This window comes from Coregonus lavaretus, assembly GCF_964263955.1.
Source record: "Coregonus lavaretus genome assembly, chromosome: 5".
Taxonomy (NCBI): Eukaryota; Metazoa; Chordata; class Actinopteri; order Salmoniformes; family Salmonidae; genus Coregonus; species Coregonus lavaretus.
Window position 1 is genome coordinate 11,828,563 of NC_139992.1, and position 288,358 is coordinate 12,116,920.

At 45.4% G+C, this 288,358-nt stretch overlaps 2 protein-coding genes and 1 long non-coding RNA gene across 5 annotated transcripts; 2 read left to right on the plus strand and 1 right to left on the minus strand.

Moving 5' to 3' along the window:
• Nucleotides 1–48,362: 48,362 nt before the first annotated feature.
• LOC311129626 (diacylglycerol kinase beta-like) lies at nucleotides 48,363–230,711 on the plus strand (the record flags this gene model as incomplete). Its single annotated transcript, XM_084161974.1, has 26 exons — nucleotides 48,363–48,438; nucleotides 56,072–56,148; nucleotides 88,327–88,347; nucleotides 89,512–89,662; nucleotides 92,837–92,899; nucleotides 94,975–95,238; nucleotides 96,672–96,797; nucleotides 97,445–97,494; nucleotides 109,782–109,856; nucleotides 110,032–110,151; nucleotides 122,176–122,293; nucleotides 126,897–126,985; nucleotides 128,007–128,123; nucleotides 128,761–128,859; nucleotides 129,113–129,220; nucleotides 129,367–129,440; nucleotides 140,375–140,449; nucleotides 145,896–145,981; nucleotides 146,185–146,274; nucleotides 152,504–152,664; nucleotides 176,270–176,334; nucleotides 202,037–202,127; nucleotides 205,251–205,452; nucleotides 228,161–228,281; nucleotides 229,650–229,710; nucleotides 230,061–230,711. 26 exons carry the CDS (start codon nucleotides 48,363–48,365, stop codon nucleotides 230,157–230,159), a joined length of 2,679 nt encoding a protein of 892 aa, XP_084018100.1. The 3' UTR covers nucleotides 230,160–230,711.
• On the minus strand, nucleotides 136,069–136,475 carry LOC311129627. Its single transcript, XR_014613296.1, has 2 exons — nucleotides 136,377–136,475; nucleotides 136,069–136,292 (listed from the first exon to the last, which is right to left on the minus strand). It is a non-coding gene; the product is annotated as an uncharacterized lncRNA (long non-coding RNA).
• A 26,866-nt stretch (nucleotides 230,712–257,577) lies between the features above and the next one.
• LOC311129825 (ETS translocation variant 5-like) lies at nucleotides 257,578–278,598 on the plus strand. Of its 3 annotated transcripts, none has more exons than XM_084162280.1 (13): nucleotides 257,578–257,682; nucleotides 260,363–260,496; nucleotides 260,890–260,980; nucleotides 261,160–261,219; nucleotides 261,730–261,780; nucleotides 263,636–263,759; nucleotides 270,878–271,186; nucleotides 272,371–272,675; nucleotides 274,125–274,187; nucleotides 274,658–274,726; nucleotides 275,666–275,835; nucleotides 276,052–276,153; nucleotides 276,349–278,598. In XM_084162280.1, exons 2-13 carry the CDS (start codon nucleotides 260,449–260,451, stop codon nucleotides 276,571–276,573), a joined length of 1,617 nt encoding a protein of 538 aa, XP_084018406.1. In that variant the 5' UTR covers nucleotides 257,578–257,682; nucleotides 260,363–260,448; the 3' UTR covers nucleotides 276,574–278,598. The 3 variants fall into 3 exon arrangements, with proteins under 3 accessions (XP_084018406.1, XP_084018407.1, XP_084018408.1); XM_084162281.1 differs by having other exon boundaries at nucleotides 261,160–261,207; XM_084162282.1 differs by lacking the exon at nucleotides 270,878–271,186.
• Nucleotides 278,599–288,358: the final 9,760 nt, after the last annotated feature.

The window sequence follows — 288,358 nt, forward strand, 5'->3', positions numbered from 1 at the left end:
AAAATAATGAGGTACTGTTATGCTCTTCATTCAGTTCTGAGAGTCGGCTAGCCAGCCCCCAAAAATATTAATATCTTATTTTCCACCTTCTTAAATGGACAATCCGTCATAGTTCCAACCAATAACAATATAACAAACCCACAGGCCATTTAAAGGACAGGGAGGGTATCAGTTCTAATGCACTGTGGTGAAACCACGGGCTAATGTCAGCTGTCTGGAGATTAATGCACTAATATATTCTGTTGCATTTTTCCATGCCAGCCATGGGTAGGTGGCACAAATGGAGCATTTTAATAAAAAACTGCTGAGACACAGTGATCCAGGAGGGAGACTGGCTGGCAGAGCAGTGCCAAAGTTTCCCACACATAGCCTAGCCTACACAGTACACACCACATCTGTCAGTCGCCTCGCCGTGATTCATTTAAGGAAAATTAGTGGAGGAATTCTCTAGGCTAAACTTTTTTTTATGTTTCTTTCATTCTGGTCACTTGTATTTTAGCATGATTGTCACTGCTGAGTAATGGTTCTAGTAGGTGTTTGGTTCAAATTCCAAGTAGAGTGAGTTTTGCCTTTTAGTTTTTTATATAGCTGTAAAATAATGTTGGCATGAAATCAACATTTTACATTCATATACTGCTAGCATGAAATGGTGTACTTTACTCCACTGCTGGGATTATCAATGGTTTCATAAATTAATGATTAGAATCTAAATGGATTATTTAAATAAAACAGCCATTGATCACTTATCTCCCCTTCCTCTGGAAGTGACTACCCAAATGCCATCATGTTTACAGTATTTGATGTTGATTGGCTGGCAAGGCAGGCCGATCATGGTGCAAGGGTGTTTATGCAATTTGGTAAACTGCTTGATGGGGTTTTTAATGACTGCTGTTTACCAGACTGGCCAGATGGCTCATAAAAAGACAGATAAATTAAATTAGACCTTAGCTTGAGTGCATGTGTCTCTTCTGTCACACAGTGTGTGTTTTAAAGACCGTCTGCAGCCATGTTGCCTTTTAGGGGAGATTAAGCATGTGACCCACCCTCAAATATTATGAAGTATAATTTTTTTATCATGAAAGTGTTATTCCTTTATAAACCTGTCCTATGCCACGAAGCTTTTATTTATGTGTATATTGTGGTTATGGCAATATGTTGTGTACATAGCAGCTGTATAATGTTAATATGTCCATCCATGAATCTACATTTACATTTACATTTACGTCATTTAGCAGACGCTCTTATCCAGGTGCATTCACCTTATAGCCAGTGGGATAACCACTTTACAATGTTTTTTAATTTTAATTTTTTAATTTTTTGGGGGTGGGGTGGGTTGGGGTAAGGGGGGGGTAGAAGGATTACTTTATCCTATCCCAGGTATTCCTTAAAGAGGTGGAGTTTCAAATGTCTCCGGAAGGTGGTGAGTGACTCCGCTGTCCTGGCGTCGTGAGGGAGCTTGTTCCACCATTGGGGTGCCAGAGCAGCGAACAGTTTTGACTGGGCTGAGCGGGAACTATGCTTCCGCAGAGGTAGGGGAGCCAGCAGGCCAGAGGTGGATGAACGCAATGCCCTCGTTTGGGTGTAGGGACTGATCAGAGCCTGAAGGTATGGAGATGCCGTTCCCCTCACAGCTCCGTAGGCAAGCACCATGGTCTTGTAGCAGATGCGAGCTTCAACTGGAAGCCAGTGGAGTGTGCGGAGGAGCGGGGTGACGTGAGAGAACTTGGGAAGGTTGAACACCAGATGGGCTGCAGCATTCTGGATGAGTTGTAGGGGTTTAATGGCACAGGCAGGGAGCCCAGCCAACAGCGAGTTGCAGTAATCCAGACGGGAGATGACAAGTGCCTGGATTAGGACCTGTGCCGCTTCCTGTGTAAGGCAGGGTCGTACTCTCCGAATGTTGTAGAGCATGAACCTACAGGATCGGGTCACCGCCTTGATGTTAGCGGAGAACGACAGGGTGTTGTCCAGGGTCACGCCAAGGCTCTTCACACTCTGGGAGGAGGACACAACGGAGTTGTCAACCGTGATGGCGAGATCATGGAACAGGCAGTCCTTCCCCGGGAGGAAGAGCAGCTCCGTCTTGCCAAGGTTCAGCTTGAGGTGGTGCTCCGTCATCCATACTGATATGTCTGCCAGACATGCAGAGATGCGATTCGCCACCTGGTTATCAGAAGGGGGAAAGGAGAAGATTAGTTGTGTGTCATCTGCGTAGCAATGATAGGAGAGGCCATGTGAGGATATGACAGAGCCAAGTGACTTGGTGTATAGCGAGAATAGGAGAGGGCCTAGAACTGAGCCCTGGGGGACACCAGTGGTGAGAGCACGTGGTGCGGAGACAGCTTCTCGCCACGCCACTTGGTAGGAGCGACCGGTCAGGTAGGACGCAATCCAAGAGTGAGCCGCGCCGGAGATGCCCAGCTCGGAGAGGGTGGAGAGGAGGATCTGATGGTTCACAGTATCAAAGGCAGCAGACAGGTCTAGAAGGACAAGAGCAGAGGAGAGAGAGTTAGCTTTAGCAGTGCGGAGAGCCTCCGTGACACAGAGAAGAGCAGTCTCAGTTGAATGACCAGTCTTGAAACCTGACTGGTTTGGATCAAGAAGGTCATTCTGAGAGAGATAGCAAGAGAGTTGGCTAAAGACGGCACGCTCAATAGTTTTGGAGAGAAAAGAAAGAAGGGATACTGGTCTGTAGTTGTTGACATCAGAGGGGTCGAGTGTTGGTTTTTTGAGAAGGGGTGCAACTCTCGCTCTCTTGAAGACGGAAGGGACATAGCCAGCGGTCAAGGATGAGTTGATCAGCGAGGTGAGGTAAGGGAGAAGGTCACAGGAGATGGTCTGGAGAAGAGAGGAGGGGATAGGGTCAAGCGGGCAGGTTGTTGGGCGGCCTGCCGTCACAAGTCGCAAGATTTTATCTAGAGAGAGAGGGGAGAAAGAAGTCAAAGCATAGGGTAGGGCAGTGTGAGCAGGACCAGCAGTGTCATTTGACTTAACAAACGAGGATCAGATGTCGTCAACCTTCTTTTCAAAATGGTTGACGAAGTCATCCACAGAGAGGGAGGAGGGAGGGGGGGGGGGGGGATTCAGCAGGGAGGAGAAGGTGGCAAAGAGCTTCCTAGGGTTAGAGGCATATGCTTGGAATTTAGAGTGGTAGAAAGTGGCCTTAGCAGCAGAAACAGATGAAGAAAATGTAGAGAGGAGGGAGTGAAAAGATGCCAGGTCCGCAGGGAGTCTAGTTTTCTTCCATTTCCGCTCAGCTGCCCGGAGCTCTGTTCTGTGAGCTCGCAATGAGTCATCAAGCCACGGAGCTGGAGGGGAGGACCGAGCCGGCCGGGAGGATAGGGGACATAGAGAGTCAAAGGATGCAGAAAGGGAGGAGAGGAGGGTTGAGGAGGCAGAATCAGGAGATTGGAGGGAGAAGGATTGAGCAGAGGGAAGAGATGATAGGATGGAAGAGGAGAGAGTAGCGGGAGAGAGAGAGCGAAGGTTGCGACGGCGCATTACCATCTGTGTAGGGGCAGAGTGAGTAGTGTTGGAGGAGAGCGAGAGAGAAAAGGATACAAAGTAGTGGTCGGAGACATGGAGGGGAGTTGCAGTGAGATTAGTAGAACAACAGCATCTAGTAAAGATGAGGTCAAGCGTATTGCCTGCCTTGTGAGTAGGGGGGGACGGTGAGAGGGTGAGGTCAAAAGAGGAGAGGAGTGGAAAGAAGGAGGCAGAGAGAAATGAGTCAAATGTAGACGTAGGGAGGTTGAAATCCCCCAGAACTGTGAGGGGTGAGCCATCCTCAGGAAAGGAACTTATCAAGGCGTCAAGCTCATTGATGAACTCTCCAAGGGAACCTGGAGGGCGATAGGATGACAAGGATATTAAGCTTAAATGGGCTAGTGACTGTGACAGCATGGAATTCAAATGAGGAGATAGACAGATGGGTCAGGGGAAAAATTGAGAATGTCCACTTGGGAGAGATGAGGATTCCTGTGCCACCACCCCGCTGACCAGATGCTCTCGGGGTATGCGAGAACACAAGGTCAGACGAGGAGAGAGCAGTAGGAGTAGCAATGTTTTCAGTGGTAATCCATGTTTCCGTCAGCGCCAAGAAGTCGAGGGACTGGAGGGTAGCATAGGCTGAGATTAACTCTGCCTTGTTGGCAGCAGAACGGCAGTTCCAGAGGCTGCCTGAGACCTGGAACTCCACATGGGTGGTGCGTGCAGGGACCACCAGGTTAGAGAGGCAGCAGCCACGCGGTGTGAGGCGTTTGTATAGCCTGTGCGGAGAGGAGAGAACAGGGATAGGCAGAGGCATAGTTGACAGGCTGCAGCAAATGGCTACAATAATGCAGAGGAGATCGGAATGAAATGAACTAAACATCTGGGAAAGGAGAGAGCGGGGCCTCCCTCACCACAACTCCCAAATATAACTCTCCCAACTTCCACCTCAGAAACTATAATTGTTGTAAACTACTGCTGTTTGATTAGGGTTCATCATGGTTTTCCATATTCTCCTGGTTTTATAGCCGTGCAACACATCGCATCGTTATGCAAGTGTCAGTCCATTGAGATGTTTGCCAGCATGTTGGCCTCCTCCATCGCTGCTCCGCCAAATCCGGCGAGATTACTGTTGTTATGGTTATGGAAGATTGCTGATGTCATCCAGCCAGGTCGTCTGGTTGGACAAAGGTGGGCAGTGTGCCTCCCCCTCTCTCTCCTTTCCCTCCTCCCCCTCTGTTTCCTCTCCCCCCTGCCCCTCCGTTTCCTCTCCCTCCTCCCCCTCTCTCTCCAATGAGGAAACAAGGAAACCAAAACATCACCAATGGGTTGGCTACCACGTCATTGATAAATAGTGATTAAAATGAGATTCAGATTTGGTTGTCTTCCTCTTCATCTCTACACATTACTAATATTATAATATTATAAGTCATGCCAATATGAAGATTTGGAAAAACAAAACAAGTGGGTTATTTGGGGTGAATTTCTGTCTTATTTTTCCACCTCCCTTCCAATTGGTAATCAAGTGGCCTCCATAACGAGCATTGGAAGCATGGTAATCACATTATGGCCATATTTACTGTCATGGGAGGGCTGGACAGACAGGGTGCATATTTACTAGAGGGCAGCTGGAACACATCAATAATCGTGAGCGGAAATGCAAGGACATTTTCCTAGGATGCCTTTCTAACCACGTGTGTCAAGCTTATTTGGTTACCATTAATTTGGACATTAAACCAGGCAGCCAATCATCCATTACGGTTCACTGTATTTTTTTCCTACAACGTGAGTCCTGGTGTATGATTGATTGATTTTAATTATTTTATTATTAAAGTGTCATGCATCTTCAGGATGCCCAGCCCACATGGCCTTATAATACACTGTAGTTGCTGTAGCGAAATAAAATAATAATGTCTATACACTGAGTGTACAAAACATTAAGAACACCTGCTCTTTCCATGACATAGACTGACCAGGTGAATCCAGGTGAAAGCTATGATCCCTTATTGATGTCACTTGTTAAATCCACTTCAATCAGTGTAGATGAAGGGGAGGAGACAGGTTAAAGAAGGGTTTTTCAAGCTCAACAGTTTCCGGTGTGCATCAAGAATGGTCCACCACCCAAAGAACATCCAGCTAACTTGACACAACTGTGGGAAGCAAATGAGTCAACATGGGCCAGCATCCCTGTGGAACGCTTTTTAGTCCATGCCCAGACAAATTGAGGCTGTTCTGATGGGAAAAGGCGTGCAACTCAATGAGGGATGCAACTCAATAAAAGGAAGGTATTCCTAATGTGTGGCATACTCAGTGTATATACATACATATACAGTTGAAGTCGGAAGTTTACATACACCTTAGCCAAATACATTTAAACTCAGTTTTTCACAATTCCTGACATTTAATCCTAGTAAAGATTTCCTGTCTTAGGTCAGTTAAGATCACCACTTTATTTTTAGAATGTGAAATGTCAATAATAGTAGAGAGAATTATTTATTTCAGCTTTTATTTCTTTCATCACATTCCCAGTGGGTCAGAAGTTTACATACACTCAATTAGTATTTGGTAGCATTGCCTTTAAATTGTTTAACTTGGGTCAAACGTTTCGGGTAGCCTTCCACAAGCTTCCCACAATATGTTGGGTGAATTTTGGCCCATTCCTCTTGAAAGAGCTGGTGTAACTGAGTCAGGTTTGTAGGCCTCCTTGCTTGCACATGCTTTTTCAGTTCTGCCCACATATTTTCGATAGGATTGAGGTCAGGGCTTTGTGATGGCCACTCCAATACCTTGACTTTGTTGTCCTTAAGCCATTTTGCCACAACTTTGGAAGTATGCTTGGGGTCATTGTCCATTTGGAAGACCCATTTGCAACCAAGCTTTAACTTCCTGACTGATGTCTTGAGATGTTGCTTCAATATATCCGCATTATTTTCCTTCCTCATGATGCCATCTATTTTGTGAAGTGCACCAGTCCCTCCTGCAGCAAAGCACCCCCACAGCATGATGCTGCCACCCCTGTGCTTCACGGTTGGGATGGTGTTCTTCGGTTTGCAAGCAACCACATTTTTCCTCCAAACATAACAATGGTCATAATGGCCAAACATTTCTATTTTTGTTTCATCAGACCAGAGGACATTTCTCCAAAAAGTACGATCTTTGTCCCCATGTTCAGTTGCAAACCGTAGTCTGGCTTTTTATGGCAGTTTTGGAGCAGTGGCTTCTTCCTTGCTGAGCTGCCTTTCAGGTTATGTTGATATAGGACTCGTTTTACTGTGGATATAGATACTTTTGTACCTGTTTCCTCCAGCATCTTCACAAGGTCCTTTGCTGTTGTTCTAGGATTGATTTGCAAATTTTTCGCACCAAAGTACGTTCATCTCTAGGAGACAGAACGCGTCTCCTTCCTGAGCGGTATGACGGCTGCGTAGTCCCATGGTGTTTATACTTGCGTTCTATTGCTTGTACAGATGAACGTGGTACCTTCAGGCGTTTGGAAATTGCTCCCAACGATAAACCAGACTTGTGGAGGTCTACAAATTTTTTCTGAGGTCTTGGCTGATTTCTTTTGATTTTCCCATGATGTCAAGCAAAGAGGCACTGAGTTTGAAGGTAGGCCTTGAAATACATCCACAGGTACACCTCCAATTGACTCAAATAATGTCAATTAGCCTATCAGAAGCTTCTAAAGCCATGACATCATTTTCTGGACATTTCCAAGCTGTTTAAAGGCACATTCAACTTAGTGTATGTAAACTTCTGACCCCCTGGAATTGTGATACAGTGAATTATAAGTGAAATAATCTGTCTGTAAACAAATGTTGGAAAAATGACTTGTGTCATGCAAAAAGTAGATGTCCTAACTGACTTTCCAAAACTATAGTTTATTAATTTGTGGAGTGGTTGAAAAAACGAGTTTTAATGATTCCAACCTAAGTGTATGTAAACTTCCGACTTCAACTGTATATATAAAAATATATAAGGTAGTGAAACACTATTGCAAAAACAAAACAAAAATATTTCAAGTATACAATTTATCTTGTCGCATCTTCCAAGCTTTGGAGATAAAATGTGCAACCAGGAACAATTATTTCCTAAATAGCCATTCAAGTTTTTCTTAATCTCTAATCCAGAATAGGTACTGATTTCTTTTCAACATTTTATCAACCAGTATAGCTCTCAATTCATCATATTAATTACAGTAAAATAAAAAATGCAGTTTATTCTTAACCTCCCCTAAATCACAGACAGTACATAATCACTCTTCTTCGTCTATAGTCCCCTGTAGCTCAGTTGGTAGAGCATGGTGCTTGAAACGCCAGGGTTGTGGGTTCGATTCCCACGTGGGGCCAGTATGAAAATGTATGCCCTCACTAACTGTAAGTTGCTCTGGATAAGAGTGTCTGCTAAATGACAAAAAATATATATATATATAATAATCTATGGCATTGAGCCTACCTACCAGAGGCAGTATCCTGGTTCTCAACTGGGCAAACAAGGACCTTTGGTTTCTGGTTAGGTGAGAGGTTACGTAAGGTTCTGGATTGTAGCTGTTTTTGATCTGGTTGTAAATTCTGAGTTTTGCTTTTAGCCATTTGTCAGTTGGCTAAATTATGGCACTGCTGGAAAGCCATTGACAGGGCATAGGCTACACGCTGTATTAAGACAGAGGGAGGCGGCAGACTGAAATATGAGTCACCGTGACTGGTTCACTAGGTACAGACCACACCTTCAACTTAATGCATTTGAGATAGTTTAATGCAGGAAAGGTAACAAGATATGAATGCAGAATGACGTTATTCAGAATGAGTTTGAGCTTGGAATGAGGTTGGATGATTGTTAGGGGGTTGCAGAATGGAAGAGTCTTGATAGGTGTCGTCAGATGTGGTGTTACAGGATGGAGAGGAAGACTCTGGATGATTGAAGAAGCATGACGTTCGGGATGGTTAAGGCAGCGTGATGGTTCGGGATGGTTGAGGCAGCGTGATGGTTCAGGATGGTTGAGGCAGCGTGAGGGTTCGGGAAGGTTGAGGCAGCGCGAAGGTTCGGGATGGTTGAGGCAGCGTGATGATTCGGGATGGTTGAGGCAGCGTGATGGTTCGGGATGGTTGAGGCAGCGTGATGGTTGAGGATGGTTGAGGCAGCTTGATGGTTCAGGATGGTTGAGGGAGTGTGATGGTTCAGGATGGTTGGTGGAGCTTGATGGTTTGGGTGGATGGTTTCTTGGTCGTCGCAGGATCGGGAAGGGGAGATGAAGACTGAGTGTTGGGGTGGGAGTCCTGGTGTTTTCTGCTTCTTGGCACAGAGTTAATCCCCCTTATGGATCCTGGAAAAACAGGGAGAAGGGCAGAGGAGCAGGGAGGAGACAGGGGTGGTGGGGGGATGTGAAATGCAACAACAGATTACGATAACAGGAACTGGATAGGGTGAGTAGGCTATATATCCAGCCATTGATTGTTGAAACGGGAGGAGTTGTAAATTGTTTCAGTTGTGGTCTTTCCTCCGTTAGCTAAATTACACTAATACCACGTAGGCCCCACATTAGTCATTACAGAGTAAACTCAATGGACCAAGTAATCTCTCTCACCTCTCTCCTATCTCCCCCCCCCCCCCCCCTCTCTCTCTCTCGCTCCCTCACCCCTCTATCTAAGCATTGTTTGTGCATGTTAAGGTTGTCCTGAGGAACAGGTGTGTTTTGAATTGTGTGCATGTAAAATGAAAATGAATTGGGCTGATTTGAGGAAGTACCCATTGTCATTACATTTTGAATGTCAATCCCATTTCAATTCAGTAAATTCAGGAGGTAGTCTGGTTGAATATTTCCCTATTCTTATCTGCCTGGCTTTGGTTGTGTTGCAGAACTGCCCTGTTCAGTTCTGTTCTTGATTAGCCGGATGCAGCTTAACTCAATAATTCACCAGGCAGACTACTTTGAATGGCCTTAAAAGTGTGTTTCAGGAGCAGATAAAAAAAAAAATCTAAAAGACTACATAAAGACTGCATGATACAATGGGGGTGAAATTAGACAAAAACAACATGCTGTGTAGTACAAGTGTTGCAGAAGAGTAGCAGCACATGTTAGAGGTATTGGGGTTGTGTGGGGTCTGTGTTCCTCTACGGTATGCTTTTAGACTAGTTCCATCACTGAAACTCTTCACTTGTGAGGTGAGGTAGCAGCCTTCTTAGAACTGTCCCCTCCCCTCTCTCCCTCTGTTCTCCCCCCTCCCCTCCCCTCCCCTCCCCTCCCCTCCCCTCCCTTCCCCTCCCCTCCCCTCCCCTCCCCTCCCTTCCCTTCCCTTCCCTTCCCCTCCCTTCCCCTCCCTACCCCTCCCCCCTACACTCAAACACTGTTCATCTTTCCACCGCCACCACACCAGCCTCTCAATAAACAGAAGCATCTTCAGTTCAGTCGCTCCATGCAAATATACACAACCCACAAACCCCCAACAGAGATGATTAGAAGAGGAGCAAACTCACTGGATGGTCTGGAATGACTCTCAGCTGCTGTTGCAGCCAATGTGTTAGTAAAAACAATACGAGCAACCGTGGAAAAAGCGGTTTTCTGTCAGAGGTGTAGTTGTGTCCCTATTGATGTAAAGAGATTTAGCACTACTACAGACTACTATAACTAATCATGGCCTAATCATGGCCTAACACCATGTTTTATTACATTACCAGCTAAACAATGGTTATCTATGGAACGGTAGATGGAAGTCCCTCATTGGGTTATTTTTCCGTTGGACTACTCACACAAACAGTGATAAAATCTTCAGCAGAATGGGGGATCTCACCAAACTGATAGGAAGTACCATGTGCAAATGTGGGTGTTACTTGACTGTTTGTTACATGTGATGTTTTTGTTATGCAATTTATAAAGTAGTGAACCAAGTGTCAGCAACACCAGTTCAACCAACGATAAAGCTTTACAGTTGCCCCTCCAGACGCTTCATCTTGAGTCTTGACAACCTCTGCAATATCGAACCAATTGCATTTTTTTAAATTAAAGATTTAATAATCAAAACTTGGATGTTTAATTATTAAGAGGTATTCAGGGAGGTTGGCAGGATAGGGCTATTGATCTGTAATATAGACACAGAGTTATTAGATGAATATATTTTGAATAGGAGTTATTCAGAGGCACTACCCTATATATGGAAGGTAGGAGGAAGGAGATAAGGCTTGGCTAAGTAGGCCTGTTCTTCCTGGAGAGTCCTGCCTGACACTTATACTTGGAAAAGTGCTATGTCTTCTCATTAGTGTAGGCCGTGTGTGTGTGTGTGTGTTGTTGTGTGTGTTGTTGTGTGTGACGTTGTTTCTGTGTGTGTCCATCCTCCCCAGGGACACAGGATTCTCTACAGCCTCTAGAATTAGTGTCACTGATGTCAGCTAGAGCCACTCACACGCACGCACACGCACACACACGCCCGCGCGCGCGCACGCACGGACACACACACAGACACACACACGCACTCACGCACACACATGCACACACGCACACACGCACTCATGCACACACGCACACACACACATTCATAAAACCATTCATAAATATGCTTCCTTGGCTTTATTGATCACCTGGGTGCAGCATATATTTAGATGTATAGATGGGTTTTCTGTCAGAGTTGTAGTTGTGTCCCTATTGATGTAAAGAGATTTAGCACTACCATTTATGGCTAGTTTTATAGGTTTGAATACATGATTAATAGTGTACATTAGAATACAGTGTTTCTTGTTTCTAATTTCTCCAAGCAGGTTTGTTGGAAGCGATGGTATGTTAAACTAAAACACAAAGTCAATGTTTGATGCACTAAAGCATAAGGGTAAAAGTTGTCTTTCTATGTTTTTCCATTGTGAGCAGAAACGTTGATTACTTTTCTCAAAGCAATCACAATGTACATATTTAGCTAAAAGGTAACCCTTCAATAATTAAGTAGGCTATTTTACTTTGTTTTGGCTGGCTGGGAGGAAGTGAATTTGATTGATTAATTTATCCTATTTCTATTTTCATTGAGCAACGTGCAATGCATATCCACTCAGTCTAGCCAAATAAATACATTTAATTTAGCTTCCAGGTGATGCAGTAGTAGCCTGTCTTTGCATATTAGCTGAACTATTGTCAGGTTCCAGGAACAGTGGGTGGTAATCAATAGATCAATCAATCCACCCAGATTTAAAGATGTAGGATCTTAATTTGATCACCCTGTTGCAGGATAACTTTTGTGCAATGCAGGAAATGTTTAACTTGTAGTGTATTCAAGGTTTAAAAAGGCTTCTGAAGTTTGTAATTTCCACCTTGAAATGTCAGACTTGGTTTACCCTTATGAGAAATCTATCAACCCCTACAAAAATGTCCATTTAATTATAATCTACATAATAATTCACATTTCCTGTTGCTGAATGATTATTTTCCTGCTGTAGCAAACTGGCTCAAATTAAGATCCAACATCTGTACTTTCCCTGCTAGATGATCACACAGGATGGATGGGAGTCCAGAGAGGCTCAGGGTGTCTCTAGTCTCTAGCCGGAGACAGCAGGTCAGGTCTACTGGAGTCTCCACACTGCATTGGAGGACATTGCTCTCAGTTTTTAATTAATGTTACAGGGAAAGATTTTGAGCCATTGATTCAGACTGTCTCTGGGTTTTGACTTTTGAATGCGAACTGCTCTTTGGTATTTATCTGATTTCAATGCACGCACGCACACACACACACAGAAACACACACACATGTACTAACAGTTTTATGACCCCCTAGCGTAGCTTCCTGTCTTTCTAACTGTCCTGTTCCTATGGGGCGTCCCGGACCCCTGGCTGCTCGATATGCCGGATATTGATCTCATTATTGGCTGCAGTGTAATGTATCTGCATGTCTGGGCCCAGACTGGCTTGTCATTCGGCTGGGAGACTCATGCATTATCACAGGCAGAGGCATGGGCCTACTCTGGTGGGGGATACGCATATTGACGTGCGCATAGACGGGTTGGCTGACAAAGTCACGAAAATTATGCGCACGCATCGATAAGGCAGAAAGCCGTGTGATGTTATGATTCTGAACGGTCAGATCCCACTGGGCACACACTGTGTGAATCAACGTTGTTTCCATGTAATTGCAATGATATTATGCTGAACCAACGTGGAATAGATGTTGAATTGACATCTGTGCCTAGTGAGATAGATAGCAACAATGACAAGAAGCTGCCATGTGGGGAATCCTAAGTGACTCGTTTCAGCTAGTTTTATCATGTTCTTGATACCATGTCTTGTTTTGAGGTGTTTCATGTGTCACGACTTCCGCCGAGGCTGCCTCCCCTCCTTGTTCGGGCAGGCTTCGGCGTTCGTCGTCAACGGCCTACTAGCCACTGCCGCTCCATATATCATCATTCCATTTGTCTTGTCTTGTCAATTACACACACCTGGTTCTTATCCCCTCATTAGTCCGTGTATAAGTGTTACCTCTGCCCCCCTTGTCCTTGTGGATGATTGTTTATTGTGAGAGTAGTGTAACTCGGTGGAGCTACTCGCACTTTGTATTGCCAGGGTAGATATTTCCCCTATGCCTGTATATTGTTGGAGTATCCCGTACCGTGTATTGCCAGGGTAGATAGTTTCCCCTGTGCCTGTTTTCGTGTGTCGCTATCCAGCGCAATTGTGTACGACGGAATAAACTCTGTATTCAGTGATTTACCCTCCTGCGCCTGACTCCTTCTATCTCACTCACCACATCATGTCTATGCTAATATGGCAAAACATTTGCTAACTATCTAACAAACATTATTTGAGAGACAACAAGTGCTCATTGTGCAAATGTATATGTTTTCAATAAACATTTGGAGACGGAATATATTTTACATGTTGTCAACAATCTAAGCCAACCCTGTCTGTTTTGCCCAATAATTGCGCACACTTCAGTTTTGTTGTTAAACAACCAACCGTCTATAGACTCCCAAATACCATCTGGACATGCCCCCTCTCCTTTCAATTCACAGCACCAGAACTTACTCTGCTAATCACAATTTCTCTCCCATTCCTCTGGTATATAACAAAGCAGCTTGTTTTACCTCAGTGTTTGTGGTGGCATGGGGCGGCACAATTCCTTTACCTTTTGTTGTGCGTGACCTGACTAAATTAACTACCCTGTATTGTGTAATTGTAATATATAAACTGTGTACATTTATGTTTGCCAGCTCATAGTTTGACCTAATGTCTGCATTCGCCTAGTACATTTCCTGCAGTGCAGCATATAATATCCTATGTTTATCCTAGCTTATGTATTGCTTCAAACCTCCTAACGAGCTTCAATGCCATACAACACTCCTTCCGTAGCCTCCAATTGCTCTTAAACGCTAGTAAAACTAAATGCATGCTCTTCAATCGAACGCTGCTTGCACCTGCCCGCCCGACTAGAGTCACTACTCTCGGCGGGTCTGACTTAGAATATGTGGACAACTACAAATACCTAGGTGTCTGTGGTCCTCTGTAGTGGTCCTCTGTAGCTCAGCTGGTAGAGCACGGCGCTTGTAACGTCAGGGTAGTGGGTTCGATCCCCGGGACCACCCATACACAAAAATGTATGCACGCATGACTGTAAGTTGCTTTGGATAAAAGCGTCTGCTAAATGACATATTATTATTATTAGACCGTAAACGCTCCTTCCAGATTCACATTAAGCATCTCCAATCCAAAGTTAAATCTAGAAGCGGCTTCTTATTTCGCAACAAAGTGTCACGCCCTGGTTCTGGGACTCTGTTATGTTGAGCCAGGGTGTGTAGTTTCTATGTATTTTGTGTTCTAGGTTCTTTATCTAGCTCATGTGTTTCTGTGTTGGCCGGGGTGGTTCTCAATCAGAGGCAACGAGTGTCAGCTGTTGCTTGTTGTCTCTGATTGGGTCCCATACTTAGGCAGCCTGTTTTCCACAGTGTTTTGTGGGATCTTGTTCCGTGTATGGTTTGTGTCTGTTACCTAGGACTTCACGTATCGTTTTGTTTCGTGTGGTGAATCAAATTAAAAGTATGTTCACTCATCACGCTGCGCATTGGTCCACTTCCTCCAACGATCGTGACAGAAGATCCCACCAAAACTGGACCAAGCAGCGTGTCCAGGAGCCAACGCCAGAGGTAACTCTAGCGGATATCCACCTCGACTGGGTCAAGCAGCGTGTCCAGGAGCCAATGCCAGAGGTAACTCTAGCGGATATCCACCTCGACTGGGTCAAGCAGCGTGAGGAGGAGAGAGGTTGGACCTGGGAGCAGAGGATGGAGAGTCTGGCGAGAGCCATGGAGGCCATATCAACGGGGGAGAGACAAGCCCAATACATTTTTAGGGGGGGGCTCACACCGTGGACGATGGGGCTGCTGGAGGCAGATAAGGGGTGAGTTAGTGGACGAGGAGAGAAGGCCACCGGGTTACGGGAGCCATTGGCGAGTAGAGGGAAGGAAAATGTAGAGGCACGGCGAGAGGTACTGAGGTGTGCGTCGCCAGCCCGGCCTCAGCCTGTTCCTGCTCCCCGCACCAAGCCAATGGTGCGCGTCGCCAGCCCGGCCCGGCCTGTTCCTGCTCCCCGCACCAAGCCAATGGTGCGCGTCGCCAGCCCGGCCGGCCTGTTCCTGCTCCCCGCACCAAGCCAATGGTGTGCGTCGCCAGCCCGGCCTGGCCTGTTCCTGCTCCCTGCACCAAGCCTGTGGTGCGCATCGTCAGCCCGGTCCGGCCCGTTCCTGCTCCCCGCACCAAGCCAGGGGTGCGCGTCGTCAGCCTGGTCCGGCCCGTTCCTGCTCCCCGCACCAAGCCTGTGGTGCGCTTCGTCAGCCCGGTTCGGCCCGTCCCTGTTCCCCGCACCAAGCCTGTGGTGCGCGTCGTCAGCCCGGTCCGGCTCGTTCCTGCTCCCCGCACCAAGCCTGTGGTGCACGTCGTCAGTCCGGCACAGCCCGTGCCTGGGTCACCGGTGCCTGGTCAGGTACCGGTCAGCTGCTCCACATCGGAGCCTAAGCAACCCGCTTCACCGATGTCCAGTCCAGCTCCAGCCAGCGGGCCCAGACCGGACCAGGGGCGCTACGGGGGTATTGTTGGAGGGTGGTGGTCAAGCCCGGAGCCGGAACCGCCTCCGAGGAGGAATGCCCACCCGGCCCTCCCCTGTTCGGTTTATGTTTGGCGCGGTCGCAGTCCGCGCCTTTGGGGGGTGGGGGGGTACTGTCACGCCCTGGCTCTGGGACTCTGTTATGTTGAGCCAGGGTGTGTAGTTTCTATGTATTTTGTGTTCTAGGTTCTTTATCTAGCTCATGTGTTTCTGTGTTGGCCGGGGTGGTTCTCAATCAGAGGCAACGAGTGTCAGCTGTTGCTTGTTGTCTCTGATTGGGACCCATACTTAGGCAGCCTGTTTTCCACAGTGTTTTGTGGGATCTTGTTCCGTGTATGGTTTGTGTCTGTTACCTAGGACTTCACGTATCGTTTAGTTGTTTTGTTTCATGTGGTGAATCAAATTAAAAGTATGTTCACTCATCACGCTGCGCATTGGTCCACTTCCTCCAACGATCGAGACACAAAGCCTCCTTCACTCATGCTGCCAAACATGCCCTCGTAAAACTGACTATCCTACCGATCCTTGACTTTGGCGATGTCATTTACAAAATAGCCTCCAACACTCTACTCAGCCAATTGGATGTAGTCTATCACAGTGCCATCCGTTTTGTCACCAAAGCCCCATATACTACCCACCATTGTGACCTGTACGCTCTCGTTGGCTGGCCCTCACTACATATTCGTCGCCAAACCCGCTGGCTCCAGGTCATCTATAAATCACTGCTAGGCAAATCCCTGCCTTATCTTAGCTCATTGGTCACCATAGCAACACCCACCCGTAGTATGCGCTCCAGCAGGTATATCTCACTGGTCATCCCCAAAGCCAACACCTCCTTTGGCCGCCATTCCTTCCAGTTCTCTGCTGCCAATGACTGGAACGAACTGCAAAAATCTCTGAAGCTGGAGACTCTTACCTCCCTCACTAACTTTAAGCATCAGTTGTCAGAGCAGCTTACTGATCACTGCACCTGTACACAGCCCATCTGTAATTAGCCCACCCAACTACCTCATCCCCATTTTGTTATTTATTTTGCTCATTTGCACCCCAGTATCTCTATTTGCACATCATCTCTTGCACATCTATCACTCCAGTGTTAATACTAAATTGTAATTATTTTGCACTATGGCCTATTTATTGCCTTACCTCCATAACTTACTACATTTGCACACACTGTATATATATTTTCTATTTTTCTATTGTGTTATTGACTGTACGTTTTTGTTTATCCCATATATAACTCTGTGTTGTTGTTTTTATCGCACTGCTTTGCTTTATCTTGGCCAGGTCGCAGTTGTAAATGAGAACTTGTTCTCAACTGGCCTACCTGGTGAAATAAAAAATAAAAAAATATATGATGTTGCCATAGAGATTAAATTAGTATTCTAATCCCTGTGTGTGAAGCCTACTTTATATAATCCTGTTATTAGTTTTGGCACAGTCAGTCATGTATGCTAATATGTTATGTCTGTCCTTTGCATACTCCAGAACCACATCATAACCTTACTCACCAGCCATACAAGCCATTTAATATCTGATCCTGTTTCCTTGTGCTGTGCCGTTTTTAGTTAGTTAATAAATACCCTGAACCGGAAACCTTGTCTTCAAACAGCATTCCTGCCTTATTACATATGCACCCTATTGGCAATATCACTCCTCAACCTAGCCTAACATACAGTCCACTGTAGTCCTTTTCTTTAAATGCATTGTTTTTCAGTTTTTACTAGATTTCACAGTGTAGAACTAAGCAATAATACGGTATGAATGCATTGTCAATTACAAACACACAACTACTGTACAAACAAAAGCATCCCATTTCTCCCTGTACACCCTAAATGTATCAATTCTATTGTGGCCTCTTTTCACCAAATGGTGCATTCTCACATCTACCCGCCCATGGGAGTTTTAGGCCAGGGTTTCTCAAACACTGTTTTTGTCTCAGCACTACACAGCTGATTCAAATAATCAAACCTTGATGATCAGTTGGTTATTTGAATCAGCTGTTTAGTGCTAGGGCAACAACCAAAACGTGCACCCAGGGGGAGCCCCAGGACAGAGTTTGGAAAACCCTGATTTAGATTACCTACACTTGACCGTCTGATTGAACCCTCCTCCTCCAGGTCTGCTCTCTCTGTGGTCCAGTCTGAGCTGTCAGGGAACAACGCTGCTCTACCGTGTGTCACTGGGATTACTAGAGGTCTCTGTCACAGTCAAACCCCCCTGAACTGCACGGACACACGCATACAAATGTGCAATGCATGCATACAGTGAGGGAAAAAAGTATTTGATCCCCCGCTGATTTTGTACATTTGCCCACTGACAAAGGTAGGTTTGTTAATGGTAGGTTTATTTGAACAGTGAGAGACAGAATAACAACAACAAAATCCAGAAAAACGCATGTCAAAAATGTTATAAATTGATTTGCATTTTAAATGAGGGAAATAAGTATTTGACCCCCTCTCAATCAGAAAGATTTCTGGTACCCAGGTGTCTTTTATACGGGTACGAGCTGAGATTAGGAGCACACTCTTAAAGGGAGTGCTCCTAATCTCAGTTTGTTACCTGTATAAAAGACAGCTGTCCACAGAAGCAATCAATCAATCAGATTCCAAACTCTCCACCATGGCCAAGACCAAAGAGCTCTCCAAGGATGTCAGGGACAAGATTGTAGACCTACACAAGGCTGGAATGGGCTACAAGACCATCGCCAAGCAGCTTGGTGAGAAGGTGACAACAGTTGGTGCGATTATTCACAAATGGAAGAAACACAAAAGACCTGTCAATCTCCCTCGGCCTGGGGCTCCATGCAAGATCTCACCTCGTGGAGTTGCAAGGATCATGAGAATGGTGAGGAATCAGCCCAGAACTACACGGGAGGATCTTGTCAATGATCTCAAGGCAGCTGGGACCATAGTCACCAAGAAAACAATTGGTAACACACTACGCCGTGAAGGACTGAAATCCTGCAGCGCCCGCAAGGTCCCCCTGCTCAAGAAAGCACATGTACAGGCCCGTCTGATGTTTGCCAATGAACATTTAAATGATTCAGAGGAGAACTGGGTGAAAGTGTTGTGGTCAGATGAGACCAAAATCGAGCTCTTTTGCATCAACTCAACTCGCCGTGTTTGGAGGAGGAGGAATGCTGCCTATGACCCCAAGAACACCATCCCCACGTCAAACATGGAGGTGGAAACATTATGCTTTGGGGGTGTTTTTCTGCTAAGGGGACAGGACAACTTCACCGCATCAAAGGGACGATGGACGGGGCCATGTACCGTCAAATCTTGGGTGAGAACCTCCTTCCCTCAGCCAGGGCATTGAAAATTGGTCGTGGATGGGTATTCCAGCATGACAATGACCCAAAACACACGGCCAAGGCAACAAAGGAGTGGCTCAAGAAGAAGCACATTAAGGTCCTGGAGTGGCCTAGCCAGTCTCCAGACCTTAATCCCATAGAAAATCTGTGGAGGGAGCTGAAGGTTCGAGTTGCCAAACGTCAGGCTCGAAGCCTTAATGACTTGGAGAAGATCTGCAAAGAGGAGTGGGACAAAATCCCTCCTGAGATGTGTGCAAACCTGTTGGCCAGCTACAAGAAACGTCTGACCTCTGTGATTGCCAACAAGGGTTTTGCCACCAAGTACAAAGTCATGTTTTGCAGAGGGGTCAAATACTTATTTCCCTCATTAAAATGCAAATCAATGTATAACATTTTTGACATGCGTTTTTCTGGATTTTGTTGTTGTTATTCTGTCTCTCACTGTTCAAATAAACCTACCATTAAAATTATAGACTGATCATGTCTTTGTCAGTGGGCAAAAATACAAAATCAGCAGGGGATCAAATACTTTTTTCCCTCACTGTATACTGTATGTACGCTCATACTTTACATATGCACGCACATAGGATACAACATGCAAACCCACACACAAGATATGACAGTCACTGTGCAGGAAGAAGTACAAGGCCGTAGATCAACAGGATGTGTAGGGATGTAGGTTTTCAGGCCAAACCTAATCTAGCGCACCTGATTCTAATAATTAGCTGGTTGATAAACTGAATAAGGTTAGTTACAACTGGGGTTGGAAGGAAAACCTACAGGAGGGTAGCTCTCCAGGTTCAGGGTTGGAGAGCCCTAGTGTAGGGCCACACAAGCCCTTTTACAACAGCAGCAGGTTCCTCTCCCAACTACTGAGCCTTTACCATTATCATACCACACTGACTGGACAATGAATCAGACTGGTCATAACCACTAGTCTTCTACTCCGCAGCATGCACTTTGTTGTCAAGTTGTAGTATTGTGTGTGTGTGTGTGTGTGTGTGTGTGTGTGTGTGTGTGTGTGTGTGTGTGTGTGTGTGTGTGTGTGTGTGTGTGTGTGTTTGTGTGTGTGTGTGTGTGTGCGTGTTCATGTGACTTAGAAAACAGAAACAATATTCATTGTTAAATGAAACTGTGTGGTTTCTGGTTTGTGATGTTGTCGGCATCACACACTGGAAATAAAGAAGAGAGACTTGAGAATAGGAACCCAGCAGGAAGTGAAACAGCATGTTACAGAGAAGCCCTACAGAGCCCTGTCTCAACTACGTCAAACAGCCACTATTATGGACAGCATCCACATGGAACACACACACACACACACAAATATATCCCAATACATATATCCATTGTCACATATGTCTCCATACGTGTTTTACAGCTGTATATTTATTTTCTATTTTCTATCTGTTTATCCGGTTCTTGTTCTAGACCCCAATCCTCACAGTAGTTGGTTTTGGCACCCTATTCCCTATATAGTGCTTTAGTGCAGAATATGGTGCCATTTGGGACACAGCCCATGTGAGCTCCCCAGAGCAGCTGTGTATTGTGCTGTATAGTTGGTGTTGCGGGGGAGGCAGGTGGTCTCTGCTTAGTGCGGTGACAGATCTGTAGCATTCTGAGAAAAAGCATGCCTCCCATTCTGAGAAAAAGCCACGCCTCCCAAAGGACAACTTCCCAAGACGGTTAGCCGGTTAAAGGTCGTCAACCACCGACCCTACAAACACACACACACACCCTCGTTAGGCTGAGGGAGATTAGGGCGCAAGTGGATCGTGAGAGAGTCTTGAACAGCACAGCAGTGAATCAGAATGGATTAATTTGAATTTATAAGATCATAAAAGTAGCAGACCACTCCAACCGGAGACAGCATTAGATATACAAAATGGTCGAAGATGCAAAGACTGGAGGTACATTTCCATTGTCCTCTTTGGCAGCAAGATGGCAGGTGGCCAAGACTAACACTTTACACTCGATTCAGTGAAAAACAACAGGGAGCACCAATCACAAAAATGAACCATTTACAACAGTCTTTTACCAGAACTAATGTGTTATATTCTCGGTTGAAACAGTTTCAACCACACAGGGGGGCCTGTTTAACCTCTTAAGGATCGGACCCTTTTTTTCAATTTTTGCCTAAAATGACTTACCCAAATCTAACTGCCTCTAGCTCAGGACCTGAAGTAAGGATATGCATATTCTTGATACCATTTGAAAGGAAACCCTTTGAAGTTTGTGGACATGTGAAATTAATGAGGAGAATATAACACATTAGTTCTGGTAAAAGATAATACAAACAAAAAAAACATGCGTTTTCTACTTTTTTGTTTTGTTTCATCATCTTTGAAATGCAAGAGAAAGGCCACAATATAATATCGCAGTTTAGGCGCAATTTAGATATTGGCCACTAGATGGCAGCAGTGTGTGCGCAAAGTTTCAGATTGATCCATTGAAGCATTGCAATACTGGACTATTTTGTATCAAGTCTGCCCAAATGTGCCGAATTTGTCAATTGATACATTGTCAAGTACATAACTATAGAGAACATACAAAAATGATATGGTAATACAGAATTTAAGTTTACACACTCCCAGGAATGTCATACATGATGGACCATTAGCTTATACATTAACTTTCACACATCTAGATGGCTACATTTTATCTCTGGGACCCTAAGAATGACATATCGAGTCTCCCGAGGGGCGCAGTGGTGTAAGGCACTGCATCACAGTGCTAGCTGTGCCAGTAGAGAGCCTGGTTCAAATCCAGAATCTGTCATAGCCGGCTGCGCCCGGGAGACCCATGGGGCGGCGCACAATTAGCCAGGGTAGGGTAGGGGAGGGATTGGCCAGCAGGGATGTAGCTCAGTTGGTAGAGCATTGCGTTTGCAACGCCAGGGTTGTGGGTTTGATTCCCACGGGGGGCCAGTATGAAAATGTATGCATTCACTTAACTGTAAGTCGCTCTGGATAAGAGCGTCTGCTAAATGACAAAAAATGTAAATATCAGAGCAAGATTACTGAATGTAAGTACATTATTTACCTTCAGAGGTGAATGTATCAAACCAGTTGCCGTGCTAAATTTTTTTGTTGTGCACTCTCCTCAAGCAATAGCATGGTATTTTTTCACTGTAATAGCTACTGTAAATTGGATACTGCAGTTAAATTAACAATAATTTAAGCTTTCTGCCCATATAAGACATAAGTTTGCTGTTACTTACAACATATTAGCGCACGTTAGCTCAACGGTCCCGTATATGGGACACCGATCCTGTAGAGGTTAAGAGTCACCTCGTGAAAGAATACCCTTAGGTTTAAATGACTAAATTATCTGAACAGGGAAAAAAAATAAACCACATTAACTGGGAATTCATTACATAGGATGAAAAAACAATACTCCGAGCCGCAGCTGCATACTAATCAGACACAGAGAACTGATACTAAACTCAGCAAAAAAAGAAACGTCCCTTTTTCAGGACCCTGTCTTTCAAAGATAATTCGTAAAAATCCAAATAACTTCACAGATCTTCATTGTAAAGGGTTTAAACACTGTTTCCCATGCTTGTTTAATGAACCATGAACAATTAATGAACATGCACCTGTGGAACGGTCGTTAAGACACTAACAGCTTACAGACGGTAGGCAATTAAGGTCACAGTTATGAAAACTTAGGACACTAAAGAGGCCTTTCTACTGACTCTGACAAACACCAAAAGAAAGATGCCCAGGGTCCCTGCTCATCTGCGTGAACTTGCCTTAGGCATGCTGCAAGGAGGCATGAGGACTGCAGATGTGGCCAGGGCAATAAATTGCAATGTCCATACAGTGAGACGCCTAAGACAGCACTACAGGTAGACAGGACGGACAGCTGATCGTCCTCGCAGTGGCAGACCACGTGTAACAACACCTGCACAGGATCGGTACATCCGAACATCACACCTGCGGGACAGGTACAGGATGGCTACAACAACTGCCCGAGTTACACCAGGTTCGCACAATCCCTCCATCAGTGCTCAGACTGTCCGCAATAGGCTGAGAGAGGCTGGACTGAGGGCTAGTAGGCCTGTTGTAAGGCAGGTCCTCACCAGACATCACCGGCAACAACGTCGCCTATGGGCACAAACCCACCGTCACTGGACCAGACAGGACTGGCAAAAAGTGCTCTTCACTGACCAGTCACGGTTTTGTCTCACATGAGGTGATGGTCAGATTCGCGTTTATCGTCGAAGGAATTAGTGTTACACCGAGGCCTGTACTCTGGAGCGGGATCGATTTGGAGGTGGAGGGTCCGTCATGGTCTGGGGCGGTGTGTCACAGCATCATCGGACTGAGCTTGTTGTCATTGCAGGCAATCTCAATGCTGTGCGTTACAGGGAAGACATCCTCCTCCCTCATGTAGTACCCTTCCTGCAGGCTCATCCTGACATGACCCTCCAGCATGACAATGCCCCAAGCCATACTGCTCGTTCTGTGCATGATTTCCTGCAAGACAGGAATGTCAGTTTTCTGCCATGGCCAGCGAAGAGCCCGGATCTCAATCCCATTGAGCATGTCTGAGACCTGTTGGATCGGAGGGCTAGGGCCATTCCCCCCAGAAATGCCCGGGAACTTGCAGGAGCCTTGGTGGAAGAGAGGGGTAACATCTCACAGCAATAACTGGCAAATCTGGTGCAGTCCATGAGGAGGAGATGCACTGCAGTCCTTAATGCAGCTGGTGGCCACACCAGATACTGACTGTTACTTTTCATTTTGACCCCCCCTTTGTTCAGGGACACATTATTCCATTTCTGTTAGTCACATGTCTGTGGAACTTGTTCAGTTTATGTCTCAGTTGTTGAATCTTGTTATGTTCATACAAATATTTACACATGTTAAGTTTGCTGAAAATAAACACAGTTGACAGTGAGAGGACATTTCTTTTTTTGCTGAGTTTATATATTCGTTGTCGGGGTGGGATTGGGGTGGCTTTTGAGCATTTCTTTAGATTCCTCATGTCTAACTCATTGTTAGAAAAAAGTTTGGTCCAAATCGGATGTTAGGTATTATATTTATTAAATATTATATGAATCCTATAAATTACAATGGCCAATTTGGATGCAATCAATTCGCTTAAATTCTCAAAGATCAAATTATATTTCAACAAAATAATGTTGCAGGAATGCTAATCTTATCTGTTTCTGACAACAGAAAGGATTTCAGAACAATCTGCGATGGTGGGTGTTGAAATCCTCTTTCTTGTGCATTTTGAGGTGGAACGACCCAGAGGACCACTGTATTGTAATTGCAGTTTTGCCAAAAAAAAGACAGAAAGAAAGTACAAGCCAGACGAAAACGGTCTGCTTTTGATCAGGCAGGAGGGGCGGAGCACTCTGGAGCTATTTTTATCCATTTGTCTGCCTCTCAAATTAAGCAATGGACCGTTGGTGTTATTAAAGCCCCGTACATCAAGCTGCCTAACGCTACAGAAACAGGAGATAGGCTCCTGCCCATTCTGGTTGGGACAAGGCCTTACTTAGGGCATTGTGTATGTCCTTCTACAGAGCACCAATGGCATAGGGCTGCTCACTCTGCCTGCTACTGCTCTGCTACTTCTCTGCCTGGTGCTTGGCATTATTCCCCCCTGCCAGCCCATGGATACTTTCAGACCAATGTATCACTTTAGTTCTTGTTTTGTTTGGATTACAAAGGTATTGAGTTTATTTAATGAAGCTGAACAAAGGTTCAATTTAAGATTAATTGGCAAAAAAGCAAAGTGATGAGGTAGTAAAAAGTGATGGCTGTATAGAAAAGAGATGGCTGTATAGAAACAAGATGGCTGTATAGAAAAGTGATGGCTGTATAGATAAGTGATGGCTGTATAAAAAAGAGGAGGCACTGTCACAAAGCAGTGTTGATGAGAGAGAGATAAAGAGAGAGAATGAGGGAAGGAGAGAGGGTGATAGAGAGATTGGGAGAGTGAACAGCTCAATGTAAACAGGCTGTCAGAAAAGAAAGTGCAGGGACATTTTCACCCTGCAGAGGCTGGGAAAAGAATCACTCACCAGGGCAGAGAGCGGGAGAGAAGAGAGGGAGAAGACAATGACCAGGGAGAGTCCACGACAGTGAGAGAGAGGGAGAGAGGGAGAGAGAGAGAGAGAGAGAGAGAGAGAGAGAGAGAGAGAGAGAGAGAGAGAGAGAGAGAGAGAGAGAGAAAAAACGAGAGAGAGAGAGAGAGAGAGAGAGAGAGAGAGAGAAAACGAGAGAGAGAGAGAGAGAGAGAGAGAAAACAAGAGAGAGAGAGAGAGAGAAAACGAGAGAGAGAGAGAGAGAGAGAGAGAGAGAGAAAAACAAGAGAGAGAGAGAGAGAGAGAGAGAGAGAGAGAGAGAGAGAGAGAGAGAGAGAGAGAGAGAGAGAGAGAGAGAGAGAGAGAGAGAGAGAGAGAGAGAGAGAGAGAGAGAGAAAAGGCTTAATTAATTCAGGCTGGATGGGAGGGAGGGATGTTGCTGCCTCTACTGTGGCTCCAGTGCCTCTGCTATGCCTCTCTGTGTAGCTGGAGCTGTGCTGTGTTGCTGTAGCTGCCTGTTTGTGTTGTGAGGGGCTGCTCACTGCTCTGCCCACGAGGAAAGAGAGACCAACCCATGCCCCGGCAGGCTTGGAAAGGACTGCCTATCAACCCATACTGAAGAAAGGATCACACACAGGGATGGGCAGAGGTAGGGGACAAGCTATGTTTCTCTCTCTGTCTCTGTCTCTGATTCTGTCGCTGTGTTCTTCTCTGTTTCTCTGGTTTATCTTTCCTGGTTTCTCTCTCTCTCTCTGTTTCTCTCTCTCTCTGTTTCTCTCTCTCTCTGTTTCTCGTCATGTTTCTCTCTCTCTCTCTTTGCGGAATATCGTTCTCCATTGATCATTGCTTTCTGACCAGGCTCTGACCAGTACCTGTGTCACTGGAATTTGTGTGTGTGTTTATTTGTCCTTCCATCCTGCCAAGTCCTTTCACTTTCACTCTTTCTGTTTTATCCTGTAGCAGCATGTTGATAATCTGGTTGTTGTGGTCAGTTTCTTAGTGACAATGACTCTAAAAGTTGTTTTGGTCTAATGGTTGCCAGTTTGTGTGCTTGTGCTGATTGTGGATGTGATGGCTGTATGGGGGAGATAAACAAACACTGTTACTCAGTCATTCCACTGAACTCACCCTACTGTCCTTTGTCTCAGACACATTGAGCCGGATTAGGGTTGACTATTTATTTCTTATGCTTGCTGATGTGTGAGACACATAGTCAAGTTTTTGGACATATTTCTAGACTGTCTATATATACACACACGAAGGTGAATCAACGGTGCAGCGTTTTTGTCATAGTTTATTTCCCACAAGAGCTTGATTTGTCTGAATAGTTGCCTTCTCATAAACAGATTAGACTCTAGCACATTTTCGCACATGCAAACACATGCAGCACATTCTTGAGAGAGTTGATTGATAGCTGTCATAGATTGTCACTCCTCTCCTCCGTGTGTCAAGGCTGCTGCCAACGTTTACCTTGAGTTGTGCTCTCTCTTTCTCTCTATCTCCCTCTTTCTCGCTTTCTCTTTTAAAAAAATTCTCTCTCTCTTTCTCTCTCTCTCTCTCTCTCTCTCTCTCTCTCTCTCTCTCTCTCTCTCTCTCTCTCTCTCTCTCTCTCTCTCTCTCTCTCTCTCTCTCTCTCTCTCTCTCTCTCTCTCTCTCTCTCTCTCTCTCTCTCTCTCTCTCTCTCGTGTGATTTAGGCACCAGACTTCGATTAATCTCCAATCGGCACTCTTAATTACGCCTCATCATCCGATTACCGAAAGCAATGGTTATTCAGGCCCAGACAGTATGTCTGATTCACAGGCTGACTAATAAACAATGAAGGATGTTCTAGCACGATGCGCTCTGAGTGAAGACCTGCCTGAATGAGAGGCTCATTCACCACTAGCCAATTGACTATGCTGCTCACCTTCTCAGAGCTCAGAGAGAGAGAGACTGCTGGGAAATTGGAGGGTGCGCGTGCCTGTGAGTGAGGTAACTGAGTGAGTGAGTGAGTGCTTGTGTACATGCGTTTGTTATGTGTGCGCGTATACTGTAGGAGTGTCCGTGGTGCCACTTAGATTCATGTTTCCATTCACCATGAAGGTGTTAGGTTTGTAATAGCAGGTAGTGGTTGAGGAAGTGAAACGATGTGGGATGATGACTGACATCCCTCTGTAGCCATGGTGGCCGCTCCTGCTTCATGACATGGAGTGAGAAAGGATCAATAGATTAATAATAATCTGCTTCCAGTGGTTCCATGGGATTAACATGACCATGAGATGCCTCCAGGTGATTGAATACTAACAGAAATCTGCATCTCAAATGGCACCCTAGTCCTATACGTAGTGTACTATATTTGATTTGTAGTGCTGAGCGCTTAGTGCTTTTTGAGGTCCGTTCGGTTTTTCTATTTCAGTTTAGATTATTGATTTTTACATTAAATGCACTATGCATTATGTGGATTAAATGCTGTAATAACACAGAATAAAACAATTAACACAAATTCCATGATGGTAGTGACTGCCCATTACTGCTTATCAACCAAAGACATCTATTAAGCCCAGCTATCAGAAAAGATGCTCAGCTGTAACCATTGAATTAGAATGAAGTTCTATGTCCATTACATTATTTTTAATTATATGGTTATAGCCAGTCATCCTTGCCTTTGAATGGGGAATGCTGTTCTACTCATTCTAATTCTATCGCTCTAACTAATCTTGGTTAACATGTTGTTGCTTTCTCTCTTGGGGAGTTTATCAACGGTCCTAGGTCAAGGGGCTGTCACATTAAGTTAGTATGGTAGATAATAGTAGTAAGTTAAGGGTAATTGGACAAAATTATAAATTGGAGCTGGCCAGAAGGGATAAGGAATGACCCGAGACTAGGGATGTGAACAGGCCTGGACTTGCTTGCTTGCCCATGCATGGCCTTTAGTATCTAGTACAGTACACTGTAGCTTGGCTTCACCATCACCGCCACGACACGCACGGCTCCACCATTTAAAACCAATCCCCCTCTGTTGCCATAACACCCAGCTGCCCCTCCATAAATACTGGTGGTATTTCTGAGCCTTCCTCCGTCCCCAGGAGCATAGAGAGCCCTAACAGCCTTCTGGCTGCGGAGCTCTGCTGCTTGCTCAGCTGAGGAGGTGCACAGGGGTGAGAAAGCGGAATAAAAACATTCAGGCTAAATGTTGTGTGATGAGGAGTTGGGGAAGACACTAAATACAAGATCCTATTTAGAAAGATGACAGCGTTGAGTTGTGATTACAGTGGCTTGCGAAAGTATTCACCCCCCTTGGCATTTTTCCTATTTTGTTGCCTTACAACCTGGAATTAAAATGGATTTTTTTGGGGTTTGTATCATTTGATTTACACAACATGCCTACCACTTTGAAGATGCACAATATTTTTTATTGTGAAACAAACAAGAAATAAGACAAAAAAACAGAAGAATTGAGCGTGCATAATTTTTCACCCCCCCCCCCAAAGTCAATACTTTGTAGAGCCATCTTTTGCAGCAATTACAGCTACAAGTCTCTTGGGGTATGTCTTTATAAGCTTGGCACATCTAGCCATTGGGATCTCTGCCCATTCTTCAAGGCAAAACTGCTCCAGCCCCTTCAAGTTGGATGGGTTCCGCTGGTGTACAGCAATCTTTAAGTCATACCACAGATTCTCAATTGGATAGAGGTCTGGGCTTTGAATAGGCCATTCCAAGACATTTAAATGTTTCCCCTTAAACCACTCGAGTGTTGCTTTAGCAGTATGCTTAGGGTCATTGTCCTGCTGGAAGGTGAACCTCCGTCCCAGTCTCAAATCTCTGGAAGACTGAAACAGGTTTCCTTCAAGAATTTCCCTGTATTTAACGCCATCCATCATTCCTTCAATTCTGACCAGTTTCCCAGTCCCTGCCGATGAAAAACATCCCCACAGCATGATGCTGCCACCACCATGCTTCACTGTGGGGATGGTGTTCTCGGGGTGATGAGAGGTGTTGGGTTTGCGCCAGATATTGCGTTTTCCTTGATGGCCAAAAAGCTCAATTTTAGTCTCATCTGACCAGAGTACTTTCTTCCATATGTTTGGGGAGTCTCCCACATGCCTTTTGGCGAACACCAAACATGTTTGCTTATTTTTTTCTTTAAGCAATGGCTTTTTTCTGGCCACTCTTCCATAACGCCCAGCTCTGTGGAGTGTACGGCTTAAATTGGTTGCACCAGATCTTATTTAGGGGCTTCATAGCAAAGGGGGTGAATACATATGCACGCACCACTTTGCCGTTATATATTTTATCATTCTCTAGTACCTGGGTGTATCACTTCATCTTTTTCCACAGAAAGACCATCCTAATCCATGTCAAACATGACTGGCCTTTAGTGAGAATTGAAGCTTCCTCTCAGGAGCTTTTCACTACCAGCCAGTGTCAGTGGCCTTTTCTCATTTGGGAAAAAGTCAGTCCTCCGCCCTCTCTCCTCCGTTCTCTCTCCTCTGTGACCCGGAAACCTACCGAGTGGTCGAGGAGAGTGTCAATTAGTCAGTAGACGGTCCTCCCCTCCTTGATAACCTCCTTTTGGCAAGGAAGTGTATCCTACCTGAGTCCTTCGTGGAATAGTTTAGAAATCTGCCCCACCCCATTTGAATCAGCTATTGTGTTCTCGAAGGAGAAAGCATGCAAACATTTAAACATGATATGCTACTTATCCTTTTATCTATAAAATGTCTTGCACCAGTAGCTAAATGTATTTTTAATCACTTTATACATTTATTTTGGGATTCGACCCTGTACACGTAATTTGCCTGATGACGCGCGATTGGAGAAGGAGAGTGTCATTTCATACAAGCACATTTTCCTCCACTTTCCCTCTCCTCGATTACCTTTGACCTTTTCCAAAAGGAGGCCAGAGAAGACGGAGGAGAGAGGACACAGGAGGTTGTGCAAATCCAATTGGGAAAAGGCAAACGTGTCCAAACCTCCAATCCATGGTTTGCCTCCGGTAATGAGCCTGGCTGAATGGTTAAAGCAGGAAGCACCCTTAATGAGCAGGGCTCAAGTGGTTAAATCCCTATTAGACGGACCTGTGTACTCTACTACACCTCAACGATTGGGCTTGATGCTCTTTCCTCAGTGTTTCAGTCCGGGTGTGTGTGTCATTCAAATTGACTATTAGTCCCGCTCTCTTATGGCAAGGCTGTGATATTAAGTAGAGCTGAGCACAGACTCATAGAACTGATCCTAGATTGATGAGAACAATACAGTTGTCATGACGATTATCAGGTTACACTCATGCACCACAAAAAGACAATGGGTGTGTAGAGTGACTGTGAATGTCTGAGAATACAAGCTAAGATGTGGCATACTTTAAGGTGTTGCCTATGTGGTTTTCACAAAGTATGTTAGAGAGCTATGATAGGCAGATAGGCCTGACACACATATACACAAAAATACATAAAAAACAGGTGACACCCAAATGAGCAGTAGGGGATTGCGGATGTGCGCAGATCAGAGGCCATTACCTACGTCCCTATGGATGTTCAGGCCCAGAGTGACCTCATAGGTTCAGGGCATATGAGATAGAATTGCGTGTTAGTGTTCTTTAGCCATGATTACCTGAAAATGTATTTTGTAGGCTGAGAAAGAATCCCTGACTGTAAATTGTAGGAAACATTTTCTTCAGAGCAATTCTTTTTTGGATATTGTTTTGTTTGAGGCTCAGCATTTTTTTGCCTTGTAGACCGTAAGCAAAGTGCAGTAGAAAATATATAATCAAAACAAATACATTTGTTTACTCATAGAAAGGTTTATCTCTGTTCCTTCTTTGCCTTAAACACTTAGTGGTCTACAAAATGCCTTGCTTTAGTGGTCTACAAAATGCCTTGCTTTAGTGGTCTACAAAATGCCTTGCTTTAGTGGTCTACAAAATGCCTTGCTTTAGTGGTCTACAAAATGCCTTGCTTTAGTGGTCTACAAAATGCCTTGCTTTAGTGGTCTACAAAATGCCTTGCTTTAGTGGTCTACAAAATGCCTTGCTTTAGTGGTCTACAAAATGCCTTGCTTTAGTGGTCTACAAAATTACAGTTGTTTGGCGTTTGGGCTGTGATTCTGCCACATGCAGACCAGGCAGAGACACAGGGCTGTTGTGTTGTGTGGTAGAGCAAGCTGAATAATTCTTTATTAAGAATCTCTGGCTCAGAAAGTCATCTGGACCTCCAGTTTGGCTGTAAACAGAGGCTGTCTTAAAGCTTAGGTGCAGCTTCCATGACAGCTTCCAGTCAAAAATTCCCTCCTCAACCAACTGTCATCCTCTCTCCTCACTTGACCTCTCACACACTGAGGCCATTAGGGTTATGGAAAGGCTTAAGGTCAAGTCCCTTTCAATTCAGTCAAGTCAGGAAGTAGACTGAAATTCAAATTGAATTGACTGAATTTAAATAAAATTGACCCCTACCCTGGTTGTGGTCAGAAGCCTTTGACACAGTGACACTTCGATTTAGCACTAGCTTGTCCTCTTTCCTGAGTACCCCACTGTTTCCATGGTTCCCTTTGGTCACCCAGCTGTAGAGCGGCCCAGCTCCTGAAGTGACTCTTTACACCGCATGCAAGTATTTCCTTTGTGTTGTCTTAGGAACAAATCAAATCAAATTTTATTGGTCACATACACATATTTAGCAGATGTTATTGCGGGTGTCTAACAATTCACAACAATACACACAAATCTAAAAGTAAAAGAATGGAATTAAGAAATATATAAATATTAGGATGAGCAATGTCAGAGTGGCATTGACTAAAATACAGTAGAATACAGTATATACATATGAAATGAGTAAAGCAGTATGTAAACATTATTAAAGTGACTAGTGTTCCATTATTAAAGTCACCAGTGATTCCATGTCAATGTACATTGGGCAGCAGCCTCTAAGGTGCAGGGTTGAGCAACTGGGTGGTAGCCGGCTAGTGATGGCTATTTAACAGTCTGATGGCCTTGAGATAGAAGCTGTTTTTCAGTCTCTCGGTCCCAGCTTTGATGCACCTGTACTGACCTCGCCTTCTGGATGATAGTGGGGTGAACAGGTCGTGGCTCGGGTGGTTGATGTCCTTGATGATCTTTTTGGCCTTCCTGTGACATCGGGTGCTGTACGTGTCCTGGAGGGCAGGCAGTATGCCTCCGGTGATGCGTTGGGCAGACCGCACCACCCTCTAGAGAGCCCTGCGGTTGCGGGCTGTGCAGTTGCCGTACCAGGAGGTGATACAGCCCGAAAGGATACTTTCAATTGTGCATCTGTAAAAGTTTGTGAGGGTTTTAGGGGCCAAGCCGAATTTCTTCAGCCTCCTGAGGTTGAAGAGGCGCTGTTACACCTTCTTCACCACACTGTCTGTGAGGGGGGACCCTTTCAGATTGTCAGTGATGTGTACTCCAAGGAACTTTAAGCTTTTCATCTTCTCCACTGCGGTCCCGTCGATGTGGATAGGGGCGTGCTCCCTCTGCTGTCTCCTGAAGTCCATGATCAGCTCCTTTGTTTTGTTGACGTGGAGGGAGAGGTTATTTTCCTGGCACCACTCCGCTAGGGCCCTCACCTCCTCCCTGTAGTCTGTGTCGTCATTGTTGGTAATCAGGCCTACTACTGTTGTGTCGTCTGCAAACTTGATGATTGAGTTGGAGGCATGCGTGGCCACTTCAGTCATGGGTGAACAGGGAGAACAGGAGGGGGCTGAGCACGCACCTTTGTGGGGCCCCTGTGTGTAGGATCAGCGTAGTGGAGGTGTTGTTGCCTACCTTCACCACTTGGGTCAGCTCGTCAGGAAGTCCAGGACCCAGTTGAACCGGGCGGGGTTCAGACCCAGTGCCCGAGTTTAGTGATGAGCTTGGTGGGCACTGTGGTATTGAAGACTGAGCTGTAATCGATGAACAGCATTCTTATATAGGTATTCCTCTCTTGTCCAGATGGGATAGGGCAGTGTGTAGAAGAACTTCATGATGACAGAAGTTAGTGCTACGGGGCGATAGTCATTTAGTTCAGTTACCTTTGCTTCTTGGGTACAGGAACAATGGTGGACATCTTGAAGCAAGTGGGGACATCAGACTGGGATAGGGAGAGATTAAATATGTCTGTAAACACTCCAGCTAGCTGGTCTGCGCATGTTCTGAGGATGCGGCTAGGGATGCGTCTGGGCCGGCAGCCTTGCGAGGGTTAACACTCTTAAATGTCTTACTCACGTCGGCCATGGAGAACGAGAGCCCACAGTCCTCTTCAAAGCGGGTGAAGAAGGTGTTTAGCTTGTCATGTCTGAGCCGTTGAATTGCGACTCCACTTTGTCTCTGTACTGACGTTTTGCCTGTTTGATTGACTTACGGAGGGAATAACTACACTGTTTGTATTCAACCATATTCCCAGTCACCTTGCCGTGGTTATTTGCGGTGGTTCGCTCTTTCAGTTTTGCGCGAATACTGCCATCTATCCACGGTTTTTGGTTTGGGTAGGTTTTAAATAATTTTACTAGCTAGCTATGTAACATAATTGACGAGGGTTGACATTGGTTATGATTATGACAGTGGATGCATTTTAATCTCACAAAATGATAGTCATGATGAAAGATTGGATTCCAAACAGATGTAAATATCAATTATTGGCTATGCAGCAAGCTAGCTAGCTAAGTTTACTAGCTAACAGTGAGGAGAAACAATAATACAACAATTTACTGTTGTAACACTCTAAAACTGATAAGCTGGTTTTACTAGAATAATATTTGCCTAAGCATGCCTGATAGACATGGCTGTAGCGAGACACAGTCTGCCTACCTACCTAGGTACATTTATACGGTCTGATCAGTATGCAAAAGTTGAGGGTTAGGCCATATTTATTTATATTAGGCTAGATATTGTTCTAAATGTAATCTCTGTGCCTGTGCACATGTATGCGTGTTCAATTAGCCTACCCTAATGTTGATGTTATGCTGGCACAGTTCAACTGTAGTTCAAACTGTACAATATTGTATTGTGGAGAGAAACAGAATTCCTTTGCCTGTGTGTGTCATTGGAGCAGAACTGTTTCCCGTGAACTGTTTCCCTCTTGATGGATTGGACATTATGCTGGATTTCAAGCAGTAGATTGCTAGAGTGCTAAATGGCAGTTTGATTATGACAACACAACCATGCACAACCAAAACCCCCTTCCTCATCTCAAAGACCTGTCTGTAAACCTCCCCCGGCCAATTTACTTTGACAGATCATTCTTGTCAATAGGAGCCCTTGGCAGGAGATTTCTGTAGGCATGTCTTTGTATTGTGTTTTGAGAATCTGCAGAGAGGAGAATGAGGTGGTTGTGTCATTACTGTTGTAGTCGTGATTGTATACCTTTCAGTGTCAAATTGATTTTTTTATTTTTTATTTCACCTTTATTTAACCAGGTAAGCCAGTTGAGAACAGGTTCTCATTTACAACTGCGACCTGGCCAAGATAAAGCAAAGTAGTGCAATAAAAACAACACAGAGTTACATATGGGGTAAAAAACATAAAGTCAGAAATACAACAGAAAATATATATACAGTGTGTGCAAATGTAGCAAGTTATGGAGGTAAGGCAATAAATAGGCTATAGTGCAGAATAATTACAATAGTATTAACACTGGAATGCTAGATGTGCAAGAGATTATGTGCAAATAGAGATACTGGGGTGCAAAAGAGCAAAATAAATAACAATATAGGGATGAGGTAGTTGGGTGGGCTAATTTCAGATGGGCTGTGTACAGGTGCAGTGATCGGTAAGGTGCTCTGACAACTGATGCCTAAAGTTACTGAGGGAGATAAGAGTCTCCAGCTTCAGAGATTTTTGCAATTCGTTCCAGTCATTGGCAGCAGAGAACTGGAAGGAATGGCGGCCAAAGGAGGTGTTGGCTCTGGGAATGACCAGTGAGATATACCTGCTGGAGCGCAGACTACGGGTGGGTGCTGCTATGGTGACCAATGAGCTAAGATAAGGCAGGGATTTGCCTAGCAGTGATTTATAGATGGCCTGGAGCCAGTGGGTTTGACGACGAACATGTAGTGAGGACCAGCCAACAAGAGCGTACAGGTCACAGTGGTGGGTAGTGTATGGGGCTTTGGAGACAAAACGGATGGCACTGTGATAGACTACATCCAATTTGCTGAGTAGAGTGTTGGAGGCTATTTTGTAAATGACATCGCCGAAGTCAAGGATCGGTAGGATAGTCAGTTTTACGAGGGCATGTTTGGCAGCATGAGTGAAGGAGGCTTTGTTGCGAAATAGGAAGCCGATTCTAGATTTAACTTTGGATTGGAGATTCTTTATGTGAGTCTGGAAGTTGAGTTTACAGTCTAACCAGACACCTAGGTATTTGTAGTTGTCCACATACTCTAGGTCAGACCCGTCGAGAGTGGTGATTCTAGTCGGGTGGGCGGGTGCCAGCAGCGTTCGATTGAAAAGCATGCATTTAGTTTTACTAGTGTTTAAGAGCAGTTGGAGGCTACTGAAGGATTGTTGTATGGCATTGAAGCTCGTTTGGAGGTTTGTTAACACAGTGTCCAATGAAGGGCCAGATGTATACAAAATGGTGTCGTCTGCGTAGAGGTGGATCTGAGAGTCACCAGCAGCAAGAGCAACATCATTGATATACACGGAGAAAAGTGTCGGCCCAAGAATTGAACCCTGTGGCACCCCCATAGAGACTGCCATAGGTCCAGACAACAGGCCCTCCGATTTGACACACTGAACTCTATCTGAGAAGTAGTTGGTGAACCAGGCGAGGCAGTCATTTGAGAAACCAAGGCTATTTAGTCTGCCAATAAGAATGCGGTGGTTGACAGAGTCGAAAGCCTTGGCCAGGTCGATGAAGACGGCTGCACAGTACTGTCTATTATCAATCGCGGTTATAATATCGTTTAGGACCTTGAGCGTGGCTGAAGTGCACCCGTGACCAGCTCGGAAACCGGATTGCATAGCGGAGAAGGTACGGTGGTATTCGAAATGGTCGATGATCTGTTTGTTAACTTGGCTTTCGAATACTTTCGAAAGGCAGGGCAGGATGGATATAGGTCTGTAGCAGTTTGGATCTAGAGTGTCACCCCCTTTGAAGAGGGGGATGACCGCGGCAGCTTTCCAATCTCTGGGGATCTCAGACGTTATGAAAGAGAGGTTGAACAGACTAGTAATAGGGGTTGCGACAATTTCGGCGGCTAGTTTTAGAAAGAAAGGGTCCAGATTGTCTAGCCCAGCTGATTTGTAGGGGTCCAGATTTTGCAGCGCTTTCAAAACATCAGCTGTCTGAATTTGTGTGAAGGAGAAGCGGGGGGGGCATGGGCAAGTTGCAGCAGAGGGTGCAGAGTTGGTGGCCGGGTTAGTGGTAGCCAGATGGAAAGCATGGCCAGCTGTAGCAAAATGCTTGTTGAAATTCTCGATTATTGTAGATTTATTGGTGGTGATAGTGTTTCCTAGCCTCAGTGCAGTGGGCAGCTGGGAGGAAGTGCTCTTATTCTCCATGGACTTTACAGTGTCCCAAAACTTTTTGACCGTGTGTATCCAAAAGATAGCTAGCTATATGATTTAGCTGATGGCTATTAGAGTTCAATACAGGACTGTAACGTTAGCTAGCCTGCTAGCTAACTTACCTAGTCCAGCTAGGCTAGCGAGCTAGCTAACGTTAAGTTACCTTTAATCGAGAATCCTCTGTTTTGTTGTGAAGGAAAAAATTCCCCATCAATTCATCCTGAAAATCTCTCTGATAATCTTTGTTCACCGCATCATTATTGATAGCCGCAAGCCATTGGCAGCATCGTGGTAAATCTTTGGTAGGTAGAATGGTGAAAGATGACTCCTTTTCACGCTTGTTTGTAATTAGCACAGCCAGGCACAGAACAACACGGGCATGATGACAAACGTTAGTGAAAACAAACGTTGAAAAAAATTATCTTGCCTAGAGAAGTTCTGAGATTGCTGTGTGTTGTTTGTTTGAAGTAAACAATGCCACCATCCAAATTTGTGGGCACGCCACATCTGCATTCGTTATGAATGCCGGACTTTGTGGTTCACTATGAGCAGACGAATACACAGGAAGTTGAAACTTACCGATTCTACCAGTGAAATGAAAATGCGCTCGTTATAGCTTGTGGTTTGGATTATTTTTATTTCTATGACAAAAACGTAATGTTGTTGTAGTAACTTGACAAGGAATGCCCACATGCATTTCAATATTACTTTCCTTTACTTTCAACCTAAGAAATAAAAGGTGTACAGCCAGGTACAAACGGTATAAATACAGCAAAACGATACAGCCCACTCAACATGTGGTAGAGTCGCCTTGTACAGATCCGACTTTGGATGATGACATCATCAAAGGGGAAAGGTCACGGTCCATGCCAATCCCAATAATAACCATGCACACATGAATAGTAATCATACTATACTGCAGGTAAGTACAATACAATGTAATTATTTATATAGTGTCCACACTATAACAGTTGGTAATATAGTAATGATTATATGCCGTGGCAGAGCCCGGGTGTAATTTCAATTTAACTCAACATTAATGCAATTGGTCAACAACTCAGATTTTTTTATCGAATCAACTCAGATGCTTATAAAATGGTCTTAGATTAATTGTTATAGTCTCTTCTTTATCCCTGACCTGCTGTGGTGAGACACACTCTCTCTCTTTCTCTCTTCACCCCATGGACTCTTAGGGCATGGCCTTTCAGGCTATGACTTCTCGCTCTCTCTCTCTCTCTCTAATCATGTCTAGAGTATTGCCTTTTAATGCTTGTTAATGCTTTATAACTTAAGCTTGTATGTGATTTAATTCATTTTACAGTTACAGTGGGGGAAAAAAGTATTTAGTCAGCCACCAATTGTGCAAGTTCTCCCACTTAAAAAGATGAGAGAGGCCTGTAATTTTCATCATAGGTACACGTCAACTATGACAGACAAATTGAGAAAAACATTTCCAGAAAATCAGTGGAAAATAGTGGTCCTCTGTAGCTCAATTGGTAGAGCATGGCGCTTGTAACGCCAGGGTAGTGGGTTCGATCCCCGGGACCACCCATATGTAAAAATGTATGCACACATGACTGTAAGTCGCTTTGGATAAAAGCGTCTGCTAAATGGCATATTATTATTATTATAAAATCACATTGTAGGATTTTTAATGAATTTATTTGCAAATTATGATGGAACATAAGTATTTGGTCACCTACAAACAAGCAAGATTTCTGGCTCTCACAGACCTGTAACTTCTTCTTTAAGAGGCTCCTGTAGTAATGGCACCTGTTTGAACTTGTTATCAGTATAAAAGATACCTGTCCACAACCTCAAACAGTCACACTCCAAACTCCACTATGGCCAAGACCAAAGAGCTGTCAAAGGACACCAGAAACAAAATTGTAGACCTGCACCAGGCTGGGAAGACTGAATCTGCAATAGGTAAGCAGCTTGGTTTGAAGAAATCAACTGTGGGAGCAATTATTAGGAAATGGAAGACATACAAGACCACTGATAATCTCCCTCGATCTGGGGCTCCACGCAAGATCTCACCCCGTGGGGTCAAAATGATCACAAGAACGGTGAGCAAAAATCCCAGAACCACACGGGGGGAACTAGTGAATGACCTGCAGAGAGCTGGGACCAAAGTAACAAAGCCTACCATCAGTAACACACTACGCCGCCAGGGACTCAAATCCTGCAGTGCCAGATGTGTCCCCCTGCTTAAGCCAGTACATGTCCAGGCCCGTCTGAACTTTGCTAGAGTGCATTTGGATGATCCAGAAGATGATTGGGAGAATGTCATATGGTCAGATGAAACCAAAATATAACTTTTTTTGTAAAAACTCAACTCGTCGTGTTTGGAGTACAAAGAATGCTGAGTTGCATCCAAAGAACACCATACCTACTGTGAAGCATGGGGGTGGAAACATCATGCTTTGGGGCTTTTCTGCAAAGGGACCAGGACGACTGATCCATGTAAAGGAAAGAATGAATGGGGCCATGTATCGTGAGATTTTGAGTGAAAACCTCCTTCGATCAGCAAGGGCATTGAAGATGAAACGTGGCTGGGTCTTTCAGCATGACAATGATCCCAAACACACCGCCCGGGCAACGAAGGAGTGGCTTCGTAAGAAGCATTTCAAGGTCCTGGAGTGGCCTAGCCAGTCTCCAGATCTCAACCCCATAGAAAATCTTTGGAGGGAGTTGAAAGTTGGTGTTGCCCAGCGACAGCCCCAAAACATCACTGCTCTAGAGGAGATCTGTATGGAGGAATGGGCCAAAATACCAGCAACAGTGTGTGAAAACCTTGTGAAGACTTACAGAAAACGTTTGAGCTGTGTCATTGCAAACAAGGGGTATATAACAAAGTATTGAGAAACTTTTGTTATTGACCAAATACTTATTTTCCACCATATTTTGTCTGTCATAGTTGACGTGTACCTATGATGAAAATTACAGGCCTCTCTCATCTTTTTAAGTGGGAGAACTTGCACAATTGGTGGCTGACTAAATAGTTTTTTCCCCCACTGTATATTAAATATCTTCCTTTTGATTTTGACAATTCCTATTCCTATCTTGATAGCAAACTCCTATAACTCAACTATATAGGAGAATGGGGAATCCCAGTCAGTTGCAGTCAACCCAAATGTGTGTTCCGCATTTAACCCAACCCCTCTGAATCAGAGAGGTGTGGAGGACTGCCTTAATCCACATCCATGTCATCGGCACCCGGGGAGCAGTTGTTGTTGGGGGTTAACTGCCTTGCTCAAGGGCAGAACGGCACATTTTCCACCTTGCCGTCTCATACGCAAACGCACCTACACACGCATTTGCACACACACACACACACACACACACACACACACACACACACACACACACACACACACACACACACACACACACACACACACACACACACACACACACACACACACACACACACACACACACACACACACACACACATAGTTATCCTTGTGGAGACCAAATAATTGATTCCCATCTAAATTCCTGTTTTCCCTAACCCCTAACCCTTAACCTAACCATAACCCTAACCTTAACCTGAAACCTAACCTTGACTCCAAACCCCTAACCCTAACCCTAAAACTATACCTACTGTAACACTAACTCCTAACCCTTACCCTAACCCTCAACCTAACTGTAACCCCTAACCCTAACCTTGATTCTATCCCTAACCATAATTGTAACCCTAAACCTAAACCTAAACCTAACCCCTTAGCCTAAAATAGCATTTTTCCTCATGGGGCCCGGCAAAATGTCCCCAATTTTCCTTCTTTTACTATCCTTGTGAGGACTTCTGGCACCACAAGGAGAGTTAAACAAAAACACACACACACACACACACAGAGGTGCACACACAGAAGCGCACACACACACAGAGGCACACGCACACACACACACACACGTCACTCCAAGCTGACAGCAGATAGAGGGTCATGTCGGGGCCTATACTGACTGACAGGGAGACGTTTATGATGCTTTTATCATGACTACCACACAGTCACTTCCTGAAGAGGGGATCCTGCATCCCATCATTCTAGGATCAGGTCCTTCCATGTTTATTTAATCTTATTCACTATGGTCTAAAAGGCTAAATTGATCCTAGATCAGCACTGAGACGCTTCGTGTATATGTGCCCTGGCTGTGCTGGTCTGGCATTGGCTGTCTTCTCATTACCTTTGACTGATTATGCTCTTTCAAACTACCCCTCCATACATTCTCATCCCTCTTTCTCCCTCTCTCGCCCTCACTCTCGCTCTCACTCCTCCCTCCCTCCCTCCCGTCCTCCATCTCTCTCTAGAGAAGGTGATGTCACTGCCCCTGCAGGACTTCTCTCTACCTCCTCTCCATCCCCTTTTATCGTCGTGGTGATCAGTGTCCTAATTTGGCAGTGATGTCTCTCTAATATGCTCCAGCCATTCAGGCGAGATAAATGTCTCACTCCAGTGCACATGTTGTGTATTTATCACTGCACGTTTCAGTAGGTACTGGTGAGGGAGAGTACACTTTGTGTGCTTCATTCCCTCACTCCCTAGTCCTACCTTGATTTTTCTTTAGATGCTTTGCATGGCTGTTTTCTGAAAGTCCTGATTATTTTCAGTAAAACTTGATTTGATACCCCTTATAGCCCAACACCTTAAAATAGAATGTGACAGTTGGAATAAAGTAGTAATAATAATAATAATTCATTTAATTTCTAAAATAGAGACAAATCTGCAGGTTGCTAGTTGACCGTTGACTTTCTGATCCAGTCACTCTGTGTAACTTCAGTATGGCTTGAGAGGCTTATAAAAATAATATGTAATCACTTACAGAGATCCGTAAATTCTGTATTAACACTCAGTGGTGTGACGTGTGATGACTACGTGACTATTAAGATTTAAGACCTGATGGGCGATGAAGACATAGTGTTCTGTGCTAGGTGTTTCTTTCATAGTAACCATGACCTAATCACTCTGTCCCTGTTGAAAACAGTGTCCTGTTGATTAGTTTTAGCACTTTATTGCATTTGAACTAGTTATAGGGAGTTGGCATAATTAGCAACACAAAGGTCATGGGTTCAATTCCCGCGGGAATCATATACACATACTGTACTACACGCATAATCACATGCACATACTAAACACTAAATTGCATATTTTATTAGTAATATCAGGGGGCCTTGCTTGACTCGACTTCCATATAGAGATATTGGCTAGCATGGGAGAGAAAAGGTAAACATTTGCCGTGGTCATAATAGAACTATGGAGTGACGGTAAAGTTTGTTTCCCGTGGCAGTGTAAAGGTAGACTGGTCCCAGATCTGTTTGTGCTGTCTTGCCCCTGAATACTGGCAAGACAGCACAAACAGACCTGGGACCAGGCTACTCTTGGAGGGGAATAACAGTCCGGTGCAGATCAGTGGGTGGCTGATTGTGCCCTTAGAATGTGGACACATGCATCCAGGTGGAAGAGGAATGATGGAGTGTGAGTGGCTCAAAGACAGAGGTGTATGATGAAGCGCTCCGGGCCTGCCTGTCTGACTGTTGTTTCTCCCTCCCTGGCTGGGCCATCAACGCCACTCCTTAAGCTACTCCTTTATTGAACTGCATCATAATCTCGCTGTGGAAGACCATCTCCCAGCAACTGCCAGCTTCCTGAATTCGTTTTTGTTTGTTTTTTAAAGCATCTTTGAGATCCTTTATGAAAAGCGCTATATAAAATACATCTAGTATTATTACTTTGATTGTTGTGCTCAAAAGAAAGACTAGGTAAATGTGTATAAGGAAGGTGTGTGTGTAAGAGAGGTGTGTGTGTGTGTGTGTGTGTGTGTGTGTGTGTGTGTGAGAGAGAGAGAGAGAGAGAGAGAGAGAGAGAGAGAGAGAGAGAGAGAGAGAGAGAGAGAGAGAGAGGGATGTGTGTGTAAGAGAGGTGTGTGTGTGTGTGTGGGTGTGTGTGTGTGTGTGTGAGAGAGAGAGAGAGAGAGAGAGAGAGAGAGAGAGGTGTGTGTGTAAGAGTGGTGTGTGTGTGTAATGGAGAGTGGGATACTTATATAATTTCATTTTAAAATCACATCAACACGCTATAAAAAACCTCTCAGCCAAATGAAATATTAAAGCTTCCAGTAGAGTGAGGAAGAAACAGTAGTACCTGGTGTGTACTGTCTGACAACACTGCACATGGCTTGAGTTGTAAGGACACAGAACACATCTGAGCCACCATTGTCTCCACAGTACCAGACAGACATATAGGGCATACAGTGTAGAACACTGTGTGGTAGTGGCAGTGCTCTGCAGAGCTGGGAGACTACAGAGACGAGAGGCTGAGTATGAACACAGAGTTGTTAATATCCACTCATTGAGAGCCTGAATGGCTGAATGAGTCACCACAGACCATTAGAACACTGAGCAGAGAAGGAGTTCTGTCAAAAGCACAGTTTGATTGACTCTCTGTCTGTGTGGGCTTTTTCTCAGTGAGTATTGACAAGTTAAAAGCTAGATTCTGATTCAGAAATAAGAAGGGGTGTATGATTGCACATTGTTCCTTCCATCATGATTCATCAAGGAGGACTACTAGACCTGACTCTCTTCTTCCTCCTTCCTGTCTTCTTCCTTCTTCCTGTCTTCTTCCTTCTTCCTGTGTTCTTCCTTCTTCCTGTATTCTTACTCATCCTGTGCAACGACTTAAAAACATACCACTCATAGGTCTTGTTTTGTAATGCAGACTGAGAAATTAGAGTGCAGAGGTGTATAATTTGCTTATACAGTATGCTCTGTCTTCCTATATGGTGCGATGACTTGCGGTGAAGGCATCATGTTTTGCGTTTCACTTCTACAAATGCATCATATTCATTCTATGACTTTTCGGGGAACTCCAAGTAACAAGATCTCCCTTTCCTGTGAAATGACTTTGAAATAAAAGCCTTACTCACAAAACTTGTAGACCTTGTTTTGCCAGGAAGGAGATTAGGATGCAGGTGTGTATCAACAGTATGCTCTGTCCTCCCACACAGTGTGTTGACGTCATAGGTTGATGTGCACTGAATCCATAATGTTTTGTACGCAGCACGTGCCCATGCACACATACTCTACACTAACACAGGAAGTGATCCATAAGGTGTCACTCTGCTGCTGAACCTCCCCCTACCTCCCCCATCTCCTTTCTTGCTGTGTGCACACTTACTGTATGACGTCATAGTTGCTAGGCAACCCTGTGAGCAAACAGAATCCCTCTCTGCACTGAGGGGAGGCCCCACACCGTTGATCAGTAAGTGCCTTTGTCTCCTCCTACCCTCACCTCCCCTACCCTCTCTCCTTTCCCGGATGTGCGCGTGCACACACACACACACACACACACACACACACACACACACACACACACACACACACACACACACACACACACACACACACACACACATACACACACACACACAGAACCACAGACACACACAAACCCCCTGACAACCAGCTCCACTCCTGTCTCTGTCGTCCACTTCCACTGTACGTCTCCCATCTCCAAGCATGCATGAACTAGCTAGCTCTACCAGCCCTGCTGGCTGCTGCTGTCCTATTATCACATGCCTCCCTGGCTCTCTCACTTTGTTTGGAGAGGAGGAAGGTTATCAGGTACGACAGGACTCACATTTTGGAACAATACATTTCTCTCCCTGTCTGCCTGTTCCTGGCTGTGATTATGCTACAGATGAAGAATGGCTCATCTGTTGTTTGGTCTAACCCATAGCGCTCTGTTATTTAGCCTCTGGCGGACAGCAACAAACCCATAGCGCTCTGTTATTTAGCCTCTGGCAGATAGCAACAAACCCATAGCACTCTGTTATTTAGCCTCTGGCGGACAGCAACAAACCCATAGCACTCTGTTATTTAGCTTCTGGCAGACAGCAACACACCCATAGCACTCTGTTTCAACTCATCAGTTTACAGAAACACTACAACCGTGTCTGGGCAAATGCCAAGAAATGTCACTGTCTGAATGTGACCCTGTGGTCCTTCACAGTCATTTGGTTTTTTACATTCATCCACCCTTGAGATACACACACTCAAATATCCATCAGTCAACGTGGATTCAATTCATATTTATTTAGCCAAGATAGTCCACTCAGCAGTATTTTAAGTAATGGCATCACCAGGTGTTGACCTGACTGATCCAAGACAATCATCTAAAACACTATGAAGTCACACTTGAGAAAAGGTTGAATATTGATTGATTCATCGAGTGATTGACCGATTTATAAGTGGAATCTGATATAATGCACACATTATATAATGAAAACTGAGAGGCCTCCGTCACTCTAACTATGAAGAATTCCATATATTTCACTAGATTGGTACTCTCAAAGGAATATGGTAACATTATATTCTCTGCACACAGTTAAAAATGAAGTAAACTGTTCCTAAGGGGGAACATATAAAAATGTCTTGCTGTTATGGGAGAGTAACAGAAATAACATCAGTCATGATTAATGGACAAATGGAAAAACAATGTAATAAAACTCTGTACCGCACTAATGATCCAAAAGATCAGGAAAGGAGCTATAATATTGTACTCGGGTTTGAAAAAGCTGTTCCAGCCTCTCAGATGTAATCTGGCCCAATGCTGGTACAGTCCTGCCCAAATCAGACACCCATTGGGCACTTTGATTACATCGGGACACTAACATACCCCTGGCTCCCAGCTAAGGGGTATGTTACACACACACACTTGGCCAATTCTCTGTTCTCTCAAATAACTTTCCAGGAACTGGAAGATTTCATTGGAACACAGACAAACACTGGCCATACGGGTAGAGCTCAGAACATCTGCGTTTGATTATGGGGACTGGTACTGAGAATAGATACTGGAAATAGATGCTCCCTCTGTGTCCAGACAAAGTGCTCTGTGTGTGTTCTAATGCCATAACAGTAGAGGCTCCTCCATGTTGTCTGACCACCTCTTCAGACCAACGTTTACGTAGTCTCTCTAGCCAGACTCATGGCACTCCATCCATAGTCCATAGTGGCTGTGGAGAGGCTATGTTAACATGGGCCATGTTTTACCCCACCATCAAAGAGATTTAGAGACACACTGTCTGTATTTTCTCTCATTTGTCTCTCTGGCTGTTGTATTTTTGTAATTTTTCCCCCTCTCTCTCCATCCATTTTCACATTGTAGCTATTTAGCTATTTAGCAGACGCTCTTATACAGAACGACTTACAATTAGTGCATTCATCTTAATTAGTGCATTCATCCTCTCTCAGCCCATGGAATCATCCCATGTCAAGGCTTCCCACTGGGCACAGACGGCAATTCTCAACGTCTATTCCACGTTGGTTGTGGAATCAACGTTGATTAAACCAGTGTGTGCCCAGTGGTTTACAATACCTAGAAATCATTTAATCTTTACAATTGTGATTCTTTCTAATTTGTCTTTGTCTCTGTCTACACTAGAACTTGTCATTTTGCTCTTTCTCCTTCAATCCTCCTCTTTCTATCCATCATATTATCCCAAATCAAATCAAATCAAATTGTATTTGTCACATACACGTGTTTAGCAGATGTTATAGCGGGTGTAGCGAAATGCTTGTGCTTCTAGCTCCGACAGTGCAGTAATATCTAACAAGTAATATCTAACAATTACACAACATTTACCTAATACACACAAAACTAGAAAGGAATGGAATTTAAGAAAATATACATATATGGACAAGCAATGACAGAGCGGCATGGACTAAGATACAGTAGAATATTATAGAATAGAATGGAGTATATACATATGACATGAGTAGTGCAAGATATGTAAACATTATTAAAGTGACTGTAAACATTATTAAAGTGACTAGTGTTCCATTTCTTAAAGTGGCCAGTGATTTCAATAGGCAGCAGCAGCTTCTAATGTGCTAGTGATGGCTATTTAACAGTCTGATGGCCTTGATATAGAAGCTGTTTTTCATTCTCTCTGTCCCAGCTTTGATGCACCTGTACTGACCTCGCCTTCTGGATGATAGCGGGGTAAACAGGCAGTGGCTCGGGTGGTTGATGTCCTTGATTATCTTTTTGGCCTTCCTGTGACATCGGGTGCTGTATGTGTCTTGGAGGGCGGGTAGTTTGCCCCCGAAAATGCGTTCGGCAGACCGCACCACCCTCTGGAGAGCCCTGCGGTTGCAGGCGGTGCAGTTGCAGTACCAGGTGGTGATACAGCCCGACAGGATGCTCTCAATTGTGCATCTGTAAAAGGTTTGTGAGTGTTTTAGGTGTCAAGAAGAATTTCTTCAGCCTCCTGAGGTTGAAGAGGCTCTGTTGTGCCTTCTTCACCACACTGTCTGCGTGGGTGGACCATTTCAGTTTGTCGGTGATGTGTACGATACTGTGGTACATATTATCCTATGCACGGTACTGTGGTACATATTATCCTGTGCACGGTACTGTGGTACATTTTATCCTGTGCACGGTGCTGTGGTACATATTATCCTGTGCACGGTACTGTGGTACATTTTATCCTGTGCACGGTACTGTGGTACATTTTATCCTGTGCATGGTACTATGGTACATTGTGGTTTTACTTAGAAGTCATTTCATCTTTACAATGAACTTCTAGGGTTAAAGTAGATCAGGAAAACCTCTCATAGAATTGGATCAGTTGCAAATCACAGTGTGTCTATTCAGTATTAATGCACGAGCGTGTGTGTGTGCGGGTGTGTGTGTGTGTGTGTGTGTGAGAGAGAGAGCGGTAGTGTATGTGTGCGTGTGTGTGGGTGATAATTAGACTCTGACGAGATTAAACTATGATCTCATCTCTCCACACCAACCCCAGGAGTCCAATCTGCACATCTGTAATGAGCCCCCATGGCTAACTCCATCACTCTACTGTCACTGAGGGCAGCTATCATCAGACAGCCTGCCTTAGTTGTGGCTCCTCTCACCACTCCAGACTGATTCTGGCCTTGTTCTTCCTCGCTCTGTTGCTCATCCATAGAGATGTTTTGATGCTTTCTACCTCACCCCTGTCCTCCTGCCCATGAACTGGCAAACTGCTGTGTGTGTTTGTGTGTGTGTGTCTCAGTCTGCTTGCGTGATTCTGTGTCATCTGTGTGTATTTGGGTGTGTGTGTGTGTGTATCAATCAGTTTTTTTGATTCTGTGTCGAGTATGTGTGTGTCTGTGTGTCCATGAACTGGTTAACTGCTGTGTATTTACCACCTGGCTGCCTCCTCCCTGTGAAGCCATCCACCCAGAGAGATGTATGGATTTCTCCTCCACAGAGCAGAGCTGCCTCTTTTGACCACTAAGCACACGTACATGCTTACATTTAGGAGCCCACTATTTCACTCTATCACAGGAGGTTGGTGGACCTTAATTGGGGAGGACGGGCTTGTGGTAATGGCTGGAGCCGAATGAGTGAAATGGTATCAAATACATCAAACATGGTTTCCATGTGTTTGATGCCATTCCATTCACTCCGTTCCAGCCATTATTATGAGCCGTCCTCCCCTCACCAGCCTCCACTGCACTCTATGTACAGTATGTGTGTGGTTTATGTCCTGTGGCAGGACGGGACAAACAACAGGAAGTAATGACTTTGACTGTGTTGGGGGTCTGTGTGTCTGTATTCTGGGTTCCTCAATGGCGGAAGATGGTTTGATAGAATCTAATCTCTCTCTCTCTCCCTCTTTCTCTCCCCCTCTCCCTCTCTCTCTCACTCTCTCTCTCCCTCTCTCAGCTTGTGTCTTTGACATCAGAGAGAGAGAGGCCAAGAGACCTGCCTCTTGCTGGACCGCCATATCACATACTGATCATTCCCCCACCATATCTGGTGTCTGTTTCTGACACCACCTCCACTCACTGGGAAGGATCTGGGATGACGCCATGACAGATGTAAACCTCCTCAGTTCCACCCAGGGATAACCACACTAGAACCTCACTTCCCCTTGGAGGCACATCCACACCCACCACCATCCTCCCTCACCTCCCCCCAGCTGGCACCATGATGGGAGACGGAGTCGGGAGCTGGGAGTGTCTGAGTCCATCTGAGTTCGGTCAGCTGCAGCAGTATAGCGAGTGTGAGTACTAGCAATACCTGTTATACCCATAGGTAAACTGAGTCAAATTTATCCTGACATACCACTATTAGCAATACCTGTGTCAGGCCTTGGGTCAAATATATTAAACTACTTGAGCTGAGCTTGATTTAGTTTTCTCTACACAATGGGATCAATGGAATAGTCCCAAAAGTGCTAACTAAATCAAGCATTTGACCCAGGTCTGATAGCTGCGATACCCTGAGGTTACATTTTAGTAGTCATTTAGCAGACGCTCTTATCCAGAGCGACTTACAGGAGCAATTAGGGTTAAGTGCCTTGCTCAAGGACACATCGATAGATTTTTCACCTAGTTGGCTCTGGGATTAGAACCAGCGACCTTTCAGTTACTAGCACAACGCTCTTAACCACTAAGCTACCTGCCGCCCCAGACCAGGTCTGCTACCAGTGATACCCTGAGGTCACCAGACCAGGTCTGATACCTGGGATACCCTGAGGTAACCAGACTGAGACTCAAATGCCAGGTTGTGTACAGAAAGGGCGGTACTAAAGCAATGCACCTCCCCCTTCCAAGCCTCACTTCCTACCTATCATTTGCCTAAGTGGTCTGACATAGCCAATTGTTTTTCTTTGTGCTTGAAGTTAAATGATTCATGCAAATAGTATTTTCCCCCCCTCCCCATTGATTATTTCTAGCACTACATTATATTGCTTGTTTTTTTCATTTACATGACATTTTAGTCATTTAGCAGACACTCTTATCCAGATCGACTTACAGTTAGTGCCTTCATCTTAAGTAGGGGAGCAAAGGGAGGGTCTATTACTGGTAACTATCAAAGTTTACCAGTAAACTACCAAAATTGTGGTAACTTTCAAGGATTCTATGGAATTTATCACATTAAATCTAGTGGGTCTATTTTCTCTCTCTATGCTGAGGTGACTCATCCATAGCAGCAGCCTTCCCACCCCAGACATTTGTAAGCCAAAGGAGAATCCATCACTAGTCTATCTTTCCCTGTAAAGGATGAGCCTTAATTTTCACTCCCTTACAATCTATTGAGCTGATACACATCCACACAAAAACTGAATAGATTGTGTTGTCTGAGATAAACTTTTTTTTTTTTTCATATCTGAGAATTATTCTATTCATAGACCTACATAAGAACACAAAGTTCACATTCCCTAGACATATTCATCTGTTGTCTAGGGATATACTCAATTGTTGAGCGAGCATGTAATTGAAACATAAATTGATTAAACACAAAGCCAAACACATACAGTTGAAGTCGGAAGTTTACATACACCTTTGCCAAATACATTTAAACTCAGTTTTTCACAATTCCTGACATTTAATCCTAGTAAAAATTCCCTGTCTTAGGTCAGTTAGGATCACCACTAAATTTTAAGAATGTGAAATGTCAGAATAATAGTAGAGAGAATTATTTCTTTCAGCTTTTATTTCTTTCATCACATTCCCAGTGGGTCAGAAGTTTACATACACTCAATTAGTATTTGGTAGCATTGCCTTTAAATTGTTTAACTTGGGTCAAACGTTTTGGGTAGCCTGTAGTTCAGTTGGTAGAGCATGGCGCTTGCAACGCCAGGTTTGTGGGTTTGTTTCCCACGGGGGGCCAGTATGAAAAATGTATGCACTAACTGTAAGTCGCTCTGGATAAGAACGTCTGCTAAATGGTAAAAATGTAGCCTTCCACAAGCTTCCCACAATAAGTTGGGTGAATTTCGGCCCATTCCTCCTGACAGAGCTGGTGTAACTGAGTCAGGTTTGTAGGCCTCCTTGCTCGCACACGCTTTTTCAGTTCTGCCCACACATTTTCTATAGGATTGAGGTCAGGGCTTTGTGATGGCCACTCCAATACCTTGACTTTGTTGTCCTTAAGCCCTTTTGCCACAACTTTGGAAGTATGCTTGGGGTCATTGTCCATTTGGAAGACCCATTTGCGACCAAGCTTTAACTTCCTAACTGATGTCTTGAGATGTTGCTTCAATATATCCACATAATTTTCCTTCCTCATGATGCCAGCTATTTAGTGAAGTGCACCAGTCCCTCCTGCAGCAAAGCACCCCCACAGCATGATGCTGCCACCCCCATGCTTCACGGTTGAGATGGTGTTCTTCGGCTTGCAAGCAACCACCTTTTTCCACCAAACATAACGATGGTCATTATGGCCAATCAGTTCTATTTTTGTATCATCAGACCAGAGGACATTTTTCCACAAAGTACGATCTTTGTCCCCATGTGCAGTTGGAAACCGTAGTCTGGCTTTTTTATGGTGGTTTTGGAGCAGTGGCTTCTTCCTTGCTGAGCGGCCTTTCAGGTTATGTCGACATAGGACTCGTTTTACTGTGGATATAGATCATTTTGTACCTGTTTCCTCCAGCATCTTCACAATGCTGTTGTTCTGGGATTGATTTGCACTTTTCGCACCAAAGTACGTTCATCTCTAGGAGACAGAACGCGTCTCCTTCCTGAGCAGTATGACGGCTGCGTGGTCCCATGGTGTTTATACTTGCGTACTATTGTTTGTACAGATGAACGTGGTACCTTCAGGCATTTGGAAATAGTTCCCAAGGATGAACCAGACTTGTGGAGGTCTATACATTTTTTTCTGAGGTCTTGGCTGATTTCTTTTGATTTTCCCATGATGTCAAGCAAAGAGGCAGAGAGTTTGAAGGTAGGCCTTGAAATACATCCACAGGTACACCTCCAATTGACTCAAATGATATCAATTAGCCTATCAGAAGCTTCTAAAGCCATGACATCATTTTCTGGAATTTTCCAAGCTGTTTAAAGGCACAGTCAACTTAGTGTATGTAAACTTCTGACCACTGGAATTGTGATGCAGTGAATTATAAGTGAAATAATCTGTCTGTAAACAATTGTTGGAAAAATGACTTGTGTCATGCACAAAGTAGACTTGCCAAAATGATAGTTTGTTAACAAGAAATTTGTGGAGTGGTTGAAAAATGAGTTTTAATGACTCCAACCTAGGTGTATGAAAATTTCCGGCTTCAGCTGTATATATATATATATATATATATATATATTTGCTGGAAAAAAACATTTGGGGGTTGGAAGTGATGCAGACAATAACATTGATGAAAGTTACAATCTTATCTGCAATATTATTAAAGCTGATCGAACCCGCCAAAAAAAGAGTGCTGCATCAGATGACCTGGCCTCCACAATCCCCCGACCCCAACCAAATTCAGATGGTTTGGGATTAGTCGGACCGCAGAGTGAAGGAAAAGCAGCCAAAAAGTGCAGGTAACATAGTGGTTAAGAGCGTTGTGGCAGTAACCGACAGGTCGCTGGTTCTAATCTCCGAGCCGACTAGGTGAAAAATCTGTCGATGTGCCCTTGAGCAAGGCACTTAACCCTAATTGCTCTGGAAAAGAGCGTCTGCTAAATGATTAAAATGTATAGTTTGTTAACAAGAAATGTGTGGAATGGTTGAAAAATGAGTTTTAATGACTCCAACCTAAGTGTATGTAAACTTCTGACTTCAACTGTAAACGGTTATGTGTTAGATTACATCACCTCTGTTAATGACAAATTGTTACGGCCGATGTATTGAATCAGAGAAATTAAGATGGTAGGCCAGAGACATGGGCTGTGTGCCAAATGGCACCCTATTTCCTATACTGTATAGTGCACTACTTTTCACCAGCGCCCTGTGGGGGCCTTGGTCAAAAGTAGTGCACTACATGAGGAATAGGGTGCATTTGGGACGCCGACATGATTTCATTATGCTGCTGAGGAAGGAACGGCAGCTGCTTTTGATTTACCAAGACTTAACCCCTCTTTTCCTCAGATCTCTCCTTCCCTCGTTCATCTGTGTCATTTATTGACGGCCAAGGCTAAAAATACTCCCCCTGGCTCTCTCTTTCTCCTTCTCTCTATCCAGACAGTTTTATTTGGGCAGCTGCTTTGAGTTTCTTCTTTTGTTTCTTTTCTTTTCTGTGATTTGGCTCCATAACATAGGCCTATACATTATGGTGGCTCCATAACATAGTCCCATACATTATGGTGGCTCCATAACTTAGGCCCATACAGTATGGTGGCTCCATAACTTAGGCCCATACATTATGGTGGCTCCATAACATAGGCCTATACAGTATGGTGGCTCCATAACATAGTCCCATACATTATAGTGGCTCCATAACATAGGCCTATACATTATGGCGGTCCAGTTGAGCTGCAGAGATCATTTAAGTAATCTGCTCCATATGTGATTTAGTCAAAGGGGTGTCAGTCTTTGCCCGTGGTGAACAGTCAGTCAAAGGGGTGTCAGTCTTTGCCCATGGTGAACAGTCAGTCAAAGGGATGTCAGTCTTTGCCCGTGGTGAACAGTCAGTCAAAGGGGTGTCAGTCTTTGCCCATGGTGAACAGTCAGTCAAAGGGGTGTCAGTCTTTGCCCATGGTGAACAGTCAGTCAAAGGGGTGTCAGTCTTTGCCCATGGTGAACAGTCAGTCAAAGGGGTGTCAGTCTTTGCCCATGGTGAACAGTCAGTCAAAGGGGTGTCAGTCTTTGCCCATGGTGAACAGTCAGTCAAAGGGGTGTCAGTCTTTGCCCATGGTGAACAGTCAGTCAAAGGGGTGTCAGTCTTTGCCCATGGTGAACAGTCAGTCAAAGGGGTGTCAGTCTTTGCCCGTTGTGAACAGTCAGTCAAAGGGGTGTCAGTCTTTGCCCATGGTGAACAGTCAGTCAAAGGGGTGTCAGTCTTTGCCCATGGTGAACAGTCAGTCAAAGGGGTGTCAGTCTTTGCCCATGGTGAACAGTCAGTCAAAGGGGTGTCAGTCTTTGCCCATGGTGAACAGTCAGTCAAAGGGGTGTCAGTCTTTGCCCGTTGTGAACAGTCAGTCAAAGGGGTGTCAGTCTTTGCCCATGGTGAACAGTCAGTCAAAGGGATGTCAGTCTTTGCCCGTGGTGAACAGTCAGTCAAAGGGGTGTCAGTCTTTGCCCATGGTGAACAGTCAGTCAAAGGGGTGTCAGTCTTTGCCCATGGTGAACAGTCAGTCAAAGGGATGTCAGTCTTTGCCCATGGTGAACAGTCAGTCAAAGGGGTGTCAGTCTTTGCCCGTGGTGAACAGTCAGTCAAAGGGGTGTCAGTCTTTGCCCGTGGTGAACAGTCAGTCAAAGGGATGTCAGTCTTTGCCCGTGGTGAATAGTCAGTCTCAGCAACAGTCAACTGTACCACCTTAGTGGTAGTGTACGTTCCGACATTAAAACAGGTGAATTCGGCACAAAACATTAATTATCTTGCTTCCATGCTTCCGTTCACAAAGACCAGGATATAATATTTATCTTGATTTCCCTTTCTTATGAGGCAGAAAGATCCCTGCTCAGGTCTGTTTTCTGCACCTGATAGAGGAAGCCAGTGTGAATAGCAGAAGTGAGATAGCAATTGCTGCTGTATTGTTCATTGTAATCGGGGTGTTTTGTCTCTTTCCTCTGTGTGAACCGGTGTGTGAGAGATGAACATCCGCTCTTCACAGAGCAGAGTGCTAAAGGGCTTGTTGATTTTGACACTGCTGTGCTAATGATGAGAGGAGGATATCTGTCATCTATTTATGCTGGGTTGCGAATGGGCCCTCCGTCACATGTTCTTTAGCACCCAGACCTCTGGTGATGGAGACCTGCTGTCAGGGACCACAATGCTGCTGCTGGTGGTGGATGGGTATGTGTGTGTGTGTGTGTGTGTGTGTGTGTGTGTGTGTGTGTGTGTGTGTGTGTGTGTGTGTGTGTGTGTGTGGCAGTGTCTGTTTTTGTGCTACTATACAGCAGACCTGAGTTCAAAAAGTATTTGTTTTCTTTCAAAATACTTGGAGCGTTTGATTGAGCCTGCCTTGAGTGACCAGGTAGGCGGGGATTATTCCACTGGTTCCATTCCGACAGACAAACTCAATCAAGCGCATATGAAGTTCAAAATACAAATACTGTTTCAACCCAGGTCTGCTGTGTTGGATGGACGTCTGTGTCTGTGTTCGTGTTACTCTAATGGTGTGGGTGATTGTGTGTCTGGTGTGTCTGTTTCCAATAGGGGTTAATAAAGGAGAGTTATAATGGGAGGGGTGAAAGGTTATTGTCAGCTACAGGGAGACTGTTCTTGTTTTTGTGCTGGTTGTAGGGACAACTATCTACAGTCTAGTTAGCTGAATAATCTCCTTAATCAATGCTGTTATGGTAAATGGAGTGGATTTACTGTAGCCTATGTTGTCTCAGGCCATTACCTATTGTAAGTTGATTCAGCGAGCGAATATGATTGCTCAGATCAGAGATTTGCCTGGGGAGGGGGGGCTGCTTTGCATACATGCATACATGCGAAATGCACACCTGCATACATGTGTGTGAGTGTGTGCATGCGAGCATAGATGTGATGGAGCATTTTCAGTGAATGAGAATGTCTTCTCAGTAAGTCAACTCACCTGGTTAGATAAGGGTTAACTATCTATGGTCCCTGCCTCACTACCATGCCTCAGTATGCCAGGCTAACAGATGACTGGCATTGGGAGGAGGAGGGGGAAGCCTCCCGCTGCCCTCTCAGCCCAGGGAGATATTAGCATGACTGGGTGTAAAACACACCATGTTCCCCCTGGCCTGGAGGAACACACCCAACCTACGCTGTTCCCTGTGACTCACACCCTGCCTGCTCAGTCAGTCTTCTCAGATCACCTAACACCGAACTGGCCTTTGTTTTAGACAGAGGAGAGAGCTGGATGTCCAGTCTCACTCCACAGAGATGATTAATTTAGATAATGTATGCTATATTTTTCCTGAATCTAAACTACTCAGCACACCTAACACAAACTGGACTGCTGTGTATTAGAGAGAGGAGAAAGTGTGGGGCGTCCAATCCATAGAGATATAATCTAACTCTAAATTCAACTCCAGAGATGATTCAGTATGCTATAAGGGTTTTTGTACCAAAGAGAGAAGAGAGAGGGGGGGAGATTATCCAACCTATTAAGACATAATGTATCTAATTACATTTCTATGGTCTAACCCAACTCTGAGTCTGAGATAATTCTATATGCTGTAAGATTTTTTTGTATTAAAGAGAGAAAAGAGAGTAGGCATCCAGCCAAACTCCACAGAGATGATTCAGATATTATTTGCTCTGAGGGTTTTTTGCATTCCAAACAACTTTCCTGGCTTAATTTGTATATTTGTTTAATTAATTAGCTAAACTCATTTTCACCTCTGTTAAATTTGCGCCTCATGATCTACCCTGATGATCCTCTCAGATACAGCTAGGGCCCAAAAGACAATCAGCATATCCAGCAGCATTTTCCCCCTAATGATACGCCTGGTGCCAAAATGACTAAATTATTGGGTTTAATTGGCCAATTACAATGCCAGATTGTATATGCTCCTTGATAAATAGTTTTCTACCCTCAGAGTCTCAGACAGTAGCTAGAGTCATTCTGGGAAATCAGACTTCCTAAATTTACATTGGCCATCGGCCGGCAAATATAGGTTTAGGTGTCTGAGAGTCTTCTACCCTATAGTATGTATTGCAATCTTATTAAGTGTTGCACATGTAATGTAGTCTTAAATGATTACACAGTATGACGTGCATATCTTTGTCACGTACTGTATGAACTCTCCCCATCACTCTCTCTCTTTCTCAGATTCCACCAAGAAGCTGAAGGATGTTCTGGAGGAGTTTCACGGTGAAGGAGTCCTCTCTAAGTACAATCCTGAGCAGGTACAGTACGTCTCTGCCTCACCCCTTTCCTCCCTTACACCTCTCCTCCCCCTCCTCCCTGTCCTTCCTCTCCTCTCCTCTCCTCTCCTCTCCTCTCCTCTCCTCTCCTCTCCTCTCCTCTCCTCTCCTCTCCTCTCCTCTCCTCTCCTCTCCTCTCCTCTCCTCTCCTCTCCTCTCACCCCTCTTCTCCTCTCCTCTCCCCCCTCCTCTCCTCTCCTCTCCTCTCCTCTCCTCTCCTCTCCTCTCCTCTCCTCTCCTCTCCTCTCCTCTCCTCTCCTCTCCTCTCCTCTCCTCTCCTCTCCTCTCCCTCCCTCTCCTCTCCTCTCCTCTCCTCTCCTCTCCTCTCCTCTCCTCTCCTCTCCTCTCCTCTCCTCTCCTCTCCTCTCCTATCCCCCTCTCTTTTCCTACCTTACCCTCTCCTCTCCTCTCCTCTCCTCTCCTCTCCTCTCCTCTCCTCTCCTCTCCTCTCCTCTCCTCTCCTCTCCTCTCCTCTCCTCTCCCCCCTCCTCTCTTTCCTCCTCTACCCTTCCTGAGCAAGATCAATAGATTAGTTATGTTATTAAAACCCTGCCAATCCCATGACTCAGTCCCTAGCTCCATCACTGAAACGCTTAGTCATCCCCTCCATTTAGAGGGTAGTGAGGTGAGCAACACTTCCTGCCTCCCTTGCCCTCACCATCAACGTACCTCTGACGCCCTTTAGCCTCCGCGGTGATGACAGAGGGGAAACACGTTACGTCACCATGGTGACGAGGACAGCTGGCGCTGTCATTCTATTATGGTCTGTCTGGATGGGTCACCACTCCACTTCCCTGTCCCCAACCCTACTAATTTCTAATCTCCTGCCCCCCTTCCTTCTTATAACTCCAGCATCGTGACATGAGTAACAGCCTCACAGCGGCTAGTTGGCGCCATCAGAGCCCCAGTTGTACTCAGACATCATGTGGCCTGTGGTGTGATCACCAGACCCAGCAAGGGCAGTGAAGGGCTGGTGGTATTCTCTGCATTGTGTGGCAAGGAGCGAGGTAACTCTTGTGCTCGTGTAATCCATTAGTCGTGCTCTTGGTGACTCATCAATCCTTGCCTGTTCTGGAAGCTGCCCTAAACGCTGGTGACAAACCATCAGTGGCGTTGCCTCCAATCGCCTCCGACTGTATTTCTTTGTGACAGATGAGCGATAAGGCGGACAGGGGGCTGTAAATTAAAGGGTGGAGGTGTTTCCCACACACACATACACACACTTTACACAGGAGGCGCTGACGGAGGGAACATCAATCAGATGGTCTAATTATGACTGGGTCATTCTGTTGAGCTCATCTGGCTGTGAGACTGTCGTCCCTGAGTATGTATGTCACTTTAGTGACCGAGGACCCCAGGAGTGACAAGAACAAAAGTTCCTTTTATATATTGACAGGCAGGGTTGGGAGCCAGGGTTTAATATGTATTCAGAACACAGGCAGGGTTGGAGCCAGGATTTAATATGTATTCAGAACAGGCAGGGTTGGGAGCCAGGATTTAATATGTATTCAGAACAGGCAGGGTTGGGAGCCAGGATTTAATATGTATTCAGAACAGGCAGGGTTGGGAGCCAGGATTTAATATGTATTCAGAACAGGCAGGGTTGGGAGCCAGGATTTAATATGTATTCAGAACAGGCAGGGTTGGGAGCCAGGATTTAATATGTATTCAGAAGAGGCAGGGTTGGGAGCCAGGATTTAATATGTATTCAGAACAGGCAGGATTGGGAGCCAGGATTTAATATATATTCAGAACAGGCAGGGTTGGGAGCCAGGATTTAATATGTATTCAGAACAGGCAGGGTTGGGAGCCAAGATTTAATATGTATTCAGAACAGGCAGGGTTGGGAGCCAGGATTTAATATGTATTCAGAACAGGCAGGGTTGGGAGCCAGGATGTAATATGTATTCAGAACACAAGCAGGGTTGGGAGCCAGGGTTTAATATGTATTCAGAACACAGGCAGGGTTGGGAGCCAGGGTTTGCTGTGTTGTCGTGGTGTAGTGTGGTGGTTTGCCTTGTGCTCCGGTGAGAGGTCTTCTGTACTAGATAAAGTGGAGTTTTTTATGCAACATTCTGCCGTTTCTTTTATATTTCTCATGGCTTTCTTGGCTCAGATAGTAAGGCCTGACCAGATAGTAAAACCTGACCTTTTACCACCATCATAACCTTTACCCTCATCCTGACCTTTTACCCCCATCATAACCTCTCTCTGTCATGACTGCATGTGCCCTCTTGTTGTGTTGGCATGGGTCTTACAATGGTTTTTATTGATTTCTCAAGGCCATCAATGCTAACAGGGAGATGGAGACAGCGTGATGGAGACATTCCAGAAATGCCTATCAAATCCTTGTGGATGCTCTTATTGCAGACGAGCATGTCATTCTCAAAATATGACCTTATGACTCCATCTTATTTGTTTTTTGGGATTCGTTTTTGGAATGTGTGCATTTTTCTCTAAATCTGCTGTAAAGTAAATTAAGGGAATCTTGTGGTAGCTTCACCAAATAAGGAGAAGAGAGGAAGAGTAAAATGAATGATGGTTCCGCAGGTCTGGCCTGCCAGCCCACTGTGCTCTCTCCTCTCTCTCTCTCTCTCTCTCTCTCTCTCTCTCTCTCTCTCTCTCTCTCTCTCTCTCTCTCTCTCTCAATTCAATTCAATTCAATTTAAGGGCTTTATTGGCATGGGAAACGTATGTTAACATTGCCAAAGCAAGTGAAGTAGATAGTAAACAAAAGTGAAATAAATATTGACAGTAAACATTACACTCAGAAGTTCCAAAAGAATAAAGACATTTCAAATGTCATATTATGTATATATACAGTGTTGTATATATACTCTCTCTCTATCTCTCTCTCTCTCTCTCTCTCTCTCTCTCTCTCTCTCTCTCTCTCTCTCTCTCTCTCTCTCTCTCTCTCTCTCTCTCTCTCTCTCTCTCTCTCTCTCTCTCTCTCTCTCTCTCTCTCTCTCTCTCACTCTCTTTCTCAGGGTTAGATCCACAGCACAGAGCCAAGGGAGGATCAGTATGACACTGTACTGCTATGAGGTCCAGCAATCATACAATACAGAGTTGCTATTAAGATGGGTAGTGCATTGATAGAAAGGGTTGCTAGGTAACCTGAATAGATGCATTATGTTCAAAAACTTGCCAAAGGCACAGCATAGAATGTTTGACGTTTGCGTCTTGAATGATTAATGCATAGCACATGCAAGTTAATTAGTTTCATACATTTTTGGTGTGAACTGTGGCAGATATTGTTAGTAAAAAGTTCTGAGATTGTATGTTTGCGTGCATGTGTGTGTGTTGAGGGAATGAGGACTACCTTTCAAAAGAGCCTCGGGCAGTAAGAATGGTGTGGCATCCCCTTTTATTAACCCTAACCGCTGCCATACCCCTTACTACAGCTGCTAACCCCATGTCTCCTTCTTACCCCCCCACTATGATATAACCCCATGTCTCCTTCTTACCCCCCCACTATGATGTAACCCCATGTCTCCTTCTTACCCCCCCCCCCCCCCCACTATGATATAACACCATGTCTCCTTCTTACCCCCCCCACTATGATATAACCCCTTGTCTCCTTCTTACCCCCCCCCCCCCCACTATGATATAACACCATGTCTCCTTCTTACCCCCCCCACTATGATGTAACCCCATGTCTCCTTCTTACCCCCCCCCCCCCCCCACTATGATATAACCCCATGTCTCCTTCTTACCCCCCCCCCCCACTATGATGTAACCCCATGTCTCCTTCTTACCCCCCCCCACACTATGATATAACCCCATGTCTCCTTCTTACCCCCCCACTATGATGTAGCCCCATGTCTCCTTCTTACCCCCCACTATGATGTAACCCATTGTCTCCTTCTTACCCCCCCACTATGATGTAACCCATTGTCTCCTTCTTACCCCCCCACTATGATATAACCCCATGTCTCCTTCTTAACCCACACTATGATATAACCCCTTGTCTCCTTCTTACCCCCCCACTATGATATAACCCCATGTCTCCTTCTTACCCCCCCACTATGATATAACCCCATGTCTCCTTCTTACCCCCCCCCACTATGATATAACCCCATGTCTCCTTCTTACCCCCCCCCCCCACTATGATATAACCCCATGTCTCCTTCTTACCCCCCCCCCCCACTATGATATAACCCCATGTCTCCTTCTTACCCCCCCCCCCACTATGATATAACCCATGTCTCCTTCTTAACCCCCACTGTGATATAACCCCTTGTCTCCTTCTTACCCCCCCACTATGATATAACCCCATGTCTCCTTCTTACCCCCCCACTATGATATAACCCCATGTCTCCTTCTTACCCCCCCCCCCCACTATGATATAACCCCATGTCTCCTTCTTACCCCCCCCCCACTATGATGTAACCCCATGTCTCCTTCTTACACCCTCCCCACTATGATATAACCCCATGTCTCCTTCTTACCCCCCCACTATGATATAACCCCATGTCTTCTTCTTACCCCCCCAATATGATATAAACCCATGTCTCCTTCTTACCCCCCCGCTATGATGTAACCCCATGTCTCCTTCTTACCCCCCCCACTATGATGTAACCCCATGTCTCCTTCTTACCCCCCCACTATGATGTAACCCCATGTCTCCTTCTTACCCCCCCCCACTATGATGTAACCCCATGTCTCCTTCTTACCCCCCCCACTATGATGTAACCCCATGTCTCCTTCTTACCCCCCCCCCACTATGATGTAACCCCATGTCTCCTTCTTACCCCCCCACTATGATGTAACACCATGTCTCCTTCTTACCCCCCCACTATGATATAACCCCATGTCTCCTTCTTACCCCCCCACTATGATGTAACCCCATGTCTCCTTCTTACCCCCCCCCCCCCACTATGATATAACACCATGTCTCCTTCTTACCCCCCCCACTATGATATAACCCCTTGTCTCCTTCTTACCCCCCCCCCCCACTATGATATAACACCATGTCTCCTTCTTACCCCCCCCACTATGATGTAGCCCCATGTCTCCTTCTTACCCCCCCCCCCCCCCCACTATGATATAACCCCATGTCTCCTTCTTACCCCCCCCCCCCCCCCACTATGATGTAACCCCATGTCTCCTTCTTACCCCCCCCCACACTATGATATAACCCCATGTCTCCTTCTTACCCCCCCACTATGATGTAGCCCCATGTCTCCTTCTTACCCCCCACTATGATGTAACCCATTGTCTCCTTCTTACCCCCCCACTATGATGTAACCCATTGTCTCCTTCTTACCCCCCCACTATGATATAACCCCATGTCTCCTTCTTAACCCCCACTATGATATAACCCCTTGTCTCCTTCTTACCCCCCCCACTATGATATAACCCCATGTCTCCTTCTTACCCCCCCACTATGATATAACCCCATGTCTCCTTCTTACCCCCCCCCACTATGATATAACCCCATGTCTCCTTCTTACCCCCCCCCCCCACTATGATATAACCCCATGTCTCCTTCTTACCCCCCCCCCACTATGATATAACCCCATGTCTCCTTCTTACCCCCCCCCCCACTATGATATAACCCATGTCTCCTTCTTAACCCCCACTGTGATATAACCCCTTGTCTCCTTCTTACCCCCCCACTATGATATAACCCCATGTCTCCTTCTTACCCCCCCACTATGATATAACCCCATGTCTCCTTCTTACCCCCCCCCCCCACTATGATATAACCCCATGTCTCCTTCTTACCCCCCCCCCACTATGATGTAACCCCATGTCTCCTTCTTACACCCTCCCCACTATGATATAACCCCATGTCTCCTTCTTACCCCCCCACTATGATATAACCCCATGTCTTCTTCTTACCCCCCCACTATGATATAACCCCATGTCTCCTTCTTACCCCCCCGCTATGATGTAACCCCATGTCTCCTTCTTACCCCCCCCACTATGATGTAACTCATGTCTCCTTCTTACCCCCCCACTATGATGTAACCCCATGTCTCCTTCTTACCCCCCCCCACTATGATGTAGCCCCATGTCTCCTTCTTACCCCCCACTATGATGTAACCCATTGTCTCCTTCTTACCCCCCCACTATGATGTAACCCATTGTCTCCTTCTTACCCCCCCACTATGATATAACCCCATGTCTCCTTCTTAACCCCCACTATGATATAACCCCTTGTCTCCTTCTTACCCCCCCCACTATGATATAACCCCATGTCTCCTTCTTACCCCCCCACTATGATATAACCCCATGTCTCCTTCTTACCCCCCCCCACTATGATATAACCCCATGTCTCCTTCTTACCCCCCCCCCCCCCCCACTATGATATAACCCCATGTCTCCTTCTTACCCCCCCCCCCACTATGATATAACCCCATGTCTCCTTCTTACCCCCCCCCCCACTATGATATAACCCATGTCTCCTTCTTAACCCCCACTGTGATATAACCCCTTGTCTCCTTCTTACCCCCCCACTATGATATAACCCCATGTCTCCTTCTTACCCCCCCACTATGATATAACCCCATGTCTCCTTCTTACCCCCCCCCCCACTATGATATAACCCCATGTCTCCTTCTTACCCCCCCCCCACTATGATGTAACCCCATGTCTCCTTCTTACACCCTCCCCACTATGATATAACCCCATGTCTCCTTCTTACCCCCCCACTATGATATAACCCCATGTCTTCTTCTTACCCCCCCACTATGATATAACCCCATGTCTCCTTCTTACCCCCCCGCTATGATGTAACCCCATGTCTCCTTCTTACCCCCCCCCACTATGATGTAACCCCATGTCTCCTTCTTACCCCCCCACTATGATGTAACCCCATGTCTCCTTCTTACCCCCCCCACTATGATGTAACCCCATGTCTCCTTCTTACCCCCCCCACTATGATGTAACCCCATGTCTCCTTCTTACCCCCCCCCCACTATGATGTAACCCCATGTCTCCTTCTTACCCCCCCACTATGATGTAACACCATGTCTCCTTCTTACCCCCCCACTATGATATAACCCCATGTCTCCTTCTTACCCCCCCCACTATGATATAACCCCATGTCTCCTTCTTAACCCCCACTATGATATAACCCCATGTCTCCTTCTTACCCCCCCCCCCACTATGATATAACCCCATGTCTCCTTCTTAACCCCCACTATGATATAACCCCTTGTCTCCTTCTTACCCCCTCCCCACTATGATGTAACCCCATGTCTCCTTCTTACCCCCCACTATGATGTAACCCCATGTCTCCTTCTTACCCCCCCCCCCCCCCACTATGATATAACACCATGTCTCCTTCTTACCCCCCCCACTATGATATAACCCCTTGTCTCCTTCTTACCCCCCCCCCCACTATGATATAACACCATGTCTCCTTCTTACCCCCCCCACTATGATGTAGCCCCATGTCTCCTTCTTACCCCCCCCCCCCCCCACTATGATATAACCCCATGTCTCCTTCTTACCCCCCCCCCCCCCCACTATGATGTAACCCCATGTCTCCTTCTTACCCCCCCCCACACTATGATATAACCCCATGTCTCCTTCTTACCCCCCCACTATGATGTAGCCCCATGTCTCCTTCTTACCCCCCACTATGATGTAACCCATTGTCTCCTTCTTACCCCCCCACTATGATGTAACCCATTGTCTCCTTCTTACCCCCCCACTATGATATAACCCCATGTCTCCTTCTTAACCCCCACTATGATATAACCCCTTGTCTCCTTCTTACCCCCCCCACTATGATATAACCCCATGTCTCCTTCTTACCCCCCCACTATGATATAACCCCATGTCTCCTTCTTACCCCCCCCCACTATGATATAACCCCATGTCTCCTTCTTACCCCCCCCCCCCACTATGATATAACCCCATGTCTCCTTCTTACCCCCCCCCCACTATGATATAACCCCATGTCTCCTTCTTACCCCCCCCCCCACTATGATATAACCCATGTCTCCTTCTTAACCCCCACTGTGATATAACCCCTTGTCTCCTTCTTACCCCCCCACTATGATATAACCCCATGTCTCCTTCTTACCCCCCCACTATGATATAACCCCATGTCTCCTTCTTACCCCCCCCCCCCACTATGATATAACCCCATGTCTCCTTCTTACCCCCCCCCCACTATGATGTAACCCCATGTCTCCTTCTTACACCCTCCCCACTATGATATAACCCCATGTCTCCTTCTTACCCCCCCACTATGATATAACCCCATGTCTTCTTCTTACCCCCCCACTATGATATAACCCCATGTCTCCTTCTTACCCCCCCGCTATGATGTAACCCCATGTCTCCTTCTTACCCCCCCCACTATGATGTAACTCATGTCTCCTTCTTACCCCCCCACTATGATGTAACCCCATGTCTCCTTCTTACCCCCCCCCACTATGATGTAGCCCCATGTCTCCTTCTTACCCCCCACTATGATGTAACCCATTGTCTCCTTCTTACCCCCCCACTATGATGTAACCCATTGTCTCCTTCTTACCCCCCCACTATGATATAACCCCATGTCTCCTTCTTAACCCCCACTATGATATAACCCCTTGTCTCCTTCTTACCCCCCCCACTATGATATAACCCCATGTCTCCTTCTTACCCCCCCACTATGATATAACCCCATGTCTCCTTCTTACCCCCCCCCACTATGATATAACCCCATGTCTCCTTCTTACCCCCCCCCCCCCCCACTATGATATAACCCCATGTCTCCTTCTTACCCCCCCCCCACTATGATATAACCCCATGTCTCCTTCTTACCCCCCCCCCCACTATGATATAACCCATGTCTCCTTCTTAACCCCCACTGTGATATAACCCCTTGTCTCCTTCTTACCCCCCCACTATGATATAACCCCATGTCTCCTTCTTACCCCCCCACTATGATATAACCCCATGTCTCCTTCTTACCCCCCCCCCCACTATGATATAACCCCATGTCTCCTTCTTACCCCCCCCCCACTATGATGTAACCCCATGTCTCCTTCTTACACCCTCCCCACTATGATATAACCCCATGTCTCCTTCTTACCCCCCCACTATGATATAACCCCATGTCTTCTTCTTACCCCCCCACTATGATATAACCCCATGTCTCCTTCTTACCCCCCCGCTATGATGTAACCCCATGTCTCCTTCTTACCCCCCCCCACTATGATGTAACCCCATGTCTCCTTCTTACCCCCCCACTATGATGTAACCCCATGTCTCCTTCTTACCCCCCCCACTATGATGTAACCCCATGTCTCCTTCTTACCCCCCCCACTATGATGTAACCCCATGTCTCCTTCTTACCCCCCCCCCACTATGATGTAACCCCATGTCTCCTTCTTACCCCCCCACTATGATGTAACACCATGTCTCCTTCTTACCCCCCCACTATGATATAACCCCATGTCTCCTTCTTACCCCCCCCACTATGATATAACCCCATGTCTCCTTCTTAACCCCCACTATGATATAACCCCATGTCTCCTTCTTACCCCCCCCCCCACTATGATATAACCCCATGTCTCCTTCTTAACCCCCACTATGATATAACCCCTTGTCTCCTTCTTACCCCCTCCCCACTATGATGTAACCCCATGTCTCCTTCTTACCCCCCACTATGATGTAACCCCATGTCTCCTTCTTACCCCCCCCCCCCCCACTATGATATAACCCCATGTCTCCTTCTTACCCCCCCACTATGATATAACCCCATGTCTCCTTCTTACCCCCCCACTATGATATAACCCCATGTCTCCTTCTTACCCCCTCCCCACTATGATATAACCCCATGTCTCCTTCGTACCCCCCCCCACTATGATGTAACCCCATGTCTCCTTCTTACCCCCCCACTATGATATAACCCCATGTCTCCTTCTTACCCCCCCCCCCACTATGATATAACCCCGTGTCTCCTTCTTAACCCCCACTATGATGTAGCCCCATGTCTCCTTCTTACCCCCCCCAATATGATGTAGCCCCATGTCTCCTTCTTACCCCCCCACTATGATGTAACCCCATGCCTCCTTCTAACCCCCCCACTATGATATCACCCCATGTCTCCTTCTTACCCCCCCGACTATGATGTAACCCCATGTCTCCTTCTTCCCCCCCCCCACTATGATATAACCCCATGTCTCCTTCTTACCCCCCCCACTATGAAATAACACCATGTCTCCTTCTTACCCCCCCACTATGATGTAACCCCATGCCTCCTTCTTACCCCCCCACTATGATGTAACCCCTTGTCTCCTTCTTACCCCCCACTATGATGTAACCCCATGCCTCCTTCTTACCCCCCCACACTATGATATAACCCCATGTCTCCTTCTTACCCCCCCACTATGATATAACCCCATGTCTCCTTCTTACCCCCCCACTATGAAATAACCCCATGTCTCCTTCTTACCCCCCCACTATGATGTAACCCCATGTCTCCTTCTTACCCCCCCACTATGATGTAACCCCATGTCTCCTTCTTACCCCCCCACTATGATGTAACCCCATGCCTCCTTCTTACCCCCCCACTATGATATAACCCCATGTCTCCTTCTTACCCCCCACTATGATGTAACCCCATGCCTCCTTCTTACCCCCCCCACTATGATATAACCCCATGTCTCCATCTTACCCCCCCACTATGATGTAACCCCATTTCTCCTTCTTACCCCCCCACTATGATATAACCCCATGTCTCCTTCTTACCCCACCACTATGATATAACCCCATGTCTCCTTCTTACCCCCCCACTATGATATAACCCCATGTCTCCCTCATACCCCCCACTATGATATAACCCCATGTCTCCTTCTTACCCCCCCCACTATGATATAACCCCATGTCTCCTTCTTACCCCCCCACTATGATGTAACCCCATGTCTCCTTCTTACCCCCCCACTATGATATAACCCCATGTCTCCTTCTTACCCCCCCACTATGATGTAACCCCATGTCTCCTTCTTACCCCCCCACTATGATATAACACCATGTCTCCTTCTTACCCCCCCCCCCCACTATGATGTAACCCCATGTCTCCTTCTTACCCCCCCCCCCCACTATGATATAACACCATGTCTCCTTCTTACCCCCCCCCCACTATGATGTAGCCCCATGTATCCTTCTTACCCCCCCCACTATGATATAACCCCTTGTCTCCTTCTTACCCCCCCCACTATGATGTAACCCCATGTCTCCTTTTTACCCCCCCACTATGATATAACCCCATGTCTCCTTCTTACCCCCCACTATGATGTAACCCATTGTCTCCTTCTTACCCCCCCACTATGATGTAACCCCATGTCTCCTTCTTACCCCCCCCCCCCCCCCCACTATGATATAACCCCATGTCTCCTTCTTACCCCCCCGCTATGATGTAACCCCATGTCTCCTTCTTACCCCCCCCCACTATGATGTAACCCCATGTCTCCTTCTTACCCCCCCGCTATGATGTAACCCCATGTCTCCTTCTTACCCCCCCACTATGATGTAACCCCATGTCTCCTTCTTACCCCCCCACTATGATATAACCCCATGTCTCCTTCTTACCCCCCCACTATGATATAACCCCATGTCTCCTTCTTACCCCCCACTATGATATAACCCCATGTCTCCTTCTTACCCCCCCCCCACTATGATATAACCCCATGTCTCCTTCTTACCCCCCCACTATGATGTAACCCCATGTCTCCTTCTTACCCCCCACTATGATGTAACCCCATGTCTCCTTCTTACCCCACCCCCCACTATGATATAACCCCATGTCTCCTTCTTACCCCCCCACTATGATATAACCCCATTACTCCTTCTTACCCCCCACTATGATGTAACCCCATGTCTCCTTCTTACCCCCCCACTATGATATAACCCCATTACTCCTTCTTACCCCCCACTATGATGTAACCCCATTCCTCCTTCTTACCCCCCCCCACTATGATGTAACCCCATGTCTCCTTCTTACCCGCCCCACTATGATATAACCCCATGTCTCCTTCTTACCCCCCCACTATGATATAACCCCATGTCTCCTTCTTACCCCCCACTATGATGTAACCCCATGTCTCCTTCTTACCCCCCCCCACTATGATATAACCCCATGTCTCCTTCTTACCCCCCCACTATGATGTAACCCCATGTCTCCTTCTTACCCCACCCCCCACTATGATATAACCCCATGTCTCCTTCTTACCCCCCACTATGATGTAACCCCATGTCTCCTTCTTACCCCCCCCCCCACTATGATATAAACCCATGTCTCCTTCTTACCCCCCCACTATGATATAACACCATGTCTCCTTCTTACCCCCCCACTATGATGTAACCCCATGCCTCCTTCTTACCCCCCCACTATGATGTAACCCCATGCCTCCTTCTTACCCCCCCCACTATGATGTAACCCCATGTCTCCTTCTTACCCCCCAATGTGAAATAAATCCATGTCTCCTTCTTACCCCCCCACTATGATGTAGCCCCATGTCTCCTTCTTACCCCCCCACTATGATGTAACCCCATGTCTCCTTCTTACCCCCCCACTATGATGTAACCCCATGCCTCCTTCTTACCCCCCCACTATGATGTAACCCCATGTCTCCTTCTTACCCCCCCACTATGATATAACCCCATGTCTCCTTCTTACCCCCCCCCCACTATGATATAACCCCATGTCTCCTTCTTACCCCCCCACTATGATATAACCCCATGTCTCCTTCTTACCCCCCACTATGATGTAACCCCATGCCTCCTTCTTACCCCCCCACTATGATGTAACCCCATGTCTCCTTCTTACCCCCCCACTATGATATAACCCCATGTCTCCTTCTTACCCCCCCCCCACTATGATATAACCCCATGTCTCCTTCTTACCCCCCCACTATGATATAACCCCATGTCTCCTTCTTACCCCCCACTATGATGTAACCCCATGCCTCCTTCTTACCCCCCCACTATGATATAACCCCATGTCTCCTTCTTACCCCCCCACTATGATATAACCCCATGTCTCCTTCTTACCCCCCACTATGATATAACCCCATGTCTCCTTCTTACCCCCCCACTATGATATAACCCCATGTCTCCTTCTTACCCCCCCCCCCACTATGATATAACCCCATGGCTCCTTCTTACCCCCCCCCACTATGATGTAACCACATGTCTCCTTCTTACCCCCCCACAATGATGTAACCCCATGCTTCCTTCTTACCCCCCCACTATGATGCAACCCCATGTCTCCTTCTTACCCCCCCACTATGATGTAACCCCATGTCTCCTTCTTACCCCCCACTATGATGTAACCCATTGTCTCCTTCTTACCCCCCCACTATGATGTAACCCCATGTCTCCTTCTTACCCCCCCCCCCCCCCCACTATGATATAACCCCATGTCTCCTTCTTACCCCCCCGCTATGATGTAACCCCATGTCTCCTTCTTACCCCCCCCACTATGATGTAACCCCATGTCTCCTTCTTACCCCCCCGCTATGATGTAACCCCATGTCTCCTTCTTACCCCCCCACTATGATGTAACCCCATGTCTCCTTCTTACCCCCCCACTATGATATAACCCCATGTCTCCTTCTTACCCCCCCACTATGATATAACCCCATGTCTCCTTCTTACCCCCCACTATGATATAACCCCATGTCTCCTTCTTACCCCCCCCCCCACTATGATATAACCCCATGTCTCCTTCTTACCCCCCCACTATGATGTAACCCCATGTCTCCTTCTTACCCCCCACTATGATGTAACCCCATGTCTCCTTCTTACCCCACCCCCCACTATGATATAACCCCATGTCTCCTTCTTACCCCCCCACTATGATATAACCCCATTACTCCTTCTTACCCCCCACTATGATGTAACCCCATGTCTCCTTCTTACCCCCCCACTATGATATAACCCCATTACTCCTTCTTACCCCCCACTATGATGTAACCCCATTCCTCCTTCTTACCCCCCCCACTATGATGTAACCCCATGTCTCCTTCTTACCCCCCCCACTATGATATAACCCCATGTCTCCTTCTTACCCCCCCACTATGATATAACCCCATGTCTCCTTCTTACCCCCCACTATGATGTAACCCCATGTCTCCTTCTTACCCCCCCCCCACTATGATATAACCCCATGTCTCCTTCTTACCCCCCCACTATGATGTAACCCCATGTCTCCTTCTTACCCCACCCCCCACTATGATATAACCCCATGTCTCCTTCTTACCCCCCACTATGATGTAACCCCATGTCTCCTTCTTACCCCCCCCCCCACTATGATATAAACCCATGTCTCCTTCTTACCCCCCCACTATGATATAACACCATGTCTCCTTCTTACCCCCCCACTATGATGTAACCCCATGCCTCCTTCTTACCCCCCCACTATGATGTAACCCCATGCCTCCTTCTTACCCCCCCACTATGATGTAACCCCATGTCTCCTTCTTACCCCCCAATGTGAAATAAATCCATGTCTCCTTCTTACCCCCCCACTATGATGTAGCCCCATGTCTCCTTCTTACCCCCCCACTATGATGTAACCCCATGTCTCCTTCTTACCCCCCCACTATGATGTAACCCCATGCCTCCTTCTTACCCCCCCACTATGATGTAACCCCATGTCTCCTTCTTACCCCCCCACTATGATATAACCCCATGTCTCCTTCTTACCCCCCCCCCACTATGATATAACCCCATGTCTCCTTCTTACCCCCCCACTATGATATAACCCCATGTCTCCTTCTTACCCCCCACTATGATGTAACCACATGTCTCCTTCTTACCCCCCCACTATGATGTAACCCCATGCTTCCTTCTTACCCCCCCACTATGATGTAACCCCATGTCTCCTTCTTACCCCCCACTATGATGTAGCCCCATGTCTCCTTCTTACCCCCCCACTATGATATAACCCCATGTCTCCTTCTTACCCCCCACTATGATGTAACCCCATGCCTCCTTCTTACCCCCCCACTATGATATAACCCCATGTCTCCTTCTTACCCCCCCACTATGATATAACCCCATGTCTCCTTCTTACCCCCCACTATGATATAACCCCATGTCTCCTTCTTACCCCCCCACTATGATATAACCCCATGTCTCCTTCTTACCCCCCCCCCACTATGATATAACCCCATGTCTCCTTCTTACCCCCCCCACTATGATGTAACCACATGTCTCCTTCTTACCCCCCCACAATGATGTAACCCCATGCTTCCTTCTTACCCCCCCACTATGATGCAACCCCATGTCTCCTTCTTACCCCCCCACTATGATGTAACCCCATGCCTCCTTCTTACCCCCCCCACTATGATATAACCCCATGTCTCCTTCTTACCCCCCCACTATGATGTAACCCCATGTCTCCTTCTTACCCCCCACTATGTTATAACCCCATGTCTCCTTCTTACCCCCCACTATGATGTAACCCCATGCCTCCTTCTTACCCCCCCACTATGATATAACCCCATGTCTCCTTCTTACCCCCCACTATGATGTAACCCCATGCCTCCTTCTTACCCCCCCACTATGATATAACCCCATGTCTCCTTCTTACCCCCCAATGTGAAATAAATCCATGTCTCCTTCTTACCCCCCACTATGATATAACCCCATGTCTCCTTCTTACCCCCCCACTATGATGTAACCCCATGCCTCCTTCTTACCCCCCCCACTATGATATAACCCCATGTCTCCTTCTTACCCCCCCACTATGATATAACCCCATGTCTCCTTCTTACCCCCCAATGTGAAATAAATCCATGTCTCCTTCTTACCCCCCACTATGATATAACCCCATGTCTCCTTCTTACCCCCCCACTATGATGTAACCCCATGTCTCCTTCTTACCCCCCCACTATGATATAACCCCATGTCTCCTTCTTACCCCCCACTATGATGTAACCCCATGCCTCCTTCTTACCCCCCCACTATGATATAACCCCATGTCTCCTTCTTACCCCCCACTATGATGTTTCCCCATGTCTCCTTCTTACCCCCCCAATGTGAAATAAATCCAAGTCTCCTTCTTACCCCCCCACTATGATATAACCCCATGTCTCCTTCTTACCCCCCCACTATGATGTAACCCCATGTCTCCTTCTTACCCCACCAATATGAAATAAATCCATGTCTCCTTCTTACCCCCCCACTATGATGTAACCCCATGTCTCCTTCTTACCCCCCCCCACTATGATATAACCCCTTGTCTCCATCTTACCCCCCCACTATGATATAACCCCATGTCTCCTTCTTACCCCCCCACTATGATATAACCCCTTGTCTCCATCTTACCCCCCCACTATGATGTAACCCATTGTCTCCTTCTTACCTCCCCACTATGATATAACCCCATGTCTCCTTCTTACCCCCCCACTATGATATAACCCCATGTCTCCTTCTTACCCCCCCACTATGATGTAGCCCCATGTCTCCTTCTTACCCCCCCACTATGATGTAACCCCATGTCTCCTTCTTAACCCCCACTATGATGTAACCCCCTGTCTCCATCTTACCCCCCCACTATGATGTAACCCCTTGTCTCCTTCTTACCCCCCCCACTATGATGTAACCCCATGGCTCCTTCTTACCCCCCCCCCCCCCCCCCCCCACTATGATGTAACCCCATGTCTCCTTCTTAACCCCCACTATGATGTAACCCCATGTCTCCTTCTTACCCCCCCACTATGATGTAACCCCATGTCTCCTTCTTAACTTCCACTATGATGTAACCCCATGTCTCCATCTTACCCCCCCACTATGATGTAACCCCTTGTCTCCTTTTTACCCCCCCACTATGATGTAGCCCCATGTCTCCTTCTTACCCCCCCACTATGATGTAACCCCATGTCTCCTTCTTACCCCCCCACTACGATATAACCCCATGTCTCCTTCTTACCCCCCCCCCACTATGATGTAACCCCTTGTCTCCTTCTTACCCCCCCACTATGATGTAGCCCCATGTCTCCTTCTTACCCCCCCCCCCCACTATGATGTAACCCCATGTCTCCTTCTTACCCCCCCCCCCCACTATGATGTAACCCCTTGTCTCCTTCTTACCCCCCCACTATGATGTAGCCCCATGTCTCCTTCTTACCCCCCCCCCCCCCACTATGATATAACCCCATGTCTCCTTCTAACCCCCCCACTATGATGTAACCCCATGTCTCCTTCTTACCCCCCCCCACTATGATGTAACCCCATGTCTCCTTCTAGCCCCCCCACTATGATGTAACCCCTTGTCTCCTTCTAACCCCCCCACTATGATGTAGCCCCATGTCTCCTTCTTACCCCCTCCCCACTATGATGTAACCCCATGTCTCCTTCTTACCCCCCCACTATGATATAACCCCATGTCTCCTTCTTACCCCCCACCCCACTATGATATAACCCCATGTCTCCTTCTTACCCCCCCCCACTATGATATAACCCCATGTCTCCTTCTTACCCCCCCACTATGATATAACCCCATGTCTCCTTCTTACCCCCCACTATGATATAACCCCATGTCTCCTTCTTACCCCCCCACTATGATATAACCCCATGTCTCCTTCTTACCCCCCCACTATGATGTAACCCCATGTCTCCTTCTTACCTCCCACTATGATAAAACCCCATGTCTCCTTTTTTACCCCCCCACTATGATATAACCCCATGTCTCCTTCTTACCCCCCCACTATGATGAAACCCCATGTCTCCTTCTTTCCCCCCCACTATGATATAACCCCATGTCTCCTTCTTACCCCCCCCTATGATGAAACCCCATGTCTCCTTCTTTCCCCCCCACTATGATATAACCCCATGTCTCCTTCTTACCCCCCCCCCCCACTATGATATAACCCCATGTCTCCTTCTTACCCCCCACTATGATGTAACCCCATGTCTCCTTCTTACCCCCTCCCCACTATGATATCACCCCATCTCCTTCTTACCCCCCCACTATGATATAACCCCATGTCTCCTTCTTACCCCCTCCCCACTATGATGTAACCCCATGTCTCCTTCTTACCCCCCCCCCCCCCACTATGATATAACCCCATGCCTCCTTCTTACCCCCCACTATGATATAACCCCATGTCTCCTACTTCCCCCCCCCCCCCACTATGATATAACCCCATGCCTCCTTCTTACCCCCCACTATGATATAACCCCATGTCTCCTTCTTACCCCCCCCCCACTATGATGTAACCCAATGTCTCCTTCTTACCCCCCCAATATGATATAAATCTATGTCTCCTTCTTACCCCCCCACTATGATGTAACCCCATGTATCCTTCTTACCCCCCCACTATGATGTAACACCATGTCTCCTTCTTAACCCCCCACTATGATATAACCCCATGTCTCCATCTTACCCCCCCACTATGATGTAACCCCATGTCTCCTACTTCCCCCCCCCCACTATGATATAACCCCATGCCTCCTTCTTACCCCCCACTATGATATAACCCATGTCTCCTTCTTACCCCCCCCCAACTATGATGTAACCCAATGTCTCCTTCTTACCCCCCCCACTATGATATAAATCTATGTCTCCTTCTTACCCCCCCCACTATGATGTGACCCCATGTATCCTTCTTACCCCCCACTATGATATAACCCCATGTCTCCTTCTTACCCCCCCACTTTGATGCAACCCCATGTCTCCTTCTTACCACCCCCACTATGATGTAACCCCATGTCTCCATCTTACCCCCCCAATATGATATAAATCTATGTCTCCTTCTTACCCCACCCCCCACTATGATGTAACCCCATGTATCCTTCTTACCCCCCCACTATGATGTAACACCATGTCTCCTTCTTAACCCCCCACTATGAAATAACCCCATGTCTCCTTCTTACCCCCCCCACTTTGATGTAACCCAATGTCTCCTTCTTACCCCCCCACTATGATGTAACACCATGTCTCCTTCTTACCCCCCCCCACTATGATGTAACCCCATGGCTCCTTCTTACCCCCCCCCCCCACTATGATGTAACCCCTTGTCTCCTTCTTACCCCCCACTATGATGTAACCCCATGTCTCCTTCTTACCCCCCACTATGATATAACCCCATGTCTCCTTCTTACCCCCCCCCCACTATGATATAACCCCATGTCTCCTTCTTACCCCCCCCCCCACTTTGATGTAACCCCATGTCTCCTTCTTACCCCCCCCCCCCACTATGATATGACCCCATGTCTCCTTCTTACCCCCCCCACTATGATGTAGCCCCATGTCTTCTTCTTACCCCCCCCCCACTATGATATAACCCCATGTCTCCTTCTTACCCCCCCCACTATGATGTAACCCCATGTCTCCTTCTTATCCCCCCCCTCCCCACTATGATATAACCCCATGTCTCCTTCTTACCCCCCCCTCCACTATGATATGACCCCATGTCTCCTTCTTACCCCCCCCCCACTATGATATGACCCCATGTCTCCTTCTAACCCCCCCACTATGATGTAGCCCCATGTCTCCTTCTAACCCCCCCACTATGATGTAACCCCATGTCTCCTTCTCACCCCCTCCACAATGATATAACCCCATGTCTCCTTCTTACCCCCCCACTATGATGTAGCCCCATGTCTCCTTCTTACCCCCCCACTATGATGTAACCCCATGTCTCCTTCTTACCCCCCCACTACGATATAACCCCATGTCTCCTTCTTACCCCCCCCCCCACTATGATGTAACCCCTTGTCTCCTTCTTACCCCCCCACTATGATGTAGCCCCATGTCTCCTTCTTACCCCCCCCCCCCCCCCACTATGATGTAACCCCATGTCTCCTTCTTACCCCCCCCCCCCACTATGATGTAACCCCTTGTCTCCTTCTTACCCCCCCACTATGATGTAGCCCCATGTCTCCTTCTTACCCCCCCCCCCCCACTATGATATAACCCCATGTCTCCTTCTAACCCCCCCACTATGATGTAACCCCATGTCTCCTTCTTACCCCCCCCCCACTATGATGTAACCCCATGTCTCCTTCTAGCCCCCCCACTATGATGTAACCCCTTGTCTCCTTCTAACCCCCCCACTATGATGTAGCCCCATGTCTCCTTCTTACCCCCCCACTATGATATAAACCCATGTCTCCTTCTTACCCCCCCACTATGATATAACCCCATGTCTCCTTCTTACCCCCTCCCCACTATGATGTAACCCCATGTCTCCTTCTTACCCCCCCACTATGATATAACCCCATGTCTCCTTCTTACCCCCCACCCCACTATGATATAACCCCATGTCTCCTTCTTACCCCCCCCCACTATGATATAACCCCATGTCTCCTTCTTACCCCCCCACTATGATATAACCCCATGTCTCCTTCTTACCCCCCACTATGATATAACCCCATGTCTCCTTCTTACCCCCCCACTATGATATAACCCCATGTCTCCTTCTTACCCCCCCACTATGATGTAACCCCATGTCTCCTTCTTACCTCCCACTATGATAAAACCCCATGTCTCCTTTTTTACCCCCCCACTATGATATAACCCCATGTCTCCTTCTTACCCCCCCACTATGATGAAACCCCATGTCTCCTTCTTTCCCCCCCACTATGATATAACCCCATGTCTCCTTCTTACCCCCCCCTATGATGAAACCCCATGTCTCCTTCTTTCCCCCCCACTATGATATAACCCCATGTCTCCTTCTTACCCCCCCCCCCCCACTATGATATAACCCCATGTCTCCTTCTTACCCCCCACTATGATGTAACCCCATGTCTCCTTCTTACCCCCTCCCCACTATGATATCACCCCATCTCCTTCTTACCCCCCCACTATGATATAACCCCATGTCTCCTTCTTACCCCCTCCCCACTATGATGTAACCCCATGTCTCCTTCTTACCCCCCCCCCCCCCACTATGATATAACCCCATGCCTCCTTCTTACCCCCCACTATGATATAACCCCATGTCTCCTACTTCCCCCCCCCCCCCACTATGATATAACCCCATGCCTCCTTCTTACCCCCCACTATGATATAACCCCATGTCTCCTTCTTACCCCCCCCCCACTATGATGTAACCCAATGTCTCCTTCTTACCCCCCCAATATGATATAAATCTATGTCTCCTTCTTACCCCCCCACTATGATGTAACCCCATGTATCCTTCTTACCCCCCCACTATGATGTAACACCATGTCTCCTTCTTAACCCCCCACTATGATATAACCCCATGTCTCCATCTTACCCCCCCACTATGATGTAACCCCATGTCTCCTACTTCCCCCCCCCCACTATGATATAACCCCATGCCTCATTCTTACCCCCCACTATGATATAACCCCATGTCTCCTTCTTACCCCCCCCCCCACTATGATGTAACCCAATGTCTCCTTCTTACCCCCCCACTATGATATAAATCTATGTCTCCTTCTTACCCCCCCACTATGATGTGACCCCATGTATCCTTCTTACCCCCCACTATGATATAACCCCATGTCTCCTTCTTACCCCCCCACTTTGATGCAACCCCATGTCTCCTTCTTACCACCCCCACTATGATGTAACCCCATGTCTCCATCTTACCCCCCCAATATGATATAAATCTATGTCTCCTTCTTACCCCACCCCCCCACTATGATGTAACCCCATGTATCCTTCTTACCCCCCCACTATGATGTAACACCATGTCTCCTTCTTAACCCCCCACTATGAAATAACCCCATGTCTCCTTCTTACCCCCCCCACTTTGATGTAACCCAATGTCTCCTTCTTACCCCCCCACTATGATGTAACACCATGTCTCCTTCTTACCCCCCCCCACTATGATGTAACCCCATGGCTCCTTCTTACCCCCCCCCCCCCCACTATGATGTAACCCCTTGTCTCCTTCTTACCCCCCACTATGATGTAACCCCATGTCTCCTTCTTACCCCCCACTATGATATAACCCCATGTCTCCTTCTTACCCCCCCCCCCACTATGATATAACCCCATGTCTCCTTCTTACCCCCCCCCCACTTTGATGTAACCCCATGTCTCCTTCTTACCCCCCCCCCCCACTATGATATGACCCCATGTCTCCTTCTTACCCCCCCCACTATGATGTAGCCCCATGTCTTCTTCTTACCCCCCCCCCACTATGATATAACCCCATGTCTCCTTCTTACCCCCCCCACTATGATGTAACCCCATGTCTCCTTCTTATCCCCCCCCTCCCCACTATGATATAACCCCATGTCTCCTTCTTACCCCCCCCTCCACTATGATATGACCCCATGTCTCCTTCTTACCCCCCCCCCACTATGATATGACCCCATGTCTCCTTCTAACCCCCCCACTATGATGTAGCCCCATGTCTCCTTCTAACCCCCCCACTATGATGTAACCCCATGTCTCCTTCTCACCCCCTCCACAATGATATAACCCCATGTCTCCTTCTTACCCCCCCACTATGATGTAGCCCCATGTCTCCTTCTTACCCCCCCACTATGATGTAACCCCATGTCTCCTTCTTACCCCCCCACTATGATGTAACCCCATGCCTCCTTCTTACCCCCCCACTATGATATAACCCCATGTCTCCTTCTTACCCCCCCCCCCCACTATGATATAACCCCATGTCTCCTTCTTACCCCCCCACTATGATATAACCCCATGTCTCCTTGTTACCCCCCCCACTATGATATCACCCCATGTCTCCTTCTTTCCCCCCCACTATGATGTAACCCCTTGTCTCCTTCTTACCCCCCCACTATGATGTAACCCCATGTCTCCTTCTTACCCCCCCACTATGATGTAACCCCATGTCTCCTTCTTACCCCCCCACTATGATGTAACACCATGTCTCCTTCTTACACCCTCCCCACTATGATATCACCCCATGTCTCCTTCTTACCCCCCCACTATGATGTAACCCCATGTCTCCTTCTTACCCCCCCCACTATGATATAACCCCATGCCTCCTTCTTACCCCCCACTATGATATTACCCCATGTCTCCTTCTTACCCCCCCCACTATGATGTAACCCCATGTCTCCATCTTACCCCCCCACTATGATGTAACCCCATGTCTCCTTCTTACCCCCCCACTATGATGTAACCCCATGTATCCTTCTTACCCCCCCACTATGATGTAACACCATGTCTCCTTCTTAACCCCCCACTATGATATAACCCCATGTCTCCATCTTACCCCCCCACTATGATGTAACCCCATGTCTCCTACTCCCCCCCCCCACTATGATATAACCCCATGCCTCCTTCTTACCCCCCACTATGATATAACCCCATGTCTCCTTCTTACCCCCCCCACTATGATGTAACCCCATGTCTCCATCTTACCCCCCCCAATATGATATAAATCTATGTCTCCTTCTTACCCCCCCCCACTATGATGTAACCCCATGTCTCCTTCTTACCCCCCCACTATGATATAAATATATGTCTCCTTCTTACCCCCCCACTAAGATGTAACCCCATGTATCCTTCTTACCCCCCCACTATGATATAACCCCATGTCTCCTTCTTACCCCCCCACTTTGATGTAACCCCATGTCTCCTTTTTACCACCCCCACTATGATGTAACCCCATGTCTCCATCTTACCCCCCCAATATGATATAAATATATGTCTCCTTCTTACCCCCCCACTATGATGTAACACCATGTCTCCTTCTTAACCCCCCACTATGATATAACCCCATGTCTCCATCTTACCCCCCCACTATGATGTAACCCCATGTCTCCTTCTTACCCCCCCACTATGATGTAACCCCATGTATCCTTCTTACCCCCCCACTATGATGTAACACCATGTCTCCTTCTTAACCCCCCACTATGATATAACCCCATGTCTCCATCTTACCCCCCCACTATGATGTAACCCCATGTCTCCTTCTTACCCCCCCACTATGATGTAACCCCATGTATACTTCTTACCCCCCCACTATGATGTAACAACATGTCTCCTTCTTAACCCCCCACTATGATATAACCCCATGTCTCCTTCTTACCCCCCCCACTTTGATGTAACCCCATGTCTCCTTCTTACCCCCCCACTATGATGAAACACCATGTCTCCTTCTTACCCCCCCCACTATGATGTAACCCCATGGCTCCTTCTTACCCCCCCCCCCCCCCCCCCACTATGATGTAACCCCATGTCTCCTTCTTACCCCCCACTATGATATAACCCCATGTCTCCTTCTTGACCCCCCCCACTTTGATGTAACCCCATGTCTCCATCTTACCCCCCCACTATGATGTAGCCCCATGTCTTCTTCTTACCCCCCCCCCCCACTATGATGTAACCCCATGTCTCCTTCTTACCCCCCCCCCACTATGATATAACCCCATGTCTCCTTCTTACCCCCCCCACTTTGATGTAACCCCATGTCTCCTTCTTACCCCCCCCCCCCACTATGATACAACTCCATGTCTCCTTCTTACCCCCCCCCCCCCCACTATGATGTAGCCCCATGTCTCCTTCTTACCCCCCCACTATGATATAGCCCCATGTCTCCTTCTTACCCCCACCACTATGATGTAACCCCTTGTCTCCTTCTTACCCCCCCACTATGATATAACCCCATGTCTCCTTCTTACCTCCACTATGATGTAACCCCTTGTCTCCTTCTTACCCCCCCACTATGATGTAACCCCATGTCTCCTTCTAACCCCCCCACTATGATGTAACCCCATGTCTCCTTCTCACCCCCCCCCACTATGATGTAACCCCATGTCTCCTTCTTACCCCCCCCCCACTATGATGTAACCCCTTGTCTCCTTCTTACCCCCCCACTATGATGTAACCCCTTGTCTCCTTCTTACCCCCCCACTATGATATAACCCCATGTCTCCTTCTTACCCCCCCACTATGATGTAACCCCATGTCTCCTTGTTACCCCCCCACTATGATGTAACCCCATGTCTCCTTCTTACCCCCCCTCCATACTATGATATAACCCCATGTCTCCTTCTTACCCCCCCCCACTATGATGTAACCCCATGTCTCCTTCTTACCCCCCCCACTATGATATAACCCCATGTCTCCTTCTTACCCCCCCACTATGATATAACCCCATGTCTCCTTCTTACCCCCCCAATATGATATAACCCCATGTCTCCTTCTTACCCCCCACTATGATATAACCCCATGTCTCCTTCTTACCCCCCCACTATGATATAACCCCATGTCTCCTTCTTACCCCCCCCACTATGATGTAACCACATGTCTCCTTCTTACCCCCCCACTATGATGTAACCCCATGTCTCCTTCTTACCTCCCACTATGATATAACCCCATGTCTCCTTTTAACCCCCCCACTATGATATAATCCCTTGCCTCCTTCTTACACCCCCCCCACTATGATGTAACCCCATGTCTCCTTCTTACCCCCCCACTATGATGTAACCCCATGTCTCCTTCTTACCCCCCCACTATGATATAACCCCATGTCTCCTTCTTACCCCCCCACTATGATGAAACCCCATGTCTCCTTCTTACCCCCCCACTATGATATAACCCCATGTCTCCTTCTTACCCCCCACTATGATATAACCCCATGTCTCCTTCTTACCCCCTCCCCACTATGATATCACCCCATGTCTCCTTCTTACCCCCCCACTTTGATATAACCCCATGTCTCCTTCTTACCCCCCCACTATGATGTAACCCCATGTATCCTTCTTACCCCCTCCCCACTATGATGTAACCCCATGTCTCCTTCTTAACCCCCACTATGATATCACCCCATGTCTCCTTCTTACCCCCCCACTATGATATAACCCCATGTCTCCTTCTTACCCCCCCACTATGATGTAACCCCTTGTCTCCTTCTTACCCCCCCACTATGATGTAACCCCATGTCTCCTTCTTACCCCCCCACTATGATGTAACCCCATGTCTCCTTCTTACCCCCCCACTATGATGTAACCCCATGTCTCCTTCTTACCCCCCACTATGATATAACCCCATGTCTCCTTCTTACCCCCTCCCCACTATGATATAACCCCATGTCTCCTTCTTACCCCCTCCCCACTATGATATCACCCCATGTCTCCTTCTTACCCCCCCCCACTATGATGTAACCCCATGTCTCCATCTTACCCCCCCCGCTATGATGTAACCCCATGTATCCTTCTTACCCCCCCACTATGATGTAACACCATGTCTCCTTCTTACCCCCCCACTATGATGTAACCCCATGTCTCCTTCTTACCCCCCCACTATGATATAACCCCATGCCTCCTTCTTACCCCCCCACTATGATATAACCCCATGTCTCCTTCTTACCCCCCCCACTATGATATAACCCCATGTCTCCATCTTACCCCCCCAATATGATATAAATCTATGTCTCCTTCTTACCCCCCCACTATGATGTAACCCCATGTATCCTTCTTACCCCCCCACTATGATGTAACCCCATGTCTCCTTCTTACACCCTCCCCACTATGATATCACCCCATGTCTCCATCTTACCCCCCCACTATGATGTAACCCCATGTCTCCTTCTTACCCCCCCACTATGATATAACCCCTTGTCTCCTTCTTACCCCCCACTATGATGTAACCCCATGTATCCTTCTAACCCCCCCACTATGATATAACCCCATGTCTCCTTCTTACCCCCCCACTTTGATGTAACCCCATGTCTCCTTCTTACCCCCCCAATATGATATAAATCTATGTCTCTTTCTTACCCCCCCCCACTATGATATAACCCCATGTCTCCTTCTTACCCCCCCACTATGATGTAACCCCATGTCTCCATCTTACCCCCCCAATATGATATAAATCTATGTCTCTTTCTTACCCCCCCCCCCCACTATGATGTAACCCCATGTATCCTTCTTACCCCCCCACTATGATGTAACCCCATGTCTCCTTCTTAACCCCCCACTATGATATAACCCCATGTCTCCTTCTTACCCCCCACTATGATGTAACCCCATGTCTCCTTCTTACCCCCCCACTATGATGTAACCCCATGTCTCCTTCTTACCCCCCCCACTTTGATGTAGCCCCATGTCTCATTCTTACCCCCCACTATGATATAACCCCATGTCTCCTTCTTACCCCCCCCCCCCACTTTGATGTAACCCCATGTCTCCATCTTACCCCCCCACTATGATGTAGCCCCATGTCTCCTTCTTACCCCCCCCCCACTATGATATAACCCCATGTCTCCTTCTTACCCCCCCCACTATGATGTAACCCCATGTCTCCTTCTTACCTCCTACTATGATATAACCCCATGCCTCCTTCTTACCCCCCCCCACTATGATATAACCCCATGTCTCCTTCTTACCCCCCCCCCCCCACTATGATGTAACCCCATGTCTCCTTCTTACCCCCCCCCCACTATGATATAACCCCTTGTCTCCTTCTTACCCCCCCCCACTATGATATGTCCCCATGTCTCCTTCTTACCCCCCCCCACTATGATGTAACCCCTTGTCTCCTTCTTACCCCCCCCACTATGATGTAACCCCATGTCTCCTTCTTACCTCCTACTATGATATAACCCCATGTCTCCTTCTTACCCCCCCCCCCACTATGATATAACCCCTTGTCTCCTTCTTACCCCCCCACTATGATATAATCCCATGTCTCCTTCTTACCCCCCCACTATGATATAACCCCATGTCTCCTTCTTACCCCCCCCCCCCCCCCACTATGATATAACCCCATGTCTCCTTCTTACCTCCACTATGATATAACCCCATGTCTCCTTCTTACCCCCCCACTATGACGTAACCCCATGTCTCCTTCTTACCCCCCCACTATGATGTAACCCCATGTCTCCTTCTTACCCCCCCCCCACTATGATATAACCTCATGTCTCCTTCTTACCCCCCCACTATGATAAAACCCCATGTCTCCTTCTTACCCCCCCCAACTATGATATAACCCCATGTATCCTTCTTACCCCCCCACTATGATATAACCCCATGTCTCCTTCTTACCTCCACTATGATATAACCCCATGTCTCCTTCTTACCCCCCCACTATGATGTAACCCCATGTCTCCTTCTTACCCCCCCCCACTATGATGTAACCCCATGTCTCCTTCTTACCCCCCCACTATGATGTAACCCCATGTCTCCTTCTTACCCCCCCCCACTATGATATAACCTCATGTCTCCTTCTTACCCCCCACTATGATAAAACCCCATGCCTCCTTCTTACCCCCCCAACTATGATATAACCCCATGTATCCTTCTTACCCCCCCACTATGATGTAACCCCATGTATCCTTCTTAACCCCCCACTATGATATAACCCCATGTCTCCTTCTTACCCCCCACTATGATGTAACCCCATGTCTCCTTCTTACCCCCCCACTATGATGTAACCCCATGTCTCCTTCTTACCCCCCCCCCACTTTGATGTAGCCCCATGTCTCATTCTTACCCCCCACTATGATATAACCCCATGTCTCCTTCTTACCCCCCCCCCCCCACTTTGATGTAACCCCATGTCTCCATCTTACCCCCCCACTATGATGTAGCCCCATGTCTCCTTCTTACCCCCCCCCACTATGATATAACCCCATGTCTCCTTCTTACCCCCCCACTATGATGTAACCCCATGTCTCCTTCTTACCTCCTACTATGATATAACCCCATGCCTCCTTCTTACCCCCCCCCACTATGATATAACCCCATGTCTCCTTCTTACCCCCCCCCCCCCACTATGATGTAACCCCATGTCTCCTTCTTACCCCCCCCCCACTATGATATAACCCCTTGTCTCCTTCTTACCCCCCCCCCACTATGATATAGCCCCATGTCTCCTTCTTACCCCCCCCCACTATGATGTAACCCCTTGTCTCCTTCTTACCCCCCCCCACTATGATGTAACCCCATGTCTCCTTCTTACCTCCTACTATGATATAACCCCATGTCTCCTTCTTACCCCCCCCCCCCACTATGATATAACCCCTTGTCTCCTTCTTACCCCCCCACTATGATATAACCCCATGTCTCCTTCTTACCCCCCCACTATGATATAACCCCATGTCTCCTTCTTACCCCCCCCCCCCCCCCACTATGATATAACCCCATGTCTCCTTCTTACCTCCACTATGATATAACCCCATGTCTCCTTCTTACCCCCCCACTATGACGTAACCCCATGTCTCCTTCTTACCCCCCCACTATGATGTAACCCCATGTCTCCTTCTTACCCCCCCCCCACTATGATATAACCTCATGTCTCCTTCTTACCCCCCCACTATGATAAAACCCCATGTCTCCTTCTTACCCCCCCCAACTATGATATAACCCCATGTATCCTTCTTACCCCCCCACTATGATATAACCCCATGTCTCCTTCTTACCTCCACTATGATATAACCCCATGTCTCCTTCTTACCCCCCCACTATGATGTAACCCCATGTCTCCTTCTTACCCCCCCCCCACTATGATGTAACCCCATGTCTCCTTCTTACCCCCCCACTATGATGTAACCCCATGTCTCCTTCTTACCCCCCCCCACTATGATATAACCTCATGTCTCCTTCTTACCCCCCACTATGATAAAACCCCATGCCTCCTTCTTACCCCCCCAACTATGATATAACCCCATGTATCCTTCTTACCCCCCCACTATGATGTAACCCCATGTATCCTTCTTACCCCCCCACTATGATAGAACCCCATGTCTCCTTCTTACCCCCCCATGTCACGATCGTCAGGGAGAGACCAATGCGCAGCGTGTTGAACAAACATACTTTAATTAGTTAAAGTTAAACAAGATACAAAACAAGAAACGACTCGTGAAGTCCACGGTGACAATGACCGAACACGGAACAAAAACCCACAAACACCAAGTGAAAAACAGACAGTTTAAATATGGCTCCCAATCAGAGACAACCAGCCAACAGCTGACACTCGTTGCCTCTGATTGGGAGTCACTCAGGCAAACATAGAAAACAACAAACTAGAACCCCCAACATAGAAATAACCACATAGAATGAACACACACTGGCTCAACAAATAGAGTCCCAGAGCCAGGGTGTGACAGTACCCCCCCCTAAAGGCGCGGACTGCGACCGCGCCTCAATACGAGCAAAACAGGGGAGGGCTGGGTGGGCATTCCTCCTCGGCGGCGGTTCTGGCTCCGGGCTTGCCCACCACCCCCCAATAAACCCCCCATAGCGCCCTTGGTCCGGTCTGGCCCCGCTGGCTGGAGCTGACCTGGACGTAGCAGGAGCGGCTAGCTTCAGCTCCGTTGGGGAGCAATAAAGCGGTACCTGATTTGGCACCGATGACCAAGGCACGGGTTGTGCCGGACTGACGACGCGCACCCCAGGCTTGGTGCGTGAGGCAGGAAAGGACCGGACCTGGCTGTCGATGCGCACCCCTGGCTTGGTGCGTGGAGCAGCAACGGGCCGGACCGGGCTGACGATACGCACCCCTGGCTTGGTGCGTGGAGCCGGAACGGGCCTCACCGGACTGATGACTCGCATCCCTGGCTTGGTGCGTGGAGCAGCAACGGGCCAGACCGGGCTGACGATGCGCACCCCTGACTTGGTGCGTGGAGCAGCAACGGGCCGGACCGGGCTGACGATGCGCACCCCTGGCTTGGTGCGTGGAGCAGCAACGGGCCGGACCGGGCAGACGATACGCACCCCTGGCTTGGTGCGTGGAGCCGGAACGGGCCTCACCGGACTGACGACTCGCACCCCTGGCTTGGTGCGTGGAGCAGCAACGGGCCGGACCGGGCTGACGATGCGCACCCCTGGCTTGGTGCGTGGAGCCGGAACGGGCCTCACCGGACTGACGACTCGCACCCCTGGCTTGGTGCGTGGAGCAGCAACGGGCCGGACCGGGCTGACGATGCGCACCCCTGGCTTGGTGCGTGGAGCCGGAACGGGCCGGGCCGGGCTGGCGACGCACACCGTAGGCTTGGTGCGAGGGGCAGGAACAGGCCGGGCCGGGCTGGCGACGCACACCGTAGGCTTGGTGCGAGGGGCAGGAACAGGCCGGGCCGGGCTGGCGACGCACACCGTAGGCTTGGTGCGAGGGGCAGGAACAGGCCGGGCTGGGCTGGCGACATGCACCGTACACTTAGTGCGGGAAGCAGGAACGGGCCGGACCGGACTGGTGACGCACACCACTTGCTTGGTGTGAGGAGCGGGACTGGGTTTCATCATAACCCTCCGCTCCCTCAGCTGCCTACCGAGTTCCTCTCGCCGTGCCTCATTTCTCACCCTTTCCCTAATCGCCTCCAATAGCTCCATCCTCTGCAACACTAACTCCTGCTCCCTCTGCGCCAGTAGCCCCCTTAACCTGGTGGCCTCCTCACCTAATCGCCCTGTGGCAGCCTCCTGCTGCCCAGTCGCCCCTGCCGTGTGCCCCCCCCTAAAAAATTTTTGGGGTTGCCTCTCGACCGTCCGACGCTGCTCCCACGTCCAGGCTGCCTGTTCCTGGACACGCTGCTTGGTCCTGGTATGGTGGGTTTTTCTGTCACGATCATCAGGGAGAGACCAATGCGCAGCGTGTTGAACAAACATACTTTAATTAGTTAAAGTTAAACAAGATACAAAACAAGAAACGACTCGTGAAGTCCACGGTGACAATGACCGAACACGGAACAAAAACCCACAAACACCAAGTGAAAAACAGACAGTTTAAATATGGCTCCCAATCAGAGACAACCAGCCAACAGCTGACACTCGTTGCCTCTGATTGGGAGTCACTCAGGCAAACATAGAAAACAACAAACTAGAACCCCCAACATAGAAATAACCACATAGAATGAACACACCCTGGCTCAACAAATAGAGTCCCAGAGCCAGGGTGTGACACCCCACTATAATGTAACCCCATGTCTCCTTCTTACCCCCCCCCCCACTATGATATAACCTATGTCTCCTTCTTACCCCCCCCCCCCACTATGATATAACCCCATGTCTCCTTCTTACCCCCCCACTATGATGTAGCCCCATGTCTCCTTCTTACCCCCCCACTATGATGTAACCCCATGTCTCCTTCTTACCCCCCCTCTATGATATAACCCCATGTCTCCTTCTTACCCCCCCCACTATGATATAACCCCATGTCTCCTTCTTACCCCCCCTCTATGATATAACCCCATGTCTCCTTCTTACCCCCCCTCTATGATATAACCCCATGTCTCCTTCTTACCCCCCCCCACTATGATGTAACCCCATGTCTCCTTCTCTCCATCCCTCCCCACTGTCAAACAGAAGCAAGATGTTCTCAACCAAGTAAGCCACAGCCCCTAGTGGGGGTCTGCATGATCTTTTGTTTCTGTATCTAACACTACAGACTGCATGTAACATACTTAACCCTGTATCATCAGAGACACCAACCCAACCTGCTGACACCACCAGTCAGAGGGCACGGGTCAAAGATTAGGGGTCAGGGGTCAGTTCCAGTTGTACTACGGTACCAATAATGCTCTATCACCCAGTCCGAGGTCAAAGGTCAGGGGTCAGGTCCAGTGCTTCTGTATGTCTGCTATGTTTCTTTGTGATGCTCAACTTACCAACATGTAACAACAGTGTGTCCATAACACAGGAATGTTGTGTCTAGGTTTTTTTTTCTACGGCAAGGCTAATGGCACCGATCACTGTGTGAATGCCAGTTCAGACAACCTCATGCTGTTTCTGTAAAGGTATCTTCCCTGAGGAATCTCTGTGAGGCATTTTACTATGTCTGCCTGCTGATGAAGTGACTCAGGATTGTTTCTGTGTACTGTCTGTATGCCTTTTACGTTTGAACGTTTCATTCACATTAACATTTTAAAGGTTGGCTAAAATGTCAGCCTACCATCCAACTGATTTATGTTTTCTCCAAATGGGTGATTTCCTGACTCTTCTCAGCCGTATGGTTTTATTCAGAGTCCCAAAAGCGATAAGTGTTATCATCATGCGCTGTGCTGTAGAGAGGTGACATACTCATCTAAAATGCAATACTGCAGATCATCAATAAAACTCTCAGCATTACAATACAGGAAAACTACTTTTCTAAAGGTTTCATTCCTCTTATATACTGAAACTGAGTTTCAGCATTATGCTTCCCACTGGGCACACACTGGTTGAAACAACATTGTTTCCAGGTCATTTCAATGAAATTACGTTGAACCAATATGGAATAGACGTTGAATTGACATCTGTGCCCAGTAGGCTCTTTTATTTCTACTAAAGAAGTATGTGGTTCACAACACTTCGCACAGGTATTGCCGTCCCACATAAATCCAGTGAACAAATTAGTAATGTGATAGTATCTTTTATCCCATGGTGGTGTCCCTTCTTTCTGCTCGCCAGACCCTCTCTTGTTTACTCTATTAACACAAAAGGTACCTGACTTCTCTTGTCTTTCTCTCTCTCTCTATCTCTCCATCCCTCCATCCATCCGTGTGTCTGCAGCCCATAGATTACGAGGGTTTCCAGCTCTTCATGGCCACCTACCTGGAGAACGACATCCCTGAGGAGCTGTGTCAGCACCTGTTCACCTCCTTCAAGAGCAAGACAGGGGGCTGCTCTCCTGAGGTGCCCCGAGCAGGAGTAGGACTGCTGGGTAAGTAGTGTCCTACCTCACCCTGGTGGTCACTCATTCCGGCTAGGACTGTTTTAAAATGTTTCTCAATGTTTTCTCCCTACTGAACATGACCAGGGTAGATATCAACATAGTCTTTCCTGGCTCTCAGAAGTAGTTGCATTTGAACTGGGGTTGATTGAGTATCTGGTTCTTGTTGAATTAATGGATGGAGTTAGGCTAAATTGTTGGTACAGATGTGGCACCTTAATTTGATCACTCTTTTGTTGCTGAGAATTTTCCTGCACTACAGGAAATGCAGATGAGCTTCGTGATTTACATAAATTCATTGAAAATCCACACTAACTAACACACAGTTGGAGGATTTGCTGTGACAATATAGGTCAAATTAACATCCAACATTTGTAAAATACTGTATGTATTGGCCAAATTAGATTCCCTCTCAGGTTAACCCTGGTCTCAGAGAGCGTTTCCTTCTGCTACAGATTTGCCACTGAACAAAAAATCTCAAACACTTTCCAAACACACAATGCAAACACTGCCCGATGGTGCTGGAGTTGTCACAGACACGGACATCTTTAGGGTGGTTTACTTCCACTGTTCCTCACTACTGAGCAGCTGAACACTGGTGGACAGATTAGAGGATTCTAACCCCTCTCCAAATGGAGGGATGGGATGGAGAGATTTGCGTCCAAGCCCACCCAACCATCTGAAAGGGAGGGAGAGAGGGAGAGCGGGAGAGAGGGAGGGATTGGCGTGTTATTCCTCCTGTGGCTCCTCCATTGGGATCAGATGTGGAGAAGAAGAAGAAAAAGCAATGCAGCCTACACTGCCATCTGGTGGTTCTCGACTAACCTCTTTGAGGATGTCCTCTCTCTCTCTCTCTCTCGTCACATCATGGTTTTATTGTTCAGGACAAGAGAGGCTTGTGCTGCCTTGCCTGAATCAATCTCCTAGTCCCCAACCAAAAGAGACAGTTTTGTTGTGTGTTGGACAGGCAGGGGCCACAGTCTAGATTGGTGTTCTGCTTCCAAACAGACTGTCCACTTCTCTTTCATGAATTCCTATCCTGCTCATTGGCCTACAGCACCAGTAGAGAATGTTACTCTATGGCCAAAAGGAATCTGCTTCTTTGATGATCCTCATTACCATATCAATGCATTGGTTTGAAGAATGTTACTTTTTAGTCACTCCTATTTTCTAAGGTAGCGTAATTTGTCTCTAGTCATTGAAACACTAGCCTGCTCCTTTAGACTCCCTCTTTGCTATCTTATATTGCTTTATAAAATCTCTTCTCTTTAAAATGTCACCAGATTCATTGTGTTTTTACAGACAGGCATATAAGCTAACTAGATTTTTACGACATTTTATTATAGAGTTTCATTGAATTGGAAATGTACTGAATTTTGCCTTGGCTATGAATAGAATCCACCCTCACATTGCCAGACAATTCTAAATATACAGTGGGGAGAACAGGTATTTGATACACTGCCGATTTTGCAGGTTTTCCTACTTACAAAGCATGTAGAGGTCTGTAATTTTTATCATAGGTACACTTCAACTGTGAGAGATGGAATCTAAAAAAAATCCAGAAAATCACATTGTATGATTTTTAAGTAATTAATTTGCATTTTATTGCATGACATAAGTATTTGATACATCAGAAAAGCAGAACTTAATATTTGGTACAGAAACCTTTGTTTGCAATTATAGAGATCATGCGTTTCCTGTAGGTCTTGACGAGGTCTGCACACACTGCAGCAGGGATTTTGGCCCACTCCTCCATACAGACCTTCTCCAGATCCTTCAGGTTTCGGAGCTGTCGCTGGGCAATACGGACTTTCAGCTCCCTCCAAAGATTTTCTATTGGGTTCAGGTCTGGAGACTGGCTAGGCCACTCCAGGACCTTGAGATACTTCTTACGGAGCCACTCCTTAGTTGCCCTAGCTGTGTGTTTCGTGTCGTTGTCATGCTGGAAGACCCAGCCACGACCCATCTTCAATGCTCTTACTGAGGGAAGGAGGTTGTTGGCCAAGATCTCGCAATACATGGCCCCATCCATCCTCCCCTCAATACGGTGCAGTCGTCCTGTCCCCTTTGCAGAAAAGCATCCCTAAAGAAAAATGTTTCCACCTCCATGCTTCACGGTTGGGATGGTGTTCTTGCGGTTGTACTCATCCTTCTTCTTCCTCCAAACACGACGAGTGGAGTTTAGACCAAAAAGCTATATTTTTGTCTCATCAGACCACATGACCTTCTCCCATTCCTCCTCTGGATCATCCAGATGGTCATTGGGAAACTTCAGACGGGCCTGGACATGCGCTGGCTTGAGCAGGGGGACCTTGCGTGCGCTGCAGGATTTTAATCCATGACGGCGTAATGTGTTACTAATGGTTTTCTTTGAGACTGTGGTCCCAGCTCTCTTCAGGTCATTGACCAGGTCCTGCCGTGTAGTTCTGGGCTGATCCCTCACCTTCCTCATGATCATTGATGCCCCACGAGGTGAGATCTTGCATGGAGCCCTAGACCGAGGGTGATTGACCGTCATCTTGAACTTCTTCCATTTTCTAATAATTGCGCAAACAGTTGTTTCCTTCTCACCAAGCTGCTTGCCTATTGTCCTGTAGCCCATTCCAGCCTTGTGCAGGTCTACAATTTTATCTCTGATGTCCTTACACAGCTCTCTGATCTTGGCCATTGTGGAGAGGTTGGAGTCTGTTTGATTGAGTGTGTGGACAGGTGTCTTTTATACAGGTAACGAGTTCAAACAGGTGCAGTTAATACAGGTAATGAGTGGAGAACAGGAGGGCTTCTTAAAGAAAAACGAACAGGTCTGTGAGAGCCGGAATTCTTACTGGTTGGTAGGTGATCACATACTTATGTCATGCAATAAAATGCAAATTAATTACTTAAAAATCATACAATGTGATTTTCTGGATTTTTGTTTTAGATTCCGTCTCTCACAGTTGAAGTGTACCTATGATAAAAAATTACAGACCTCTACATGCTTTGTAAGAGGAAAACCTGCAAAAAATCGGCAGTGTATCAAATACTTGTTCTCCCCACTGTATCTCCTTCTCCTTCCCCTTTAACACAGTCTATATCACACTCCTTCTAGTGCAATTCTCTCACCTCCTCTCTTTCACATGCTCTCACTTTCTCTGTCTTGCTTTTCTTTCTCTGCTGTGTCTGCAGAGCCGCGATCCATTGATGCAGGTATCTCTATACAGACTGAAGTGGCCTGTGCCCCCATAACAGGTACCACTACCACTGCAGGACAACAGGACAATGTTTAGATATCCCTACTAAGACTCACGGGCCAGCTACTGTAACCATCTCCCTCACCAGTGTTTGGTTGTGACTTGTGATCAGTGTTTTGGCGCAGGTGACATGTGGTAGTAGTACTGTGTACCGTGGCTCTGTGGAATTGCGTTTATTGTAAACTGTTGTTTTGTATGTGGAATATACAGTGCATTCAGAAAGTATTCAGACCCCTTGACTTTTTCCACATTGTCTTACGTTACAGCGTTATTCTAAAAATGATTACATTAATTTTTTTCCTCATCAATCTACACACAACACCCCATAATGACAAATGTATTTTAAATAAAAAACAGAAATACTTTAGTTACATAAATATTCAGACCCTTTGCTGTGAGACTCGTAATTGAGCTCAGGTGCATCCTGTTTCCATTGATCATTCTTTCTACAACTTAATTGGAGTCCACCTGTGGTAAATTAAATTGATTGGACATTATTTGGAAAGGCACACACCTGTCTATATAAGGTCCCACAGTTGACAGTGCAGTCAGAGCAAAAACCAAGCCATGAGGTCAAAGGAATTGTCTGTAGAGCTCAGAGACAGGATTGTGTCGAGGCACAGATCTGGGGAAGGGTACCAAAACATTTCTGCAGCATTGAAGGTCCCCAAGAACACAGTGGCCTCCATCATACTTAAATGGAAGAAGTTTGGAACCACCAAGACTCTTCCTAGAGCTGGCCACCCGGCCAAACTGAGCAATCGGGGGAGAAGGGCCTTGGTCAGAGAGGTGACCAAGAAACCGATGGTCACTCTGACAGAGCTCCAGAGTTCCTCTGTGGAGATCGGACAACCTTCCAGAAGGACAACCATCTCTGCAGCACTCCACCAATCAGGCCTTTATGGTAGAGTGGCCAGATGGTAGCCACTCCTCAGTAAAAGGCACATGACAGCCCACTTGGAGTTTTCCAAAAGGCACCTTAAGGACTCTCAGACCATGAGAAACAAGATTATCTGGTCTGATGAAACCAAGATTGAACTCTTTGGCCTGAATGCCAAGCGTCACGTCTGAAGGAAACCTGGTCCCATCCCTACGGTGAAGCATGGTGGTGGCAGCATCATGCTGTGGGGATATTATTCAGTGGCAGGGACTGGGAGACTAGTCAGGCTTGAGGGAAAGATGAACGGAGCAAAGTACAGAGAGACCCTTGATGAAAACCTGCTCCACAGTGCTCAGGACCTCAGACTGAGGTGAAGGTTCACCTTCCAACAGGACAACGACCCTAAGCACACAGCCAAGACAACGCAAGAGTTGCTTCGGGACAAGTCTCTGAATGTCCTTGAGTGGCCCAGCCAGAGCCCGGACTTGAACCCGATCAAACATCTCTGGAGAGGACTGAAAATGGCTGTGCAGCAACACTCCCCATCCAACCTGACAGAGCTTGAGAGGATCTGCAGAGAAGAATGGTAGAAACTCCCCAAATACAGGTGTGCCAAGCTTGTAGCGTCATACCCAAGAAGACTTGAGGCTGTAATCGCTGCCAATGGTGCTTCAACAAAGTACAGAGTAAAGGGTCTGAATACTTACGTAAAAATAATATGTCCACATTTTATTTTTTATACATTTGCAGAAATTTTATAAAAACCTGTTTTTACTTTGTCATAAAAACCTGTTTTTGCTTTGTCATGATGGGGTGTTGTGTGTAGATTGATGAGAAAAAAATTATATTTAATCCATTTTAGAATAAGGCTGTAACGTAACAATGTGGAAAAAGTCAAGGGATCTAAATACTTTCCGAATGCACTGTATCTCACTTGTTTTGTCTATTATTGTTGTGAAAAAGAGAAAGACAATTCAGTTGTTGGTTTTTGTGAAATACTGAGTTTTCTCTTTGTCAGTTTGATTCTCTGTTCATGGCCCTTGATTGGAAAGTGAGTCAGCTTTATTTTCTGTTCATCCTCAATGCTGAATGTCTGCTTTCATAAACACAACTGTTTGGAAAGTAACCATTTCACTGCCTACCTATTCTGTCTTTCCTGAAATCCTATTTTCTCCCTCCTCTCTGTCTTCTAGGAATGAATGGGAAGAGCATCCTGACAGCCATGGGTCGACCCATGCCGGAGCCTTCCACTGTGATGGCCTCATGTTCAGGTGTCGTATCCACCTCTCCCTGCTCCTCTCGTTCCTCCTCAAAGCGCTCTGGGACATGGGCCAATACGCCCGGGGTGCCCTACCGCACACCTGCCTGCACCCAGGCCAAACCCTCCACAGGCAGCAGTAGTAACGCCCTGACCCCCACCCCAGCCAAGTCCCCAGCCTCCCCTCGCCTCTCCCCAGGTAAACACCTTGTTCAGGTGCTGTAGCAAATTATGCTGTTTTACTGGAAAAGTTGTAACGCATGCTGTATTAGGCTGCCGTATTAGACTGCCGTATTAGACTGCCGTATTAGGCTGCCTTATTAGACTGCCGTATTAGACTGCCGTATTAGACTGCCGTATTAGGCTGCCGTATTAGACTGCCGTATTAGACTGCCTTATTAGACTGCCGTATTAGGCTGCCAGATTAGACTGCCGTATTAGGCTGCCAGATTAGACTGCCTTATTAGACTGCCGTATTAGGCTGCTGTATTAGACTGCCGTATTAGACTGCTGTATTAGGCTGCCATGTTAGACTGTTGTATTAGACTGCCGTATTAGACTGCCGTATTAGACTGCCGTATTAGGCTGCCTGATTAGACTGCCTTATTAGACTGCCTTATTAGGCTGCCGTATTAGGCTGCCGTATTAGACTGCCGTATTAGACTGCCGTATTAGACTACCGTATTAGACTGCCGTATTAGACTGCCATATTAGACTGCTGTATTACTGTTGTATTAGACTGCCGTATTAGACTGCCGTATTAGACTGCCGTATTAGACTGCTGTATTACTGTTGTATTAGACTGCCATATTAGACTGCCGTATTAGACTGTTGTATTAGACTGCCGTATTAGACTGCTGCATTAGACTGCCGTATTAGACTGCCGTATTAGACTGCTGTATTAGACTGCCGTATTAGACTGCTGCATTAGACTGCCGTATTAGACTGCCGTATTAGACTGCCGTATTAGACTGCCATATTAGACTGCCGTATTAGACTGCCGTATTAGACTGCTGTATTAGACTGCCGTATTAGACTGCTGTATTAGACTGCCGTATTAGACTGCTGTATTAGACTATGAATTCCAGTGATATCAATGTTACTGCACTGTCATGCCTGGGACATTACTAATGCCACAACAAATAACTCCCTCTACAAATTCTACTGATTTTCACTCATAGCAAGGCATTTTAGCAGTTTGATAAAGTGTGGCTATAATGCCTGAGCTGTGGCCATTGGTGTCTGTTAGTTCAATACTTTGTAAAGAAGGCGAATGTAGGGCATGTGTACTGATAGCTACCTCAGCTATACCAACTTTACACAGGGATGAGATTAATTAGATTTGTTTTACATGTGGCTATCACATCATATCACCATATCAATATCACCATATCAATATCACCTTCTCAATATCACCATATGAATATCACCATATCAATATCACCATATCAATATCACCATATTAGTATAACATATTAATATCAACATATCAATATCACCATATCAATATCACCATATCACCATATCCATATCACATCACAATTTGCCATGTTGCTTAGTAATGCTTGTGGTCATTACTGTATGACATCACCATCTCTCATGGATACCCCTTGTTCCATTCCTCTCCCACAGAGAGAATCATAGTGGAGAAGAGGTGGAGCCCGTCCCCCTTACCTTCCCCCCAGGTGGTGTTTCTGAAGGACATCGTGTGTTACCTGTCCCTACTGGAGAGGGGCACACCAGAGGACAAGCTGGAGTGTGAGTTACAGCGTCTAATTACTAGTGTGTAAACAACCAAGGTATTTGAGAGAGGTCGGTCATGTAGAGGAGTCCAAAGGTGTCACCTAAACTTCTCAGAAAGATCCTCCCACAATCTGAGTGGATAAGTCAATTCATTCATTCAGGTAGGAAGTAATTTTTCCAGCTCTATTTCAGACACCAAATACATGCGGGCTGTCACACATACACACACACACACACACCTGCCAGTAGTAGCCTCAGCACTCAGCAGTACAGTGTGTGTGAGAGAGTGAGAAACAGGTTGTCAGCAGTGAGTCAGGAGTCAGGCTCCCCTTGGGATTAGCTCAGCCTCAGCACCTGTCCGCGTTAGCCCATGGACATCCTAAGCCCTGGTGTGTCCAATAGACTTCTTTAGCGTTGGGAGATATATCCGCACACTCTGACACAGCTAATCACTGCTAACTGCTTCCAACATCCCAACAACACAGGAGTACGTGTCACGCTCTATTACATCCCCTGCTCCAACACAGGAGTGGTGTTGTGTCACACTCTAATACTTCCCCTGCTTTCCAGAGTGAGGATCTGACTAGGAATGCAAGTGGTGCTGACAGACAGGGGTTCATTACAGCTGAATCATGGGGTCCCTTTTCTCTTGTTCCCTCCAGTCATGTTCCGGCTGTACGACACAGATGGCAACGGAGTACTGGACAGCTCGGTGAGTGGCCCTCTCTTCTCTTCTCTTCTCTTCTCTTCTCTTCTCTTCTCTTCTCTTCTCTTCTCTTCTCTTCTCTTCTCTTCTCTTCTCTTCTCTTCTCTTCTCTTCTCTTCTCTTCTCTTCTCTTCTCTTCTCTTCTCTTCTCTTCTCTTCTCTCCTTTCTTCTGTTCTGGTCTATCCTTTCCTCATCTCCTCTCCTCCCCTCTCCTCTCCTGTCCTGCCCTCGCAGCTCCTCTCCTCTCCTCTCTTCTTATGCAGTGCTAAGTTCAGTGCAATTAGAACAACCCTGTTACAGTACTTATTTCCTCTGAACTCCAGTTGCTTCATTCTTAGATCCATGCAACAGTATACAGAGTCGATGTGCAGAGGTATGAGGTAATTGAAGTCGATATGTACATATAACTAGGAATAAAGTGACAGATAGTAAACAGTAGCAGCAAGCGTATGTGAATCCAGGTGAAAGCTATGATCCCTTACTGATGTCACTTGTTAAATCCACTTCAGTCAGTGTAGATGAAGAGGAGGAGACAGGTTAAAGAAGGATTTTTAAGCCTTGAGACAATTGAGACGGATTGTGTATGTGTACCATTCAGAGGGTGAATGGGCAAGACAAAATATTTCAGTGCCTTTGAACAGGGTATGGTAGTAGGTGCCAGGTGCACCGGTTTGTGTCAAGAACTGCAATGCTGCTGGGTTTTTCACATTCAACAGTTTCCCGTGTGTATCAAGAATTGTCCACCACCCAAAGGACATCTAGCCAACTTGACACTACTGTGGGACACTTTCGGCTCCTTGTAGAGTCCATGCCCCGATGAATTGAGGCTGTTTTGAGGGCAAAAGGAGGTGCAACTCAATATTAGCAAGGTGTTCCTAATGTTTTGTACACTCAGTGTATTTAGTCAACGAGGGCAGGGTAGTTAATCATTCTGGTCTACGCTGAGCTGAACTGCCTCCTGGTGTCCAGGAATAGAAATCATGAATCAACAGTCAGAGGATACTGTCATCATAGGATGATGTGAATGTGGATGATATCAGAGGATACTGTCATCATAGGATGATGTGAATGTGGATGATATCAGAGGATACTGTTATCATAGGATGATGTGGATGATATCAGAGGATACTGTCATCATAGGATGATGTGGATGTGGATGATATCAGAGGATACTGTTATCATAGGATGATGTGGATGATATCAGAGGATACTGTCATCATAGGATGATGTGGATGTGGATGATATCAGAGGAAACTGTGTCGTAGAAATATTTGACTAATAGATAATCAACTTAAAAATATCTCTCAAGACACCGGAGCTTGTGAATTCAAGAATTAGACTTTATTGCATAACAAAGCCGAGCTAGCCCCATGGAACAACTGTCTCTCTCTGGCTTAGAGATCTCTTATATACATACACACAAATGAAAAAACATGCGTACATTCCTAACTTTTTTCAGTTCTGCACCACCCTTCTTTTTCAATGTCCAGCTGTCACACAATGTCCACTCCAAAATGTCATGAATGCTTTTTTTCTATATGAAGCCTCTCATTCTATCATTCTATTGGCTGCGTGGCTTAGGCCCCTTCTTAAAAAAAGAACTAATGTAATGCATACCATGTGTCTATAACAAACCCATGGGCCACAGTTTGAGAGCCCCTGTGAAAGAACACATGCATTCATTTAAAACACAGCATATACTCCATATCTATATTCCTTATTTAAGCATGTATCTGGATTATAAAATATCAAACATGTTCATTCTGTTTCACCATTATCATTTCATAACACATTATAAAACATATCCATTAATACTTAAACATGATTTAAACATGTCATCCATAACCCATTCTCAACCACATACATTTAAACATTTATCATTCATCATCCTCCTCGGCCCCTGAGATTATGTGCATGTGGCCATGTGTCAGGTCATAAGGTCATAAGCACAAAAAATGATAACACTAGTTCCATTGTTACTCCAATCTCCACACACGTCATTGACATACCCAGCCCAGCTGCAGGGAGTTTATGAAAAACACATAAATGTCTCTGCTCTGTATTAACCCTTCAACTGGTTCTCAATCCATAAACATTTTAAGGCATATAGGTTTTTAATTCTACAACATATGTACTTGAAAATCATATATATATTTCCCCCCTCTGGGACTTTTAAGTCCCAACCAATAAAACAAAAGATAACATAAAATGAGTGTAAGCATGTGCATATACTTATTCTTAGCCTTGCCATCTGTGGTTACATTTTATAAGAATATATATTCAGACCAATGTATCTTCCTCATTGTCTGACCCATCCTGATGAGGACCCATAGCCCAGTCAGGTATTGATTACAAGTCTAGAAGGTTTTCCTCTAAATTAACCTCCACATTTTCCTGTCGGGCTTCGTAACCATGGCAGGCCCATCCACCCCCAGGAACAACTCCATACAAACATTCAGGATTCCCAAATTCCCAAAATGTCCCATATTTATTTACCTACTGTCATGGCGCTCCCTGAACTGGGTGTATCTCTTTATAAACAATGCTCCCCACTTTTGTTTGGTTATAGCCCTTCCCATATATGTGTTAGTATCCTATCACATCAACACATGCAACTTTGTCTTAACAATAATATCTAGGACATGTTTAAGAATGGTGTCAATATCTTTAGCTTACATAACCTTTTTCACCCATATCACAAGTATTATAACAATCAAAATAATCAATATCCATATCTAATCAAGTAATTGCCATGTCAACATCACTAAGCATTAATATTAATAAGTTATTCAGATCAGTCAGTCCACTTATAATTTATAATCATAATCAAATTAATTACCCAAAACATTAATTAGTCACCTTTGTTCCATCATTCAAAGTTAAAACTCTCACCTTGGCACATATTAACACTGGCCGAATGTATATTTATATTATAATAATTCTAGCATTAACTTCCTCATAACGAGAATTACAACAGATCAGTACCCTAATGCATTGTCCAAATTACTATAAATTTAGTAGTGTATAATACCTCCTTAATCAACATACTACCTCAACTAACACTCCCTTCCTCTACCGGCACTCAATCTTCTGGCGTCTTCATTATGTTCTTCAGATAGCTTCATAGTTCATCTTGGATTACCCATAGCAATGTCCCAATTCCAATGTCACACCTGAACCGCCACACCTCCACCATCATCCTGTTTTGTCCATGTGCAAACCAGTATACCCAAACTAGGAAGAACGTTGTATTTGCATAGACCTCTTTCCTCACATTCTAGAAAGAAAAGGCACAAAAGAGAAGGCAATTGATTGCTTTGATTTGATGCTGGATTCAGGTCTCCTGGCAGAAGTAGTCAGACAGGAACGTCTTCAACGCCTTTGTTGTTCCTCTTCAGCCGAGTAGAGGATTTTTGGTTTTTATTGAGGTTTACACCGTTCTGGGCCAAATGATCTCTGCAATGCATTACGACACCATCCGTAGCAACCTCAGGAAAGGACAGATCATAACAGTTCAGTTGAGTTAATTTCCAATCCAAAACATCCCTATTAACATTGTCTACATGACAAATCATTATGTTTCACATTCTCCCTTGAATTCTCCCAAATTATATAACCCAATTGTTTTATTGTAACATTCCTACATTTTTGCTCATACTCTATTTGACCTTACTCTGGTGTTTCCCTTTCCTTGTTCCTATTCTAACAATTGCTTACACTTCTCTCCTCATCCTGGTTGATCATAAAATTGTTTATATTTAGGATTTCCTAAATATTACAAACATTCTGCTGGCCAATATGGTCTTTCCGAGTTCCTTATATGACAAAAGTTGTAGTTGAATCATAACACAGTCCTAGTAACTGTGAAGATTTTGAACTACTGTTAATTCTTTAAACGGAGATGTGGTGCATATTAGACTATTTTCTTTATTCAATTGTAATATAATATATTGTACTCATCTATATCAATCATTGTTTAACGGCTCCTTCAATTCCCTTTCTTCTGTATTTGGTATAGCTCTAACATATACAGGGTTTAATGCACTTTCCCAAGGAATAACTACTCCAATAACACTTCCCCCTGGAAATCTAACACCAAATACTACATCAAATTGTTTATCTAAGTCTTGGACTGTTCTCCTTATGTCTATGATTCACCTGTCTCTTTCTTTCATTATCTTAAGGTCACACTACCCCATGTGACTTCCCCATACTCTTTGTGCTGGTTTCTCACACACCAATAATATTTTAACCCTTGTATTTTAATAGTGATCCCTTCCTGTATTTTTAGTTATGGTTCCTGCCTGTGCAAGAATATACATTCTAATCCTGTCTATCTCCCTTCTATGTCTTGTTCTTCTGCTCTTTATTATTATCAGTACTCCATTCCCCTTATTCTCAGGTAACTAGTCAAGTGTAGAGAAATCAATGATAAGGATATCTGGTGCGTCTTGGAGGTCTGGAATCTCTCGGTGGTCTGGAATCTCTCGGTGGTCTGGAAGGTCCTTAAAGTCTCTTAATCATCAGTTCCCTCACTCTGGTACAATGGTTAAGATGATACCCGATACTCCCCTCTATCCGTACCATCGTTGGTATAACCTGGACAACGATGTGTATGGTCACTTCAGTTGTTAACCTTCCCCCGTCACTAGGGTCTCCGGATTAGCCAGAGTCCCTCTCAATCTATCGACATCGGTCTGTGAAAAGTGTCCTTCAATCAGCCTACCCATAGGGAAGCTCAGAGTTACTGCTGCAAAGACACAAGCACAGACACACACAAAAAACAACAATGCTACCCAATGGCTGAGGTTGGAACACTCCTATAGTGGGAAACATGAATCTAAGTATCTGTCTCCACCACTTTTACCATCATTAAGGTAGCCAACAACACCTGGTACAGGCCCCTCCACATAGGGTCTTTCCAGCTCTTTCTTCTGTAGTCTTTTGCCATCACATAGTCTCCAGGGCACAGAAAATACTCAGATTATCCTACTCAGTTGGGCATAGTTATCTTCACCCATGAAAAGAAAATCTTAAGAACATTGTTAGGTTAGGTGAGACACAGTATGCTACTCATGTCCTCTCATCCGTCAAGAGAAGCCTTGAGATTATGAAGCACACCTGCTTCCAGCTTGTTCTAGTTCACTTATCTCATAGACAGACCACCTCTACACCATGCCTCCTATCACAAAAACAAAAATGATTTAACCTAACCCATAACACATTATTACTACTGCTCATATCCTTAATACACCTTGCATATTTCCCCACAAAACCATAATAAAACATTAAAACCTCTGTAATCCCAACTTCCCCCCTTGGACACATGCATCACATCGTGATTCATGTGTACAAAAAACAAAACAAAACAATATTGCCTATCAAACCTAAAATAATAACTAACCTTAAAATGACACCCCTTGAGCATATCTTTACTTAACTGTATTCCATAACACTATTCAAGGAATACCTCTCCTTCAGGGCTAACCCTCTCACTTCATCCTTGTCCTGTTTCGACTAATTTATATATAGGATTTTTTCCAAATTATAAACTTCTTCACAATTATCCTTATTTTATCTAACTCCCTAATTCAGCATGCCTCTAGAATTCATAGTGCGGGTGATCAGGTCGCACTATAAAGCCAGGACAGATTTCAGAGGTCATTGAAATCATTCAATGAATTGTTTCATCCAATAGTATACTACTCCTAACAACCATCAAGACCTTTCATAAATGTTGTAATTCCTTAGGACAGCTCTTTTCAAAATAAATCACACATATTTACTTATCCCTCAGTAAATAAAACCCAAATTACATGTGTATGCCCCTTTAAGATATTTCACTTCCATCCCATCAAAAAAAAAAAAATAGAAATAAAAATCCTATACAACTAACATTTCATACTAAGTAGTTTGTTTGTGGTTATTTGAACACCATATAGTAAAACAATAAACAAACAAAAATGGCCAGGCCTTATTTATTTTGGTAGCTCCATATGACAACCTAAAAATAAAACTACTTAATTTTACTAACTAGTTCCACCCTAGCCTACAGACTTTTTAAACCTCCCAATAAAGAAATCCCCATGTTCCTGGAAGAGAAAGTATACATGTCGTTAACATATAATCAACAATCCAAAGATAGTAATTACACACAAAACATCATACATATATCCCCAGTCCTATCTCATCAACAATCATTAACCCCAGCATCAATTAAAAATAGTTTGATACGTCTTGTCCTACCTTACCCCTAACATAATATTATAGGAGACTCCCATCAACCCTTAAAAGAAACTCCCACTTAGAAGACACTAGATAATAACACATTTTATTAAGTTAACTACACCTTCCACTATAAACCTATAACCCCATTTTAGTAATTTAACGTCGCAAACTGTTGCATTGATGTTCTCTTTTTTTTTTCTTAAATATAAACTTATTGTTTCATAATCCAAAACCCATAAAAAGATGTCTACTTAATCCATCAAGCCAACAGCAACAACTACCTCCCATCGTTCAACGTACTATAAACAAATGATCGTTATCTGAAGTAATAAAACATCATCATAACTCACTGCTGTTTAAACAAACTATATAATGTCATAATAAAATGATCAATTATCAAATATCGTTCCTTATTCAACTATCGAGACATGTTCTTCATTAGTTAATCGTCTCCACAAAGCAATACTACCTAATAACATATTCTCATTCTCCTAAGTAGAAATAATGACTCCTATTAAACAATCCCATTCAACATCAAGTCAACCTGTCTCATCACCCAATTAACTTATTTTTTAAACCCTCTACAATATCTATCATACTCTACCGCTAATTTTCCTCATAATGGTACCTTAACAGATGACAAATTATTTTATATTTATAGTAAAAACCAATAAAACATCCAATTCACCAATATGCAATTTCAATTACTATGTTATCCTATCCGACATGGATTGGTAGGACAACATCTTTCCTATAATGTTATCAATGAAACCAGTAATTCACATCAATAACATCAATGTAAAAGATTTGCTTTCTGTCCCCTACTGGATTCGAACCAGGGACCCTCTGCACACATTGACAACATTCACCACCGAAGCACCGTTACCCGTCGCTCCACCAATGCCACACAAAGCATCTACTTCCAGTTCATAGAGCACGTGACGTCACCCAACGAAAACCACACTAGCTCTCACCGCTAACTAGCTAGCAATTTCCTGCCGATAATAATAATAATAATAATAATAATAATATGCCATTTAGCAGACGCTTTTATCCAAAGCGACTTACAGTCATACAAAATACGCGATCCTTGTACACCTAACTTAACCCATAATGTCCCTTATAGCATTCTCACGTTTCAGCAAGCCCCAATGTTCAACACCCACAGACAAAAATGGAAATTCTTCCATTTTTCCTAGCAGACCCAATAGAACACACTTTCAAACAGCGTTCTGCATTTACCTCTATCATAGGGTTTAAAAACGAACTTAACAACATTAATCATCCTAAATTGCCATAGTAACATCATGTTTGGTTCAGTTGATCTATTACCATATAAGACATTCACTTCTCCATGCGTCGTAAACTATATCCTATTTCTCTTGTAACCAACTAAAATCATAGCCACGCAATTAAACCATCACCCCGCCATTACAGAATGAATGAGATCTATTAATCTATCCTTTCTAAGTAAGCTACAAGTAACACCAAACACTTGCTGTAGTTTACCATCATATATTGAAATCATCCATTTAGCACAATCCAATTTATTTATAGACATATTCCACCATTGTCACTCCTTTAATCTAGCAAAACCTTATTCAATGACTAAAAATTACTACCACGTACTCTCCTCTCCGTTAACATTTTAGTCATTTAGCAGATGCTCTTATTCCAAGCGACGCACAATTAGTGGGCTCATACATTATTATACTTATACTAGCCCCCCTTGGGAATCGAACACCCAACCCTGGCGTTGCATGCACCGTGCTCTACCAACTGAGCTACAGAGGACCACAGATGAGCGTATAGTGCCTTTTTCTGATAATGTTATAATTGTAGCCTATTGCATTACTTTAGTTTAAAATATAAGTTTGTTTATTCAACAAATCTAGAACCCACTATAAATTGATGCTATTCACTCAGCTTATAATAGCCAAAGCTCCTTGCATCCCCTAGTTCACGCAACGAAAATACATTATCATTCTACAATTCACCAACTATTCGCATACATTACTGGTGTCACGCGAACCATAGAATAAAGTGATAACAATTAGAATTTTGTCAAATAAATGTTTTCCATCCAGCTATTCAAACTTGCTTTAAATAACTCTTTCAGCTCGATACAGTCAAGCAAGTATGACTCTCTTTTAACCGGAAACTAGTTCATGGCATTAGTAAAGTCTATTCACATCCCAACAATAACTAATAATATATGTATATTCATAATATTAAAATACCTTACTTTCATTCCAGTCTACCTAAACAATTCAAATTATGGCCAAATCTCTTATCCAAATTGCCAGTCCGCTATTCAAATGTAACTGTCCTTTCTGATTTAGACTATAGACACTCCTCCTTTCTCGTTGAATAAGTGAGTCCTTCAGTCTGAAAAGACGCAGGCTACTAGATCGTCCAATCTTATCCTGACTGTTCCTTCAATCTAAACAACCCACAACTATAGCTAAACTATACTTAGAAAACCTAGACTCTGTTCAGCGATGCAGAATCTATGCTTTATTGAAATGACAAGTTAATCCTCCTTTATTCCAATGATAATGGTCAGTAGTTTTAGTATCTGGCACATACCACACTTTATCAGAAAATAGCTTTGAAGGACACAGATCTCACACGCTCAACGTAATCAATTTAGCAGTCAACAAGTCAAACCTCACATTCATTGATTTGGAAACAGATCTAACGACCTAACCAAATGAATTATATATCTGCTTCTGAAATAATAAATAGTTTATTATAATGTTTAATTCTACCACATGTCCTATGTACTCTCTCCCATTTCCACGTACGTCTACGTGTTTGGGCAAGTCAACACCTATAATTTTATCCAATCCCTCGTATTAAATCACACTCACAGAAAATTCATTCTATTCCAATATATTCATATCTACCAAACCATTCATGTTTCTAATTATTCTTTATTGCCACAAATCAGTTAATCACCATCTAGTCTCAGCGGAACAAACAACAAATTACCCAAATCATTTCCCTCAGTCATAGAATCCTCCTAGAATCATATATGCTGGTCACTATTCCCTGATCTTACAAAATTCTATGACAGGCATTGTTGTACGAAACTCCAAGATATAATTTACAAGAAAAGCTTATTATTCCAACGTATATATAATTATCAAACACACCTATATATCTCATCATTCAAACTTCAGAGTGCGACTAATTTACATCATTATACCACTCTTATTCCATATTTATACAATGTTGTCCTCAAACGCCCTTAATTACTATTTGTATAACCTACAGGAATATCTTATTCTATCAAAGGGCCCAAATTTGGAATGTTAACCCTATCCTAGTTATTATTTTACTGTAGTCAATTTATCATAATACTGCATCACCTCTAAAGTTTCTAAATATAATGTCAGAAACATACCCTAACAGATTTATCAAAATACAATGCATAGACGTCATATGACCACACCGGTACACGTGACCTGTTCCTCCAACAGGATTTATTCTACTCCTCCTGGTAACGTGAATTTTCTACACTCAGTTGGTCAATGAATATCCACGCACCATTTATTCTTCTCTTTCCTAATGTGAGATTGGGCACACCCTTTCTCCATCAGACAGAAGCTTCAAACAACCTCAAATATATTTCCTTTCCTTACAGAAAGGCTATTTACTTGCAGGATTTCTTATTATTCTCACTCACACAGATGAGCAGCCACTTGTGCCCAAATGAATCAGACAGTTTAATGACTCACAGCCACCCAAGCAACCCATTCCCCATATGAGATGAGCAGACCTACTCTATATAACACTTTATCAAAATGTTGACGCCCTTGTAGCTATTTAACCCGTTCACCTACTCAGGATGACCGGTGTTACTCCAATTTATGGTGTCACCTACGCCGGATGACCTAACTTTTTTACCTGATCGACCCTACCTAATTTTGGCATCACCACAACACAGGATGATGCCCTACCTGCCCGTTCAGACCTCTGGAGTGCTAATTTTAGCTCTCCATAGCGCTATCCACAGGATTGATATTTATTTAGCCCAGGTGTTATACTTCCTCTACACACCTGGACTTCTACTACGCTTTCCTAAGCGACCTGTAAATTATGCCCTATTTTTTCTGTTACACTTCCTCAACACAGAAAAAGGAGCGGTATTACACAGGATTTCTGCCTACCTAAGCAGTCCTCAAGACGATTCACTTCCACGACACGTCTAAAGCGGTATCTGTAGGACTTAACATGTTATTGTCTGATCGCTCAACCAGCGGGACAACCACCCGTGCCGAAATGACTCAGACAAAGCGATCAGCAAGATGAATCTAATGAATCAAATGAATCAAATGAATCAAATGAATCAAATCAATCAAATCAATCAAATCAATTGAACAGACGGTTCAGACAAACAACAGCGACATGTATTCTTAAATTCAAAAGCTCCTAGTGTCTAATTTTCTGGTTCTTAAATTTGGAGAGACCTACTTGGTATTTCTTTAGATGTTGCCGAGCCCCGGATCGGACCACACAAACGTTATACTATATAAGTAAGAACTTGGCTTACCTTTTAAAAGCGGCCGCTTTTGTTTGCATGGTCCGTCCAAGCCGTTTCACAACTGCAGATGTATACCGTCTCTGATCCCTATTTTTCAACTCCTGGACAAGCTCGCCAATATGTCGTAGAAATATTTGACTAATAGATAATCAACTCAAAAATATCTCTCAAGACACCGGAGCTTGTGAATTCAAGAATTATACTTTATTGCATAACAAAGCCGAGCTAGCCCCATGGAACAACTGTCTCGCTCTGGCTTAGAGATCTCTTATATATATACACACAAATGAAAAAACATGCGTACATTCCTAACTTTTTTCAGTTCTGCACCACCCTTCTTTTTCAACGTCCAGCTGTCACACAATGTCCACTCCAAAATGTCATGAATGATTTTTTTCTATATGAAGCCTCTCATTCTATCATTCTATTGGCTGCGTGGCTTAGGCCCCTTCTTAAAAAAAGAACTAATGTAATGCATACCATGTGTCTATAACAAACCCATGGGCCACAGTTTGAGAGCCCCTGTGAAAGAACACATGCATTCATTTAAAACACAGCATATACTCCATGTCTATATTCCTTATTTAAGCATGTATCTGGATTATAAAATATCAAACATGTTCATTCTGTTTCACCATTATCATTTCATAACACATTATAAAACATATCCATTAATACTTAAATATGATTTAAACATGTCATCCATAACCCATTCTCAACCACATACATTTAAACATTTATCATTCATCATCCTCCCCGGCCCCTGAGATTATGTGCATGTGGCCATGTGTCAGGTCATAAGGTCATAAGCACAAAAAATGATAACACTAGTTCCATTGTTACTCCAATCTCCACACAAGTCATTGACATACCCAGCCCAGCTGCAGGGAGTTTATGAAAAACACATAAATGTCTCTGCTCTGTATTAACCCTTCAACTGGTTCTCAATCCATAAACATTTTAAGGCATATAGGTTTTTAATTCTACAACATATGTACTTGAAAATCATCTATAACTGTCATCATAGGATGATGTGGATGTGGATGATATCCGAGGATACTGTCATCATAGGATGATGTAGATGTGGATGATATCAGAGGATACTGTCATCATAGGATGATGTGGATGTGGATGATATTAGAGGATACTGTTATCATAGGATGATGTGGATGTGGATGATATCAGAGGATACTGTCATCATAGGATGATGTGGATGTGGATGATATCAGAGGATACTGTCATCATAGGATGATGTGGATGATATCAGAGGATACTGTTGTCTGGGTGACTTCATTTGTTTTCAAGGACAATCTTCCTGGGCATGCCACAATGTGGAGGATTTTTTTGTTTTCTAAAAGGAGAACATATGTGATTGTCTCTGTCAGTCTCTTGGTAGTAATGTTGTGCCCCATCTCTGTCTGTGGATGTGTGGATGAGTTCATTTGTTATCAAGAAGACGGCCACAGTGTTGTTGTTGTTGTGGTCTAATGTTTAGCTCTCTTCCTTTGTGTGTAGGAACTGGACCGCATCATCAATCAGATGGTCCACGTGGCAGAGTACCTGGAATGGGACTCTGCAGAGCTGCGACCGGTAAGGATGCACACAGCCTTGTGTGTCTTGTTTCCCCTGTTACCAAAGTTTTGTGGTGACCTGAAAAGGCTAGCTTAACTACAGTGATGAGGACATGTTGGATCATTAGAGTATTATAATTTGACAAGACTTTACTGGACTCATCCGCCGTCCTCCCCGTCTCCCTGTGTTCTAGATCCTGAAAGAGATGATGGAAGAGATAGACTATGACAGGGACGGAACAGTCACTCTGGAGGAGTGGATCAGAGGAGGCCTCACCACCATCCCTCTGCTGGTCCTGCTGGGCATGGAGACGGTGAGGGAGGGTGTGTGTGTGTGATATCATTTGATAATGGATGCCATACAGAGTGGCTTGCGAAAGTATTCACCCCCCTTGGCATTTTTCCTATTTTGTTGCCTTACAACCTGGAATTAAAATTGATTTGGGGGGGATTTGTATCATTTGATTTACACAACATGCCTACCACTTTGAAGATGCAAAATATTTTTTCTTGTTAAACAATCAAGAAATAAGACAAAAAAACAGAAAACTTGAGCGTGCATAACTATTCACCCCCCCAAAATCAATACTTAGTAGAGCCACCTTTTGCAACAATTACAGCTGCAAGTGTGGTGAGTGATTTTGAAGGAGTCAGGCGCAGGAGGGTAAATCACACAATAAAATATTTATTCTGAAAACACAGCGGTACGCAGCAATGCGTCAAACACTCCAGTGCGGAAATCAGGCGCACTGGAAACAACAAGGCACACGGATGAAATATCCAGGCGATACAAAATACAAAGAGCTCCACCAAGCTAATCTAACCTCCACAATAAACAATCACACACAAATACAAGGGGGCAGAGGGAACACTTATACAGGTACTGATGAGGGGATGTGTGTAATAAACAAGACAAAACAAATGGAAAAGAAGGCCGGTGACGACCCGAACAAGGAGAGGAGGCAGCTTCGGGGGAAGTCGTGACAGTACCCCCACCCCCCCCCCCAGGAGGACATGGAGCAGGGCGAGCCGGATGGCGACGGTGGAAATCCCGCAACAGGGAGGGATCGAGGATATCCCTCACCGGGACCCAACACCGCTCCTCCGGACCGTGACCCTCCCACTCCACGAGGTACTGAAGGCCCCCAACCCGACGCCTTGAATAAAGGATGGAACGGACGGAGTACGCCGGGGCGCCCTCGATGTCAAGAGAGGGCGGAGGGACCTCCCGCACCTCAGACTCCTGGAGCGGACCAGCCACCACTGACCTGAGGAGAGACACATGAAACTAGGGGTTAATACGGTAATCTGGAGGGAGTAGTAACCTATAGGTAACCTCGTTTATTTTCCTCAGGACTTTGAACGGCCCCACAAACCGCGGGCTCAGCTTCCAGCAGGGCAGGCCGAGAGCCAGACCCGATCACCCGGTACAAAGACCGGGCCCTCACTGCGGTGGCGGTGAGCGTTGGCCTTCTGGCGACACACGGCGCGCTGGAGGTGGACGTGAGCAGCGTTCCACGTCTCCTCTGCATGCCGAAACCAGTCATCCACCGCAGGAGCTTCGATCTGGCTCTGATGCCACGGTACCAGAACCGGCTGATAACCTAAAACACATTGAAATGGCGATAGGTTAGTGGAGGAGTGGCGGAGAGAGTTCTGTGCATATTCGGCCCATGGCAAGAACACCAACCATTCCACTGGCCGGTCCTGGCAATAGGACCGCAGGAACCTACCCACATCCTGATTCACCCGTTCCACCTGCCCATTAGACTCGGGGTGAAACCCAGAGGTCAGGCTGACCGAGACCCCAGACGTTCCATGAATGCCTTCCAGACCCTGGATGTAAACTGGGGACTCCGGTCAGACACTATGTCCAATTGCACCCCATAGTGCCGTAAGACGTGCGTAAACAGGGCCTCCGCAGTCTGCAGGGCCGTGGGGAGACCGGGCAGAGGAAGGAGGCGGCAGGCTTTTGAAAAGCGGTCCACAACGACCAGGATGGTGGTGTTACCCTGAGAGAGGGGGAGATCGGTGAGAAAATCAATACACAAGTGGGACCATGGCCATTGTGGAACTGGTAAGGGATGTAACTTACCCGCTGGGCGGTGCCTAGGTGTTTTACTCTGGGCGCACACCGAGCAGGAGGAGACATATACCCTCACGTCATCAGCCAAGGTAGGCCACCAGTACTTTCCGGTCAGGCAGCGCACTGTACGGCCGATACCTTGGTGACCAGAGGAGGGGGATGTGTGTGCCCAATAGATCAGACAGTCATGGACAAGAGACGGCACGTACCGCAGCCCAGCTGGGCACTGAGGTGGAGATGGCTCTGTGCGTAACGCTGGCTCTATGTCCGCGTCCACCACCCATACTACCGGCGCCACAATGCAGGAGGCCGGTAGTATGGGGGTGTTGTCTATGGGCCTCTCCTCTGTGTCGTACAGCCGTGACAGTGCGTCTGCCTTCACGTTCTTTGTACCCGGTATGTAGGACAGTATAAAATCAAACCGGGTGAAGAACAGGGCCAACCTGGCCTGGCGAGGGTTCAGCCTCCTCGCTGCCCAGATGTACTCCAGGTTACGGTGGTCAGTCCAGACAAGTAAAGGGTGTTTCGCCCCCTCGAGTCAGTGCCTCCAAACGGTCAGGGCTCTGACAACAGCTAACAGCTCCCGATCACCAATGTCGTAGTTCTGCCTTGCAGGGCTGAGCTTCTTGGAGAAGAAGGCACAGGGGCGGAGCTTGGGTGGCGTGCCCGAGCGTTGAGATAGGACAGCGCCTATCCCTACCTCGGACGCATCCACCTCCACTACAAACGGTAATGATGGATCGGGATGGACCAGTACCGGGGCTGAGGTGAACAGAGCCCTCAGATTACTGAAAGCCCTGTCAGCCACAGCACACCAGCGGAGCCGGACGGCCAACCCTTCAACAGAGAAGTGATGAGAGCTGCGACCTTGTCAAAGCCCCGGATAAACCTCCGATAGTAGTTGGCAAAGCCAATAAAGCGCTGCACCTCGTTTACCGTGGTTGTAGTCGGCCAATTACACACGGCTGAAATGCGATCTCCCTCCATCTCCACACCTGAGATGGTGATGAAGTATCCGAGGAAGGAGACGGACTGTTGGAAAAACAGACACTGTTCTGCCTTGGCATAAAGGTCATGTTCCAACAGTTGGCCCAGCACTTTGCGAACCAGGGACACATAATAATAATAATAATAATAATAATAATAATAATATAATAATATGCCATTTAGCAGACGCTTTTATCCAAAGCGACTTACAGTCATGTGTGAATACATTTTTACGTATGGGTGGTCACGGGGATCGAACCCACTACCCTGGCGTTACAAGTGCCATGCTCTACCAATGCTCAGCGCATGCTCGGCGCGCGTAGTGGAATACACCAGAATGTCATCGATGTAGACCACTACACCGCGACCAAGCATGTCCCGAAACACTTCGTTCACCAAGGACTTGAAGACTGATGGAGCATTCATCAAGCCGTACGGCATCACCAGGTATTCGTAATGCCCTGTGGTTGTGCTGAATGCTGTCTTCCACTCGTCCCCCTCTCGGACACGCACCAGGTTGTACGCACTCCGGAGATCTAATTTTGTGAAGAATCGCGCCCCATGCATTGACTCGATTACAGATGGAATGAGGGGTAGAGGATAACTATAACGAATTGTCCCCTTGTTCAGTGCTCGGTAAACAATGCAAGTGCGCAGCCCTCCGTCTTTCTTCTTCACAAAAAATTAACTTGAGGAGTTGAAGTGGAGGGACGTATGAACCCCTGGCGCAGGGACTCGGAGACGTATGTCTCCATCGCCTCCGTTTCAGCCTGCGACAGGGGATATACATGACTCCTGAGAGGCACAGCGTCTACCCAGAGGTTTATCGCACAATCCCCCGCCCAATGAAGTGGTAATTTGGTCGCCTGCGTTTTGGAAAACGCGTGCGCCAAATCGAGGTATTCGGGGGGAATGCACACGGTGGAGGTAGTGTCTGGACTTTCCACCATGGTTGCACCAACGGAAACAGCTAGACATCTACCCTGACACTCTCGCGACCATCTCTTGAGAACCCTCTGCGGCCATGAAAAGATGGGGTTGTGATGTGTTAACCAGGGAAGACCCAACACAACAGGGAAATCAGGAGACTCAATAATAAAAAAGGTGACTTGCTCTCTATGGGTCTCCTGCGTAACCATTGTGACTGGTGCTGTAACTTCCCTAATGAACCCTGACCCTAATGGTCAACTGTCCAGTGCTTTGATGGGCAGTTGAATGGATAGGGGAACCAATGGAATACCTAGGCTATGAGCTAACGACCTGTCCATAAAGTTCCCAGCTGCGCCTGAATTGACCAGCGCCTTACACTGGGACACTACTGTATGGTGCGGTGCGCAGCAGAGGGCTCTGAACGAGTGTTGGTTTGCGCTACCTGGAGTGACGCGAGAGTGCCCTGCCTGCCGCCTCCAGACCCGGAAGAACCCTGACGACAGCGTGCAGTGGAATGTCCTCTCCTGCCACAAGCGTGAAACTGGAGCTGTCGTCTTCCGTTCTCCCGGATCGCTGCACCACCCAGCTCCATCGGAACTGAATTCGGGTTGAAGGGGGGTGAAAAGGGCAGGCCACTTCCAGAACGTCCTCTTGCAGCCAACAGGTTGTCCAACCAGATGGCCATGTCCACCAGCTGGTCGAAAGTCAACATGGCATCCCGGCAGGCTAGCTCCCTTCAGACGTCCTCTCGCAGGCTGCACCGGAATCTGTCGATGAGGGCCCTCTCGTTCCACCCAGACCCAGCCACTAGAGTACGAAACTCCAGGGCATAGTCCTGCGTGGTCCTCGTCCCCTGCCTCAGTTGGACCAGTCGCTCGCCCATCTCTCTTCCTTCGGGCGGGTGGTCGAAGACTGCCCGGAAGAGGCGAGCGAACTCCCCGTAGTTGTCCAACGCAGCTCCTCCTTCACTCCAGACAGCGTTGGCCCACTCCAGGGCTTTTCCTGAGAGTTAGGAGACGCGCGGACACCTTCTCCTGCTCCGATGGAGCCGGGCTGATGGTTAAGAAGTAGATGTCCAGCTGCAGGAGGAATCCTTAGCAGCGGGCAGCTGTTGTTATGGCTATGGTTCAACCCAGCACTCAGAGAAACCAACACGACAAAGGGAGTGGAAGAAACAAAAATGTTTTAATAAAAGTTCAAATTGTCTTAGTCCAAAAACAACTGGAGTAAAGGAACAGAGTGGGCTAGTCGGCTCCGGAGGAAGGAGAGGCTGAGGCAGGCAGGCAGGCAGGCAGGCAGGCAGGCAGGCAGACCGACAGGCAGGAAGGCAGGCAGGTTGGGAGGTATGGCTGAACGCTCTGGTAAGAACAACGATCTGGCGCCGGTGGAGAGCCATGCCCAGGAATAAGTAGTGCAGGTTGATGAGAGAATAGGATGCAGCTGCGTAGGCAGGAATCACTGGAAACAACCCGCAGCTGCACAGGAGAGGCAGATCCTGAGCACGCCCCCTGCTCCACTCCAGACACACCCACATAAAGGGGACAAACACACATACAACAGAAAAAGAGGGGACAAAACAAGGAGGAAGGGAAACAGAAAAGGGAGAGACAAGCTGCCCACATAACAGTACCCCCCCCTCAATGGTCGCCACCTGGCGACCCACCAGGCCTGTCAGGGTTGTCGTGATGGAAGTCCGTGATCAGCTGAGGATCCAACACAAAACGCTTAGGGACCCAAGACCTCTCCTCTGGTCCATAACCTTCCCAATCGACTAGGTATTGGAGACCCCTACCCCGCCTCCGAGAGTCCAGGAGCCTACTGACGGTGTAGGCCGGATGGTCGTCAATGAGGCGAACAGGTGGAGGTGGATCAGCCGGCGGACACAAAAGGCTGGAGGACACAGGTTTCAGTTGGGAGACGTGGAAGGTAGGGTGTATCTTCATGGCTGAAGGCAACTTCAAACGAACCGCAGCGGGGTTAATGATGGACTCCACCACAAACGGACCCAGGTACCGAGGAGACAGCTTGCGTGATTTGGTACGAAGAGGTACGTTCTTAGATGACAGCCAAACCTCTTGACCAGGATGAAACACAGGTGCGGGAGTCCTGCTCCTATCCGCTGTTGTCTTGTTCCTGTCGGTGGTCCGAAGCAATGCTTCCCGAGCGTCGCTCCACACTCTCTGGCAGCGGCGGAGGTTCTCCTGAACCGAAGGAACAGCCAATTCCTTCTCCTGAGCAGGAAACAGAGGGGGTTGATAACCCATGGTAACCTCGAAGGGTGAAAGACCGGTGGCAGAGGCGGTGAGGGAGTTGTGGGCGTACTCTATCCAGGGCAGATGTTTAGCCCAGGATGATGGATGTTGAGCAGCCACACAACGAAGGGTTGCTTCGAGGTTTTGATTGGCTCTTTCTGTTTGACCGTTGGTCTGGGGATGAAACCCTGAGGACAGACTAACGGAAGCACCCAAAGCAGAACAGAAACCCTTCCAAACACGGGAAGTAAACTGTGGGCCTCTATCAGATACGATGTCCACAGGTATTCCATGGGGACGGAATACATGTTGGACTAGGAGGTCCGCTGTCTCACTGGCAGACGGTAATTTTGGTAATGCTATATAGTGGACAGATTTAGAGAATCTGTCCACAATGGTAAGTATAGTATCATTACCTTCAGACTTGGGTAGGCCGGTGACAAAATCCATGGCAATGTGGGACCAGGGACGGCTGGGAACTGGGAGGGGTAGCAGCAGCCCCGAAGGGGACTGATGGGAGGCTTTGCCCCGAGCACAGGTTGAACAGGCTGCCACAAAAGCCCGAACGTCAGTTTCCATTGAAGGCCACCAAAAATGTCTCCTAAGCAGCGTCAACGTGCGTCTCATCCCAGGGTGACCAGCAAAACGGGAGGTGTGAATCCACTGCAACACCTGAGACCGGACCGTCTCGGGAACAAAGAGTAGGTTGGGAGGTCCATCACCCGGTCCCGGGTCCGTGGCAAGTGCAGTCTTCACAAGAGACTCGATCTCCCACTGAACAGCCGCCACGACGCATGAGGAAGGCAGGACTGCCTCAGGCTCGCTGGTCTCCGAAGGGTCAGCAAACTGGCGGGACAAAGCATCTGGTTTAACATTTCTTGACCCCGGTCTGTATGTAAGAATAAAGTTAAACCTACTAAAAAACAGGGCCCATCTGGCTTGGCGTGAGTTGAGTCTCTTAGTGGCTTGGATGTAAGCCAAGTTTTTGTGGTCAGTCCAGACCACAAACGGCAATTCAGCTCCATCCAGCCAGTGCCGCCATTCTTCCAGTGCAAGCTTGACCGCCAGCAGTTCCCGGTTTCCAACGTCGTAATTCCGTTCTGTGGGTGACAATTTCTTGGAGAAAAAAGCACAGGGGTGAAGCCTTTGGTCAGTGGGGGAGCGCTGGGAGAGGACAGCTCCCACACCTGAGTCCGACGCGTCCACCTCCACAACAAACTGCAGAGAGGTATTGGGGTGTATCAACACGGGGGAGGCGGAAAACAGTTCCTTCAAAACCCCTACCGCCTGCTCCGCCTCAGGGGACCACCGAAAAGGGACTTTAGGAGATGTGAGTCTTGTAAGGGGTGCCACCACTCTACTAAAACCCTTAATGAATCTACGGTAGAAGTTAGCAAAGCCCAAAAATCGTTGAAGTTGCTTACGGGTGGTGGGTGTGGGCCATTCCGTCACTGCCCGGATCTTCTCGGGGTCCGCCTTCACCTGCCCGCTCTCAATTATGAATCCAAGGAACGATGTAGACTGTTTGTGGAACTCACACTTCTCTGCTTTGACGTACAGCTTGTTCTCCAAGAGCCGTTGAAGGACTTGACGGACGTGTGACTCATGCTCCTCGGGTGACTTGGAAAAAACAAGAATATCATCCAGGTATACAAAGACAAAACGGTTCAAAAAATCCCTAAGAACATCGTTCACCATGGCTTGGAAAACCGCAGGGGCATTTGAAAGCCCAAAGGGCATGACCAAATACTCAAAATGTCCCAGTGGAGTGTTGAAAGCGGTTTTCCACTCATCTCCCTTTCGGATTCGGACAAGGTGATAAGCATTCCTGAGGTCGAGCTTGGAAAACACTGTGGCGCCATGCAGAGGTTCAAAAGCTGAGTTGATGAGTGGAAGGGGATACTTGTTTTTAACAGTTATGTTGTTTAAACCCCTGAAATCGATACAGGGGCGTAACGACTTGTCCTTCTTTTCCACGAAAAAGAAACCTGCACCCAAAGGAGACGACGAGGGACGGATTATGCCCGAGACCAGAGAATCACCAATGTACTGCTCCATTGCCTCTCTTTCCGGTCGGGACAGATTGTATAACCGACTAGAGGGCAAGGGAGCACCAGGAAGCAGTTCAATAGGGCAATCATAAGGCCTATGTGGTGGTAGAGACAGAGCCTTGTCCTTACTGAAAACCTCCGCTAAGTCATGGTATTCTTTGGGGACAGATGACAGATCAAGAGGAGCTGAGGGAGGAGTTGGGTTACACTTAGTGGGGGGAACCGCTGACCTCAGGCACTCGGAATGGCAGTTAGTGCTCCAACTGAGAATGGTGTGACGTGTCCAATCAATTTGTGGGTTGTGAAGAGCCAACCAGGGGAAGCCAAGGATTAGGGAGGTAGCTGAGCCAGACATAACTCTTAGCTGAATGCTTTCACAATGATTGCCAGAAATCACTAGGGAAACGGGGGTGGTTTGATGAGTTATCTCCGCGAGGAGGCGCCCATCAAGGGCTGTGACCCGGATGGGGGTAGGTAGTGGCTCCATGGGGATACGAGCTTGTGTAACGAACTGGTGGCTAATAAAGTTATCTTCTGCACCTGAGTCTATGAGAGCTGAGAGTGGCAGGGAATGACTCTGGAAACGTAAGGTTACAGGTACTTGTAATCGGGGAATGATGGGTTCAGGATCTAACTCTGGGCTCGCAAGTAGACCCACCGTTACGAGCGAGCCTTGTCTTTTGGCCGCTTAGGGCATGTAGCCAGAATGTGTGTGGCGTCTCCACAGTACAGGCACTCACCCGCCTGGAGGCGCCGTTGCCGCTCAGCTGGAGGAAGTCGAGCTCGACCCACTTGCATAGGTTCCTCCTCTGTGCTCGGGATGGAATCAGGAACAAGAAGCTGCCGACTCCGGAGAGGCGAGACTCAAGTGGTTGAAGGCTGGGGAACTCGTCCTCCTAGATGTGGCCGATCGCCTCTCTCCCGACGCCTCTCCCGCAACCGATTGTCTAGCTTGATGGACAGGGAAACGAGAGAATGTAAATCATGTGGCTCATCACGAGCAGCCAGTTCATCCTTAATGGCTTCATTCAAACCGTTTAGAAATGCTCCTTGAAGTGCCACATTGTTCCACTTGGAGTCCGCTGCCAACGTCCAGAACTCAATAGAGTACTCTGCCACACTGTTAGAACCCTGCCTCAAATTAAAAAGTATCTTGGAGGAATTACCCACATGGTCAGGATGGTCAAAAACAGTCTTCAATTTAGCAGAGAAATCAGCAAAAGTCAATCCAGTCAAAGTTTGATCTGAGCACACAGCCTCAGCCCAAACCAGAGCTTTCCCCCTTAACAGCCCCAGAACATAATGTACCTTAGATGAATCAGTAGAAAACGACAGTGGTCTCTGCCGAAAAATCAAGTCACACTGAAGCAAAAATCCCCGGCACTTGTCCAATTCTCCATTGAACGGTTCAGGCGACGTGACAGGGGGTTCCCGACGGAACGAAGCCTGCCTAGTGTCCGAGGAAACAACTTGGGGTGCATCAAACTGGGGGTCAGAGAGAGATGGAGAACTGATAACAGACAATTTAGAGACGTGTGTAGTTAACTGAGTCACCTGGTTCAGCAGTTGATGATTATCTTCCACAAGAGTCCGAATCAACTGGTCATGCTGTCCTAGCAACGTTCCTTGAGCCTGGATAGCTTGTTGGAAGCTGTCTTTGTTTGCCCCGTGCTGTTTCTCTGTTGGGTCCATGGCCAGATCGTTCTGTTATGGCTATGGTTCAACCCAGCACTCAGAGAAACCAACACGACAAAGGGAGTGGAAGAAACAAAAATGTTTTAATAAAAGTTCAAATTGTCTTAGTCCAAAAACAACTGGAGTAAAGGAACAGAGTGGGCTAGTCGGCTCCGGAGGAAGGAGAGGCTGAGGCAGGCAGGCAGGCAGGCAGGCAGGCAGGCAGGCAGGCAGACCGACAGGCAGGAAGGCAGGCAGGTTGGGAGGTATGGCTGAACGCTCTGGTAAGAACAACGATCTGGCGCCGGTGGAGAGCCATGCCCAGGAATAAGTAGTGCAGGTTGATGAGAGAATAGGATGCAGCTGCGTAGGCAGGAATCACTGGAAACAACCCGCAGCTGCACAGGAGAGGCAGATCCTGAGCACGCCCCCTGCTCCACTCCAGACACACCCACATAAAGGGGACAAACACACATACAACAGAAAAAGAGGGGACAAAACAAGGAGGAAGGGAAACAGAAAAGGGAGAGACAAGCTGCCCACATAACAGCTGTCCCGTCAAAATCCCTTGGTCGGGATAGATGAATCCCTCTGGGTGCTAGGGTGTGGGTGGCTGGATCCGGTCGCTCAGCTGGTCCCGAACGGTCGGGTCCTCTCCTCTCCAGGCGGAATGATGAGATGAGGAGCGGCAGTGGCTAGAAGGCCGGTGACGACGAATGCCGAAGCCTGCCCGAACAAGGAGAGGAGGCAGCTTCGGAGGAAGTCGTGACAGCAAGTCTCTTGGGGTATGTCTCTATAAGCTTGGCACATCTAGCCACTGGGATTTTTGCCCATTCTTCAAGGCAAAACTGCTCCAGCTCCTTCAAGTTGGATGGGTTCCGCTGATGTACAGCAATCTTTAAGTCATACCACAGATTCTCAATTGGATTGAGGTCTGGGCTTTGACTAGGCCATTCCAAGACATTTAAATGTTTCCGCTTAAACCACTCAAGTGTTGCTTTAGCAGTATGTTTAGCGTCATTGTCCTGCTGGATGGTGAACCTCTGTCTCAGTCTCAAATCTCTGGAAGACTGAAACAGGTTTCCTTCAAGAATTTCCCTGTATTTAGCGCAATCCACCATTCCTTCAATTCTGACCAGTTTCCCTGCAAATGAAGAACATCCCCATAGCATGATGCTGCCACCACCATGCTTCACTGTGGGGATGGTGTTCTCGGGGTGATGAGAAGTGTTGGGTTTGCGCCAGACATTTTCCTTGATGGCCAAAAAGCTCAATTGTAGTATCATCTGACCAGAGTACCTTCTTCCATATGTTTGGGGAGTCTCCCACATGCCTTTTGGTGACCACCAAATGTGTTTGCTTATTTTTTTCTTTAAGCAATGGCTTTTTTCTGGCCACTCTTCTGTAAAGCCCAGCTCTGTGGAGTGTATGGCTTAAAGTGGTCCTATGGACAGATACTTCAATCTCCACTGTGGAGCTTTGCAGCTCCTTCAGGGTTATCTTTGGTCTCTTTGTTGCCTCTCTGATTAATGCCGTCCCTGCCTGGTCCGTGAGTTTTGGTGGGCGGCCCTCTCTTGGCAGGTTTGTTGTGGTGCCATATTCTTTCAATTTTTTTATAATGGATTTAATGGTGCTCCGTGGGATGTTCAAAGTTTCTGATATTTTTTTTGTAACCCAACCCTGATCTGTACTTCTCCACAACTTTGTCCCTGACCCTTGCTTAGTGGTGTTGCAGACTCTGGGGTCTTTCAGAACAGGTGTATATATACTGGGATCATGTGACAGATCATTTGACACTTAGATTGCACACAGGTGGACTTTATTTAACTAATTATGTGACTTCTGAAGGTAATTGGTTGCACCAGATCGTATTTAGGGGCTTCATAGCAAAGGGGGTGAATACATACGCACGCACCACTTTGCCGTTATTTATTTATTTAAATTTTTAGAAATTTATTTCATTCCGCTTCACCAATTTGGACTATTTTGTAGGAAAAACGCCAAGGGGGATGAGTACTTTTGCAAGGCACTGTAGCACACGCTTTTATCCAAAGTGCATACATCTACATGAGTGCATACATTTTAGTAAGTGTATATGATCCCTGCGAGAAGAGAGATAAAGTGTGTGTCTGCGTGCGTTTGGAGTTTGGCAGTTCCACTAAATCAATTCAGAAAGATCTTTCTCTCTCTTTCTCTCTCTTTCTCTCCATTTCTCTCTCTCTCTCTCTCTCTCTCTCTCTCTCTCTCTCTCTCTCTCTCTCTCTCTCTCTCTCTCTCTCTCTCTCTCTCTCTCTCTCTCTCTCTCTCTCTCTCTCTCTCTCTCTCTCTCTTTCTCTATCTTTCTTTATTTCTCTGTAGAATGTTCAGGAAGATGGTCAGCATGTGTGGAAACTGAAGCACTTCAACAAGCCAGCCTACTGTAACTACTGCCACACCATGCTGCTGGGAGTCCGCAAGCAGGGCCTCTGCTGCTCCAGTGAGTGTGTGTGTGCGTATGTGCGTGTGTACGTGTGTGTGTGTGGCCCTCTGTCTCCTTAAAGAGATACTTCGAGATTTTGGCAGAGTCAGATGAACTCGTGGGTACCATTTTTTTTTAAATAATGTGTGATCAAAATTGTTGTTTTATCTTTATTGCCCGTGAATTCAAATGTGCAGCTAGATTCTCTCTCTGTGCTTTGGCTCCAACAATAAGTACCTCGGTCTTGTCTTGATTTAGCTGGAGGAAGTTGTGAGCCAAGTATTTAAATCACTAATACATAGGGCTGTGGCGGTCACGAAATTTCATCAGCCAGTGATTGTCAAGCAAATAACTGCAGGTCTCACGGTAATTGACCGTTAATTAACATAAACACATTTAGCATCTCCTGGCTTCCACACATAGCCTACAAGCCACTGATGCAGGCCTTTGGAACATCTACATTTAAAAAAGTCTAATAAATCCATGTAATATAGCCTACACCTTCACAATAAATCCATTATATATTTTAGACAGGTCTAAAGAAACATGATATGAAGAAAAAGTAGTCTATTTCAGAAGAACAGAATAGCATACTCTGAGTTGTCTGTATGTTAGGTCCTGATCTGGATATGCCATATGGCTGTGGGCTACACTAGTTCATTTAGCAGACAAGATTAGCTTAGAATTCTGTGGCATTATTTTATAGTATGAAGAATACAATTGAACAAAGCTGAATAAAATAGAAAGGATATTTTCTCCAAACAATTTGAGGGATTGCGCACATGCGGCTATTCTGTGTTGAGCGGTTAACAAAGAAATAGGTACTCCTATATGCTTAATTTAGAGTTATTAATGTAACTTTAGTTGTTCTACAAATGTTGGGCTATATGTTTTGATTTTAACACATTCTAAGGCTGCATGATGCGACTCTAATGATGATGTGAAAAAAGTTGCATGAAATGCATGAGCTCTGCTTAGTTTTTTAGCGCAGGCTGTCCACACTTCATCAGTCTCTCATTCACAGTTTGACAAGCACTTGATAATGCCTCGAATATCCAGGCAGCATCCCCTTTGTGTGGCCTTAATGCTCCCTAAAATAATTCATGCCTTTTGCGCCCAGTGGCCGTTGTGCCCTTGGGCTAAATATAATAATTATAATTCCCTTCTCCCTGAGTGCTGCGTGCTCCGAAGCACCTCTCACTCACATGGCTCCCCATCACGTGATCGGGTCTTTCTCACAGGCTACAAGTAAAGACAGACACACCGGGGACGCAAATGCGCGCATCCTTATCCAATTCTGAGGTGCATATTGAAGATTTTGGAAGAACTGTCCACATTTACTTTTCGTCAGCCAACAAGATGACGAACAGCAAAAGCACTAGCCTATGTCAATCTACTATCCCCCATAGTACCAAAGTTGACCTATTAAATTCTGTGTGAGAAAGAAATATTCCAAACATAGTCTGGGACAGTTGTGGGATGCGATAGAGCCAAAATTAATACAACCACTACATCAAAAAACCTTTAGCTTAAAATGTTGATAAACTATTAGGCTATTTCTTCACATTATAAGCGCAGCAATGCGAACACAGCAGTAGGCTAATGTTCCATTAATGGGAAAACACCATTCTCAAAAGTGACCGCAAATGCGATTATTTTATGGTGAAAATGGTCTTCCCCAAACTTGAAATTCACCCGCTGCTTATGTATGCCAGTTAGGCTCTACACCCCTTGTAAAGCGGATTAATGTGCTTAATTTTAAGGAGTTATTTGGCCACTTTAGTTGTGATTCAAACCTTATCAAAACATATAGGCCTATGGGCTAGGCTACATGAGGTGTGCGACAATGAAAAAGTAGCCAAAAAAGGCTTTGTTTCTTGCCTTACGCTGTGCAACATTCACAAGTGATAATATATAATTCACAAGTGATAGGCTAATATTGTCACCCATCAGACTATTCTTGATTTAGTCTTGTCTTTACATATACTAAATAATATATGTGTGAAATCTGTTTTGATTTAGAATAGACCATTATCATGCACCTGTCTCGAAACAGGGGCAGGGGAAAAAATACATGTCAACTATGAACTTAAATAGCAAATGGAGGACGCGTTTTCCGTGGTTCAATTTCATGCCAGCCAGGTAGGCTATACTCCTGTTGTAAAGAGAAGCAATGTGCTTAATATTAGGAAAGTTGAGAAATAAATATAGTAAGCCTATAGAAAGCTGATGGGATCCTCCTCTTTTTAACAGAGGCCATCACTCTGTTTTCTCGCGCAATTGCATAGCCTATAGAAATGTTGCGCAACATGAGCTCATGGGCTCTCATGAAGTGTTTAATTAGATTTTCGAAACATTTGCATTGATGTCAGAGTGATTAGAGGGACAATAGAGTGCTGAGTACCAGGCAGTTAGCAAGTTTGGTAGGCTACTAATGACCATCAGCAGCATCAGAGCTTGGAGAAGCCTAATTACCGTGACTAAACAGTCACGTGGAATTTGACTGCCTTCATGAATCGTGACTGCCTGTGTGGCAGTAATCAGGTCACCGTAACAGCCCTACTAATACAGTCTAATTATTTATCTGTGGAGATAAAATCCTCTGGTGACACAGAAATGTAAAGTAGCAGTGAAAATCAATGCTTTGCTTTCTGATAATGCTGCCAATGGGTAACATATATAAACTGAACAGTACCGGACCCAAAATCGAACCTTGTGGAATGCCACGTGATATGTATTTTCTCTGAGTTATGTTCACCAAGGGCGACAAAAATCTCTTGACCGGTTAAATAGGTCCTAAACCAATTTAGAACTGGACCGGAGAGGCCAACCCACCTGTCCAGAAGGACATTACATTTACATTTACATTTACGTCATTTAGCAGACGCTCTTATCCAGAGCGACTTACAAATAGGTGCATTCACCTTATAGCCAGTGGGATAACCACTTTACAATGTTTTTTATTTTGGGGGGGGGGGGGGGGGGGGGGGTTGGAGTAAAGGGGGGGGGGGGGGGGGGGGGGGGTAGAAGGATTACTTTATCCATATGTTGACATCATGGTCAACAGTGTCGAATGCCACACTTAAATCTAAGAGTACAAGGACAGAGAGCTGTTTGGCATCTGTGTTGGCTCTAAGATAATTTGCCACTTTAAGTAAGGCTTTTTCTGTGCTGTGGTGGGCACAAAAACCAGATTGGAATTTTTCAAAAATACAGCTGGCACTTAAAAAATAATTTAGCTGTTTGAAAACCAATTTCTCCAGAATTTTGCTTAACAGTGGAAGGTTGGAGATTATCGGAAAGTTGTTAAAAACGGAATAATCTAGATTACTTTTCTTCAGAAGGGGTTTTACCATAGCAGTTTTTAGTGCAGTGGAGAAAATGCCTGTGAACAGGGAGTGGTTAACAATAGCTTACATTTCTTTAGATATGCAATTAAAAACTGTTTTGAAGAAGGTGGTGGGGATAGGATTGAGAAGGCAGTTAGAAGGCTTAAGATGTTATATCCCTTTCCTGAGCATGTCTGTGTCAACCAAGGAAATTAAATCCATAGTGCCTTTGCATGGTAGGCTAGGGCACATATCATATAACTTCTCATCAGGTCTTGCTTGACTGATACCCAGCCAAATGTTGGTTATCTTATCTCTGAAATATGCCGCAAACACATCACATTTAGATGTGGAGCACTCTCAAATTATTCTGATTAATAGTGATCAAGTTAGAAATTGTAGCCTAGTCTAGTAAATTGACCGTATGTGTTAGGGTGACCATTCAGTTTGTCCAGGGACAGTTTCAGACCCATTTCAGGTGTCCCGACTTATTGGATATAAAAAAGGTATATTTGTCAGCAAGACACGTCAATTAATGTAGGCCTAATCAATGGCAATTGCCGATTGTCATTAGGCACAGTTTTGTAAACAGATGTCCATTCATCATACTGCTCAAGTGCACATCCATTGCACAATTCTGATTATTTAGGAGTCGATGAACATGCACAGGTAGCTTACTTTTTGTAGTGATTGGTTTGTTTCATGCCACATTAAATGGTAATTCATTTTTACCGTTAAATTACATATTTATTATTAGGCTCATAAAATGTTTTCCAATAGAGACCCCACCGAATGTCACGTGTAATTGGCACTCTGGCAGATACCATAGACTTCCAGTCATTGCTCTAACGCTAGTTAGTAATTGCGCTAGGGCTAGTTAGTAACTTCCTTCAAACTGCACTGAGAGACATAAAAATGGTATCCATGAGTTCATCTGACTCTGGGGAAGTAGATAAAGGGCCTCATTGCCAAAATACCGAAGTATCCCTTTAAGTTCCTCTTTCTGTCCCTGGTTGGCCTTCACTCCTTCACTTTGTTATCTCTCTACCTGCCTTTCAGTTCCTCTCTCTGTCTTGCAACCAGATGTTTATATAATATTTATATTTCTGTCTGACTGACTGTTATTCAATCCTCCATTCTGTGAATAATAAACATGATTGCATTACTAATTAATGATCTATTATCAGGATAGTGTTATCGCCTGGTCATTTTATTACATGATTCAATGAAAGGGCTGGTCTTACTGCTCAGTGTTCATCCACTGGTTAACTGTCTCTACCTCTGTGTTTCAGTATGCAAGTACACAGTCCATGAACGCTGTGTGTCCAAAGACATAGCTGCCTGCATCAGCACCTATGCCAAGTCCCGCAGACACACCAATGTGAGTACTATACACACAACTACACACACACACACACACACACACACACACACACACACACACACACACACACACACACACACACACACACACACACACACACACACACACACACACACACACACATTTGTTTTACTATCCTTGTGGGGACCAGACAATTGAGTCCCATTCAGAATCCTATTTTCACTAAACCCTAAACCTAACCCTTACCCTAACCTTATCCTTAACCCTAAACTCCTAACCCTAATTGTAACCCTAACCTTAAACCTAACCCCTAACCCCTAAACCTAAAATAGACTGTTTCCTTGTGGGGACCGGCGAAATGTCCCCACTTTTTTCCCAGTTGTTTTACAACCCTTGTGAGGACCTCTAGTGTCTCAGCAACATCTGACCAACGTCACTGAGCAACCTGTTTTTGTCAGGAGCAGAAGGGTCATGGGAGCAAGGACTCTCTCTCACACACACACACCCCTACGCATGGGATCATGGGAGCAAGGAGATCATGCAGCGCTACTAATGTTGTTAACCGCGTTTCTATATTTAACCCCTAATTTAATTAGACACCTACTGGAATGATCTCACAGACTTGGAGTTGTCCCTCTAAGACCCTCTCTTTCTCTCCAGATGGAGTTCTACTCTGTTTCAGATCCACTTCATTTTTTTCAAGTTTGGTTCAATAGCAGAAGACACCTTTCAGATGGTCTCTTATTTTTGTAGCTATCGGGCACAAAATATAGCACGTTTAGCACTGGAGTAATCTTGTAACTTCCTTTTAATTATGATTGTTGTCTCCCTCTCTCTCTCTCTCCCACTCTCTCTCTCTCCCTCTCCCCGTCTCCCTCTCTCTCCCCTCTCTCCATTCCTCCCTCTCTCCCTTCCTCCCTCCCTCTCTCCCTCTCTCCCTCTCTCCCTCTCCCCCTCTCCCTTTCTCTCCCTCTCTCTCCCCTCTCTCCCTTCCTCCCTCTCTCCCTCTCCCCCTCTCTCTCTCCCCCTCTCCCCCTCTCTCTCTCCCTCTCTCCAGGCTATGCAGCATGTGTGGATGGAGGGAAACTCTCCCACTAAGTGTGACCGCTGTCACAGAAGTATCAAGTGCTACCAGGGCTTAACGGGCCTACACTGTGTGTGGTGTCAGATCACAGTGAGTAGTACACACCTCCCTGTACTGGAGAACTCCTGGTATAGTTACAATGTTTTGGTTCATAGTGCCTTATGTCAAGTGCCTTGCCTAGTATCAAGTGCTTCAGCAGTCTTCTGTTAATAAAAATGGTCCTGAAGAAATTCACAGCAATAGTTTGTAATCTACCTAATTTCTCATTTTTACATTACCTAAGATGTCCACTAGATGTCAACATTTACCTTTACATTTTAAATAATTTAGAATGAACACAAACTGTGATTCATCAAATCACCAGTAAGTGGAGTTCGAAGAGCTTTTTAGGATTGTCAATTTAGCTTAGTTATGTTCTCATCTCTTTTGCATCACTGCAGGCATTCATCCTCAGTCTTGGAAGCAGCTACTGTGCTCTTTACATGAATCAGACTTTGGCATGAACCAGGGGTTCAGTTTATATTCTGTTATTATTAGCTTCAAGCATTTATGGGGCTTTTGAGTGAAGTGTTTTGCATAACATCTAGCACTGTTATGCAATATCTGGCACTGTTTCAAATGACTTGTGTGAATATATATTTTTGTTTTCCTTTTCCACTCTCCTCATCCTCTTCGCCTCCTCTGCTTCTTTCCTCCCTCCATTCTCCTCCTCCTCCTTCCCGTTCAGCTCCACAATAAGTGTGCGTCCAACATCAAGCCGGAGTGTGATGGAGGAGCTCTTAGAGACCACACTCTACTCCCCTCCTACATCTGCCCTGTCGTCCTGGTGAGATCACATGACCTCAATCACACTCTGAATCTCCTTTTTATTTATCTCCAATACTTTCAATACTGAAAAACACTGAGATATATAAATATAGGTCCATAAAGGTATACACTTTTGTCCCATTTCTCTGTAACAATTCATAAATTCATAAACACATTTATCTTTGTCTGTTTATGTGTCTCTATGTCTGTCCGTCTGTCCATCTGTCGGTCCGTCTGTCCGTCTGTCCGTCTGCCTATCTATCTATCTGTAGGACCGTCATTCTGTTGTGAAGCGGGGTGAAGGGGACTCCCCGCCCAGCAGCAGCCCTGACAACACGAATCAGAGCTTCAAATTCACAGGAGACGGACAAGCACTGCAGGTGAGCAAATCAAGCCCAGAGCATCTTCAGTGGTTAGCGCCTTGGAGTCTGTTGTGTTTCCTGATGGCAGGTTAAAGTGTGTGTTGTGTTTGCATGGGTTTACACTATACAGTATCTCATTAGCCTGTCTCTGCTATCCTGTCCAGATCACTCCTCTCCCAGGTACACATCCCCTCCTGGTCCTGGTCAACCCAAAGAGTGGAGGGAGACAGGGGGAGCGGTAAGTCACATACACTACCGGTCAAAAGTTTTAGAACATCTACTCATTCAAGGGTTTTTCTTTATTTGTACTTTCTACATTGTAGAATAATAGTGAAAACATCAAAACTATGAAATAACTAATATGGAATCATGTAGTAACCAAAAAAGTGTTAAACAAATCAAAATATATTTTATATTTGAGATTCTTCAAATAGCCACCCTTTGCCTTGATGACAACTTTGCATACGCTTGGCATTCTCTCAACTAGCTTCACCTTGGATGCTTTTCCAATAGTCTTGAAGGAGTGCCACATATGCTGAGCACTTGTTGGCTGCTTTTCCTTCACTCTGCGGTCCGACTTATCCCAAACCATCTCAATTTGGTTGAGGTCGGGGGATTGTGGAGGCCAGGTCATCTGATGCAGCACTATTTTTTTTTTTTTTTGCGGGTTCGATCGGCTTTAATAATATTGCAGATAACATTGTAACTTTCATCAATGTTATTGTCTGCATCATTTCCAATCCCCCATTTGTTTTTTTTCAGCAAATATATATATATATATATATATATATATATATATATATATATATATATATATACACACAGTTGAAGTCGGAAGTTTGCATACACTTAGGTTGGAGTCATTAATACTCATTTTTCAACCACTCGACAAATTTCTTGTTAACAAACTATCATTTTGGCAAGTCGGTTAGGACATCTACTTCGTGCATGACACAAGTAATTTTTCCAACAATTGTTTACAGACAGATTTCACTTATAATTCACTGTATCACAATTCCAGTGGGTCAGAATTTTACATACACAAAGCTGACTGTGCCTTTAAACAGCTTGAAAATTCCAGAAAATTATGTCATGACTTTAGAAGCTTCTGATAGGCATATTGACATCATTTGAGTCAATTGGAGGTGTACCTGTGGATGTATTTCAAGGCCTACCTTCAAACTCAGTGTCTCTTTGCTTGACATCATGGGAAAACCAAAAAAGATAGTACGCAAGTATAAACACCATGGGACTATCCAGCCGTCATACCGCTCAGGAAGGACACGCGTTCTGTCTCCTAGAGATGAACGTACTTTGGGGCGAAAAGTGCAAATCAATCCCAGAACAACAGAAAAGGACCTTGTGAAGATGCTGGAGGAAACAGGTACAAAAGTATCTATATCCACAGTAAAACAAGTCCTATATCGACATAACCTGAAAGGCCGCTCAGCAAGGAAGAAGCCACTGCTCCAAAACCGCCATAAAAAAGCCAGACTACGGTTTGCAACTGCACATGGAGTCAAAGATCGTACTTTTTGGAGAAATGTCCTCTGGTCTGATGAAACAAAAATAGAACTGTTTGGCCATAATGACCATCGTTATGTTTGGAGGAAAAAGGGGAACGCTTGCAAGCCAAAGAACACCATCCCAACCGTGAAGCACGGGGGTGGCAGCATCATGATGTGGGGGTGCTTTGCTGCAGGAGGGACTGGTGCACTTCACAAAATAGATGGCATCATGAGGAAGGAAAATTATATGGATATATTGAAGCAACATCTCAAGACATCAGTCAGGAAGTTAAAGCTTGGTCGCAAATGGGTCTTCCAAATGGACAATGACCCCAAGCAGACTTCCAAAGTTGTGGCAAAATGGCTTAAGGACAACAAAGTCAAGGTATTGGAGTGGCCATCACAAAGCCCTGACCTCAATTCTATAGACCATTTGTGGGCAGAACTGAAAAAGCGTGTGCGAGTAAGGAGGCCTACAAACCTGACTCAGTTCACCCAACTTATTGTGGGAAGCTTGTGGAAGGCTACCCAAAATGTTTGACCCAAGTTAAACAATTTAAAGGCAATGCTACCAAATACTAATTGAGAGTATGTAAACTTCTGTCCCACTGGGAATGTGATGAAAGAAACAAAAGCTAAAATAAATCATTCTCTCTACTATTATTCTGACATTTCACATTCTTAAAATACAGTGGTGATCCTAACTGACCTAAAGCAGGGAATTTTTACTAGGATTAAATGTCAGGAATTGTGAAAAACTAAGTTTAAATGTATTTGGCTAAGGTGTATGTAAACTTCCGACTCCAACTGTAAATATATATATACAGTGCCTTGCAAAAGTATTCATCCACCTTGGCGTTTTTCCTATTTTGTTGCATTACAACCTGTAATTTAAATTGATTTTTATTTGGATTTCATGTAATGGACATACACAAAATAATCCAAATTGGTGAATTGAAATGAAAAAAATTACTTGTTTCAAAAAATTCTGGCGCAACCAATTACTTTCAGAAGTCACATAATTTGTTAAATAAAATCCACCTGTGTACAATCTAAGTGTCACATGATCTGTCACATGATCTCAGTATACAGTGGGGAGAACAAGTATTTGAGACACTGCCGATTTTGCAGGTTTTCCTACTTACAAAGCATGTAGAGGTCTGTAATTTTTATCATTGGTACACTTCAACTGTGAGAGACGGAATCTAAAACAAAAATCCAGAAAATCACATTGTATGATTTTTAAGTAATTAATTTGCATTTTATTGCATGACATAAGTATTAAATACATCAGAAAAGCAGAACTTAACATTTGGTACAGAAACCTTTGTTTGCAATTACAGAGATCATACGTTTCCTGCAGGTCTTGACCAGGTTTGCACACACTGCAGCAGGGATTTTGGCCCACTCCTCCATACAGACCTTCTCCAGATCCTTCAGGTTTCGGGGCTGTCGCTGGGTAATACAGACTTTCAGCTCCCTCCAAAGATGTTCTATTGGGTTCAGGTCTGGAGACTGGCTAGGCCACTCCAGGACCTTGAGATGCTTCTTACGGAGCCACTCCTTAGTTGCCCTGGCTGTGTGTTTTGGGTCATTGTCATGCTGGAAGACCCAGCCACGACCCATCTTCAATGCTCTTACTGAGGGAAGGAGGTTGTTGGCCAAGATCTCGCAATACATGGCCCCATCCATCCTCCCCTCAATACGGTGCAGTCGTCCTGTCCCCTTTGCAGAAAAGCATCCCCAAAGAATGATGTTTCCACCTCCATGCTTCACGGTTGGGATGGTGTTCTTGGGGTTGTACTCATCCTTCTTCTTCCTCCAAACACTGCGAGTGGAGTTTAGACCAAAAAGCTATATTTTTGTCTCATCAGACCACATGACCTTCTCCCATTCCTCCTCTGGATCATCCAGATGGTCATTGGCAAACTTCAGATGGGCCTGGACATGCGCTGGCTTGAGCAGGGGGACCTTGCGTGCACTGCAAGATGTTAATCCATGACGGCGTAGTGTGTTACTAATGGTTTTCTTTGAGACTGTGGTCCCAGCTCTCTTCAGGTCATTGACCAGGTCCTGCCGTGTAGTTCTGGGCTGATCCCTTACCTTCCTCATGATCATTGATGCCCCACGAGGTGAGATCTTGCATGGAGCCCCAGACCGAGGGTGATTGACCGTCATCTTGAACTTCTTCCATTTTCTAATAATTGTGCCAACAGTTGTTGCCTTCTCACCAAGCTGCTTGCCTATTGTCTTGTAGCCCATCCCAGCCTTGTGCAGGCCTACAATTTTATCCCTGATGTCCTTACACAGCTCTCTGGTCTTGGCCATTGTGGAGAGGTGGGAGTCTGTTTGATTGAGTGTGTGGACATGTGTCTTTTATACAGGTAACGAGTTCAAACAGGTGCAGTTAATACAGGTAATGAGTGGAGAACAGGAGGGCTTCTTAAAGAAAAACTAACAGGTCTGTGAGAGCCGGAATTCTTACTGGTTGGTAGGTGATCAAATACTTATGTCATGCAATAAAATGCAAATTAATTACTTAAAAATCATACAATGTGATTTTCTGGATTTTTGTTTTAGATTCCGTCTCTCACAGTTGAAGTGTACCTATGATAAAAATTACAGACCTCTACATGCTTTGTAAGTGGGAAAACCTGCAAAATCGGCAGTGTATCAAATACTTGTTCTCCCCACTGTATATACACCTGTTCTGAAAGGCCCCAGAGTCTGCCACATCACTAGGAAAGGGGCACCACCAAGAAAGCGGCGCCATGAATTCCAAGGAGCTCTCCAAACAGGTCTGGGACAAAGTTGTGGAGAAGTTCAGATCAGGGTTGGGTTATAAAAAAAGATCAGAAACTTTGAACATCCTACGGAGCACCATTAAATCCATTATAAAAAAATTGAAAGAATATGGCACCACAACAAACCTGCCAAGAGAGGGCCGCCCACCAAAACTCATGGACCAGGCAAGGAGGGCATTAATCAGAGAGGCAACAAAGAGACCAAAGATAACCCTGAAGGAGCTGCAAAGCTCCACAGTGGAGATTGGAGTATCTGTTCATAGGACCACTTTAAGCCGTACACTCCACAGAGCTGGGCTTTACGGAAGAGTGGCAAGAAAAAAGCCATTGCTTAAAGAAAAAAATAAGCAAACACGTTTGGTGTTCACCAAAAGGCATTGGGAGACTCCCCAAACCTATGGAAGAACGTACTCTGGTCAGATGAGACTAAAATTTAGCTTTTTGGCAATCAAGGAAAACACTTTGTCTGGCGCAAACCCAACACCTCTCATCACCCCGAGAACACCATCCCCACAGTGAAGCATGGTGGTGTTAGCATCATGCTGTGGGGATGTTTTTCATCGGCAGGGACTGGGAAACTGGTCAGAATTGAAGGAATGATAGATGGCGCTATATACAGGGATATTCAAGAGGGAAACCTGTTTCAGTCTTCCAGAGATTTGAGACTGGGACGGAGGTTCACCTTCCAGCAGGACAATGACCCTAAGCATACTGCTAAAGCAACACTTGAGTGGTTAAGGGGAAACACTTAAATGTCTTGGAAGGGCCTAGTCAAAGCCCAGACCTCAATCCAATTGAGAATCTGTGATATGACTTAAAGATTGCTGTACACCAGCGGAACCCATCCAACTTGAAGGAGCTGGAGCAGTTTTGCCTTGAAGAATGGGTAAAGATCCCAGTGGCTAGATGTGCCAAGCTTATAGAGACATACCCCAAGAGACTTGCAGCTGTAATTGCTGCGTGAATAGTTATGCACGCTCAAGTTTTATATTTTTGTGTCTTATTTCTTGTTTGTTTCACAATAAAAAATATTGTGCATCTTCAAAGTGGTAGGCATGTTGTGTAAAATGTTGTTTAATTCCAGGTTGTAAGGCAACAAAATAGGAAAAATGGGGGGTGAATACTTTCGCAAGCCACTGTATATATAAATACATACACATACATCCCGGAGGGGATGGCTGCAGTTTTATGGACTCTTAACCAACCGTGCTATTTTGTGTGTCTTTTCGCATTGTTTGTAACTTATTTCGTACATAATGTTGCTGCTACCATCTCTTATGATCGAAAAGATCTTCTGGACATCAGAACAGCAATTACTCACCTTGAGCTGGACGAATAATTGTTCTTTAATGATTCTGACGAGAGGGATTTGCCCCAGACACCCGACAGGGCCCTCATCGCTGTCATTCTCAGTAGAAAGAAAAGGAGATATCGCAGAAGGAGATAGGGGTGCCTGGTATGGAGCCGACAAGTGGCTAATCTGCCTTTGCCATCGATACTATTGGCCAATTTACAATCGCTTGATAATAAAGTGGACGAACTACAAGCACGTATATCCTACCAACGGGACATTAAAAACTGTAATATCTTATGTTTCACCGAGTCGGCGGCGGGTTATACACTGTATCGGTAGGATAGAACAGCAGCCTCTGGTAAGACAAGGGGTGGCGGTCTATGTATATTTGTAAACAACAGCTGGTGCATGATATCTAAGGAAGACTCAAGGTTTTGCTACCCTGAGGTAGAGTATCGCATGATAAGCTGTAGACCACACTATCTACCAAGAGAGTTTATCTATATTCTTCGTAGCTGTCTATTTACCATCACAAACCGATGCTGGCACTAAGACCGCACTCAATGAGGCGGCGCTCCTAGTGGCCGGGGGCTTTGATGCAGGGAAACTTAAATACATTTTCTCATTTCTACCAGCATGTTAAATGTGCAACCAGAGGGGAAAAAATACCACCTTTACTCCACACACAGAGATGCGTACAAAGCTCTCCCTCACCCTCCATTTGGCAAATCTGATCATAATTCTATCCTCCTGAACACAACTGATTGGCTCAAACGCATTAAGAAGGAAAGAAATTCCACAAATGAACTTTTAAGAAGGCACACCTGTTAATTGAAATGCATTCCAGGTGACTACCTCATGAAGCTGGTTGAGAGAATGCCAAGAGTGTGCAAATCTGTCATCAAGGCAAAGGGTGGCTATTTGAAGAATCAAATATAAAATGTGTTTGGATTTGTTTAACACTTTTTTGGTTACTACATCATTACATACAGTTGAAGTCGGAAGTTTACATACACTTAGGTTGGTGTCAATCATTTTTCAACCACTCCACAAATTTCTTGTTAACAAACTATAGTTTTGGCAAGTCAGTTAGGACACCTACTTTGTGCATGACACAAGTAATTTTTCCAACAATTCTTTACAGACAGATTATTTCACTTATAATTCACTGTATCACAATTCCAGTGGGTGACAAGTTTACATACTGTCACGATTTAACTAGATATGAACCCAAATGCAGACAACTACACCGAGCCAGAGAAGGTTTAACAGGTTTATTTACAAAAGTTCAATTTGTCCAGGTTTCCAATAATAGGGGAAGAGCAAGTCCAGGTTAACAGGGAGGGTAACAGATCCAGGTTCAGAGCAGGAGTGGTACCGTAACGTCCTAGTGTCCGTGGTGAGTCCAAAAGGAAGGTCCGGTAGTGGTAAGCAGGATGGTGGTGGCAGGAGTGAAGCGGAGGCAGGAGTCAGGTTCCAATAATCTGTGGCACAGGAGAAAAGTAACTAGAACAGGCCAAAAACACAAAGGGCAAAAACAAGCAGGTTGAGTCAACAGCGAAACTAACATGGTAGTCTTGACTATGATCTGACGATGAGTGGCAAGTTTGACCGGGTCTTAAAGGCTGAGGTGATTATGGTGAATGAGCTGCAGCTGGAACCCTGACTCCCGCACACCAGACTTCACTCCTGCAATCAAGGACAGACAGAGGGGAGGGAGAGAGCAGAGAGAGAGCTACCTAGCAGCAGTAGGCCTAACACATACACTAAGTTGACTGTGCATTTAAACAGCTTGGAAAATTCCAGAAAATGATGTCATGGCTTTAGAAGCTTCTGATAGGCTAATTGACATCATTTAAGTCAATTGGATGTGTACCTGTGGATGTATTTCAAGGCCTACCTTCAAACTCAGTGCCTCTTTGTTTGACATCATAGGAAAATCAAAAGAAATCAGCCAGGACCTCAGAAAAAAAATTGTAGACCTCCGCAAGTCTGGTTCATCCTTGGGAGCAATTTCCAAACGCCTAAAGGTACCACGTTCATCTGTACAAACAATAGTACGCAAGTATAAACACCTTGGGACCACGTAGCCGTCATACCGCTCAGTAAGGAGACGCGTTCTGTCTCCTAGAGATGAACGTACTTTGGTGCGAAAAGTGCAAATCAATCCCAGAACAACAGCAAAGGACCTTGTGAAGATGCTGGAGGAAATAGGTATAAAAGTATCTATATCCACAGTAAAACGTGTCCTATATCGACATAACCTGAAAGGCCGCTCAGCAAGGAAGAAGCCACTGCTCCAAAACCGCCATAAAAAAGCCAGACTACAGTTTGCAACTGCACATAGGGGCAAAGATCGTACTTTTTGGAGAAATGTCCTCTGGTCTGATGAAACAAAAATAGAACTGTTTGGCCATAATAACCATCGTTATGTTTGGAGGAAAAAGGTGGTTGCTTGCAAGCCGAAGAACACCATCCCAACCGTGAAGCACGGGGGTGGCAGCATCATGCTTTGGGGGTACTTTGCTGCATGAGGGACTGGTGCACTTCACAAAATAGATGGCATCGTGAGGAAGGAAAATTATGTGGATATATTGAAGCAACATCTCAAGACATCAGTCAGGAAGTTAAAGCTTGGTCGCAAATGGATCTTCCAAATGGACAATGACCCCAAGCAGACTTCCAAAGTTGTAGAAAATGGCTTAAGGACAACAAAGTCAAGGTATTGGAGTGGCCATCACAAAGCCCTGACCTCAATCCTATAGAAAATGTGTGGGCAGAACTGAAAAAGCGTGTGAGAGCAAGGAGGCCTACAAACCTGACTCAGTTACACCAGCTCTGTCAGGAGGAATGGGCCAAAATTCACCCAACTTATTGTGGGAAGCTTGTGGAAGGCTACCCAAAACGTTTGACCCAGTTTAAACAATTTAAAGGCAATGCTACCAAATACTAATTGTGTGTACGTAAACTTCTGACCCACAGGGAATGTGATGAAATAAATAAAAGCTCAAATAAATAATTCTCTCTATTATTATTCTGACATTTCACATTCTTAAAATAAAGTGGTGATCCTAACTGACCTATGACAGGGAATATTTACTAGGATTAAATGTCAGGAATTGTGAAAAACTAAGTTTAAATGTATTTGGCTAAGGTGTATGTAAACTTCCGACTTCAACTGTATGTGTTGTTTCATAGTTTTGATGTCTTCCCTATTATTCTACAATGTACAAATAAAGAAAAACCCTTGAATGAGTAGGTGTTCTAAAACTTTTGACCGTTAGTGTAGTGTCTCACATTATTAACTGATTGAAACACTCCTTTAATATACACTACAAAAGTAAGTGGATACCTGCTTCCATTCAGCCACAAGAGCATTAGTGAGGTCGAGCGCTGATGTTGGGGGCGATTAGGCCTGGCTCGCAGTCGGTGTTCCAATTCATCCCAAAGGTGTTTGATGGGGTTCAGGTCAGGGCTCTATGCAGGCCAGTCAAGTTCTTCCACTCCGATCTCGACAAACCATTTCTGTATGGACCTCGCTTTGTGTACAGCGGCATGTATAATGCTGAAACAGGAAAAGGCCTTCCCCAAACTGTTGCCACAAAGTTGGAAGCACAGAATCATCTAGAATGTCATTGTATGCTGTAGCGTTAAGATGTCTCTTCACTGGAACTAAGGGGCCTAGCCCGAACCATGAAAAACAGCCCCAGACCATTAATCCTCCTCCACCAAACTTTACAGTTGGCACTATGCATTGGGGCAGGTAGCATTCTCCTGGCGTCCGCCAAACCCAGATTTTTCCGTTGGACTGCCAGATGGTGAAGCGTGATTCATCACTCCAGAGAACGCGTTTCCACTGCTCCAGAGTCCAATGGCGGCGAGCTTTACACCACTCCAGACAACGCTTGGCATTGCGCATGGTGATCTTAGGCTTGTGTGCGGCTGCTCGGCCATGGAAACCCATTTCATGAAGCTCCCGACTAACAGTTATTGTGGTGACGTAGCTTCCAGAGGCAGTTTGGAACTCGGTAGTGAGTGTTGCTACCGAGGACAGACAATTTTTACCTGCTATTGCCTTCAGCACTCTGCGGTTCCGTTCTGTGACCTTGTGTGGACTACCACTTCTCAGCTGAGCCGTTGTTGCTCCTAGACGTTTCCACTTCACAATAACAGCACTTACGGTTGACCGGGGCAGGGCAGAAATTTGACGAACTGACTTGTTGGAAAGGTGGCAACCTGTGACACTTAGCTCGTCGGTAGAGGCCATTCTACTGCTAATGTTTGTCTATGGAGATTGCATGGCTGTGTGCTCGATTTTACACACCTGCGGCTGAAATGGCCAAATCCACTAATTTGAAGGGGTGTCCACATACTTTTGGCCATGTACTGTATGTTTCATACATTCCTGTAATGCTACTGCCAAAATATTTTGCCTGACTCTTCATCATAGAATCAAAGTAATGTGAAGCTAGCATAGCTAAAGCTAACAGCAATAACTGCCTGGTCTTTGGAGATTAAATTCTAGAATTTTTAGGCTATGTAATTACAGAGGATTTTGGAAATAATTATGGTCTATTGGCTGTTCTGACACAGTGTCCTAAAAGCAGTTGTTAATGAAAATGAATGTGTTCACTGTTTCAGCATTCTCTCCTCTCTCCTCCCACCATGCATTTCACAGCAACAGGAGACCCGCTTTTTTGGCTTCAGAAACTCCATCACCATAGCAACAGTCTTAAATACCACTTAAAGGGAAAATTATTCTCTATTATTAGACATGTTCTTGTACAAAAATATGCATTTAATCTCTGAGTACAAAAACAAAGCCTATTTCTGATCCCTTTGATGTCAATAAGGAAATGAAAGGGTTGGTGTTGAGTCACTGGTTGGTTTTGTTTTTGTGAATGAGGCTTTCAGGCAGTTTAAGTACTGTTTCACAGCATTTTAAATGTCACACAGTCCTCTTATATTAATTAATTTCTCCTTCTGAATGAACTTGGGAAAACTTCAATTTAAGTTTTCTTTATGACACGTTCATAACAGTATCATAACAAACTGTATCTGACACACTATATAGAATGAGTTGCACTCTAAGCCAAATGGTTTGTTCGTCGTGATGCATTCTAACCTAGCGGTCGGCTTTCTGTTGTCTCATGCCACTGCTTTTCACATTCTGACCAAAGTGCAGTGTGGGTATCGTAAGCTAACGACGCAATTACCAGTGCAAGGGCAATGTGGAGGCTTCAATAGAATAGATCTCTGATGCAGCTCCTGCTTGTCAAGGTTACAGGAAACTTCTGTGTCAATGGGAACAGTACGCTGTACAGATAATGACAATTTTAGAGCAAAATAACATTGACTCCATGTTATCTGTGCTTTTTAAGTAACACCTGTAATTAAATGGTGCTACTTCACATTCTATGTCTGTCTTTTTATGCATGAAGTATTACCTCTCTCTCTTTCTCTCTTTCCCTCGCTCTCTGGCTCCATTGTTGCACATACAGTTTGAGTTTGTCAGGTTGTGTGTATGTGCAGTAACTCTAACACAGCTGTGAAATGTATTCTACAGGGTATTGAGAAAGTTCCAGTACCTGCTGAACCCCAGGCAGGTGTACAGTCTGGACCGAGGGGGACCCATGGTGGGGTAAGACCAATTCATCACTATAGACCCATGGTGGGGTAAGACCAATTAATCACTATAGACCCATGGTGGGGTAAGACTAATTCATCACTATAGACCCATGGTGGGGTAAGACTAATTCATCACTATAGACCCATGGTGGGGTAAGACTAATTCATCACTATAGACCAATGGTGGGGTAAGACTAATTCAATACTATAGACCCATGGTGGGGTAAGGCTAATTCATCACTATAGACCCATGGTGGGGTAAGACTAATGAATCACTATAGACCCATGGTGGGGTACGGCTAATGAATCACTATATACCCATGGTGGGGTACGGCTAATGAATCACTATATACCCATGGTGTGGTCACACTATAGATACAGCCCTTGTTCTGAGATTTGATCTATACAGAAAATAGTTAAAAATTATATGTGTAGAACAAGGTTCCCCAACTGTCCCGTGGGTGGTCTCATTTGGCCCGCAAGTTTTTTGAAAAAAAAAGAAAAAAGAAAATGTCAATATTTGTATTTTAATTTTTCATTGTTGGAGATAAAAGACTGTGAAAACACCAGGAAATCAGATCCAAGTGATTTTAATTGTACACTACTGGTCAAAAGTTTTAGAACACCTACTCATTCAAGGGTTTTTCTTTATTTTCTACAATGTAGAAAATAGTAAAATAAAATAAAAACCTGGAATGAGTAGGTGTGTCTAAACTTTTGACTAGTACTGTATTTGGTAGTAGAGTAGAGGCCTGAGGGCACACACTTAATATGTTGTGAAATCTGTTCTGAATGTATTGTAATGTTTTTAAAATGTATAACTGCCTTAATTTTGCTGGACCCCAGGAAGAGTAGCTGCTGCCTTGGTAGCAGCTAATGGGGATCCATAATAAATACAAAGTAGAAAAAAATACAAAAGTAATTAAGTGTGCCACAAAAGTATTGCCATAAAAAAAAATTGGGTTGAAAGACTGAAAATTGAGTAATTGTTAGCGAAATTCTCGAAATCTTGGACCCACGCAAAGTTGTTCTATTTGGAATTTTCTTCTGTCCCAGATGGAACTTGGTTGTGCAACAGAATACAGGCCAGGGTTCACTGGGGTTCAACATGTATTTTTACTGAACACAACATTGGCAGTAAGCTACTGCACCATCAGACTCTATCTTCTCTCCTCGACCCTATATCTACCCCATATCCTCTATTCTCCATTAATTCAGCTGCTCTGCTTTAGAGGTCAAGAGGTCTTAAAAGCCTGTGGAACCACTGTGTTAGAAACAGTACATGTAAACAAGGACATGCGCACGCACACACAAAAACACACACACACTTCACCCACTTGACACACAAACACGCACACACTTCACACACTTGACACACAAACACACACACACTTCACCTACATGACATACAAACACACACCCGATATGCACATCATCCTAGCCAGAGGATACCTTGTACCTTGGTTGAGTTGTGCAATATGGAACAGTTCATTCGGGAGAAATGCCCTACACAGCAACAACAAACATGAATGCTATCTCCTGAGAGTGGCCAAGTTCTTCTATCCCTGCCTCCCCCTCCCCCTCCCCCTCCCCCTCCCCCTCCCCCTCCCCCTGGCTCCCCCTCCTACTCCCCCTGCCTCCCCTTCCTACTCCCCCTGCCTCCCCCTGGTAGTTGTTATTAGTCGTGATAAGTTGCACTACCTTTCATAACGAGAGCAGTGAAGAAACTGGCGATGGTGTGTATGAGGTAGTAGGATGGAGGGGAACAGTGGTTTGTGCATATGCTGTTTTATTGTCATTTAATGTCAACCATCTTTGAGAGTTGAATCTTAATGAGGGAATAGCTTGGTTATGAAAGTGATGATGCTTGACAGACAACCATACAGTATATCATCAGCACATGGACGTGTGGCGGATCAATCTGATATTATGACAGCCAAGTTATCTTTTTTAATCTTTCTTCATTCTCTTCTCTTGTGTTACTCCTCCATTGTTGGCCATACGTACAACACTTACAAAGGCATATTTATCAGGCCATTATGGATACATATCTCAATATGTGCAGCTAAAGACAGGCCTAATTTAGTCTGGCTGTATAGCATAGCAGACAGGGTAAATATAGACCCAGACAAGTTCTCCAGCGCCGTTACCATGGGCACCATGGCAACAGCCTCAGTCACCACCAGGCTTTTAGACAAGTGGCAGAATGAAGGTGAGTGATTTGTTTAGAGAATACAATTAGTTGTTTTGTGTAGATTAAGAGTGAGGTCTCTCTCATTGTTCCTGTTAATGCAGATCCTCATTTGGCCCTGTTGTTGATACACTTTCTCCAACTAAGCCCACATGCATAAAACATTGTCACGAATTGTCAAGCCTCATGCGGTTAGGTTAAAGGATATTAATGTTTAATGTTGACGTGCAACTGTTTTGTTAAATGTGATACATACCCAGATCGGTGCTGTAGCTACAGATTTCCCTGAAGTGCTGGCATGCTGGTGTTGTGCATCACTGAGCGTTAGTGCAGTTCACCTCAATGACCAGGTGAGACAGCTGTCTGTCACACTGGTGTCACCAGCCTTGTCAGTGGTACGCACACACACACACACACACACACACACACACACACACACACACACACACACACACACACACACACACACACACACACACACACACACACACACACACACACGCACGCATGCACACACACAGCACACGCATGAACAGATATGTGTGTCATGCATGCACACACACAGGCATACATGGGCACAGGCACACACACACACACACCCACACACCCACACACCAGTGTGATGTTTGCACCGCAGCTGTTTTTTGGGGACAGATGAAAGCCCCTGTCAACACCTTTGTCCTGGCCCAGATGAAAGGTCCCTTTGAAGGTGACACTCTCTGGCCAGGCACCAGTCACTTTAATGCATCTCTCGCTCTCTCTCTGTCTCTGTCAATTCAATTCAATTCAAAGGGCTTTATTGGGAAACATATGGGAAACATATGTTTACATTGTCAAAGCAAGTGAAATAGAGAATAAACAAAAGTTAAATAAACAATAAAACATTTACAGTAAACATTACACTCACAAAAGTTCCAAAGGAATAGAGACATTTCAAATGTCATATTATGGCTATATACAGTGTTGTAACAATGTGCAAATAGTTAAAGTACAAAAGGGAAAATAAATCAACATAAATATTCACAATGGTGTTTGTTCTTCACTGGTTGCCCTTTTCTTGAGGCAACAGGTCAAAATTATTGCTGCTGTGATGGCACACTGTGGTATTTCACCCAATAGATATGGGAGTTGATCAAAATTGGATTTGTATTTCAAATTCTTTGTGGGTCTGTGTAATCTGAGGGAAATGTGTGTCTCTAATATGGTCATACTGTCACGATCGTTATATGGAGTAGACCAAGGCGCAGCGTGATGAACGAACATGTTTATTTATCTTTAGTGATAAATACGGACAATAAACAAAACAACAAACGATACGTGCAGTCCTACGGTTTAACACAACCGACACGGAACAAACCAAACGGAAACAAGATCCCACAAACACAAAGGGAAAACAGACAGTTTAAATATGGTTCCCAATCAGAGACAACCAGCCACAGCTGACACTCGTTGCCTCTGATTGAGAACCACACTGGCCAACATAGAAATACAATACTAGAACACGACATAGAAACACAAACACATAGAAACTACACACCCTGGCTCAAAATATAGAGTCCCCAGAGCCAGGGTGTGACACATACATTTGACAGGAGGTTAGGAAGTGCAGCTCAGTTTCCACCTAATTTTGTGGGCAGTGTGCACATAGTCAAAGCTTTCCTTAATTTTGGATCAGTCACAGTAGGTCAGGTATTCTGCCACTGTGTACTCTCTGTTAATGGCCAAATAGCATTCTATATGTTTGTTTTCTCAGAATTTATCTGGGTCTAATTGTGTTGCTGTCCTGGGGCTCTGGGGTTTGTATTTGTGAACAGAGCCCCTGGAACAGCTTGCTTAGGGGACTTTTCTTCAGGTTCATCTCTCTGTAGGTGATGGCTTTGTTATGGAAGGTTTGGGAATCGCTTCCTCTTAGGTGGTTATAGTATTGAACGTCTCTTTTCTGGATTTTGATAATTAGCGGGTATCTGCCTAATTCTGCTCTGCATGCATTATTTGGTGTTTTATGTTGTACAAGGAGGATATTTTTGCAGAGTTCTGCATGCAGAGTCTCAATTTGGTGTTTGTCCCATTTTGTGAATTCTTGGTTTGTGAGCGGACCCCAGACTTGACAACCATGAAAGGCAATGGGTTCTATAACGGATTCAAGTATTTTTAGCCAGATTCTAATTGGTATGTCGAATGTTATGTTCCTTTTGACGGCATAGAAGGCCCTTCTTGCCTTGTCTCTCAGATCGTTCACAGCTTTGTGGAAGTTACCTGTGGCACTGATGTTTAGGCCTAGGTATGTATAGTTTTTTTGTGTGCTCTAGGGCAACGGTGTCTAGATGGAATTTGTATTTGTGGTCCTGGCAACTAGATATTTTTGTCTTACTGAGATTTACTGTCAGGGCCCACGTCTGACAGAATCTGTGCAGAAGATCTAGGTGCTGCTGTAGGCCCTCCTTGGTTGGGGACAGAAGCACCAGATCATCAGCAAACAGTAGATATTTGACTTCAGATTCTAGTAGGGTGAGACCAGATGCTGCAGACTGTTCTAGCACCCTCGCCAATTCATTGATATATATGTTGAAGAGGGTGGGGCTCAAGCTGCATTCCTATCTCACCCCCCGGCCCTGTGGAAATAAATGTGCGTGTTTTTTGCCAATTTTAACAGCACACTTGTTGTTTGTGTACATGGATTTTATAATGTTGTATGTTTTTCCCCCAACACTGCTTTCCATCAATTTGTATAGCAGACCCTCATGCCAAATTGAATCAAAAGCTTTTTTGAAATCAACAAAGCATGAGAAGACTTTGCCTTTGTTTTGGTTTGTTTGTTTGTCAATTAGGGTGTGCAGGGTGAATATGTGGTCTGTCGTACGGTAATTTGATAAAAAGCCAATTTGACATTTGCTCAGTATGTTGTTTTCACTGAGTAAATGTACGAGTCTGCTGTTAATGATAATGCAGAGGATTTTCCCAAGGTTGCTGTTGACGCATATCTTTGTTATAGAGTCAAAAAGATTGGAGAAGTGGTTTATCTATACATCTCTGTTTTGGATAGATAACTCCTCGTGTTGTTGTTTGTTTAGTGTGTTCCAATTTTCCCAGAAGTGGTTCGATTCTATGGATTCTTCAGTTACATTGAGCTGATTTCGGACTTATTTTTCCGTAGTGTATTGCTGTATTGTCTCTCTCTCTGTGTGTGTGTGTGTGTGTGTGTGTGTGTGTGTGTGTGTGTGTGTGTGTACTTGTATATTTACGTATTTATGTATTTATGTCTTCCCAGGCTCAACTTCTTCCATGATGTCCCTGATTTCCAGGTGCTGGCGTGTGGAGGGGACGGGACAGTGGGATGGATCTTAGACTGCATTGGTGTGTCTTAATTCTATTGGATTAAACCCATGTATTATACATGAACACAGTCAAATCTGTCCACCTTTATAGCTGTGAGTGTGTGTGTGTGTGCCTGATAAGCATAGGAGACTATAACACTATACTGTACAGTACTCTGGTTAAATCTTAATGTTTTTCTCCAAATTCTAATCATTATCTTATCGTTATCTGTCCATCTGCAGACAAGGCCAACTTCGCAAAAGATCCCCCTGTGGCTATCCTCCCTCTGGGCACAGGGAACGACCTGGCAAGATGCCTACGCTGGGGCGGAGGTGAGAAGCTGTGTGTGTGTGTGTGTGTGTATGTATGTGTGAGTGTGTGTGTACATAGATCGCAGTGCGAGTATTCTTTTACTTCTACCTAATTACTGAAAGCTCCCATCAGCAATATTTTCCTCAATATCTTCACAATGCACCTGTCGTGTCCTCGTGGTTCTAAACCAGTGAAGGCTGGTGGGAGGAGCTATAGGAGGACAGGCTCATTGTAATGGCTGGAATGGAATGAATGGAACGGTATCAAACACATCACACATATGGAAACCACATTTGACTCCGTTCCATGAATTCCATTCCAGCCATTACAATGAGCCCTCCTCCTATAGCTCCTCCCACCAGCTTCCACTGTTCTAAACCCATCCTCATAGAGCTAATTTGAAAGTGTTCTATAATGCAAAGCAGAGTTCCTATATAATCCCTGCTCGCCATTGGCTGGGCCTGTTTTTGGGCCAATGATTGCGACCCTGATTATGACAGACTGCTTGACCTGACCCTGGCTTGTGTAGAGTAAAGACCAACCGAGCACTTTAGCCAGGCAGCAGGCTTATGATCTGATATTTGTAAACTAAATGGACAGTTAGTTCCCAGGGGCTTTTCGACCAAGCACCAGTTTAATATATTATCTTCTCGAAAAATCTTTTAAAAGCATCTGGATTGTTTCTGTGAAGACATTAAGTTTTATGACCATATTTACAGATAGTACAGTAGTAGATTCAGAAGCTGGAACTGTGAGTGACGTACTGTATCACAGTGGTCTGTGTGTAGAAACATATTGCACATGCTTTTTAATTCCTAGCATAGTAAACCAATCATCCAAATTGTGTTTGGTGACAGAATCTCCTATCGATCTCCTGTTAACTGGCAGATGTCATACGATAGATGTTATGGGCCTGTTTTGTAACTATATAAGTCAGGACTGGGCTGTATGTAAGTCTATGTGTGCATCACGTATAGTGAAATATGCTTGTATGCAAACATGAAAGAGCATGCTATTGTGTCATAAGTAGTCGGTGAGCTTTTTGTTCAATCTTCAGTGTATAAAGTAGGCTAATTGGCTTCTTACATTACATCATCATTGCTTTTTCCCTCTGTGATTTAGAAAATGCTCAGACTGTTGGAGAGCACGTGAGGGGAAATGCGTGTCATCACACGGGCCATGGCTCTGTGTCAACATCCCCTGATGCAGACCTGGGTTCACATAGTTTTTGAAAAATCAAGCACAGTTCCATTATTTGAAAGATTTCAAATACTAGGTGAACCCAGGTCTGGAGCACAGAAGGGGGAACACGTGTCATCACACATGAACCCTGGCTCTCAGGACGGGTCGCCATGTGAGTGTTAAAGTCCCCTGGTGCTCTGAGTGATGGGTCCTCATTAGACACTCACGCCTCCATGACAGCCACTGGTGTAACGCTAACACCCCGGCCCACCTCTCAGCAGTACTGATCACAGACATCATTAGAGTCATTGTTGTTCAGACCCACTTGGTCTCCAACACAGAGGACCCGCTTACCGGAGCCCGCCAGGGGTTGGGGGTTCTATCCCATGGCACAGTATAATGATGACCCTATTGTGTATGCCTCTACTCTCTACTTCTACACTCTAAAAAATGCTAGGTTGTTTGGTTGACTCAACTGCTGGGTTGTTTGGTTGACCCAACTGCTGGGTTGTTTGGTTGACCCAACTGCTGGGTTGCAGGCGTTGGTTCACTTGGTTTGTTGATGCTGGGTTATTGAGACGTGACCCAGCGGATCAGATCAGAAGACTAGAGGCAAGTTTAGTAGGGGAGTGGCTTTCAGATAGTTATTTTTAGCCAACCCTAAGAGTAAATGTCATTCATGTTCATCTATTCTGTTGTATAGTTATCACATGTTAAGGTTGAACATTGACATTTTTGTAGCTTCAATCAGGCTTACAGAAGTGTATGAATTGCCTTAAAGCTAATGCATATCCCATTGTTGGGAAAGATACCACCTTATTATAATATGTAATAAATAATCGTAACATTCTAGAAGAATACAAGACAAAGGAGATGATCGTGGACTACAGGAAAAGGAGGGCCGAGCACGCCCCCATTCTCATCGACAGGGCTGTAGTGGAGCAGGTTGAGAGCTTCAAGTTCCTTGGTGTCCACATCACCAACAAACTATCATGGTCCAAACACACCAAGACAGTCATGAAGAGGGCACAACAACGCCTATTCCCCCTCAGGAGACTGAAAAGATTTGGCATGGGTCCTCAGATCTGCTGCTACTCGCTGTTTATTATCTATGCATAGACACTTTACCCTACCTACATGTACATATTACCTCAATTACCTTGACTAACCTGTACCCTGCACATTGACTCGGTACCGGTACCCCCTGTATATAGCCTCATTACTCTTATTTTATTGTTGGTCCTTTTTATTTTATTTTTACTTTAGTTTATTTAGTAAATATTTTCTTAAATCTTAGTTTTCTTAAAACTGCATTGTTGGTTAAGTAAGCATTTCACGGTAAGGTCTACACCTGTTGTATTCGGCACATGTGACAAATAAAAATTGATTTGATTTTGGATTTGATTTGAATGTGTAAAATGCAAAAAAAAAAAGATATTTTAATTGCAGTATGTAAACTTAACATGATGAAAAGGAATGACATTTACTCTCATGGGTGGCCAATAACATCTATCTGTAAGCCACGCCTCTTGAAATAACCATAGGATTACATTAAGAAAGACCCAGCTGCATGTCAACCCAGCATGACAGTAAAAAATACCTAACTGATAATTAAATTAAACCATGTTTGGATAATTACCAACAACCCAACATGTTGGGTTATTCACACAACTGGCTGGGTCAAAATAACCCAACGTGTGTTATGTCCAATATTTACCCAGTGCTGGGTTTCCAAAGAACCCAAATTGGGTTGTTTTTAACCCAGCATTTTTCAGTGTACCAACACTCTCTCTCAGAGAGGTCCCGTTCTATCCCGTACCACAGTTTAATGATGGGTATTTTGTGTACGCCCATACCGTCTACCAACAGTCTGTCTCAAAGAGGCCTGGAGGTTACATTTACATTTTAGTCATTTAGAGCGACTTACAGTTAGTGAATACATATATATTATTTTTTTATACTGGCCCCCCGTGGGAAACGAACCCACAACCCTGGCGTTGCAAACGCCATGCTCTATCAACTGAGCTACATCCCTGCCGGCCATTCCCTCCCCTACCCTGGACGATGCTGGGCCAATTGTGCGCCGCCCATGAGTCTCCCGGTCGCGGCCGGCTGCGACAGAGCCTGGATTCGAACCAGGATCTCTAGTGGCACAGTTAGCACTGCGATGCAGTGCCTTAGACCACTGCGCCACTCAGGAGTTACGAGTTCTATCCCGTGGCAGTGTACTTACTTATTAACTCCTCTTCATCCCCTCTGGGACATACGGCCACAATGATGACTCTATTGTGTACACCCATACTGTCTGCCATTAGGCTGTTTTGTCAGTCGCAGTGTGAGGGCTTCAGATGTACTCCCTTGTCACAACTCAATCTTAGTTTTCTCTTTGCTTGCTTCTAGGAATCTAAGGCCTCTGACCTCACGTCAAATGGAATACAGAAAGCACTATGCAACTTGATGAATACTAGATCTTAATCAATTTATAAAACTCGTTCTAAGAGCCGGGTCTGACAGTGTGGGTGATCTTAGTGTGGACGACCTTAGTGTGGGTGACCTTAGTGCGGGTGCAGTGGCGATTTTAGCATGTAAATCTTGGTGGGGCAAAAAACTAAAATAAATGTGGGATGCATGCCAGCAAAGCCACTACACAACACAACACTAAACAATACATTAATTGCACTATAACAGTGACAAACAGTGCCCACAAACTGTTAGGACCTACATAAAGCTGTCCCAACAGCAGAGTCCCAACAGCAGTCCCAACACCTTACTACTGCTACACCTGGCTATCAGCGGAGCCTTGTCTGGCAGCAAAACAGTTCATTCAGCCTCATTTACTGCCTTTAAAAAAACCATAACTGATATGGCTGACTTGCTTAAACAAATGTGGTTTCTACTGATAATTGAGATGTACAAACTATGGCATAAGGGGATGACAAGTGGATAAGAGGCAATCTGTAATTTCGATTAAGACATTAATGAGAGAACCAGGATGGACGTAGTCAATATAACTATTTGTTCAGCACTTTTGAAATGTACAGCTACAGAATTCAGAACATGGGCCGTTTGTCACGCCCTGGCTCTGGGACTCTGTTATGTTGAGCCAGGGTGGGTTGTTTCTATGTGTTTTGTGTGCTAGGTTGTTTATCTAGTTCATGGTGTTTATCTAGTTTATTCAAGCCAATGGTGCGCATCGTCAGCCCGGTCCGGCCCGTCCCTGCTCCCTGCACCAAGCCTGTGGTGCGCGTCGTCAGTCCAGCACAGCCCGTGCCTGTTCCACCGGTGCTCCACTCCGGAGCTAGAGCAATCCGCTCCACCAGTGTTCAGTCCAGCTCCGGCCAGCAGGGCCAGACCAGACCAGGGGCGCTTTGGGGGGTTAGAGAGGGAGTGGGGGTCATGCCCGGAGCCGGATCCGCCTCCGAGGAGGAATGCCCACCCGGCCCTCCCCTGTTCGGTTTATGTTTGGCGCGGTCGCAGTCCGCGCCTTTGGGGGGGGGGGGGTACTGTCACGCCCTGGCTCTGGGACTCTGTTATGTTGAGCCAGGGTGGGTTGTTTCTATGTGTTTTGTGTGCTAGGTTGTTTATCTAGTTCATTTGTTTCTATGTTGGCCGGTGTGGTTCTCAATCAGAGGCAACGTGAATCAGCTGTTGCTTGTTGTCTCTGATTGGGAACCATACTTAGGTAGCCTGTTTTGCCACAGTGTTTGTGGGATCTTGTTCCGTGTATGGTTTGTGTCTGTAACCAAGGACTTCACGTATCGTTTTGTTCGTGTGGTGAAATATAATTAAAGTATGTTCGCATTCCACGCTGCGCCTTGGTCCTCTCTGTTCGACGATCGTGACACCGTTCTTACAGTGTTCTCCCTGTACACCAAGTCAGAACCGTAGGATAAATAAAGGGGGCATATAAGCAGACAATGAAAGCTCTTACAATATTCGATGATTACATTTCTAAAAAAGAACAGCACCACCGAGTCAGAACAATTGGCGAAATTAAGAGGTGAAAATAGACCAAATTATTAGGGTGAGGCACATGGGCGAGGCACATGGGCTACTAACAGCTTACAATAAACACTTAGTATTACTTTCTTAGCTACAGACAGTCCCTGGCATATTACATCATTTATGCAGCAGCATATAAGACATTTTTGGACTCACCTTGTTGTGCTGTGCTCACTTGAACAGGAAGGTAGCGCGGCGGTCCTTCGTGGGCAAATGTTGTCATCAAAGAGAAAGAGGCAGAATTTACAATTCCGAGTTGGATGACCGTTCAAAATGTATTTTCCCATTGTTGAATTTGCGATTTCCAACTTGTTGTATAATGTTCATGTCCAATGGTCGATGAGCACTTACTTACTCTTCATTATTTCTCTTCATATGACAAGGATTAAAAAGGATTTGCCAGTAGATTGTCGACTTGATTCATGATGATGACTGCTAGCTAAGATTTTGAAAGTAAGATGTTGACATGATCAGTCCAATCAAAGCTCCTGTACATATAACGTGATTTGAAGTCATTTTATCTGTGGCCAATGACCTTGAGCCTTGTTTCAAGGGCACTTCTAATGTAACTCTATGGCAGGACCCAAAGGGCTTGAATCTTCGATGTCTACTCTTACTAAGGACTTAGACTTGGCGGTGACGTAGTGTCCCCATGAGTGACAGAACACTAAGCCAATCACGCCACAATGCTCCTATTTTCTGCTGGCTTGCCCCACCTCCACAGAAAGCACTGAGCTAGGCTGAAACACCCGCATTTTGGAGCTACCATACCCAAGAAAACAAAAAAGAGACCATGTTTGTATGCGGCTTTATTAACTCAATGATATATATATATATTTTACATTGTTTGCAAACTGATATGTGACGTATTAATGCCAACATAACATGCAACATGCATTTATTTTTTTTTGCAAAAAATATGGCTTTGCCCCACCTGCCCTGAATGACGGGTCACCACTGTGCGGGTGACCTTAGTGCGGGTGACCTTAGTGTGGGTGACCTTAGTGTGTGATGGCTGTATCTCCTTGTGATATGTCTCACCCGTCTCTTTGTCCTGTCCTGTAGGTTATGAGGGAGGCAGCCTGCTGAAGTTCCTGCGGGACATAGAACACAGCACAGATATGATGCTTGACCGATGGAACATCGACATCGTCCCTGTAGACAAGGAGGAGAAGGGAGACCCAGTCCCCAACAGCATCGTCAACAACTACTTCTCCATCGGAGTGGTGAGGGAACAGACTATGCACACACAGACTCACCCACACACTCACTCACTCACACTCTGTTTATCAGATTCACCAGGAAATGTTTGTTGACATGCAGAACCAATCACATGCAGAACCAATCACATACAGACCCAATTTTCACCGTCAAATTCTTATCCTTAAAAACACTCACACACACAATCCTACCTGCCTTTCCATTTTCAGATCCAAACATAAGCAGGACATAGGCCCAGTACTATGCCACAGTATGGGATTGCCTATACCAGCAGGAGTTAAACAATTTGCAGAATCACTGGTGGTTTCTTAGCCTCTCAAGCAGGTTAATTACTGTTTCCCCTTTTAAAGGGAAGGAACCAGCATCGCCAAGGTCCCTGTTGCTCAGCAACCCTTTATCTCTCTCCTCACGATCCCTGTGTTGAAACAAACTACCATGAGCTTGCCTCAAACGTAATACACTAGAGGGACCAGAGGGACGAGGTCAAATGAATGCTGTCTCAGTTGTTGTCTTGTTGTCTCTCTGTCAACCCCTGACACTTCAGATGGATGTTTCCTATATCTGTTATTAAAGCTACGGTTGCTTAACTGTAACGTGCCTGCAGCATCTCATTTGAGGGAAACAATCCCTTTTATGGTCTTTCCTGTCTTTATTTTCTTCAAGCCCACCAGGCATCATTGCACGGAAGCCTAAAAATACACACCAGGAGTAGACAGTGGGACTAAGCTGAAGTGTGATTGGTACATAATATGTCTGGACCAATCACAGGTAGGATGAGGACCAGGGAGGAAGGGGCTAACTTGGCAGGGATACCATGCACTACTGTGATGTTATGCAACCCGGCCCCCACTAGTCCCACGACTGCCACATATTCATCAGGTTTCTGCCAAACACACGACTCTACCCTCTTGTTACTGCTGCATTATGGGTACACCCTAGCCAGCTGGTCCCAGATCTGTTTGTACTGTATAGACAACTCCTATGTGCTAATACAGCTAATGCAGCACCAACAGATCAGGGATCAGGAACACTTTCAAAAGTAGCTTACTGGTTTCACTACTTGATCTCATAATGGTCAGCATATTGCTGACAGAACGGAAAGACAACATGCTTTAAATATAATGTGGATTATATCAGCAAATGGCCAAGCCTCTGACCTTTCTATCTAGACAATGGATGTTTCTCCACTATGTGATGCCTGTGTCAGAAGGGCCAGGGGATGCAGGCCAGGGGGTGGCCAGGGGACAATACCCCCTATGGGATTCAGATGTGGACTGGTGGGTGGTAGTGCCAGTGCCAGGATGGTCCACACTTTGGTTGCAGCCACTGTCTAACATCTACCTCGGCTGTAGACCCTTTCTAAAGAAGGGCTGGCTACGTTTTAAACTGTTATTGATGATAGAACAGTTATTTACTGTCCATTTACAGTCCACTAAAATGTATCTAAATTCTGTGTTTCTCAGAGGACCTTTTAAGCTCAAATTCTGATCCCTTTAAAGGATTCTGTGTTTATGTAATCTACTTATACCATTGATATTACCATGTTGTAGATGGTGCTATGATCCAATACAGCATGGCATGGCCCTTACCCAGGGAAACAGATCGCATCGCAGTGACTCCAGCAGTCAGGGACAGATGGCTGCGTATCTGGCCACCAATGACACCTGAGCAAACGAACACTAGAACTGTGACTCAGTCACGCCATATCATGATGTAATCATTGGCGGCCCAGAATCGGGTTCAATATCCATACCCATATTGGGGCAGCGCTTCCTGCCATCACACTCACAGACCTTCCCTTCCCGAAGCCGGGGTTAGGTTGCCATGGCATTGACGCTCTCAAGGCCAATTTTCGAATCTCAACTGTCATCTGTTTCTTGTTGCAGTAAGTTAATTGTAGATAATATGGTAGTCGTAGTGACATGGAGAACGCTCTAGGCTGGAGATAAAGATGTTTTGTGGTATTGCTATTTTGTTCTCTGCCTCAGATGACTTTGTAATGCTTTTGGGCATCAGTGCTTTGCATTAAGTACACACTTAAGCTTGATCATGTTAAATAACAAATAAAATCTAACAATCATACAACCTACAAGAGTCAAACATAAATCAATATTGAAAAGAGCTTCATATAAAATCTTGACCATCATGTATTTTGATCTATGAAATTCCTGTTTAACAACTCTGGTCATTGTCAACTAACTTTGATCTGAATACAAAGACGCTGACTGAAGATTGTCTAGAGGAAACCAACGCTTTGATGAGACAGCTTCATGTTAGCCATACACTATACAGAGACTGCATTAACATTAACCCTCAGTCAGCACTGTAAACACACAGAACAGATGGGAGAGGAGTCTACATCACAGGAGGCTGCTGAGGGGAGGACGGCTCATAATATGCAAGATGGTGTAGCAGTGCGGTCGTGTATTCTGTTGTGTCCTCGTGTAAATAGCCAGTTTTTTTTAGTTTTTTGTATTTTTTTGTATATATTTCTCTATCTCACTTTCCATCCTTTAACTAAATATACTTTCCTGCAACTCACCTCACCCAATGTGGAACGGATTCTATTATTTATTTATACCTTTTATCAAGAACCTACAGCTGAAACTAGCCAGCTAGCCAGCTAACTAGCTAATTGCTATTAGCCACCCTTAGCGGTCTTCACCACTGTCCGTGGCCTGCACTACCTACCAGCCAGCTCTAGCCTGGACAATTATCGGCCAGTCTGCACAGCGTGCTATCGACCCAGAGCATATCGGATTTTCTGCCGGAATCACTGAATCACTGGACCTTAACACCGGATCATCGCAACTAGCTAGCTGCAACCGAATGGCTGTTGTTGGCTAATCACCACTGTCCCGACGCACCAGTTAGCCTTGAGCCAGCCTCGAGCCAGGCCCATCTCCCGGCTATCTACCTCACTGTCAACTGGACGGGACCTCCTAGTGTCGACACGGAGCCCCGCCGATCCATCACAACTGATCTGCCGACTTAATCATCTGATGTGGTTTCAACAGGCTTCCAGTTGCGACGACCATTAATTTATTTTTATTTTTATTTAACCTTTATTTAACCAGGTAAGCCAGTTGAGAACAAGTTCTCATTTACAACTGCGACCTGGCCAAGATAAAGCAAAGCAGTGCGATAAAAAACAACAACACAGTTACATATGGGGTAAACAAAACATAAAGTCAAAAATACAACAGAAAAAATATATACAGTGTGTGCAAATGTAGCAAGTTATGGAGGTAAGGCAATAAATAGGCCATAGTGCAAAATAATTACAATTTAGTATTAACACTGGAATGATAGATGTGCAAGAGATGATGTGCAAATAGAGATACTGGGGTGCAAATGAGCAAAATAAATAACAAAATGGGGATGAGGTAGTTGGGTGGGCTAATTTCAGATGGGCTGTGTACAGGTGCAGTGATCGGTAAGGTGCTCTGACAACTGATGCTTAAAGTTAGTGAGGGAGATAAGAGTCTCCAACTTCAGAGATTTTTGCAGTTCGTTCCAGTCATTGGCAGCAGAGAACTGGAAGGAATGGCGGCCAAAGGAGGTGTTGGCTTTGGGGATGACCAGTGAGATATACCTGCTGGAGCGCATACTACGGGTGGGTGTATTTATGGTGACAATGAGCTAAGATAAGGCGGGGATTTGCCTAAGCAGTGATTTATAGATGACCTGGAGCCAGTGGGTTTGGCGATGAATATGTAGTGAGGATCAGCCGACAAGAGCGTACAGGTCACAGTGGTGGGTAGTATATGGGGCTTTGGTGACAAAACGGATGGCACTGTGATAGACTACAGTGGGGGAAAAAAGTATTTAGTCAGCCACAAATTGTGCAAGTTCTCCCACTTAAAAAGATGAGAGAGGCCTGTAATTTTCATCATAGGTATACGTCAACTATGACAGACAAATTGAGAAAAGAAAATCCAGAAAATCACATTGTAGGATTTTTAAGGAATTTATTTGCAAATTATGGTGGAAAATAAGTATTTGGTCACCTACAAACAAGCAAGATTTCTGGCTCTCACAGACCTGTAACTTCTTCTTTAAGAGGCTCCTCTGTCCTCCACTCGTTACCTGTATTAATGGTACCTGTTTTAACTTGTTATCAGTATAAAAGACACCTGTCCACAACCTCAAACAGTCACACTCCAAACTCCACTATGGCCAAGACCAAAGAGCTGTCAAAGGACACCAGAAACAAAATTGTACACCTGCACCAGGCTGGGAAGACTGAATCTGCAATAGGTAAGCAGCTTGGTTTGAAGAAATCAACTGGGGCTCCACGCAAGAGCTCACCCCGTGGGGTCAAAATGATCACAAGAACGGTGAGCAAAAATCCCAGAACCACACAGGGGGACCTAGTGAATGACCTGCAGAGAGCTGGGACCAAAGTAACAAAGCCTACCATCAGTAACACACTACGCCGCCAGGGACTCAAATCCTGCCGTGCCAGTCGTGTCCCCCTGCTTAAGCCAGTACATGTCCAGGCCAGTCTGAAGTTTGCTAGAGTGCATTTGGATGATCCAGAAGAGGATTGGGAGAATGTCATATGGTCAGATGAAACCAAAATAGAACATTTTGGTAAAAACTCAACTCGTCGTGTTTGGAGGACAAAGAATGCTGAGTTGCATCCAAAGAACACCATACCTACTGTGAAGCATGGGGGTGGAAACATCATGCTTTGGGGCTGTTTTTCTGCAAAGGGACCAGGACGACTGATCCGTGTAAAGGAAAGAATGAATGGGGCCATGTATCGTGAGATTTTGAGTGAAAACCTCCTTCCATCAGCAAGGGCATTGAAGATGAAATGTGGCTGGGTCTTTCAGCATGACAATGATCCCAAACACACTGCCCGGGCAACGAAGGAGTGGCTTCGTAAGAAGCATTTCAATGTCCTGGAGTGGCCTAGCCAGTCTCCAGATCTCAACCCCATAGAAAATCTTTGGAGGGAGTTGAAAGTCTGTGTTGCCCAGCGACAGCCCCAAAACATCACTGCTCTAGAGGAGATCTGCATGGAGGAATGGGCCAAAATACCAGCAACAGTGTGTGAAAACCTTGTGAAGACTTACAGAAAACGTTAGACCTGTGTCATTGCCAACAAAGAGTATATAACAAAGTATTGAGAAACTTTTGTTATTGACCAAATACTTATTTTCCACCATAATTTGCAAATAAATTCATAAAAAATCCTACAATGTGATTTTCTGGAAAAAAAATTCTCATTTTGTCTGTCATAGTTGACGTGTACCTATGATGAAAATTACAGGCCTCTCTCATCTTTTTAAGTGGGAGAACTTGCACAATTGGCGGCTGACTAAATACTTTTTTCCCCCACTGTACATCCAATTTGCTGAGTAGAGTGTTGGAGGCTATTTTGTAAATGACATCACCGAAGTCAAGGATCGGTAGGATAGTCAGTTTAACGAGGGCATGTTTGGCAGCATGAGTAAAGGAGGCTTTGTTGTGAAATAGGAAGCCGATTCTAGATATAACTTTGGATTGGAGATGCTTAATGTGAGTCTGGAAGGATAGTTTACAGTCTAACCAGACACCTAGGTATTTGTAGTTGTCCACATACTCTAGGTCAGACCCGCCGAGAGTAGTGATTCTAGTTGGGTGGGCGGGTGCCAGCAGCGTTCGATCCATCTGCTAGCCCCGGCTCGCTAGCACGCGCAATCAACAGCCGTGCCTCCTGCTCGCCTGTGCTGTAGCAGCCTACGAACTGCTCCCGGACTTACCTATTGCTGTTCACTGGACCTTATGATCACTCAGCTACACAGCTGATGCCTGCTGGACTGTTCCTTTACACGGTACCCTATCCTGTTTATCTGTTTAGCCTCAGCCCAAACTTTCGTTGCCATTACCAGTTGTTGTCTTAGCCCTCTCGAATAACACCTGTGATTGCGTTATGCCTCTCTCCCATGTCAATATGCCTAGCCTATTGCTGTTTGGGTTAGTTCTTATTGTACTATTTTACTGTAGAGCTCCCAGTCCCGCTCAACCTGCCTCAGATAGCTCCTTTGTCCCACCCCCCATACACACGGAGACCGGCTCAATCGGTACCTCCAGTGATGCTATCTCTTTCATCGTTACCCAATGCTTAGGTGTACCTCCACTGTACTCATATCCTTCCATATCCTTGTCTGTACATAATGCCCTGAATCTATTCTACAACGCCCGGAAATCTGACCCTTTTATTCTCTGTACCCAATGCACTAGAAGACCAGTTGTTAAAGCCTTTAGCCGTATCCTTATTCTATTCCTCCTCTGTTCCTCTGGTGATGTAGAGGTTAACCCAGGCCCTGTAGCCCCCAGTATCACTCCTACTCCCCAGGCACTATCATTTGTTGACTTCTGTAACCGTAAAAGCTTTGGTTTCTTGCATGTTAACATCAGAAGCCTTCTCCCCAAGTTTGAGTTATTCACTGCGTTAGCATACTCTGCCAACCCTGATGTTCTAGCAGTGGCTGAATCCTGGCTTAGGAAGGCCACCAAAAATTCAGAAATGTCCATCCCGAACTACAACATTTTCCGTCTAGATAGAACTGTCAAAGGGGGTGGAGTTGCAATCTACTGTAGAGATAGCCTGCAGAGCTCTATCATACTATCCAGGTCTGTGCCCAAACAGTTTGAGCTTCTACTTCTAAAAATCCACCTTTCCAGAAATAAGTCTGTCACTGTTGCCGCTTGCTACAGACCCCCCTCAGCCCCCAGTTGTGCCCTGGACACCATATGTGAATTGCTTGCCCCCCCATCTATCCTCAGAGTTCGTACTACTTGGTGAACTAAACTGGGAAATGCTTAACACCCCGGCCGTCCTACAATCTAAACTAGATGCCCTCAATCTCACACAAATTATCAAGGAGCCTACCAGGTGCAACCCTAAATCCGTAAACATGGGCACCCTCATACATTTACATTTACATTTTAGTCATTTAGCAGACACTCTTATCCAGAGCAACTTACAGTTAGTGAGTGCATACATTTTCATAGATATCATCCTGACTAATTTACCCTCTAAATACACCTCCGCTGTCTTCAACCAGGATCTCAGCGATCACTGCCTCATTGCCTGCGTCCGTAATGGGTCCGCGGTCAAACGACCACCCCTCATCACTGTCAAATGCTCCCTAAAACACTTCAGTGAGCAGGCCTTTCTAATTGACCTGGCCTGGGTATCCTGGATGGATATTGACCTCATTCTGTCTGTAGAGGATGCCTGGATGTTCTTCAAAAGTGCTTTCCTCTCCATCTTAAATAAGCATGCCCCATTCAAAAAATTCAGAACTAAGAACAGATATAGCCCTTGGTTCACCCCAGACTTGACTGCCCTTGACCAGCACAAAAACATCCTGTGGTGTACTGCATTAGCATTGAACTGCCCCCACGATATGCAACTTTTCAGGGAAGTCAGGAACCAATATAAACAATCAGTTAGGAAAGCAAAGGCTAGCTTTTTCAAACAGAAATGTGCATCCTGTAGCACTAACTCCAAAAAGTTTTGGGACACTGTAAAGTCCATGGAGAATAAGAGCACCTCCTCCCAGCTACCCACTGCACTGAGACTAGGAAACACTGTCGCCACCGATAAATCTACGTTAATCGAGAATTTCAATAAGCATTTTGCTACGGCTGGCCATGCTTTCCACCTGGCTACCCCTACCCCGGCCACCAGCTCTGCACCCTCCGCTGCAACTTGCCCATGCCCCCCCCCCCCCGAGCTTCTCCTTCACCCAAATTCAGATAGCTGATGTCCTGAAAGAGCTGCAAAATCTGGACCCCTACAAATCAGCTGGGCTAGACACTCTGGACGACCCTTTCTTTCTAAAATTAGCTGCCGGAATTGTCGCAACCCCTATTACTAGCCCGTTCAACCTCTCTTTCGTATCGTCTGAGATCCTCAGAGATTGGAAAGCTGCCACGGTCATCCCCCTCTTCAAAGGGAGTAACACTCTAGATCCAAACTGTTACAGACCTATATCCATCCTGCCCTGGCTTTCGAAAGTATTTGAAAGCCAAGTTAACAAACAGATCACCGACTATTTTGAATCCCACCGTACCTTCTCCGCTATGCAATCTGGTTTCCGAGCTGGTCATGGGTGCACATCAGCCACGCTCAAGGTCCTAAATGATATAATAACCGCGATCGATAATAGACAGTACTGTGCAGCCGTCTTCATCGACCTGGCCAAGGCTTTTGACACTGTCAATCACCGCATTCTTATTGGCAGACTAAATAGCATTGGTTTCTCAAATGACTGCCTCGCCTGGTTCACCAACTACTTCTCAGATAGAGTTCAATGTGTCAAATCGGAGGGCCTGTTGTCTGGACCTCTGGCAGTCTCTAAGGGAGTGCCACAGGGTTCAATTCTCGGGCCGACTCTATTCTCTTTGTATATCAATGATGTTGCTCTTGCTGCTGGTGACTCTCAGATCCACCTCTACGCAGACTACACCATTTTGTATACATCTGGCCCTTCTTTGGACACTGTGTTAACAAACCTCCAAACGAGCTTCAATGCCATACAACACTCCTTCCGTGGCCTCCAACTGCTCTTAAACGCTAGTAAAACTAAATGCATGCTCTTCAATCGAACGCTGCGATAGAATATGTGGACAACTACAAATACCTAGGTGTCTGGTTAGACCGTAAACTCTCCTTCCAGACTCACATTAAGCATCTACAATTCAAAGTTCGATCTAGAATCGGCGTCCTATTTCGCAACAAAGTCTCCTTCACTCATGCTGCTAAACATGCCCTTGTAAAACTGACTATCCTACCGATCCTTGACTTCGGCGATGTCATTTACAAAACAGCCTCCAACACTCTACTCAGCAAATTGGATGTAGTCTATCACAGTGCCATCCGTTTTGTCACCAAAGCCCCATATACTACCCACCATTGTGACCTGTACGCTCTCGTTGGCTGGTCCTCACTACATATTCATCGCCAAACCCACTGGCTCCAGGTCATCTATAAATCACTTCTAGGCAAACCCCGCTCATTGGTAACCATAGCAACACCCACCCGTAGGATGCGTTCCAGTAGGTATATTTCACTGGTCATCCCCAAAGCCAACACCTCCTTTGGCCACTATTCCTTCCAGTTCTCTGCTGCAAATGACTGGAAATGTACTGCAAAAATCTCTGAAGCTGGAGACACTTATCTCCCTCACTAACTTTAAGCATCAGTTGTCAGAGCAGCTTACCGATCACTGCACCTGTACACAGCCCATCTGAAATTAGCCCACCCAACTACCTCATCCCCATATTGTTATTTACATTGCTATTTATTTTGTTCATTTGCACCCCAGTAGCTCTATTTGCACATCATCTTCTGCATATCTATGACTCCAGTGTTGATACTAAATTATAATTATTTTGCACTATGGCCTATTTATTGCCTTACCTCCATAACTTACTACATTTGCACACACTGTATATAGATTTTCTACTGTGTTATTGACTGTACGTTTTGTTTATTCCATATGTAACTCTGTGTTGTTGTTGTTTTTATCGCACTGCTTTGCTTTATCTTGGCCAGGTCGCAGTTGTAAATGAGAACTTGTTCTCAACTGGCTTAGCTGGTTAAATAAAGGTTAAATAAAAATTAAATAAAAAATAATATTGGCTGGAACGGAGCGAATGGAATTGCATCAAACACATGGAAACCATGTGTGTGATGTATTTGACGCCATTCCACTAATTCCGCTCCAGCCATTACCACGGGCCCGTCCTCCCCAATTAAGGTGCCACCAACCTCCTGTGGTCTACATGTACTTGTGGCAGGCACCTTGGGTTTCAACCCCAATCCCTGAGGCCACTTCAATCCCACATCCCCATAGAAAATGTCAAGATTTCCTTCCCTACCTTGCCTTGCCCCCTTAGACCCCTGTGATTCAAACAATTCAGCCCCACTTCAGTCACACATCCCCATGGAAATCTCCCAAACTTCCCTCCCTGCCTTGCATTGCCTTTACAGTAGGCATTATACAGTGGCTTGCGAAAGTATTCACCCCTTTTGGCATTTTTCCTATTTTGTTTCCTTACAACCTGGAATTTAAATTGATTTTTGGGGGGTTTGTATCATTTGATTTACACAACATGCCTACCACTTTGAAGATACAAAATATTTTTTGGGGTGAAACAAACAAGAAATAAGACAAAAAAAACAGAAAACTTGAGCATGCATAACTATGCACCCCATCCCAAAGTCAATACTTTGTAGAGCCACCTTTTGCAGCAATTACAGCTGCAAGTCTCTTGGGGTATGTCTCTATAAGCTTGGCACATCTAGCCACTGGGATTTTTGCCCATTCTTCAAGGCAAAACTGCTCCAGCTCCTTCAAGTTGGATGGGTTCCGCTGGTGTACAGCAATCTTTAAGTCATACCACAGATTCTCAATTGGATTGAGGTCTGGGCTTTGACTAGGCCATTCCAAGACATTTAAATGTTCCCCTTAAACCACTCGAGTGTTGCTTTAGCATTATGCTTAGGGTCATTGTCCTGCTGGAAGGTGAACCTCCGTGCCAGTCTCAAATCTCTGGAAGACTGAAACAGGTTTCCCTCAAGAATTTCCCTGTATTTAGCGCCATCCAGCATTCCTTCAATTCTGACCAGTTTCCCAGTCCCTGCCGATGAAAAACATCGGCAGGGACTGGTGTTCTCGGGGTGATGAGAGGTGTTGGGTTTGCGCCAGACATAGCATTTTCCTTGATGGCCAAAAAGCTCAATTTTAGTCTCATCTGACCAAAATACCTTCTTCCATATGTTTGGGGAGTCTCCCACAAGCCTTTTGGCGTACACCAAACGTGTTTGCTTATTTTTTTCTTTAAGCAGTGGCTTTTTTCTGGCCACTCTTCCGTAAAGCCCATCTCTGTGAAGGGTACAGCTTAAAGTGGTCCTATGGACAGATACTCCAATCTCTGCTGTGGAGCTTTGCAGCTCCTTCAGGGTTATCTTTGGTGTCTTTGTTGACTCTCTGATTAATGCCCTCCTTGCCTGGTCTGTGAGTTTTGGTGGGCGGCCCTCTCTTGGCAGGTTTGTTGTGGTGCCATATTCTTTCCATTTTTTAATAATGGATTTAATGGTGCTCCGTGGGATGTTCAAAGTTTCTGATATTTTTTAAAACCCAACCCTGATCTCCACAACTTTGTCCCTGACCTGTTTGGAGAAGCTCTTTGGTCTTCATGGTGTCGCTTGCTTGGTGGTGCCCCTTGCTTAGTGGTGTTGCAGATTCTGGGGCCTTTCAGAACAGGTGTATATATACTGAGATCATGTAACAGATCATGTGACACTTAGATTGCACACAGGTGGAATGTATTTCACTATTTATGTGACTTCTGAAGATAATTGGATGCACCAGATCTTATTTAGTGGCTTCATAGCAAAGGGGGTGAATACTATCATTCCAGTGTTAATACGAAATTGTTACTATTTTGCACTATGGCGTATTTAATGCCTTACCTCTATAACTTACTACATTCGCACACACTGTATATATATTTTCTGTTGTATTTTTGACTTTGTTTTGTTTACCCTATATGTAACTCTGTGTTGTTGTTTTTATCGCACTGCTTTGCTTTATCTTGGACAGGTCGCAGTTGTAAATGAGAACTTGTTCTCAACTGGCTTACCTGGTTAAATAAAGGTGAAATAAAATAAATTAAAGAAGCCACCTCACCCCTTCCTCACACTTTCCTCACCCCCTCAGTCTGAGGGGGGTGAGAAAACTATGAAACCTGACTATCTTTCCTGCCATCAACAAGCTGTCTGCTCTCCAAGCGTGTCTCTCTGGCTAGCTATGAGAAGAAGAGAGGGCCTGGGAGTGCCTGGCTCTGGCCCCTTGTCATGTAATGCTCTCTGGCCCTCTGGCTGGTAATGCGTTAGTCATAGCTCCTTACCCACCGTGTTACTCTTTGGACTGTGGATCCGATCCACAGTGACCTGACCTGTGTGTCGACAGCAGGGTGTTTAGTGCTTGCTCAGGGGACAGCCAGGCCTCTAGGGAGGGTAGAGGGAAGTGAAGGTTAGAGAGGGGGGATGGGGGATGAAGGGGGGAGAAAGAGAGGGACGGGGGGAGTAGTGCTGGCAACACACTGAAGGTCAGGGGAAGTATCAGTGACGGGAAGTTAGCGGCTGCCAGGGTCGACCAGGTTACCTCGGTAATGAATGACCGTGCTGAGTGACACCTGGCCAGGTCTTGAAGATAGGAGGGAAGCAGCCACCTCCACTCAACCTATCTCTCTCTCTGTCTGTGAACCCACATACACATCATACACACTACTATACATACACAGATACACAGATACACACTACTATGCATACACAGATACACACTACTAGCTATACATAAACAGATACACAGATACACACTATTAGCTATATATACACAGATACACACTACTAGCTATACATACACAGATACACACCACTAGCTGTATATACACAGATACACAGATACACACTACTAGCTATATATACACAGATACACACTACATTAACATTTACATTTACAGTCATTTAGCAGACGCTCTTATCCAGAGCGACTTACAGGCGCAATTAGCTATATATACACAGATACACACTACTAGCTATACATACACAGATACACACTACTAGCTACAGTGAGGGAAAAAAGTATTTGATCCCCTGCTGATTTTGTATTTTTGCCCACTGACAAAGACATGATCAGTCTATAATTTTAATGGTAGGTTTATTTGAACAGTGAGAGACAGAATAACAACAAAAAAATCCAGAAAAACGCATGTCAGAAATGTTATAAATTGATTTGCATTTTAATGAGGGAAATAAATATTTGACCCCTCTGCAAAACATGACTTAGTACTTGGTGGCAAAACCCTTGTTGGCAATCACAGAGGTCAGACGTTTCTTGTAGTTGGCCACCAGGTTTGCACACATCTCAGGAGGGATTTTGTCCCACTCCTCTTTGCAGATCTTCTCCAAGTCATTATGGTTTCGAGGCTGATGTTTGGCAACTCAAACCTTCAGCTCCCTCCACAGATTTTCTATGGGATTAAGGTCTGGAGACTGGCTAGGCCACTCCAGGACCTTAATGTGCTTCTTCTTGAGCCACTCCTTTGTTGCCTTGGCCGTGTGTTTTGGGTCATTGTCTGGTTGGAATACCCATCCACGACCCATTTTCAATACCCTGGCTGAGGGAAGGAGGTTCTCACCCAAGATCTGACGGTACATGGCCCCGTCCATCGTCCCTTTGATGCATTGAAGTTGTGCTCTCCCCTTAGCAGAAAAACACCCCCAAAGCATAATGTTTCCACCTCCATGTTTGACGGTGGGGATGGTGTTCTTGGGGTCATAGGCAGCATTCCTCCTCCTCCAAACATGGCGAGTTGAGTTGATGCCAAAGAGCTCGATTTTGGTCTCATCTGACCACAACACTTTCACCCAGTTCTCCTCTGAATCATTCCGATGTTCATTGGCTTCAGACATTAGCCTGTATATGTGCTTTCTTGAGCAGGGGAACCTTGGGGGCGCTGCATGATTGCAGTCCTTCACGACATAGTGTGTTACCAATTGTTTTCTTGGTGACTATGGTCCCAGCTGCCTTGAGATCATTGACAAGATCGTCCCTTGTAGTTCTGGGCTGATTCCTCACCGTTCTCATGATCATTGCAACTCCACGAGGTGAGATCTTGCATGGAGCCCCAGGCCGAGGGAGATTGACAGTTCTTTTGTGTTTCTTCCATTTGTGAATAATCGCACCAACTGTTGTCACCTTCTCACCAAGCTGCTTGGCAATGGTCTTGTAGCACATTCCAGCCTTGTGTAGGTCTACAATCTTGTTCCTGACATCCTTGGAGAGCTCTTTTGTCTTGGCCATGGTGGAGAGTTTGGAATCTGATTGATTGATTGCTTCTGTGGACAGGTGTCTTTTATACAGGTAACAAACTGAGATTAGGAGCACTCCCTTTAAGAGTGTGCTCCTAATCTCAGCTTGTTACCTTTATATAAGACACCTGGGAGCCAGAAATCTTTCTGATTGAGATTGGGTCAAATACTTATTTCCCTCATTAAAATGCAAATCAATTTAAAACATTTTTGACATGGGTTTTTCTGTATTTTTTTGTTGTCATTCTGTCTCTCACTGTTCAAATAAACCTACCATTAAAATTATAGACTGATCATTTCTTTGTCAGTGGGCAAACGTACAAAATCAGCCAGGGATCAAATACTTTTTTCCCTCACTGTATATATACACAGGTACACACTACTAGCTATATATACACATATACACACTACTAGCTATATATAAACAGGTACACAGATACACACTACTAGCTATATATACACAGATACACACTACTAGCTATATATACACAAATACACACCACTAGCTATACATACACAGATACACACTAGCTATATATACACAGCTACACACTACTAGCTATATATACACAGGTACACAGATACACACTACTAGCTATATATACACAGATACACAGATACACACTACTATACATTCACTACCAGTCAAAGGTTTGGACAAACCTACTCATTCAAGGGTTTTTCTTTATTTTTACTATTTTTTACATTGTAGAATAATAGTGAAGAGATCAAAACAATGAAATAACCCATATGGAATCATGTAGTAAACAAAAAAGTGTTAAAATATATTTTATATTTGAGATTCTTTAAATAGCCACCCTTCGCATTGATGACAGCTTTGCACACTCTTGGCATTCTCTCAAATATATTCACCTGGAATGCTTTTCCAACAGTCTTGAGGGAGTTCCCACATATGCTGAGCACTTGTTGGCTGCTTTTCCTTCACTCTGTGGTCCGACTCATCCCAAACCATCTCAAGTAGGTTGAGGTCGGGAGATTGTGGAGGCCAGGTCATCTGATGCAGCACTCCATCACTCTCCTTCTTGGTAAAATAGCCCTATTTTGATTTGTTTAACACTTTTTTGGTTACTACATGATCCCATATGTGTTTTTTCAAAGTTTTGATGTCTTCACTATTATTCTACAATGTCGAAAATAGTAACATTAAAGAAAAACCCTGGAATTAGTAGGTGTGTCCAAACTTTTGACTGGTACTGTACATAGATACACACTACTAGCTATATATACACATATACACACTACTAGCTATATACAGCTCTGGAAAAAATTTAGAGACCACTGCAAATTTGTCTTGAATCAGCATCTCTACATGTATGACAGCCATTCCATTCCAGTGTCTGTTGAATTCCAACACAGGCACACCTCATTCTACTGAATTAGGTACTGATTAGGTGATCACCTGAACCAAATCTTATTTAACGAGGAAAAGTATAAAAACCACTGCTGTGGTCATCACTATCCTCTTGCAATAGGACCAGCTGGATGCCAAAAACAGTGCTAATAGTACCTCAAAAGTAATATTAATCAAAAAACAACTATTGACCATGCCAAAAGAGTTGAAAAGGAAATTTTGAGTGAGGAAAAGAGGGGTTCAATTCTGGCTTTACTGGTAGAGGGAGACAGTAAGCGTCAGGTTGCTTCCATCCTTAAAATTTCAAAGACGGCGGTTCATAAGAACAAGGTCAAGCAGCAGACATTGGAGACAACAAAGCTACAGACCGGCAGAGGGCGAAAACGACTCTCTACTGACCGGGATGACCGCCATCTCATTCGAATGTCATTCAACAACCGTAGGATTACATCAAGTGACCTACAAAAAGAATGGCAAACGGCAGCTGTGCTGAAGTGCACGGCGAGGACGGTTCGAAACAGGCTCCTAGGGGCAGGGCTGAAGTCGTGCAAAGCTAGAAAAAAGCCCTTCATCAATGAGAAGCAAAGAAGAGCCAGGCTGAGGTTTGCAAAAGACCATAAGGATTGGACCGTAGAGGACTGGAGTAAGGTCATCTTCTCTGATGAGTCCAATTTTCAGCTTTGCCCAAAACTTGGTCGTCTAATGGTTAGACGGAGACCTGGAGAGGCCTACAAGCCACAGTGTCTCGCACCCACTGTGAAATTTGGTAGAGGATCGGTGATGATCTGGGGGTGCTTCAGCAAGACTGGAATCGGGCAGATTTGTCTTTGTGAAGGACGCATGAATCAAGCCACGTACAAGGTTGTCCTGGAAGAAAACTTGCTTCCTTTTGCGCTGACATTGTTCCCCAACTCTGAGGATTGGTTTTTCCAGCAGGACAATGCACCATGCCACACAGCCAGGTCAATCAAGGTGTGGATGGAGGACCACCAGATCAAGACCCTGTCATGGCTAGCCCAATCTCCAGACCTGAACCCCATTGAAAACTTCTGGAATGTGATCAAGAGGAAGATGGATGGTCACAAGCCATCAAACAAATCCGAGCTGCTTGAATTTTTGCGCCAGGAGTGGCATAAAGCCACCCAACATCAATGTGAAAGACTGGTGGAGAGCATGCCAAGACGCATGAAAGCTGTGATTGAAAATCAGGGTTATTCCACCAAATATTGATTTCTGAACTCTTCCTAAGTTAAAACATTATTATTGTGTTATTTAAAAATGAACATGAACTTATTTTCTTTGCATTATTCGAGGTCTGACAACACTGCATCTTTTTTGTTATTTTGACCATGTCATGCGTCAGTGTGTAGCGGAGGACGGAGTCAGGCGCAGGACACAGAACTACTAGCTATGTATACACAGATACACACTACTAGCTATATGTACACAGATACAAACTACTAGCTACAGTTGAAGTCGGAAGTTTACATACACTTAGGTTGGAGTCATTACAACTCGTTTTTCAACCACTCCACAAATGTCTTGTTAACAAACTATAGTCGGTTAGCTATGTATACACAGATACACAGATACACACTACTAGCTATATATACACAGATACACACTACTATCTATACAGTGGGGGGAAAAGGTATTTAGTCAGCCACCAATTGTGCAAGTTCTCCCACTTAAAAAGATGAGAGAGGCCTGTAATTTTCATCATAGGTACACGTCAACTATGACAGACAAATTGAGAAAAGAAAATCCAGAAAATCACATTGTAGGATTTTTAATGAATTTATTTGCAAATTATGGTGGAAAATAAGTATTTGGTCACCTACAAACAAGCAAGATTTCTGGCTCTCACAGACCTGTAACTTCTTCTTTAAGAGGCTCCTCTGTCCTCCACTCGTTACCTGTATTAATGGCACCTGTTTGAACTTGTTATCAGTATAAAAGACACCTGTCCACAACCTCAAACAGTCACACTCCATACTCCACTATGGCCAAGACCAAAGAGCTGTCAAAGGACACCAGAAACAAAATTGTAGACCTGCACCAGGCTGGGAAGACTGAATCTGCAATAGGTAAGCAGCTTGGTTTGAAGAAATCAACTGTGGGAGCAATTATTAGGAAATGGAAGACATACAAGACCACTGATAATCTCCCTCGATCTGGGGCTCCACGCAAGATCTCACCCCGTGGGGTCAAAATGATCACAAGAACGGTGAGCAAAAATCCCAGAACCACACGGGGGGGACCTAGTGAATGACCTGCAGAGAGCTGGGACCAAAGTAACAAAGCCTACCATCAGTAACACACTACGCCGCCAGGGACTCAAATCCTGCAGTGCCAGACGTGTCCCCCTGCTTAAGCCAGTACATGTCCAGGCCCGTCTGAAGTTTGCTAGAGTGCATTTGGATGATCCAGAAGAGGATTGGGAGAATGTCATATGGTCAGATGAAACCAAAATAGAACTTTTTGGTAAAAACTCAACTCGTCGTGTTTGGAGGACAAAGAATGCTGAGTTGCATCCAAAGAACACCATACCTACTGTGAAGCATGGGGGTGGAAACATCATGCTTTGGGGCTGTTTTTCTGCAAAGGGACCAGGACGACTGATCCGTGTAAAGGAAAGAATGAATGGGGCCATGTATCGTGAGATTTTGAGTGAAAACCTCCTTCCATCAGCAAGGGCATTGAAGATGAAACGTGGCTGGGTCTTTCAGCATGACAATGATCCCAAACACACCGCCCGGGCAACGAAGGAGTGGCTTCGTAAGAAGCATTTCAAGGTCCTGGAGTGGCCTAGCCAGTCTCCAGATCTCAACCCCATAGAAAATCTTTGGAGGGAGTTGAAAGTCCATGTTGCCCAGCGACAGCCCCAAAACATCACTGCTCTAGAGGAGATCTGCATGGAGGAATGGGCCAAAATACCAGCAACAGTGTGTGAAACCTTGTGAAGACTTACAGAAAACGTTTGACCTGTGTCATTGCCAACAAAGGGTATATAACAAAGTATTGAGAAACTTTTGTTATTGACCAAATACTTATTTTCCACCATAATTTGCAAATAAATTCATTAAAAATCCTACAATGTGATTTTCTGGATTTTTTTTTCTCATTTTGTCTGTCATAGTTGACGTGTACCTATGATGAAAATTACAGGCCTCTCTCATCTTTTTAAGTGGGAGAACTTGCACAATTAGTGACTGACTAAATAATTTTTTCCCCCACTGTATATACACAGGTACACAGATACACACTACCAAAAAAGTGTTAAACAAATCGAAATATATTTGAGATTTGAGATTCTTCAAATAGCCACCCTTCGCCTTGATGACAGCTTTGCACACTCTTGGCATTCTCTCATCCAGCTTCATGAGGTAGTCACCTGGAATGCATTTCAATTAACAGGTGTTCCCCCACTGTATTCCCCCACATGTGTTCCCCCACATTTCAATTAACAGGTGTTCCCCCACTGTATATACACAGGTACACAGATACACACTACCAAAAAAGTGTTAAACAAATCGAAATATATTTGAGATTTGAGATTCTTCAAATAGCCACCCTTCGCCTTGATGACAGCTTTGCACACTCTTGGCATTCTCTCATCCAGCTTCATGAGGTAGTCACCTGGAATGCATTTCAATTAACAGGTGTGCCTTCTTAAAAGTTAATGTGTGGAATTTATTTCCTTCTTAATGCGTTTCAGCTAATCAGTTGTGTTGTGACAAGGTGTGTGTGGGGGGGGGTGTATACAGAAGATAGCCCTATTTTGTAAAAGACCAAGGCCATATTATGGCAAGAACAGCTCAAATAAGCAAAGAGAAACGACAGTCCATCATTACTTTAAGACATGAAAGGCAGTCAATTCGGAAAATTTCAAGCACTTTGAAAGTTCCTTCAAGTGCAGTCGCAAAAACCATCAAGCGCTATGATGAAACTGGCTCTCATGAGGACCGCCACAGGAAAGGCAGACCCAGAGTTACCTCTGCTGCAGAGGATAAGTTCTTTAGAGTTACCAGTCTCAGAAATCGGCAATTAACTGCACCTCAGATTGCAGCCCAAATAAATGCTTCACAGAGTTCAAGTAACAGACACATCTCAACATCAACTGTTCAGAGGAGACTGCGTGAATCAGGACTTCATGGTCGAATTGCTGCAAATAAACCACTACTAAAGGACACCAATAAGAAGAAGAGACTTGCTTGGGTCAAGAAACACGAGCAATGGACATTAGACCGGTGGAAATGTGTCCTTTGGTCTGGAGTCCAAATTTGAGGTTTTTGGTTCCAACCGCCATGTCTTTGTGAGACGCGGTGTGGGTGACCGGATGATCTCCGCATGTGCATTTCCCACTGTAAAGCATGGAGGAGGAGGTGTGATGGTGTGGGGGTGCTTTGCTGGTGACACTGTCTGTGATTTATTTAGAATTCAAGGCACACTTAACCAGCATGGCTACCACAGCATTTTGCAGCGATACGCCATCCCATCTGGTTTGGGCTTAGTGGGACTATCATTTGTTTTTCAACAGGACAATGACCCAACACACCTTCAGGCTGTGTAAGGGCTATTTTACCAAGAAGGAGAGTGATGGAGTGCTACATCAGATGACCTGGCCTCCACAATCCCCCGACCTCAACCCAATTGAGACGGTTTGGGATGAGTCGGACCGCAGAGTGAAGGAAAATCAGCCAACAAGTGCTCAGCATATGTGGGAACTTCTTCAAGACTGTTGGAAAAGCATTCCAGGTGAATATGGTTGAGAGAATGCCAAGAGTGTGCAAAGATGTCATCAAGGCAAAGGGTGGCTATTTGAATATATATATTTTGATTTGTTTAACACTTTTTTGGTTACTACATGATTCTATGTGTGTTATTTCATCGTTTTAATTCCTTTACTATTATTCTACAATGTAGAAAATAGTAAAAAATAAAGAAAAACCCTTGAATGAGTAGGTGTTCTAAAACTTTTGACCGGTAGTGTACACAGATACACGCTACTATACATATACAGATACACATCATATACAGTAAAAACAGAGAAAAAATGTAAACACTAATTCAAATTAACCTAGATACACTCACACAACCTCACACAACCTCACACAACTTTACACAACTTCACACAACCTCACACAGATATACAAAGACAAGCCACTGTATATAACCCCTAATGATACAAATGAACTCCATAAATTGCTTCCATAAACACACACACTCCCATATTCACAGGAACAGGTCCCCAGCGAGTCGCGTTAGCACCTGCTACCTATAGCTATGATGACAGGGGCACAGATGGACTCCACAGCGGCACAGCGGCTCACTATGATAGGCTCGCTATGACCCTGTATGGACATGCAGATCAAGAGCTCCGGTTCAATTTGACCATCTTCATATCTCTTATTGAAAAGCTATTTCAATGGTGATTCTCCGATGAGAGTTTATACCAGGCTTGAGCTTAATCTGTGTCCAGGGGTTGAGAGGGGGAGATAGGGGCGAGGGTTGAGAGGGGGGAGTGAGAGGGGGGAGATAGGGGTGAGGGTTGAGAGGGGGGAGTGAGAGGGGGAGATAGGGGTGAGGGTTGAGGGGGGAGTGAGAGGGAGAAAATAGGGGGGGTTTAGAGTGGGGATTGAAAGGGGGAGATAGGGAGAGTTTTGAGGGGGGGGAGTGAGAGGGGCAGATAGGGGGAGATAGCGATTAAGGTTGAGAAGGGGAGTGAAAGGGGGAGATGGGGATTAGGGTTGAGAGGGGGACGATAGGGGTGAGGGTTGACAGGGGGGCGATAGGGGTGACACCCACTTTTCCTCTGAATCGGCCACAGAGGTTGCCGATGACATCCCCAGAGCACACTTTCATGTTCCCGAAAGGGCACTACCCAAAATGGGTTGAAAACCTTTATTTTCCAGCGAGTGATTTGTTTGTTTGTCCACTCCTTGTCCACTCCTCCGTCACTCCTCCGTCACTCCCCCACCCCTCCCCCCTCACCCCTCACGCCCCCACCATGTGCCAGACATCAAACGGCAAGATCAAAACAACCTTCATCACATAGAAAGGCAACTATGGGTGATAGCAAATGTCACATATTGACAGTAACAGCATGTTTGGGGACAGTAAAGCCTATTGGCCGGTGCTTGCTCTAGAAGCGGTGCTCTAGAAGCGGTGCTTGCTCTGGAAGCGGTGCTTGCCCTAGGAGCGGTGCTTGCCCTAGGAGCGGTGCTTGCCCTAGGAGCGGTGCTTGCCCTAGGAGCGGTGCTTGCTCTAGGACCGGTGCTTGCTCTAGGACCGGTGCTTGCTCTAGGAGCGGTGGACACCTTGCAGTGTCACATACTGTATATTTGCTATTTGTTCTGTTTATTTCGGAGGCTGTGAGTCACATCCAGGCCCCAGATACAGAACATGCAGTCCTTCAATGTATCAAATGTCATGATTTCTTTCCACCGCTCTCCCTCCCTTTTTTAAACATGACACAAGGCCCAAAGATTAACAACAAACCAACTCCCCCCATCCACCCATCTTCTAATCACTATGCCTAGTATTTGGTGTATGGTGTATGGTGTTCATCCAGACATCCAATAGCACCTGTTTAAATGCATTCCATATTCACAGCCACTGAGCCATGCCAAGCGGGCAGGTGCAGAGATATTTTGGGACACAATAGTTGCTGATGTTGTGGGACATACGTTAGGTTTGATGGAGGGAGGGCCATGGGGAGGTTTGATGGAGGGAGGGCCCTGGGGAGGTTTGATGGAGGGAGGGCCCTGGAGTGGTTTATGGAGGGAGGGCCCTAGAGATGACAGAGGCTCCAGATGATAGTGGGAGGAGGGTGAGGAGGTGAGGGTGATGCGGCATGCCATACCTTCTGGTCTTTTCCAGTCTCCTCTCCTCTCTGGGGACCGTTGAAACACCTGTACAGGCGGGCATGAAGCCAGCCCCATGCCCCCACAGGTGGTTGGTCTCTCTGTTGGCCTCCAGCTCCGTTTCCCAGTAGTGCCAGGACCAGTGCCAGTCTGGATGGCGACTTGCACTCTGGTCCCTGGGGCAGTGGCTGGCACACAGGGGTCTGTTCCCACTTCCAGAGAGAGAGAGATGTGTTGAGCTGCCTGCCAGTCAGCATTCTACTGATTCTAAATATAGGAGCAGGAAAGGTCTGATTCATCTGTTTTTCTGTCCTTCCTCTCAGGCTTTCTCTCTCCCTCGTCTTTTCTCTGGCGCTTTCTTTCTCTCTCTACCTGGCTCTCTTTCTCTGTCTCTCTACCTCTCTCTTCTCCCACTCGTGTCTCTCTCTCTTGACATTCTTGTCTTTACTTTAATCATTCTTTGTGTTAGCAGAATGTGTTCTAGCTTCAATTTCAGCAATGTCGCCAAGACAACATCAGTGACTAGGCGGCTGTAAGTAAGCATTTCACGGTAATGTCTACACCTGTTGTATTCGGCGCATGTGGCAAATAAAATGTGATTTTATTTTATTTTATTTGACAGGGACTTTTTTTTCCATTGTTGAGAATAAGTTTGACCTGATGACCATTCCACAGGTTCTTTGCCTATTTATTTCTAGGAGCAGATCAAAATGAGCAAAATAACTGCAATCTTCAGTCTCGTTACCATTCTCATAACCACCATCACCACAACTGGTAGGAAGCCAGTTGTCTCTCTCTCTTTAGGACATGATGTTCATTGCTCATTTAACCATTTCCTCCATACCCTGTCCTCTCTCCACCTGCCCATTACCGGAAAGCCTCCCGCCTCCTTCTGATAAAATCACTTATTTATCTATTGTGATGCGTTCAATCCTACACGGTCGTCATGTCTCACTCTGTGCCTTGTCCATAGCACAAGACTAATATGAGTGAGATCATCCTGCCCTCAAGCCTCAGGTCATGGCAGAGCTGAGACGGGCTCTAGAGAACACACACCCATAAGTGGGGTCATTCCTAGTGTTGGAGCCATTTGACTGATTACGTCTACCCCTGCCCCCAGAGGTCATCCAGGGCTGGGGTCAAACACACAACACAGGGGTGGGCAGGGGGATAGGTTTGAAGATGGCGCCAATGGATAATGGTTCCATCCCAGCTTTGCTATATAGTGACTTTTATTTTTAAACTCTGCATCATTGGGAAGGGCTCGGAAGCAAGCATTTCACGGTAAAGTCTACACCAATTGTACTCGGCGCATGTGACAAATAACATTTGATTTGAGGTGGTGACTTTAAGACCCTGTTATCAGGCCTAGTGCAGTCTCAGGATCACATAGACCCAGGATCACATAGACCCAGGATCACAGGCACAAAGGTGGAAGGTAATGCTCCAGTAAAAGCCTAACACTGCTCTATGTCTCCCCCCTATAGGACGCCTCTATTGCTCACCGCTTCCACTTGATGAGAGAGAAGCACCCAGAGAAATTCAACAGCAGGTGAGAGATTGATACAGACTTTGTTCCACTTAAGCTAATGTGTATTGGTATCCCTGTGTTGTCTCAAGCTGCTTATTTGGACACAGTTAATGGTCATTATTACTCATTAGCTGCTCCCGACTGCCATCAATGACCACCACAACTAGATAGAGTCCCTCTCTGTGCTCTGAAAAATACTATAGCACATTCGGCAATGTTGATACTGTGAGATTTCAAAACGTTTAAAACCATGACTAGAAAGAGACTGTCAATGAATACAACAAAGATATGCTGTTTTAATGAGTGAGCTCATGTTTAAGTTGTTACTCAGCACTGTCAACACTTTATATTCAACACTTTTATAAGCCATTATTATGGTGCCGGAGAAGATGGCTGCCGTTTTACAGCCCTCTAACCAATTGTACTATTATGTGTGTTTTTCCGCGTTATTTGTAATTTATTCTGTACATAATGTTTCTGCCATCGTCTCTTATAACCAAAAAGAGCTTCTGAATATCCGGACAGCGATTACTCACCTCGTATTGGACGAAGATTTTTTTCTTCAACAAGTCGGACGCGAAGGATATCCTACAGACACCCGACAAGGCCCAAATCCCTGTCATTCGCATGAGAAAGAGACAGAGATATCGTGGACGTAGGTCGGGGTGCCTTGTAAGGATCCGACGGCGAGCGAGTAAATTGCCTCTTCCATCAATCCTATTAGCCAATGTTCAATCATTTGAGAATAAATTAGATGACCTAAGATTACGGTTATCCTACCAACAGGACATTAAAAACTGTAATATATTATGTTTCACTGAGTCGTGGCTGAACGACGACATGGACAACATACAGCTAGCGGGCTATACGCTACATCGGCAGGATAGAACGGCTGACTCCGGTAAGACAAGGGGTGGCAGTCTGTGTATATTTGTAAACAACAGCTGGTGCACAAAATCAAATACTAAGGAAGTCTTGAGGTTTTGCTCGCCTGAGGTAGAGTATCTTATGATAAGCTGTAGACCACACTATTTACAAAGAGAGTTTTCATCTATATTTTTCATAGCTGTCTATTCACAAACCAATGCTGGCATTAAGATTGCACTGAATGAGCTGTATAAGGCCATAAGTGAACAGGAAAACGCTCATCCAGAGGCAGCGCTCCTAGTGGCCGGGGACTTTAATGCAGGGAAACTTAAATCAGTTCAACCTAATTTCTACCAGCATGTTAAATGTGCAACCAGAGGAAAAAAAACTCGACACCACCTTTACTCCACACACAGAGACGCATTCAAAGCTCTCCCTCGCCTTCCATTTGGCAAATCTGACCATAACTCTATCCTCCTGATTCCTGCTTATAAGCTAAAACTAAAGCAGGAAGCACCAGTGACTCGGTTAATAAAAAAGTGGTCAGATGACGCAGATGCTAAGCTACAGGACTGTTTTGCTAGCACAGACTGGAACATGTTCCGGGATTCTTCAGATAGCATTGAGGAGTACACCACATCAGTCACTGGCTTCATCAATAAGTGCATCGATGACGTCGTCCCCACAGTGACCGTACGTACATACCCCAACCAGAAGCCATGGATTACAGGCAACATCCGCACTGAGCTAAAGGGTAGAGCTGCCGCTTTCAAGGAGTGGGACTCTAACCCGGACGCTTATAAGAAATCCCGCTATGCCCTCCGACGAACCATCAAACAGGCAAAGAGTCAACACAGGACTAAGATTGAATCGTACTACACCGGCTCTGACGCTCGTCGGATGTGACAGGGCTTGAAAACTATTACAGACTACAAAGGGAAGCACAGCCGCGAGCTGCCCAGTGACACAAGACTTCCAGACGAGCTAAACCACTTCTATGCTCGCTTCGAGGCAAACAACACTGAAGCATGCATGAGAGCACCAGCTGTGCCGGATGACTATGTGATCACGTTCTCCGTAGCCAATGTGAGTAAGACTTTTAAGCAGGTCAACATTCACAAGGCCGCAGGGGGCCCCTCAGGGGTGCATGCTCAGTCACCTCCTGTACTCCCTGTTCACCCATGACTGCATGGCCAGACACGACTCCAACACCATCATTAAGTTTGCCGACGACACAACAGTGGTAGGCCTGATCACCGACAACGATGAGACAGCCTATAGGGAGGAGGTCAGAGACCTGGCCGTGTGGTGCCAGGCTAACAACCTCTCCATCAACGTGACCAAGACAAAGGAGATGATTGTGGACTACAGGGAAAAAAAGAGGACTGAGCACGCCTGTATGTGGCCAATAAAATTTTATTTTATTTTATTTGAAATGTGCATTCTTCCTATTTCCACTCTACAACAAGCACTGCAGCAGTAATGAATGAGTATAAAACTGTATCTATAGGCTTGCGTTGTTGTTATTATTAGCGGCTTGGTCTTTTTTAATATTGAGGAATATTTCACTTTCTCTGTTCATAGGAACAACATGAGTTTGTGCATGAGGCAGAATTTATGCGGTGCAACTCGAGTTTGCCATCAGCTGGAAGACAGTGTCCCTTTTTGGTCAGTGTCAGTGGAGGAAAGGGAGAGCGGAGGGATGTTGAGAGGCGGACCCTCAGTCTGCTGCTCTCTCCCTCCGCTGAGACTGACCATCAGATGCAGGCACCATCAGCCCAGTAAAATAGAAATGAAAAGCAAATGATTTAAATGTATGCTCACTCAGCTGTGCTTCACAAGTAATACAACAATGGCTCTATTACCGGTGTGATCATATAGCCTACCTCAAATTTTGAAATATAATTTTAAAATATGTCCCAAACAACAATGCATTTATTGGCAGGGGAATTCAAGCAAAGCCAATATGCGATAATAATGTATTGGGCCTATAGCTTACTGTCACGATCGTTTACGAACGAGATACAGACCAAGGCGCAGCGTGATAAGCGTACATTTTATTAAGTACTAAACTCGACACAAAACAACAGACAAACGAACGAAACGTGAAGTCCTAGGTTACACAAAACAAACCTTAACGGAACAAGATCCCACACCGACTAGTGCCAAACAGGCTGCCTAAGTATGGTCCCCAATCAGAGACAACGAGATACAGCTGCCTCTGATTGGGAACCACCCTGGCCAACATAGATCTAAACGATCTAGAAAACACAACATAGAAAATATGACATAGAAACTCCACACCCTGGCTCAACATTTAAGAGTCCCCAGAGCCAGGGCGTGACAGTACCCCCCCCCAAAGGCGCGGACTGCGACCGCGCCACACAAACACAACAGGGTAGGGGCCGGGTGGGCATTCCGCCTCGGAGGTGGATCCGGCTACGGGGTGACCACCACTTTCTCTTCACCTCCCCGTTGCGCCCCTGGTCTGGTCTGGCACCGCTGACTGGAGCTGGACCCGACGACGGTGGATTGATCTGTACAGGCTCCGGACTGGAGCCGCTGGCCGGAGCTGGACTGGGCACCGGTGGAGCGGATTGCTCTGGCTCCGGAGTGGATCCGCTGACAGGAGTTGGACCGGACCCCGGTGGAGCGGATACTGGCCGTGCCGGACTGGACACACGCACCACTGGCTTGGTGCGGGGAGCAGGAGCGGGCCGGACCGGGCTGATGACGCGCACCACTGGCTTGGGGCGGGGTGCAGGAGCGGGCCGGACCGGGCTGACGACGCGCACCACTGGCTTGGTGCGGGGAGCAGGAAGGGGCCGCACCGGGCTGACGACGCGCACCACTGGCTTGGTGCGGGGAGCAGGAACGGGCCGGACCGGGCTGACGACGCGCACCACTGGCTTGGTGCGGGGAGCAGGAACGGGCCGGACCGGGCTGGTGACGCGCACCACTGGCTTGGCGCGAGGGACAGGAACAGGCCGGACCGGGCTGGCGACGCGCACCACTGGCTTGGTGCGAGGGACAGGAACAGGCCGGGCTGGACTGGGAACACGCACCACTGGCTTGGTGCGGGGAGCAGGAAGGGGCCGCACCGGGCTGACGACGCGCACCACTGGCTTGGTGCGGGGAGCAGGAACGGGCCGGACCGGGCTGACGACGCGCACCACTGGCTTGGTGCGGGGAGCAGGAACGGGCCGGACCGGGCTGGTGACGCGCACCACTGGCTTGGCGCGAGGGACAGGAACAGGCCGGACCGGGCTGGCGACGCGCACCACTGGCTTGGTGCGAGGGACAGGAACAGGCCGGGCTGGACTGGGAACACGCACCACTGGCTTGGTGCGGGGAGCAGGAACAGGCTGGACCGGGCTGGCGACGCGCACCACTGGCTTGGTGCGAGGGGCAGGAACAGGCCGGACCGGGCTGGCGACGCGCACTACTGGCTTGGTGCGAGGGACAGGAACAGGCCGGGCTGGACTGGGATCACACACCACTGGCTTGGTGCGGGGAGCAGGAACAGGCCGGGCTGGACTGGGAACACGCACCACTGGCTTGGTGCGGGGAGCAGGAACAGGCCGGACCGGGCTGGCAACGCGCACCACTGGCTTGGCGCGAGGGACAGGAACAGGCCGGACCGGACTGGGAACACGCACCACTGGCTTGGTGCGGGGAGCCGGAACGGGCCGGGCCGGACTGTGGAGGCGGACTGGAGGTCTGGAGCAAAGAGCTGACACAACCCGTCCTGGCTGAATGCCTACTTCCACACAATACGTGTGAGGCATCAGCACAGGACGTACGGGTTTGTGCACTCGTACTGGCGCTACAGCACGTGGCACTGGCGCAGGATATACGGGACCAAGGAGGCGTACTGGAGACTACGAGCGTTGAGCCGGCACACACCATCCTGGCTGAATGCCCATCTTTGCACGACACGTGCATGGTGCTAGCACAGGACGTACAGGACTGTGCCGGAACACTCGCGGCACAGTACTTGGCTCCGCATAACACGGAGCCTGCCCAGTCACACGCTTCCTAGCCTGAGTACGGGGAGTTGGCTCTGCTCTAACCCTAGGCTCCACCAACCACCCTTTTCGCCCCCCCAAAAAAATTTATTGGGGCTGTCTCTCGGGCTTCCTCCTCGGCCGGTACCCTCTGCGTTGCCGCTGCTCCTCTCTATAGCGCGCCTCCACAGTCTCCTCCCAAGGACGGCGATCCATTCCGGCCTGAATCTCCTCCCAAGTCCAGGATCCCTTCCCGTCCAGGATCTCCTCCCAGGTCCAGGCTGTCTGTTCCTGGACACGCTGCTTGGTCCTCTTTTGGTGGGATCTTCTGTCACGATCGTTTACGAACGAGATACGGACCAAGGCGCAGCGTGATAAGCGTACATTTTATTAAGTACTAAACTCGACACAAAACAACAAACAAATGAAACGTGAAGTCCTAGGTTACACAAAACAAACCTTAACGGAACAAGATCCCACACTGACTAGTGCCAAACAGGCTGCCTAAGTATGGTCCCCAATCAGAGACAACGAGATACAGCTGCCTCTGATTGGGAACCACCCTGGCCAACATAGATCTAAACGATCTAGAAAACACAACATAGAAAATATGACATAGAAACTGTCACGCCCTGGCTCTGGGGACTCTTAAATGTTGAGCCAGGGTGTGGAGTTTCTATGTCATATTTTCTATGTTGTGTTTTCTAGATCGTGTAGATCTATGTTGGCCAGGGTGGTTCCCAATCAGAGGCAGCTGTAGCTCGTTGTCTCTGATTGGGGACAATACTTAGGCAGCCTGTTTGGCACTAGTCGGGGTGGGATCTTCAATTGTCACGATCGTTTACGAACGAGATACGGACCAAGGCGCAGCGTGATAAGCGTACATTTTATTAAGTACTAAACTCGACACAAAACAACAAACAAACGAAACGTGAAGTCCTAGGTTACACAAAACAAACCTTAACGGAACAAGATCCCACACCGACTAGTGCCAAACAGGCTGCCTAAGTATGGTTCCCAATCAGAGACAACGAGATACAGCTGCCTCTGATTGGGAACCACCCTGGCCAACATAGATCTAAACGATCTAGAAAACACAACATAGAAAATATGACATAGAAACTCCACACCCTGGCTCAACATATAACCCTCCCGTTGTCCTGGTATTCTGTACACACGCCGTGCCCTCCGGGTCGAACTGTCCCCCTCTCACTAAAGGCCCAATTGGAACATGTGGGACAGTATGCGTGCGAACAGCCTTTGCAGATGTATTTGTTACACCTGGTGCACACCGTGTGTGTTTTACACTTTGTGGGGCAGACCTGACACCTCTTCCTCTTACTGGGTTGTGCGGGGTTGGGTGCTTGGGCCGGTGTGTGGTCCGGTGCTGCGGGGGCGTGATCCCGCCGGGGCTGATCACGATACGTAGCCCTCTGAACAGCTTTGACGAGCGCCGCAGAGGCTTCGGTGCGAGGGAGACGGGCCCTTCTTTGTATGAACGGAGTCACTAGTGCCTTTCCCAGCTGCTCGAGGAACACCCTCCTCTTGTTTCGCTTACCAGGCATCCAAGTGGGGTTGAGCTCTCGCCATATGACAAAAGCGTTGTAAGAGGACACGTCAAGGATGTTGTGGAAGATGACCAGGGGCCAGCGCGCGGTCATCCTCCTGCAGCTGTAGGTTCCAATCACCTTGTCTAGGTTGTCCACACCTCCCTTGTTGCTGTTGTAGTCTAGGACGATGGCCGGCTTCTTGTCCTGGCGACGGCTAACGTGAGCCTCGGTGTGCAGCGTGCTCAGGAGTAAGACGTTCTTGTTTTTCTTTGCCAGGTAGGACACTAGAGCGGTGGTGGGCGTGAAGGCGAACTTGGAGGAGAAGAGGAGCCTGTCCTTTGAGGCGAGCAGCGCCTGCGGGAGCTCTGGCTTGTTCTTTCTGACTGTGCCGACCACGGTGACGTTCCTGGTCAGGAGCTGGCGCGCGAGCTCGTATGAGGTGAAGAAATTGTCGCAGGTGACGTTGTGACCCCTGAGTCCCTGCGTCAAATCGAGCACGACCCTCATCCCCTGGTTCTTCTCGGGGCCTCCGCATGTGGCCTTCCCGGTGTAGACCTGCATCTTCCAGGCGTAGCTGGATTTGGAGTCGCAGGCCACCCATGTCTTGATGCCGTATTTGGCCGGCTTGCTTGGGATATACTGGCGGAAAGGACATCGGTCTGGTGGAGAGAGAGAGAGAGAGAGAGAGAGAGAGAGAGAGAGAGAGAGAGAGAGAGAGAGAGAGAGAGAGAGAGAGAGAGAGAGAGAGAGAGGAGGAGAGGAAAGACAAGAGATTAGCTTTAGCGTGTTGTGTTGTGTTGTGTTGTGTTCAGTGTTGTGTTCAATGTTGTTGTTGTGCTCTTGTACGGTGTTGTTGGCTCCGGCACACCTCTGAAAGGGACCAGTTGCTCATCCACCGTCACGTCGGGCCCGGGGTTGTAGAGGAGCGGCAGCCTCTCGACCCACTTGTCCCAGACCTCTCTCACGGCCGCAAGTTTGTCACCGCCGCCTGCTGCGCGTCTCTCGGCTCTGGTCTCGCGGTCGTCGAAGCGAAGGAGTCTCGAGTAAGCGTGAAAGACTTTGAGCGGCATGGTTGCGCGGAAAATGGTCCTTCCGCTCTCGGCGTCCCAGAGACTAGAGGCCGCTTCGCCTCGGGACCTGTACACGCCGGCTAGGATGAGCAGCCCTACGTAGGCTCGCAGGTCTGTGGAGTCCATCGCTTTCCAGCGGCCGCCGCCGCCGCGGTCGCGGTCTTCGTGGTCTTCGTGGCCGTCGTCGGCGGCGTAGTGGCGGTGGTCGTCATCGCCGTCGTCGCCGTCGCCTCGGGCTCCGTATTTTCGAACGCCCTCCAGATTGGTCATCTCCAGGATGATGTCTTCTATCTCGGGTGTGAAAAACAAGCGGAACATGGAGAGGATGTCGCGGGCTTGGCCTACGGCCTGCCTAGTAGGCCCGGGCCTCATGTCCTCCGGCACCTCAGCAACCGGCCTGTTACTTTTTGCCGCTGCGGCGGCCCCTCCGACGCCCCGATTGTTGTCACAGGGCACCGAGCACCATTGGATTTGGCCGTTTCTCGACACGAATGTCTCTCTTTCCACTCGAGGGATATCGTGTTGTGTTCTGGGGCTGATGCTGCGGCGGCGGCTGCGGCAGCGGCGGAGGTCTCCTCGCTCTCCTCGCTCTCCTTCACCTTCCCCTTGTTCTTCCCCTTGTTCTTCCCCTTGTTCTTCTTCTTCTTGTTGGTCGTCGTCGTCGTCGTCGTCGTCATCATCTCGTTCGACTTCTACACCTTGACCTTCTTCTACTTGGACATCGTCCTCGTCGTCGTCGGCGGCGGCGGCAGCGGCTGCGGCGTCGTAGTCGTCGTCGTCGTCGTCGTCGTCGTCGTCCTCTGTGGTCTCCTCGTCCTCTGGGTTGTATTCCTCCCCGTCTTCTTCTTCGGACGCTTCCTCGTCCGCTTCCTCGTCGCAGTCAGAGTCATTGGAAAATATCTGTTCTAGGACCTGTTTGGCCGTGAATCGCACAGCACTCATAATAGCTTCGGCACCCAGGCTGGGGAAGTCCCCAAGACCTCTCTCTTCGGGACGTGTCCGGACATGCCACGGAGGCAATATTAGTAGTAGTAGTTGTAGTAGTAGTAGTAGTACTAGTAGTAGTAGTAGTAGTAGTAGTAGTAGTAGTAGTAGTAGTAGTAGAAGTAGTAGTTGTTGTTATTGGTGTTGGTGTTTGTTTACGGCTTACCTAGTACCTCTGGCTCAGAGCTTATGCCTCTAACGTGTAGCCTGGGTCGTTTTGACCCCGGGCAGGACAGGACAACGCTAGGGGTTATACAGCCACTAGCTCAAACACATAGGCACTGACACGTAGTCTGGGTCTTTTTGACCCGGTCAGGACAGCGGGAGGAGATATACAGCCACTAGCTCTAACACCTAGGCACTGACACGTAGCCTGGGTCCTTTTGACCCGGACAGGACAGGACAGGACAACGCTAGGGGTTATACAGCCACTAGCTCAAACACATAGGCACTGACACGTAGCCTGGGTCTTTTTGACCCGGTCACGACAGCGGGAGGGGATATACAGCCACTAGCTCTAACACATAGGCACTGACACATAGCCTGGGTCTTTTTGACCCGGTCAGGACAGCAGGAGGAGATATACAGCCACTTGCTCTAACACCTAGGCTCTAACACGTAGCCTGGGTCCTTTTGACCCGGACAGGACAGGACAGGACAGCGGGAGGAGATGTACAGCCACTCGCTCTAACACCTAGGCTCTAACATTAACCAAAAAAACTAAATGAATATAATATAATTAATTATTTTTATGGGAGTGGTCATTGAATCCACAATATAACAGGTTCGTGTCTCACAGACAAACAACATCCATCGAAGCTATGTCGACTTTCCAGAACACAGAAAACGCAAAGGGCGATTCTCGCTGCATCACTGCAGTGTTTGACATACACACGTCGGACTCCAGTCACGTAACTACTACCGACAATACCACCACCGTCGTCGGCACCGTGATCGGTCTGGGCATCGGAGGGTCGACTCGACTGAATCTGAGCACCATCAACTTCAACGACATCTATTCTGCGTTCAATCGAGTAGTGAACAACATACCCATACTTCTCGGGTACACGGTGAAAAGCCTCTCGGTCATGCCCAACAACAAACTGGAGGTAAGACTATTTGTCGAACCCAAATATAGTCTGTTGAGGTATGAGCTGTGGCTCGTTCGGGTCGTAGGACAGGCTCTGCTCTTGTGGTTTTACCACGGTGCAGTGTCACACATCATGGTGACACACCGGGACCATGTGCAGAAGATACACCGTGAAGCTGTGGGATGGTGTCCCTGTGCTGCAACGTTGACCGGTTTCGACGACAGCTAGTCTTGTACTTGTGCTTTGTACTACGACATGTGGGACATGGACGTTCGTCACAGCCACGTCCGAGACCATTTGTTGACATATCGGACATATCGGCAAATGCCATGCGACATCTCTTCCGTGTGTAGCGGTGTCCACATGACAGATCTCTCAGATGAGGAACAGACACTTCTGATGAAGAAAGTCGCCTGGATATTTCAAGGCTTTTCTGTTGCCCCCAAACAACACGCCATGACGAGGATCCGTTCGAGCCTAGGCATACCTTGTGATTTCACGAAAACCCAAAATATTGTACTGCAAGTATACAAGTTGACAGACTGTCAGAATGAAACACGTGCGCAGATGTACAATTGTCAGCAAGCCGAAGACCAGATGACATGTATTCACTTGTTGAGGAAATGGACATCTTGGGTTTCCAGCATTGTCGTCGAGTAGTGACACACACCTACAATATTACAAGGAAATCACCAGATTCTTTAGAAAGTAAACATTTCACTGTAATGTCTGGACCTACAATGTGACCAATAAAAGTTGATTTAATTTCATTTGCAAGGGTCCCGTTCACAGCACACACTCGCTCTAACACTCTAACACGTAGCCTGGGTCGTTTTGACCCCAGCCAGGACAGCAGGTGGAGACATAGAGCAACTCGCTCTAACACCTAGGCTCTAACACGTAGCCTGGGTCTTTTTGACCCCGGACAAGAAAGGACAGCGGGACGGGATATACAGCCACTCACTCTAACACGTAGGCACTGACACATAGCCTGGGTCTTTTTGACCCGGACAGGACAGCGGGACGGGATATACAGCCACTCACTCTAACACGTAGCCTGGGTCTTTTTGACCCGGACAGGACAACGGGAGGGTTATGAGTCCCCAGAGCCAGGGCGTGACACTTACTGCACAAACCTCATTGCTACAGTACTGTTTTTAATTGGTTAATGTGGCATAGGCTTATATTTTTTAAGTCATGTATAAAAAAATCTGAGCGGTATATCTCGGCTTGCATTTTGACTCAAAGGGATCTTGACTCAGAAAAGGTTGGTGACCACTGTTCTAGAGTTTTCCCTGTTAACACTATCAACGTTTCCCTTTACTGTGGCAATTGTGATCGAATCAATGCAATATTATCCACTTTCAATGCAACATACAGAAACAAAACGAACTATGCAAGAGATTTTGTTGTAATCAGCCCATACTTTACACAGACCGGTGTGGCATAAACAATCAGAGCTGCAGTAGGCCTATATGCAAATAGACCATTGCCATATATGGATCAATGCCATTTACTTTGAACTGGACTGTGTTTACAGCATGAGAGGTCGTGAGTTGATGCACTTGTTTTGAGATCAAAGTAGCAGCTGCATGTAGCCAGGTGTGCACATTTTGTTCATATCCTTTGCTAGTTAGTGAGTTATTAGCCCAGTTATAGATCATTTGTAGTCAGCAATAGGGGAGTGATTGCTTCCTACAAGACCACAAAACTTGTACATTTCTAGACATCTTTGAAAAGCGAGTCAGGTAAAGAGTTTTGTTTTTTGTTTTTTGTCCTATAAATGACATACCCAAATCTAACTGCCTGTAGCTCAGGACCTGAAGCAAGGATATGCATATTCTTGATACCATTTGAAAGGAAACACTTTGAAGTTTGTGGAAATGTGAAATTAATGTAGGAGAATATAACACATTAGATCTGGTAAAAGATAATTCAAACAAAAAAACATGCGTTTTCTATTATTATTTGTTTCATCTTTGAAATGCAAGAGAAAGGCCACAATATAATATTGCATTTTAGGCGCAATTTAGATTTCGACCACTAGATGGCAGCAGTGTGTGTGTGCAAAATTTCAGATTGCTCCAGTGAAGCATTGCAATACTGGACTATTTTGTATCAAGTCTGCCCAAATGTGCCGAATTGGTCAATTAATACATTTTCAAGTACATAACTATAGAGAACATACAAAAATGATATGGTAATACAAAATGTAAGTTTACACACTCCCAGGAATGTCATACATGATGGATCATTACCTTATACACTAACTTTCACACATCTAGATGGCCAGACGGGGTGGGTGTGGAGCCAGAGACAGCAGGGGTTCAAACTATAGAACCCAGTTCCTACATTTGAATATAAAAATTGATTTTATCAAACAAAACTATGCTACATTTTAGGATGACAAATCAGAGCAAGATTACTGAATGTAAGTACATTATTTACCTTCAGAGGTGAATGTATCAAACCAGTTGCCGTGAAACGTTTTTTGTTGTTGTGCACTCTCCTCAAACAATAGCATCGTATTTTTTCACTGTAATAGCTACTGTAAATTGGACAGTGCAGTTAGATTAACAAGAATGTAAGCTTTCTGCCAATATAAGACATGTCTATGTCCTGGAAAATGTGCTGTTACTTACAACAGTCATGCTAATCACATTAGCGCACGTTAGCTCAACCGTCCCGTATACGGGACACTGATCCTGTAGAGGTTAAAGGGGCAGTGTTGTATTTTGAGACAGGCTTGAATAAGCTAAGTAGCCAATAGACAGAGGGTAGCATAATTTGTCTGATTCTCTGTAATAATGGTATGGGAATAATAATGCATTTTATTTTGTGAAGTGGTTTCTTGCATCAAACAACACAACAACATTTTCAGTCACCTCCTTGTCTGAAGGACAAGTGGATAAACAAGTTAATGTCATGCCCTGCATGTTTTTTTTCTCCAAAAGTCTCATGGAATGTAGGCCTACATTGAACATCACACATTGGCTGCTACTGTAGGCTGAATGATAGAACAGCTATTTCCATGTTAAAATGTTATGGGATGCATTTTCTCCATTGTCTTTGATGGCAGGCCACACTGGTAGGCCTACATTAGGATGAAATAGCCACAGTAGGCCACATGGCCACTGTTAAAACTGTAACTTAAAGCGGGTACAGCCTCAGTGTTCACAGTAAACGCGCTCTCAGCTCTCAGCAGACCTGAAATTTGCTCAGTGCCAAAAATTATTAGAGGGAACATTGGTCTCAACTCAATCATGTCTGATTGCGTCTTCACATTGCAGCAATAGAGGGAAAGAGGAACATAATTTGGGAGGTTGACGTGCCAACGGGCAGCAAACAGTGATGTCATGTCATGATGGCACGATGTGTGACGGACCGGTACTGTATGTACTAAATACCATGTGGGGATTTTTTTTTTTACATACATTTCTCTGGACTTTTAACACAGGGATTTCTCCCCAGCCCCCCATCCCCTATCACACACACACACACACACACACACACCCCCAGTGGTCTTTTACGGTGCATCGTAACTCCTTTGATGTTAATCTCTTTCATTTCCAGCCTTTGTTTGGCTTTATCCCCCCCTGATGCCTGCTCTGCTCACTGATGTTTTACATTGAGATGCACAGTAAAAAGCATACATAACATAGCCCAAAGCAGTGTGGGCTTTTGATAATGCAGTTGGAAGAGTGTGGCCTGTCTGGCTGTCCTCTTTGATTGCAGTCACCCTTGAGGCCTGTGTGTGTGTGTGTGTGTGTGTGTGTGTGTGTGTGTGTGTGTGTGTGTGTGTGTGTGTGTGTGTGTGTGTGTGTGTGTGTGTGTGCGTGCGTGCGTGCGTGCGTGCGCATCAGGGGGTATAGGAAGAGATGACAGAGGCCATATGGGAGGTTGAAATGGAGCAGCATGCATGAATATTTAAAAAAGTAATATTAATCTAGCTCTGAGACAATGGTGATTTACTGCCATAAAGGTCTACCTTCTAAATCACCACATAGTGCACTTAAAATAGTGTAATGCTGGCTAACAGATTGAGACCAGGAGCCTGACATGAGCAGGACACATTCTAAGCATTATCTAAATTCAATTCTAATTTTAGAAGTCAAATAAAATACTGGTAATTCCCGATTTAGTGCACTACTTTTGACCAGAACCCTATGGGTCCTGCCCTGGTCGAAAGTAGTGCACTATAGAGAATAGGGTGCCATTTGGGACACAAACACATTCCAAAGTATTCCAAAGATCAACATTGTGATGCTGTTGACTCTGTCACTGATTGTCTGACTGGCTGGCTGTCTGGCTGGCTATCTGACTGGCTGGCTGTCTGACTGGCTATCTGACTGGCTGGCTGTCTGACTGGCTATCTGACTGGCTGGCTGTCTGTGCCATTTGGCTAGCATCCCAGACAGAGACAATAATGTAGCGCTGGCCTGGCTAAGGATGTTTACATCAAGGCTGTTACTATTCAATTTGACATCAATTTCAGTGTCAAAGCAATGCTCTGTGAACAACCCTTTGGTTTGTAATACTTGATGTAACTGCATCCTTACCTTATAAAATATTGATTGGTACAGGACAGTTGCTCTCGATCTACAGTTCATCAGAGACTAGGCACTTTGGTCTCAATGAGTGATCTTTGACATGGCTGAATTCAGAGTGAGTGGCATAAGGGGTCCCTCTTCCCTGAGTGCTTCCTGTCACACACACACACATTTCCACACACTGCCCCCCTCCCCCTTGTGGGATGGTTTGGGAGGTGGGGAATGTGTGAGATCTGACACCTGAGTCAGTGGAGCAGCCATCAGCATGCATGATCCCCAGTAGCACCAGTATTACCAGTAGTACCAGTATTACCAGTATTACCAGTAGTACCAGTATCACCAGTAGTACCAGTAGTACCAGTATTACCAGTAGTACCAGTATTACCAGTATTACCTGTATTACCAGTATTACCAGTAGTACCAGAAGAACCAGTGGTCTAAGGCACTGCATCGCAGTGCTAGCTGTGCCACTAGAGATCCTGGTTCGAGTCCAGGCTCTGTCGCAGCCGGCCGCGACTGGGAGACCCATGGGCGGCGCACAATTGGTCCAGCATCGTCCAAGGTAGCGGAGGGTTTGGCCGGCAGGGATGTGGGTTCGTTTCCCACAGGGGGCAAGTATTAAAAAAATTAAAATTAAAATAAAATAAAAACTTGTATGCATTCACTTACTGTAAGTCGCTCTGGATAAGAGCGTCTGCTAAATGACCTAAATGTAAATGTAACCAGTAACACCAGAATTAGCAGTATTACCTGTAGCACCAGTATTACCAGTAGCACCAGTATTACCAGTAGCACCAGTAGCACCAGTAGTACCAGTAGCACCAGTAGCACCAGTAGTACCAGTAGCACCAGTAGCACCAGTATTACAAGTAGCACCAGTAGCACCAGTAGCACCAGTATTACCAGTATTACCAGTAGCACCAGTAGCACCAGTAGCACCAGAAGTACCAGCATTACCAGTAGTACCAGTAGCACCAGTATTACCAGTAGCACGAGTAGCACCAGTATTACCAGTAGTACCAGTGGTACCAGTAGCACCAGTAGCACCAGTATTACCAGTAGCACCAGTAGCACCAGTAGCACCAGTATTACCAGTAGCACCAGTAGCACCAGTAGCACCAGTATTACCTGTAGCACCAGTATTACCAGTAGCACCATTATTACCAGTAGCACCAGTAGCACCAGTAGTACCAGTAGCACCAGTAGCACCAGTAGTACCAGTAGCACCAGTAGCACCAGTAGTACCAGTAGCACCAGTATTACCAGTATTACAAGTAGCACCAGTAGCACCAGTAGCACCACTATTACCAGTATTACCAGTAGCACCAGTAGCACCAGTAGTACCAGCATTACCAGTAGTACCAGTAGCACCAGTATTACCAGTAGCACCAGTATTACCAGTAGCACCAGTAGCACCAGTATTACCAGTAGTACCAGTAGCACCAGTGGTACCAGTAGCACCAGTAGCACCAGTATTACCAGTAGCACCAGTAGCACCAGTAGCACCAGTAGCACCAGTGGTACCAGTAGTACCAGTAGCACCAGTATTACCAGTAGTACCAGTAGCACCAGTGGTACCGGTAGCACCATTATTACCAGTAGTACCAGTAGCACCAGTATTACCAGTAGTACCAGTAGCACCAGTAGCACCAGTAGTACCAGTAGCACCAGTATTACCAGTATTACCAGTAGCACCAGTATTACAAGTAGCACCAGTAGCACCAGTAGTACCAGCATTACCAGTAGTACCAGTAGCACCAGTAGTTCCAGCATTACCAGTAGCACCAGTATTACCAGTATTACCAGTAGCACCAGTAGCACCAGTATTACCAGTAGCACCAGTAGCACCAGTATTACCAGTATTACTAGTAGCACCAGTAGCACCAGTATTACCTGTAGCACCAGTAGTACCAGTATTACCAGTAGCACCAGTATTACCAGTAGTACCAGTAGCACCAGTGGTACCAGTAGCATCAGTAGCACCAGTATTACCAGTAGCACCAGTAGCACCAGTATTACCAGTATTACCAGTAGCACCAGTATTACCAATAGTACCAGTAGCACCAGTAGCACCAGTATTACCAGTAGCACCAGTATTACCAGTAGCACCAGTAGCACCAGTATTACCAGTATTACCAGTAGCACCAGTATTACCAGTAGCACCAGTAGCACCAGTATTACCAGTAGCACCACTATTACCAGTATTACCAGTAGCACCAGTAGCACCAGTATTACTAGTAGCACCAGTAGCACCAGTATTACCAGTAGCACCAGTATTACCAGTATTACCAGTAGTACCAGTATTACCAGTAGCACCAGTAGCACCAGTAGTATCAGTAGTACCAGTAGTCAGACCACAGGGAGCTGGTAGCCCTAGGTGCTAATGACCACCGAGAACACTTTGTGTGTGTGTGTGTGTGTGTGTGTGTGTGTGTGTGTGTGTGTGTGTGTGTGTGTGTGTGTGTGTGTGTGTGTGTGTGTGTGCGTGCGTGCGTGCATGGAGAGGAAGTTGTAGATTAGGAAGTGTCTGATTGCCCTGTGAGAAACAAGATGTTTTTGTTGGTTTGATTACAATGACAATGCAGAGTCTTGGTTAAAGCCAATGGATGTGGATGGACAATCAGTTTCCCAATGGTTTCCCAGAGGTATTAGTGCAGATAAGAGGAGAGGCAGGCCAGCTAGGTTGCATTTAACCAGGAGTGTAATGAAAGACCGAGCCTCACCTTTGACATTATGTTATTATGTTATTATGTTCACTCTTTCAATTCAGCCACCACAGAAAGAGGAGGGGGGGAGAGGGGCTTTGACAGGAGTTGTGAGAGACACCCACCCATGTGTGAGAATGGAACTCTCCTGGCCAGAATGGGTAATGGGGCTGCTCCTCCTTAGGGGATGGGATCTTCATTCCTTTGATCATCCCCTCATTTGTTAAACCATAATTCCCCCATCTCCTCTCTTGGCATCTCCAACCATTGGACTGGTAGTGAAGTAGAGTTTTCTTACCAATGGTGATGTTATATATAGTTCATATGTAGTAGACTAGATGGTTAGTTGACCATGCCAAGAGCATTTAACGTCTGAGCAGAGAGCACTGACCCTGATCTGGATCTGTGCTGCAGTTCAAGCTGCTGTCAATATGAATTGTTCTCAAGCTAATCGGGGCTTTGCTTCGTTATTTTCACATTGATTAATCAAGTTCAATCAATGTAATCTGCCTGGCTGTGTGTGATGAGCAGAACGAGAGTCTGTCTGCCTCTCATGGTAGCGCTCCAGCTCTCTGTGCATGTAGTAAGTGTGTGCTTACACTATGTGTATGATTACAGTATTGGTGTTGTGTATGCAGATACGTACAGAAAACGGTGTGTTAGTGGTTGTTTGATCCGTTTGAACCTGTCATGTCCTGCTGTTGTGTTCCTGTGGTGTAAAGGATAAATATACCCACAGTCCTCTCTGTTGGCTGGTGCTGACACGCTGCCAGACAGTAGCTCTCATCTCTGACAAGCCAGCTCAAATCATATGGTGTAATTATTTTTAGAACTCATAGATCATTCACTGTCTTTATAGCTAATGTTTTAGTGTTGGTTTTCTTACTGTGTGTGTGCGTGCGTCTGCATCCCTTTATATAGTATGTGTGTCAGATCACTGTGTGTCTTGCCTAGTCTCAGATCAGTGTAAAGGACTGTACTCTCCTCTTCACCCACAGACCTTCTCTTCTCCTTTCCCCCCACAGACGTCCTCTCCCCCTACAGACCTCCTCTCCTCTTCACCCACTTACCTTCTCCTCTCCTTTCCCCCCACAGACCTCCTCTCCTCTTCCCCTACAGACCTCCTCTCCTTTCCCCCTACAGACCTCCTCTCCTCTCCCCCTACAGACCTCCTCTCCTCTCCCCCCACAGACGTCCTCTCCCCCTACAGGCCTCCTCTCCTCTCCCCCTACAGACCTCCTTTCCAACAGTGCAGTAGTATCTAACAATTCACCCCCACATACCTTCTCCTCTCCTCTCCCGCCACAGACTCCCTGTCTGCTGCTGAAAACCAGCTTGTCTGTCTTTAGCTGAACCTGTTAGTGTAGTCTATGGCAAGGAGCCAGGGTCAGAGGTTATAAAACCATGGGCGGGCAGCTGCTGCATGGCATCACCCCTTGGGCAGGGATTTAGCCTAACAAGGAATGTGTCACCACAACATTTAAATGGTTATTAATGGCTTCCCTGAATAACCTAACCTAACCTCCTCCCAACCAATCAATATAGTTGTAAAACATCTGAACTATGTTTCCGCACCCAGAGCTAACAGTGTAACACAATGATCTCAAACGGGGATAACCATTGTATCAAATCAAATCACATTTTATTTGTCACATGCGCCGAATACAACAGGTGTAGACCTTACCGTGAAATGCTTACTTACAAGCCCTTAACCAACAATGCAGTTCAAGATATAGAGTTAGGAAAATATTTACTAAATAAACTAAAGTAAAAAATTAAATAAATTGTAACACAATAAAAGAACAATAACGAGGCTATATATAGGGGGTACCGGTACCGAGTCAATGTGCAGGGGTACAGGTTAGTTGAGGTAATTTGTACATGTAGGTAGGGGTAAAGTGACTATGCATAGATAATAAACAGTCACTCTTACTTAATCCGCAGTTTTCTCAACACACTGAAGCAGGGCCCAGATTCACAAAACACTTCTTACACAAAAACTTAAGAAGTTCGTAAGATAGTTTGTAAGTGAAATTCCTCAACATTATCTTAAGATGTTATGATTTTCTTACGAACTTCTCAAATATCTTCTTATGAATCTTCTTAAGATGTTTGTTGCAAGGCAACTAATTTAGCTAGCTATCTAGCTAGCAATGGCAATCATGTTAGCATATTTCGCACTGAGATTACTGTTCTAAAACATGTTCTTGGGTTTAAAATAATCAATACTGAAACTTTCAGATGAAGTTTGTGAGTGAATTAAACATGTTCCATTGCTTTCATGAGCTTTTTCTCTCACTGCCCAGAGTTTAAGACAAGGGTTTAGCTATCTTGGAATTAAGAACATTTCCAATAACTTTAATTTCAATAATCACATTTCTTGTTAACTTTTTGCTTAAGGAAAAACATAAGAAATAGCGCAAGAACATTTCCAATAACCTTTTTGAGGAATAGCAACTTTGCTTAACTTTCTTCATAAGTCTATAGTTAAGGAAAAAATGGCAGTTAAGAAAACATTTCTTCTTATGAAGGTTTTGTGAATCTGGGCCCAGGTCTTTAGATTGATGGAAACTGGTCATCTGATTGGATTAACTGAGATCCCAGATCAGGGTTAGTTACTGGGAATAGTATTCAGCAGTATTCACACACGCACATCCCTTTCCCTCATCTCCTCTCATCTCATCTCCCACCAAACCAAACACCCCACGCCTATTTGGTCATCAGCACCTCCCCCCATCCCCTCCTATCTCTAGGTGTTGCAGCCACGGCACAACCACACACACAGGCTCCCTCTGTCTTTCAGGCCCTGTATCTCAGTCAGGATCAGACGCATTTAGGCTGCTTTTGCTGCCCATGCAAGATGAGGTTATCTTTGACTGATCTGTACCAGAGATACAGGGAGGGGAGGGAGGAGAGGAGGGGGCAGGGGGAGGTCAGCGGGTCACTGCTCTCACAGGGGATTAGGAGAGATTTTATCACTCTGAGGGGGGCGGGCCAGATGTGAGGGTAATGGGAAGGCGGAGGGAGGGTAGAGACAGGGGAGGGCGTGGGCGGATGGATGGATGAGTATGCGTAGGGGTTAAGTGCCCCCAGGCCTGTTCTGAATTTGAAGCCACTGTTTTAACCACAGCTCTGTCTTTTCATACAACCTGTATTCTAGATCTAGTTTTTTCTCCCCTCCAATGCTTCCTTCCGTGCGGCTACAATCCTCTGCCTCTGTTAATGAAATCAGAATCCATCCATCAACGTTGGTTGGTTGTGTTTTGGCTGGGCTCCAATCAGGAAGACTGATCAGTATTTGCTTCCTGAGGGCACAGTTAGCACAGTTTGAACCGATGAACTCATACTCCTGCATTCATCAGCCCCAGGCTTTACAAACAGACAAGCACAGCCTTGCACGTTGAGCTGGAACTCTCAAGCATATGAATGAAAAACCTTTTCTCATCAGGCTGCACACAAAAAAACGGCCCCTAAACACTACACAGCTAGCACATAACGTTCTGGAACCATATATTTCTTAGAGCTTGGTGAGAGCCTGGTTGTCCTATGCTTATTTTGTACACAATGTCCCACAATGTTCTCAAGAATGGTGCATGATACCCAGCTAGCACATAATGTTCTGAGAACCATATGTTTCTTAGGTGGTAATTTCAGTACTACATTTCTAAAGGTTTCCTCATGGTTCTATTTAAAGTCATGTTCTCAGAATGTTCAGAGGACGTTAAGAAACAGCGTACTTCTGTGGGAATTTCAGTACTTTAGCATAACGTTTCCTACAGGTTTCCTCATGGTTCTATTTAAAGTCATGTTCTCAGAATGTTCAGAGAATGTTAAGAAACAACATTCTTTTGTGGGAATTTCAGTACTTCTGCATAACGTTTTCTGAAGGTTTCCTCATGGTTCTATTTAAAGTCATGTTCTCAGCACATTAAGAAAACTTTCCATAAAAACCACAAGAAAACATTAGTAATGTTCAAAGAATGTTCTAAGAATGCTATATAAAAACATACACGTTCCGTTCTCAGTGTCAACAAAACTCTCTCTATCCTCTATCTTGTTAAGTTTGTTCAGGTGTTTTGGCCGCGCCCACTAATTGGCCACACCTGATCTTAATGAGTGCTTGTTTCCTTTGAAATGGGGTCTGTTTGAATAGACTAAAATGAACAGCTTTGTATGAGTTTAAAAAAACATGGCATGCTAGTGGCGCAGTGGACTAATTCTATGGATAGAGAAAAGATCATAGGTTCGAATCTCACTGATGCTGTGCCACAATAAAAATGTTTGCATGATCAATGCCTAAGGAAATTAATGTCCATCTGTGCTTGGTGTTCGAAACAGTTAACCTAATCTAGTAGTGTTATTAAAAGTCTTATTGAAACATGTTCTTGGAACATTATTAATTTACCTTCAAATAACCTATAATTTCCGTTCTCAGAACGTTAATAAATCCTCCCAGGAAAACTTTCAGGGAACCATAGTAAAACGTTCTCAGAACCTCCCTGCAACTTAAAAATAAACCTTCCCGGAACAGGCTAAGTTTTCACTTCTGTTCTCAGAATCTAAAAAAAATATATATATATATACCAGTCAGGAATCGTATAGCTTTGTTCCCAGAACCAATGGGAAACCAAAAACGTACGTTCCCACAACTTCCAAGGAACCGAATGTCCTAGCTGGGTAGTGCCAATAGGCTGTGAGCCTAGGCCAATGCTGCTTTATTCTGTAGATTTCTGAAGGTTTTTCTCTGCTCTTAGCCAGGCTCAGTGGGATACAAGCAGAGCTTGTGGTAGAGGTACAGTAGCTTTCTTTCTCCCTGTCGCACTCCTCTGTCTACAGGAGCGAAAGAAAACCTTCGAGTTAATCCCATTTTTACAGGGCTTCTCAAGTGGAAGCTAGCTAATGAGGTTAGGCAGTTCGGCTCATTGAGAATTGAAACCGTGCCTAATTGTGATCTCAAATATGCTCATAATCCTTTAATTTGACAGAGCAAAGGTTTCTAGTGAAAGGTGAGGTGAGTGTGAGGAAGACTGAACATTGAACAAGGTTTTAAAGTAAAAGTGGAGTGTTATAGGGCAGCCAGGGACAGTACGCAGGTATCAACTAAAATAAATGACATTAACAGTTGATGACTGGTGGGATATATAGGCCTACTGCAAGTACCTAGCAGATCTCTCACTTAAAAGCCTGACACATCGTTTTGTTTGTTTTCTTTATTCCTATTCTACTGAAATGTGTGTATCCATAGATGTATCCAGTCTGGAGAGGCCTGCTCTGCCCCTGCGTTACATGAAGGGTTGCTATGCCCACATGGCAACAGAGCTTGTTTTGACAATAACAATGTTGTCAATATCAGCAAGGCAACCCTGTGTTTTGCCATGTTTCTGGAACACACTGTAAAATGGCCATGATTTTTTGTTAGCCACCAGCAGCATTGAAGGACACAAAAATTACTGTTTGTTTTGACCAGACTGACCTGTGAGAGAATTGTGTCTTTTACTGTCGTTGGTGAGTAGAACAAGTCTCCAGAGGAGCGGTGAGCTTTCATTGGCCTGGGCTTGTACAGGAAGAGATGCACAAACTGAAATGAGTTTGACACCTGTGCACTAGGGGCTCAGGTTGCCCTTGGGGATTTGATTATCTCTTCAAAACCAGTGATGTTCCCCACACCTGTCTAACGGCTGGCTGGCTGGCTGGCTGGCTGGCTGGCTGGCTGGCTCACTGAGGTTTCTCTGCGTAGACCAGCACTCTTTCACCAGGACTGGGGAGGTTGAAGAGATTGAAGAGCAGGGCTCAGTAGGACAGTATGGCCCAAGTCTTTATAATACAGACCCACTTAGATAGGCAGTTCCTTCCCCTAGGGACAAAGATGTTGTAATCTGATCAGAAAATGGAGGAAATAACAATAATTCAATCTAGTTAAATGTAATTGCAGTTAAGTTCATTTCCATAATGTTGACAGCCAGGAGCATGAGTCCTTTATCTTTTGTTACATGTATCTTTGTTGTGTGCAGAAATAAAACACTGGACAGAAGCATTGGACAGTGGGCAGAAATAAAACACTGGACAGAAGCATTGGACAGTGGGCAGAAATAAAACACTGGAGAGAAGCATTGGACAGTGGGCAGAAATAAAACACTGGACAGAAGCATTGGACAGTGGGCAGGAATAAAACACTGGACAGAAGCATTGGACAGTGGGCAGAAATAAAACACTGGACAGAAGCATTGGACAGTGGGCAGAAATAAAACACTGGAGAGAAGCATTGGACAGTGGGCAGAAATAAAACACTGGACAGAAGCATTGAACAGTGGGCAGAAATAAAACACTGGACAGAAGCTTTGGACAGTGGGCAGAAATAAAACACTGGACAGAAGCATTGGACAGTGGGCAGAAATAAAACACTGGACAGAAGCTTTGGACAGTGGGCAGAAATAAAACACTGGAGAGAAGCATTGGACAGTGGGCAGAAATAAAACACTGGAGAGAAGCATTGGACAGTGGGCAGAAATAAAACACTGGACAGAAGCATTGGACAGTGGGCAGAAATAAAACACTGGAGAGAAGCATTGGACAGTGGGCAGGCCTTTTTTTTCCTTAGCTACAGTTTTTTTGCCCAGCACTGGTTTTCCTGAAGTTTAGTTTGTTTGGGATGTGCATATCACCTTTGTATGTGTCTTTGTTACTAGTGTAAATCACAGAAAAAGTGATACAGTGGGGAAAAAAAGTATTTAGTCAGCCACCAATTGTGCAAGTTCTCCCACTTAAAAAGATGAGAGAGGCCTGTAATTTTCATCATAAGTACACGTCAACTATGACAGACAAAATGAGGAAAAAAAATCCAGAAAATCACATTGTAGGATTTTTAATGAATTTATTTGCAAATTATGGTGGAAAATAAGTATTTGGTCAATAACAAAAGTTTCTCAATACTTTGTTATATACCCTTTGTTGGCAATGACACAGGTCAAACGTTTTCTGTAAGTCTTCACAAGGTTTTCACACACTGTTGCTGGTATTTGGCCCATTCCTCCATGCAGATCTCCTCTAGAGCAGTGATGTTTTGGGGCTGTCGCTGGGCAACACGGACTTTCAACTCCCTCCAAAGATTTTCTATGGGGTTGAGATCTGGAGACTGGCTAGGCCACTCCAGGACCTTGAAATGCTTCTTACGAAGCCACTCCTTCGTTGCCCGGGCGGTGTGTTTGGGATCATTGTCATGCTGAAAGACCCAGCCACGTTTCACTCAAAATCTCACGATACATGGCCCCATTCATTCTTTCCTTTACACGGATCAGTCGTCCTGGTCCCTTTGCAGAAAAACAGCCCCAAAGCATGATGTTTCCACCCCCATGCTTCACAGTAGGTATGGTGTTCTTTGGATGCAACTCAGCATTCTTTGTCCTCCAAACACGACGAGTTGAGTTTTTACCAAAAAGTTCTATTTTGGTTTCATCTGACCATATGACATTCTCCCAATCCTCTTCTGGATCATCCAAATGCACTCTAGCAAACTTCAAACGGGCCTGGACATGTACTGGCTTAAGCAGGGGGACACGTCTGGCACTGCAGGATTTGAGTCCCTGGCGGCATAGTGTGTTACTGATGGTAGGCTTTGTTACTTTGGTCCCAGCTCTCTGCAGGTCATTCACTAGGTCCCCCCCCCCGTGTGGTTCTGGGATTTTTGCTCACCGTTCTTGTGATCATTTTGACCCCACGGGGTGAGATCTTGCGTGGAGCCCCAGATCGAGAGAGATTATCAGTGGTCTTGTATGTCTTCCATTTCCTAATAATTGCTCCCACAGTTGATTTCTTCAAACCAAGCTGCTTACCTATTGCAGATTCAGTCTTCCCAGCCTGGTGCAGGTCTACAATTTTGTTTCTGGTGTCCTTTGACAGCTCTTTGGTCTTGGCCATAGTGGAGTTTGGAGTATGACTGTTTGAGGTTGTGGACAGGTGTCTTTTATACTGATAACAAGTTCAAACAGGTGCCATTAATACAGGTAACGAGTGGAGGACAGAGGAGCCTCTTAAAGAAGAAGTTACAGGTCTGTGAGAGCCAGAAATCTTGCTTGTTTGTAGGTGACCAAATACTTATTTTCCACCATAATTTGCAAATAAATTCATAAAAAATCCTACAATGTGATTTTCAGGATTTTTTTTCTCAATTTGTCTGTCATAGTTGACGTGTACCTATGATGAAAAGTACAGGCCTCTCTCATCTTTTTAAGTGGGAGAACTTGCACAATTGGTGGCTGACTAAATACTTTTTCTTCCCCACTGTATATCTACATTAAAAAAATGCCACGCATGTCACCTCTGACAAACCAAACTCCAGGGCAGAACTGAACATGAACTTCAACTTTGTAAGGGTCAAGGTTGTTGGCATGTTTTTGAATCATGGGGGGAAAACATTAAACATGATCTTATGGTAGCCTTGGGCACTGTTCCACACCCAAAGTCATTGTTGTCATGCCAGCCTTGGCATAGGGGCACTGAAGCATAAATTTGTTTATTGTCGCAATGTCAAAGCAGCACTAAAGTGACTGGGAGTGTTGTTGTCCTTTGTGCTTCATTGCTCTGAAAATGAACTGCTGTCCCCTAGTTGAGTTTAGGTTTTGGGCTGGGTTAGCAGCGCTTCGACTTGATCCTCACATGACAGCAAAAATTACAGAAAACTATCAAAAGTTGTCGTTTTCAATTTCCCCCCTGACATGACTCATAGAGTCTAGGACAACTACAATATGTGCATGCATTTCAAATTCCACGTGCCATAAGCTTGACATATTCTGCCAAAGCATCACTGAATAATGGAAATACATTAAACCTACTGCCACTGCAGGAGGACCCCTGATGACACTTTCTCTCCTTCTGTTCCTGCTCCTTCCTGTTTGGTTTACAGAATGAAGAACAAGTTGTGGTACTTTGAGTTTGGCACAACGGAGACCATCTCTGCCACGTGCAAGAAACTCAACGAGTGTATCGAAGTCGAGGTGAGTCACCGCTATTCCCTTTAGCTGGAGATTACATTTACTGTACATTTTACATTTTAGTCATTTAGCAGACACTCTTATCCAGAGTGACTTATAGTTAGTGCATTCATTTTAAGATTATTTGACAGACCCAAAATGTAATCTCTCTCTCTCCTCCTCTCTCTCTCTCTCTCTCTCTCTCTCTCTCTCCACCCCCTCAAGAAGGTATTTAAAACTTTGGATGGAGATTAGTTGGCACACCAAAATCTCATGATTTCCATTTTCTATCAACACGTCTTATGGACATGAATCTTGAGATGAGAAAGTTTAATCAGTTCATCGCTGTTGTAGAATTCTTGACAGGCTTTAACCTGCAAACTTTTTAAAATCTCTTAAACGACATCAAAGATATTAATACAAATGATTTAACTCCCATGAGGCAGCTAGCTATTCTTATCGCTCAGCGAAGGCTTCATCAAGCCAGCCTGTCAGGTAACTGACTGTACTGCTGAGAGAGGACACGTCACACGCACGCACGCACACACACACACACACACACACACACACACACACACACACACACACACACACACACCAGGAGAAGTGTCACTTTAGTCTGTGTTTGATATAAAGTTGCATTGATAATGTGTGTCGAAAATGGCCCATATTCTCTATGGTGCACTACTTTTGACCAGAGCCCTATGGGAAGTAGTGCACTATATAGGGAATAGGGTGCCATTTGGGACACCTCCATAGTCTGGGTAATATACAGTATGATGTTACAGCATTGGTCTGTGAGTCTGCTCGGGCTGAACCAGCAAATTCCTCAGATCTTAGAAAGAGATTCACAGACACATATTAACCTAGTCTGGGACACGATAATGCTTTTAATAATTACTATTAAACCAAACTGTAACCCTCACATTACCCGGCAGCTCCCTTGGCTGGCTAGTAATCGTCAGGTTTTCGGGAAAGCTTATCGAGGTGTTACTTCAAGTCCCCACACATGTTATTCTCAGTGTGTAACATAGACACATGCGCACGCGCGCACACACACACACACACACACGGACATGCACACACAGTGTGCCAAGCAGTCAAATCTCCAGTGTTATGCCTTGGAGCAGAGGGCAGAGTGTGATGAATGAGGAAATGTGGCGTAACAAGATCCACCACTAAAGTTATATCGCCCTGCAAGATGTAATTAAACTGGGCTATTAAAAGCTCCACAGAGTAAACTTCCAGACAGAGAGAGAAAGGAGTGTGTGTGTGTGTGTGTGTGTGTGTGTGTGTGTGTGTGTGTGTGCGTGCGCGTGTCATATTCTGTGTGTGTTCCTGAAACTGTTTTTCATGGGCACTCAAAACCTGTCATAAATATTTATTTCCTCCGACAGCACTAGAGGGTTGTGGTACATTCTAACATCATTTGCTTTCAACGAGGGTGGTCGCCTGAATATTGGAATGTGTTTTCTTTTTCTGTTTCTACATGGCTTATTTGAACACATTTGTTGAATTAGGACTTTCTTTAAACATATGGAAAAGTGCACACTTGGACCGACAATGTTAAAGTAAGTTATTTTAGTGCAAAGGCTAAACTGAGACACAAAAACATCCACTTGATGTTACAGAATGCTTATATTTTGTAGTTAATCACTTGCAGAAGATATTTTCCTGTGAATTTCTCCACACTCAAAGCAACATTATGTAATGTATTGATAGAAACATGTACTTCTGTCAAAGTGCGACGTGAATGCGGTAGGCAAAGTCAAACGCAGGACACCGAGCTACTGGAAACGTACTTTTACTAACAAAGTAACCAGAGTACAAAACAACCTCCAAACAGGGAGGAGAATACCCACACAATAGCAACTGCCGAAAATGACGAGAACAATCACACACAACACACAATGAACGACAGAGGGTTATATAGGGAATACAATACAACATAATAGGAAACAGGTGTACACAATCAAGACAAAACAAGTCAAACACAGAAACATAGATCGGTAGCAGCTAGTACTCCGGGGACGACAAACGCCAAAGCCTGCCCGAGCAAGGAGGAGGGGCAGCCTCGGCTGATTCTGTGACAACTTCAAAGCTACTGTAAATATTATTCAATTCTACTGTAATGTCTACGGGTGCACCTCTCAATAATATACCCAAATGGACACAGTTATAAGCAGTTTTCCCCTATTCTTCATCACCTTGCAATGCTCTTTTCAGGCTGTATCAGATAGCCTTATACACATTAAGAACACCTGCTCTTTCCACAACATAGACTGACCAGGTGAATCCAGGTGAAAGCCATGATCCCTTATTGATGTCACTTGTTAAATCCACTTCAATCAGTGTAGATGAAGGGGAGGAGACAGGATAAATAAGGATTTTTAAGCCTTGAGACAATTGAGACATGGATTGTGTATGTGTGCCATTCAGAGGTTGAATGGGCAAGACAAAAGATTTAAGTGCCTTTGAACGGGGTATGGTAGTATGTGCCAGGCACACCGGTTTGTGTCAAGAAATGCAACGCTGCCAGGTTTTTCAAGCTCAACAGTTTCCCGTGTGTATCAAGAATGGTCCACCACCCAAAGGGCATCCAGCCAACTTGACACAACTGTGGGAAGCATTGGAGTCAACATGGGCCAGCATCCCTGTGGAAAGCTTTCGACACCTTGTAGAGTCCATGCCCCGACAAATTGAGGCTGTTCTGAGGGCAAAAGGGGGGTTGCAACTCAATATTAGGAAGGTGTTCCTAATGTTTGGTATACTCAGTGTATGTGGTTCACATGAAACATACTGTCATATGACACCATCATTAGCATAGGTTAAATGAAAACACAAGGTCGTAATCTTTATAGTTCTTGCCTTGGAAATGCGGAATAGACAATTATCACTAAGTATCTTTTGAAGAGGAGCCCTTGTTACACTCTAATGATCAAAAGTAGCAGCGCTGCGAAGCCTCCTTGAAGATACTTTAGCCATAGTGTCGAGAGTTCTCTGTCTCAGTTCTCTGTCTCAGCCATTGTCTCAAGTCTTCGTACAGTCTCTCTCTCTCTCTCTCTCTCTCTCGCTCTCTCGCTCTCTTTCTCTACCTCTCTTTCTCTACGTCTCTCTTAATCTCTATCTCTCCGTCCCTCCCGTCAGTGTGACGGTATCATCCTGGACCTCAGCAGCACGTCGTTGGAAGGCATCGCCGTCCTCAACATACCCAGCATGCACGGCGGCTCCAACCTGTGGGGCGAGACCAAGAAGAGGCGGAACTACAACCGCATGAGCAGGAAGGTTCCGGATAGAATGCCCGTCAGTACCGTCATCGATATAAAGGAGCTCAAGTTCTGTGTTCAGGGTGAGTCAACTAACCCCCCCCCCCCCCCCCCCACACACACACACACACAACACCAGTATGATGTACCCTTTTCACATTATTGTGAACATTTCACGTTATCCTTTCAGCATAGTTCCAGTAACTATGCGTGACCAGGCCAGCTCAACACAGCTTGGTTTGGATCCGCTTGGCTTGCTTTGGCTCAGCTTGGTTTGGTTTGGCTCAGTAGTGGGAAAAGCTCTAAGGTGTGAAGTGGGACCCGTTCTGGCCTTGCCAATATGTCACCACTATATAGCTTTAATAATTATTTCCATCCCTGATTTCAGCCATTAGGATTTGGTGTAATGTGTTTCTATGGGTGTCAAAGGATCCATTGTGTCTGATTGGTCTGTCATTTCATGACGATATAAGAGCCTGTGTTCTATGCCAAACACTATGTCATTTGCACACTTAAGTAAGTCTTGTATTCCCTTCCCTCTACTCCCTAGCCAAGACTTGTCATATAGAACGAGTCTGCACTTTCTGTGGAAGCTTGGCTGTGAGAGAAGACTGTGAGGGATCACTTACTAAACAGTCCTAGTGTCATATTCTAAGTGTTTCGTACTGCCACAATGTCACCCACCAGCCAGCGGCCAGAAGAATGTCAGCTCTCTGTGGTGTCGCCCGGGTGATGTTGTAACCCTCAGTGAGTCATGAGCATCCTCTCTGTCCCAGAGGACATTGGGGGCCAGCTACACACACACACACATTGGGGACGAGTTGCGCTTGCAGGACTGGTGCCCGCTGGCCTAGGTCGGTGACGAGCAGCTGTTTTTGGTTGCTATGAATTAACCTCTAACACTGAACACTAAACACTAAACACTAAACACTGAACACTGAAACAGTCTCAGAGGCTGGGCGGCTGAATTCTGCTGGGCTAGCAGGTCTGTTTCACTCTGCTGAGAGGAGAGGAGAGGAGAGAGAACACCCCCCCCCCCCCCCCGCTATCTCCCTCTCTTCTGCTGTCCATCTCTCTTGGTGTGTGGTTCCAAGTGCCTGCAGCTTCTGTGGTCTCTTTATTACTGTCCCTAAACCTGCTCTTTGTGTAACAGACATAACTAGGGCCTACAGTGAACATGATGAAGATAATGATGGTGGTGAGGATGAGGATGATGAGGATGATGAAAAGGCAGATTCCTGGTTGTCACTAGTTACCACAGCAACAAAGTCAAAATTGTCTATCGTAAAAATTCATGAAAACAAAAATTAACTTTTAGTCTTATTTTAGGGCTAGGCATAAGGTGTGGTTGGTTAAGGTTATGGTTAGGTTTAAAATCAGATTTTATGTAGAGAAATTGTAGAAATAGGCAGGGTTTAGCCATAATTATGACTTTGTGGCTGTGGTAACTAGTGACGACCCAGATTCCTTGTTGTCTGTTTATTACATTCTTCCTGTCTGTGACACTGTAGCTCTTCCTCATCTCTCTCCCTCTCTTTCATCCATCCTCTTTCTTTCTTCCTTAACCACCCCGCCTCTGTGCTTCTCATTCGACTGAACTAGTTGAAATCCTGTTTCCATGGAGACCCTCCGGCTCCACTGAACAAGAGAATGAGAGATCCGCCAAACTGGAGAGCAAGAAAAACACAAAGAGAGGGAACAAGCCAGGAGGCTGCTGCCAGCTGTGTGACTCATATCAGTCATCTTTAACTGCCCTGCAGGCAGCCTTCACTGTTCTCTGCTGACCTGCCCTTCAGCACTACCGTATTGTAACATACTGTACAGTACTGTACACTCTCACATTGTCACCCTCCCACCCAGCCCCTCACCACCCATCAACACCCTCTGTCCCGTCTGAGGCCAACGTCCAGCCCCTGTCCTGGCACAGCGACTCGTTCTAACAGCTTCTAGTCCAAAGGTTCTCCAACAAGAGGACATTCTGTCCATATGCTGCCTGTAGTATTTATAGCCTGAGAAAACAGAGGAGAGGATACTTTTATCCACACACACACACAAACGTACACATTAGTGGAGGCTCCTCGGAGGAGGAAGGGGAGGACCATCCTCCTCAGTGAATTTCATAAAAATCAAAATAGTGAAACGCTTAAAAATTGATCCTTTTTAGATAAACCTATACTAAATATATTAATGTCACCAAATAAATAATTGTTTAAAACACACTGTTTTGCAATGAAGGTCTACAGTAGTAGTCTCAGCAAAACTCTGTAGGGTAGCACCATGGTGTAGCCGGAGGACAGCTAGCTTCTGTCCTCCTCTGGGTACATTGACTTCAATACAAAACCTAGGAGGCTCATGGTTCTCACCCTCTTCCATTGACTTACACAGTAATTATGACAACTTCCAGAGGACATCCTCCAACCTAGCAGAACACTTGCAGCATGAACTGACATGTTGTCCACCCAGTCAATACATTTTTGACACGCCGGTGTAAATGCTAAACTGCTTTCTGAATGTACACTGTATTGCATGATTGTAGCCGGTTTACTAACGCGTTAGTTCTAGTAGCTTTGTTGACTATGACGTGACAACGATATAGGCTGTGTGTAGCAGTTAGCGGTACTGATGTGAAGGTTTGGCTTGGAAAGGTTTTTTCGTCTGGTCACAGACAGCTGATGTGCTGTGCACTGAAGTCCACAAGCAAAGGGAAAAGGTGAGAGGAAGAGAGCGTGTAGATATAGTTGCGAGAATGAATTATATGAGCAAAGTGATCATGCTGTTTTTATGTGGCTGCTATGAAAGTGAACTATTTGCGTGTGATCAGGGTGATCAGGGGTGTATTCATTCCGCTGATTCTGTTGAAAAACGTGCCACTAGAGATCCTGGTTCGAGTCCAGGCCCTGTCGCAGCCGTCCGCGACCGGGAGACCCCTGGGGCGGTGCACAATTGGCCCAGTGTCGTCCAGGTTAGGGGAGGTTTTGGCCGGCAGGGATGTTCTTGTCCCATCGCGCACTAGTGACTCCTGTGGCGGGCCGGGTGCAGTGCACGCTGACACGGTCGTCAGGTGTACGGTGTTTCCTCCAACACATTGGTGCAGCTGGCTTCCGGGTTAAGCAGGCATTGTGTCAAGAAGCAGTGCGGCTTGGTTGGGATCTGCCTTTCGGAGGACGCACGGCTCTCGACCTTCGCCTCTCCCGTGTCCGTACGGGAGTTGCAGCGATGGGACAAGACTGTAACTACCAATTGGATACCATGAAATTGGGGAGAAAAAGGTGTAAAAAGGTGTAATAAAAAAAATACACTGCTCAAAAAAATTAAGGGAACACTAAAATAACACATCCTAGATCTGAATGAATGAAATAATCTTATTAAATATTTTTTTCTTTACATAGTTGAATGTGCTGACAACAAAATCACACAAAAATTATCAAAGGGAATCAAATTTATCAACCCATGGAGGTCTGGATTTGGAGTCACCCTCAAAATTAAAGTGGAAAACCACACTACAGGCTGATCCAACTTTGATGTAATGTCCTTAAAACAAGTCAAAATGAGGCTCAGTAGTGTGTGTGGCCTCCACGTGCCTGTATGACCTCCCTACAACGCCTGGGCATGCTCCTGATGAGGTGGCGGATGGTCTCCTGAGGGATCTCCTCCCAGACCTGGACTAAAGCATCCGCCAACTCCTGGACAGTCTGTGGTGCAACGTGGTGTTGGTGGATGGAGCGAGACATGATGTCCCAGATGTGCTCAATTGGATTCAGGTCTGGGGAACGGGCGGGCCAGTCCATAGCATCAATGCCTTCCTCTTGCAGGAACTGCTGACACACTCCAGCCACATGAGGTCTAGCATTGTCTTGCATTAGGAGGAACCCAGGGCCAACCGCACCAGCATATGGTCTCACAAGGGGTCTGAGGATCTCATCTCGGTACCTAATAGCAGTCAGGCTACCTCTGGCGAGCACATGGTGAGCTGTGCGGCCCCCCAAAGAAATGCCACCCCACACCATGACTGACCCACCGCCAAACCGGTCATGCTGGAGGATGTTGCAGGCAGCAGAACGTCTGTCTGTCACATGTGCTCAGTGTGAACCTGCTTTCATCTGTGAAGAGCACAGGGCGCCAGTGGCGAATTTGCCAATCTTGGTGTTCTCTGGCAAATGCCAAACGTCCTGCACGGTGTTGGGCTGTAAGCACAACCCCCACCTGTGGACGTCGGGCCCTCATACCACCCTCATGGAGTCTGTTTCTGACCGTTTGAGCAGACACATGCACATTTGTGGCCTGCTGGAGGTCATTTTGCAGGGCTCTGGCAGTGCTCCTCCTGCTCCTCCTTGCACAAAGGCGGAGGTAGCGGTCCTGCTGCTGGGTTGTTGCCCTCCTACGGCCTCCTCCACGTCTCCTGATGTACTGGCCTGTCTCCTGGTAGCGCCTCCATGCTCTGGACACTACGCTGACAGACACAGCAAACCTTCTTGCCACAGCTCGCATTGATGTGCCATCCTGGATGAGCTGCACTACCTGAGCCACTTGTGTGGGTTGTAGACTCCGTCTCATGCTACCACTAGAGTGAAAGCACCGTCAGCATTCAAAAGTGACCAAAACATCAGCCAGGAATGTCTACCTGTTGTCTATTCCATTTGCACAACAGCATGTGAAATGTATTGTCAATCAGTGTTGCTTCCTAAGTGGACAGTTTGATTTCACAGAAGTGTGATTGACTTGGAGTTACATTGTGTTGTTTAAGTTTTCCCTTTATTTTTTTGAGCAGTGTATAAAAAACATACCTGAATTTGTCCACTAGAAACTCTAAATTGCAACTGTTGGACTACTGATTACACCCTAGATCAGCTAGATGCAGGCAAGAGTGTGCAAGGTGGTATTGAATGTGTCACTGTCTGTCACCTTCATTCCTCAAAATTCTCTCGACCTGTACACCTACAGTATGTTGTAAACTTTCATTCATAGGCTGGCTAGGGTACAGTAGCCTAAACCTTTCGATGTTACATAGAGCTGGCTGAATTGAATATGAATGACAGTCATCCAATATGCTGTAATATAGAAATAAGACCATGCTCATAAAAAATAAAAAATCTTCCCTCATCTTAAACGGCACCGACCACCTGTATATACAGTGGGGAAAAAAAGTATTTAGTCAGCCACCAATTGTGCAAGTTCTCCCACTTAAAAAGATGAGAGAGGCCTGTAATTTTCATCATAGGTACACGTCAACTATGACAGACAAAATGAGAAAAAATATCCAGAAAATCCCATTGTAGGATTATTAATGAATTTATTTGCAAATTATGGTGGAAAATAAGTATTTGGTCAATAACAAAAGTTTCTTAATACTTTGTTATATACCCTTTGTTGGCAATGACACAGGTCAAATGTTTTCTGTAAGTCTTCACAAGGATTTAACACACTGTTAATGGTATTTTGGCCCATTCCTCCATGCAGATCTCCTCTAGAGCAGTGATGTTTTGGGGCTGTCGCTGGGCAACACGGACTTTCAACTCCCTCCAAAGATTTTCTATGGGGTTGAGATCTGGAGACTGGCTAGGCCACTCCAGAACCTTGAAATGCTTCTTACGAAGCCACTCCTTCGTTGCCCGGGCGGTGTGTTTGGGATCATTGTCATGCTGAAAGACCCAGCAAAGTTTCATCTTCAATGCCCTTGCTGATGGAAGGAGGTTTTCACTCAAAATCTCACGATACATGGCCCCATTCATTCTTTCCTTTACACGGATCAGTCGTCCTGGTCCCTTTGCAGAAAAACAGCCCCAAAGCATGATGTTTCCACCCCCATGCTTCACAGTAGGTAGCATTCTTTGTCCTCCAAACACGACGAGTTGAGTTTTTGCCAAAAAGTTCTATTTTGGTTTCATCTGACCATATGACATTCTCCCAATCCTCTTCTGGATCATCCAAATGCACTCTAGCAAACTTCAGACTGGCCTGGACATGTACTGAAGACTTATCTCTTCAGTAGGTCATATGATTGAGTGTAGTCTGGCCCAGGAGTGTGAAGGTGAACGGAAAGGCTCTGGAGCAACGAACAGCCCTTGCTGTCTCTGCCAGGCCGGTTCCCCTCTCTCCACTGGGGTTCTCTGCCTCTAACCCTGTTACAGGGGCTGAGTCACTGGCTTGCTGGTGCTCTTTCATGCCGTCCCTAGGAGGGGTGTGTCACTTGAGTGGGTTGAGTTACTGACGTGATCTTCCTGTCTGGGTTGGCGCCCCCCCTTGGTTTGTGCTGTGGTGGAGACCTCTGTGGGCTATACTCGGCCTTGTCTCAGGATTGTAAGTTGGTGGTTGAGGATATCCCTCTAGTGGTGCGGGGGCTGTGCTTTGGCAGAGTGGGTGGGGTTATATCCTTCCTGTTTGGCCCTGTCCGGGGGTTTCTTCGGATGGGGCCACAGTGTCTCCGGACCGCTCCTGTCTCAGCCTCCAGTATTTATGCTGCAGTAGTTTATGTGTCGGGGGGCTGGGGTTAGTTGGTTATACCTGGAGTACTTCTCCTGTCTTATCCAGTGTCCTGTGTGAATTTAAGTATGCTCTCTCTAATTCTCTCGTTCTCTCTTTCTCTCTGAGAACCTGAGCCCTAGGACCATACGTCAGGACTACCGGGCATGCTGACACCTTGCTGTCCCCAGTCCGCCTGGCCTTGCTGCTATTCCAGTTTCAACTGTTCTGCCTGCGGTTACGAAACCCCTACCTGTCCCAGACCTGCTGTTTTCAACTCTTAATGATCGGCTATGAAAAGCCAACTGAGAGACCTGAGCCCTAGGACCATACGTCGGGACTACCGGCCGTGGTGACTCCTTGCTGTCCCCAGTCCGCCTGGCCTTGCTGCTATTCCAGTTTCAACTGTTCTGCCTGCGGTTATGGAACCCCTACCTGTCCCAGACCTGCTGTTTTCAACTCTTAATGATCGGCTATGAAAAGCCAACTGAGATTTATTCCTGATTATTATTTGACCATGCTTGTCATTTATGAACATTTTTGAACATCTTGGCATGGTTCTGTTATAACCTCCACCCGGCACAGCCAGAAGAGGACTGGCCACCCCTCATAGCCTGGTTCCTCTCTAGGTTTCTTCCTAGGTTTTGGCCTTTCTAGGGAGTTTTTCCTAGCCACCGTGCTTCTACACCTGCATTACTAGCTGTTTGGGGTTTTAGGCTGGGTTTCTGTACAGCACTTCGAGATATTAGCTGATGTACGAAGGGCTATATAAAATAAAATTGATTGATTGATTGATTGATACTGGCTTAAGCAGGGGGACACGTCTGCACTGCAGGATTTGAGTCCCTGGCGGCCTAGTGTGTTACTGATGGTAGGCTTTGTTACTTTGGTCCCAGCTCTCTGCAGGTCATTCACTAGGTCCCCCCGTGTGGTTCTGGGATTTTTGCTCACCGTTCTTGTGATCATTTTGACCCCACGGGGTGAGATCTTGCGTGGAGCCCCAGATCGAGGGAGATTATCAGTGGTTTTGTATGTCTTCCATTTCCTAATAATTGCTCCCCCAGTTGATTTCTTCAAACCAAGCTGCTTACCTATTGCAGATTCAGTCTTCCCAGCCTGGTGCAGGTCTACAATTTTGTTTCTGGTGTCCTTTGACAGCTCTTTGGTCTTGGCCATAGTGGAGTTTGGAGTGTGACTGTTTGAGGTTGTGGACAGGTGTCTTTTATACTGATAACAAGTTCAAACAGGTGCCATTAATACAGGTAACGAGTGTAGGACAGAGGAGCCTCTTAAAGAAGTTACAGGTCTGTGAGAGCCAGAAATCTTGCTTGTTTGTAGGTGACCAAATACTTATTTTCCACCATAATTTGCAAATAAATTCATTAAAAATCCTACAATGTGATTTTCTGGATTTTCTTTTCTCAATTTGTCTGTCATAGTTGACTTGTACCTATGATGAAAATTACAGGCCTCTCTCATCTTTTTAAGTGGGAGAACTTGCACAATTGGTGGCTGACTAAATACTTTTTTCCCCCACTGTAGCTCCATTCTTGTGTATTTTATTGTCCCCCACAATTGAATCGGGGAGGGGAGGGGACTGAATCTGTCTCCGTCTGTACGTTCGTACGTTCATCACACACGATATCTCAGAGAGACAGCGCTGGCCCGATTTTGCCGAAACTTGCCATAGATATCTGTCATTTACAAAATTACACTGATTGGCCCAAGGCAGGAGCTTATAGTAATAAACTGAAATGTGTTTGTCACACGCAAAATCTCAACTTGACCCAAAGGGGGGGGGGGGGCGACATGTTTACTGTTGCAGTACGCCATTGGACTTGTATTGCATCCATAACATCTTATCATTGGTGATGTCCCATCTGCATTTCTGACTATTGAACACTGCAACAGTGAACACTCTGCCATGGCTCCTTCAACTAGCCTAACCAACATCTGGCATCCTTGGCCCTTTTCTGGTCTCTGAAAGATCAATATCATTAAATGTCAAGCAGTGTTTGTTTGCCTCAGGCACACTGATTAACAGTGCTTTTAAGCTGTCCAGTCATGAAGTACCTTTAAAGGATCTGCCTTGCTTGTTATTTGCTCCTCTCTCACAGCCCTGTGTGTTTATGCCTAATTGTTTTGCATGAGCGTCTGTGTGTGTGTGAGTATGTGGGTGTGGGGAGTTTTTGCATTTCTTATGTTTTCTGGGTATATGCAATTTATGGTTATTGCGATTTACTCTGTAGCAATGTGTTTGTGTGAATTTATTTTGCATGAATGTCGGTGTGTGTGTGTGTGTGTGCTTGGAACTACACACTACTTTTTTTAGCAAAAATAAAATATGGGTAAAGTAGGCAAGAATTTCCATTCTTTTCGGCATCAGACCTGCGTACTTGAAACATTGTTTATGTGTAGATGTTAAGTCCCCCATATGGCGGACTTTGAGCGGTTCTGGACCAGTTCTGACTGACATTTTGGTGTACAAAGCACTCTGTAAAACGCCATAGGGTCCCGTGCCTTATAGTGCCAAAAAGCCCCATCTGTCTGCTCTCCGTTGCCACTCTCTCAGCGGAGCTGACATGAAGTGTCATGTTTCAGACCCCACATTTGTATAGTGAGTGATGTGTCACATTTTCTGGTCGATCCAGACAAATAATCAATGTTCTCTTCTCCAGCCTGGGAGACGGCATATGAACGGTGACAGTCTAGCGAGTCCAGTCATTGTGGTTTCATCTCACTGTGATATTCTCAGCCGGATTTAGAGCTCTCAACATGAAAAATTACTAAATAATGTCATAGAATTGAAAGAAGACCACTTTCTCTTGATCACAAACGGTCTAAATCATTTCATGCTTAAAGCTGAAGTTGTAACGAGTCTGCACGTACTGTATTTGAATGGTGTTTCTGTCGTCAGTTATATGAAATAGTGCCAATATTGTCACGAATTCAGCCGAGGCTGCCCCTCCTCCTTGCTCGGGCAGGCTTCGGCGTTCGTCGTCACCAGAGTACTAGCTACTACCGATCCATGTGTCTATGTTCGACTTGTTTTGTCTTCATTGGTCACACCTGTTTCCCATCATGTAGTTATGTCTTCCCTATTTAACCCTCTGTTTCACACTGTGTGTTGTGCGTGTTTGTTCATGTTTTGGTTGTCGATAGTGTGCGGGTTTGTTCCTCTCTGCGTGGAGGTTTTGTTCATTCATTTTACCTACGAGTAAAGTACGCTTTTCGATTAGCTCTGTGTCCTGCACCTGACTTCGTCTACCGCATTACACTGACGCCTTGACAGAAACACGCACCCTATTATGGAGTCAGCAGGTACAGCAATGCCAGCCGGATCGATGGAGGAACGCGTCCAACAACAAGCGGCCATGATCCAGGCTCTCGGCACCGCTATGGAACAAGTGGTTAATACCATGGAGCGATTGGAGAGAGGAGGCTGTCCGGTAAAGCGCTCGAGTGGGCCAACGCCGAGTGGGGGGGAATAGATGCCGCAACTGTAAGCTATGCGGAGTTTACCCGCCGCTTTAGGGCGGTATTCGATCATCCACCAGAGGGGAGAGCGGCGGGTGAGCGTCTATTCCACCTCAGACAGGGGAAGAGGAGCGCGCAGTAGTTTGCACTGGACTTTCGGACTCTGGCTGCCAGCGCAGGATGGAATGAGAGGGCCCTCATCGACCACTACCGTTGCAGCATAAGGGAGGACGTTCGTCGGGAACTAGCCTGCAGGGACACCAACCTAAACCTGGACCAACTGGTGGATATGTCAGTCCGACTGGATAACCTGTTGGCCACCCGCGGATGTCCGGATCAGGGGCCGTCCATTCCATCCCCCAGCACCTCCGACCCTACCCCTATGGAGCTCGGAGGTGCTGCTCTGAGGGAGACCGGTAGAGGGGCCGTCCCCTGCACCAACTGTGGCCGCAGAGGACACACTGCTGGTCGGTGCTGGGGAGGGTCTTCAAGGAATCGAGGCAGTAGGCAGAGCACTGGTGGACCGTTTCAGGTGAGTAGGCACCCAACTCACCCAGAGCTCCCTGTTGCGCATATGTGTATAGATGTTGTGTTTCCAGAGTTTTCTTCCCATTCCCAGCATAAGGCGCTAGTAGATTCAGGCACAGCTGGGAACTTTATTGATCGTCAGTTTACCCGTAGGTTAGGGATTCCTATTGTGCCAGTTGATGTGCCCTTCCCTATACATGCCCTAGATAGTCGCCCTTTAGGGTCAGGTCTGATTAGGGAGGTCACAGCTCCACTCTGGATGAAGACGCAGGAGGGGCATGAGGAAACAATTAGTCTCTATCTGATTGATTCTCCTGCGTTTCCAGTGGTGTTGGGGCTGACTACCGTGGTCTTAATCAGATCACTGTAAAATACAGCTATCCACTACCTCTAATTGCTAGTATGACGGAGTCATTGCACGGGGCGCGCTTCTTCACAAAATTGGATCTCAAGAGCGCGTACAACCTGGTGCGTATCCGGGAGGGAGATGAGTGGAAGACATTTAGTACCACCTCTGGGCACTATGAGTACCTCGTCATGCCATACGGTTTGATGAATGCTCCATCAGTCTTCCAATCTTTTGTTGATGAGATTTTTAGGGACCTGCACGGGCCGAACATGTAGTGGTGTATATTGATGACATTCTCATATACTCCGCTACACGGGCCGAACATGTGTCCCTGGTGCGTTGGGTGCTTGGTCGACTGTTGGAGCATGACCTGTATGTGAAGGCGGAGAAATGTCTGTTCTTCCAAGAGTCCATCTCCTTCCTAGGACACCGCCTGTCCACGTCAGGTGTGGAGATGGAGATTGACCGCATTTTGGCCGTGCGTAATTGGCCGACTCCAACCACGGTGAAGGAGGTGCAGCGATTCTTGGGTTTTGCCAACTACTACCGGAGGTTTATACAGGGCTTTGGTCAGGTAGCGGCTCCCATTACCTCCTTGCTGAAGGGAGGACCGGTGCGTCTGCAGTGGTCAGCTGAGGCGGACAGGGCTTTTGGTCATCTGAAGGTCCTGTTTACTTCGGCTCCGGTGCTGGCTCATCTGGATCCTTCCTTGGCATTCCAGGTTGAGGTGGATGCGTCCGAGGCTGGGATTGGAGCTGTACTGTCTCAGCGCTCGGGTACGCCACCAAAACTCCGCCCCTGTGCTTTATTTTCTAAGAAGCTCAGTCTGGTGGAGCACAGCTGATGTGGGGGATCGGGAGCTGTTAGCTGTGGTTAAAGCACTGAAAGTGTGGAGGCATCGGCTTGAGGGGGCTAAACACCCTTTCCTCATTTTGACTGACCTTCGCAATCTGGAGTACATCCAGGCGGCGAGGAGGTTGAACCCTCGCCAGGCAAGGTGGGCCATGTTCTTCACTCGTTTTGTGTTTACGCTCACTTACAGACCAGGTTCCCAGAATGCTAAGGCAGACGCCCTGTCCCGACTGTATGACACAGAGGAGAGGTCCATTGAGCCCACTCCCATACTTCCGGCGTCGTGTCTGGTGGCACCGGTGGTGTGGGAGGTTGACGCGGACATCGAGCGGGCGTTACGTACCGAGCCCACTCCCCCCCCCCCCCCCCCCCCCCCCCCCCCCCAGTGTCCAGAGGGTCGGATGTACGTGCCGCTCGAGGTTCGCGATCGATTGATCTATTGGGCTCACACGTCATCCTCCTCTGGTCATCCTGGCATCGGTCGGACAGTGCACTGTCTTAGTGGGAAGTACTGGTGGCCCACTTTAGCCAAGGACATGAGGGTTTATGTTTCCTCCTGCTCGGTGTGCGCCCAGTGTAAGGCACCTAGACACCTGCCCAGAGGAAAATTACAACCCCTACCCGTTCCACAATGGCCGTGGTCCTACCTATCGGTGGACTTTGTTACGGACCTTCCCCCTTCACAAGGGAACACCACGATCCTGGTCGTTGTGGATCGGTTTTCTAAGTCCTGCCGTCTCATTCCTATGCCAGGTCTCCCTACAGCCCTACAAACTGCTGAGGCCCTGTTTACACACGTCTTCCGGCACTACGGGGTACCTCAAGGGTCTGGAGGGTGTTCATGGAACGTATGGGGGTCTCGATCAGCCTTACCTCAGGTTTTCACCCCGAGAGTAATGGGCAGGTGGAGAGAGTTAACCAGGATGTGGGTAGGTTTCTGCGGTCCTATTGCCAGGACCGGCAGGGGGAGTGGTCGGGTTTTATCCCCTGGGCAGAGATGGCCCAAAACTCACTCCGCCACTCCTCTACTAACCTTACTCCTTTCCAGTGTGTGTTAGGTTATCAGCCAGTCCTGGCACCTTGGCATCAGAGCCAGATCGAGGCTCCTGCGGTGAAGGTGTGGTTTCGGCGCTCGGAAGAGACCTGGAACGCTGCTCATGTACACCTGCAGCGGGCCATCAGGCGACAAAAGGCGAGCGCCGATCGCCACCGCAGTGAGATCCCGGTGTATGCACCGGGGGACCGGGTCTGGCTCTCGACCCGAAACCTGCCCCTTCGCCTGCGCTGCCGGAAGCTGGGTCGGTGGTTTGTGGGGCCATTTAAAGTCCTGAGGAGATTGAACGAGGTTTGTTATAGGTTACAGCTTCCTCTTAATTACCGTATTAACCCCTCGTTCCATGTGTCTCTCCTCAGGCCGGTAGTAGCTGGTCCACTCCAGGAGTCTGAGGTACGGGAGGTTCCTCCGCCCCCACTGGACATCGAGGGGGCACCGGCGTACTCTGTCCGTTCCATCTTGGATTCGAGGCGTCGGGTGGGGGGCCTGCAGTATCTCGTGGAGTGGGAGGGGTACGGTCCGGAGGAACGGTGCTGGGTCCCTAGGAGGGACATCCTCGATCCCTCCACGTTGAGGGATTTCCACCGTAGTCATCCGACTGTCATCCGACAGTCATCCTGCTCCGCGTCCTCCTGGCCGTCCCCGAGGCCGGGGTCGGCGCACAGCTGGAGCCGCGCGTCAAGGGAGGGGGTACTGTCACGAATTCAGCTGAGGCTGCCCCTCCTCCTTGCTCGGGCAGGCTTCGGCGTTCGTCGTCACCGGAGTACTAGCTACTACCGATCCATGTGTCTATGTTCGACTTGTTTTGTCTTCATTGGTCACACCTGTTTCCCATCATGTAGTTATGTCTTCCCTATTTAACCCTCTGTTTCACACTGTGTGTTGTGCGTGTTTGTTCATGTTTTGGTTGTCGTTAGTGTGCGGGTTTGTTCCTCCCAGCGTGGAGGTTTTGTTCATTCATTTTACCTACGAGTAAAGTACGCTTTTCGATTAGCTCTGTGTCCTGCGCCTGACTTCGTCTACCTCATTACACTGACGCCTTGACAAATATTGTACTGTCACTAAGTATGATCATATTTATTTTACAGTTATTAGAAAAAAGGTCATTTATAATTAGATTATCACTCTATTCAGAAAGCATTTCAGTCATTTCAAGCCCTATTGCCCCACTTTTGTTGAATAAGTAAAACAATTATACAGTGGGGAAAAAAAGTATTTAGTCAGCCACCAATTGTGCAAGTTCTCCCACTTAAAAAGATGAGAGAGGCCTGTAATTTTCATCATAGGTACACGTCAGCCATGACAGACAAATTGAGATTTTTTTTTCTCCAGAAAATCACATTGTAGGATTTTTAATGAATTTATTTGCAAATTATGGTGGAAAATAAGTATTTGGTCACCTACAAACAAGCAAGATTTATGGCTCTCACAGACCTGTAACTTCTTCTTTAAGAGGCTCCTCTGTCCTCCACTCGTTACCTGTATTAATGGCACCTGTTTGAACTTGTTATCAGTATAAAAGACACCTGTCCACAACCTCAAACAGTCACACTCCAAACTCCACTATGGCCAAGACCAAAGAGCTGTCAAAGGACACCAGAAACAAAATTGTAGACCTGCACCAGGCTGGGAAGACTGAATCTGCAATAGGTAAGCAGCTTGGTTTGAAGAAATCAACTGGGGGAGCAATTATTAGGAAATGGAAGACATACAAAACCACTGATAATCTCCCTCGATCTGGGGCTCCACGCAAGATCTCACCCCGTGGGGTCAAAATGATCACAAGAACGGTGAGCAAAAATCCCAGAACCACACGGGGGGACCTAGTGAATGACCTGCAGAGAGCTGGGACCAAAGTAACAAAGCCTACCATCAGTAACACACTAGGCCGCCAGGGACTCAAATCCTGCAGTGGAGACGTGTCCCCCTGCTTAAGCCAGTACATATCCAGGCCAGTCTGAAGTTTGCTAGAGTGCATTTGGATGATCCAGAAGAGGATTGGGAGAATGTCATATGGTCAATGAAACCAAAATAGAACTTTTTGGCAAAAACTCAACTCGTCGTGTTTGGAGGACAAAGAATGCTACCTACTGTGAAGCATGGGGGTGGAAACATCATGCTTTGGGGCTGTTTTTCTGCAAAGGGACCAGGACGACTGATCCGTGTAAAGGAAAGAATGAATGGGGCCATGTATCGTGAGATTTTGAGTGAAAACCTCCTTCCATCAGCAAGGGCATTGAAGATTAAAGGTGGCTGGGTCTTTCAGCATGACAATGATCCCAAACACACCGCCCGGGCAACGAAGGAGTGGCTTCGTAAGAAGCATTTCAAGGTCCTGGAGTGGCCTAGCCAGTCTCCAGATCTCAACCCCATAGAAAATCTTTGGAGGGAGTTGAAAGTCTGTGTTGCCCAGCGACAGCCCCAAAACATCACTGCTCTAGAGGAGATCTGCATGGAGGAATGGGCCAAAATACCAGCAACAGTGTGTGAAAACCTTGTGAAGACTTACAGAAAACGTTTGACCTGTGTCATTGCCAACAAAGGGTATATAACAAAGTATTGAGAAACTTTTGTTATTGACCAAATACTTATTTTCCACCATAATTTGCAAATAAATTCATTAAAAATCTTACAATGTGATTTTCTGGATTTTTTTTCCTCATTTTGTCTGTCATAGTTGACGTGTACCTATGATGAAAATTACAGGCCTCTCTCATCTTTTTAAGTGGGAGAACTTGCACAATTGGTGGCTGACTAAATACTTTTTTTCCCCACTGTATGTGATTTTTCATATTTACATAATATTTGTACTATGTACTTGAACTTGTGTCCTCAAACGTGAGTACACCTCAGCAAATTCCAGACCTTTCTAAAACTATGCAACATTACCAGTTATTGTTTATGGCCAATTCATGAAAAATAATTACGTTTGGGTATGTCTAGTTAGGCGGAAATCAACATTTTGCCCTATCAATAGGCTAAATTACACATTATGACTCCAGAGTGATCTGTTCATGCAATCTGTAGTCTATGACATTTCTGATTTAGATGATTTTTCACGAAGTAGTTTAAATGTAGTGATCTACTTTTTCAAAGTAACTTCAGTTAAGTAAACTACACTGAGTGTACAAAACATTAGGAACACCTTCCTAATATTGAGTTGCACCCCCCTTTTGCCCTCAGAACAGCCTCAATTCATCAGAGCATGGACTCTACAAGGTGTCGAAAAGCATTCTACAGGGATGCTGGCCCATGTTGACTCCTATAATTCCCACAGTTGTGTCAAGTTGGCTGGATGTCCTTTGAGTGGTGGACCATTCTTGATACTCACGGGAAACCGTTGAGTGTGAAAAACCCAGCAGCGTTACAGTTCTTGACGCACTCAAACTGGTGCGCCTGGTACCTACTACCGTACCCCGTTCAAAGGCACTTAAATATTTTGTCTTGCCCATTCACCCTCTGAATGGCACACATATACAATCCATGTCTCCATTGTCACAAGGCTTTAAAATCTGTGTCAAGGCTTCTTTAACCTGTCTCCTCCCCTTCATCTACACTGATTGAAGTGGATTTAAAAGGTGACATCAATAAGGGATCATAGCTTTCACCGGGATTCACCTGGTCAGTCTATGTCATGGAAAGAACAGGTGTTCCTGATGTTTTGTACACTCAGTGTATATGTTTCTTAAGGGTAGCTTTAGTGTAGCTTAACTTTTTCCAGTGTGAAGTAATTGGTAGCATGGTAAACAACATTTTCTGAGTAGCTTCCTCAACACTGTGTGTGTGTGTGTGTGTGCAGCTTATTACTAATTGTTTGCGACACTTGTTTGCTCTGCCGCAATAAGATCATGCTTTTTAAGCTGTGCTCTACAGATAAGGCAATCAGTCAGTTTACCCTAAGCAGAGTGAAAACCCTGCTGGCCTGGTTCTCCGGACTGACACTTCAAATCTCTGATTCACCTCCTACACATCTCCAACAACTAGAACGTTCACCCTGATCCACAGGAATATATGGCTACATAAGACAGGCCTATATGCTTTATATGGCAGTGAGAGTCACACAACTGGGAACTGGAGACAGCTTCACTCTTTTTTTTGTTTTTTTGTTGGGTAGATCAGCTTTAATATTGCAGATAGATTGTAACTTCCATCAATGTAATTGTCTGCATCATTGAAATTGCAACCAACGTTCTATGGCTTGTTTCAGAAATAGTGATATTTGGGAGATGATTTCCTTTTCAAATAACTGAAAGTGAGAGGTTGTAATCTGAATAAAGGGGAAAAGGCCATTCCTGAACATGGGGTGAGACAATCTTACTAATTTGCTAGAGAACCAATTCAGATTTAAGTATAACTTTTGTATGACTGAAGCTTTTAGTGATATGTCTAATGCTTTAATATTTAATAATTAATTTTGTCTTGCTTGCCGTTCCAAATAAAATGGAATCTTTTTTTCTCATATAATTTAAAAAACTGTTCGCTAGGCGTAGGCAAGTCCATAAGCAAATAGGTAAACTGGGATAATACTAAAGAGTTAATCAGGGTGATTTTTCCACAAATAGACAGGTATTTACCTTTCCATGGTAGCAAGATCTTATCTATTTTTGCTAACTTTCATTTGATCATTAAAGATCATTTATTTCATTTGGGATATGTATTCAGAGTATATCCACATCACCATCAGACCATTTTATTGGTAAACTACATGGTAATGTAGGGTTCCACCTGGAACCAAAAGGGGTTCTTCAAAGGGTTGTCCTATGGGGACAGCCAAAGAACCCTTTTTGGTTCTAGATAGCACCTTTTTTTCTAAGAGTGTAGAGTCAAGCCAGCTCGAGTTACAAAGCAAGGAAGGATAGTGGTGACAATGTCAAATACTGTCTCAGTCTGTAGATGAAGTCAGGGGTTAGTTACTGCTACTGCTGTTGATGGGGAAGAAATTGATAATTGTCAGATGGTCAGAGGAGGGGAGGTACTGAAGGGTCCTTTAGTGACCAGGACAGGGGCAGAAAGCAGCCCTGTTACACCCCCCCAACTACATCTCCTCTGTTACACCCCCCCAACTACATCTCCTCTGTTCTCTCTCTCTCTCTCTCTCTCTCTCTCTCTCTCTCTCTCTCTCTCTCTCTCTCTCTCTCTCTCTCTGTCTGTCTGTCTGTCTGTCTGTCTGTCTGTCTGTCTGTCTGTCTGTCTGTCTGTCTGTCTGTCTGTCTGTCTGTCTGTCTGTCTGTCTGTCTGTCTGTCTGTCTGTCTGTCTGTCTGTCTGTCTGTCTGTCTGTCTGTCTGTCTGTCTGTCTGTCTGTCTGTCTGTCTGTCTGTCTGTCTCTGTCTGTCTGTCTGTCTGTCTGTCTGTCTGTCTGTCTGTCTGTCTGTCTGTCTGTCTGTCTGTCTGTCTGTCTGTCTGTCTGTCTGTCTGTCTGTCTGTCTGTCTGTCTGTCTGTCTGTCTGTCTGTCTGTCTGTCTGTCTGTCTGTCTGTCTGTCTGTCTGTCTGTCTGTCTGTCTGTCTGTCTGTCTGTCTGTCTGTCTGTCTGTCTGTCTGTCTGTCTGTCTGTCTGTCTGTCTGTCTGTCTGTCTGTCTGTCTGTCTGTCTGTCTGTCTGTGTGTGTGTGTGTGTGTGTGTGTGTGTGTGTGTGTGTGTGTGTGTGTGTGTGTGTGTGTGTGTGTGTGTGTGTGTGTGTTGTAGAACTGTACCATTGCAGATTAAAGCCTGGCCAGGTCCCAACAACCTCTCCCTACAGGAGTTCTTTCCACCCTCCCTCCCCCTTAACACATTCTGGTTTGAGTCACACCATGGCCGTAGTGTGGGCTATTTCAGGGCACTGCCATCCAGGGACAGGTTATTGTTTTTACTCACACAGCTAAAACAGAATGGTTTATTTTTCATTTCCCCCTGTGTTGTTTGCGATTACAGAAATAGACTAAACTATACTAAAATTATCCACCCAGCGAGGATTGTGGGAAGAGCTATGTCTTCCTGGCACATACTTTCAACTGTCAAGAACTTCTGGTTCAATAGCCAGTCTTTCCTATGAGAGTATATGAGACTATGGGAGTATATGAGAAACTTTGTAAGTGTCCCTCATATCTGAAGAGTTGGATGGTCAAGCAGGTCTTTTCCCATGAGAACTGTCATGAGAAGTATTGCTTCTGAATGGCATACGAACGCTGCATAAAGCGTTAGAGAGTGTGAATATTTGTATATTAAAAAGCATATGTTATGTGAACAAAAAGTGTCTAAATATACTGTATGTGAGAAAGGAAGGAGAGGAGTTAATAATGATCATGTATCTGTCTCCGTGGTAGTATTCCTCTGTACGCTGTCAGTGGGCCAAGTAGGCCACACCCACCCACACACCTTTAGCACCCACTCACCTTTACTTTACCGCAGTAACAGTTACACGGTGTGGTCTAGTTCTTCTTGACCATCTGTCCTCACTCCGGCCTCCACTCCGGTCTCCTCTCCTTCCTCTACTCCATCTCCACTCCGGCCTCCACTCCGGCCTCCACTCTGGCCTCCATTCCGTCTCCTCTCCAGCCTCCACTCTGACCTCTACTCCGGTCTCCTCTCCTTACTCTACTCCGTCTCCTCTCCGGCATCCACTCCGGCCTCCTCTCCAGCCTCTACTCAGTCTCCACTCCGGCCTCCACTCTGGTCTCTACTCCGGGCTCCTCTTCTTCCACTACTCCGTCTCCACTCCGGCCTGCTCTCCGGCCTCCACTCCGGCCTCCACTCTGGCCTCCACTCCGGTCTCCACTCTGGCCTCCACTCCGGTCTCCACTCCGGCCTCCACTCTGGCCTCCACTCCGGTCTCCACTCTGGCCTCCACTCCGCCTCCACTCTGGCCTCCACTCCGGTCTCCACTCCGGACTCCACTCTGGCCTCCACTCTGGTCTCCACTCTGGTCTCCACTCTGGCCTCCACTCTGGCCTCCACTCCGCCTCCACTCCGGCCTGCTCTCCGGTCTCCACTCTGGCCTCCACTCTGGCCTCCACTCCGGCCTCCACTCCGGCCTCCACTCCGACTACCCTGAGACAATGACAGTCGGACTAAGCCAGGAGCTAGGGGGTGGAGGAAGGAAACAACAACATGCACTGGTTTATAAATACATAACAGAGCAATTATTGGAACACATACTGTAGGTAGGGCTACTGTAGGGGGCAGTAGTATCAAAGCAGTTGTGTATCAAAGAGGTTCATTTTGAAAACGATTGAACTGGTATGGAGTGGTTGCCAAGGACGGACTACAAACCTCAAACATTATTTTGTAGAACTGCTATACGGCTCATAATAATGGCTGGAATAGATTGAATGGAATGGTATCAAACGCCATTCCATTCATTCCATTCCAGCCATTACTATGAGCCCTCCGCACAATTATTCATAGTGTCATAGTGTAAATAGTCATAGTGTCATAGTGTCACTAGTCCCCTCGCCACTAATCCAGGGCTCTTCATGCCAGGTTTGCTCTTAATGGATCTCAATCCTATTATTCTTTCTGTGGAAAACGATATTGTTAGAGGCAGAGGATCCCTATGGGGCCCTACTCCCAACATAGTGCACTACTATTCCCTATGGGCCCTGGTCAAAAGTAGTGCACTATATAGGAAATAGGGTGCCATTTGGGACACAGCCTGAGAGTTTGGTTAGGACGCGTCCTTGGTCCTCCAGTCTAGTCCCTTGGGTGGGTGGGACGAGGCACTGGCTGACCAATGTAGCACCGCCGCTGAGATGTCCTGGGCTGAAATGGCCCCCATGGACTAGGGAAACAGGCAGAGGGATGTTTTTTTTTGTATTTAGGACGGTTTCCTATTCTCTGACTGGTTTAGGACAGTTTCCTATTCTCTGACTGATTCCCCCTGCTCCAGTTGATTTGGGATGGTTCGCCCTGCTCTGGCTGATTAAGGACGGTGTGACCATGAGTGATCACTGGGCATATATCCGGGGCACAGCGGCACAGGGGGAAAAGGGGAATGGCTACAGGGCGATTTGTTACCATTTGTGCCCATGGCATGGGTGTTTTTGTCCCCTCTCCAAACCCAGCACATCTATTCTCACATCAATCAGTTATTCTCTATGTCAGATACTGCTATCTCAGCCCACACATCATTTTAGATGTGTAGAAAGAATTGAGTCCACAATATGTATTCAGGATGACTCATTCTCAAACTAAAGTTGAAGCAGAAGTACATGAAACATCACATTTCGCTGTAGGCTTACACTGTGTGTATGTACACTATACAGTATCTGAATGATACTCTACTGCTGTGTTGCTTTCACCCCATAGGTAGTGTGTCATGCTGTGGAGCCAGCACATACACTTACTGTGTTTTACCCTAAGTGATTTTAAATGTTTCCCCCCATCACTCATCTGACATTTGCTGTAAAATTGTAATCTAAAATATTTAAGAGTTTGAGTGACTCACTGACTAACTTATCTCTGTATAAACTTTAACAGCATCCACGAAATGCCAACTTTCTTTAACCCTTCCTTTATGTTAGATTCGGCTATAAACCAGTTATATTACGGGTCAGTTTGACCCGGTACAGTAAGTAAAGGAAATATATTTTCCCTTATCTAAATGTCGCTGAGAATGTCCTCTTTCAGTTGCTATTTTCCCTGGGTTGATAGCCACAACCGTTCAAAAGTTAGAGCCAAATGTTTGATGCATGGAAAAAGTAATACATCTGTCAGATTGTCGGTGATCCGACGTCGTAAATCATAATTTGTCAAAACTCAGTTTTAGCTCAACTTCAGATCAGTGTTCAGTGTTGCTCAGCCTCTGAGCGTCATAGGGAAATCATATATCTCTTATATCTATGTGATCGGCATGGTCGCACCATTCCTGTGCAGAAAGCAGCTTGTTTCTAGGACATTCCGTTCAAGAGTTAGAAAAGGTCAAGTTCAAGGGTCAAATTGCGGGTCAAATTGACTTCAGATCAGTGTTGCTCAGCCTCTGAGCATCATAGGGACATTATAGTTATATTTGTGTGATCATCGTGTTTTCACCATCTCCGTGCAGAAAGCAGCTTGTTTCTAGGACCATTCAAAAGCTATATAGACCAAGGTCAAGATCAAATTGCGGGTCAAATTGACCCAGAACATCATGGATGTCACTTTTCCTGTACCGGGTAGTGTGTTTTTTGGTATTTTGTATTATGTGTTTTAAAAGTTTGAGACCCATACCTAGGAGAGTAGATGAAGAGTCATGGTGAATTTTTTTGGTAAAATAGTATTTCATTGATTTCAAACAAAACAATAATGTCAAATTGAGTGAGTGAGAGACAGACAGAGAGACAGAGAGAAAGAGAGCGCAGATAAGAGACACTGAAACAGTGGGATTTTAGAGAGTAGAAAGTAGAGGAAGAAAACTTATCTGAATAGTTGAAAAATCTATTTAAATTGTTTGTGGACATTCAATTTCCTGGGTGCTTTACAGTGGTGTAGTGAAGGGTATACACAGGTGTACGCCGTATACCCACTTTTTTTCCCCATTCGGCATAGCGTATACTCTCTTCTTAATCCCTACTGATGCGTATCAATATACGCCGTATCAATTTTGTAGTACAATAGAGAAATGATGCACAATGTAGCCTACAACGCAAAGCACATGAAATATTTGGCTTATCCAATTGGACAAAAACTAAATAATGTGTAGGAGAACAGCGGCTGAAATGGTTCTGATTGGCTGGTCATTCAGAACAGTATTTTGCTTCAATCATAGATTTTTTCTTGGCAGCACCTTGGCTATTTGCTTTATAAAGGCATTCATAATATTATTTAGCTATCTAAAGTTTCTGGAGCAAAAGTATAGAACACTGTGGGTTTCTTTTTTACTATACGATGAATAAAAATAGGGTCACAATCAAAATGTTCTACAGTGTATCCTGTCATTAGCTGTTCTAGTGCCCTTCTATGACCCAACTAAATCTCTTCGAAACTCGTCAATGTACTCTACCATTCTCCATTTGCTATGTTCTTTCTTTGCTGAGAAATTATTAACTGATGACTCTCTCTCTGTCTCTCTGTTTCTCTCTCTCGCTCGCTATCTCTCTTGCTCTCTCTCTCTACAGACCTGAGTGACCAGTTGCTAGAGGTGGTGGGTCTGGAGGGGGCCATGGAGATGGGGAAGATCTACTCAGGCCTGAAGAGTGCAGGCCGCAGACTGGCTCAATGTGCTAACGTTACCGTCAGGTCAGGGTCCTTACTGCTATTCCCTCTGTCCCTCCGTTCATTCATTCATCCATCCATCACTCCAACCCTCCCTACTCCCTCCCTCCATCCCTCCATCCATCCATCCATCCCTCCATCCCTCCATCCCTCCAACCAACCATCCATCCATCCAACCATTCCCCCTCCATCCCCACTCCATCCATCCATCCCTCCAATTTTCCCTCCAACCATCCATCCCGCCAAACATCCATCCATCCCTCCATCCCTCCATCCATCTATCCATCCATCCCTCTATCCATTCCTTTATCCATCCATCCATCCCTCCAACAATCCCCCCTCCATCCATCCATCTCTCCATCCATTCCTCATCCATCCATCCATCCATCCCTCCCTTCTTCTCCCCACATCCGTTCCTTTCTGTCTATGTCACCAAAACCAGAGTTGAGTCCTGTAGACAGAAGTGTCTCCTGATTCCTTCTCTTCCTCACTTCATAAGCCCCTGACTTTTTCCAGTAAACCAGACCATTGACCAGCTGACACACTCACTCATTACAGCCACAGAGACACTGGCAATCATCGGCTGACAAATTAGCTTTCTCACAGGTCTGAGTGCAGAGTAACAGGACAATTTGGATATGCCAACCAACCAATCTGTTTTAGAAAAGTGGAATTAGTTCACATGTTTTTGTTGCTCTAGCAAGACTCGCTCCATTAAACATCCACAGTAAGCCTAGTTACAGTACCGTTTATAGGGGACGCAGTCAAAGCTTTCCCCTCACCTGTTTCACCCTACCCTTAATATTTTCAGAAACCAGAATTAAAAGAGCATTCATCATAGTCATTCTCCCATACTGAGTTTCCCTAGCTGGTGAGGCATGCATGAAAGGCTTAAACTAACTTTGTGTGTGTGGGGGAAGGCTAGGGGTCTGTGTGTGTGTGTGTGTGTGTGTGTGTGTGTGTGTGTGTGTGTGTGTGTGTGTGTGTGTGTGTGTGTGTGTGTGTGTGTGTGTGAGTTAGTTAGTTTAGAGAGTGGGGTCCTGAGAGGGCCTGTCTGGGAACAGGACTCGTGGGAACAAAGACAGCAGTGTTTGGCTCTGGTCCTGGGATGGGAGGGATGGGATGGACAGTGTGTATGGGAATCTCTGGTCCTGGGATGGGACGGATGGGATGGACAGTGTGTATGAGAATCTCTGGTCCTGGGATGGGAGGGATGGGATGGACAGTGTGTATGGGAATTTCTGGTCCTGGGATGGGACGGATGGGATGGACAGTGTGTGATCTGTACCTCCGAGGTGTGTGTGATCTGATTCTGACACCCTATCTCTACCCCCTACTCCTCTCTCTCTCTTGCTCTCTGTGTCTCTCTCCTCTCTCACTCTCTCTTCACAGGACGTCCAGGCTACTGCCCATGCAGATCGATGGGGAGCCTTGGATGCAGCCCCCATGCTCGGTGAGTGAGACCCACCACATTCCAGACCTCCACTGTGTACTGTACTTGATTGGTTATTTGGATTTCAAGGTCAGATACTTGCTCTGAAAGCATAAAAAGCTTGCTATTTCTTAAGCAAGAAGTGACGGTGAAATAACACTGTGGTAAATGTGTGAAGGGTTTAGAAGTAGAAAAGAAAGTTCAGACTTCTGGACACTTGGCATTTCCTGGTCAAATGTTCTCTTGTCTCTCCCTCCTACAGATGAAGGCATTTTGCTGAAAAGTGGTGGTTTTGATGATAAAACATGGATTTCTAAAGCAAACTTCCATTGCTGAATATCTTTTCGTTTCTATCCCTCCTCCCCTTACAGATCAAGATCACACATAAGAACCAGGTTCCCATGCTACTGGGCCCTCCTCAGAAGACCCCCTTCTTCTTCTTCAAGAGACGCAACAGGAGTCAGGACTGAGTAAGGAGGACACTTCAAACTCCCCCATCTTCACACACACACACCGACCCCTCGGCCCCTCCAACACCAACTGATGACTGGACTGGTGAACTGTTCCCCATGTGGAGGAACTGGACCTTGGGAGAGGAGAGGAGGTGTAGAGGGGAGCTTGGTGGGGGGGATCATTTGGAGAAGGAGAAGAGGACATTCTTAATAACAGAAAACAACTCAAGAAGTCCCACAGAACAATAACTGCCCCTCGGACCTATGACACCACTTCAGAATGAACCAACTTTCTCTCAGTGTAATGACCTCTACCTGTGTGTCCATGTTCTAGCTTCTAGAACTTCTTGTTAACTCTGAACTCTGACCCTGCCGCAGGCCCACTAGCTCAGTTAACACCGGCTCCAGACCCAGCTTCAGCCCAAACCCACCAGTGCTGCCACACTGCCTTTGCAAAACACAGTCCCAACCAACATATAGGTTCATCTAGGGATACTGCCATGGTCCTCAAAGGGAGGGATAGAGAGATGGAGTGATAAAAAAACACATAAAGAGAGAGAGAGAAACAGAAGTGGGGTGTGTGTGTGTGTGTGTGTGTGTGTGTGTGTGTGTGTGTGTGTGTGTGTGTGTGTGTGTGTGTGTGTGTGTGTGTGTGTGTGTGTGTGTGTGTGTGTGTGTGTGTGTGTGTGTGTGTGTAAGTTCTCCTCTCTCTTTGAGGAACCCATTGAATAATGGATCAGAGCTTGTAGAGTATTCACTCCAGTGTCTCTCCATGGCGCCAGAACACTGCACACTGCCTGAGACATGAAACAGAAAGAGAGCATCTATTATTGACTGCTTCGTTTACGCTTGACGGTGGCAGCAGGGCAAAATACACAGCAACAGTGGCCTGGGAAGCATGGGAAACTCAAACTAACATGTAGGGATTTTTTGCCCCCATCATATTGGCCCACAACAAGCATCTTTAGCCTAGTTTTAGAAGAATATCAATGGCTGATCTGGTGTCAGCCCTTCGGGGAACAGGAAGCTGAGGAGTTTTTGTCTCAGCATCTTCACTAGGTTATTCAGGGCCATTGGTCCGTCCAGACAGATCAGTGGAACAGAGCTCAGTGTAGAGGGGAGACCAAAGAAGATTGGGTAGAGTGGACCTGACTTCCGTATCACTGTAGAGACAGAGATCACTGAGAGCAGAAATGAGCCCCATGTCCCGATCAGAAAAGCCCAGTAGGACAGCTTTAGGAACAGAGCCCAGCGTAGAGGAGACTGAAGGAGGTCTGGTAGGTCCTTACTGTAATGTGTTAGGACAGCTTTAGGTTGAATAAACAGTAGTACCTACTGCCAGTAGGACAACTTTAGATTGAATCAACAAGCCTCACCCAGCAACAGATATCCCAGAGGACACTTTTAGAGGGTTAGAGATTGAAATGGATCCAGCTAGCTAGTGATAGTATAACAGCCTGACTGCCCCAGGCCTGAGGGGTCTGATTTACCATAGCGTGGACCTAAATTTAACCTGCTATTTCAGGAGGATCTACCCTGTGAAGCACTATTCCTAATTACAGTGTGAAAACATCAGCTCACATGTCCAAGAGTGCAAAACCCAGGGGCCCGACTGAAAATGGTGGGTGTTATTCCATTCATGTTTGTTAAAATGGGCTGAACTGAAAATCACACTTAAAATCAAACTGAATGACAACAGCTGAACAGGCAAGACACCAGTGAGGCAGAGATAGGGTGGCAGAACGTGGTATCCATAGTACTGTCCCAACAATAGTGGCCAACTATATACAGTTGAAGTCGGAAGATTACATACACTTAGGTTGGAGTCAATAAAACTAGTTTTTCAACCACTCCACAAATTTCTTGTTAACAAACTATCGTTTTGGCAAGTGCATGACACAAGTAATTTTTCCAACAATTGTTTACAGACAGATTATTTCACTTATAATTCACTGTATCACAATTCCAGTGGGTCAGAAGTTTACATACACTAAGTTGACTGTGCCTTTAAACAGCTTGGAAAATTCCAGAAAAAAATTGTCATGGCTTTAGAAGCTTCTGATAGGCTAATTGACATAATTTGAGTCAATTGGAGGTGTATCTGTGGATGTATTTCAAGGCCTACCTTCAAACTCAGTGCCTCTTTGCTTGACATCATGGGAAAATCCAAAGAAATCAGCCGACCTCAGAAATATATTGTAGACCTCCACAAGTCTGGTTCATCCTTGGGAGCAATTTCCAAATGCCTGAAGGTACCATGTTCATCTGTACAAACAATAGTACGCAAGTATAAACACCATGGGACCACGCAGCCGTCATATCGCTCAGGAAGGAGACGCGTTCTGTCTCTTAGAGATGAACGTACTTTGGTGCGAAAAGTGCAAATCAATCCCAGAACAACAGCAAAGGACCTTGTGAAGATGCTGGAGGAAACAGGTACAAAAATATCTATATCCACAGTAACAAGAGGCCTATATCGACATAACCTGAAAGGCCGCTCAGCAAGGAAGAAGCCACTGCTCCAAAACCGCCATAAAAAAGCCAGACTACGGTTTGCAACTGCACATGGGGACAAAGATCGTACTTTTTGGAGAAATGTCCTCTGGTCTGATGAAACAAAAATAGAACTGTTTGGCCATAATGACCATTGTTATGTTTGGAGGAAAAAGGGGGTCATTGCAAGCCGAAGAACACCATCCCAACAGTGAAGCACAGGGGTGGCAGCATCATGCTGTGGGGGTGCTTCGCTGCAGGAGGGACTGGTGCACTTGACAAAATAGATGGCATCATGAGGAAGGAAAATGATGTGGATATATTGAAGCAACATCTCAAGATATCAGTCAGGAAGTTAAAGCTTGGTCGCAAATGGGTCTTCCAAATGGACAATGACCCCAAGCATACTTCCAAAATTGTGACAAAATGGCCTAAGGACAACAAAGTCAAGGTATTGGAGTGGCCATCACAAAGCCCTGACCTCAATCCTATAGAAGATTTGTGGGCAGAACTGAAAAAGTGTGTGCGAGCAAGGAGGCCTATAAACCTGACTCAGTTACACCAGCTCTTTGAGGAGGAATGTGGCAAAAATTCACCCAACTGATTGTGGGAAGCTTGTGAAAGGCTACCCGAAACATTTGACCCAAGTTAAACAATTTAAAGGCAATGCTACCAAATTCTAATTGAGTGCATGTAAACTTCTGACCCACTGGGAATGTGATGAAAGAAATAAAAGCTGAAATAAAAAAATCACTATTATTCTGACATTTCACATTCTTAAAATAAAGTGGTGATCCTAACTGACCTAAGACAGGGAATTTTTACTAGGATTAAATGTCAGGAATTGTGAAAAACTGAGTTTAAATGTATTTGGCTAAGGTGTATGTAAACGTCCGACTTCAACTGTATGTGCAGACACAATATTTGTATATCCTGGAAGTAGGTGTGGTGCACATGCACATGAATGTGTTTTTAATGATATATTATTAGTGTAGAGTTTTGAGACTCTGTATAGAAGAGTACATACAGATCAGTGTTCTTTAGTAGGCCACTTGAATGACTCAGTCTGGGGCTGGTACACAAAACATCCCCTCTGGCGCCCTAGCACCCTCGGATGTAGGGGTTAGGGTGCATGGCACAGGGGGGTGAGAGTGGAGTGAGCCCGCATTCAGCACTGAGCATTTGTCCCAAATGGCACCCTATTCCCTAAATACTGCACTACTTTTGACCAGAGCCCTGTGGGGTAAATTAATGCGGCCTGCGAGGGAGATTGGCAGCGTGGACCATCATGAAATGTCTTGTTTGGTAAGTTCCACTAGTGGTTTGTTCAACCTGAACAAGTCATTGTAGCTCATGGTCATTTTTATGCCAAGGTAGGTTATTTTGAAGGGAATTCCATCAAAATTGCTCTACATACTGCATAATTCACTGGAAAATAATGCTTTTGTTCAGGTTCGACTTGTAACCAGAGATCTTGCCGAATCCATTCAGCGTATCTATAACCGTGGGGATTGTACTGTGAGAGTCCAAAATAAACAACAGTAGATCATCCGCATACAACGAAAGTTTGTGATTTACGCCGGCCCTATGGGCCCTGGTCAAAAGTAGTGCACTGAATAGGGAATAGGGTGCCATTAGGACTGACCCTGAGCTCCGCTTACGGGGCGAGGCTTTGATGTCTTCGGCCCTAGATCCCTTTAAAACCACACTGAGCCGGGACTCTCACGTCCAGGCCCCACTAAAAATGAGCCACATGTCCAATGACCATTGGGTAGAGGTAAAACAGCGCCTTAGCCCCAAATGGCATCCTATTCCTTATATAGTGTACTACTTTTGACCAGAACCCTATCAAAAGTAGTGCACTATATAGGAAATAGGGTGCCATTTGGGACGTAGACTTTATCTCTATGGACCACAGGGTCTGTCTGACCCTGCAACACCTCTAACCAGTACTTACAGGCAACATTTCAATGACCACATCACCTCTATTATCATAACATAGAATCATCGGCCATTGGTCATTGGATATCGGGGCTCATTTTAGTCCTTATGGAGCCTGGATCAAGGCGACTCAGTGAGAAGTGTGCATGTTTACATATTTCTTTTCATTTACGGGAAAGGATTTTAAATTTAAACAGTTATAATTATGTGTATATAGATATGTGTTTATGTATTTTATCTGAAGTTACACCACCGCATGCCTGCTGAAACAAAACAAAGGAGACAAAGAAATGTCTGTCTGCTTGAGGAAAGACCACGCTGATTGTTGCAACCCCCTCCCTCAAGCTATGACCTGTCCTGCTGTCAGGTCATATTAGCTGTTCAACCCCCCAACCTATCCTTTGCTTAAAAACCCATGACCTTGTGTGTTTATTTGTTGTGTTTCCCTGTTGGTAGCTAGCATAGCTTGTTGATGTCCTGCTAGAACCACTGTCCTGCTAGAACAGGACAGCGGTGGCTTGTCTTAGGTCAAAAGGAGAGAGACTTCCCAGAAGAAATGTCCACTATTGCGGCCATTTTGTGACTCATCGTCAGAAGATGGAAGGGGGACGCCGACACAGGACTCAGAACTCAAGCCTATCAGACGATCAATCCTCAATGTTTGTGTCACTCAGTCACCACTCATCTCCAATCCGGTCATCAGAAAGGATCAATAGCCTTAACTAACAAACAAACACACAGAAGGTATCTCTAGTGCTTTCTCTGCCAGGACACAACAACAACAGGACACTAAGAAGAAGAAGTGAGTAAAAGAACAACGATAATGAACTCTCTGTCTCTGTGTTGCAATAACCCACTGCCATCACTAACCACCTGCCTGGTCCGTACCATCATTGCCTATGGGGATTGTCCACCTTCACCCACTTCTAAGAGGATTTGGTTTAGCCCAGGTTCTCAACGACCACTGTAGAATGTGGCCTCTGACCATCATAGGAGGACCGGACTGAGGCCATCCATTATCTTGTTGACAGACAGTGGCTGCATCCCAAATGGCACCCTATTCCCTATAAAATGCACTACTTTTGACCAGAGCCCTTTGTGGGCCCTGGTCAAAAGTAGTGCACTATAGGGAACAGGGTGCCATTTGAGACGAACCCAGTGAGTCGCCCACCATGTTGCAGAAGGGATTTCTATGTACTGCACCTCAGCCACTGTTATAGCCATAGTGTGTGGCCGTGGTCGCTGTCTGTGTTGATGTACATGGGGATCATGATGTGATGCTGCCTCTGAGGTGACCTAGAGGAGGGAGTTGTTGGTGGTTAAAGGGGGTATTTGTGGTATATCAAAGAAACCAATTATGATGACAGTATACACAGTCTATTATAATTAGGATTGTTTAATTTACCACCATTACATATCCACACTCTTCCACTGAATTGAGACAACCAGACGCTTAAAAGGGCTCCAATATCCACACAAGCATGCCATTTAGAATATGGCCAATACACTGCTGCATTTTAGGTAAAATACCAGTTTGGATAATTGTAATGGAGCCAAAGACAGTCCTCGTCACCATGTTCCCCATGTGAAACTATTGTCCCCTTGTCTCCACTGTCCATCCTGAGCTTGGTCTTTTCGACCTTCAGAAACTCACGGATGCAGTGAGGTTTATCGTGCTGCCACTGTCGTTGGTGCCATCCTATTCTTAGGCCTGGGCAGATTAACTAACAGTATTGAGTGACACTAGTGGCCGGGACAGATGCAGTTGAGCTAGAGCAATGCATACAGTCTATATCATTCCTGAGTGTGATGTTCTACATGTATGTATAAACCCATGGGCCTGTTGTGTTTACCATAGAAATATAATTAATAGAACTGGCTTGGAACCTCTGACCATAGCAATTTGATTGGTAAACTCATGGGTACACTCAAAATGGCTGCCAGTCCACTCATTATGGCATCATTGACTTGAACGGGGAGGCCCGTTCTACTTATTCTAGTTCTGTGGTGTTTACCCCCTCAGGGTCAATGTGGTATGTATGTGTGTATGTAGCTGTCCATATGTCTGTAGCGCCCGGTGAGGGTCAAGGGTAGACAGTGACAGTAGCCCACCCCCTCGGACTATGATTGGACAAAAAGAGGACTGTGAATCAATATTCTCATCTTCTGCCCTAGCTGGGTCTATCGTCTGTCTGTCGCCCTCGCCGTTGTGTTTGTTAGCTGTATGTTGGACAAAAGATTGATCAAATAAACAAAGAGGTTGAATATGCTATGCACTCTGTTGGGTTATATTTTGGTGATTATGGTCGAATGAGATGTTTGTTCTTTTATTTTGTTATTAGGATCCCCATTAGCCGACGCCAATGGCGACAGCTAGTTCCATTCTCCACAACATTGCCGCACACACGCAACACACACACATACACACACACAGATACACACAGCTGGCTCTGTCTTCTACTTAAATTGATTGGAGTTAAATTGAATCAGACATCGATTAGCTTTTATGTTGATGATAAGGACCACTTAGTGTGGCAGGAGGAATAAGGTCTCAACACAGGGCACTCATCATGATATGATCACAGAGACCAATATTATTCTGTATATGTATTGTGAACAAAGCAATGTCAAACTCTTATAACTTGCTTCTGTTTTAGACTGTTGTGAAGCAGAGATACTGCTAAAATTACTGTATCTATATTGAACTATAGATACAGTTGGAAATGCATAGGCTGCAGATACACTAACGAACATACCCATAGCACTGTCTCAATCAAATGGAGTGAAGAGACAATGATGTCACTTTAATGGGATTGAATGAACAAATAGCAGAAGGCCCATATCCCCCCGCACCCATGACACACTACGCCTTCCCACCCACCCCCTCTAGCCATGCTCCTTACACTCAGGTCCTTGGGCCCACACACATACACACACGCAAAGGTTGTCCCAGCCCACCATAAAATGCAACTTTGTTTTGCCGATGCCTGAGATGATTGTTTCAAACTTTGATGATTTTATAGCAAAGAGGCCTAGAGCCAAAGATACCCAAACTTACCAACATGTTTACTTACCACTTACAGACTTCGAAAGAGTTATGAAGACTTAATGTTTATTCTTCAGTAACCCCAAACTGTGCCCTCACATTCAGTTAATCCCTCAAATACAGGCACTTGCACTGAGAACCCCAAACGATCTAATAAATCTAACGCAAAGAATGCTGGGCTATTTGGAGTGCTGAGTTTATAATCTGGTGTTTCTCCTCTCGTCTCCTTAAGGCTTCCTTCTTTGAGGTCTTCTGACTGTATCACAATAGAATCTCATTGTCATGAGGAGTGTAAGCATTAACATATGGAGAGCCCTCTCCTCTCTCCTGTGTGTAATTGTTTATTTACAGGCTCCTGCAGAGACACCGAGACAGGTGTTTGAGCAGAAAGGGAGAGAAGAGCTCTCTCTTTTCTGAGTCCCAAATGGCACCCAATTCCCTATATAGTGCACTGCTTTTGACCAGAGCCCAGTTCTCTGTAAGTACCCACGGTGTTACCTGTTCAACGTTGGTCTGACTCTGACCAATCGGAATCTATGTTCAAGATTGTTTTGGTCATGCGGACTGGGATATGTTCTGGGTTGCCTCTGAGAATAACATTGACGTATACAATGACTGAGTACATCAGGAAGTGCATACAGGATATTGTTCCCACTGTGACGATTAGAAACCGTGGATAGATGGCAGCATTCACACAAAACTGAAAGCGCAAACCATCACATTTAACTACGGCAAGGTGACTGGGAACATGGACAAGTACAAACAGTCCAGCTATGCCCTCCGTAAGGCAATCAAACAGGCAAAACGTCAGTACAGAGACAAATTGTAGTCACAATTCAACGGCTCAGACACGAGACGTATGTGGCAGGGACTCCAGACAATCACGGATTATAAAGGAAGAAGAAGAAAACACAGTGCCGCTCACGAGGACTCTGAGCTCTCGTTCTCCATGGCCGACGTGAATAAGATATTTAAGCGTGTTAACAATCGTAAGGCTGCCGGCCCAGCCGGCATCCCTAGCCGCGTCCTCAGAGCACGTGTAGACCAGCTGGCTGGAGTGTTTACGGACATACACTATTCAATCTCTCCCTTTCGCAGTCTGTTGTCCCCACTTGCTTCAAGATGTCCACCATTGTTCCTGTACCCAAGAAAGCGAAGGTAGCTGAACTATATGACTATCACCCACTAGCACTCACTTCTGTCATCATGAAGTACTTTGAGAGGCTAGGTAAGGATCATATCACCTCTACCTTACCCGCCGCCCTAGACCCACTACAATTTGCATACCACCCCCAACAGATCCACGGATGACGCAATCGCCATCGCACTACACACTGCCCTATCCCATCTGGACAAGAGGAATACCTATGTAAGAATGCTGTTCATCGACTACAACTCAGCCTTCAACACCATAGTGCCATCCAAGCTCATCACTCAGCTCAGGGCCCTGGGTCTGAACCCCGCCCTGTTCAACTGGGTCCTGGACTTCCTGACGGGATGACCCCAGGTGGTGAAGGTAGGCAACAACACCTCCGCTACGCTGATCCTCAACACGGGGGCCCCACAATGGTGCGGGCTCAGCCCCCTCCTGTACTCCCTGTTCACCCATGACTGCGTGGTCACGCACGTCTCCAACTCAATCATTAAGTTTGTATACGACACAACAGTGGTAGTCCTGATTACCAACAACGATGAGACAGCCTACAGGGAGGAGGTGAGGGCCCTGGCCAAGTGGTGCCGGGAAAATAACCTCTCCTTCAACGTCAACAAAACAAACGACAGCAGAGGGAGCACACCCCCATCCACATCGACGGGCCAAAGTGGAGAGGGTGAAAAGTTTCTCGGCATGCACATCACTGACAACCTGAAATGGTCCATCCACACAGACAGTGTGGTGAAGAAGGCGCAACAGCTTTCTAACAACCTGTTTTAGCTTTGTCATTATGGGGTATTGTGTGTAGATTGATGAGGAAAAATATATATTTAATCAATTTTAAAATATATATTTATATTCCAGACTGTGACATTGCTCGTTCTAATATTTGTATATTTCTTAATTCCTTTGTTTCAATTTTTGGGATTTGAGTGTATTGTTTTGTATTGTTAGGTATCACTGCACTGTTGGAGAAAGGAACATAAGTATTTCACTAACATCTGCAAAATATGTGTACGTGACCAATAACATTTTGTTTTATTTTATTTGTAAGTTACTGTAAAAAAAGGTACACCGTTAAACCAGAGTTTATTTCGAATTTACTGTAACATACTGTACCTTTTTTTACAGTAATTTACAGATAACTGGCTGCCAGGAAGTTCCCTTAAAAGCAATTTACGGTTTTTACAGTGTAATTATACAACTGGAAGCAACTGGAAGCTCCACACCACATTGAGTTAATAAGGCAGGAATTAGCTCTCTGTGGTGTCCCAAATGGCACCCTATTCCCTATGCCCATAGGGCTCTGGTCAAGAGTAGTGCACTATATAGCAAATAGGGTGCCACTTGGGACGCAGACTGTGAAGCTATTAATAGCAAGCCAAGACAAGTCACATCTCATCTCGCGTCGCGGGGAGCATCAGTTGCCCTCAGCACTGATTTTGCCCGTTTTTTATTATCTTGGAAATAGCACATTGACAGTCAGACATTCCCTTTGGTGTGACCGCCAAGAAGACATTCGATGATTAAGATATGAGAGTGATCCACTTATTTTTTGTGTTTTGCGTACTACAGTATAATGATCCAGCTGTGACGGGACCTAGTTCGCTGGAGTGGGGAATGAGAGATAGGCCTAACAAGGGACCCTGTAGGAAGGACTGGGTATAGCCAAGATTTGATAAGGCTTTTTATTTTTTTCATTTTATTTTTCATTTCACCTTTATTTAACCAGGTAAGCCAGTTGAGAACAAGTTCTCATTTACAACTGCGACCTGGCCAAGATAAAGCAAAGCAGTGCGATAAAAACAACAACACAGAGTTACATATGGGGTAAAAAAATACATAAAGTCAAAAATACAACATAAAAAATATATATACAGTGTGTGCAAATGTAGTAAGTTATGGAGGTAAGGCAATAAATAGGCTATAGGGCAAAATAATTACAATTAGTATTAACACTGGAATGATAGATGTGCAAGAGATTATGTGCAAATAGAGATACTGGGGTGCAAATGAGCAAAATAAATAACAATATGGGGATGAGGTAGTTGGGTGGGCTAATTTCAGATGGGCTGTGTACAGGTGCAGTGATCGGTAAGGTGCTCTGACAACTGATGCTTAAAGTTAGTGAGGGAGATAAGAGTCTCCAGCTTCAGAGATTTTTGCAATTCGTTCCAGTCATTGGCAGTTAGTAGTTAGTTAGGCTTTAGTGAAGGCTATTGCTCAAGAGCAGCTTCCATACTTTCAATACTGTATATTATGAATGTTACTGTATTGTACCTATATTTTGCCCCATTGTGGGCAAAAATAGGTCATAATTAACAAACACACAAACAGACAAACACACAAACAGAACCCTGGTATACCAGCAGGAGTTAACGGGACATCACCTTGTGTCTGTGTGTGAGAAGAAGAAGAGCTGGATTAGCCCAGAGATCTGCTATCCTAGTGGTTTGATTGTGTCACGCTGACCCAGTCCCTGCTGACACCAATAAGGTTGGCCCAGGACAGGGAACAGGAAATAATGCTGCTCACTGCAGGCCTCCTCCAGACGGACGCTCTCCGACACAGAGGTCCTTCAGGAGAGGGTTGTATTTGTACACACGCAGGACACGTAACTGTAGCATGTGTCACTGTATGTGTTGCATTTATTTAAGGAAAGATTAGAAATAGGAATGGAAACACACACGCACACGCACACACACACACCTCCCACCACATCCGCACCAACAGAGAGAGGACATACAGATCAAATCAAATCAAGCTTTATTTATACAGCACATTTCAGACATGGAATGCACCGCAATGTGCTTTACAGGGGAAAAAAACAAATAGAAAACGATTGAAAATAAAAGCTGAAATAGTTACTTCACAATAAACAAAGATAAAAAAATAAAAGAATGACACAAACTGAACAACTAAAAATCATCCTAAGGAAAAGCAAAGCTAAAAATATGTGTTTTAATATCTCTTTTAAGTATGTCCACAGTTTTGGCCCCCCTCAGGTTCTCTGGCAGGCTATTCCAGAGGCTGGGGGCATAATAACTAAAGGCTGCCTCTCCATGCCTCTTGGTCCTAGGCTTTGGGATAGTTGAAAGGTCAGTGCCAGAGGACCTGAGGGACCTTCTGGGTACGTAACTTAAAAGCATGTCTGACATGTATTGGGGTGCACAAATGTGGATTGATTTAAAAACCAATAGAAGAATCTTAAAATATATTCTAAAACTCAAAGGCAGCCTGTGCAGAGACCTTAAAACCGGTGTAATGTGTGCTCTCCGTCTGGTCTTGGTCAGTACCCGTGCGGCAGTATTCTGTATGTTTTGCAGTTGACCAATGGCTTTCTTGGGCAGACCAGACAGGAGAGCATTACAGTAGTCAAGCCTGCCTGTAATAAAAGCATGGATGAGTCTTTCTGTATCAGCCTGAGTGAGAAATGGCCGCACCTTGGCAATGTTCCTCAGGTGGTGAAAAGCTATTTTGGTCACATTCCTAATGTGTGACTCGAAATTGATTCAGAATCTAAAATAACACCTAGGTTTTTTACCTGGTGTTTTATCTTTATTGCCTGTGAATCAAAATGTGCGGCTAGATTCTTTCTCTGTGCTTTGGCTCCAACAATAAGTACCTCGGTCTTGTCTTGATTTAGCTGGAGCAAGTTGTGAGCCATCCAAGTATTTAAATCATGAATACAGTGTAATAATTTATCCGTGGAGCTAAAATCCTCTGGTGACACAGAAATGTAAAGTTGTGTATCGTCTGCGTAGCAGTGAAAATCAATGCTGCAAAGGGGCACATTTTGTTACGTTACAGCCTTTTTCTAAAATGGATTAAATACATACAAATCCTCAGCAATTTACACACAATACCACATAATGGCAAAGCAAAAACAGGTTTGTAGAAATGTTAAAAATGTTTAAAAAAATAAAAAACAGAAATACCTTATTTACATAAGTATTCAGACCCTTTGCTATGAGACTCGAAATTGAGCTCAGGTGCATCCTGTTTCCATTGATCATCCTTGAGATGTTTCTACAAATTGATTGGAGTCCACCTGTGGTAAATTCAATTGATTGGACATGATTTGGAAAGGCACACACCTGTCTATATAAGGGCCCACAGTTGACAGTGCATGTCAGAGCAAAAACCAAGTCATGAGGTCGAAGGAATTGTCCGTAGAGCTCCAAGACAGGATTGTGTCAAGGCACAGATCTGGGGAAGGGTACCAAAACATTTCTGTAGCATTGAAGGTCCCCAAGAACACAGTGGCCTCCATCATTCTTAAATGGAAGAAGTTTGGTTCCACCAAGACTCTTCCTAGAGATGGCTCTTAAAACATAATTTAGCTGCTTGAACATCAATTTCTCCAGAATTTTGCGTAAGAATGGAAGGTTGGAGATTGGCCTAAAATTGCTAAGAGCTGAAGAATCTAGATTACTTTTCTTCAGAAGGGGTTTCACCATAGCAGGCCAATAATAAAAATACCCTCTATTGTAAGTCAACCTCTCCTCCCGAGACCTTAGGGGCCAGCCAACAAAGACTCCACTATCTATGTATTTATCTATTCCTACTATTCACGTCCATCCTCCAATCTTGTAAAATCTGCATCACGGCTGTTGGCTTTTAGGGATTATGTTTTTCATACCAGCTGTTGGATATTCCCCGGATATTTCTCATTGACGTTTTTAAAGGGAGAGTTTAAGTTTATATACAGAACTCCCAATTTAGAGCTCTGGTGGTAATGAGAATGGTTTACTACTGTGACCCCTGACCCTCAGGCACTAATCCTACCACCACGTCACACACACATATTTACATTTTAGTCATTTAGCAGACGCTCTTATCCAAAGTGACTTACAGTTAGTGAATGCATACATGTGTGCACAGACACACACACAAGCGCGCATGCAAGCACGCACGCACTCAGGCACACACACATAGGCACACACACACACACAGGGTACAAGTGGCTCCCTTCTGGGTTTATACTGTATAGAATTACAACATTACAGTGGAACAAGTGCATTTTCAAACAGGACAGAACATTTTCAGTTTGTTATTTTTGGCCACCTGTGAGAGTGAATGTCATTCCAGGTAATGTGTTATTTGTTAGGCCTACTGCTGCTAGGTAGCTCTCTCTCTGCTCTCCCCCTCCCCTCTGTCTGTCCTTGATTGCAGGAGTGAAGTCTGGTGTGCGGGAGTCAGGGTTCCAGCTGCAGCTCATTCACCATAATCACCTCAGCCTTAAAGACCCGGTCAAACTTGCCACTCATCGTCAGATCATAGTCAAGACGACCATGTTAGTTTCGCTGTTGACTCAACCTGCTTGTTTTCGCCCTTTGTGTTTTTGGCCTGTTCTAGTTACTTTTCTCCTGTGCCACAGATTATTGGAACCTGACTCCTGCCTCCGCTTCACTCCTGCCACCACCATCCTGCTTTCCACTACCGGACCTCCCTTTTGGACTCACCACGGACACTAGGACATTACGGTACCACACCTGCTCTGAACCTGGATCTGTTACCCTCCCTGTAAACCTGGACTTGCTCTTCCCCTATTATTGGAAACCTGGACAAATTGAACTTTGTAAATAAACCTGTTAAACCTTCTCTGGCTCGGTGTAGTTGTCTGCAGTTGGGTTCAAATCCAGTTAAATCATGACATTATTCATTTTTTTTTATGATTATATGTTCCCTGCCAGCACTGAATCTTAAATTATATCTGCATAAGTAATGTGATACTAAAGAGCCTGGAAAGGTTTCCATTGATAAGATATTGTAACCAGTTAATGTGAAGGGGAAAAAAAGGGTTTGTAGTCATTATTTCATGTTATGGAACCTTCTTAATATCTTGATTAACAGGAAATTAATTGAATTGCTTGTAACCCAATTGAAGAAATCTGAATAGGTAATTCCAAAGTCAAAAATCAACTTGGTACAACATGAAAAAATGGGTTGTATAGATATTAGTTTGTTTTTATGTTCTTTATTAGGTTAAACCTTAACAAACCTCCAAACGACCTTCAATGCCATACAACACTCCTTCCGTAGCCTCCAACTGCTCTTAAACACTAGTAAAACTAAGTGCATGCTCTTCAATCGAACGCTGCTTGCACTCGCCGCCCGACTAGAATCACTACTCTCGGCGGGTCTGACTTAGAATATGTGGACAACTACAAATACCTAGGTGTCTGGTTAGACCGTAAACTCTCCTTCCAGACTCACATTAAGCATCTCCAATCCAAAGTTAAATCTAGAATCGGCTTCCTATTTCGCAACAAAGCCTCCTTCACTCATGCTGCCAAACATGCCCTCGTAAAACTGACTATCCTACCGATCCTTGACTTCGGCGATGTCATTTACAAAATAGCCTCCAACACTACAGTCGTGGTCAAAAGTTTTGAGAATGACACAAGTATTGGTCTTCACAAAGTTTGCTGCTTCAGTGTTTTTAGATATTTTTGTCAGATGTTAATATGGTATACTGAAGTATAATTACAAGCATTCCATAAGTGTCAAAGGCTTTTATTGACAATTACATTAAAGTTTATGCAAAGAGTCAATATTTGCATTGTTGACCCTTCTTTTTCAAGACCTCTGCAATCCGCCCTGGCATGCTGTCAATTAACTTCTGGGCCACATCCTGACTGATGGCAGCCCATTCTTGCATAATCAATGCTTGGAGTTTGTCAGAATTTGTGGGTTTTTGTTTGTCCACCCGCCTCTTGAGGATTGACCACAAGTTCTCAATGGGATTAAGGTCTGGGGAGTTTCCTGGCCATGGACCCAAAATGTCGATGTTTTGTTCCCCGAGCCACTTAGTTATCACTTTTGCCTTATGGCAAGGTGCTCCATTATGCTGGAAAAGGCATTGGTCGTCACCAAACTGTTCTTGGATGGTTGGGAGAAGTTGCTCTCAGAGGATGTGTTGGTACCATTCTTTATTCATGGCTGTGTTCTTAGGCAAAATTGTGAGTGAGCCCACTCCCTTGGGCTGAGAAGCAACCCCACACATGAATGGTCTCAGGATGCTTTACTGTTGGCATGACACAAGACTGATGGTAGCGCTCACCTTGTCTTCTCCGGACAAGGAGTTTTCCGGATGCCCCAAACAATCGGAAAGGGGATTCATCAGAGAAAATGACTTTACCCCAGTCCTCAGCAGTCCAATCCCTGTACCATTTGCAGAATATCAGTCTGTCCCTGATGTTTTTCCTGAAGAGAAGTGGCTTCTTTGCTGCCCTTCTTGACACCAGGCCATCCTCCAAAAGTCTTCGACTCACTGTGCGTGCAGATGGACTCACACCTGCCTGCTGCCATTCCTGAGCAAGCTCTGCACTGGTGGTGCCCCGATCCCGCAGCTGAATCAACTTTAGGAGACGGTCCTGGCGCTTGCTGGAATTTCTTGGGCGCCCTGACGCCTTCTTTACAACAATTGAACCTGTTCTTGATGATCCGATAAATGGTTGATTTAGGTGCAATCTTACTAGCAGCAATATCCTTGCCTGTGAAACCCTTTTTGTGCAAAGCAATGATGACAGCACGTGTTTCCTTGCAGGTAACCATGGTTAACAGAGGAAGAGGTCGGGTGAGGTCGTCGGGTGAGGTTGTGTCTCTCTCTGGCGGGAGGTAAGCTTGGCTTATATGGTTTATATATATGGTTTGGGCTTTGTCGAGTAAAGCTTAAACTATGTATTTAGATTGTAGTTAGGTATTGTAGGTAGTTATCGTGGGTTGTTGTATGTAATTATTGTAGGTTAGTATTGTATTCGGCTGAGCCCGGTGAAGCACGAAGCTAGCTGGCTAACCCACTACCTGGACTAGCTAGCGGGTGGCTACTGGTAACTATTAGCAACTGTGGATAGTTGTTTCACGCCTGAGAGTGCCTGTAATTACGCCAGCTAGCTGCCTACAATAATTACATACAATAATGCCAATAATGCCTACCATTCAGCTGTTTTTCTAACCTCATTAGGTAGTAAGTGGCTACTGTGCTTGAAATTTAGCTGGCTTGTTGCTACCTGGATAGCTACTAAACAATGGCTGGAACGACCTAGCGAACAGACGCGAACTGGCTGAGTCAATTCAGTGGCTAGCTTTGCACTTGGCTAGCTAACAGTAGCTGCTAGGGGTAAGTTATAACCTACATTTGTGTTTTGTTTTTACATACTGGTAGCCAGAGTCGTTCAAGGGAATTCGGGACATGGGTGACTAGTTAACGTTAGCTTGGCTCTCTCTGTGTGTTCGTGCCGTGGGAGGAGGGGTTGCTTCGTTGTCTGAAAGCAATGGCTAGCTAGTATGCTAACTATTCTAGCTAACTAACTGGCTGAATAAGTTGACGACGGACTCGCTCAAGCTGTCGGGACTAACCCACAACGTTAGACACGGACACGAATGATCTGCTTGGCGTGTTGACACACTGGTGGTTTGTTGTGGCCGAGTATTGGTACTAAACCGTGTTGTTGGAGTATGGCATGCTAGTTGGCTGTGGCGTCATATGACTAGGTGCCCTGGATGATTTTCACGGAAGAATACTGTACCAAGTTAGCTAGCTGAATAAACTAAGTTAGTCTATTCCTAGAAAACATTGAACCGCTGTAGTTTACAACAAGTATATTTTCTGAGGTGGAAGTTGGGACAGTTTTATATTTGGGTGTTTCAGTGAAACATAAGTGAGGGAGGCCCCGCTCTCTCCTTTCCCAGATGTTTAGTTCATTTCATTCCGATCTCCTTTGCATTATTGTAGCCATTTTCTGTAGCCTGTCAACTATGCCTCTGTCTATCCCTGTTCTCTCCTCTCCGCACAGGCTATACAAACGCCTCACACCGCGTGGCTGCTGCCTCTCTAACCTGGTGGTCCCTGCACGCACCACCCACGTGGAGTTCCAGGTCTCAGGCAGCCTCTGGAACTGCCGTTCTGCTGCCAACAAGGCAGAGTTAATCTCAGCCTATGCTACCCTCCAGTCCCTCGACTTCTTGGCGCTGACAGAAACATGGATTACCACTGAAAACACTGCTACTCCTACTGCTCTCTCCTCGTCTGACCATGTGTTCTCGCATACCCCGAGAGCATCTGGTCAGCGGGGTGGTGGCACAGGAATCCTCATCTCTCCCAAGTGGACATTCTCTCTTATTCCCCTGACCCATCTGTCTATCTCCTCATTTGAATTCCATGCTGTCACAGTCACTAGCCCATTCAAGCTTAACATCCTTGTCATTTATCGCCCTCCAGGTTCCCTTGGAGAGTTCATCAATGAGCTTGACGCCTTGATAAGTTCCTTTCCTGAGGATGGCTCACCCCTCACAGTTCTGGGTGACTTCAACCTCCCTACGTCTACCTTTGACTCATTTCACTCTGCCTCCTTCTTTCCACTCCTCTCCTCTTTTGACCTCACCCTCTCACCGTCCCCCTCTACTCACAAGGCAGGCAATACGCTTGACCTCATCTTTACTAGATGCTGTTCTTCTACTAATCTCACTGCAACTCCCCTCCATATCTCCGACCACTACTTTGTATCCTTTTCTCTCTCACTCTCCTCCAACACTACTCACTCTGCCCCTACTCAGATGGTAATGCGCCATCGCAACCTTCGCTCTCTCTCTCCCGCTACTCTCTCCTCTTCCATACTATCATCTCTTCCCTCTGCTCAACCCTTCTCCCTCCAATCTCCTGATTCTGCCTCCTCAACCCTCCTCTCCTCCCTTTCTGCATCCTTTGACTCTCTATGTCCCCTATCCTCCCAGCCGGCTCGGTCCTCCCCTCCTGCTCCGTGGCTTGATGACTCATTGCGAGCTCACGGAACAGGACTCCGGGTAGCCGAGCGGAAATGGAGGAAAACTAGACTCCCTGCGGACCTGGCATCTTTTCACTCCCTCCTCTCTACATGTTCTTCATCTGTTTCTGCTGCTAAAGCCACTTTCTACCACTCTAAATTCCAAGCATCTGCCTCTAACCCTAGGAAGCTCTTTGCCACGTTCTCCTCCCTGCTGAATCCTCCTCGCCCTCCCCCCTCCTCCCTCTCTGTGGATGACTTCGTCAACCATTTTGAAAAGAAGGTTGATGACATCCGATCCTCGTTTGTTAAGTCAAATGACACTGCTGGTCCTGCTCACACTGCCCTACCTTATGCTTTGACTTCTTTCTCCCCTCTCTCTCCAGATAAAATCTTGCGACTTGTGACGGCCGGCCGCCCAACAACCTGCCCGCTTGACCCTATCCCCTCCTCTCTTCTCCAGACCATCTCCAGTGACCTTCTCCCTTACCTCACCTCGCTCATCAACTCATCCTTGACCGCTGGCTATGTCCCTTCCGTCTTCAAGAGAGCGAGAGTTGCACCCCTTCTCAAAAAACCAACACTCGATCCCTCTGATGTCAACAACTACAGACCAGTATCCCTTCTTTCTTTTCTCTCCAAAACTCTTGAGCGTGCCGTCTTTAGCCAACTCTCTTGCTATCTCTCTCAGAATGACCTTCTTGATCCAAACCAGTCAGGTTTCAAGACTGGTCATTCAACTGAGACTGCTCTTCTCTGTGTCACGGAGGCTCTCCGCACTGCTAAAGCTAACTCTCTCTCCTCTGCTCTTGTCCTTCTAGACCTGTCTGCTGCCTTTAATACTGTGAACCATCAGATCCTCCTCTCCACCCTCTCTGAGCTGGGCATCTCTGGCGCGGCTCACTCTTGGATTGCGTCCTACCTGACCGGTCGCTCCTACCAAGTGGCGTGGCGAGAATCTGTCTGTCTCACCACTGGTGTTCCCCAGGGCTCAGTTCTAGGCCCTCTCCTATTCTCGCTATACACCAAGTCACTTGGCTCTGTCATATCCTCACATGGCCTCTCCTATCATTGCTATGCAGACGACACACAACTAATCTTCTCCTTTCCCCCTTCTGATAACCAGGTGGCGAATCGCATCTCTGCATGTCTGGCAGACATATCAGTGTGGATGATGGATCACCACCTCAAGCTGAACCTCGGCAAGACGGAGCTGCTCTTCCTCCTGGGGAAGGACTGCCCGTTCCATGATCTCGCCATCACGGTTGACAACTCCGTTGTGTCCTCCTCCCAGAGTGCGAAGAGCCTTGGCGTGACCCTGGACAACACCCTGTCGTTCTCCGCTAACATCAAGGCGGTGACCCGATCCTGTAGGTTCATGCTCTACAACATTCGGAGAGTACGACCCTGCCTTACACAGGAAGCGGCACAGGTCCTAATCCAGGCACTTGTCATCTCCCGTCTGGATTACTGCAACTCGCTGTTGGCTGGGCTCCCTGTCTGTGCCATTAAACCCCTACAACTCATCCAGAATGCCGCAGCCCGTCTGGTGTTCAACCTTCCCAAGTTCTCTCACGTCACCCCGCTCCTCCGCACACTCCACTGGCTTCCAGTTGAAGCTCGCATCTGCTACAAGACCATGGTGCTTGCCTACGGAGCTGTGAGGGGAACGGCATCTCCGTACCTTCAGGCTCTGATCAGTCCCTACACCCAAACGAGGGCATTGCGTTCATCCACCTCTGGCCTGCTGGCCCCCCTACCTCTGTGGAAGCACAGTTCCCGCTCAGCCCAGTCAAAACTGTTCGCTGCTCTGGCACCCCAATGGTGGAACAAGCTCCCTCACGACGCCAGGACAGCGGAGTCACTCACCACCTTCCGGAGACACTTGAAACCCCACCTCTTTAAGGAATAGCTGGGATAGGATAAAGTAATCCTTCTACCCCCCCTTACCCCACCCCCAAATTAAAAATAAATAAAAATAATAAATACATATTGTAAAGTGGTTATCCCACTGGCTATAAGGTGAATGCACCAATTTGTAAGTCGCTCTGGATAAGAGCGTCTGCTAAATGAAGTAAATGTAAATGTAAATGAAGAACAATGATTTCAAGCACCACCCTCCTTTTAAAGCTTCCAGTCTGTTATTCTAACTCAATCAGCATGACAGAGTGATCTCCAGCCTTGTCCTCGTCAACACTCTCACCTGTGTTAACGAGAGACTCACTGACATGATGGCAGCTGGTCCTTTTGTGGCAGGGCTGAAATGCAGTGGAAATGTTTTTTGGGGAGTAAGTTCATTTTCATGGCAAAGAGGGACTTTGCAATTAATTGCAATTCATCTGATCACTCTTCATGACATTCTGGAGTATATGCAAATTGCCATCATCAAAACTGAGGCAGCAGACTTTGTGAAAATTAGTATTTGTGTCATTCTCAAAACTTTTGACCACGACTGTACTCAGCAAATTGGATGTAGTCTATCACAGTGCCATCCGTTTTGTCACCAAAGCCCCATATACTACCCACCATTATGACCTGTACGCTCTCGTTGGCTGGCCTTCACTACATATTCGTCGCCAATCCCACTGGCTCCAGGTCATCTATAAATCTCTGCTAGGCAAATCCCTGCCTTATCTTAGCTCATTGGTCACCATAGCAACACCCACCCATAGGATGCGCTCCAGTAGGTATATCTCACTGGTCATCCCCAAAGCCAACACCTCCTTTGGCCGCCATTCCTTCCAGTTCTCTGCTGCTAATGACTGGAACAAATTGCAAAAATCTCTGAAGCTGGAGACTCTTATCTCCCTCACTAACTTTAAGCATCAGTTGTCAGAGCAGCTTACTGATCACTGCACCTGTACACAGCCCATCTGTAATTAGCCCACCCAACTACCTCATCCCCATTTTGTTATTTATTTTGCTAATTTGCACCCCAGTATCTCTATTTGCACATCATCATCTGCACATCTATCACTCCAGTGTTAATACTAAATTGTAATTATTTTGCACTATGGCCTATTTATTGCCTTACCTCCATAACTTACTACATTTGCACACACTGTATATATATATTTTATATTGTGTTATTGACTGTATGTTTTGTTTATCCCATATGTAACTCTGTGTTGTTGTTGTTTTTAATCGCACTGCTTTGCTTTATCTTGGCCAGGTCGCAGTTGTACATGAGAACTTGTTCTCAACTGGCTTACCTAGTTAAATAAAGGTGAAATAAAAAAATTAAAACCAAAAGGGGGAAAGTAAGTTGAGTGTTGAAAGAAATAGGTTGCAACTTGAAATAAAAGTTAGCTAATAATCAAATATAACAGTTGGCATTGAATCATATGGTTTAAACTAATTTACTTAAAGCAGTTAACTAAAAAAATGTAAGTTGATCCTATGAGTATGATCTGTCTAGGATTGCTATTTTTCTTATGTTAACCTCTACGGGATCGGTGTCCCGTATACGGGACAGTTGAGCTAACGTGCGCTAATGTGATTAGCATGACTGTTGTAAGTAACAGCAAACTTTCCAGGACATAGACATGTCTTATATGGGCAGAAAGCTTAAATTCTTGTTAATCTAACTGCACTGTCCAATTTACAGTAGCTATTAGTCTGGGTAGCCATTTGATTAGATATTCAGGAGTCTTATGGCTTGGGGGTAGAAGCTGTTTAGAACCCTCTTCGACCTAGGCTTGCCGTGCGGTAGCAGAGAGAACATTCTATGAGTAGGAAGGCTGGAGTCTTTGACCATTTTTAGGGCATTCCTCTGACACCGCCTGGTATAGAGGTCCTGTTTCCAGGACATAGACATGTCTTATATGGCCAGAAAGCTTAAATTCTTGTTAATCTAACTGCACTGTCCAATTTACAGTAGCTATTACAGTGAAAAAATACCATGCAATTGTTTGAGGAGAGTGCACAACAACAAGAAACTTATCACGGCAACTGGTTTGATACATTCACCTCTGAAGGTAAATAATGTACTTACATTCAGTAATCTTGTTCTGATTTACATTTTACATTTTAGTCATTTAGCAGACGCTCTTATCCAGAGCGACTTGCAGTTAGTGAGTGCATAAATTTTCATACTGGCCCCCCGTGGGAAACAAATCCACAACCCTGGCGTTGCAAGCGCCATGCTCTACCAACTGAGCTACAGGGGGATTTGTCATCCTAAGGGTCCCAGAGATAAAATGTAGCGTAGTTTTGTTTGATAAAATCCATTTTTATATTCAAATGTAGGAACTGGTTTCTACAGTTTGAACCCCTGCTGTCACTGGCTCCACACCCACCCTGTCCGGCCATCTAGATGTGTGAAAGTTAGTGTATAAGCTAATGATCCATCATGTATGACATTCCTGGGAGTGTGTAAACTTACATTTTGTATTACCATATCATTTTTGTATGTTCTCTATAGTTATGTACTTGAAAATGTATCAACTGACCAACTCAGCACATTTGGACAGACTTGATACAAAATAGTCCAGTATTGCAACGCGTCACTGGATCAATCTGAAACTTTGCACACACACTGCTGCCATCTAGTGGCCAAAATCTAAATTGCGCCTAAACTGCAATATTATATTGTGGCCTTTCTCTTGCATTTCAAAGATCAAATCAAATCAAATGTTATTTGTCACATGCGCCGAATACAACAGGTGTAGACCTTACAGTGAAACGCTTACTGACAAGCCCTTAACCAACAATGCAGTTTTAACTCAGTTGATAGAGCATGGCGTTTGCAACGCCAGGGTTGTGGGTTCGTTTCCCACATGGGGTATAAAAAAATAAAAATAAAAACTAATAAATAAAAAAATATATATATAAAAAATTCTAAAAACATACAAAATTAAATTAAAAAAATATAAAAATGTATAAATGTATGTATGCACTAAATGTAAGTCGCTATGGATAAGAGCGTCAGCTAAATGACTAAAATGTAAATGTAAACACCAAAAAAAAGATCACACTCAAAAATACAATATAAAATAATACGAAATAAAAGTAACAAATAATTAAAGAGCAGCAGTAAAAATAACAGTAGCGAGGCTATATACAGGGGGTACCGGTACCGAGTTAATGTTCAGGGGCACCAGTTAGTCGAGGTAATTGAGGTAATATGTACATGTAGGTAGAGTTATTAAAGTGACTATGGAAATTGTCTGGGTAGCCATTTGATTAGATGTTCAGGAGTATATATCATATTAAATATTAAGGAGTAGAAGCTGTTTAGAAGCCTCTTGGACCTAGACTTGGCGCTCCGGTACGGTACGGTGCGGTAGCAGAGTGGACAGTCTATGACAGTCTATGTAGCCTGCAGAGCTCTATCATACTATCCAGGTCTGTGCCCAAACAGTTTGAGCTCCTACTTCTAAAAATCCACCTTTCCAGAAATAAGTCTCTCACTGTTGCCGCTTGCTACAGACCCCCCTCAGCCCCCAGCTGTGCCCTGGACACCATATGTGAATTGATTGCCCCCCATCTATCCTCAGAGTTCGTACTGCTTGGTGACCTAAATTGGGATATGCTTAACACCCCGGCCATCCTACAATCTAAACTAGATGCCCTCAATCTCACACAAATTATCAACGAACCTACCAGGTACAACCCTAAATCCGTAAACATGGGTACCCTCATAGATATCATCCTGACTAACTTACCCTCTAAATACACCTCCGCTGTCTTCAACCAGGATCTCAGCGATCACTGCCTTATTGCCTGCGTCCGTAACGGGTCCGCGGTCAAACGACCACCCCTCATCACTGTCAAACGCTCCCAAAAACACTTCAGCGAGCAGGCCTTCCTAGTTGACCTGGCCCAGGTATCCTGGATGGATATAGATCTCATTCCGTCAGTAGAGGATGCCTGGTTGTTCTTTAAAAGTAATTTCCTCTCAATCTTAAATAAACATGCCCCATTCAAAAAATATAGAACTAAGAACAGATATAGCCCCTGGTTCTCCTCAGACTTGACTGCCCTTGACCAGCACAAAAACATCCTGTGGCGTACTACATTAGCATCAAATAGCCCCCGCGATATGCAACTTTTCAGGGAAGTTAGGAACCAATATACACAAGCAGTTAGGAAAGCAAAGGCTAACTTTTTCAAACAGAAATTTGCATCCTGTAGCACTAACTCCAAAAAGTTTTGGGACACTGTAAAGTCCATGGAAAATAAGAGCACTTCCTCCCAGCTGCCCACTGCACTGAGGCTAGGAAACACTATCACCACCGATAAATCTACAATAATCGAGAATTTCAACAAGCATTTTGCTACGGCTGGCCATGCTTTCCACCTGGCTACCACTACCCCGGCCACCAGCTCTGCACCCTCCGCTGCAACTTGCCCATGCCCCCCCCGCTTCTCCTTCACACAAATCCAGACAGCTGATGTTCTAAAAGAGCTGCAAAATCTGGACCCCTACAAATCATCTGGGCTAGACAATCTGGACCCTTTCTTTCTAAAACTAGCCGCCGAAATTGTCGCAACCCCTATTACTAGCCTGTTCAACCTCTCTTTCGTAACGTCTGAGATCCCCAGAGATTGGAAAGCTGCCGCGGTCATCCCCCTCTTCAAAGGGGGTGACACTCTAGATCCAAACTGTTACAGACCCATATCCATCCTGCCCTGCCTTTCAAAAGTTTTTGAAAGCCAAGTCAACAAACAGATCACCGACCATTTCGAATCCCACCCTACCTTCTCCGCTATGCAATCCGGTTTCCGAGCTGGTCATGGGTGCACTTCAGCCACGCTCAAGGTCCTAAACGATATTATAACCGCGATCGATAATAGACAGTACTGTGCAGCCGTTTTCATTGACCTGGCCAAGGCTTTCGACTCTGTCAACCACCGCATTCTTATTGGCAGACTAAATAGCCTTGGTTTCTCAAATGACTGCCTCGCCTGGTTCACCAACTACTTCTCAGATAGAGTTCAATGTGTCAAATCGGAGGGCCTGTTGTCTGGACCTATGGCAGTCTCTATGGGGGTGCCACAGGGTTCAATTCTTGGGCCGACTCTTTTCTCTGTGTATATCAATGACGTCGCTCTTGCTGCTGGTGACTCTCAGATCCACCTCTACGCAGACGACACCATTTTGTATACATCTGGCCCTTCATTGGACACTGTGTTAACAAACCTCCAAACGAGCTTCAATTCCATAAAACACTCCTTCAGTAGCCTCCAACTGCTCTTAAACACTTGCTTTTCAATCGAACGCTGCTGGCACCCGCCCACCCGACTAGAATCACTACTCTCGACGGGTCTGACCTAGAGTATGTGGACAACTACAAATATCTAGGTGTCTGGTTAGACTGTAAACTCTCCTTCCAGACTCACATTAAGAATCTCCAATCCAAAGTTAAATCTAGAATCGGTTTCCTATTTCGCAACAAAGCCTCCTTCACTCATGCTGCCAAACATGCCCTCGTAAAACTGACTATCCTACCGATCCTTGACTTCGGCGATGTCATTTACAAAATAGCCTCCAACACTCTACTCAGCAAATTGGATGTAGTCTATCACAGTGCCATCCGTTTTGTCTCCAAAGCCCCATATAATACCCACCACTGTGACCTGTACGCTCTTGTTGGCTGGTCCTCACTACATATTCGTCGCCAAACCCACTGGCTCCAGGCCATCTATAAATCACTGCTAGGCAAATCCCCGCCTTATCTTAGCTCATTGGTCACCATAACAACACCCACCCGTAGTCTGCGCTCCAGCGGGTATATCTCACTGGTCATCCCCAAAGCCAACACCTCCTTTGGCCGCAATTCCTTCCAGTTCTCTGCTGCCAATGACTGGAACAAATTGCAAAAATCTCTGAAGCTGGAGACACTTATCTCCCTCACTAACTTTAAGCATCAGTTGTCAGAGCACCTTACCGATCACTGCACCTGTACACAGCCCATCTGAAATTAGCCCGCCCAACTATCTCATCCCTATATTGTTATTTATTTTGCTCATTTGTACCCCAGTATCTCTATTTGCACATCATCTCTTGCACATCTATCATTCCAGTGTTAATACTAATTGTAATTATTTTGCACTATAGCCTATTTTATTGCCTTACCTCCATAACTTGCTAAATTTGCACACACTGTATATTATATGTATTTCTGTTGTATTTTTGACTTTGTTTTGTTTTACCCCATATGTAACTCTGTGTTGTTGTTTTTATCGCACTGCTTTGCTTTATCTTGGCCAGGTCGCAGTTGTAAATGAGAACTTGTTCTCAACTGGTTTACCTGGTTAAATAAAGGTGAAATAAAAATAAATAAAAAGGGTGGCTAGAGTATGACAATTTTTAGGTGTTATCTTTTACCAGATCCAATGTGTTTTATTCTCCTACATTCATTTAACATTTCCACAAACTTCAAAGTGTTTCCTTTCAAATGGTATCAATAATATGCATATCCTTGCTTCAGGTCCTGAGCTACAGGCAGTTAGATTTGGGAATGTCATTTTAGGCGAAAATTTTTAAAAAAGGGTCCGATCCTTAAGAGGTTAAGGTACAATTACAGCAGGAAAGCAGCTGTGCATAAACTGTGCCACATTCACTGTTCGCGTCATTTGAATATTCCCAGGATTAAATTATCAATTTGTGTAGATCCTGTTTCAAAATGACTAGCCTATCTGTCATTGGCAAAAACATACAAACACTTTGTTGAAGTGAAACTGTAACCGTAGGTTTGTAGATTTCAACTGTCTGTTATTAGCCTACCAGGTTATTACACAGCTGGCCCTTTAAATATCTCACAGCGGTGATGACTGGAAAAAAATGAATGAAACACAGCCATTCATTTAAAAATAAAAAATAGGACAGATCCACGTTTGACCATCTACGCTTCCATTGGTCCTTGAGCACTTCATATATAATTAATGCATTTATAATGCCCATTGGTTACTCACAAAATTGACAATGCCAACGAGCCAATGAGCGTGTGCCTCTGTGTACCACTCGAGCCCCAGGGAAAACCAAGCCATCATTAACTAAAAGCTCAGTCAAGTTTTGTGAGTCGGAGGGAACGGAGCATTTGATTACAGAACGGAGACATTTGTGTATTTTTTTTGTTGTTGTGGATTTTGTATCGCGTTCTTTCCATACTGTAAAGGAATTGAAACGCGCACAGGGTGAGTAGCCTAAAATCTGAATGTTTTTTTTGTAATTTTGCCTGGATAGCCATCTGTGGCGATGGAATATCAATAAGTTTACGAGCGCCTGCAACAGCAAATCTAGAGCTCTGCCATGGGCGAAAACGGATCGCCATCTTTCTCCAAGAAAACATTTACTTTGGCAACCATCTTCTCTCGCTTTGTATTAAGTTGCGCCATGGACTATACACGTTTTTTAAAATTGTGCTGTGTAGTATTGTTCATTCTTTATCTGAGTCTGCATATTTGTTATCTCCGAGGTCGGTCGGCTGTTTCTGATTTTATGAATGGAGAGGTCAGGTTTTTTCTTCGCAGTGTTCCACACGGATCGAGTTTCACTTCATTAAAAAAGCAAGGGCCGGTGAAGGGTCGGTCGGATGTAATTCATCCGGGAGGGGGGGTGACGGTCGATCGGATGTAATTCATCAATTGTTTTGAACTAGCTAAGATCTATTGGGATATTTTTGCATTAACTATTGGGGAAAGAAATAGCGTTGCAAATACTATTTCAGTTTTTCTCAATAGGAGGCTTGATTTTCATCAGCAGTTTGCAATATATGATGTAATTCATGAATTGCTTTAAACTAGCTAAGATTTAGTGGTATATTTTTGCATTAACTATTGGGGAAAGAAATAGCGTTGCAAATACTATTTCAGTTTTTCTCAATAGGAGGCTTGATTTTCATCGGCAGTTTGCAATATAGGCTATTGTCTTTTTGTTGCCTACAATTTTCCACTCGCTGCTTTTATATGCCAACTACCGATATTTTTCTCCAGATAATGATTTAACCAAAGATTGTTGGTGTCCATTAATGGGAGTTACAGGATAGTTACTGTTTGGTGTAGCAGAGTATTTGACCAACCTTAACTTTGCCATACTAGCTTCGTTCTGGATTCGGCCAAACCTGTATCTTCTAAAATGTCCGTGTCCAGTTGCAGGTGCATGTGCCTTTGCATTTTAGAAAATGCTCAGTTATTAAAATAGATTATATACATTTTTTTGATTCCTGAAGTAATGCAACAATGTGTACGAGGCCATCTTGTCTATTTCAAATATTATAGAATTGATCGAGACAGGTGAGTGTCATCATGACATAAGGCACTCTGGGGTGGACCCACCTGTCTCAATCAATGAGAGAAGATTTGAAATTGACAAGATGGCGTCGTACACATTGTTGGATTACTTCATGGAGCAAAATATTGATATTTTAATAACTGAGCATTTTCTAAAATGCAAACGCACCATGCAACTGGACACGGACATTTTAGAAGATACGTTTGACTGAATCCAGAACGAAGCTAGTATGGCAAGGTTAAGGTTGGTCAAATTCTCTGCTTCACCAAACAGTACCTATCCTGTAACTCCCAGTAATGGATACCAAAAATATTTGGCTAAATCGCATTATCTGGAGTAACAATCTGTAGCTACGTTTAGGCTACAACAAGTTACATGATCAAACGTGGGAACTTTGTAATTACATTTGGGAGAGGGGAATATAAAGCTATGTGATTTACATTTTATTCATTCATTTAGCAGAGGCTCGTATCCAGAGCGACTTAGTTAGAGAGTGCATACATTTTCATACTGGCCCCCCGTGGGAAACGAACCCACAACCCTGGCGTTGCAAGCGCCATGCTCTACCAACCTGCTACTTTGGATATATGGTCCATTGACAACGCCACTGTTTTCAAAACTTGGTTTTAAAATATTTGTCATGATTGTCCACTATTGGACTGGCATATTTTATGCATCAGTAAATACATATTTTCAATGTGTTGCTACTATGTGTCGCTTTAATGATTGACCAGCTGTAACTTTATTCGTCATCCATCAAGAGAATAAACGGCCATCAAGAAAATGAACGGGTGAAAGTATAGTGACTCGTGTCATGCTCGAGGAGGTTTGGAGACGAGGGCTAATCACGTGGAGTGGAAGGGCATGATTTTACTACTAGTTTATTCCCAGCCCTTTCTCTTTGCCACTTTTCTGTCGGCCTTTACGTGCTATTGCACTTAACTTCACTATGCCCAGGGGATATGGCAGCTGTGCTAGATTTTATATTTAAAGGTCAGTATGAAACGAGTCACTTGCCTCAGTACGTAGAGGCATATTGTAACGAGACGTTTCTATTGGATTTATTTATAGACTGGCTTTTCTATGTTGTCTAATGTTCTTCAGTGACTAGTTTTTGAGTAATAAATAAATGACACGTGTGATCCATACAATACGGTGTCACCCATTGGCATCAAATGCCTCAAAGTATAGGGTTAAAGACTCATCCTTGAAGTTTTCCCCTGCGCAGTCTTAGCTGATTATGATTGCAGTCTCCTAATCGCCTGAACAGATGGCTGGCTTTGCCTTATGTAAGAGTTACATAAGTCACACAACTAGTGTATTTATGTTGTGCATGCAGGGCATGCTCTAAACCAGCATGTTCAGTTAAAAGAGCTGTTGTTGCAATAGGAAACAGTGTTGGGCAACAAGAGCAAGAGGAGGTGCGGTTATATGGGTTCTGAAAGGTCTGTAGTGGGGTTCTGATAGGGCTGTAGTGAAGTGGCTGCTTGCTTACAGGTCTGTCTATATTAGGGAAAGAAACTGGATGACCGAGTACTCTAGCAGAGTTGAACTACTAACATATGTTTTTGTTTTTGTCCACAGTTGAACAGCTAGTACATATAGTGACTTTTGTGATATCGCTTTAAAGCGAATACCTTTTTCTGGGAACCTTTGAAGATCCGGATAACATGGACGGATTCTACGACCAGCAAGTCCCATTTATGGTCCCACCCAATGTAAGCATGCCCCTCATATCTTCATAGAAATATAATTACTAGAACTGTTGAATGGGAATGCCCATTATAATTATTCAATTTTTATGGTTCTTTATCAATCAGAAGCGTGGTTGTCATGGGCTCTGTTCCAATATCCAAACTTCCATACTGCTTGGAATGCAGAATCAGAATGTATTGGCCACGGATTCTAAAATGGTATTCTAGTGTAGATATTCAAACAGAGCCATAGATTTAGGCTTGTCAACATTCCAACTAGATGTGATGTGATGTGACGTTCTCTCAAGAACATTTTATGAGTCACACCAGAGGCATATATTTACATGTATACACGGCTCTGAGTCACACTAAACAGCTCTAACTAACAAGTTGGTTGTGTTTTCATCATTGCATCAGAAATCTCATGTGGAGGAACCATACAGCAGACCAGTCATAGACAACAGGAAAAGGAAGTTTGTAGACACAGAACTCGCCCAGGACACGGAAGGTAATTGGACAACTTCTTTGTCACTCATTGCCCTTTGACGTCAGCATGAGCCACCCGACACAACCATACTTTTGATTCCTATCATATTTAAAGTGGATTGTTAAAGTGCGATCTACCTACCATTCTGACATTGAACAGCAGTCCATAGGCTCAGTTTTAAAAATATTTGTATGTTTCAGACCTCTTCCAAGACCTCAGTCAGTTGCAGGAGATCTGGATTGCAGAAGGTGAGTTATCTAGTAAGTATACCACAGAGTTTATACTGAATGCTTCCCCTTCCTTTGTCTGCTGAATTTCTTTCGATGTATTCTGTTGCTCTCAGCACAACCCGACAGCGCTTGCCCTCTGGTAGACATTGGTTATGTTAATTCAATTTCATCCATATCTAACGCCTTTGGAAAAGTAATACAATTCCCCTTGAAGTAGCTGTCGTCAATACAGGCAGAAAAATAAGGATAATCTTTGGAAAGAGTGTGACCAAATGGAGGAAAATGTTTTGGATGATTGAATTGTGTTCCCAGATGGTTATTGAGATGCGTTGAGCAAGTGGGCAGATTGACCTAAAATGAGAATTTTGAAATATTCATGTTTTCTTTCTGTGCACTAAACTAGAGCAAAGTCCTGTAAATAAGCAACCGGCTCCTTTTGAATAAAGACATCAAAATGAGCTTGACAGTTCCAGTGTTGTTCACCCGGCGGAGGCCCAGTTAGTATCCACCTGTTTAACGCTCTCTTCTCTCCCTCCACAGCCCAGGTGCCTGATGACGAACAGTTTGTCCCGGATTTCCAGTCTGATAGCTGTGAGTACCTGAGATGTATTATTTATACCAGGTTGGGATGTAGAGGTGGCGTCAAGTTCCCCTACGCACACAATGTAGCAAGATCTGATCTTGGGACTGCTGCTGTGCTTGACTGAAAGACCTAGGCCTTCAGGATTACAGTGCTGCACTGAAAGAGCCATTTGCCCTCCAGTTTTATTAACTCAGTTCATTCTTTAAGTCTTTACTGGCTTTAGAATCTTTAAGATAACAAACCCTGATGATCACTCTCTCTTATTCTCCCGGTCTCTCTTTCTCGCTCGCTCTATCCAACCATCCTTAGAGGGATTTCATCCTGCCAGGGCCTGACGCCATTCTTCTTACCCTCAAACATCCCTCTATACTCTGGGAAGAGACTTTTCCCCCCTCCCATTTTGAGTTTAATCAGGCGATTGGCGTGGGGCATCACATGAGCCAAGCTCATAATCTGATTTCACACTTTCATGCACTCAAACTCAGCCTCTGGAGTGGGATGGATTCAAGCGGGTGGGCGTATCCAATGGAGTCCAAGTACACACAGCCCTTCTCTCGTCCCCTCTCCGACTCTGTACAGCTCCACCTCCCCCCATTTGTCTGCAGTGCACAGAGCCTTTTATATGGCAGCTAAGGGAAATATTTGAGTTATGTTCAGTGGAGCGTTTTATGGTCCCCCCCCTCTTTTACAGTTTGTTTTTGTCTGATGTGGTAGCAGAGACTGGGTGTGGTCGCTGGCATCTGTCTTTGTTAGTGGTTGGTGTTTTGGACCCCGATCTGCATGGTAGCCTAGCATACTGTAAATGACTGCGCTGCTGCAATATATTATTGAGGTTGCTGCTGTCACGTGTGTTTAGACAGTGAGGCCTATGCTGAGGTGTGTAGTAGGACTTGCTATAGTCTTCTCACAGTGAGGTGTCTGTGCAGTATAGTTCTTGACACAGCTGTTTGGGTGCATGTGTGAGCGTGCAGCATAGTGTGTTTAGCAGCGACCCAAACAGGGGCTAGGCTCTAACACAGGCTCTCTATTCACCAGTCCCACGTGGCCCCTGCCCTGCCTTCAGTCATCAGTCACATGATAGCCAATGTGCTCCACACACTCTCCTCCTGCACTGCACTGTACTGAGCCTAGCCCTCCCATCATCTCAACACCTGTCTAGGAGAGTGGGGTGGAAAGTGCTTTAATTTCCCATTCTTCATCTGTTTTCTGTCTCTCGCTCTCATGTGTTCCGTCTGAGGCAATACTACATGTGGCCCTGCTCTGGGCTTTTATAGCATGCATGCTCCGCTCACATGCCTATTGGTTCCCTGTCACCCCTCCCTTCACTGGTCCATCAGTTAGGGTGATGTGTCCAGCTCCTGTTACGCCTCTCGCCCGCGTATCCGATTTCACTGGCCCATTATGTGGCGCCGGAAATGGGAGCCGACGTGAGACTGGAGATCTAGTGGGCTAATGGTTACAGTGAGGGGAGGAAAATCATTGAGAATGGTTGAATTACGGCCACACTGAATCATAGGTATTGACCAGGGCTCCGCCTATTCCATATAGTGCGATACTTTTGACCAGAGCCCTATGGGTACCATTTGGGACGCAGCCTGGGTCCGTAATAGAAATCTGACGGGAGCGGACAGTGGTGATAGTATGATACTGATGGAGGTTTTCTATTGGGCTGCCAGCCGTGGTTAGGATGTGACATGGTGAAGTGGCTCACAGTGCTGGTTGGGGGAAGACAAGAGACTGTCAATGTCCATTCATTGAAAATGATGGAGGATATTGAATAAGCCCTGACTGTCTGCACTTCTGTTTTATAGGTTGATTTTAGGTAGAGCAGTTTTCTAATGTGTTGCCCCTCTCTCTTCTCAGTAACGTTTCATGGCCCCCCACCATCCAAGATTAAACGGGAACTGAGTCCTTCCAAAGAGAATTCTCCTTGTAGCCAGGACAGGAGTCCCATGCCGTACGGAGAGAAGTGCCTTTACAGCTACAGGTATGGACCATTTTTTATTTATTTATATATATACACACACTACATCCAGTCAAAAGTTTGGACACACCTACTCATTCAAGGGTTTTTCTTTATTTTTACTATTTTCTACATTGTAGAATAATAGTGAAGACATCAAAACTGAAATAACACATATGGAATCATGTAGTAACCAAAAAAGTGTTAAACAAATCAAAATATTTGAGATTCTTCAAATAGCCACCCTTTGCCTTGATGACAGCTTTGCACATCCTTGGCATTCTCTCAACCAGCTTCATGAGGTAGTCACCTGGAATGCATTTAAATTGACAGGTTTGCCTTAAGTTAATTTGTGGAATTTCTTTCCTTCTGAATGTGTTTGAGCCAATCAGTTCTGTTGTGACGTGGTGGTGGGGGGGGGGGTGCAATTTGGTAAAAGACCAAGTCCATATTATGGCAAGAAAAGCTCAAATAAGCAAAGAGAAACGACAGTCCATCATTACTTTAAGACATGAAGGTCAGTCAATCCGGAACATTTCAAGAACTTAAAAAATGTATTCAAGTGCAGTCGATAAAACGCTATGATGAAACTGGCTCTCAGGAGGACCGCCACAGGAAAGGAAGACACAGAGTTACCTCTGCTGCAGAAGATAAGTTCATTAGAGTTACTAGCCTCAGAAATTGCAGTCCAAATAAATGCTTGAGTTCAAGTAACAGACACATCTCAACATCAACTGTTCAGAGGAGACTGTGTGAATCAGGCCTTCATGGTCGAATTGCTGCAAAGAAACCACTACTAAAGGAGACTAATAAGAAGAGACCTGCTTGGGCCAAGAAACACGAGCAATGGACATTAGACCGGTGGAAATGTGTCCTTTGGTCTGGAGTCCAAATTGGAGATTTGGTTCAAACCGCCGTGTCTTTGTGAGACGCAGTGTGGGTGAACGGATGATCTCCGTGTTATGGCGTGGGGGTGCTTTGCTGGTGAAATTGTCTGATTTTATTTAGACTTCAAGGCACTTAACCAGCATGGCTACCTCAGCATTCTGCAGCGATATGCCATCCCATCTGTTTTGGGCTTAGTGGGATTATCATTTCGTTTTTGAAGAGGACCGTGACCGAACACACCTCCAGGCGTGTGATGGTTTGGGTTGAGTCGGACAGCAGAGTGAAGGAAAAGCAGCCAAGTGCTCAGCATATGTGGGAAGGCCTTCAAGACTGTTGGAAAAGCATTCCAGGTGAAGCTGGTTGAGAGTATGCCAAGTGTGCAAAGCTGTCATCAAGTTAAAGGGTGGCTACTTTGAAGAATCTCAAATATAAAATATATTCTGATTTGTTTAACACTTTTTTAGGTTACTACATAATTCAATGTGTTATTTCATAGTTTTGACGTCTTCACTATTATTCTGCAATATATTTAAAAACAAAAGTAAAACCCTTGAATGAGTAGGTGTCCAAACCTTTGACTGGTACTCTCTGTGTGTGTGTGTGTGTGTGTGTGTGTGTGTGTATATATACATACAATAAATTAGGAAGTCTGAAGTTTACATACACCTTGCCAAATACATTTAAACTCTGTTTTTCACAATTCCTGACATTCAATCCTAGTAAAAATTCCCTGTCTTAGGTCAGTTAGGATCAACACTTTATTTTAAGAATGTGAAATGTCAGAATAATGGTGATTTTATTTATTTTAAGCTTTTATTTCTTTCATCACATTCCCAGTGGGTCAGAAGTTGATATGCACTCAATTAGAATTTGGTAGCATTGCCTTTAAATTGTGTAACTTGGGTCAAATGTTTCGGGTAGCCTTCCACAAGCTTCCCACAATAAGTTGAGTGAATTTTGGCCCATTCCTCCTCAAAGAGCTGGTGTAACTGAGTCAGGTTTGTAGGCCTCCTTGCTCGCACACGCTTTTTCAGTTCTGCCCACACATTTTCTATAGGATTGAGGTCAGGGCTTTGTGTTGGCCACTCCAATACCTTGACTTTGTTGTCCTTAAGCCATTTTGCCACAACTTTGGAAGTCTGCTTGGGGTCATTGTCCATTTGGAAGATCCATTTGCGACCAAGCTTTAACTTCCTGACTGATGTCTTGAGATGTTGCTTCAATATATCCACATAACTTTCCTTCCTCATGATGCCATCTATTTTGTGAAGTGCACCATTCCCTCATGCAGCAAAGCACCCCCACAGCATGATGCTGCCACCCCCGTGCTTCATGGTTGGGATGGTGTTCTTCGGCTTGCAAGCCTTCCCCTTTTTCCTCCAAACATAACGATGGTCATTATGGTCTAACAGTTCTATTTTTGTTTCATCACACCAGAGGACATTTCTCCAAAAAGCATGATCTTTGTCCCCATGTGCAGTTGCAAACCGTAGTCTGGCTTTTTTATAGCGGTTTTGGAGCAGTGGCTTCTTCCTTGCTGAGCTGCCTTTCAGGTTATGTCGATATAGGACTCGTTTTACTGTGGATATAGATACTTTTGTACCTGTTTCCTCCAGCATCTTCACAAGGTCCTTTGCAAATCAATCCCAGAACAACAGCACTTTTCGCACCAAAGTACGTTCATCTCTAGGAGACAGAACGCGTCTCCTTCCTGAGCGGTATGACGGCTGCGTGGTCCCATGGTGTTTATACTTGCATACTATTGTTTGTACAGATGAACGTGGTACCTTCAGCCGTTTGGAAATTGCTCCCAAGAATGAACCAGAATTTTTTTTTCTGAGGTCTTGGCTGATTTCTTTGGGATTTTCCCATGTCAAGCAAAGTTTGAAGGTAGGCCTTGAAATACATCCACAGGTACATCTCCAATTGACTCAAATGATGTCAATTAGCCTATCAGAATGTTCTAAAGCCATGACATCATTTTTTGGAATTTTCCAAGCTGTTTAAAGGCACAGTCAACTTAGTGTATGTAAACTTCTGACCCACTGGAATTGTGATACAGTGAAATAATCTGTCTGTAAACAATTGTTGGAAAAATGTACTTGTCATGCGCAAAGTAGATGTCCTAACCAACTTGCCAAAACGATAGTTTGTTAACAAGAAATTTGTGGAGCGGTTGAAAAACGAGTTTTAATGACTCCAACCTAAGTGTATGTAAACTTCCGACTTCAACTGTGTGTGTGTGTGTGTGTGTGTGTGTGTGTGTGTGTGTGTGTACACACAGCTCTGTAAAAAATTAAGCGACTACTGCAAAATGTTCTTAAATCAGCATCTCTACATGTATGACAGCCATTCCAGTGTCGGGTGAATTCCAACACAGGCACACCTCATTCTACTGAATTAGGTACTGATTAGGTGATCACCTGAACCAAATCTTATTTAACAAGGAAAAGTATAAAAACCACTGCTGTGGTCATCACTATCCTCTTGCAATAGGACCAGCTGGATGGCAAAAACAGTGCTAATAGTACCTCAAAAGTAATATTAATCAAAAAATAACTATTGACCATGCCAAAAGAGTTGAAAAGGAAAGTTTTGAGTGAGGAAAAGAAGGGTTCAATTCTGGCTTTACTGGCAGAGGGATACAGTGAGCATCAGGTTGCTTCCATCCTTAAAATTTCAAAGACGGCGGTTCATAAGAACAAGGTCAAGCAGCAGACATTGGGGACAACAAAGCTACAGACCGGCAGAGGGCGAAAACGACTCTACTGACCGGGATGACCGCCAACTCATTCGAATGTCACTCAACAACCATAGGATGACATCAAGTGACCTACAAAAATAATGGCAAACGGCAGCTGGGGTGAAGTGCACGGCGAGGATGGTTTGAAACAGGCTCCTAGGGGCAGGGCTGAAGTCGTGCAAAGCTAGAAAAAAGCCCTTCATCAATGAGAAGCAAAGAAAAGCCAGGCTGAGGTTTGCAAAAGACCGTAAGGATTGGACCGTAGAGGACTGGATTAAGGTCATTTTCTGAGTCCAATTTTCAGCTTTGCCCAACACCTGGTCGTCTAATGGTTAGACGGAGACCTGGAGAGGCCTACAAGCCACAGTGTCTCGCACCCACTGTGAAATTTGGTAGAGGATCGGTGATGATCTGGGGGTGCTTCAGCAAGGCTGGAATTGGATAGATTTGTCTTTGTGAAGAACGTACAAGGTTGTCCTGGAAGAAAACTTGCTTCCTTTTGCTCTGACATTGTTCCCCAACTCTGAGGATTGGTTTTTCCAGCAGGACAATGCGCCATGCCTCACAGCCAGGTCAGTCAAGGTGTGGATGGAGGACCACCAGATCAAGACCCTGTCATGACCAGCCAAATCTCCAGACCTGAACCCCATTGAAACTTCTGGAATATGATCAAGAGGAAGATGGATGGTCACAAGCCATCAAACAAAGCCGAGCTGCTTGAATTATTTAGCCAGGAGTGGCATAAAGTCACCCAACATCAATGTGAAAGACTGGTGGAGAGCATGCCAAGACGCATGAAAGCTGTGATTGAAAATCAGGGTTATTCCACCAAATATTGATTTCTGAACTCTTCCTAAGTTAAAACATTTATATTGTGTTTAAAAATGAACATTAACTTATTTTCTTTGCATTATTCGAGGTCTGACAAAACTGCATATTTTTTGTTATTTTGACCAGTTGTCATTTTCTGCAAATAAATGCTCTAAATGGCAATATTTTTATTTGGAATTTGGGAGAAATGTTGTCAGTAGTTTATAGAATAAAACAAAAATGTTAATTTCACCCAAACACATACCTATAAATAGTAAAACCAGAGAAACATATATTTTTGCAGTGGTCTCTTAATTTTTTCCAGAGAGAGATGTATGTATGTATGTATGTATGTATGTACAGTGAGGGGAAAAAAGTATTTGATCCCCTGCTGTTTTTGTACGTTTGCCCACTGACAAAGACATGTGGTCCTCTGTAGCTCAGCTGGTAGAGCACGGCGCTTGTAACGCCAAGGTAGTGGGTTCGATCCCCGGGACCACCCATACACAAAAATGTATGCACGCACGACTGTAAGTCGCTTTGGATAAAAGCGTCTGCTAAATGGCATATTATATGATCAGTCTATCATTTTAATGGTAGGTTTATTTGAACATTGAGAGACAGAATAACAACAAAAAAATCCAGAAAAATGCATGTCAAAAATGTTATAAATGTATTTGCATTTTAATGAGGGAAATAAGTATTTGACCCCTTCTGCAAAACATGACTTAGTACTTGGTGGCAAAACCCTTGTTGGCAATCACAGAGGTCAGACGTTTCTTGTAGTTGGCCACAAGGTTTGCACACATCTCAGGTGGGATTTTGTCCCACTCCTCTTTGCAGATCTTCTCCAAGTCATTAAGGTTTCGAGGCTGACGTTTGGCAACTCCAACCTTCAGCTCCCTCCACAGATTTTCTATGGGATTAAGGTCTGGAGACTGGCTAGGCCACTCCAGGACCTTAATGTGCTTCTTCTGCTCAAGAAAGCACAAACAGGCCTGTCTGAAGTTTGCCAATGAACATCTGAATGATTCAGAGGAGAACTGGGTGAAAGTGTTGTGGTCAGATGAGACCAAAATCGAGCTCTTTGGCATCAACTCAACTCGCCGTGTTTGGAGGAGGAGGAATGCTGCCTATGACCCCAAGAACACCATCCCCACCGTCAAACATGGAGGTGGAAACATTATGCTTTGGGGGTGTTTTTCTGCTAAGGGGACAGGACAACTTCACCGCATCAAAGGGACGATGGACGGGGCCATGTACCGTCAAATCTTGGGTGAGAACCTCCTTCCCTCAGCCAGGGCATTGAAAATGGGTTGTGGATGGGTATTCCAGCATGACAATGACCCAAAACACACAGCCAAGGCAACAAAGGAGTGGCTCAAGAAGAAGCACATTAAGGTCCTGGAGTGGCCTAGCCAGTCTCCAGACCTTAATCCCATAGAAAATCTGTGGAGGGAGCTGAAGGTTCGAGTTGCCAAACGTCAGCCTCAACCTTAATGACTTGGAGAAGATCTGCAAAGAGTTTGTCAGTGGGCTAACGTACAAAATCAGCAGGGGATCAAATACTTTTTTCCCTCACTGTATGTATATATGTGTGTGTGTGTGTGTGTATGTATATATATATATATATATATATATATATATGTATGTATGTATGTATGTGTGTGTACAGACACAGAAAAAAGTATTTGATCCCCTGCTGGTTTTTTACGTTTGCCCACTGACAAAGAAATGATCAGTCTATAATTTTAATGGTAGGTTTATTTGAACAGTGAGAGACAGAATAACAACAAAGAAATCCAGAAAAACGCATGTTTATAAATTGATTTGCATTTTAATGAGGGAAATAAGTATTTGGCCCCCTCTCGATCAGAATGATTTCTGTCTCCCAGATGTCTTTTATACAGGTAACGAGCTAAGATTTAAAGGGAGTGCTCCTAATCTCAGCTTGTTACCTGTATAAAAGCCACCTGTTCACAGAAGCAATCAATTAATCAGATTCCAAACTCTCCACCATGGCCAAGACCAAAGAGCTCTCCAAGGATGTCAGGGACAAGATTGTAGACCTACACAAGGCTGGAATGGGCTACAAGACCATCGCCAAGAAGCTTGGTGAGAAGGTGACAACAGTTGGTGCGATTATTCGCAAATGGAAGAACACAAAATAACTGTCAATCTCCCTCGGCCTGGGGCTCCATGCAAGATCTCACCTCGTGGAGTTGCAATGATCATGAGAACGGTGAGGAATCAGCCCAGAACTACACAGGAGGATCTTGTCAATAATCTCAAGGCAGCTTGGACCATAGTCACCAAGAAAACAATTGGTAACACACTACGCCGTGAAGGACTGAAATCCTGCAGCGCCTGCAAGGTCCCCCTGCTCAAGAAAGCACATATACAGGCCCGTCTGAAGTTTGCCAATGAACATCTGAATGATTCAGAGGAGAACTGGGTGAAAGTGTTGTGGTCAGATGAGACCAAAATCGAGCTCTTTGGCATCAACTCAACTCGCCGTGTTTGGAGGAGGAGGAATTATATGTATATGTATGTGTGTGTATATATGTCTGTGTGTGTGTGTGTGTGTGTGTGTGTATAAATATATACATATACACATTACATCACATTACCTTTCACCACACTGACATAAGAGCCCAGGATTCTTGCTTTCTGTCTGACCGGTCTGTCTCTCCCTCCACAGTGCCTATGAGAGAGAACCTAGTGGGGGCTATAAGCCATTGACCCCTCCCTCTACACCCGTGTCACCATGCAACTCTACCAACACCCCAGGGACACACCCACTCAGCCAGCAGACTCCTCCCCCTCATCAAATACCCAATCAGAACCAGACGCAAGGGCCACACCCCCTGCAGCACGTGCAGCCTGACAACCAAGAAGTTGGCCCAGCTCACAACCAGCAGAGGACACTCCCCCTCCAGAGCCCGCCCTACGCAGTGCCCTGCCCCTCCTCACTCCTCATTCAGGATGGTACCTACAGCCCTGAACACAGGTGATTGGTCCTAACACCTCTCACCCAATCACATCAGTCAGACTCCGAGTTAGGTTAACTGTATACAATGCTATCCTTTCAAGTCTTGAAGGTTCTGAAGAAGGCCGTTGAAGGCCGAAACGTCAATCTTTTAAACGTGTCTAATAAAACTGCGTATTTTTATGGTGAGCGAGCGTTGCGCCTTTTCCTGTCCAATGATGTCAACACATTTTTAGGTTGCTTATCTGCTCACGTTGGTTGAGCACCTTCTACTTCTTAACAAGTCTTGAAGGTGAGAGCCTGAGGCTAGGCTTACTGGTATAGGAGTTTATCATGAGAAACCGTGTCAGAGGTGTTAGCCTATACGATTATATGAGATGAACGTCCAACATTGGTCAACAGGTGAATGACTCCATCCAGATGTTTACTAACATTCTAACTAATGAGCCTGTCTGTATAGATGACCCCTGACCCTAGGTTAACCTCTCTAAATGTACACATCCATCGCACTAAGACAGGAGTTCATGTTTCCATTGCACTCTGAGACACCGTGCCATTTTAAACGCCAAGACCAGTGGAGACTATCAGGCTTTGTGCCCCTATGTTGAGGAAAGGTCCAACGGTTGGTAGCGTGTGCTGGCATCATGACTGACGGACTCCTCTTTGGGAGACTGTCTAAACCTGACTCCCGTGGGAACGACCCACCGCCCCCGTCACCCCACCTGTGACAGGACTCCTGATGGGATGTGTTGGAACGCAGGGCATGTCATCACCAGCCAGTAATGTGGAATCTGTGTGTAGCCAGAAGCCATTGACCTTGTCTCTGTCTTACTGTCAGTGGAGGATCTTTTTATACCTGCTAGCTATTGACACCTGCCCCCAGTATCTCATTTACAGCTTATATTCGCTAAGTGAGTACATTTGGCTCCTGCATGTGTGCCTTGCGTCTTGGTCTAAAGCTGGACGCTCAGTAGTTCATCAATGGTTGAAGACTCTTACTCGCATTTACTGTAAATGTATGTCTCTTATATTAAAACAGTTTCCATTCACTTTAAAACTGAAATGTTTTTAAGCTACAGTTTTCATCAATAGCCATCAGTAGTTCAAGAGTCTAATGAACGGTCATTCAATCTCTCTGTTCAAACATTTGTTTATAGGAACAGTTTTCATCCACCTACCTTCTCCCATGTCTTCCTCCACCCTAGGTTCCAGAGGCAGATGTCGGAGCCATGTCTACCCTTCCCTCCCTCTGAGAGCCAGACTCGCTCTCAGTTCCTGCCCCAGCAGCAGGCCACCAGCCGCAGCACCCTGCCCAGGGACGGGAGGCCCCCCTACCACCGCCAGATGTCTGAGCCCCTGGTCCCTGGTCCCGTGCCTCCACCCAGCTTCAAGCAGGAGCTGCTGGACCCTCGCTACACCGAGCAGGGTGTCCCCTCCATGGGCCCCCCTCAGTGTGCCTTCCACCCCATGGCCATCAAGCAGGAGCCCCGGGACTTCTGCTTCGACTCTGGTAAGTGGCTGGCTACCTTCAGGCTGCTCTGGATCGGTTGGTTACACTACAGAGGCTTGGGTCATAAGTTTATAGCTGACCCACAGGGTTGTCATGGGGTTTGAGGGGTGTGAGTCTTGACATTGGTTCCTATTCTCTGTTGGATTGGTGGAAACATGAGGTTCCACCATATTTATTCCACCATTCCTTTCTTTTCATAAAGGGGAGTGAACAAGTGCACCCTTAGGACAAAAGGAAAGCGAAACAGGACACAACCTTGGGCCTCTCTGATGCAGGTTGCTGTCCTAGGAGAGTTAGTCTAGTCCCCTCCAGCCAGGCTGCATGTGAGCAGACTGGTTAGAGGGTGGGGAATGTGCCCGTCCCTGTTGATTTTGCTCGCTGGCACGCGGCTGTTAGTTTTAGCGCGGCAAATCCCAGAACCATGAACAAACACAACCGTGTAGACCCTCTCACCTCACACCGGCCTGCGTCAGCACTCGTAACACACACACACACACACACACACACACACGACCGTGTCATTTCCAAATACGACAGTCACTCTGCTCTCTGACAGTCTGGCCAGTAAAGATGGGTCTCTTAGCGCGGCTTGAGCCTCAGCAGAGCAGAGGGGAAAGCAAATGGGTCAGTCATCCCCAAGCCCAGGCACAGACAAACCTACTTCACTAGTATAGGGCTACCTAGAATAGATTTGGGCCACTACACTGTGTTTAGAGGGTGCTAGAATGCAATTATGAACACTACAAGGATGCTCCTCAACCAACTACATTGAGATTTACACTGAAATGAATCCAATAGACTTATACAGATTGACTTATTGCCAGATGTCCTCGTCCAGATAGAAACACTACCTAGAAGTAATCCCACCAGAGAAGAGGAGTACAATTCTGTTGACTTTTTATCTCGATGCCCACGCACCCCAGCTGTTGTCCCGCTTCTGCCACCAACACCCACCTTTCCTTCCCTCCTCCGCCCAGGCCAGCTTTGCGCTGTCCCTCTCTCATTCTACCTCAGCTTTATGATTGGGAGGTCAGTGATGTAATGCCAAATCCTCTTAGCTTCTTACAACCTATAAATACATAAGTCAGCATAAAGGTCCACTGGCCCAGCCTCTGTCTCTCTCTGGATGGATGTATATGAGCTAAACTAGTAGCCACCGTAGTCGCATCACACTTTTGTCTCTCCTGGTAGGGACGGCTCGCCTGATAATTGATGCGTCTGAAATTGCAGCCTATTCCCAATATAGTGCACTACTTTTGAGATGGAACATATCCCAACCACATGCAGTAAATGGATACTGCTTGTATGTATGATCTCCTTTTACTAGCGTGCAAGCAGAGCAGCATTCTAAATTTACTGGTGTCAGAGGTTGATGTTGATACGTTGTGTTTATGGGAAAGTGAAGAGCTGTCAGTGTAACTAACCTGTCTCGTCCTCCCTCTGTTACAGAAGTGCCTATCTGTCAGTCTACATTTGGAAGAGCAGGGACCTTCTACCAAAACAACCATGAAAGTAAGTGTCCATTTCCCCCATCTTAGCAGTGGCATGTTTCAAGTTTATTCCTCTGTAATAAATACACAGGCAATCCTACTCATCAGAGCTCTCGCAATAAAAAAACGTTACAAGGGCTTACTAGTAGCTGTTGACCCTCTAGTTGTGACTTATTGAGCGGTTATAAAGTGCTGCATGGTTGGAGAATAGGACATGCCGGAAGGTAGAGGTCAACATAAGAATGACGTCTCTCGGGATGATGCATCTATCAATGAGGTTTTCACTGTGAGCATTTCAACACCGCTCAGCAGCACTGCTGCCTGCATAATGTTAGCACAACAGAATTTTACACTCTTGGGAAGCTGCCCGGCTATATTGCTTTGTGAGCAGTTTAGTCCCCCTGGAATATAGTAGCTGACCTCCACAGCAAAATGTAGGCCATATTCCCACCCCCTCCCTGGCTAGCTAATCTCTTTCTCTCCCAATCACAGGTTTCTCCTTTGACAGAGAGCCTCACCTGTACTATGACGATACCTGCGTGGTTCCTGACAGACTTGAAGGTAAGAAAGACTACATTAAGAACAGGTTTGTCCCATCCTTGGGCCGGGGGAGAGCTTTTTGAGCAGCATGGTGTTCATCCCGTCCTTGGGTGGAGAGCTTTACAAGCAGCACAGAGGAGTCTCTACTCAGCTGCTGACAGCATGTGAAAGGACAGGATTATTAGTATGTCTGTTGCATCACTGACTAGAGAGAGGAGAACTGTAGAAAGTCTGCTTTGAGCAGCAGAGATGGCAGGCGGGTGTAAAATGAGTAGCCTGCCTCCCTTCAGTCCACAGCTCATAGGAATGTCTCACCACACTGTAGTGGAGTACAGTCAGGCAGGCTGGGACCAAAAATGGGCCCTGGCATTTCTAACACGCTGGTTTGTTATTTTGTTCTTGAGTCCTCACACAGCCCATTTCTTCCCTTGATTCCCTGATTTATTAGCCAGATAATGATCATTTTGCTCCAAAAACCCAAGTTAGACATGCCCGCTAGGCAAAAAAATGTGTGATTTGGGGGGGGGGGAATCGATAGTCAAAACTATCATATCATTTTTGCACTAGTTGACTGTACCTACACTAAAACTCCAATATTTTTCCTTCATAGCTTGTTCTCCTTTTAAAATAGGGAGCCAATTTGTTATCAGCACTTATTTCCATGACTGATCAAAAATAATTTTCTCATGGCTCTCTTGTCCCTCTGCAGCAGACGTGGTGAGCAATATGTTCAGACAATGGAATGGCAATAAAATCACAGTATTGAATCGCAATACATATAGAATCGGGAGAATCACAATAAATATATTGTATCGGCACCTTAGTATCGTGATAATAGTGAGGTCCCTGGCAAAACCCAACCCTGTAAAAAATTGACCAGCCCATCTGGCATTTGCCCGACATGCTAGCTGGCCAGGCCGCCCCTGAGTACATTGCTCACTCTCCCCCCCACCACCACAGGGAAGGTCAAGCAGGAGCCATCAGTGTACCGTGACGGCCCGCCCTACCAGCGGCGCGGCTCTCTGCAGCTCTGGCAGTTTCTGGTCACCCTATTGGACGACCCGGCCAACGGTCACTTCATTGCCTGGACAGGCCGGGGCATGGAGTTCAAACTCATTGAGCCAGAAGAGGTCAGTTGTTGAAATAGTTTTTTCATTGTTAAACATGACAGATTCTGGGATTTGAAGAGATCTCTTACAATTAATTTTTTTAGAGGTCAGTTCCTTACCCTGGTCCTAGTAGTAGTTCAGGACATTAAAAGTTGGTGTACTCATTCAATCACTATTTGTTTTTTGTTTTTAAGACATCAGGCAATGTGACTGAATTAGTATTTTCTGTCTCTTCAGGTGGCTCGCCGCTGGGGCATCCAGAAGAACAGGCCAGCAATGAACTACGACAAGCTGAGTCGTTCTCTGCGCTACTACTATGAGAAGGGAATCATGCAGAAGGTAAAGGCAGGTTCACCCTTTCTATCCTTCCCCATTTCTCCTCAGAAACAGCCTGATGCTTCCTTGGCTCATTTGAATACAACCTTGGAGGGTGATGCAGCCATAGAGATGCATATTATATCATGTTAAACTATTGTGTTCTATTTGATTCTGTGGGTCTAACTAACTTGTTCTTCTCCGATTGGTCTATTCCAGGTTGCTGGCGAGAGGTATGTGTACAAGTTTGTGTGCGACCCTGAGGCCCTGTTCTCCATGGCCTTCCCTGACAACCAGAGGCCCAGCCTGAAGGCCGACCCAGACAGCCTGCCCTGCATTGGGGTGGACGACGACACCCTACCCCTCACCCACTACGACAAGAACACCCCTTACCTGGTGGACTCTGGGGAGCAGTGTGTAGGAGGTCTGCCCTACGGGTACTGACACACCTGCTACTGCTCCTAAACCCAACCCAGAGATCAAGCTCAGACGGCTGAGGCTGAGCTAGAAACTGGATCAAACCAAACCTGAACCCGAAACCTCCCTCTCGCCGCTAAGTTACTCCTCCGATTCTGCCCATTTACAGATTAACTTAACCCTCCCCCTAAAATGACTGAGGAGAAACCTGCACCAACCACCTTCCTTGGCATCATCTATAGTACCAAGAGAGAGGTGGAAGTGAGGGTGGAATGGACTCCAGTGGCTCCGCCAACTCTCAAGGCGAATTGGCGTTGTTGCTAAGGAGACGAAGTGGAAGTTATGATGGGCCAGGGGCCGTGTTATGATGACAACATGCCGGAGGACTGACCGATAGATCTCTCCGTGTAGACTGCAAGAATTGTAACAGTTCTGATTTTTGACAATCTGCTTTTTCTAAAAGAGTAAAATAAGTATATTAAAAGTTAATTCTGACAAAAACATTATCTATAAATACAGCGCTAGTCTGTAGTTGCCTTTTTGGTCCCACATAATTATTTATTTTTCTGCTACATATGAACGATAAGATCTGTGTAAGCAAGGGCTTTGATTTGCAAAAAAATAAAACAAATAGTAAAATAGATAAATCTATATCTCTCTCTAAACCCACAGACCTGTTGGTTTCTGTAGACTTGGTATAGAAATGTATGCTGGCTATTCTAAATTGGTTAAGGATTTAGACGTAGTAGGACTCTAACCCACTGGGACATTCTGTTGTTTCAGAATAGATGGATGGATTCCTCAGACCAGAGGCCTACGTTTTTGTGTTTAATGCCGGCCCGGCTGTTATCTAGTGGAATGAATGAATGTTTGTGCTGGGCTAGCTAAGGTTACCTGTGAGTAGCCAGACTAGCTCCGAGGACTGTGCCTGCGTCTGAAGTGACCCTATACACTACTTTACAAAGCCAATGTGGCTCTGGTCAAAAGTAGTGCACTATATAGGGAATAGGGTTTCATTTAGGTTTCATTTAGGGTGCAGTGCAGACTGTCTGGTCCATTCTCATTTATACTGACACTCTACACAATTGTATTTTTTTCATAAACTCTACTTGTATTGCCTAATAGTTGTAACTAATCAGCGCTCTGCCTCCCCAAAAACAAAATGCCCTACAGGAATCTTTTTTTCATTTTCCAAAAGGGACACCTCGGTCAATATTTTCCCCAGAGATTTTTAATTTATACACGCCTAAAGTTATAAAAAGGTTATAATAATATTTTTTATTTTATTGGGTGCTTGATGTTTCCCAGGCAGTCAGTGTACTAGTTTCTTAGATGCACCAGGATGGCATCTTTCAGGACATTGCATGCGAAGGTGTGAAATGCTACACCTTTCCCTGGAGTCCTCTTTCTGCCAATCACAGGTTGTCAACAAGAGACCTTTGCTTCTCTTTGCATGACGGTATATTCAAACAAACTGTCCACTAACATATGGCTTTCCTCTACTCTGGACAAAAAAGACTAATTGTGAAAGTTCTCTGCATTTTGTTTGTTTCTTAAATGGGGGGGACAAACTTATATAAATATATATTTTTGCTAAGTCTGCATCTGTTTGATTTGATTGTATAAGCCTGTATAGTTCTGTCTATAACATATGTATCCCAGTGACACGATTATTACTGCTGATAGTTTTTCTTTAGAGGCCATTTTTGGTGAATGAAATGGTAGGATAAAGAACGAGAAAATAGTATTGGTTATAAAGGGGTAGTGTGGGAGCATCCCACATGGTACCCTACTCCCTATATAGTGCACTACTTTTTGAAAAGAGCACTATGGGCCCTGGTCAAAAGTAGTGCACCATATAGGGAGTAGGGTGCCAATTCAGACGTTCTCTCAATTAAGAAATGTGAGTATCCACCTCTTGTCTCTACCCTGACCTAGGGTTGTCTGAACTTGTATAGGCTTCACCTTCTCTCCCTCTTCACAACGTGTACCTTACACTGCTGAGTTTATAATGATCTGTACTGGGTACAATAAACTGTCCTTTCTGCTTCACTTCCTGTGGTCTGGTCTGTTTCCTCATTCCCTGTTCCCTGCTCCTCCTCATCCTTACACACAGGTTGCGTTACCAAATGTCACCTTATTCCCTATGGTGCACTACTTTTATCCAGGGTCCTGGTCAACAGTAGTGCACTATATAGGGAATAGGGTGCCAATTGGGACAAAGTCTGCTGATGTTCTGCACTGAAGGTCGCTGTGCTTGGCTTTGCTAATTATTGACAAGTCACAAGCTGCTTCTTTTTTCTTCTCCTGTTTTGATATTTCCTTTGTTAAAGATTAGTCTACTCTCCCATTGCAAATGGTTGTGTTTTTATGTATGCACGGTGCTGCAATAAAAATTCCCCCACAGAGAATGTCTTCATCTTAAAGTAAAATGAGGGCAGTGAGATTGTTTGGCTTTTTTTTTTTTAGGCTGGCATGATGACCTGTCCGAAGGATTCTTGGAAGTCGTCATTTTATTTTTCCTCAAGCAGGCTAGTTTTAACTCTGCATAGGAGTTGAACATCCCCTGAGCCGGTACAAGGACCAACATTAGCTGCTGTTCAACTAAATGCATTTTCATGAGTTGGTTTACAATACAGTATTCTTGAAAATGCCAAATTTTTAGATACAGTACTAGCATATTCATGTCATATTTGTATATTATGATGCAGTAAAAAAGTCAACCTGCCAATATGTAGCAAGAATGCAACCTGTGTATTAAATATTTATATGAATTAAAGATTCATGCTTTCCTCACAGTCGAGTGTAAAAGCTCACTAGGATTACATGGAGCTGTTCAGGACAGAGGAGTGATTTGCAGATAGTGATTCTGTTACTAATACTACCTTTTCAACAGAGACCAACCATAAACTACAGCTTGTCTACGTCAGTAAGGAATGCATCAGAAGAGCGAGAAGGTTTTAAACAAGAGCTCCCTTCACCACCACCACTGTGCATTCAATGGTACGGTTGGTGGAATCTTATCCATTTGCCTGTATGTTCGCTAGCTACTGACTGTTGATGGAAGCCCTCTGAACCTGTCCAGTTTTCCAGTGCTCTTTCAAAGCTCAGTGTGTCAGTGCCAGAGATGGGTAGGCCCGCCATCACTTGTCTGGCTCGCTTCTCTCACACTATCTCTTCATCTCTCTCTCGCTTAATCTCCATCGATTGGCAGAGAGAAGAGTGCTTCTCAATGCTGTTAAAGGCCCCAGTGGGACTCACACAGCCCTGACATCAACTGCATCTGGACAGCTAGTGGGGTTGGCTGGAGAGCCCATTGTGTTTGCATCACAAATGGCTCCCTATATAGAGCACTGCTTTTGACCAGGGCCCGTAGGGAATAGGGGGCCATTTGGGACGCTAACTGTGAGTCTGCCTACCCTGATGGTATGGAGCATCACTCAGTCACAACTGATGTTTATTTAATGAACTCTGCTACACTCTCTGTGCTCGCCCTTTGTTTCAAAATCTAGACAGATGTTAGGCTATGTATGTCAAGACTTCAAGTTTAAATGATACATTTTCACCTCAGTCTTAAAGGACAGAAGGAGAGTACCAACAACCTATTTACATTTTAGTCATTTAGCAGACGCTCTTATCCAGAGCGACTTACAGTTAGTGAGTGCATACATTTTTCATACGGAACATTTCAATAACTTTTAACGTTTCTTCAAGTGTAGTCGCAAAAACCACCATAACATACACGACATACTGATACACTAGCCTACATATCTGAGCAACTCTAGGGATGTGCAAAAGGAGACTAGTTCCGCTTGCAATTCCATCACTAAAACAATTCCCCAGTTTGAGGTCAAACAATACGAGATAGAAACGTTTTTGTTTTCATGTGAAATGTATGTCTCAGATGTACAGGTATGCAAAATGCACTCTGAGGTCCTGGACTACAGCACTCTGTGAACTACATTGGAAGAACGGTTGCACTTCTGTATGTAAAATAAATGAGTGGGGGGTCATTTTTAAACTTTCTTGGAAAACCTGCTTGAGAAGGTAGTTGACTATAATCACTGCAGTGGTAGGCCAGGCCTACTCAAAAAATAAGACCATAAATACAATCTAGTTTATTTTCAGAAATTGATTACCAAAGTCTTATCAATGTACGTACCTTCCTTCCCTGGAAATCTCTCTTTCTAATAATGCAAGTCTTCCCTCCCCCTCACACACACTCTCCCTCTCTCTCAATCAGGTTTTAGCGCTGATCCCTATTTGATGGGCTTGATCCACTTACCGAGGATGCAATGATCAGATTGAGTCTGATCAGATGTCAGATCACTGTGGAAGCATCCACACTTAGAAAGCCACTTATCCTTCATCCCCACCCACTTCAATCCTCCCTGGAAATCTTAGTGCAGGGCAGATGGCAGACCTGGGTTTAAATAGTATTAGAAATAATTTCAAATACTTTATCTGTGCTTGATTGAGCTTGCCTGGCTTAATGAACCAACTGAATATTCCCAAAACTCTAACCACTGCCCATCTGGCACTCCAGGCCGGCTAGAGCAAACGCTCAAAGTATTTAAAAGATTTCAAATATTATTTGAACCCAGGTTTGTCAAATAGAACTGGCCCACTAATCAAAATCAGCAGAGTCAGAGTCAAATATCACCCCCGGTTTCTCACACCACACATACAGTCATGTGGGGAAAAGACGGTCGGAAAATCGCTCAGAGAGCAATTTATGACTGTGTGCACAAACTAAATGGACGGCCCATCAACATACATTTGACCATACAGACAGCTAATGACTACATCCAAAGTGACTTATTGATCCCCTCTCTGAAAAACAAGATGTGGGACAAGCAGCTAATGCATATAGAGGTTTTAGTCACAGGGCCAGGACTCACTGCAGTTTGCTGCTTTCAATGCAGTAGGAGTGGTAAGAGACACACCCTAATCTAACTCAGAGTGGTTCCTGGTTTTAGAAGAAGAGGAATGTTTTATAGTAACATTTTAACAATGTAATGATCACAGGAGGTTGGTGGCAACTTAATTGGGAAGGACGGGCTCGTGGTAATGGCTGGAGAGGAATGGGGGAATGGTATCAAATACATCAAACACATGGTTTGATGCCATTCCATTTACTCCGTTCCAGACATTATTTTGAGCCGTCTTCCCCTCAGCAGCCTCCACTGGTAATGAAGCTGCTGATGGGAGGACAGCTCATAATAATGTCTGGAACTGCGCTAATGGAATGGCATCAAACACATGTGTTTGATACCATTCCACCAATTCCACTCCAGCCATTACCACGAACCCGTCCTCCCCAATTAAGGAGCCACAAACCTCCTGTGGATGTAACATTGTAACAGGCGATTCCTCTTTTTGAGACTAAAATAGGCTATTTGAAGCCTTGGCGTTTGGGACTACACAAAGTGTTTTCTTTGGGTTATCTGCAGATTGTTAGTATTATTTCATGAATTAAAACTAATGATGAAATGTGGTCTATTAGGCTGGATGTAAATACCAGTGAGTAGAATACAGGAACATATATAGGGAGAGAGAGTGAGATGTTTATCTTCACATTAACCCCTGATCAGACCCAATCCTGATCTCTCTCAAGGAGCTGTCACACTGTCCTTAATCCCGAATTGCTCAACAGACTTTACCTAGTGGACACACACAAACATTTACATTTACATTTTAGTCATTTAGCAGATGCTCTTATCCAGAGCGACTTACAGTTAGTGAGTGCATTATTATTATTATTATTATTATTATTATTTTTATTTTTTTTCATACTGGCCCCCCATGGGAAACGAACCCACAAACCTGTCGTTGCAAACGCCATGCTCTACCAACTGAGCTACATCCCTGCCGGCCATTCCCTCCCCTACCCTAGACGACGCTGGGCCAATTGTGCGCCGCCCCATGGGTCTCCCGGTCGCGGCCGGCTACGACAGAGCCACACAAACACACACAACTTCAGGAGGTTGAAGAAAGTTGGCCTTTCCCCGAGGGCCGTCACAGTGGTCTACAAGAGCACCATCGAGAGCATACTGTCGGACTGCATTACAGCCTGATGTCCTCTGTAGCTCAGCTGGTAGAGCACGGTGCTTGAAACGCCAAGTAGTGGGTTCGATCCCCGGGACCACCCATACACAAAAAAAAATGTATGCACGCATTACTGTAAGTGGCTTTGGATAAAAGCGTCTGCTAAATGGCATATTATTATTATATTATAACTCCACCACCGCTGACCACAAGGCGCTACAGAGGGTGGTATGCTCAGCCGAACACACCATTGGGTGCACACTGCCTGCCCTCCAGGACACCTAAAATACCAGGTGTTGCAGGAAGGCCAAGAGATCATCAGGGACCTGAGCCACCCGAGACATGGCCTGTTCTTCCTGCTTCCATCACTCAGACGCGGGCAGTATAGGAGCATCATGGCAAAAACTGTAAGAGCGGCCAATAGCTTCTACCCCCAGACCATCAGGCTGCTGAACAGCCACCACTAGGCAGCTACCTGCCCAGCTACCTCCTATAAATATGAAATATCTCTCTGTCAAACAAACGAACCTGGCTTTAGTTCCAGATCTAGATCTTATACCATTTCGATCCATGTTTTTGCTGATTAAATGAATAGCACACTGTACATCAGGGTTCCCCAACTGGCAGCATGCGGCTGAATTTGGCCTGGGGGTGGTTTTATTTTATTTGCCCCCAAATATTTCTTAGCAAAACAAAAATATATACACTACCAGTCAAATGTTTGGACACACCTACTCATTCAAGGGTTTTTCTACATTGTAGAATAATAGTGAAGATATCAAAACTATGAAATAACGCATATGGAATCATGTAGTATACAAAAAAGTGTTAAACAAATCAGAATATATTTTATATTTGAGAATCTTCAAATAGCCACCCTTTGCCTTATTGACAGCTTTGCACACTCTTGGCATTCTCTCAACCAGCTTCACCTGGAATGCTTTTCCAACAGTCTTGAAGGAGTTCCCACATATGATGAGCCCTTGATGGCTGCTTTTCCTTCACTCCGCGGTCCGACTCATCCCAAACCAATTGGGTTGAGGTCGGGGGATTGTGGAGGCCAGGTCATCTGATGCAGCACTCCATCACTCTCCTTCTTGGTAAAATAGCCCTTACAGAGCCTGGAGGTGTGTTGGGTCATTGTCCTGTTGAAAAACAAATGATAGTCCCACTAAGCCCAAACCAGATAGGATGGTGTATCGCTGTAGAATGCTGTGGTAGCTATGCTGGTTAAGTGAACCTTGAGTTCTAAATAAATCACAGACAGTGTCACCAGCAAAGCACCCCCACACCATAACACCTCTTCCTCCATGCTTTACGGTGGGAAATACAGTGGGGGAAAAAGTATTTAGTCAGCCACCAATTGTGCAAGTTCTCCCACTTAAAAAGATGAGAGAGGCCTGTAATTTTCATCATAGGTACACGTCAACTATGACAGACAAAATGAGAAAAAAATATCCAGAAAATCACATTGTAGGATTTTTAATGAATTTATTTGCAAATTATGGTGGAAAATAAGTATTTGGTCAATAACAAACGTTTCTCAATACTTTGTTATATACCCTTTGTTGGCAATGACACAGGTCAAACGTTTTCTGTAAGTCTTCACAAGGTTTTCACACACTGTTGCTGGTATTTTGGCCCATTCCTCCATGCAGATCTCCTCTAGAGCAGTGATGTTTTGGGGCTGTCGCTGGGCAACACAGACTTTCAACTCCCTCCAAAGATTGTCTATGGGGTTGAGATCTGGAGACTGGCTAGGCCACTCCAGGACCTTGAAATGCTTCTTACGAAGCCACTCCTTCGTTGCCCGGGCGGTGTGTTTGGGATCATTGTCATGCTGAAAGACCCAGCCACATTTCATCTTCAATGCCCTTGCTGATGGAAGGAGGTTTTCACTCAAAATCTCACGATACATGGCCCCATTCATTCTTTCCTTTACACGGATCAGTCGTCCTGGTCCCTTTGCAGAAAAACAGCCCCAAAGCATGATGTTTCCACCCCCATGCTTCACAGTAGGTATGGTGCTCTTTGGATGCAACTCAGCATTCTTTGTCCTCCAAACACGACGAGTTGAGTTTTTACCAAAAAGTTATATTTTGGTTTCATCTGACCATATGACATTCTCCCAATCCTCTTCTGGATCATCCAAATGCACTCTAGCAAACTTCAGACGGGCCTGGACATGTACTGGCTTAAGCAGGGGGACACATCTGGAACTGCAGGATTTGAGTCCCTGGCGGCGTAGTGTGTTACTGATGGTAGGCTTTGTTACTTTGGTCCCAGCTCTCTGTAGGTCATTCACTAGGTCCCCCCGTGTGGTTCTGGGATTTTTGCTCACCGTTCTTGTGATCATTTTGACCCCACGGGGTGAGATCTTGCGTGGAGCCCCAGATCGAGGGAGATTATCAGTGGTCTTGTATGTCTTCCATTTCCTAATAATTGCTCCCACAGTTGATTTCTTCAAACCAAGCTGGTTACCTATTGCAGATTCAGTCTTCCCAGCCTGGTGCAGGTCTACAATTTTGTTTCTGGTGTCCTTTGACAGCTCTTTGGTCTTGGCCATAGTGGAGTTTGGAGTGTGACTGTTTGAGGTTGTGGACAGGCATCTTTTATACTGATAACAAGTTCAAACAGGTGCCATTAATACAGGTAACGAGTGGAGGACATAGGAGCCTCTTAAAGAAGAAGTTACAGGTCTGTGAGAGCCAGAAATCTTGCTTGTTTGTAGGTGACCAAATACTTATTTTCCACCATAATTTGCAAATAAATTCATTAAAAATCCTACAATATGATTTTCTGGATTTTCTTTTCTCATTTTGTCTGTCATAGTTGACGTGTACCTATGATGAAAATTACAGGCCTCTCTCATCTTTTTAAGTGGGAGAACTTGCACAATTGGTGGCTGACTAAATACTTTTTTTCCCCACTGTACACATGCAGAGATCATCCGTTCACCCACACCGCGTCTCACAGACACACCGGTTGGAACCAAAAATCTCAAATTTGGACTCCAGACCAAAGGACAAATTTCCACCGGTCTAATGTCCATTGGTCCAAGCAGGTCTCTTCTTCTTATTGGTGTCCTTTTGTAGTGGTTGCTTTGCAGCAATTCGACCATGAAGGCCTGATTCAAACAGTCCCCTCGGAACAGTTGATGTTGAGATGTGTCTGTTACTTGAACTCTGTGAAGCATTTATTTGGGCTGCAATTTCTGAGGCTGGTAACTCTAATGAACTTATCCTCTGCAGCAGAGTTAACTCTGGGTCCTCCATTCCTGTCGCGGTCCTCATGAGAGCCAGTTTCATCATAGCGGTTGATGGTTTTTGCGAATGCACTTAAAGATACTTGGAAAGTTCTTGAAATGTTCCATATTGACTGACCTTCATGTCTTAAAGTAATGATGGACTGTCGTTTCTCTTTGCTTATTTGAGCTGTTCTTGCTATAATATGGACTTGGTCTTTTACCAAATAGGGCTATCTTCTATATACCCCCCCTACCTTGTCACAACACAACTGATTTGCTCAAACGCATTAAGAAAGAAATTCCACAAATTAACTTTTAAGAAGGCACACCTGTTAATTGAAATGCATTCCAGGTGACTACCTCATGAAGCTGGTTGAGAGAATGCCAAGAGTGTGCAAAGCTGTCATCAAGGTAAAGGGTGGCTATTTGAAGAATCTCAAATATAAAATATATTTTGATTTGTTTAACACTTTTTTGGTTACTACATGATTCCATATGTGTTATTTCATAGTTTTGATGTCTTCACTATTATTCTACAATATAGAAAATAGTAAAAATAAAGAAAAACCCTTGAATGAGTAGGTGTGTCCAAACTTTTGACTGGTACTGTATGTATTTACTACAGGAAAAGGCAGGCCGAACAGGCCCCCATTAACTTCGACGGGGCTGTAAGGCGTTACAATTATTTGTAATATGTTCGTCAGGCAGGCTATTTTTCTTAATGTCATGGGGATCTCATAAATAGACTCCCATGTGTATCTAGTTTTATTTGTTGATATACAAATAAATCCAAGGTACTCAGTTGACATTTTTAGTTATTACCTAGCTAAATGACTATTAGGCATTTCCACATTCAAATCACATGGCGCATCTATTAATTTCTGGCCTTCATCAAGTGTGCCCCCTAATGAGTCGGTTGTATGTTTTTCAGAACATTTGGCATCCTTTCCCAATGCTCATGCCGTTGCCTCTGTCTCTGGAGTCACAGCAGCTGTCAGATAGGCGGTGGTGTGGTGCTACCTGGAGGAGTGGGTGTAGTCATTCTTTCCAAACGACCCGCCCAGCGAAGGAAAGGCACCCTGTGTGAAAAATTCTATGAGAAACAGTGACATACACTCTGAATTACCTAAAATTATAAATCCCATATTGGTCTTTCACAGTCAGGCCAACCAAAGCTGTACTGTGCAAGTAGGCTAATAGTAGGTCTACTATTGAAAAAGAAAAACTGAGTCAGAAATTCACAGGTTTCAGATTTTCTACCATTATTCCGGTTTTTGTTCTCAAAGTCACACTTTTTAACAGGAAAACAACAAAATTGTATGTTCTAAGTCCAAAACAATGCTTAAACCACATCAGGAGACGACTTGAGGTCTGGGAAAAATCTTAGATTTTTTATATATTTTTTAGAGTATTTACACTTTATTTCAAGTGTGCAGGCACCTAGCACTTAATTAGTTGTGTTTCTGTAGCACAGGAGATGGCGTTTGCAAAATAAATGGCCACTGGATTGACGCAAATAATCATGATATCATTCTGACAGGTAGGCATAGACTACTTTGTAGCTAGTTAACATTTAATAGATTGTTTTTGGTAAAGCCGTTCCATGTACCAGAAGACCGTTAGGCCTATCATTAGCATCGCTATATTTTTCCTATGAGGCATGTCTTAACTTGCTTCAAAGTCGCAGATAGACCTATGTCACAGATGTTCTATACATCAGTGATGATCCAGATGTACAGTGAGGGAAAAAAGTATTTGATCCCCTGCTTATTTTGTAAGTTTGCCCACTGACAAAGAAATGATCAGTCTATAATTTTAATGGTAGGTTTATTTTAACAGTGAGAGACAGAATAACAGCAAAAAAATCCAGAAAAATGAATGTCAAAAATGTTACAAAAGTATTTGACCCCTCTGCAAAACATGACTTAGTACTTGGTGGCAAAACCCTTGTTGGCAATCACAGAGGTCAGACGTTTCTTGTAGTTGGCCACCAGGTTTGCACACATCTTAGGAGGGATTTTGTCCCACTCCTCTTTGCAGATCTTCTCCAAGTCATTAAGGTTTTGAGGCTGACGTTTGGCAACTCGAACCTTCAGCTCCTTCCACAGATTTTCTATGGGATTAAGGTCTGGAGACTGGCTAGGCCACTCCAGGACCTTAATGTGCTTCTTCTTGAGCCACTCCTTTGTTGCCTTGGCCATGTGTTTTGGGTCATTGTCATGCTGGAATATCCATCCACGACCCATTTTCAATGCCCTGGCTGAGGGAAGGAGGTTCTCACCCAAGATTTGACGGTACATGGCCCCGTCCATCGTCCCTTTGATGCGGTGAAGTTGTCCTGTCCCCTTAGCAGAAAAACACCCCAAAGCATAATGTTTCCACCTCCATGTTTGACGGTGGGGATGGTGTTCTTGGGGTCATAGGCAGCATTCCTCCTCCTCCAAACACGGCAAGTTGAGTTGATGCCAAAGAGCTCCATTTTGGTCTCCTCTGACCACAACACTTTCACCCAGTTCT

What these genes read in the sequence shown, in the direction of transcription:
- LOC311129825 (XM_084162280.1), top strand. Translation starts at nt 260,449, where the DNA reads ATGGACGGATTCTACGACCAGCAAGTCCCATTTATGGTCCCACCCAAT. An exon ending in TGCAGAAGGTGAGTTATCTA is followed by an intron (nt 261,220 to 261,729) that starts GTAAGTATACCA and finishes CTCCCTCCACAG; the next exon opens with CCCAGGTGCCTGATGACGAA. An exon ending in GGTTCCTGACAGACTTGAAG is followed by an intron (nt 274,727 to 275,665) that starts GTAAGAAAGACT and finishes CCACCACCACAG; the next exon opens with GGAAGGTCAAGCAGGAGCCA.